This window comes from Drosophila suzukii, chromosome X (genome assembly GCF_043229965.1).
Source record: "Drosophila suzukii chromosome X, CBGP_Dsuzu_IsoJpt1.0, whole genome shotgun sequence".
Taxonomy (NCBI): domain Eukaryota; kingdom Metazoa; phylum Arthropoda; class Insecta; order Diptera; family Drosophilidae; genus Drosophila; species Drosophila suzukii.
In genome coordinates, this window is record NC_092084.1 from 9,791,916 (window position 1) to 10,074,828 (window position 282,913).

Below are 282,913 nucleotides of genomic sequence, written 5' to 3' on the forward strand. Positions count from 1 at the left end.
TTGCACAGTAGGCTCTTGGTATTGACGTCTATCTGATTTTAAACATAGTAGGCAATTGCTTTTAACTTCCTGCTGAATTTTGGGCCTCAGTTCATTCGTCTTCGCGCAGTCAAGTCGTCTAGTCGTTCTCTAAGAGCATTATAATACAAACTCAAATTTTTCCTAAAATTTCGCTATGATTCAGATAATAATCTTCTTGGCCGGGCCCGTCCTGACGGCTCTTGTCTATTTTTTAATCAATCTGACTTCGCCGCGAGTTCAACCGAATCACCGAGGTCCTGGTTCTGGAGCAGCAGTTCGAAAACGTGGTGGAAGCTGGCCTGGAGGAGAACCCCGACGACGAGGAGCTGGCGGCCATCGGGGGCAATCTGATTGCCAACTACCGGGTCGACGTGGTCGACCAGTTAAAAAAGGAGGCTGGAAAGTAATCCCGAGCAAAAGTAAGTTAGCTGTGAAGTTTCCATTGGCGATACCCATTAATCTGATCTGTCTGATAAATCTAGAAATAGCTGGAAAGTGAAGCTGGAGGCCCAGGACCCGATCCCTTAGGTAGCACCCGCCCATACAGCTCTTTGCATCGGATATTGTATATAAAATAAAATTAATAACTACAATTTATTTAATGGTTTTCCTAACAGTTTAATTGGTTGGCTGAGTAACGGGCATGTGATAAAAAAAAACGAGAAAATAATTTAAAATGGGTGAAAAGTATCAGGCAGTTGAAAGTGTTTAGGGGAATAAATTTGGGGAACCAGCACAATAACCACTTCAATCCCCCGACCCTCGACATATGGGGCTGGGGAGCTTTTAAAAAGTCATCAGGGGAGTTCGGGGTGCTATTGCCATGTCTGTGCGAGTGGATGATGAGCTCCAAGGCCTTGTGCAAATTAAACGCTTAACTAACCATTAAACAAAGTTTGGCTTGTAGCTCTGCGGTTGTTATTCTTCTGCCTCTTCGGCTTCAAGGGGGCTCTTTCGAGGGGGCTTAAGGATATTGCAATGGGCTGGTGTTTGCTGCTGGCTTTGCTTGTTATTTTTAATTAAGCAAATTTTCGGCACAAAACATAAGAAAACACCAAACAAACAGCAAAAAGAGCGCCAAAAGGGTACGCCTAAATGTATCTGTGTGCGTGTGTGTGTGAATCTGTGTCTGCGTCTGGGTAAAGTTCATGAGTGTGAGTGGAAGTATTTAAGTATAAATAGGGTAGGCTATTCCCATTAAGCCACAACAGATTGTTAATTGAAAATATTTAATGCCAACAAAAAAACAAAGGCCTTAATTCGGAGAAAAGAGCCCTAAAAAGCTAACGAAAATTAGACAGCTTTAACACAGATAGTTACACACACTTATGCACTTAGGATTGTGCAGAAAATAAGCAATTATCAAAAATCAAAAAGAATAAATATTAAATTATAATTAAATTATTAAATAAAATAAAAATTATCAAAAAATATTTGTAAAATAATTTGATTGTTTTTAACAATATACTTTTTAAAATACTATTATTATTTCAAAATTTATATCTGTTTTTAGTGTGCCAAAGATACATTTTCTTGTGAGCTAAAAGTGCCGAAAAGTAGGCAACGAAGATTAGCCAGCTGGCACAAGGATGCCCACACACATACATAGGCACAAGAAGAAATTGGCAAATACCATAAAATGAAAAGCAAACACCGAGAGAGCAACTCCAATGATTAAACGGTTTGTCAGTTGAGGCTTCTTTTCTTGCTCACCTCCACATATACCCCTCTCTTTCTAAAGGATCTCGCATGTGTGTGCCTGTGTGTGTGTGTGTGTGCAACTAGTTTGAGCAGCTTGTTTATCTAGTTGTACATTTATTTGGCTAACTGCCTTCAACCGCAAAATGTTTTTGTGCCATTTACTCTCGTTTTTTGCCCCCTTTTAAAACCCATCTTGGTTGCTGCCTATCTCGCTCGCACTCGGTCATGCTGTCTCGCTCTACGTAAAATTTTACGAGCCTCAATTGTAGCATATTTGAATTTTCACAGTTTTATGGCCTCTAACTTGGCCCAAAATAGCAATAAAAAAATAGCAGATAAACTAAGCAAATAAATACAAATTGCTTAAAATAAATTACTCGAACAAGGACATTTAGGGAATGGTTAACAAAATCAGAAAAATGGGTGAGGTGAAAAGTTGTTATTATTTATTTTTATTAAGCTGACTTGTTTTCTAAAAAACGTAGTGTTTATAAAAGGTGTTTACAAGAATGCATGAAAAAGAAGGCCTTCCGGAATGATTCTTTTTTAATATCTTATTGAAGGTGTCTATAAGTATGCATGAAAAAGAAAGCCTTGCGGAATGATTCTTTTTTTAAAATCTTAACGATTTGAATAGCATCCTTTTCATCTTGTTGTTACAGTATTTAATTCACATCTCCCTTTTACAGCTTTTTAAGCTACATAACATAACTTACTTTAATAAACCTGTCGATACATATCTTCGCCATTTAAATCGATATCTCCTTGCTGCCATCATTTAGCGTTTTATTCTTGGTACTTCATTTTCCCCTGTATCAACCGTTCTGCATTTAAAGATTGCAGCTACAAACTACTGAATCCGAAAATTGTTTTTTGTAACAACTTTTTGACTGTCGCTACTGGTGGCAGTTGCATGGAAAAAATTGCCATGATACTTTATAATGTTATTCCGTTGCTGCTGTTGCTGCCACCATTGTTGTTTTTGTTATGGCATTATCCGACTTTCGCTTTGTCATGAGTGCTTAATTTTTTTCTGTTTATTTTTCCAAGTTCATTTCATTTTTTTTTCGTTGCGCCCGATTCCGCGTCGCTTTTGTGTCACTGGGAATGTTTTGCATACTTGACCATTTTTTCGGGGCATACTAAAAAAAGTATTAAGCTTGGCAGGTTAATTTTGATATTTTTGATCACAATATATACTTTTTTTGTGGTATCTTTTAATGTGCACAATACAAATAGGTTACTTTATTTTGGAACAGAATCAACAGGAAGGGAATATGCAATTTTCGGAATTATTTTAAACTTAAAATAATTTGTATTTAAAGTCGGTGTTGAATAATTTAAGCTACAGACATATTTTCAAATATTTTTAGGATTATAATTTAAAGAAAAAAATTACAAACAACAAAAGGAACATTATATTTTGTTCAAGTCTTCTTTTGTTTAATATTTTTAGTTTAAAGAACAGGACAAGTCTATTTCAAAATGTTCAAAGATGTTTCTTTAGTATTAAAAATATATATATATTTATATAATATTTCCTTTACAGACTATTTTGATTAGGGCATTCGAAATTCGCCTTTGTTTCCTTGCTCTTTTCGTGTGTTTTATTTTTTTGTTTGCCTTCGCTTAATATTTTTTATCATATTCGAAGGGATGAAGAGGGTAGGGGGGGGGCGAGTCCTTGCACCTACATATCTGTAAATAAATGCATGCATTTCGCTGAGCGCCCCCAAAAGTATGTTATGCCTGTGCATTCCACATTTCCACAATTCAGACCCCAAAAAAAAAATAAAGCAAAACGCCACCGCCCATTCGATTTTTATATGCCATTTTCAATAAACAGACGCCGCTCTGCGAGCTTTTTATGCTCGGGGTTTTCCCTTCCTTTGTCGTCCTGCGGCAGGCGTTCAAAAACAATCAAATATGGAAATTTCTCGGACCCGAATCGGCATACAGTATCCAGTATCCAGTATCCAGAAACGAGGACTGGGCCACACATAATGCACATATGTGTCCACATCGATGTTGTCCCTGTCGCTGCCACATCCGTCTGCCATATCACCCCACAAACACCCCCCCCCCCTATATATATATAGATATAGCCCCCCTTTTCGAGGGGGGTCTAGAAAAAAAATGGGTTGGCTGGGTTGGCACACAGATAACTATTTTCGATTGCGCATTTCAGTGCGTTGAGGCGGAAATATTTCAATTGTGGAGCTGACTTGTAATTTTTCATGCACTCTAGTTGTGGCAGGCGGTCCAGATTGGGGTGGTAAAATCAGCTGTTACACTTTCATAATATTTCCCCCTCTTTATTTCTTCGTCCATTTCTATACCCTTGATGATGTCTGAATATTACGATAAAGGAAGCTGGCACACAAAGAAAGCCGGGCAGATTAGAATTCGAAGGGGGATATGCAAGAGACCATCTTAAACTTATTTAATAGGAACATGGAATCAAGTAGTATATGTAAAATTGATTAAGTTAATGGGAATCTTACAATATTAATAGTAAATAAGTATGCTTTAATGTTTTAAGCTAGAATCTGCAGTTGTTACACCAGTACAGTTAAAATCATGTCGCGTTTATGATATGGTCACATTAATCTTTGTAAACGACATATAGGTATTTAAAAAGTTTCACTAATTCCTTTATAATTTAAGTTCAATAAATTCTTTTTTATAAAATTATGCCAAATTTGATAAGTACTAGAAATCTAAAACATTTCAAGATACATTCCCTAACTCCCATTTATATTCCTTGTTTTTTTCTATTGCTTAAGTTCTTTGCTTTTATGTTCTTACTCACCTCACATTTAATTACAGTCCTAAAATAATTGTAAAAATAAATCAAAAATCCTCAATATATATTTAAATTCTTTTGGTTTCCAATTCATTTTGCCTTTTTGAACCAGAAAAACGTATTTTATTTCTTACTCACCTGACATTTATTAAAAAGTTCCAACTGAGCTTGTTAGTACCAAAGTGTTCTCAATTTCTTAACAACAAAAGCGATGGCTCAGTCAACAATATATTTACAGCATAGTTCAATACAATATAAGTAAGCGATTTAGAAAACCTATTATATGTATATATTACAATGTAAAGATACCAATATATACAATATACAAATTTAAAAATTCTTCAAAAGTTTCTGACTCAAATATATCGAAATTTTTTTGGAACTTCAGTGGAATATATTTTTAACGTTCGTAAAATCGCCCTTATCAAAAAGAATGTTTCTGTTCTATTACCAATTAAAATATTCCTAAATAATATTACAAAATTTCCTACTGATTCAAAACATTTTTATAGTATTTTCAAATTTTTGTCAAACCGCACTATTTTTATGACCTCCGCTGTACGTGTGTGGATGGAAATAGCAATGCAGTAAACCGCAAATGTTTGTTACTCCATTACGTTTGTGTGTGGCTTTCTGTGTGTGGATGGGTTAGATTTCGCTTTTCCACATTTTCCCCTCAGCAAATTTATTGCCGGCATTCCGAAAAAGATTTTCACTTGTATTTTAGCATTCGGCATCGGCATCGGCATCGATGGCCAACTCCCAGCCCGGGCGAACCAATTATCCCGGGGGGGAAAAGTGTAGTAGGGCCTTTGCCGGAGGAGCATCGAGCAAATTCAGGAGGTTGACATAGAAGTATCTCAACCGGCCAACCCCGGCACCTTCAATTATCGGCTTAGTTGGATCTGTAGTTGCAGCCCTTCGATTGCTGCAGCTGTTCGCATTGCATTCGCATTTGGGCCAGCGAACAGGAAACGGAAAACGGGAAACGGGAAACAGGAAGCTGGAAATGGGCAAGGACCTGGTTTCGGCTGGCATTCAATTAGGTATCGGTCAGCCCAATTCACTGGCAACTGGAGATTTGGCGATGGCCATTGGGATTGCAGATGTTCGGATAGAAGGCCGCCCATTGTCAACACTTCAATTATCGCAACAACAGGTAAAGGGCTATCTTTTTCTGACCTTTCTATGTGGTTCTTGACTACCCTCAAAGAAAGTTTGTCTAAATGGTTAAAAGAATTATCTATCTTACTTAAATTTGACTTTCTTTATTTGACAAGTCTAGAGGGGCTTATCCTTAATGATCTAAATAAAATATTTGTATTACCAGGTTTTTAAAATCAATAGTATCAATTAAAGTAGTTGGAAAAAAAAATTATTTAATTATGAATTTGAATTAGCTAGAGGTAACATTTAAAATTTAAATTCAAATTAAAATATATCCCTAACTCTCTGTAAAATAAATTTAATTAATATAGTGCTTAACTTTATGAGATACTTCTATGTGACTTCAGATAATACATCTGTCATTTTTAAACAGGAAATGCTGCAAAATAGATACTAAACTTAAATCTTTAACTAAGAGTACTAAAACCTTTGACTATCGCAGTTAGAAAGACCTGTTTCCTTTCCTGTTCTTGCATTGTTTCCCTTTTTTTACCCTTTTCATGAGAGCCACCGTCTATTCCCCGATATTCAGCGATACACCGCCAGTGCGAAATTAATATGCATTGGTGGGTTATTCATACGCCCCGTGGGACGGGCAAATAGCAAACTTCCCAATGGGCCTTTGTTTATTTGTGTGTGTATTTTGCGTGTATTTGATTTGATGCGTTTAGTACTTAGGACAACAATTACGTTTAGGTTAACTAGCATAAATCTATAATCATCACATTATGGCACAATGTATGTTATGTAATTTATATATATATATATATATAAAGAGAGATAGAGATATACATAGATATCGATTGATATAACAAATTAAATTTTCTGCAAATCACACGCTTGAATAGAATCACTTTTGATTTAAACGAGTCACTTGTGATTCCGCGTGATTTGCTGGCAAATTTGAAGCCTTCTTTTCTGCTGAGATTACGGGAGACTTACTCCTCTCTCATGGAGTTCAACCAGTATATATTTTCTATAAATATTCACGGTTATTCACGCTATCAGGCGATTTGTATTGCGATTACGACGACTTCCGGCACCCCCATAGTTACTGCCATAGTGATCACCATTTATTTGGGTCAGTGTAGTCGTCGTTTGGGGCACATAGAGACTGGTATTGTTCCTGGCATGTCGACGTTTATAGCGATATCCGGTGATTAGTTCGCGTACTGTCTTTCGATATTTATCGGACAGCACACAGTATAAGAAAAAATTAGAGGCCGCATGAAGAGAGGCCAGAAGATTGCAAACATTTCCCGCCACCACCTGAGTTCCAACCTGAATGTCCATATACTGATTGACCACCAAGTAAATCGCCCATGGCAGTTGACAAACAATGAACATGAGCACCACTGCAATTAAGGTGATCGTCACTCGGTTTTCCTGCGATACGCTGCCTTTTATTCCAGAACTTGATTTGCGCTATGGGTTAGAGATATAGATATTTATTTTGATTTATTAATAAAAACAAATATAAAAGTTTCTAAAAGTATGCAGTACAAAAAGAACGCTGTCTCTCAAGTAAACGATGTGTTTAAATTATATTGTTGCATACTTTTGGACACTTTTCAAAATGATTTTAAAACCTTTTTCAAACTCACTTTTGTGCGCCTTATGCTACTCGCATTGGTTAAATCTCCACGTAGATTTTTCGATCGATGCACCAGTAGAATGAGAAAAGTGTTAAAGGTGGCCAATAGAAGTAGAGGAAACACTACGAAAACCAGCAGTGTAAACATATTCCACAGATTGCTATATAGCTCATCCATGCCCAGTTCCGAAGGACCATGGTTATAAAAAGTAACCTTAAAAGAAAGCATATTAAATAGGTTAGGCTCTATAATAGATTATTTAAAATAGGTAAGTGTATTGTATTTAGACAGAAGAGTTTTTCATTAAACGTATTATAAAATAAAACTCGCAGATTGAATAAAATCCCACGCTCCCCAGTGAAAGAACCCTCTCAAAAATGCAAAGCACAGATATGACTTTAAGTTATAGTCGTATTTATCATAGTCTGGGTACTTTTATTCCCCCCATGTTTCCCAGTGGTTAACCTCTTTCTCATTCTCTCTCCAGGGAAATTTCTGGAATTCTCAGCACATTTCACTTACATTTTGACAGTATTCCGTTACATTAAATGCGAATGCATCCGTATTGTTGTTGCTGTTGTTTCCAGCGCTGCGTTTGCGACGCAACAATTGCAGTAAACTTTCGGTGACCCTTGACCCCGGCTCTTCTTCGTCCCCCTCCTGATCCTGCTCCTCGAGCGTTTTCCTCAGAGTTGGAAGCGTCACAAATCCAGATGACTGCCTGTGACGGCGATGTCGTGGAATGTTCTCTAAAACAAGGGGAAAAGTTCTCAATTTACAGAATATTTTTTTGAACTACACAATGAAAAATAAAGATGGTATGATAATTGATTTTAGGATTTTTAATGTTAATTTAAAAAAGATATTTGGGGATGCCACTGAAATCACTTTTAAATTTATTCTAGGTGCTTAAAAGTATGCAGTGAATATGGAATAGTTTTCTTTATTACCGAACTCAATGTGTTTTCTGATTTTAAAATATATTGTTGCATACTTTTACACACTATAATGGCATTTAAAGATGATAAGATGATAAATAAAGATGGTATGATAATTCATTTTAAGATTTTATATGTTAATTTTAAAAAGATGTTTGGGGATGCCACTAAAATCAATTTTCAATTTATTTAAGGTGCTTAAAAGTATGCAGTAAACATGGAATAGTTTTATTATTAACGAACTCATTGATTTTTCTGACTTTTGAATATATTGTTGCATACTTTTACACACCTAAAATGCTATTTGAAAGGGATTTAGACATTTTTCCATCAGAAGTTTTACTTTTGCAGCGTTCCTTTTAAAATAATATTCAAACCTTTCTTTCCGAATTGCGATTATATTTTTTTGTTTTTTTCTGAGTGCATAAAAGGTGACCCCGTCACTCACCTGGCTCTCCATCACCGCTGCCACTGCCCCAGTCGACGAGCAGATTTGAGCTGCCGGCGGTCGTCGACTCCGTGGTGAAGTCCTGCGATTGCCAAATAGTCGCCGGCGTGGAAAGCGGGGGCGTTACCAGTGGGGGCGTGGCCGCCACGGAGGGCGGGGGCGTGGGCGAGATGTTGGCCACCGTTTGGTTACACGGCTGGTAGGCGTCATCAATCAGCTTCGAACCGACCGTAATTGTGTGCTCGAATGCCGTCGAGAGCGTGGACAGCAAACAAAAGACAGCCACGGCTGGAGATGATAAAAATATGCAGGTTATTGATAAACAAACTGACAGTTGTGGAAGCTAACATCCCAAGCTAACAATCAAATTGCTTTTCAGAAAATTAATTTTTTGACCAGTTTTCGCTTCTTTCTTCCAACATGTTTTTTTGCGAAAGATGTGCAAAATATATTATTTCCAGGTTTGAAATCCAGTGATTGTGAATTAAATAACAAGCTCAACGAGGTGTGACATTCGTCATTCTGAACTTAAATTGCTTTATGGCAGCCAAAGCACTGCGATTTTAAGGCGAAAAATAAATATTCGAATTTTGATCAAAAATACCCCCTTTCGTTACAGTTTTTCAATTGTAGTTTAGTCAAATCAAGGAGTACAGCTAAAAGACCGACTGTTTTGAGCAGCTTGCTTCAATTCCTATCGATCCCTATCACTTTAAGGAAAATTTATTTTTTGACCCATTTTCGCATTTTTTGTAAGGGGGTAGCTCGGTTTTTTTTGGGATTCAGATTTTGGTCAAAAATACTCATTTTTTAGTGGTTTTTCAGCCGTAGTTTAGCCAAATCAAGGAGTACAGCTAAAAGACCAACTGTTTTGAGCAGCTTGCTTCAATTCCTATCGATCCCTATCACTTTAAGGAAAATTTATTTTTTGACCCATTTTCGCATTTTTTGTAAGGGGTTTTTTTGGGATTCAGATTTTGGTCAAAAATGCTAATTTTTTAGTGGTTTTTCAGCCGTAGTTTAGCCAAATCAAGGAGAACAGCTAAAAGACCGACTGTTTTGAGCAGCTTGCTTCAATTCCTATCGATCCCTATCACTTTAAATAAAATGTATTTTTTGACCCATTTTCGCATTTTTTGTAAGGGGGTAGCTCGGTTTTTTTTGGGATTCAGATTTTGGTCAAAAATACTCATTTTTTAGTGGTTTTTCAGCCGTAGTTTAGCCAAATCAAGGAGTACAGCTAAAAGACCGACTGTTTTGAGCAGCTTGCTTCAATTCCTATCGACCCCTATCACTTCAAGGAAAATTTATTTTTTGACCCATTTTCGCATTTTTTGTAAGGGGGTAGCTCGGTTTTTTTTTGGGATTCAGATTTTGGTCAAAAATACTCATTTTTTAATGGTTTTTCAGCCGTAGTTAAGCCAAATCAAGGAGTACAGCTAAAAGACCGACTGTTTTGAGCAGCTTGCTTCAATTCCTATCGATCCCTATCACTTTAAGGAAAATTTATTTTTTGACCCATTTTCGCATTTTTTGTAAGGGGGTAGCTCGGTTTTTTTTGGGATTCAGATTTTGGTCAAAAATACTCATTTTTTAGTGGTTTTTCAGCCGTAGTTTAGCCAAATCAAGGAGTACAGCTAAAAGACCGACTGTTTTCAGCAGCTTGCTTCAATTCCTATCGATCCCTATCACTTTAAGGAAAATTTATTTTTTGACCCATTTTCGCATTTTTTGTAAGGGGGTAGCTCGGTTTTTTTTGGGATTCAGTTTTTGGCCAAAAATACTCATTTTTTTGTGGTTTTTAAGCCGTAGTTTAGCCAAATCAAGGAGTACAGCTAAAAGATCTACTGTTTTGAGCAGCTTGCTTCAATTCCTATCGATCCCTATCACTTTAAGGAAAATTTATTTTTTGACCCATTTTTGCATTTTATGTAAGGGGGTAGCTCGGTTTTTTTTGGGATTCAGATTTTGGTCAAAAATACTCATTTTTTAGTGGTTTTTCAGCCGTAGTTAAGCCAAATCAAGGAGTACAGCTAAAAGACCGACTGTTTTGAGCAGCTTGCTTCAATTCCTATCGATCCCTATCACTTTAAGGAAAATTTATTTTTTGACCCATTTTCGCATTTTTTGTAAGGGGGTAGCTCGGTTTTTTTTGGGATTCAGTTTTTGGCCAAAAATACTCATTTTTTTGTGGTTTTTAAGCCGTAGTTTAGCCAAATCAAGGAGTACAGCTAAAAGATCTACTGTTTTGAGCAGCTTGCTTCAATTCCTATCGATCCCTATCACTTTAAGGAAAATTTATTTTTTGACCCATTTTTGCATTTTATGTAAGGGGGTAGCTCGGTTTTTTTTGGGATTCAGATTTTGGTCAAAAATACTCATTTTTTAGTGGTTTTTCAGCCGTAGTTAAGCCAAATCAAGGAGTACACCTAAAAGACCGACTGTTTTAAGCAGCTTGCTTCAATTCCTATCGATCCCTATCACTTTAAGGAAAATTTATTTTTTGACCCATTTTCGCATTTTTTGTAAGGGGGTAGTTCGGTTTTTTTTGGGATTCAGATTTTGGTCAAAAATACTCATTTTTAGTGGTTTTTCAGCCGTAGTTTGGCGAAATCAAGGTGTACAGCTAAAAGATCGACTGTTTTGAGCAGCTTGCTTCAATTCCTATCGATCCCTATCACTTTAAGAAAAATGTATTTTTTGACCAATTTTGTTATTTTTTTGCGAAAAATGCGAAAAGTTCATAATTTTCAAGTCCGAATGCCAATGGATTGGAAATTAAGCAACGAACTTAACAAGGTTATGACATTCCTCGATCTGACATTTAATTGCATTATGGCAGCCAAAACATTGCGTTTTTAGGGAGAAAAATGAAGTTTCAAATTTGGGACAAAAATTAGATTTTCCTTGCGGTTTTTCGATCGCAGTTTGGCCAAATCAAGGCGTACAACTAAAAGACCGACAGTTTTGAGTAGCTAACTTCATAAGCTAACCATCCCCATCACTTTCCGTAAAATTAATTTTTCGACCAATTTTCTCATTTTTTCGCATCATGTTTTTTTGCAGAAAATGGACGAAATTGAACATTTTCAGATTTGAGCGCCAATGGATAGGAAATTGAATTACAAGCTCACCGAGGTATGACATGCCACACTCTGACCTTTGATTGCATTATGGCAGCCAAAACACTGAGTTTTTAGGGAGAAAAATAAATATTCAAATTTTAGTAAAAAATACTCTATTTTCTTGCGATTTTTTAATCGTAGTTTAGCCAAATCAAGGCGTACAGCGAAAAGATCGACCGTTTTGAGCAGCTAAGATAATTAATTTTTTTAGACTTAATTTTAGAACTTAGTTCATTTTTAGACCAATTTTCAAATATTTTTTCCATCATGTTTTTTGTAAAAAAAAATCATTTAAATTTAGTATAATAGTTATTATTGCTTTAGATTAAAATTGTTGGATGTTAAATAGCTGAGTATTTTTATGGAAAATGTAAGGATCAGTTAAACTTTATTACCTTAAGCAGTGATAATCTTTCTGTCAAATGTCGAAATAAGGAGATGGCAAGTATTTTAGCCCTACTTTGACCTCCTGAACTCACCTGCTATCACCTTTTTGGCCAGCGACTCCGTGCAGAATGTTTGTCTCTTGAGCGGATAGCGTATCGCTATGAATCGCTCGATGGTGAAGCACACAGCTATGTAAATCGAGATGTAACCTGTCCGGAGAAACAGAGAAAGCAATTGTGAGTGGGTGTGGGGGTACAATATAGACACAATCAGTGGTGCACTTGAAGAAATTTAGTAGCCTGGGGAATACAATCTCAATTCTTATATGTGTTTGAAGTTTAAATGTCATAAATACAATTTAAAATCAATAAGAACAAAGCTTTCTTAAAATGATTTTTATTAGTGAAAGCCACACACTTTGAAGTAGAAGTATTTCCTAAGAGTAGGACTTTTTAAATAATACATTTTTTCCGTGTATCCTGGGGATTATAAACACCCGTAGCTCCTCTGTTAATCCCCCGAACCACCCATTTTTGACCCCACCTCAATTTATTCGCTGCCTGGGCTGTCAATTTATTCAAAACGCTGCGCACTCTAAACGATTGACGTCCGTGCCTCGCTGATGAGTCCCGTTTTGGGTTTAGGTTGGGTGGGAAATGGTCGGTGGAAGTGCGGGAAATTGTTGGAAAAAATATGTTGAGGGGGGGGGGCAGAGAGAATTGGTTATCGTATGGCAGTGAGCCTCAGCTGACCGCTGGCATTTCGCAGAAAGCGCTGCTAACTATACCTCGTAAATTGGCAGAGCTCAATGAAATTGATGCACAGCAGCAGCACCAGCCGCAGGTGCAATTCGAATTGATGGGCCCGTCCCGGGAATCCGGGTATATGGGGATCGTGGGGGGGCTAACCGGGGGTACTGGGGAATTTATGGAATCCACACCATTCCACTTAGTGCTCTCCCAACGTTGCATTCGGACATTTTCCCCCAGAAGAAATTGTTTTCGCAGCAAGAAATTTACGCTTTTCTTTTTTTAGGTTCGTTTTTAAATTAATAAACAATTCTTCTTGATTATACTCAATAGTAAAACATGCAGCAGTTAAATTATTAATACTTCTTTATTCACAAAGATGTTTAAAAATAATAATAAGTCGGCAGATATGTTGAATCACTTATAAAGGTGTCCAAAAGTATGCAGTGAAAAGTAGACGTTTGTTTTTCTGAGTATAATCAAAAAACTTACGGACTTTAAAAATATCATAGAAAGTTAAATCATTTATAAAGGTGTCTAAAAGTATGCAGTGAAAAGGAGAAGTTTGTTTTTCTAAGCATAATCAACGAACTTACGGTATTTAAATAAATCATAGCATACTTTTCAACACCTTTTTGGGTGATTTTAGAGGAACCTTCGATTTGTATGGTTTCTTGAGCCCCTCATCTTCTATTAATCAGGTAAATACTCACCAAAACTGTCGCACAGCCAGACGAAATAGCCATAGAGCTGCCAGTAAATTTTTAAATGGTATTTGGGATAATCGTAGTGCTGGAGCGAGAGGATCAATTGACAGGTCAGGTAGGCAATATCCGTGATGGCCAGGGCCGTTAGATAAATGTTCGTGGTGCACCTCATGCGCTTTCTGAAAAAAGAGGCGAGAAGAATCGGAAAGAATTGCAATTTGTGTTTATTCTGGTGGGTATTTCGTTTTCGCCGCATTTCGAAATCAGGCCAAACCATTTTGCTGGACAATGCAAAACGCTGCCAAGTGCAACACCAATTGAAATAGCAAATTGCCTGAAAGCAAAACGGGCTGAGGGGCATTGGGAAATTCCAGTGGGGTGGGTGGGGTTGAATTTCCCCAGGGCTTTTGGTTGGGGGAGGGGGTATGGGGGCGTTGGGCATTTTCCGAAATGCGCACAAATGTCGGCACAGTCATAAAGCCAAAAGATGAACAATAAAAACTAACTGTTAACATTTAGTTTTCTCTCTGGCATCGCCCGCAGCTCTGATAGTTAAATTTCCTTGTATTTTCACAAAATAAAATGAAGAAATGAAAACATTAAATTAAAAAGCCATTTATGGCAGTCAGGTTTCTGGGAATTGCAAAGAAGTTAGATTGAAAATGAATAAATCAATTTGGATAAATAAAGTTGTCTGTATATATACTTGTTTTACCTTATTTCAAGTTTAGTCCTAAATTTAAAAATCAGGAATAGCAGTAATTTTTGTTATTTAACCAATGTTTATATTTATTTTGTAACTAAGAATTTTAAAATAAAGTTTTAAATATCTTTTGAAGGTTTTCAAAGTTATAAAAGGTGAATTGTCAAGTAAAATACTATTTTTTGACCATTTCTAGACCTTGAAATGGGATGTTATTTGGTTCCACATTTTGTATTTTGCCCCAGTTTTCCTGGAAAATGCTCATTTGGTGTCATAGCAGACAGCTTGCCGTACAGAGCACTTGCAACTGTCGCATATTTTCCGGCAAACATAAAAAACACACTCACACACTTTGCTTATCTGTGTGCCAGCAGCAGCAACAACAACAACAACAACAACAAGATATGCATTTTTGCATTTGGCACATAAAATGGCTCTTATTGTTTCAGTTATTGTTATTGTTGTTGTTGCACTTGTCCCTACTGCAGTTTTTGTTGCTGGCGGTGTGGAAATGATTTTAAAGTGCAGCGGTGGCTACAATTAAATGTCGTGTTTAATGCGCTGCGTACCTGCTCGCTGCTTCATTCGTGTTCCACTTGTTTCACAGACATACACTCAGAGAAAGTTTTTATACTACACTATCTTATAAAATTATAGCTGAAAAAATAGTTTAAAAAGTTTACAACTACCCAGCAAAAGGAAATATTTTATTTTAGAGACCTTTTCCTCTTCTGTGATTTTTATTGTTTTAGTCCTTAATCTCCTCAAATAAGACTTTAAAATATAAATTTGATGTATTTTTTTTAAATCTAATTTAATTCCAATAGATATTTTTAAAATACTTGGTACTACATTTTATTAAGTTTTAAATGAAATATTTGTTTCTTTTTTTAATCAAGATTGTATAATAAGTCTTTAACTTAAACATGTTAAATAAGCCTTTAAAATACATATCAAATATTGTATTTTTCTATTATTACACATATTTTAATGTTGTGTTGCATATTTGAGGGCACCAAATAAATTGATTTCCAATTCTTGGGAATACTTTATAAACCGTACTGAATTTCAATTAGTCTATATTGTTTTTTTTTCTTTTTTAAAATATCTTTAAAATTCTATCGAACTAATATTTACCATAAAATGGAAAACTTTTCTGTCCCTGTTGAATGCATAAAATAACAGTGCCTAAAGGCCACGCCCACTCCATTGCCCAAAATCGGCTGGGCAATAATCCAGCAACAATAACAACCGAAATGTGAGGGGGGAAAGGGGGGTCAAGGGGACATGTGTGGGGGATACAAGTGCACTTACCGCGTCAAAACATAAATGCTCACTGAATTTCCCAATAGTCCAATAACAAAAACGCACGGCACCAAAATGCGTTGGACAACATGCCGCACTTCCGCCATATCCGCATCCGAAAACATTTCGCCAACAGTCGCGTTTCCCAGCGTCGCCGCCTCTGCCGCTGCCGCTGCCTCTGCCGCTGCCTCAGTCAGCGTCGCCGTCGACGTCGAGGACATTGTCATGACTGCTGCCTCTGCCTCTGCCTCTGCCACGCCTCCCCACCCGCTAACTCCTTCTTTTCACCGCCTATCCTGGCCACTTGAGTTTGGCCCGTATCGGTTGCGTTTTCCCGATTTTCCCAGTCTCCACTCGATTTCGATTCCAATTGCACTTTTGTCAGCAGCCAAAACACACACACAAACGCCCACTGCCACGCCCACTGGAAAAATATGGAAAAAAAAGAGATCGTGAGTTAGGATACTTATACTTATTAAAGAGCGTAGATATAATATGATTATATTAGAGTTTATATATTATATTGTATTAGAATTTATATATACCATCGAAATCTCCAAAAATTCAATGATACATGTAGGTGTCTAAAAGTATGCAGTGAAAAATAAACTTAAATATGGGAAAGGGATCGTGAGTTAGGATACTTATACCTCCTTTTTAAGGAGCATAGAAAAATATGATTATACTTGAGTTTATATATTATATTATACTAGATATTATATATACCATCGAAAATAGGTGTCTAAAAGTATGCAGTGAAAAATAAACTTTGCTTTTGGAATAAATCATAAGAAAGCCAGAGACCAACTTCATATTAGTCTCTTCGCTAGGGAGTTAGGATAAGAATCAAGACGTCTGGAAAAAGGTTCCTCGTGAGCAAGATACATGAAAAATTTTTGGGATATTCAGATCTCTTTCTATATCTCTAGTTCTCATAAACCAGGGGCTATTACAAACTGATCTAACGTTCTTTAGTTTGCGCTACTCTCACTTTATTGAGGACTGATTTAGACACTATAACGCTTATAACGCTTATTTCCAGATTGGATTTAGGATAAATTTAATACTTAACTGAACTTATTATATTTTGTTGCATACTTTTCAACAAATGGGGATTTTTGTGTCACTTTCGATTAAGAAATTCAAACTTATAGAGTAAAAAGGTATATTGTATTCGTTGGATAGTATATTAAAGATAGAATAGATAAATAGTATTCGACCATATAAAGTATATATATTCTTGATCAGGATCACTAGCTGCGTTGATCTAGTCATGTCCATAGTTGGTACTACGCATGCATATTCTATAGATTCTTGCGCAGCACAAGATTGTTCTTGTTTTAAGAATGTCAAAATCGTAAAGTTAAAAATTTTTAAAAATTAAGCAAACAATTCCAAACTTTCATAGACCAATTAGTAGTAGTAATACAAATGGTAGTTCACTTTTGTACCTCCAGGAATCGCAAATAAGTATTCCCAAAATGCACGATGGCAGTGAAGACAAATAAACAAGGCGAAAATCAACACTTTGCAGCAATATAATTTCGCACGCTAATCATTCGACATCCTTCCTCGGCTGCTGTTTCCTTTTTCATTCGACAACACCGAATGATTTATGGCCAACTCGGATTGGCATTGATATTGGCCAACAATCGGCAGAAACAGATAGGAGTTGGCCAGGAGAAAGGCAAAGAGAAAAGAAGAGGAGAAAGCAGGAGGTGGATATGGCCTGAAGCTCTATCTTGCAGCTGTTTGTTGCAGATTTTTGCAGCAAACCACTCGAATATTTGCCTCGAATTACATTTCGCACACACACACACACACACACCCAGCCCGCATAGAAAGTTCACTTATTTATTTGGTTTTCAATTTCGGGGCTTTTTCGCTTATTTCTTTTGTTTCAGTTTGAAACCCATTTCACCAATTTTCCCGATTTTCCCACGCTTTTTTGCCACCCACCCACATAGATACACACACACACACACACACACATACTGGGCAGACAAATTGCGCGTAAAATAAAACTGAAATTGCAATTGCAGCAGAGGGCAACTGCAAAAAACATAAGCAACAAAATAAAGCGAAATAGAAAATCGCAAATAGACAAAAGCAGAGCAAGGAATTGGAAAGCGTTTTAAAAACAATAAAAGTGGCAAATTCACAGTCAAGTCCCCGCCTCTCGAAATTCGCAAATATTGCACGTACGTGAGTGAAAAAACAAAAAAAACCCAGAATCGAAAACCGAAAAACGAAAAACGATATTCGTTGCATTAAGCGAACTTTGGAAATCCAAACAAAATGCTTTTATTTTCGCCGGCCACATCTGATGACATTTGAGAGTTTTAAAAGGTTAAAAAAAGAGTGGTAGGGTGTGAGATAATGTACCCATTAATGGGTTGTTAGAGAAAACCCCTTTGGTGTTATTAGACATTTAAACATGTTGTTCTCGATAATAAGGTTTTCAAAGGGTTTGGATTGTAATCCTTATAATAAACTAAATATTCATTGTGTTTGGAGACCTAATTTAAATGAACATAACATGGCTTTAGGATTATATTAAGTTGATCAACTTTTCGTATACCCTTTTCATAAGGCAATTATTGGAAAAATTATGTTAAGAATGAAACTGAACCAGATGTTCTAGATTTTCAGCTCTGAACCATTCACAAAAATAAAATAATTCAATTTTATAAAGAATTAAACAAAAATCATTGATGAATCAATGATGAAAATCATATAATCATTGATTAAATGAAATCATTGTATAAAAATCTTTAAAATGAGTAATAAGCCTCTTTTATATTTTCATTTTACACCCCCCAAATTATGTTAAGAAACAAACTTAATCAGATATTCTATAATTTTAGCTCTGAACCATTCACAAAAATAAAATAATTCAAATTTGTAGAGAACTAAACAAAAATCATTGATGAATCAATGATGAAAATCATATAATCATTGATTAAATGAATTCATTGTATAAAAATCTTTAAAATGATTATTAAACCTCTATTATATTTATATTTTACACCCCCGTTTTGGGCAGTGCAGTCCATCTGCGCTTTTAAATAAAACCCAGGCCACAGGACCTGTAAGGTCCTGCCTCAGTTATCAATGAATGAATATGGAAATGGCTGAATGAATGCGGGAATGAATGGGCATGAATGAATGAATAGATGACTAGCTGGCTGACTGAATAATTGAATGAATGCGTGAATGAACGGCGCCTGAGAGGAAAATGGCGGAATATGGCTAAAAGTCCGCGGAGTGGAACGGAATGAAATGGGATAAAACGGGCTCATATTTTTGTTGTTTTTCGTTCTGTATTTTTTTTTTTTGCATTTTACAATACGTCGCTTTTTCTTCGTCCTTAGGCTGTACTAAGTTGTTGTTGTTGTTGTTGTGGCAGCCGCAAGTAAACAAAGGGTTTTTGTTGCCGGTTTTTTGTTGTTTCTGCCAGCGGTTTCCATACACATCTCTTTTTTAAGCAACAGAATTATTTTTTTTGGGCTCCCGAAATTTAAGGGGTATTTATAAGGGGTTTTAGTATTTAAGTAAGGTATTTTAAATACCTTAAAATCGAATTTCCTTTTTTTACACAAGCTAAAAATATAAATTGGCAAACGATTTTGTCATATTTTTAAAAAATATTTTATAGGAACTCATTAAAATAGTTATTATGTATTACGTATACGTAATATTATTACGTATACGAACAGATCTTATAAACATATGTATACAAATGTAGTACCAATATTTAATAAATTAATTCTTTAAAATCTCCACACTTAAGAGGCTTACTTTATTATTAGTAATTATTATTTAATTAATAATCTAAAATCGCCACATTAAAGATTATTACATTTTCTTAGGGTAAATCCTTAGCCATATCCTTTTCGCCCCTGGACACCTCTTTGTATATGTGTCATTTAGGCAGACCCAACAAAAGATGCCTAAATTAGCACACACACACACCAAAACACACTGCTAACAACACACACACACACACACCTGCGCGGTTGACAGTTACGTGTGAAAAAAGCGAAGCGAATTCTTCAGATTTTCCTCTCTCTTCGGTTTTTGTTGCTGCCAGGCCGTGTTCCACTTTCTTTTTTTCGCCCCCCAGTTCGGCCAGATGCAACAGAAAATTCTTACATTCTTCCAGTCTTTTTTTTTTTTTTGCTCCCTTTGCATAATTAGTGAGTGGCTCAGTGGGTACAGCTACAGCAACAACAAAAATAATAATAATAATAGTAGCGACAAGAGAAGCTTGGGCAAGTCAAGTGGCTGTGTGCCATTTTCTCAGCACCTGCAAAAAATGTGCCTTGCTCCTAATTGGCAGCCAACTACAATGAAAAAAGGAGAAAATGGCTTTAAAGCCCAGGTCCAAGGAACCAGAGCAAAAAAATGCGGGGAAAGAAAGAAAAGCCTGCGGCCGCGTTTTCCCTGATTAGGATAAGTTGCATTTAAGCAACTTTTAAAATTAACTTTAAATTGAAAACCAGTCTGGAAGAAATAATGCAAAAAAAACCCAGGACTACACTAAAAAAATACGACAAGCTTTTCTCTATACAAGAAGTAAAGGTAATATATATGTTATATATAAATAAAGAATGATAATATATTATATTATAATATATATATTATATTATTATATTAAATATATATTATTTCTTAAATATTATTGACATTTATCATTAGTAATTAAAATTAATTTGTAGATCAATTTCCAAAGGCTGACAAGAATGCTCTATACATATTACATAGACCTTCTAGAAACCTTAAATTAAATCCTAGGCCTCAATTTTTCCCCCAGTGCAAGCCACATAAATCCACGAGGGCCAAGTCAACGCTTTTTGGGTTTTGTTTATCGTTGGCCGTCTTTCCAGCCCGGCAGCACTTCAGCTCCTTAACCCCAGTGCATTTTGTTTACCCAGAACCAGCAGCGGCAACAAGATAAAGTCAAATAGTTACAACAGCATCATGACAAGGCAGCCCCAGTCACTCACTTCGGAGTTGGAAAGAGTGGGAGAGAGTCAGACAGAAAGAGGGGGGTATAGTCAGACAGAAAGAGGTGGGTATAGTCAGACAGAAGCGGTCAGTCAGCCAGTCAGTCAGCCAGTCAGTCAGTCAGTCAGTCATTCCATCAGGTTACCCTAGGTCCGAGTTTTGGAGTCAGCAACCAAGGCATCCATTGCAGCCTTTGTGGCAAAACAAACAGGAGCGGAGTTGGCTGGGGCTGAGGGGGGGGGTTATATAAAGGGTAGAATCCGGAAGGGGGTCAGCAGTTCCGACAGCTTCTTCTTTTACTTCAAACTACAACAACGAGTGCGCTAAACTACACTACTACCGACTTTGTGGCATTGAGAACGTCGGCAAAAAAACCAAAGTTTGCCAAAGTTTAGACAGTTGCAAATTGCCATTACCCTGGAATGGAAAAGTACCAAAATTTAACCGGGATTTAAGGTGTTTGTTATTTTTTTACTTTCTTGAAAAGTTCAAGAACAAATTAAAATAATTATATAATTTTAAACTATTCGTTATGTTTTGTTTTTAACAGAAGGCCCTGTTTAACCTCTACTTTTATGTAAAGGCTAACCTGAAGTTAATTTTAAGTAACATTTACAAACCCATGCATTTTTTTTAAAATCAAGTTAAACGAAATGTGAAGTTGAACAAGTAGTTGATCAGGTTTTCTTCTAGTCCCCATACCCTTTGGAAAAGTGCAGGAAAAAATATGCAAGTACAGTTTCCCCCAGGTATTTTTGCATTTGATTTTCAAGTTCTGTCTCGTCGCAGTCGGACTTTTGTGGTGAGTGTGGAAATGGGGAAAAAATAGCTGCGGGACTGGAGAACTCGAGGAAAGAGAGGGATACAGATCGGGATACGGATGACTGTTGTCCGGGTTGAGGCCAAGGTGCAGCATTGCCGTGACAGCCCATCAACTTGCATTTCCCCCGATCTCACATCGTCGTCGCACCCCAGATTTCTTCAAACCATACACCCCCCCACCCCCCTGTCTACTCTTTTTTGATGATGCCTTGGCTTGGCAGACAAAATTGCATTTCGCTCAAGGTGTGACCAGGTCCGAGTGCAATGGCAAGTCCCCTGCCAAGCATTTATAAATCGTGTGACAAGCACGTACACGTAAAAAAATGAATCTCAGAACTGGTCTTAAATAAGTATCCTTTTTATATTTTATATTGCTATTATATTAAGGAGAATAAGTTAGATATTTACCCTTCTAAAAGAAGGAAAAGAAAAATATTTATTCATTTCATAGATACTTTTGAAAGAAAAAAAAGGTATGGTTTAGTAAAAGAATGAAATTGAATGTTCCACTTGTATTTTTAATAGAACTAATTTTTTTTCTTTTATTATTTATGTTTTTGAAAAATTATTTAACATATTCCTACACCTATGAATGTATGATTTCATAATATAATGTAATTCAATGTTCCAATTTTATTTTTTATAGAACTAATTTTTTTTTTTTTACTATTTATTAGGATATACATAAACCTACTCATAAAAATGTGTGAATTAATAATATAATGCAAAATTGTTTGTACAAATTTTTTTTTTTTTAACTAATTTTATTATTTGGTATACATTTTTTCTTGCTGTGTAGAGCCCTGGGGCAGGGGAACAGTGGGCGATGAGATTCTGCGGAAAGGACCAACGTCCATTGCCATAAAACTTAAACAAGTTATTTATGCACACGCGTTGCGTGCTTGAAGCTCGTTTTCAATTGCAGCTGGCAAATGTTTAAGACCGTCGCAAAAGGCGGGGATGAAAGCGGGCGGAAAAATAGAAGGGGGTGGGGCCAGAATGCAAGGTGCATGAAAAGTGGGAAAAGCGGGAAAAGCGGGAAAAGCGGGGCCTGCGTTGGGGCCTTAAGTTATCAACATGGAATGCAATTTTCCAAACTGTCTATTTTCTATGCAAATTCGCTTGCATTTCACAACGCGCTGCGCTTTGCGCTTTTGCTCTCTATCTTCCCCCAGCCACGCCCACATTTTTCCAGGGGGCGGGGGGCAGTGGGTGCAGACAGGACATATCAGCCATATCAGAAGGCTGAGAGCGAAGAAAGCAGTAGTAGTGGGCACAAAAAATAAAAAACCCGTCGCACAAACATGCAAATGTGTTGCATAGTTTAGGGCGCCCTCACACACGCACTCATACACACACACTCAAGCACATATCAAAAGCATCCTGGCCCTGCCTGTGTGTGTGTGTGTGTGTGTTTGTGTGGCATATTAACTTGATATATATTTAGCTGGCAAATATAATGCTTACGACAGATTTTTTTTATTGCCTGGCGAAAAGCACAGAAATATAATTGGAAAAATGTTCCTCTAAGAATTTATTTTCGGACATCTATTCAATCTGATATACTTGAATATCAAGTTTAAGGTGTAAAGAAAATAAACGTAAATAAAATGAACATTATGCAATTGAAAATGTAATAAATATATGTCTTTTCATAGCCCATATTTCTATAATTTAAAAATATATTATTTACTTGAAATAAAACCTAATTTTCCTTAACCTTTTGACTGTTTTGTCTATCTTAGAAGCTTTAAATTTTATCAGATATTTTTTTGACTATGGCAATCTGGGACTCTTCAAATTGGTGTAAATTCACGTTCGAAAATATCCCCTTAAACCCAAATTCAACTGGGGCTTTTGGGCCTGGCTAATCAGCCAGCTCGCTGGCATTTTCTGTTGTTGCATCATTGATGGATGCCAAAGGCACTTGCAGCCGCACCCTTAACCCCTTGTCGCCCCCTTTTGGGCTACGCTTACGGAGCTGCCACAAAATCAAGCCACATTGATGGAGAAAGCGCGTCAACGGCAATGAAAAACCAAATGAGCGCGCTTTGAGCGCCCCTCTCGATTAACACGTTGTGCCACATGGTAGCCACCGGGGGTGCGGTGGGGTGTTAAGGGTGGGAGGGGGTGTGGTTTCAACGGAGGACTCTGCGATTGATGGGGGTCAGCGAAAAGCGGCGCTGAATTGAACCAAAAGCAGGCTAACGGACGCGACGGAGGCGTGACTTTTCAGCTGCCCACGTGACTCACGACCTATGGCTAAACACTCGGAAAATCTCTAGGGAAAAGGAAAAAAACTAGATATAGATTTCAAGAGAACTAAGCCACAAACTTTTTGAGATATACCACTTCAAAATCGGGCTACAATTTTTAAAGTTATGGGAACTATAAGTACAGTTTGGGGTCACCATTTTGCAAATACTTAGCATTATTAATTAGTTTGAAATCAAATCATTTAAGAAATAAACCACAACGTTTTAGAGGTATAGCTCTAAAAAATGGGTATACAATTTTTCAAGCTATGAGAATTCAAATTCACCATTTTGCAAAAACTTGGCATCATTGAAAAATTTTAGAGTAAATCACTAAAGAAACAAACCACAAACTTGTAGAGGTACACCATTTTAAAATCGTTATAAAATTGTTCAAGTTATGAGAAAAACAAGTTAAAATCGGGGTCACCTTTTTGAATTAAAGAAGGAAAGGTACAGAGGTAAAAGGATATAATTAATCAAATTTAAAGCTCAACGTGTGCAGTTTGGGGTCACCAATACCAAGCTACTTCTGCTTGATTCAAAGCGATTTGCGCCACTGCTCAATTACAGCGAGATAGCGATTGAAGGTGTTTTAGCTGCCAACACGTTGGTTTCGCATTTCGCAGGGCGATGAAATTTAGGAGCGTGTGAAGCAGAAGTAGCTGCGAATCCCTTCTGACATTGACAAATAGTGTGCGAAGTACAATGCAGGCGCACACACACAGGAGCACGCACACTCACACACACACACACATGCACACACCCTCGCTAACTGACACACGCATGCCGTGGCAAAATGTGTTGCATACTTGCGGGCGCAAATTATTGCCAGCAGGCAGCTGCAGCTGCGACTCAGGACTCCTGCTCCTTCTGCTGATCCTGCTCCTGTTTCTGCTCCCTGCTCCCTGCTCCCTGCTCCCTGCTCCTCGCCAGTTTGCTAATTAACAAAGCACTTTACAGCTGTCCGGAGCGTTTGAGGCAAACGGGGCGCCAAAAGGGGGCGTACACTTGGAAAAACAAAATCAAAATCTTTAGCTTGCCCTATAAAAAAAGCTCACATCTGCATCTCTTTGCCAATATTCACCATACCATCTAAAAATATTTGAGCTTAAATTAATTGAGATTTCATATATACAAAACAAAAATAAACTGTTTTTAAAACTACTTCTTCTTTGCAAATATTCAATAAAAACCAAAGTACAATATTTTAAGCATTAATTTTTTTCATGATTACTTAATACTCTATAGTATTTTATCGCATCATATCATAGGTCTATAAGGTCTATTAAGATTAAAAACAACTTCAAAAAATATTTTTAGAGTAGGTTAACAAAAAATGTATAATTTTTATGGCTTTAAACATCGATAGAATTTTCAAGAAGCTTTGTTAAATTGGCTGATTATCCCTTAGATCTTTGGAAATTCTTAGATCCATTCAAACTATAATCTCCAGTATTTTCTCGCCGTGCAGTCATGCCTTACACCTTCCACCTGGCCCAAAAACAACAGCAGCAGACAGAGCCTTTAGGACCATCATCTCTGCGCGAGCTTATCCCGTTTCTTGGGCCCTACACCGCCCCTGTGCCGCCCCCTCGGCTGCATTAATTAAATTTTATAACGCCGCCACTGCAGCTGGTTGTGTGGAAACACGTGACGCAGCAGAACGCGTTGCATAATTTGATGGTGCCACCGGCGACGGCGACAACGTTTAGAATTTGTCGCAAGTGTTCCGCCGGTTTATAGAACAGTATCTATAAGTATATTTCCTGATATTACCATAGTCCATTTAACCGCTTTCACCAAAGGGAGTGGGGATAACTGAGATCTATCTGGGGTATATAATATCTTAAAAATTATAAAAACATTTGATCATACATCTTAAGAATAAGTACTTTGATTTTGGTATATACCTGATAATATGAGATACTTTAATATATAATTTTATTATTTATAATAATACCTAAATATTTTCTAACTCACAACATTACAAGTAATTCCCATTACATTTTAATTTATAGTTTAAGATATAAAGTCACCTGTTTCAAAAACATAAATCACTTTTATGAGTTCCTAAACACTGACATAAAAATACAACTTTTAATTGCCCACCAAAAAAACATTTAAATCCGTTCAAATAAATTCCGTATACCTTGCCTAAATACCTTTCTAAATACCTTTTAATAGTTAGCTAATTGCCACTTAAAATTTCAAATTGAGAAAAAAATAACAATGTATTTAATTGAATAAGTGGCAGCTTTAAACTTTAAACTCAACTACGAATATTTATGAAAAACACACAAAGCATTTGCTTATAACAAATTCCATACAGAAATATAATATGGTCAATACAAATTACAGCCATTTTAATGTAAAATAATTCGGGTAAAAATAACTGGCCTAAGGCAATTTAATTATGCGTAAATGTGCCTTTGTAACAATAAACAAATCGAAAATTAATTAAGCAAGTTCTCGGTAAATATGGCTATAAAAACTTGTGCTGTGAACAACACTTTAAATGTATACTTTTTTCTTTTTAAATAATAATTGAAATTACATATGAATATTTTTTTATACGGGTAGTTGTTAAACATTTTGCCATGTTTTTTGGTATCAATTTCCTTGATTTCCATTTCGTGAGTACCTTCTTCTTTTGTTTGTAATTACATTATTTAAAAACAAATTGTTCCTGGAAGTTGTGAAAATGCGGATTGCCAGTTGACTTAATCCCATTAGTTGCATTACCCGCAATTACTCATAATTATTCATGTTGACGAGTGGTTGACCAACCATTTATTTATTTATTTATTCACCATTATCTTTTATGCGCTGTCAATTAATTGGCCCAAGGACTTGAGGCGCTTTTGTCCACGCCGAAAAGAAATTAAGACCGGAATTGAAATGAAAATTTAACAATTTTGCAACTCTAATCTGGGCGGCAATAAAATGAAAATGCTGCAAGGAGCAAAACTTTGCCACGCGACGGAGGAAAATAAAAATGAAAATGAAAATAAAAAAATACAAATACATTTAAGTGGAAAAGCGTCACGAAAATGCGCAGACAGCAAAAGCGGAAAGTGTTTATACATATATATATAGTATATATATGGGTGCCTCCATTGTTGCTAACTGCGCTGCGTTTATTTAGAAAGTTATTTCTCCTGCTCAGCGAAGGCAGCAAAAAGTAACTAAAAATAAGCTCAGCCAAAATAAAAACATTGTTGCACATGCTCCACTCCGCACTCAAAAAAAAACGCAAAAAAATAAAACAAAATATGAAAAAATGAAAAAAAAAAAAGAACTAAAACAAGCTGGCAACAATGTTGTCTGTTTTTCAAGCTGAAAGCGGCGTGGAAAAGGGGCGGCTGAAAAGGGGGCGCGGCTGCTGTGGGGGATTCCCCGCCTCATTAGCTCGGGGGATTGCCATGGATATGCTAAAAGGTTTTTATTATTATTTTATTCACTTTTTCGGCTGCTTTTCTCCTGCTTTGTTTTCCCCGCTGATGATTATTAATGGATTTATTTTTGGGAAATTTTAAGTTTGTTCTCTTATCAGCACTTCGAGCCGGTGACCTTGCTTTACAAAACTTACAATGAATATTTAAATATGCAGGATACATTTTAATGAGCTTAAAAATAAGCTAAGCAAATACTTACAGAAAAATACCGAATATTATTTCTAAAAAATTTAAAAAAAAGTAGGTTTTCAAATGAAGTACAAGACAAATATTAAAATAATTAATTCAATAAATTTAAAACGGTTAGGTTTGCTTTTTTTCTTTAAACAATTTTTCTTTACTTTACCAAAAATTTTACTTAAACAAAATAATATGGTTAAGAAAAGCAAATAGGAATAGTATTTTTTCAGTATTTACAAATATATAAATACTGTAATAAATATACCAAAAAATATCAAAAAAGTTAAGATATTTTTTTTTCTATAAATAATTTTTCTGTATTCAAAAATAGTTTTCCAATTGTAACTTCCTATTTTTACTCAAAAAAATGAAACATACTTTTAAATAAAAACCAAGACACATAGTATTTTTCTGGTTCAAAAACAATTCAATATAAATATTTAAGCAAGAAGCCCAAAAGCCTTCAACATTGTTTTGCCTTCTGCTTCCTATTATTTTACAATTCCCCCGGTAGCAGAAATTCACCGAAATAACTTGGAATTGTAAATAGGATTCCATAGAATCGCATTGTCACCACACCTGACATTTTGCCATTCGGCTGTGCCTTTTGTTTAGTTTTTCATTATTTTCTTGGATTTTCCATGTGGTCAGCATTCACAGCATTCTGCGCTCTGTTTCCATAGTACTGAATGCTATTTATTATTATTATTTAGCCATCATTTGGCTGGCAGTCAATTGGGCATTTTGTTTATAAACAATAAGTGAACAGGGCGCCATGGAAAACAGCATTTTGTGATGTAGCTCATAAAAATGGTCAGCGAGACAGGAGAAAAACCAGCGAAAAACCCGAAAGAAATAATAAACACGAATGGCAAATATTTGTAAGCTTTCATCGGGGAAAAATTGGTGTTCGGGCCAAAAGGTGTTGATGGAAGCAAACAGAATTAAAAATTGTGTATTTTTAGTGCCAGTTAAACAGGGAAAGAAAAACTGGCTTGGTTTTATTTGATTTTCATTCTTATTTTTATTTTTATGTGACATAAACGTAAATTACGCATATGCAGTGGTGACAAATTTTATAAAAATAAATTAAAAATCAAAAGTAACGAACGAGTGCAATGTGAATTAATAAAATACTTCGTGCTCATTTTGTATCTCGTTTTGGTGTAATTTTTTCGCCGTTTTCACCCCTGTTTACTTTATTATGCGTAAGAGATTATAATGGCATTAATTACGTATACGCACAGGTGAACGCGGCACAAGGCACGATGGGCACTTAATTAGTGTGCGTGTGTCGGCCTGTTTGTTTATGTTTAAATGTCTGACGGCTTGGGCAAACATTTTCCTACACTCATTAGCTTATTCAATGTTTGTTTGCCATTTTTATGTACATTTTTTCCAGTCTGTTTGTGTTTTTCGGACGGAGATCGTTCGTTACTCTGTTGTTGGAAAAATATTTATGGAATACAGATGGTCAACTTGAAATTTATAAATAGTTTCTTTTAATTATAAACATATTTTCCAATTTTATTGATTGTTTTAAAAGCTTAAAGTAAAAGATACTTTTAGTAATAAAACAAAGATTTCATTTAATGACGAGAAAGGAAAATTGTTTTTTTTTAATTAACGCATTTTTTCAAAGTATCTTCTTTGTATAACAAGCTTGAAGTAAAAGATAAACACAATCTTTTTGCTAGTGAAAAGCTTGTTTATGTATTTTGTACTAGGTTTTAAACAAGGATTTTATGATGAAGAATTTTTTTAAATTTAATCCTAGAGAACATTTTTGAGCACATAAAAAAGATCAAAGAACTAGAAAATGCGTTATAAATTTCCTAAAAAACCTAATAAACATTCCAAAAAATCATATAAGTACCATTAAAACGAAAGAAACCAAGAGCATTACTGCTTCACATATATCAAAAGAATATTTTTGTGTGTCCCGCTTTGTAATTTTGTTTTGCGGCTATTCAAAACGATTCAAAACGATTGCAGAGTTTTGGAATTTTTGTCAGCATGACATTTGAATTTGCATAATTAATCAATTAATGCTGCGATTTTAGAGTCTGGCATTTGGCGAAAAGGGGGAAATTCGTGGGCGTCACGTGCATAAATTTGCGCTCGTTTCATTTTCATTTCTGAATACGTACACTTTTTAAGCCGCGCACGTGCTATGACCGATGTATGTATATTTTTTTGAATATATATATGGGTATCTATGGGATATATATGCCCACCGAAGTACCAAAATTGTGGGGGCAACGTGGCAGTTAACATTTAATTTGATATGCGCTTTGTTTGCCCAGCGACATGGACATGTCAATTATTTAATGCTTAACGTTTAGTGCCTTATTGCATTTCAATTTTCCATTTTGCCATTTGACTCAATGCATTTTTATCGCCGGCCATTCGATATTCAGCCAAATTACGTGAGCAGAATGGCAAAAAAAAGAACCACTTGTTATTAAATTGGCCCTATATTGGCTGATATTAGGCTACTAAAAGAGATGTGTTAGTAATTTTATTATAGGCAATATTATTAGATTTTATAAAAAAAAAACACTATTATTATTCCTATTTTAACTGTTCGAAAGCAGCATGATTTTTTCCATTTTATATTTAAAAAAAAAGTTTGAGTAAGGAGACCATAAATTATTTATATGGCTTCCCTGTATGTTTGCAATTAATTTTTAACGATTATTGGAAAGAAATCTCATCAAATTAATAGGCAATAAATTCGAAATTCAATTGAAAAATGAATTCAACAAAAATCCAATCAAGTGCAAATTTTATTTATTTATTTTGCAATTGAATGACGTATTTATTGACCATTATTTTGATGATTTTACTAGCCTTTTTTTGCACAAAGATATTTGTTTTTTCAAATCACAACTTGACTGTCAGGATTATAATAGATTTTGTTTAGGGTACCTGTAGATAATTCGCTTGGGCTTAGTCATTTTCCCAAGACTTTTCCGATTTCCCTTTTTTTTTTGCCGAGGGGTTAAGAGATATGGGCAAACGACATTGGGCTGTCAGGGGTTTTAGTACTTCCTCTCGTTTTTCGGCTGTTTATTTTGGTTGAGGGGTTCGTCATTAGATGGCTGCTGATTCAGTGTCCATTGCCTAATGGATATGGCTTTGCCCCACCAATCCACAAGCCCCACAAACCCCACATCCCCCTTATTTTTCGCAGCCATTTTCCACATTTTCACCAGCTTTCCTCGGCTTTCCTGTCATGTTTCACCTGCCAGCTGAATGCATTTGATTTGATATTTTCTGTCATCTGTGCGTCGTTTGCTGGTGCTCTTTATTTGGGTTTTTCACTCCACTGTTGTTCTTAGATTCATTAGTTGGCCTCTGGCTTTGCATATCTGTATCTGTATCTTTTCGTCACGTTCGCCTCTCGATTTTCGTGATTTGGTTTTCATTTCTTGGGCTTTTTGCCCCATTTTCTTTACGGTTTCTTGTTGATTTTTCTTGTCTATTTTTGGGCACGAGCACAACAAATTAAATAAATAATATTGTCATTCTGTGAAATGCATTTGCACGCTTTTACCATTTTGCCTCAGTTATTTCTACAATTTAATCCACTTTTTATGGCTTTATTCGCATGTGGCCCAAATGTTTTTCCTGTTTTATGTGGTTGACTAATTGTCAGGAATTCTGTTGTTTTCATATTAATTTTAAACGCACATTTTCGTCACCGAGAGCTCTTTTATTTGTTTGTTAATTATATATTTTAGGCAAACGGCATATGCCTTACTTTATTTCGAATCTATAAATATATTTTTTTATTAATTGAAGACCTTGTAATACTAAAATTGAAACATTTGTCCGATCAATTATGGCTAAGCTTGCAATTAAAAATCCATAAACTTTGGCGAATTTCACAAGATTTTCGCTTTGTATTTACAAGAGAATCGACCTCCAAACAAAAGGCAAACGGCATTAAAAATTATTGATTTGCGGCCGAAAACATTTCAGCATCCAGCGGTGTACGTTGGGCATTTTATATCACAATTTTGCCCCAAACCATTCCACTGACAATTTAATTTCAATTCGCTGGCCGCCTCATTTGATTTAAATTTGCACTTGGCCCGGGGAATGTAAATGCATTTCCACTTGAATTCAAAGATCTTATCTCCGTATGCTCGATACCAGCTGCATTCTTGGCCAAGAATTTCAATGGGTTAAGGGGGTGCGCAAATGGCGGGGCTCTCAAGGGGTTAAAAGCGGCATCGAAGCGAATTCAGTTGAAAAATATTCAAATTGCTTGGCATTTGGTGACGTGCGGCGATCGCGTCCAATAGAAACAAAAATAAATAAATATAAATGTTGCGCATAAAAAATCTATTTTAGCCCAAGGTCGCGTCATCACTTTATATTTTTTTTTTTTTGATCATCGCAGATAGGAAATCGTGCCGAAAATGATGGGCAAAAAATAAAAGAATTAAGGGGAAAAGCAGTAGAACATAAACATTGCGAAGATCTTCTAGTTTTGGGGAATTTAAGTGTACTTCAAACGATTTTTCAACAATTTTATATTTTTAAAAAATTCAGAAATAGGAAATATTTTAAAATTATGATCTGTAAATGGTTTTTTATGTTTCTAACAATGTTACTTATAATAATATTTTAAAGTAACATATTTAGGTATCCTAAATATTTAAGTTATTAAAGGTTACCTTTACGAAAAATATTATTTTTTCATTTAACATAATTTAATGTTAGTTATATTGATAATACTTTCAATTTAAATATTTCTTAAATGTATGAAAAATATAAAAATCCTTTTTTTAATATAAAAACATGTCAAATTAAATGGCTTTAATAACTTATTACATTTGTAGAAAACCACCTATAAAAAATGTAAAACAAAGCCTGATTATTCCACATTAGTGAACCGCATAAATCATCATAAATAGGGCTTCATCTGCACCTTGATCCACATTCCAAGATCAAACCCAACCAGTTTGTTCTTCCGATCCCACAGCCAAAACGCATGAATAGATCTTCTTTGAAGAAATACGAAAAAAATGAGGAAAAAACGGCGACCCCGCGTTGGATTGTTCAATTATTCAATTGGGGACTTCGAGACGGCGGCAAACAATTTTGATTATATTTATTAGATGCCGGATTAGCTGCGCTGGCTCTTGTGGCAATTGCGTTGAGTATACGCCGTGTATGCATACATTTTTTCATCACATGTGCTTCGCATTATTTTTTAGCTGGACAGACTGGAGGAATTGAAACGAAATTGAAAATGAAAATGAACAGTTCTTGTGATGTGATGTGATGTGATGGAATTTAAATTGAAATGGGTATGGGTATTTTGATCGGCTCTGTGGGCAGTGGAGTCTTCGCAATCTTCGCAATCTTCTCAATTCGGTTCAGTTCACCTTACCCACCCAATTCTTCTCGCCCGCCGACTATGCAAATTAATGTAGCGGAAATACTGAACAAATGCCACCCGACTTGGCCCTGGATCATGCTATATATATACATATATACCTGTAGATATACCAGAGAGTATCTTTGTATTCCTCCCAAATGTTCCTGAACGATCTCTCGAAATTTGCTCAAGTGTGTCACTTGAAGAGCGCACAAAACAATTCAATTGATTGGAGTGTATTTGATCAGCACTCGACTTCAGTCTCAAGAGATATTCAAATTAGTTGGCAAAAATAAATTTTAATAAATTAAGATCACGAAGAGATGAACTCAAAATGATGGTTCAATAAAATGTTCTAGACGAAAGAATGTTTCATAAAATTGTTGCACTGGTTTTATTGTTTCTAAAATTTTTTAAAATCCAAAAGCTTAAAAAAAACTAAAATGGTCATTTTCAAATAATTAGTTTTTATGTATTAAAAAATTTGTATTTCCTTTAAAATGTTTTTTAAAAAGGTGCATAAATTGTTTAAATATATTAATATAAATATATATTATTTTCTAGTTTAGTAGACTATCTTTAAATATTTTCTAATTTGGCTTTCCTAGCATGCAAAAATTCTAATATAAATTCAATTTGTACCTGGAATATAATCGAGTTGTGCTTTAATGTTCTGTTGATTTTTGCTTTTTCGCCGATTGTTTTCGCTGCTAATTATATTTTGGTCATGCCAGCAAATCCATCAATTACACATGCTTTTATGTTTTTGGTCATTGAGTATTAATAAATGTATTCAAACATTTTCATATACTTGTATGCGTTTTCATTTTAAAATTTTCCATATTTTCGCACTACACTTCCATCACAAGTGTCAACAATTGAAGCAAAATGAGACAAATAAGCAAAAAAAAAAGACGAATGGGAATATTTTTCACTATTTCTGTGCCGCTAACGAGAAAACGTGTATTTAAAAATAAAGAAAACAAATTAAAAATAAGCTAGAGAACAGCTCTCATACATTCTCGTGTGTTGAGTAGAAAACCAGCAGGAAACCAAACAAATAGCGTAAAAAACCAAAAGCACGCAGAAAAACTCAAACGAAAATTGTTTGACACTCGCCGTTGGGTTTTCTAGTTTTTCACAAAATACCGGGTGGAAATTATGGGACAACAAAAAAGAGGTGGCAATAAAACAGCATCATCATCATCATCACCAATTGGAATGCAAACTATTTGCATCTAAATAAAGGCTCAAAACCCATCAAATGTGCAGTCAACGGAATCAGCAGATATTATGATAAAAACCGAATTGATTATTATATTTGATTGTGTTATTTGAGTTGACGTTTATTCCAGTTGAATTCTATTTGGCTTTTTTTTTGTCACCATCAAATGATTTAAATGTGGCATTTTATTAAATTTTTACCACCCAATGTCATCTTTAATTGCACTTTTAATTTGACTTATTGATTGCATTGGGCACTTTAATTTATAAAGATTAGTCCTGTTCATTTGGTCAATTTCATATGCTGATTGTTATTTTTGTAGGCTCTTGTTTATATAGATAACCTAATGGTTGTATATTTTAAAGGTATACGACTTATAACAGGTACGTTTTAAATTGGATTTGCTAACAGAAGTATTTATTTCAATTATAATCACTTTATATGGTTTTTTTTAAGAACTCAGGGTTTTACATGGGTTTTTCTATATATAATATATCTAAATTTTTTATTTTTACCATATAATCACTTCACACTAAATAAAAATAATAAAAAAAAGTAATATATCTTATTAACAGCACACACACGAAATAGAAGAGAGGATCTGATCGGATCGGATGGAATCGGCGAAGATCAACGCCAGAGCATCGCGCGGAGACTGAATCCCCCGATCGGCTATATCGGATATAAGGCCGGACGTCGGGCAGGTGTGCGAGCGAGAGGGCGAGAGAGGGTCCCATGGCGAACAGCGCGTGGGTCTCATCGCATCTCGGAAAATAAAAAGAACTAGGAAAATATCTTCATCATTCCGCCGGCGACACGACCGCCATTTAAGCGAATGATAAATGAATGGTCAGTACTGATCTCCTCAGATCCGCTTAATTAACGGCTAAAAAACGAGGAATGGGAGATTTTTAAGAATTTCCACCTCTTACAGGTGGCCGTTGGCGAGCTTTTTTTGAATATCATACAATTACCAGAACTGGAATAGGTTTTTAACATTAGGAACTTAACATCTAAGGCATAAATTATTTACAAATGTAATACAACATTTAAAAAATATATTATAACCAACCTTTTTATAACTAAACCTTTTTGCATTAAAAGTATATCGTTTAAAAAAAATTGTAAGCGCCCAAAATTAATACTTAAATGCTAAATAAATGTACTATACAAAATGGGCAATTTAAACTTATAATAACAATTTAATGGTGCTTAAACTAAGCTAAAACAAGCCATTATTTATTGCGATTCATAACTATTTCCTTTAATTTGCACAAAAATATTTTAAAATCGTTTTTAAACTTTTTATAACGTACTTTTTGTGGTATAGAAATCAACTAAAGCCCTTTGCCAAACTTTCAACTTGGTGGAAAAATCCGATGGGACATTACTTTTTAGGTGGGGTTTTTGCGGGAGGAGCTTTAGTGGGTGCTGCCTTAGCAGGTGGTGCTTTAGCAGGCGGTGCTTTAGCGGGTGGTGCGTTGGCGGGTGGTTTAGCAGCAGCAGTGGGTGGTTTTGGGGCCCCAGCGGCCGGTGGCTTAGCCTTTTTATCGCCATCGCCTCCCTTAGAATCCTTGGCAGCCTTGGGGTCCTTAGGTTTCTGGCCAGCCTTGCCCTCCTTGGCCTCCTGGGCTGCCTTTCTCTCCTTGGCCTTGGCCAGATCAATCGCTGCACCCACTGGCACATCCTTGATCTCGCTGAGCGGCGTCTTGCGTGGCTTGCCAAAGCACACTTCCGACAGCCGGAAGTGCTCCAGATGGTAACCGGAAACGCCACGGATCTTACCATCCACATTCTTGGCATATATATCTGTGTTGAGCTCCTGCAGGTCCACCTCCTTGTCGCCGGCAGCCCTCTTGCACTCCTCATCCACACGTTTCTTGGTCTTGTCCTCGAGGATCTTCAGCTCCTCCTCATCGGCCAGGCACAAAGCGATCATTTGACTACGGAAACTGGTGATTGGATCGTACTTCTCCCTTGCCGTCTGGACCTCATCCCGCGAGCGATACGAGGTGCCCGGATCGGACATGGAATGTCCCACATAGCGATAGGTGCTCATCTCCAGGACTATGGGTCCCTCCTTCAGAGCATAGTCCACGGCAAACTGGGTGGCACTGCGAACGGCTAGCACCTGATTGCCGTCGACCCACAGTCCTGGGATGTACTGACCCCGCATATAGAACTCCGTCATGGCCGAGGCGCGTTTCTCATGGGTGCCCATGCCATAGTGATTGTTCTCACAGACGAAAATACACGGTAGACACCAAAGTTTGGCCATATTAAAGGACTCGAAGACCTGGCCCTGATTGGCGGCACCATCGCCATAGAGCACCACGCAGACGCCATTATCATTCTTATAGCTGTGGGCCAGGCCAATGCCCGCACCCACCGGCACCTGGGCACCCACTATGCCATTGCCGCCGTAGAAATTCTCGCCGTACATGTGCATAGAGCCACCTTTGCCCCGGCTGCACCCGGTTCGGAAGCCCAGCAATTCGGCCATGATCTCGTACAGGGAGACGCCCATTAAATAGGTCCAGGCATGACAGCGGTAGGCCGTGATCACCGAGTCGCATTGCCGCAATCGCTCCTTCATCCCAACGGCCACCGCCTCCTGGCCATTGTACAAGTGACAGAATCCACGGATCTGGCGCTGCTTGTAGTAGTTCCCAGCCACCGTCTCGAATCGCCGCAGCTCCAGCATCTTCGTGTACATCGACAGGGCGTCCTCCCTCGACAGCTCCACGTCCATCGTCGGTCCCGTCTCCAAGTCGTAGCACTTGAACGTCTGCAACGGGTATGGCATAGTCGTTATAATAGCCCATTTGCGTGTGTCTCGGTCAATAAAATATAAGGAATACAATGTAAGAAAATAAGAAGAAAACTTGGTTTTGATTTTAGGATGAAATTTTAGGAGTTGTACTTTGTTAAGTTCTCCTAACAGCCTCCTTCTCATGATACGTATTTGGTTTTTAACTATACTAGTCAATCTTATTTGTACCTACATATTTGTTTAGGTCTCTCGAGAGTAGAATTTTACTAAGCATATTTGCTAAAAATTACTGTTAAAGGAGGGTTTTATAAATATAGAAAATAATAGCCCCAGTTCTAGTTAGAATTTTTACTTTGGTGTCATTATATAACGTTTTTACATACAGATTTGAATAGATCTCTCGAGAGTAGAAATTTTATAAGTATATTTAGTAAAAAATTTACTGATTTAATGGGGGGTTTAAGAATATATAAAATAATAGTCCCAGCTATTATTATATAGTGTTTTTACATACAGATTTAAATGGATCACTCGAGAGTAGAAATATTATAAGTATATTTGGTAAAAAATTTACTGTTTTAAGGAGGGTTTTAAAAATATATAAAACAATATCCCTAGTTCTAACTTTTCTATTTACTTTGGTGTCATTTAATATAATGTTTTTTAAAATAAATTAATATAAATTTTTATTTGATGTACTTTTTAAAGAGCCAAAAGTAAATAGAAATATTTAAACATTAAGGAAATACATATAAATAACCAAATAACTAGTAACCAGGCCATTTTACCCAAATATTTTAAAATTAAAATTCCAATTTCAACAGTAAGAGTTACTTTTAGCTGTGTAAACTAAGAATTTACATGATCGCATTGGTTTATCTTTGAAATACTTCGAGAAACTCACATTCTCGAGGGTCAGGCAGCTACACTTGTGCCGGCCGATGATCCTGGGTACGAAGTCTCCACCAAGAAGGGAACGGGCTGCGCTGCATCTGACTATCACACGGACTCGGTTGGGCTTCATCATGGTCCTTCAATATGATTCCTGAGCACCTGGACTCCAAAGTGAACTTCTAGTCAGAAGCCGCGCACTTAAATTTTGGAATTTTTTGTAAAATAACTGGAACTAATGTGTGCTAAGCTAAATAAACAAACGACAATGAAAGCAATGAAAATCGACTTAAATGGCAAGTGTCACAAAACAGAAAGAGATGGAAACAAAGAGTTTCCTAAGAAACTCAAAGTTAATCTAAAATTAAGAAGAGTTCCTCAATTATCTGATTTGTGTTATTCAATACAATTACTTACAATACAAGAAAACTAAAATACTGCTACAGTTTAAAAGTTTTCAAACTAATACTATATAAAGTCCCAAGTTCTAAGAAGAAAACGTACATTTTTAAAATTGGTAGTTAGTATTTGCCATTATCTAAAATCTTCAAGATCTTAGGAGCACCTCGCTCGGCGTTTCAGCTACTTTTAGTTAGAAAATTACAACTACATTGGTTAAATTTTTCTAGGTATGTATATTTTCAACAATTTACACCTCGCTTTATCCATATTGAACACGTTCGCAATATAATATCCAATGCAGTTCCCCAGAGTAATGTGGTGCGCTACGATGTGATTGCAGTGCTCCGATTAGCTAAGCTTCTTGTGGTTCTCCTCGGGTCCGGTCTACGGGGTACTCATCATTCAACATTCGGCTTAAGAGCTAGAGATTTCGCTTGTGTCTAAGTGTCTGAGTTATGTCTTCGTGTCTGTCTGTGATTGGTTTGGTGTTGTCCTATTTTTCTTGTTGTTTTCTTTTCGATTTTGTGTCTTGTGAGTTCCCGAATCAGATTCGTTGGCCCGATTGACTTAGTGATTGACGCCCTTGCGCTCCTGAATGTGATCGATGTCGTAGGCGATGGTGCCGCGCAGCTTGGGTTCCAGGTTGTTGGAGTAGACGTCCGTCCAGAGGTGGCTCACGCCCAGCTCGGCATCGGATTTGGCGAAGGCGGTGGCCTCGTCGACCTCCTTGCGCACCTTCAGATCGATGGCCTATAAATATGGAATATAAATTAATGAATATTTCAACGCTTTTGGAACCGCTTTTCAACTCACCTTGACTTCATCGGTGGTGATCAGACCCAGCTCGATGCACAGCTCCTTGAAGGAGGTGATGGGATCGCGCTTCTGGCGCACTTCCTGGATTTCCTCGCGCGTGCGGTAAGATGTGCCCGGATCGGACATGGAGTGGCCGGAGTACCGGTAGGTGTTCGTCTCGAGAACCAGAGGTCCGTGGGTGTTCACGTAGTTGATGGCGAACTCGGTGGCACTGCGCACGGCCAGCACATCCATGCCGTCCACCCAGATGCCGGGCAGGGCGTCGCCGCGAGTGTAGTAGTCCGTGTTGCAGGACGCACGCTCGGAGCTGGTGCCCATTCCTATTGAGGATTACAAGTTAATATAGGTTAATATGGGTTTTTTTGATAACCCTTTCATATCCCACTCACCGTAGTTGTTGTTCTCGCAGACGAAGATCACGGGCAGCTTCCACAGGTAGGCCATGTTGTAGGCCTCGAACACCTGTCCCTGGTTGGCGGCACCATCGCCGTAGAGCGCCAGGCACATGCCACCGTTGCCCTTGTACTTGCAGGCCAGTCCAACGCCAGCGCCCAAGGGAACCTGGGCACCCACGATGCCATTGCCGCCGTAGAAGTTCGGGGCATACATGTGCATGGAGCCACCCTTGCCGCGGGCACAGCCGCCCTGGACACCCGTGAGCTCTGCCAGAACTCCGCTCGGTGGGACGCCCATCAGGTAGGTCCATCCATGGACACGGTACGCCGAAATGATGTTATCCACATCCCGCATGGCGGCCTTCATGCCCACAGCGCAGGCCTCTTGGCCGGAGTACAGATGGCAGAAGCCGCGGATGATCTTCTCCTTGTAGAGATTGCCGGCGGCCGTCTCCAGACGACGGATCGTCTGCATCTGTGTGTAGTACTTGAGGGCCTGGTCCTTGGTCAGTTTGACTTCCGTGGCGGGTCCTTCGTCCAGGCGGTGCAGCTTGAAGGGCTGCAAAGGGGGAGAGCATTAGTGTTTTTATTTCATTCTATATTTGGGGTGCGTTTATTTATATTATAATAATATTTTTAAGGGCTATCTTCAAACCAATTAAAATTGCTTATTATATTTGGAAGCTGGTAATACAATAATATCAGTATTTCCAAAAGTGTGTACTTCAATTAACAGCTGTCAGAAGGTTGATGAAAAGATAATGGAAATGTGTGATGATATGCATAGATAGGTAATGAAATGATAACAGTTCAGACCGATCTGTTCATTACCCAATTTTTATTCTATTATGATACAAAAAAAGTTTTGAAATTTACCTAATGTATGAAAAACAAACCATATATCATCATTAAAAAATTATACATTTTCAGTTTTCTACCCTAAAGAGAATGATTGGTACAACAAAATACTGGTATTTCGAAAAAAAAACTAACAAGATCATAAGTTTTATATCATATTTTTATAACCAATTGAACTTTCGAGAGGTTAAGGGTTTTCGAAAGTAAGTATGCCCCAATTACCAATACTTCGATTTCTGACCAATTTTGCCTAATCTTCACGAAATTTATATTCTATTATGAAATGAAAAGCCTTGAAATTAAGCTAATTTAGTAAAAATAAACCATACACCATCAATTAAAAATAAAAAATTTTAAGTATTCTTCTTCAAAGTACTTATATTTCGAAAAATAGTTTACAAGATCATAAGTTTTCCATCATGTCTTCATAGCCAGAATTGAAGTTTTCGAAAAGTCAGGGTTTTTCGGAAGTATGCCTCAATTACCCAGGCTTAGATTTCTTGCCAATCTAGCTTGATGGGATTTTATGGCGGCTAATTTATGGCGTGAGAATCGACGTAAACAGAGAGTCGGGCGAGAATCGGGGGATCGCTGATAAGGCTATATGTTTTATAGTGCGTGAACAGTCACGCGGCGGCCACGCAAAGAGCAGACGGCGATAAAGAGCGTGGGAGACGGAAAATTACAAATTACTTCGTGACCTTGTCGTTTCAAAATGAGCAGGTTGACCGGCAAAATCAGAAAAAAAACACGCTAATGCAACCCTGCATCTCCACACACACTTACGGATACGGATGAATCCCCCCTATTAACCGTTGCTATCTGCCAGAAAGCGCATTATGTAACCCAATTTTTTTTTCATCAGGGTTGCTATAATTCCTATAGTTCCCATAATTTAGCATGGTACATACCCGATTCACTTGAATGGTGGCCTCCGTGGCATAGTTATTGGTTTTCGAAACACCTGCCTGGGCTGCATTCTGGAATAAACCGAAAAACGACGATGAATATCTCCCATTTCCGATGATGATGTTGTTGTTCCGCCATCCGTTGTTGTTGTTGTTGTTGTTATGGCAACGCTTTTAGTGTTTTCATTTTCGAATGGGGTTTTGTGTTTTTTTTTTATTTATTTTCATTGATAACAATTAGAAATGTTAGTGGGGTGCAAAGCGGGCTGGGGGATTACGTACTTTCTGCAGTTGCTTAACAATAATGGGCAGTTCGCTAACGCGCGACAGAGTACGCAACATTTTCGCTGTGTTTATCTCGTTCGACTGACTGAAATCGGATGTGAATGGGGGCTTCTATATGCGGATTGTCCGGCTCTATATGATCGCACGCTATGTGTCGGCTGTCTCCGTCTCACCGCCGCGCGTCGTTGTAAGTTAAACAATCGCAGAAAAAAGGTAGCGAGATTAGTTTATCAACTACTATATTGCACAACTATTAGAGGTGGAGAAACATCGACGTCATCGATGTTTTCAAAGCATCGGTAACATCGATGTTTTCAAAAATACCTTCCGGGTCTTGGAAATATACTTTAAATACCAGATTTATTCACTCAAATATACTGACAAATACGGAATCTCAAATGGTGGGTGGGTGTCCTTGCTAATCTAGCCTAGACATACTCCCAACGTTTTGAGAGCGTATTTTAAATACCGAGAATATACCGTAACTTGACACCTCCCAACAGCTTATCGACATGTTATCGGTTTCGATAATAAAAAATCAACGAAAATAGCGGTAATTAAAATTTAAATATAACAAATTTGCTTATTATATTTTCAAACTTTAATGAAATAAAAATGTCGTTTGTAGCGAGTCAAATGATGTGGAATAATTTTCACATTTTTTACATCATGCATCATCATTTTTTTTTTTTGAGAAAAATTGTCAAAAAATAAAGTTTTTAGGTTTGAACGCCAATCGATTGGGATTTTTATTACGAGCTCAACGAGGTATGACATTCCTTATTCTGGCTCCATTTCGCAATTTGACGATGTTTTTTTCGGCAAAAATAGGTAATAACATTTTTTGGTCGAAAAATACGTTTATTTTAAGCCGTTTTTAAGTCGTAATTTAGTCAAATCGAGGCGCACAACAAAAAGACCGACAGTTTTGAGCAGCTTGCTAACGATCCCTATCACTTTTCGGGAAATTTATTTTTTGACCAATTTGCGGATTTTTTATAAGGGGTTGCATCATCTTTTTTTCGAAAAATTTAAAAAAAATTATGTTTTTTGATTTAAATGCCAATCGATTCGAAATTTAACAACGAGCTCAACTATGTATCACATTCCATATTCCGACCTCATTTCGCAATTTTCCGACCAATATACAGCTTTTTTTGCTCAAAAATAATATTATTTAATAAACCGTGACATTGTATTCATACGACCCTTTGGATTGGGCTTTGACCACTTGGATTGAACCACGCATCTTGGGCTTCGGACACGTCTGGTTGGTACTTGGCCCCTTGGAGTTACTCGTTCAGGGTCAATCTTTGGAACAACGAGTCTAGGGTTCGGGAACCCTCAGGTTGGTTATGGGCCATTTGGAACAACGAGTTTTGTTGTGTGGGAGCCGCGCCTTGGGAATGGGCCCCTTGGAACAACGGGACTTGCGCTTGGGGTACCGCCTCTTGGGTTTGGGCCACTTGGAACCACGAATCTAGGGTTCGGGGACCCTCGGGTTGATTATGGGCCCCCTGGAACCACGAGTGTTGGGTTTGCGGTACCGATTCTTGGGTTGGGGGTACCGCGGCTTGGGTTTGGACTCCTTGGAACCACGAGTGTTGCGTTTGGGGTACCACGGGTTGGCAAGGGGCCTCTTGGAACGATGAGTCTTCGGTTCGGGGTTGATTATGGGCCACATGGAATAACGAGTGTTGGGGAGCTGCGCCTTGAGTTTGGGCCCCTTGGAACCACGAGTGCTGCGTTTGGGGTACCGCGGGTTGGTTAAAAGCCCACTGGAGGGTCTTCGCATCTTCGGTTGGGGGAACCGCTTCCTGGGATTGGGCCCCCTGGAACCACGACTGTTGCGTTTGGGGTACCGCGGGTTGACAAGGGGCCTCTTGGAACGATGAGTCTTCGGTTCGGGGTTGATTATGGGCCACATGGAATAACGAGTGTTGGGGAGCTGCGCCTTGAGTTTGGGCCCCTTGGAACCACGAGTGCTGCGTTTGGGGTACCGCGGGTTGGTTAAAAGCCCACTGGAGGGTCTTCGCATCTTCGGTTGGGGGAACCGCTTCCTGGGATTGGGCCCCCTGGAACCACGACTGTTGCGTTTGGGGTACCGCGGGTTGACAAGGGGCCTCTTGGAACGATGAGTCTTCGGTTCGGGGTTGATTATGGGCCACATGGAATAACGAGTGTTGGGGAGCTGCGCCTTGAGTTTGGGCCCCTTGGAACCACGAGTGCTGCGTTTGGGGTACCGCGGGTTGGTTAAAAGCCCACTGGAGGGTCTTCGCATCTTCGGTTGGGGGAACCGCTTCCTGGGATTGGGCCCCCTGGAACCACGAGGCATTGGCCCACACGTCTTCGGCTTGCTGCGGTTCATATTTTCCCTTGTACTGTAAACACCTCTTCTTTGAAAGAGAGCTTGCCTTCAGATGGGCAATGCTTTGCTTGTATCTGGAGGCCCCCGGACTTGGTCTGGCGGTCATCTTTTGAAGCTTAGCACTCTTTACCACCTTCCTTGTGCGAGTAGCATGCCTATTTTCTGGAGAACCAGACTGGAGAACCAGACGTTATTATTATTATTATTATTATTATTATCTTACCAAGATTTCTTTTTCAAATGCCTCAAATAGGGCTATAAATTTTGATTTCTCATCCATAGTTTCCGAAGAGTTCATGGTAGCTATTAAAAAAAGTTGTTATAACAAGTAAATAAAAAATGTAGATGGAAAAACAAAGCTATTGTATTGTTGAAATTGTGTGGTAATGTTAAAATAAGTAATTTAATGAAGTTTTATCTAGTTTTTTATATAGAATTACTTGTGTGAAGTAGAAAACTGACTGGAAAAAAAGGCTTCAAAATTTTTGAAAACCGAAAATTTTATTTTTTACTCTAACGAAAGTATGTCTTTATAGTACGAAAGCCGATTAGAAACTGAAGGAATGTTGGCCTCAGCTCGACAAGCTGATATTTCGCTTTGAACGAAGGGTCAGTGTTATTATGATTGTTTTTTATATTGAACAAGTTGAGACACACTTTTTAGATGGAAGTAGTCGTATTTCTCACGATATTCCATGTTTTTAAAACTAAATACTTACTCATCCACATGTCAAACCAAGAACCGCCCAGAAAAAGGCCAAATTATACGCACCCCTAGTTTCAAAGAAGTACTTTTATTTCACATTGAAGATCTCATTTGGTTTTTGCTTGCTTTCTCTTTTCTTACTCGTATTGTTACTTGAAATTGCCTCCATAAATCCGCATTCGCGATCGCAGTTGCGTTGTATCGCCCTCAACTTCCATAATTTACTAATCTCTTACAAAAACTTAAGTAATGTTTGTTTTTTGCACAAAAAAACCTGTTAAATAGAAATAGACAAAGTAGAATTTAACGAAATAAGAGGTTTACGAACTAAGTTGTTAAACTAGTTTTTGTTGGTTTCTCGGTTGTTTTTGTTTTTTCTTTTGTATTTTTTAAGTTAGAAATGGCAGCTAAAAGATTTGAGTTTTAAAAGTTACTAACGGAAAATGAGAAAATGGACAATTGATTGATTGAAGAACTGAGGGAAAAAATGTTAATTTTCACTTTCTTTTCTCGTTTGCTCTTTTACCGTTATACATATTAATTTTTCGCGCGTTTTTCTGGTTTTCTGTTTTTCTGTTACATCAAAAATTGGTTTCTCACACAAATATTTTGCATTATGACAAAAAATTATGCTCTTTTATCCTTTGTTTTTTTTTTTCTTTTTATATGTATACATATATATATATATTTGTATATATAAACACTTATTAGAAGTCCTCGTGTGTGTTTCTTGTGTTTGCTTTCCCGTTAGAAATACGCCATTCCGATTTTTAAGAAAAAAAAATTCACTTTTTTCTCTTCTTGTTTTTGTGAGTGTATGTGTGTGTGTGTGCGTGGGAGGGGTGTGGGGGTGTGTGGGTGAGAGAGAGGAGGTCGTATCTTACCGTTAGCATAAAAAGTGGTCTACGAAAAACGTGCTGAGCAATAATCTAAAACGCAATAGCCAAAGAGAGAAAGAGGTGCTGTATGTGTGTGTGTGTGTGTGTGTGTCTGCGTGTGAAAAGTAACGGTAAATGTACGTACGTGTTGCTTGGAAGTGTGTGTGTGGTTTGTGTGTATGTGAGTGCTGCATATGTAAATGTCTTCTGTTGTTGTTGTTAGGAAATTACGTATTAAGCTTCATTTTTTTTGTTTTTAGTAGGTTTTACTTAAGTTCTTGCTTAATTTACACCAATGTTTACTTTATTTTGTATTTCTTGCATGAATATATATATTTATTTTTTTTGGTTTCCATGTTTCTTACTGTTCTCTCTCTTATTCCTTTGAATTTTATCCATTTAATCCTTACTGTTTTTCGATTTTTGTTTTGTTTTGCATAACATAAATCCGATTCGAAGAAAACACATAGCACACATTTATATAAACGACAAGATGATAATTATTCATATTTTCCTTGGTTTGTTCTTATTCTTGGAATTTTTTGGTTTCTTTGCGATTGCTTTCTTCGCTTTCCTCGCTTTTTTTGGCTTTTTTATTTGTTTTATTACTGCTTGCAGTTTCTACAAAAATTTTTGTTGCATACTTTGCTGCTGTGGATGGACAATACATATACACATACACACATAATATTCGATTTGCTTGTAATTTGTAATTTGTTGTGGTTGCAATTGTTGTATTTTGTTGTATTTTCTTGTTTCAAAGTGTTCCTGTTGGTTAGCAAAAATCCAGGAAAAAAGCAAAAAGTATTTGACAAAAAAATTGGGGGAAGAAAGAAGCAAATAGGCGAAAATAGAGGTCCTTTTTGGAGGGTGGGGTGTGAAAAATCCATGTCCAAACACACACCGATTTACTTTGCTCGTGAGCAATGAATAATACATTGCCTAAGTACACAGAGGGAAAAGAGCACCTCTAATTAATGTTTTCCATTATCAAAGATCTTAAATTATCTGGGAAGTAACGTCTCTGATCATCATATCTTAGCTATTTCAAATTGGTTCTATGTTAAAAATATAATTAATATTTTAAAATATATTTCGGGTTAATAAGAAATGCTCTCATAAAATAGATAAATCTTAATTTAAAAACAATAAACCATTTGAAATTTTAAAATATATTTATATATTTTAAACAACGGAACAGGGTGAAAAATACCATTTTTATGGGGAAGCATTCCAAGTTCAAGATATTTTTTTCTGTGTATCTATTAGGTGTGCAGAGTGTGTCTGTGTGGGTGTGTAGTATGGTGTGTATGCAAATTTCACATTATACTATTTTTTTTTCTTATATTTTCTGCTTGGTTTCCGTTTACACGTGTTGAGAGATTTCAATACACATAAATAATCCATCCGACAGAAAAATATGTGAGTTTTCCTTACAATTTTTTTAGTTTTGCATTATTTTTTTTTACTTTGCTCGTTCGGTTGTAGTGGTGGTTGTTGCCTGTGCTATGTTGTGTACGTGTGTGTGGGTGTGGTGGTTCTTGCCTCTGCTAAGCTCCAACGAATTTGCAATAAAATCATATAAAATAATACAAATAAATACAACACATGGTTCTGTTTTGGTTAATTTCTAGTTAACAATTGTTTAATTACGCATTTGCAGGTTCCATAAGTAAATTATAAGGCCAAACAAAGCGCCAGCACATCATACATTTGTAGCCAAAGGAAAAAAAATATAAGAAATTTCAACATAATTGTGTGTAAATCATGGGGCAGCGATTGTAATCCAAATCACAAATTGTTAATGCCAAATCATAATCTGTGTGTCCATTAACAAATCGAGGTTGGGGATGGGGAAATGATGAGTTCGAAACTAAACAGCGTTGGTTCTCATGCTTGTCTACAAGAGTGTTGTGTGGTATATGTCCCCCTTATTCGTCGAGTGTATATAATTGTGTGTGAACTAGTAGCGCTTCTTATTGAACATAGTTTTCGATCTTCTTGTTTCTTGCTTTCTGCGAGTTATCCAGCGTGGTGTAGAATGTAAGGAATACCACCAACAAACAGGTATTCCTTGCATTGGATAGACATGCCTTAAAATGGTGCGTGTGTATCGTTTTCATTTGAGGAAGAGAGTGATCTCGGGCATGGACCTAGGTTACATCATGATCATCATCATCGTTGGCTTTTGGGAGAAGAGGAGGAGGCGGCGGCGATTGTTGTTGCTGTTGCTCCTCCTGATCCTCCTCCAGTTCGGCGCGGCGACAACTGCTGCAGCTGGTGGCATCGCTGTCCTCGACAATGGTGCCATCATCATCATCATCGTCATCCTCGTCGTCGTCGCCTTCCTCCACCTCCTGGCCATTAGTCTCCCCATCCGACTCAGTTTCCTCTACATCCTGATCGTCAGATAGCTCCATATCCGAGTCTTCCGTGTGTTCGTGCTGCTGCTGTTGCTCCTCGGCTGGCTTGTCGGTCATCATTTCCGCATCCTTAAGATGTTCTTTCTGCTGCTGGTGTTGTTGTTGTAGTTGGTGCTGTGTTGGTTGTAGTTGTTGGTTATGTGGTTGTTGTTGCTGTTTCTGCTCTTGATCCTCGTCCCCTGATGCCCCGAAATGCGACTGCTGCTCCTGTTGTTGTTGGCGGCGCAGCTGCTGCATCTCCATCAGCCTCCTCACCACCACTTCATCCGACTCGACAATACTTTAACCGCTCTTAAACAATAAAATGGCCACCTGGCCCAAATAGAAGTAGATGAAGTGGCGCGTCTCGTGGGTGACATACGATCCAAAGTTGCGGCCCACAATGCAATGCCATGTGGGATTGTATTTTTTGTCGAACTCCTTCTTGATGTAGGCCGCAATGTCCTGAAAACGGAGAGAGAAAACGAAAGATTTAGTTAGTTTGCTGTTATATTTTAATTAACTTAAACAATCTACAACTTATGTTTGTGCCTTCTCAACTTTCCCATCTTATAATCTAATATTGATGGATTTTTTGGCACTCGCTTGTAATTCAATTTCGCAGAGTATTTTACACTTTTCCCCGCCGTGCAGCTGCCAATTGTCGAGCAAGTTAACGCCAAATTCCATAAAGCTGTCAGAAATGCAATGGCCAGAAGAGAACAGAACCGCCCCAGCCCCCAGAAGCAAGCCAAAACAGGCGAAAACAAATGCCTAAGTGGCTGCTAACTGTTTCGGAATTAGCGGCCAACGGCAAACTCAATAAAATGCCAAGCGAAAAACTCATTTTCCACCAGAACTTCCCCCATTTTCGGGGGTCTGTCACTGGGGCAACCCAAAATGTGACCTCAAAAAACAGGCAGCAGTGAAGAAAATTCAACGGGGGGCTGTTGGGGGTGAAAAGTTTCTGTGCTAATGAGTTAGTTATGATTTCAGTTGTTGTTGCTGCCATTCGCATTAAGCAATTTGGTTGAAATTAAAGGCCAGTTCTTGAGGCAAAGGCTAATTATGTGTGTTAAACGCCAGCACAAACCACACGGGGAATATGTGGCCAAAATGGGTATAAATTGGTGGCAAGAGAAGGAGAAAGTGTGCAAGAAAGGGTTTAAATAAACAGCGAAAAATAAAGGGGGGTGGGGAAAAAAGCAAATTCAAGTGCTAAAACGTTGCAAAATGGTGGTTTAAAATACTAGAAGCACTGCGCTGAAACCCATGCAGTTTAGTGTGGCAAATGTCAAAGGTCATTGTCAGTCGTTTTGGCGGCTAAATCCAGGGTTACGCAAACCCACACGCAGCAGCCAACCCGCAAAAATGTGTGTATAAAGATAAATGTAGGGAAACACAATGGAGGTCAGATAAATACAAAAGCTAAGCCTTCAAGGAATTTTAAAGCAGGGTTAGGATCTCAAAAAATTAGCTTAAAATAAGTTGGATGTTTATCTTAACAAGCTTAATATTTCAGATTTCAAAACATTTTTTTTATATATAGTAAAAATATAATAGTGAAAACCTAATGGAGGTCAGATAAATATATAACTCAACCTTCAAAGAAATTTAAAGCAATGTCTTAGGATCTCAGAGTATGAGCTCTGCATCCGAAATAGTTAAAATATCTATAAACTTACACGAACTAAATATTTTGTATCGAACTTCAGTTTTCAAAGTAATTATTTCACATATTTCCCTAGCATTTTTATTATCACACCCATAAAAAAAATCAAGAAAAATTGTACAAATTCTTTCACCACTATATTCTTGTCCAATTATCATGTTTTCCAACATCTGTGGCAAAAACGCAAAGAATGCAAAAAGCAGATGGGGAATGTTTAGCTTAATAAAAAGGGGGGCAAAAAAAACTATAAAAGGAATGGGGAAAAAATAAAATTGTTCTGTTCCGAAAGTAGAGGCAATCTGAAAGTTTTGCTTTTGCCATACTTTCGGGCGCCACACTTGGAGTTGATTTCATTTAGTCAGGGGTGGGGTCAAAAAACGGGGATCGGATTTTGGAGGGGGTTCAGAAGGTAGGGCCACCGTTATTGCAGGGGAACGCGTGCAAAGTCATAAACTTAACCCGGTAACCTCAAAACAAAAACTGAGAAAATAACGATGAAATAATAAAACAAACAGGACAAGCGAAGAAAAGCGAGACCCTCAAAGGAAAAACACATATAAAGCTGATTTAGTTGAGTGCCATTATCCAATTCCTTGTTTTAGCCATCCTTCAATCAAAGCTGTCGTCATCATTGTCGTATTATACAGTCGTACCTCATAAGGTTGAACGCTTATATTAGATTATTAACCAAACGATAAATAAAGACATTAGGAATATCACAACTTTTTGTAATATATTTATGGAAAAGAAAAGATAATTATTAAAATAATGATTTAGGAAAGATTTTCCCTTATAAATCACTGATATAAGGTTTTTAAACCAACAGAAATCGATATTTGGTATATATCGATATATATCGACAATATATTTTTGGAATTATAGATGCAATTTTTAAAATATTGATTTAGAAAAGCTTTTCTTAAGTTGAAAGAGATACCCAATTATAAATCACTGATAAAGAGATATTATAACAACGTGTAAAATAAAACTTAATTACATTTTCGATATTTCGATAGAAAAAGTTTTAAGGAACAAATTATTAAAATAATTATTTAGGAAAGTTTTTCTTATTTGAAAGAGTATTTCTATAGAAATATAGGGATATTATAAAAAGTGCAGATACTGCATTACAATTACAATTACAATTTTATGTCAATAAATTTTAAGCATAATTTTCATCAGTAGTTTGCTTTCTTGAGGTTCCACGGTAAAGGAATACCTTGAGCGATCATTGCTATTAAGTCATTCCAGCTGTTCTCTATTTTTCGTGGGCTTTTCTTTTGGGCCCTTCTTTTAAACATGTTTTGTTTCCATTTTCAAATTTTTTTCGCTTCCAGCCTATTGCGTGTAGATTTTCGTGTCGTGTCAGACGACAATATAAAGTTGATTGTTTTATATTCAATTTGGTTTGGGGTGAGGTGAGGCCTCTTTGCAAGCGCCCCCTAGCAATGCCATGGAATTTTGTTTTGGCAACGCCGAAAAAAACACAAAATGAACATTCTGACACACACATAAAAGTGGCAACAGGGGGTTAAAAGTGGGTGTGTGGGTGTTACCATCGAGTGGGTGGTTCTTGTGCCACTAAATATTGGTGGGATAGTATGTATATACAACATATGTAGCCCTAATGAAATCGACAATGCAATTTTGGTCATATAATTTGCGAGGCTTTTAGGGAAGGTAACTGACACATTTTGGCAGTAGCGAAGTAATAAACGAATTTCTTTGTTTTTGATAGACATAAAGGGGAATGAATTGTTTGTAGTTTTCAGTGCTGAGATGGAAAAGTAGTATCTTTGTGGGCGTTTATCTTAAAGATAATTATTTAAAAGCTATTTATATCTTGACAGCTCTTGTATCTCAGTATCTCCCCGTTCTCTTTGCACAATCTTAAATCTCATAGAACTTTTCTTGCCACTTTAAAGTGCGATAAAATCAAAGACTCGCAGCAAGTGCGTTCAAAGAAAAATAAATAATTCATGCATGCAAGGAACACCTCGATGATAGTCCCTCTGTCCATTTAGACCACACCTGGAAAATATCCTGAGGATTTTGAGCCCCAGCAAATATGCCTGGACACGTTTGAAGGAACGATAAAAGCGGAAAAGCCCCTCGCATTCGATGAATGTGTGTCAATAAAAATGAATGCATGTGCATGTGTTGGCTTTTTACACACTCACCCAATCTATTTACATACAAATACGAGTATTCTTCTCTGCTGCCCCTATATTGATTAAACATTTTTTTGCCACGCAAAAAATCACAAACAAAACCCATAAAAAATAATACTAAAAATGCACAAGCGCTTCACACAGCTATTGAATGGCAAAATATGTTTGTCTCATCGTTTTAATACTATTTTATATATCGTTTATTATTTGTCCAAAGGGGTTCTGCCTTTTGTGCGACACAAGAAAACAAACAAAACTGTCAAATGGATCGCGATATTAACTACTGCGTAAAAAGCGAGTGAAATGCAGTCCATAACGCCGAGGAAAATTAATTAAACTCGTTTCAAACACTTTATTAAGTTGTTTTAGTTGAGTGTCATTATTAAATTTCCCATTTTTCACCAACTTCCATCAAAGCTGTCATTTTCATCGCTCGTATTTCCATTACTTTAACTCTCCAAAGTCTCATTTTCAGTAAATCTAACTAAGTTATGCTGTAAGTTATAATAATATATTTTACTTTTAAACACAAACTTTTGTTTAAATTTTCTAAATTATTTGCATCTTTGTTTAGGCGTTAATAATAGTAAGTTTTAATTTAACTAGAAAATGAATTAATTATATAATTAAAGCTTCTGCTTTTTATTAAATCCCTTCTTTAGCTGTTCCATAAACTAATTGCATTTATTAAATTAAAAAATTTAAAGCCAAAAAATAATTGAATTGGAAATTTATATTCCGCTGCGTTGCTGCTGCTTTTCCCCTCTTTCATTTCATTTTATTTTATTTTTTCATTTTTGGCCCTCTTGTTGGCTTATTTAGGGCTTTGCCTTTAAATCGCGGCTCACACAGACACACACACACACACAGGGGGGGTACAAAAATACATAGAAATACTGGGGGCAACATAATGCCTATGGATACGATTTAAGCTGCTTGAAAGGTTGCGCGCCCCTAAAAATATATATACAACAAGGTACAACAAACCCACAACCAAGTGGGTCGAGCTTAACCCTTGGGTGCCCCAAGGGGGCGGTGGCCCACAGCCCACAGACCCCATACTCTTTTCAGTAGTATTAGTTGCGTATCTAATGGATACCAAAAATTGTTTTTTGCCCCCCTCTCTTTTCTGGCCTTTGTGTCGCTCTGATTGGAATTTTTGAGCTTATAATCAGCTAGGAAATACGATAAGTCTAATGAATTTACCAGGTCAATTATTGATTCGAAACTATTGGCAACACAAAAAACTTGCCATACCATTTAATGCAATTTCTATTGACCCGCGCACGCAGCATCTTCTAAAGGTTAAAGGTTGCTCTCTGCGTTATTTTTTCCCCTCGGAGTCTATTCTATTTTTATTTTTACATTTTTTCCATTAGAAATTTCTCAATTTTCATCTAAGCAATTAAATTTGTGTTTTTGCCTCGCAGCAAAAAGAGAAAAAACCAAAACACACAAAAATCCATATTTAATTACCTACAAAAAACACACATACACAGTGAGAAATAATGGCCAACTTATTATTATGCAATAAGCACAGGAAAAGGAAGAGTGAAAGAGAGAGAGCGAGAGGGAGACAGTGAAAGGAAGAGTAAAGACAAAAAGGCAATCAATCGTGTGGCATATATTTTATTTATAGCAACAAGAGGTAGGCTCGAAATGGGTGGTTCAGGTGTTTTTGCATTGGCTGAGGGCGTTATTATACACCCACTTCCCCCCTATATTAACCACCCCGATATTTTCCATACCCCTCTCACCACAGTGACAAACATTCAACAAATTGTGCGGCATACTTTTAGCTCCAGGTCCTGGCTCATACAGTTTAAAAAACATTTCATTTATAACTTAAAAACACAGCAAAAAAGCTTAAGAGATTGTGTGTTTTATTTGAACTGCAGAACTATTTGTATTTTTAATACTTCATGAGTTCGAAAGGAAACGGTAATCAACATTGTAATGACCTTTGCAAAAACCATTTAGTACATTTTAAAAGTTAAGTTTTCAGTAAAATATAGTTAAATACCATTAATTTAACATGTTTTTAAAAGTATCAATCTATTTAGCATTTGTATTATGATATTAGTCAGTTGAAAATATCTTAAAGCAAGTGTTTTTTGTGTAACTTCCTTGACATTCCCTAGTGTTTTCCAACCGATATCCACTGTGTACGCACATTTTCCTTTTACTGCTCAATTAGCAAAATCTCTCTCTGGGTTTTTCCACCTCCGTATACCCCATTTCCCCCTAGCGTTTTATCCACTTCCGCTGTGATTCCAAGTTTACTTTGCCTTGCTTTGCTTTCAAGGGCCCCGGCGCGTTCTTTTTCCCCTCATACCGTTTTTCATTTTCATTTTCCCTCTGTCTTAGAATCGCAGTCGCAGTCTCAGTCTCAGTATGTTGTCTTCTGCCATTGGCATTGACAAAGGCCCGCTAGTTGATGGCAATCCCCCGCAGCTTTCCTTTCCACCGGCTTGTTTTTCCTTCCTTCTCCGCCAGCCATATTTTTACTGACCTCAGTCAGGGTCCGCACTTTGACCAACGCTTACACAGAAAACAATTTCTAGAACACATACTCAAGAACTATACTGCTTTTAAGACCATATTTCCTAATATTTATTACCAAAATCACTATACATTTTCCAATAACGTTAGGAATACTTTTTTCTAGTGTTTTGATAATGAAAGAAACAAGTTTTGTAATATTTACATAATAAAGATTGATTATATTTGGCTTTATTAATTTGTAAGTACTCTACTTATAGTTATGTATTTATTTTCTAGGGGTCTACATATTACATTTCTAACTGAAACCCATCTTTTTCTCCTGTGTACGTACGTTAGTTGAGAGTGTGTACCCGGCTGTTTCCCTTCAATCGCATTCACAATGTCCCCCGTACATCTATTGATTATTCAATTTCTTCGACTTTGTTGACATTGCTGGCTGATTTTGTTTTTCTTCTAGTTCTTTTTTTCTCCTTCTTTGTTATTGTTATTGTTGTTCCTTGCATTCGCAGCCGACTAAATCAAGAGCTTATTTTAGTTGTTGTGTTTCGCCCCCAACATCGGACATTGTTAATGATGGTCAGTCCTCCGCCGATTTTCCACACCACCACCTTCTTCCTCACATCCTTCGGGAAAATCTCTTTAAGTCAGGGCTACTTTTGCCGTTGACATTGCAATAAGGTTCCTTACTTTGTCTACCTTTAAAACAGCGTTCCACTAAGTGGCCATAGGCATTAGCTCTGCTTAGCCTTTGCCGACACACGTACAGCATACAGCAAACCCGTGAATATTCCGTGCCGACCGCTGCTATAAAAATTAAGGATTTAATTCAATTTCCCCAAAATATAGCTATTGTTGGTATAGCTACCCATAATAATCAAATTGTAAACATGCTGTGATGGAAAAGTTGCTGGGGCCTTTGTCCATAAAATGCAGCCGAATGGTGATAAGGGCAAAGGTTAAGGAAGAGTGATAAAATTACAAAAATTCCCGGAAAATGCAGGCAAATATTGCACATTGTTTGTGAAAGGAGTTTTCCAGCCCGGGGGCCGATGGGCCAGCAAGCCCAAAGGGAAGGCTGTGACGCAGTTGTGTGGGCGTAGGATCCTGGAGGTTGTAGGGTGGAAATGGATGTGGAAATGGAAGTGGAAATGGCGGAATAACCCAAAGGCTGCACCGCAAAATTGTGAAATTGCCAAACGCAGTTCAAACCACAAGTTTACTGAGCGAACTAGGGAGTGTGGGTGGTTGTTATGGGTTTTATGTTTCTACTGGCCAGAGATGCAACAATGTTCATACAAACGCACGGGGGAAAACTCCTGGAAAAGCCAATGTTTGTGTGCCTGTACCAGTAATTCAAATTTAATTACAGATTTAGGCCAAAATAATAATAATACGGCTGCTGCTGCTGCCAGCCAGTCTCCCATTTCTACTAACCCTGTTTGCTAAATATTAAAATTATACCCTTAATTTTCAGTTGGCTTTGCCAGAGCATTCCGTATTTATCTAATTATTTCCAGAACGCAGAAGGAAGCCTCACATTTCATTTCAGCTTAAATAGAAAGTTTGTTGAATCAACTCGAAACCCTGCAAACTAGAATTGTTGATTTTCTGTTGATTAATTAATGGACCAACACAACACAGAGCAGTCGAATTAATTGGGTGTTTAAAAAATCATGTTACAGCCAATCTTCACAAACACTGGCAATCATTTCAGTTCGGTTGTCCCAATGCCACCCACTAAAAAAGCACCTGTTGTGCCTGCCCATTCTCTTTTTCTAACCCCTTTTTTGTTCATCCCCTAATCAGTGGGGTTTTATATGTGTTTATTTGTATACCTTGAATGTGGCACACATTTTTATGATTTGTTCAACAGTTATCATTCGAAGATTTTGAAGATTGTAATATTACTAATCTTATAAAGTATATATACTATAAACCAACTTGAAAACCGCAATAACATTCGATTAATTTCTTTAGATGTTCAAAATTGTATTAGGTTGATTATGGCGAAATTCGGTTTCTTAGGAATCTTGTAGGTTAACCAATTCTTTTTAATTTTGTTGAGATTTTTATTCTGTTCCTTTCAGATACACAAATGTATGTATACATATATAAATTATGTGGTCCCGTACTGACATATTTCGTATTCTTAAAAACCCCATCCCAACTCTTTGAGGATTTTTGAAGCTCACCTTCTCAATGTTGTACTTCTCGAGGGCCTGTGTCGCACAATCGACGGCATCCTGCTGCATCTCCTCGCTCATGTCGGCATTTTTAATCACGGCTTTGCGATCAGACATTTTGGCTGATGTTTTTTGCTCTGTGCTCCTGTGTTTACAACTTCACTCGAGTCCAATTGTTTGAAAAATGGCGCTTTTTTTCAGTTGCTTGACTTCTGTAACTGCAACGAGAGAGATGGGAGAAAGAGAGAGATGAGCAACGCCACTGAAGGGAGGCGAGCACATCGGGAAATATTATTAGCATTTCTTTTAATTAAAGAGCTGGTTTTAATCAAGTTAGTACCCACACACACAATACACACATGCACAGGCAAAAAATAGTAGTTTTTCAATCATTTTCTGGGTGAAATGCTTAAATAACTACAGTATTTTATAATCAAAGAAGTCTTGACAATATAATTTTAATCATCCTACCAAAATGTTATTTATTAGGATATATTTCAGAGTTTTGATATTTTAAAAAATGCTAGTTTCTTTATTTTTAAACCTAAATCATTAAAATGTTTCTGTAGTTCTTCTAGAAATTCAAGTTTTTCTGATTTTTATAACATCAAACTGAATCCTGTAAATATTTCACATAGTTGTAAGCTACTTATAGGCCAATAAACCCCTTTTTTCTTCCCGTGCACGATTTATTAACGCAGGCGCATTGCATACTTTTTCGGGACAGTTTGCACACACCAAAAGCCTGGCAATTTAATTATAGAAACACAAGCAATACAAGCGGCAATATTACAAATCAAATATCAGAGCCACAGTATGACATATTAACACGCACACAGACGCGCACGGAGAGCCATTCGCACACATACCAATGGCAATTAACAGGCAATATGCAGATGCACCATGCATTTAAATTGGGTAGAGCGAGCGAGATGGCAGCACAAGCAGCAAGCAGTGCAATGCAACATGGCCTTGAGCGGAAGTTCTCTCTCTCACACACACACATACGCAAAGGTGGCCATGACAGAGAGGCTGCTGTGCTGCTGCGAAAGAACAAGAAGAACAACAACAACAACTAATTCAAATTCAAGGCTCACACGCATGCACACATATGCAGAGAGATGCAACTGCAATTGCTGCTCTTTTTTCGTAGCATACTTTTGCGAGCCGTGGCATTGCTTATTAGTTTCGGAAAGCATAGGAAAAGCATAGGAAAAGCAAAGCAAACAGCACGAAATATCAGTGTAGAGCACACCAAGTGCGCTTGGTATTTTGCAATTGCAACCTCAAAATCAGCGAGTGGAAAATTCGGGTGGTAAAAGTGGGTGGCAAGGTGGCATCGCAAAGCAACCGCAACCAAATTTAGTATCATAGCGACCAGTCTCTTTGTACCGACACACTCGCACTATCCACTATCCACTATCCAATATCCGATAGCCCCCCTCATTTACTGACAACGCCAAAACACCAAAGTTAAAGCGACCAGCAAAGTCCGACGTGTGTAAGCTAATAACAACAAAATTCAGTCCTTTTGGTAAACAGGCTTGCAAGTACAGTCAGTACTTCCTATAATGGAAACAGCAGTAACTACAAACTATTAACTTTTAAAAATAACTTTTGAATTATCACAAAGCAAGAAGCTATTTAATACAATTGTTTTATATTTACTTTTTATAATCCTTTTCTTGTAAGTTTGCTTTTTTATAAATTTTTTGTCTGTTACTAATGAAAAGGTTTTATCCATTGATGAGATAATTTTCAGACAATTCTAACAAACAAAAGTAATGATAAATTACCATAAAAATCTGAATTGTTTTACAATTATTTTTTATATTCTAGCATATTTCTTAATTGTAACACACTTTTAACTTTTTATTTTCTATCATTATCATTATTCGATGGTGTACCACTACTGTTTATCTTGGCTTAAGCTGCATTCTAAGTGCAAATTAAGTGTCTTATCATTATCCAATCTAGTTCAATTGAAATTTTCCAACCGAATTTCGTAAGAAAAGATAAGTATAATTTTCCAAATCCTTATCACAATACAATTGTAGGATCTTCTACTACTTCTGAGACCCACTTACAGTTCAGATAACATAAACTTGGTAAGATAAGCTTAAACTTCCATAAACTAACTTACTTCATTCGATATACATTGAATGTAAGATATTTATTACCCTTGTGATAACTTGCAGTACTGACACGATTTCAGCGTATCCTTCCTTCAGGAACAGATGGACGAGATCAATTTCCGATTTGCTCGATTTGTTTGATTTTGTCAGTTTATTTTCAGACTTGAAACGATGTTTCCCCTTAAGCACTTTGTCGGCGACTGAAATTTGTTTCGATTTAGCAGGTTTGTTCGTGTTTTTGACGTTTGACAGTAAAGTGCAGGGCAGACAAATCATAACGGTAGTGGGCCCAGGAAGTGGGCGAGGGCGAGGGAGAGGGAGACAACGGAGAGTTGACAGGTGGCCAGAGGCAATGGAGTGAGAGGGACGGCATGTGTGTGTTTGTGCATGGATGCTACAGCCTGCTCCTGCTCCTCTCCTGCTTCTTCTTGCTCTTCTGATGAAGTCAATTAGAAAACTGCATTGACAGTTAAACAGAGCGAGAGAGACAGATGGGATAGGGCCAGGGCAAGGGGGAAGGGGGAGTGGGGGGAAACAGGAAGCGGAAGAGAGCGCAACTTGTATATTTATGAGCAAGAGAAGAAGCGCGAAACTGTGCTTGTTTTATTTTTTTTATTTTGTGCAGTGTTCCGCACACACACTCACACACACACATGCCCGACATGAAATGAAATTATAAATGACAGGCTGACAGCGAAGAGAAAGGAGAGGGAGAGAGAGAGAAAGGAGAGTGGACCGGGACCTGCACCTGCAAGTATGCAACGCTTTTTGCTGGCCATCCCATACACACACACACACACATGCACACACGGACATGGACATTCACATGCACGCAGGATAATTGAATTTCCCGTTTGCAATCGGAAACCCGCGAATTTTCTATGCAGGACTCTCCTCTAATTAGGGAAACCTGAAACTTTTGGCAGCTGATCAATCATTAGCTGGAAAGTTCGCGAAAAATGAAGCGGAAACGACCGAAACCGCTGACCAAAATTCTCGCCCATTACCTGCGTTTCCATGCATAATTAAAATGACGTCAACCCGAAAACTTGATTTCACCGTAGCACTAGCTCCAAAAATGGAAAAAAAAACACACGACATATGCCCTGTATATTCTCCCACATACTTTTGCACCATGGGAATTTTTCACATTATTAAAATTGCACAACGTTGCATTTTGCATTCAAGAACATTCACACGGCATTTTTTTGTTAGCTATTTTCTATGACTTACCTTTTGATATTTGCTGATTGCGCGCGATTTTTTTTCACTTGGAGTTCAACAGCTGTCACCGAAATAATTCTAGTTCTGCATAAATCTTGAACTTAAAAAAATATCAGTGACAGGAAAAAAAGAACCGAGTGCGTATGTGTGGGTTTCCTTCTTGTTTTCCTTCTTTTTTTTTGTTAGCAATTTTGCACGCAATACAAATTTAGCACGCCGCGGCTTTTTGCACTATTTTCTTCATCTTTTTTGAGAACGTGAAAAAAAAGAGAGCGATACAAAGTGATTCTTAAGCGTTTTAGAATTGTTGAAAAACCGGACAAACGGTACAAAAAAAATGCCCTTCTTGTACTTTTGCGTGGGTGTGTGGGTGTTTTTACCGCTAAGCGTAGTCGCCTGGGCTTTATACTGGAAACGGTGAATGGAAGCAGCTCGGCACTGGAACGACTGAGTGGTTTGCTTACTGGTTGGCTTGCTGGTGTGTGATAAACTAAGTAAACTCGGCGACGGCTTCGATTTCGGTTCCGATTTCGGTTTATCGGACGTCGGGCGACGGGCGCCGACATACGAGTCGTTCGGCGCCCTGATTGGCCGGCGACGGGCGGCGTCTGGCAGGCCACGTCTGGCGGGCGGCGTCTGGCATCAGAGATGGCCGTTATCGGTGTATCGGCAAGGGTTATGTTTTATCAATAGGTGTGCTAGACTATTAATCGGAATGCAGTAAGTTCATTACCGGAAGAATATTCTTAAGAACCACATTAAACGATTAAAAATTTAAGAATTCCCTCAAAATCCCCCACTCGATAGGCAATATTCTATATTCGATAGGCTACTATTCAAAGCTCAGCATCACTGGTGTCAGAGTTGCCAACCGATAAAAACAGCTGATCAGTGGCACGCTATCGATTTTTAATACTCGCCAAAAATAAATGGTAAGTTAAAAAAAATAAGTGTAACAACACTCTTGTACTGAATCAATCATTGCTAGAAATAGATTGTAGTCGAGAAATGGTCATGGATGATTCAAGAGGAATTGGGAAATGTTAGGATTTTCTACTTGGTAGAAAAAAAAAATGATTAAAAAAGAGCCATTTATTATTTTAATTTTCGTTTAATATGCAATAAGTAAAACACAATCCAACTACCCCTGATATGAAGTACTTTATTAACCCATTTAAATATATTCGATTAAATGGTTGTCATGCAGGTGTATAGTTTTAAAAAGATCGACAGAGTTGCTTGCGATAAGGGAAATAACTATTTAAAATGGTACTCATAGAAATATTAAAAATTGCTAGTAAATTTATTTACAATCTTGGCTAAACTATTATTAAAATGTTTAATCATGAAAATATGTTATAAACCTGTAGATCTGTAGATTACAATAAATGTAATTTATTTCAAAATTTGGAAACAATTTCCAAGACAAATACTTTTAAGTTAAAAACTTTTATTTTCTATATTTGTTGTATGTTTAGCTTGTTTTTAAAAATTTGTTGGTGCTTAAAGTATAAACCAAAAACATTGCGTTAAAAATGATTTTAATATTAAAAAATTTCAGTGTTGCTTGAAAACATACTACGCCGATACAAACTTTTAAATATTAATCGATGAGCCTGTCATCGATTGGCGTGCTTCCAGTATTTTCCAACAGCTATCGAGCGTGGTATTTTCGCCCTACTTTCAACGGTCACACGCTTTCTATTTGATTTTCGTCTTGTCTCGTTTTTTTTCCAACACAATTTTTGTTAAACAATTTACCGTGAATTTTGTTGTTGTGTGTGTGGTTGTGTACGTGCTAGCAACCAAAAAAGGGAAAAACGAAAAAACACAAAAGTGCTGCGAAAACGAGAGAAAAACAACGGCAGAAAATGCTGGCAAACAACAAATCATCAAGGTGAAACTGCGCGCCCTGGCATTGAGTCTTCTTCGTCGTCGTCGGGAAAAGGGCGCTTTCCACGCCAAATCGTGCAGGAACTTTAAAGCCCAAGATCCCCATTCTTTTGGGTGCTTAAAATAAAGGAAAATTCATCAGTTTTTGGCGGCCAATTTGCAAATACAAAATACTAAATACGCTAGATGGGTGCTGCACACACACGAGCACAGTGGCGAACGTAAATACACAACACAAACAGACGCAAGCAGCCTGAATAGTCGTCTCGCTCGCTCTGCCGGCGAACGCAAGGTCTGCCAGAGGGAGATAGAGCTCAATTGCTCTTTCCTCTTGTACTTTATATATTTTTTTATTGTTCTTTTTTGTTGTTTTGTACGTGTGTGTGAGTGCCAAATGTCATCGGAAATTACAACACTGCTGCGCGGCGACGACGTCTAGGAGGAGGAAGAGGAAGACGCAGAAGAAGACGGAGAAGAAGCACCACCAGCGCAACGGCAACATAAACAAAAACACGACGGGAATAGAAAGAGCAACAAATAAGCCACAAAGCCAAAAAGATGTTGCCCGCCAATAATAAAAGTAATACCCACACAACTACAACCACTACCAATACCAACAGATGCCTCATCAAGTCGGCCATTGAAAGAACGGTAGTTCGTTTAAAGGAAACGGCAACAGCTAGCGGTACTTTCCAGGATACGGACACCGATGCCGCCGATACCGATGGACCATGCCTGGAATACGATATTATTAACTTTTATGCGGATAATAGCAGTACGACAACAACGGCAACGGCCACCGTTAATCCGCGACAGCAGCAACAGCAACAGCAGTTGTCCTCTTCTCGCCACGGCTGCAGCAACAATAACAATAATAACAGTGAGTGCCATCCAGCACTGGATGCCAGCAGTAGTGTTGTTGTTGTTGTTGCACCGGCAGCGGGAAGAGAACAGGAACTGGAAGAGGCAGTGGAGGTGGAAGTGGTGGTGGCAGAAGAGAGTAGCAGCATTCCCGGCCTGGAAGATATAACAGAGGATATGGACATGGACATGGATGTGGATGTGGAAGTGCAAGGGGGACCGCCAGCCAAGCCTTTAAACCCAAAGAAACAATACCAGCCGAATCTATCAACAAATCGCTTTCGGGGCGGCGGTGGAGCGGCACAAAGTCGTTTACGCCGGTCAGCTGCCATCGTTCCAGCGCGATCACTTCCAGAGAGCAGTTCCAGCAGCAATTCGAATTCCAATGCCAGTTCCGGTGCTTCCAATGGTTCCAATTCCAACTCCAATCCCTCGCCCTGCTCCTCCCTGGGCGTCAATATGCGCGTAACGGGACAATGCAGCCAGGGCGGCAGGAAGTACATGGAAGACCAATTCTCGGTGGCCTACCAAGAATCACCCATCACCCACGAACTGGAATATGCATTTTTTGGCATATACGACGGACACGGCGGTCCCGAGGCGGCGCTCTTTGCCAAGGAACACCTAATGCTCGAGATTGTCAAGCAGAAGCAGTTCTGGTCGGATAAGGATGAGGATGTCCTGACGGCCATACGCGAGGGATACATTGCCACACATTTCGCCATGTGGCGGGAGCAAGGTGAGAACAAACAAAGGGGAATACAGGCTTAGTTTTTGTAGATTCCATATAAAACACACCTAAACAATAAGTCATAGTTGTATGATGATAATCGCTTGATAGATACATGATATTCTCAACGTATGGTTACTGTTTATACTTTTCCAAGAAATGTAACCTGTTCCCCATACGTAATTCGATATTTTCCCTGCTTTGTTATTAGTATATCTGCCTTTTCTCATGAAAATTGGGTTTCAAATTGTTGCCCACGCCAGGCGGCGACCGTTAGAGATGAGCGCCCGCTAAACTCACGATAAAGATTTAATAACTGCCAGTTGGTGATTTTCAAACCGGGTAATCCCCCGCTATCAGGGTTGCCATTTCGTCCCCCCGAAAGCAAGTGACCCCAAATCCCGAGCTGCTCCCCTGGGTCTCCCATCTCTAGGTAATTATGCAACCGTGTGTGTGGCGGTGACTCAACCATCGTTCAATTGCTCATCTCTATGCTCGGCCCACACCAAAAAAGATACAGATACACACACACACACACCGACACAGGCACAGTTATCGCGAGTGGAATATTCCACGGGCTTGCCATATGGCTGTACTCTCGCCAAGCATGGCAACCCCGCTGTGAGTTAGAGCAGCACCACTAGATGGTGGCGCGAATTCATGAAGGCGTTTCGAAATGCGAGAAAGAGGGAGACAGAGTGAGTGAGGAAAGGAGGGGGAGGAAAGAGAAAATAAATGTGTGCCCAATTCCTCTTTACAAAAACAAAATACACAGAAATCCAAGGGATGCCAGAAATGTAGATACGTGTGTGTATCTGTGTGTTTGTGCCTCTGGTGTGGGAAAATATCAATATTTGACGATGTTTTGGTATTCCAGATATCCACTTTACCGCCAAAATTCCAAGGGCCTTGAAAAGTAACTTTTTCGACCGTTTTCATGATGTAAAGTTGCTGTGGCTCCCCACCAGATTTAATATTTTAGCAAGAATTGTCATGACACAGATACTTTTCTTTCCATTTTGTAATTGCATCTAGGTAATTAGGGAAAACCCCAAAATAAACTAGATGCTGTATTGTTTTTGAAAAAAAACTTATGGGATTATATCGGATCTTTGAAATATTCGTTGAAAATAATATGAAATTTACATATACATATTTTTAAGTATCTTATAAGATTTAGACCTATTTCAAAATGTAGTAAACGTTTTTTGTTCTAGAATTTCACGAGATTGTACAATTTTTAGCAGAAGAGAAACCAAGTTTTATTGTTTATAAAGTACTTATTTTTATCCCAACGTATTTAAAAATAGTCAAGAAAAAAATATAATTAATCCATTATATATTATTATTATAAGTGTTATATTCGCGCGAACTTAAAATGTCAAGAAGAAATATATCGTGTTAGGTAAGACAAATTAGTCTACTTTGATATTTATTTCTCTTTATCTGGAAGCCTTATAATCTAAAAAACATCTGTGGATTATTGAAAATTTTCTAACCGAGTCGTATTTCTCTATTCCATTTCCGCAGAGAAATGGCCCCGCACCGCCAATGGTCACCTGAGCACCGCGGGCACCACCGCCACAGTGGCCTTTATGCGTCGCGAGAAGATCTACATCGGTCATGTGGGCGACTCCGGGATCGTTTTGGGTTACCAGAACAAGGGAGAACGAAACTGGCGGGCTCGACCGCTGACCACGGATCACAAACCTGAATCGCTGGCCGAGAAGGCACGAATCCAGCGAGCCGGTGGCAATGTGGCAATCAAATCGGGAGTTCCGCGTGTGGTGTGGAATCGACCCAGGGATCCAATGCATCGCGGTCCCATTCGTCGGAGAACTCTGGTGGATGATATACCCTTTCTGGCAGTTGCTCGTTCCTTGGGCGATCTCTGGAGCTACAATTCCCGTTTCAAGGAGTTTGTTGTGAGTCCCGATCCGGATGTCAAGGTGGTCAAAATCGATCCCAGTACCTTTAGGTGGGTATTTCTCCTTGAGATTTCCCGACTGAATCATTAATTATTTTATTAATCCCCCTGCAGATGCCTAATCTTCGGCACCGATGGCCTGTGGAATGTGGTGACCGCCCAGGAGGCAGTAGACAGTGTGCGCAAGGAGCATCTAATCGGCGAGATACTCAACGAACAGGACGTGATGAATCCCAGCAAGGCGCTGGTTGATCAAGCCCTCAAAACCTGGGCCGCCAAAAAGATGCGGGCGGACAATACGTCCGTTGTGACTGTGATACTAACACCAGCGGCCAATAGTGCACCCACAACCCCAGCGCGTTCCCCATCCGCGATGGCACGCGATACCGACCTAGAGGTGGAGCTCCTGCTGGAGGAGGACGATGAGGAGCTGCCGCCGCTGGATGCGGAGAACAATTACCCCGACTTTCTTATCGAGGAGGATGAGTATGTGCTGGAACAGCCGTACAGTGCCTTGGCCAAGCGGCATTTGCCTCCCGAAGCCTTTCGTGATTTCGATTACTTTGGCTTGGGCGAGGATGAGCCGGAAGAAGATGAGGAAACGGTGGAGGAGGAGCATTCAGAGGAGGAGGAGGTCAAATCCATCGGTATTCTGCAGCAGAGTCTGTTCAGCCCCAGGAAAACGTGGCGCAAGTCAGCCATTAACAACTCGTGGAATGGTGAAACTGAACCAGAACCCGATCCCGAACCAGATCGATTGGATAGCTCAGCATTGGACATATATTCACACACCAGCATAGACAAGTGCGCCATTTATGCCGATAGCATAGTCACACCAGCAATAAGTCCAGCGGAAAGGGCCGAAAATAGAGAGCTCAGTGAATTGGAGCAGCATTTGGAGAGTAGCTATAGTTTCGCCGAGTCGTATAATACCCTTTTGAACGAGCAGGAAGAACAGGAGGCGCGATCTCGCTCCGCAGCGGCTGCAGCAGCCGCAGAGGCCGAAGCGGCAGCACACCAAACCACTGTGCATTCCGCATCCGTTGTGGTGGACCGCAGCATGTTTGAGATTATCCAGGAACAGCAGCACTATCAGCAGCAGGAGGGCTATTCGTTGACCCAGCTGGAGACCAGGCGCGAGCGGGAGCGCCTAACCGAATCGTGGCCACAACAGCCGGCCGAGCTCATCGAACTGGACGCCCTGCTGCAGCAGGAGCGGGCCGAGGAGGAGCAGGTGGCGCTGGAACAGCAGCTACAGCGCGAGCGGCAAATGGAAGTGGAGGCCATCAGTAGTTCGGGTCAGCAGGAGTTTGTCTTCCCAGTAGCCGCCACCAATTGGAGTTCAACGATAGCCGAAGAAGACGAAGAAGACCTAGAGTCTAGGGTAATAGACATAGCGATGGAACAGGAGCAGGAGCTGGAGCAGGAACGTGAACAGGAGCTGCAGGACAACGAGGTGAGCTCTACGCTGCCTGCCACACCCATTCTGGTGGATCCCGAGCTGCTTGTGCTCAAAAAGGAACCGAAAAAGGTTCAGGAGAAGCTGTCCGAGGTGGAGAAACCTTTGCCCAAGCTGGAGAAAAAGCCGCCGAAGAAGCAGGAGGCCAAACAAGATCAAGGATTCGTTGCTGTGCTGGAAACGGTGGCCGAAATCCACAAAGAGGATGCCCATACTGTGCACTACATATTCGAACAGTTGCAAAAGCTGCAGGAATCCGAGATCTCACCAGTGGCCTCCGCTAATTCCTCGATAGCTGAAGCTCTGCCGGGTGAATCGGCGGGACTGGGTGGATCCATGACCGCCCCGCGTATCCGCCAAATGCGACGCTACCGCAACGTGCCCAACGAGAATCACCAGCACATGCAGACGCGTCGTCGCCAGATATTCAAGCACGGCAAGCCCAAGTCCTTCATTGCCTCCAGTGCAGCGGCCATTGTGGCCTATGGCGATAGCAGTGGACCAGTTGGTGGACCAGGCGCAGCCGGATCGCCGGGTAATTCGGCAGAGGCACGAGTGGGCGGTGGAGGATCGGCTAGTGGCGGCAGTAATCCAGCGGCGGCCGCAAACCGCCGGCGCAGCGTCAATGTGGTGGCTAGCTCGAGTGGCAATAGCGGTGGCAATGTGCCCAGCAGCTCCATGATGATGACCCGTCGCAGTCACAGCTTGACGGCCAGTGGTGGCGTGAGCAAAAGGCAGCTGCGCAGCAGCCTCTGCAGCTTGGGACTGGGCCTGGACATGACCAAGCGAACTCTGCGTACCAGAAATGTTCCCGTTTCGGCGGGCGGAGGAGGAGGTGCAGCCACACCCGTTGGCAACTCATCGCCGGCGAGTGGAGGCAATAGTCCGGGCGTATTCAACAGCCCCGCCAATCCGGTCAGCACGCCCAGGGGAAATGGTACACCTGGTGCGGGATCCCTGAGCGCCAGGCGACTGAAACGCAGCCATGATGATCGGGAGCAAAGGCGCAGCCTGCGGCGAAGCACCCTGAGTGCCAGTGCCGGCGGGAGTGGCCTGGTGGGCGGCGGATCCTCCGCGAATCCGAAGCCCAATCGCCTGCAGGCCTGCAATGGAGCCATATCCGCGCGTCCACCACCCTCACCGAAGAAACTCAATGCAGCTGTGCCCACGCTGGCGATTGGAACGCGGGCCTACACGGCAGCCTTGGCGGCGGCGGCGGATCACCTCAACAAGCGTTGGTCACTGAGGAGCAGCAGCGGCGGCAACTCCAACAACCTGATAACAGCCATTAGTTGCTATAGCGCCAGGAGCAGGGCGGCGGCAGCGGGAGCATCAGGATCCGGAGGATCGGCGGGAGCAGCAGGATCGCCGGGATCTGCGGGCGGAGCAGCACCAGGACCATCTTTGGCCGCACCCGCTGTGGCCACGCGAAGGCGCTAGGCGAAACTAACAAAAATGAAACCCAAAATCAAGCTGGGCGAGCAACTTGCAAGTACAAATCCCAAGCAACGGAAAACCTAAAATCCTAGTTCTACTTTATCCAAAATGCAAAATTGTGTAATTTAACAAATTTTTTTATGTGCACAACACACACACACACATGGGATATATCGTTTTGTTGTATATAGAAAACTATATAAATCACATAATATACATATAAATATATATATTTATACCTAAGCCTAAATAATAAAACAAATTCATAGTGTAGCTATAAATCGCAGTTAGTAAATAGTATATAGATATATATATATATATTTTTTGTATTGCCTCTGCAGTAAGCAGTTCTCCAAAACATCCGACAGTTTTCCTCAATATAAATGTCCTTTTTCTATTTTCAAATTGATTGTGAACTTAGGAACCATGGAAGAACAACACAACACATCGGAAAGTATTTATCTTGTCTCTTTTGGTTTACATTTTTTACGCTAAGTTGACTAAGCTAGTTCATAAGTTAAGTTTACAAGAGAGATGCTAATAACTTTAAACATTTACTTTCTTTTTTGTGCTTCGTTTTAAGACGTTTACTACTTGCGATTGCGTATTTATTTCATGTCATCGCGCTCTCGTGCATTAAGCATTATCCAATGAAATACATATGATATTTTTGCATAATTAATTCGAGTCTGCGATTTTGATTCGGTGGGGGTTTTGTGAAAATGATTAACATTTTGATTCTCTTTTTAAAGAAATATTGGAATTTAGAACATAGGGAATGCAGTTCAAACTCAAAAAGGTATCCCACTTCAAAATCGGAAGCAAATAGCTGAAGTTGTGAATTATAGAATTGCAGTTTTTGGGTTCCTCTTCTGAAAACCATTGGGAATAGGGAAAAATCGAACATGAAAATGGGTTAAAATTTCAACCCTCTTAGAAAAGAAATATTTAAATGTAGATTATTAGAGAATTTAAGCACAAATTCATAGAGGTATCCCACTTCAAGATCGGAGTCCAATAACTCGAGTTATGAAATCTTGAAGTGCAGTTTTGGGTCACCATTCTGAAACCCATTGGAAATACGAAAAAATCGAACATGAAAATGGGTTAAAATTACAACCCTCTTAGAAAAGAAATATTTAAATGTAGATTATTAGAGAATTTAAACACAAATTCATGGAGGTATCCCACTTCAAAATCGGAGTCCAATAACTCGAGTTATGAAATCTTGAAGTGCAGTTTTGGGTCACCACTCTGAAAACCATTGGAAATAGAGAAAAATCGAACATGAAAATGGGTTAAAATTACAACCCTCTTAGAAAAGAAATATTTAAATGTAGATTATTAGAGAATTTAAACACAAATTCATGGAGGTATCCCACTTCAAAATCGGAGTCCAATAACTCGAGTTATGAAATCTTGAAGTGCAGTTTTGGGTCACCACTCTGAAAACCATTGGAAATAGAGAAAAATCGAACATGAAAATGGGTTAAAATTTCAACCCTCTTAGAAAAGAAATATTTAAATGTAGATTATTAGAGAATTTAAGCACAAATTCATAGAGGTATCCCACTTCAAGATCGGAGTCCAATAACTCGAGTTATGAAATCTTGAAGTGCAGTTTTGGGTCACCATTCTGAAACCCATTGGAAATACGAAAAAATCGAACATGAAAATGGGTTAAAATTACAACCCTCTTAGAAAAGAAATATTTAAATGTAGATTATTATAGAATTTAAACACAAATTCATGGAGGTATCCCAAATTAAAATCGGAGTTCAATAACTTGAGTTATGAAATTTTGAAGTGCAGTTTTGGGTCACCATTCTGAAAACCATTGGATTTAGGGAAAAATTGAACATGAAAATGGGTTAAAATTTCAACCCTCTTAGAAAATAAATATTTAAATGCAGATTATTAGAGAATTTAAACACAAATTTATAGAGGTATCCCACTTCAAGATTGGAGTCCAATAACTCGAGTTATGAAATCTTGAAGTGCAGTTTTGGGTCACCATTCTGAAAACCATTGGAAATACGAAAAAATCGAACATGAAAATGGGTTAAAATTTTAACCCTCTTAGAAAAGAAATATTTAAATGTAGATTATTAGAGAATCTAAGCACAAATTCATAGAGGTATCCCACTTCAAAATCGGAGTTCAATAACTGGAGTTATAAAATCTTGAAGTGCACTTTTGGGTCACCATTCTGAAAACAACTGGAAATAGGGAAAAATCGAACATGAAAATGGGTTAAAATTTCAACCCTCTTAGAAAAAAAATATTTAAATGTAGATTATTAGAGACTTTAAACACAAAATCATAGAGGTATCCCACTTCAAGATCGGAGTCCAATAACTCGACTTATGAAATCTTGAAGTGCAGTTTTGGGTCACCATTCTGAAAATAATTCGAAATAGGGAAAAATCGAACATGAAAATGGGTTAAAATTTCAACCCTCTTAGAAAATAAATATTTAAATGTAGATTATTAGAGAATTTAAACACAAATTCATAGAGGTATCCCACTTTAAAATCGGAGTCCAATAACTCGAGTTATGGAATCTAGAAGGCCGGAGCATTTTAGATGTCCTTGTAGTTTGCAGCCAAATTAGTTTGTTTTTAAGTCGGTTACTTAAAATCCATTTAATTTTGTTCCCAATATGTTTGTCTTAAGAAATGTTTGGATGCAACGCTTTTTTAAGGGAAATTTTGAAATGCAACGTTTTTCATTTGCAGAGGAGCGGCTGCGGCGTCAACATGGGGGAAACATCGATAGTCGCCATTAAACATCGATCTATCGATGGTTACAGTGGCCTGTATGCCGGAAAAACGTAACTTGTTTTGTTGTAATATGCATTTCCAGCGAATACGAGATGGTTTTTCTTCCCATGAAATCGTTTTTACAGTATTTCGTCTTTGAACGTAAGCAAACGTAAGCAACCGTAAGTGTCAGTAAAAAAGAGAGGGAGAAGTTTTCTGGAATAGAGATGGAAAACATGTATGTTGGCCTGCCAAACATCGGTAGCCGATGCTTTGAAAACATCGATGACCTCTAAGATACCGATACTTTGAAAACATCGATGACATCGATGCTAACATCGACGTTTGTCCACCTTTAGTGGCTTGCTTGCGTGAAAAAACGTAACTTTTTTTGTTGTAATGTAGGAGCAGCAGCGGCAGTCGACTAACTGGGAATCGCGCAGCGCCGTCACTAAAACAAGAAAACCGCCCGTGTAAAAAGACATAAACTCCGAGCGACTTCGGAACGACAACAACCCCAAAAAATCTAGAGTTTTCCAGCGTCGGCAGCGGGGAAACAAACAAAACAGAAACCAAAAGAACAAAAAAAAAACGCGTATGCTTAGCGTCCTGCTGACCATAAATCGAAATTAACCGTCTTTAGCGCGTAAAACATTCAAAAAAGTAAGTGGGGAAAAGTGCTACAAATATTGGAAATTGTTTAGTGGAAAACTAAAAGTGCTGGCTAGTGTGTGTATTTTTGTGTGTCGGTGTGTTTTAACAGTTACGTCTGGCACAGTTAACCGTCATTTTCTCCCCTCTCCCTCTCTCAACTCTACTTTTTTCTTTCCATTTTCCATTGCTAGCTGTACATTGTGTGCGAGCGGGACAGAGCACATGGGAGAGTAATGCGATCTCACCCTCTCTCTCCCTCTCTCTGCACAATAGGAAAAGCAATAACAATAGAAAAAAAAAGTACACACATATGTGACTGCAAATTGCCAAGTTAAATATTTAAACGCAGTGTGCTGCTTTTGGCTTATTAGATGCGATGTCCTTGACATAATTGCAGTTTTTGTGCTTAGTTGTTGCGGCCATCGATTATTCCCATGAAGTTGCTCTCCCTCTTGCCTTCCCGTGAGAAGGGGGTTGTTGTTGTCTGTGGTCTCTTATCATTCCAGTGTTCGTTTATGATAAGGCATATGAAATATATGAACAAAATAAAAACGGCACTGCGGGGTGCAGGCCAAAATAACCACATCCCACGGATTTCTTATCGCCCACTGCGGTTTTCTTGTATTTATAGCCCCTGGAATTTCCTTGGCATTTTCTTCTCCCACAGAGCGCTCTTTATCTTTATCTCTCCTTCCAAGTTGACCTTCCACATCCAGCAGCAATAACAACGTGCACTAAAAATAGTACAAACACATGTACAGAACATAAACAGATTGTCTTAGATCGCAGACGGAGTGAAAGGGACAACAGCAGGCCAGGTTCATTGTCCTTGATCACCATGTGTGTGTGTGTGCTAGAGTGGGAGGGAGTTAGGGAGAGAGAGGGGTCGTGGAAAGTGGAAAGTGACTCTCCCCCGTCTGACGTGTCACCTTCCACCAAATGCACTGGGTGCGACAGAGAGGGGGCGAACAGGATCAGGAGCGCAGCCAAGGGGGTGGTAATACTAGCATTTTACAACCCCCGCAAAAAAAAACCACTTTGTAATTTCATAAATTTGATTTTGCTTAAAACGGTTTAACCAAAATGGAAGAAATGATTTATCAATTTATTTATATATCTCCTATCGCCCAAATCTTAAAAAGTATCAAGATTTATATAAACCCAATGGATCAAGATTTTCAAGATCTATATTAGGTATTTTAAAAATTAAATAATTATTAAAAATATAATTATTATTATTATTATATTAATATAAAAATATATTATTATTATATATATATATGTATATAATAATATGTATGGTACATTAATTTTATAAAAGGTATTGAAAACTTGCATATAAAAATGTATAAACTCAATGCCCTACACAAAATATTATAATTAATGGATGATATATCTTAGAAATAGGAACTGTAATATGACAGATCACACTATTGATACTACTCTTCTAGGTGTTTATTTGAAGAAAGGCTTCTTGTTGTTTACTGGGGGTTTCCCGTGTCGTAAACATATATATATCAACCTCCCCCAGAGGGCTTTACTGGTAAATCGTCTGAAATCCAATATTCCCCCCTTTTATTTACACTACCAGAACTTTCACACGCCTATCATCGATGTGACTAAATGGGCGTTCGTATATGAAGAAACCCTACCCCAAAGTTTACCCATATACCGCCCCATTTCGGGAATTATAAGGCGCCTTCTCCTTAACCTTATCGCAGTTGCCTCCATTTCTTGGTTATCAGCAGTAAGTCGCCGGCTTTAATTATGTTCCAGGGGCTTGAGTCACGGATTAATACACATATGTAGGTATATTTTGGGAAGTAAATGTTTACTTTGTATCGGTATTCGAAGTTATCAGCATTCGGAGTTTTTAGTACCTGCCGAGGGCGGTACCTGCGAGTCAATAGCTTTATCTCTATCTTCAGTCAACCCCTGACAGACGTCGAAAAAAGTATAGTTATAACCGAGTTTTATTTTGCAGTCGAATCAGTAACCTGTTGGTTGTTGTCAGTAGTCGGTCGTCACATTTAAGTTCTCAACATAACTCAGTATTATATATTTTCTAAAAAATTATTTAAAAAACAAAGTATTTACTACTAGCTATAATAGCAAAACGGAAAAAGTGGCGGAGTATTAGTTGCTTACCTCGATGCGGAAGTGTTTGGCCTGAGTGAGTTTTCTGTTTTCCTTACTCTGGTTACGCTGCTGTGCTTCTGGAGGTTCCTAAAAAATAGCAGAAAACACCTATCCCAAAGGAGGAATACTTGCAGCGCCGCCGCAAACAAGCAACACTTAACGCCCATAAATTAATTACTACCAAGCACGCCAGGGATATAGAAGCAGAAAGATATAAAGTCCATTGGAGAGGGGGTTTTGGAATCTCGAATAGATCGCTGGGGCGGATCTAATTAGCAGCCGAAAGGGCCGATCATATTTCTCCGTTTACAAAGGGTATTAATATATTGTGGCTACAAAATAAATAGTCTACTGTTGATATTTAAAATATTTACTTCTTTATAATAAGAATAGATAATAATATTTAAAGTATTATCAATCACTTTATAAGATTATAAAACATTAGGGAATCTATATAGATTTATATTTCATATATTAGCTTTAGATCTTTAAAAACTGTATAAATCTTAACTTCTTTGTTAGTTTTAGGGGTATTTAAGCTTCGATCCCCAAGTCAGTCTCTCTTTTTTTTTTTACATTTTTCCGTATGCAGAACGCAACCGAGGGAAGATACATCCAAAATACATGACAGCCAACTCGCTGTCTCTTCGTCGCCCCTATTTATTCTATTCTATTCTGTGATTGATACGCCCCCAACGAAATGGGTGCGAAAAAGACTCGAAAATAGAAAGGCAATTGCCGGGCTGATTAGCCAGGCCCAAAGCCCAAATTCAATCCCAGACGTTGATTAATGGCTTTAAAGCCAAAATGTCGTTGTAGTCAGCAAAAAAAAAAATACAAAAAAAATAAACACGAAAAGCACCACAAATAAATTACAATTTTATTCAAATTCGAAAAAAAAACATCGAAATACATAGAGAAACCATTCTAATTAATTATGTTTATCTGTTTTTCTCTCTTGCAGCACTCTTATATAATTTGTATATATATTTTCTACGACTCGTAAACCAGATTTTTGGAGTTTAAACTTGATTTAAAATTTTTGTTCTTTTTTTTTAAACCATTGGAGTGTTTTATTTCCAAGTTTTGTTTGGTTAAATTTGTGTTGAATTTTTGCAAATCAAAGGCGTTACAAAAAAGAAGAAACCACAGGCGAGGACACGTGGCTAGTTCCGACAGCCGATAAGATGTTTAGTCCCGAATATGAGAAGCGCATCCTGAAGCACTGCAGTCCCGTGGCCCGAAATCTGTTCGACAATCTCGAGTCGTCCACCACGCCCACATCACTCGATCGCTTCATACCCTGCAGGTGAGTTTTACAACACTTTTTAATTTATAGAATTTTTTTTATTTAATATTTAAAACAAGCATTTTGTGGGACTATATGGTCAAACTCTTTCTTTCACCCTGAAATATGAAAGATAACAATGAATACCGAATGAATTTCCCCAATTTACTTTTAAAAAAAATGTTTTTCTTCATTTCGAAAAAAAATTTCTTTAAATTATCGAAGTAATTTTTGTGTATTGTGAATTTTTGGGTTTAAAGTTCGTTTCGTAATTATTATTTAAACCTTTCCAAGCTTCACTACCAATGAGTTACAACTTCCATGGTTGGTTTGTTAATATTTTGTAATTTTAATTGAGTGCATTGAACTCTGCACAAGCCGTTATTTCTTTATGCTACGTCATCTTTTCCGCTTTCAAAGCGAAGGAACTGGCGAAAAAAGAATAACCAGCAGCGGATACAAACTACCCACCCAAGAATTTCCCGGCTGGCTGCCCCTTGTTAAGCTAACGGTGATTGGATGTCTGCCGACAAACAGAAAAAACAATCAACATAAAACAACAAACACGAACGACAAACATAGTCAGCCATAATTTACATATTATTGTAATAGGGGGAAAAAGTGTGGTTTTTAGTGGTGAAATATTCATTAAGTTGTTGATACAAGTAATTGAAAAATATTAATTGCTTTTGAAATGCTTTTTTTTATGCAACAATATTTTAAACAATTTTTTTAAAAGGAAAAAGTCTCTAAAAAAAATCGGTTTAAGAAGTAGTTTAAAAACATTACATCCAATAATTTTATATAAATCTCTTTGATTTCACCATTTTCCAAGCATTTATTTTCTTACTATACATCTTTAAGATACATTTTTTGCTAAGTAAAGTAATTTCTTAGATGTATATTATTTGTAATATTATTTTTTCCAACATTTTCCTGCACGTGGTATCCAGTTAACAATCCAAAAATTGGCATCGCTGTTGGCCAAAGAACTTGAATATTTTTCTCCTTCATTTGCTAATGAGTTCCGCGTAGAAAAAAAGACACGAAAAGAAAGAAAGATGGGAAGAAAGAGAGACATTACTAAAAGACAACAAGACTAACTAAAAACTTCATGGGAAAACAGGGAAATTTGAACTTTGTTGTGTGCGAACTTATTTCTTTGAAAACCCAAAGACGTGAGGGTTCACCAAAAACTTGGCCAGAAATAAAAGAGAAACATGTTCAAGACGGTTAATTTCTGCGTTGAAACTTAATTAGTTTCCGGTTAGAGGGTCTTTTTTCTTTTTTAAAACTCGATAGAGGTCTTACCCCCCTTTTGATTGAATTGTCATTCGTCGCGCCTGCATTTAATATATACAAATATTTTTCCTCGCTCAATTTGCGTCCCCCATCCGCTCATGAAATTTGATTTATTCGAGGTGGAAGTGAGCACTTCAAATGCGTTTGCCCAGATACGATCATCAAAAAAAAGGGGGGTCCTCAAAAAACATACACAAAAAATACAGCCAACGCTTATTGCATTCGTAAACAGTTTTTCACAGTGCAGTGCAATTCTCTCACACTTGGCCAAATTTCATGGCAAATAATTATTATTTTTAGCTGTTGTTTTTCGCAAATTTTGCACAATTCGACCGTCAATAATTTTTTTGCACGTTGCACACGTTTTTTATGTTTTTAATGGGTAGAAATAATAACAATTGGAGATGTGGGGTATGGGGTATGTGCCAGACGATATGGCTAAATTGAATTTGAACGCGTTTGCATAAATTTATTTAGTCTACGTTCTGCGAGTGCCCTCCCATGATTCCATTGTATATTTTTTATATAAATTATTTATGTAAGGCTAAGTATTTTTTGATGTTCTCATTTACTTTTTTCCCATTGTTGCAACGAAAGGAAGTTATGGTCAGGGTCGTGGAAAAAATAATATAAAAGGGGGGAAAATAAAACTAGAAATTTGAGAAAGTGATTTGCAGTTAAAGTAAGGTTTTAAGACAATTTTAAAATATTTTTAAGAAAGCGAAATTTAATTTACCAAGGAGAATATACACATTATATACTGAAATATAATCCCCCTTAGTGCAATCTTAGCTACGCCCTTTGTGCACCAAGCTTTCCCTGTTCTAGCGATAATTAATGGCATTTTCATTGCATTAACATTTTCGTGTTTTCCTATCTTTTCCCGCATTTTCCACCCATCGCAGAGCGAACAACAACTGGCAGACGAACTTCGCGTCGATCAACAAGTCCAATGACAACTCGCCGCAGACGAGCAAGAAGCAGCGGGACTGCGGGGAAACGGCACGCGATAGTCTGGCCTACTCCTGCCTCCTGAAGAACGAGCTCCTGGGCTCGGCGATCGACGACGTGAAGACCGCCGGCGAGGAGCGGAATGAGAATGCCTACACGCCGGCCGCGAAGCGGAGTCTCTTCAAGTACCAGTCACCCACCAAGCAGGTGAGTTTTCCATTTGCATTTCTTGTTGATTTTAAAATGGGGAGAGGAAAAACACATCATCGGGTTGATTTTTATACTCAGATTTAAGGTAATCGAGTATAAAATCCAAAATATCACTTGTTTTTATAAAAATATCGAAATTATCGAAATATTCATTATCGAAATCTATCGATTTTCGCTCAACTTTGATATTTTACAGCGTTTGTGCTGGGAGTGGCTTAAATTTCAAAATAAAAACAACAATATACTTTTATTTTAAAAGAGGAATATTAAAAACCATTAGAAAAAATCTGATAAAAATATCGAAAATATCGATTTGTACTAAATATCAAAATGATAAATGTCAAAAAATCGAATATCCAACATTACCAAGATCATTTTAAGCAGTGTAAAGACAAGTTCGTTTTCTAAGATCAATTTGATTTATCAACGATCTTTTGTGTATGTAAGAAACATGTCCCCCATAAAAACGCTGGGAATTCTCTAAGCTAAAAGGTCAGCGAATTTGACTTTTGATTGAGATTTCACAGGGGCATTGTGTGCTGCATTCTGCATTTAATTGAATTTGCAGTCGGTGTTAATTGAGGTTTTCTTTGACTCCCTTGAAATGAAAAAGAGAAGATCTCAAACGGAAAGTTGAATAAACCGCAAGAGGACAGGTCGTGGGAATATGAGATTTGTATGATTTCAGGCCATTAGTTATTATTATAGGTTTTTGACTGGCTTTTTACTATATTTGTGCCTTTTCTTTCGCTTCTAAAACCTCCAGTGATGAACTTGGCTTTGTGATTTTCCTCTAAAACGTTTTCCTTGCCGGGAAAAATCTTGACCGGCATTCCTGGCTCCCCTTTTCCTTCTATTCAACCATCTATTGATCGGTGGAAACCGGTTTTCTTTTTTTGTGAAAAGCCTAGAGGCCTAAGACGAATCGAGAGAAAAGTTGCTCGACCAAAACCAGAGGTTAACACACTCTTTCTATTTTTTTTTTGATTCCAATGCGCGCGTGATGATGGTGAACCAACGTGTTTGGGATCTCGCTCTGTCTATATAGTGTATATAGATCTCCTCCATTGCCTTGTAATTGTATATATAGCTGGTGGACTGATTGTTCAAGTGTTTGGACCAAAAATGAAATAGATAAATAGATAAAAAAAACAGAAATAGAAACATGAATACAATGAAATACAGATGTGAGAAAGGGGAAACTATTGCCACTTGTCATTAGATTCGTGGCTACGCCGGTGATCTCCCCCATCAACATTATCGCCATCCTCCATCATAATTATTATTATTGCAGACCTGACATATTTGCCTGCTTATCAGATTTATGTTGCCTCAATTGCCCGCTTGTTGGTTAAGAAAAAAGGTAAAAAATGTTTTTAAATAAATAAAGAGGTACGTGTGGGGCACGTCCGTTGACCGTCGCCGTTGTCTTTTGCCCTTCTCGATTTTGTTGAATATCTTTGCTTTGACTGATTTTTGACAGTTGACACGTTGCCGAAGCAGAAGCAGTAGAAAAATCATCAGCAGCCAAAAGCCAACAGCCAACAAAAATAACAAAAGCGAGTTCCCTCCGCTGGAAACAAATAAGTGAGCAACACACGCACTCACTTCAGATAATAAAAAACTAGTTTTGTATTTGAAAGCGAGGGGGTAAATACTCTATCAATTGTGTCTTTTAAATGAATTGGTGTTCTCGTTTATCTGGGATTGTATTGGATGGTATTTCCCTATTATTTTCCCTTTGATTTATATGGGATTTTCTTATGTCTTGGACTCATAGATCATTGTATAATATGTTTTTGTTGATATAGGATGTTTTTATAGGAAATGTGAGTTGTGATTAAAGATTTTTAAAAATTACTCCATTTATATACATATTTTTTATTTGGTTTTGTTTTGAATCGTATTTTTCTAAGAAGTATATATTTTCCCTTGATTTATTTGGGTTTTTCTTATCATTTGGAGTCCCAGATCATTGTATAATATGTTTTTTGTGGACTTAGTATTTTTTTTTATAAGAAATGTGAGTGATAATGGATTTTTTAAAAACATAAAAGTTGAAAAACTTCTTTCTACTTCAATTTTATATACATATATCATGATAAATAACTAAAATAATTTTAATAAAAAAAGTTTCTTATGCCTTCTTCAGTATTTCATATTATCTCCTGTAATGATAGGGTAAATATATTTAATGGAAAGAAAGAAACGAAACTTGAAGTGGTCCAAAGAGACCGGACCGCAGAATTCTCCATCTTCAACTACTACTTCAGTGGTCTAAAACGACACTTGAGTCAATAACTGAGATCTCTGTGTGCCCATTTGAGCCATAGTTTGGTAATTTCGGTGATGGAAAGAGGGAAGAAATCACTTAAAGCAGCTCTACTTTTCCCCCTTTTTTTTGTTGATTAATAGCGATCACAGCAAGTTGATTTGCTTTTGGCCAAATGGTTTTGCCAGCTGTCGAGAGCTGACTCGATTTTCTGTCGCCCTGCAATTACTCACCCACAAATCGCCGGCCATTCATCTATATCACGCCCACACAATTAACACGCCACTCCCCCTGTTTTTTATATAGCCCTTAGGTGTTTTTTTTTATTTTTTTCATATTTCATATGCCTCTGTGGTCACAACAAACAATATGTAATTCAATTATGTGCGGTCGCAAAGTTATTGTCATAAATAATGTGGTTGGTGGGGGAGCCCAACCTCCTAAATTTTTTGTACAGTAGTTTCTCGTTGTCCAGCAGTCGCCAAAATATATGGTCTCAACACTTTTTTAGACGTTTGCCATTGTTTTGATTGAAAAATTGGGGATTGGTTTTCGGTTTTGGGTCTATTGACGAGTTGAAATTTATAATGGAATTTCTAGTTCTCAATGAATGGGGATCATTGTTAGTCAGAATTCGTACGAAAAATGTGTAATACTCTTTGTTGATAAGATCATATAATATTAGTGATTACAAAGTCTTATAGGTTTATTTCAAAGAGATATGTATATGTTCTCCATAGGTCCTTTTTTTGTCCTTACATAAAAAATACCAAAAATAAATACTATTTTTTTAATTGGTATATTTTTAATGGCTTTTTTAGATATATGGGTATGGATTGCTCTTAATGTGTAATTCTCTTTGTTGATAAGATCATATAATATAAGTGATTACAAAGTCTTATAGGGCATGTAAGGGCAGGTATTTTAAATAAAATATGTATATATTGTTAACAAGTCCTTTTTTATTCCTTACATATAAAATACCAAAAATAAATTCTATTTTATTTAGTTAGTATATTTTTAATGGCTTTTAAAGGTATGGGTATGGATTGCTCTTAAACCATCTGCTTAAATTAAATTTCCTCTACTATCCAAGGCGTTGTGAATTTCGTGCCAGCTAAATATTTTGGAGTAATTATTATTTATATTGCTTTTTGTACTTTGCCAACAATCCAATCACGGCTGCCTCAAGTAACTATAATTTAACACCCCTTTGCCCGGCTATTTCGTGCACCTGCTGTTTGGTTTTCTGTTTTTTTCTGATATCTCTTACCCCTTGTCTGGCTGCCCATTTCGAATAGCCATTAAGGGGAATTATAGAAAACCGACTACTCACGGGCCCAAACCAACAGAATCTCATCTTTTATGGTTTGTTTTTGTTGTCTCCGTTGTTATTGCTATTATAATTATTAATTTATGCAGCAGACATTTGCATTAACATCGCATTAGCGATGACTATTTTCGTGGCGGCGTGATTAAGTTGGTCCGATCCGATCCGAGATCCCAGCGATCGGAGCGACAGGTTCAACATTACCATTAAACATGGGCTAACCACTTCTTTTTGGAATCACGCTTTTATTTACCTTTTCCTCTCCCTGCCTTTTTTATTTTATTTTTTTTCTGTTCTCGCTGCTGGTTGGTTGTTTATTTGTTTAATTTATAAGCCTGCCTCCAAGCGCCGCCCACAAAAAAAAAAGATATATATAAAAAATACCAGACTTAACAAATGCCGGCCGGCAGGTTTTTTATCTTCTTATTTTTTGTTAGCAGCTCGCATTTTTGTCTTTTGTTTGGTGTTTGCTGAGCGGAATGAATGAATGATGATTATTTTGCCGCACTGTGACATGATGTTTTGTACCAGACTGTACTGCAATTAACAGAAAGCTTCAAATTGAGTAAAACAACTATGGTAATGGTAGAGGGAATGTAAAAATAACTTAAATAGATAGTTGACATTCCAAGATTTTTATAAATACATTTAAAATACATTTTTAAAAATGAAAAAAAAAACCCATAGTCAAAAATATTATTAATAATACTTGTTAAAAAAAATAAAATACTTATTAAAAAATTCATAGTCAGAAATATTACTCAAAATAAAGAGGTTACAAATAGTTGATAAAAATAGGTAGGAGCCACAAGGTTAAAACCTAAAAAAAACACTTTGATTTTAATCGGGTACAAGTTGTCGGATTTCCTTTTGCCATTTGTCAGAGGGTTTTACTGCCCCCTTAATCCCCCTTTCCCCCTATTAATCCCCCCTCAAACTTTAAGCGTTTTAACAATTGAATTTCTAATAGGCTTACCACCTCGTATTTTTTCTGCGCTCTGCGTGGCATCGAAAAACATTTAAATTTAATGGCAGTTGCTTGTACGCTTTATAGAGTGGTTTGTGGAAAAGGGGGGAACCCAGGGGATTTTTAACTGCCTTCATAACATTCCCAGAAAATGGAAGCAAAGACCTCAAAACCATTAAATTGCTGGCTTCTTTTTGCGGTGATATATATATTTTTCAATTTTTTCCAAAGTGTAAAGTGACCATTAAGGGCTCACCACACGCACGCCTCTATGAAGAAAAAACGAAACGAAGAAAAAAACCCAAACCCCAAACCAAGTTCTGTAATTAAGTTCTGTATGTATCATCTCGTTTTCTTTCGGCCTGTTAATTGAATTAAATTTTAATTTGCTAAATGAATTAAGAGCCGCGGCATGACGTCAAGTGCTTTTTTTTGGGGTCAGGTCAAAGCACCTCAACCCTATCTATACCATATAAATACCCATATGTGATATATTCACTTACGTGTTCTGTTTGCCGGGATGTTTGCTTACTTTATCGGGAACGTAAACGAGAACCTGACCAAACCCATAATGACAAATGCGGTTCCAAAAAAAAGGAACTACTTGCAATAGCAGAAAGGCGATATGCGAAATGAGTCGAGCTTGAAATATTTAAAAAACATTACTCTTTTTATTGAAATTCAGAGTCCCATGAGTAGGGAGAAATAAAATGCGTCAACTATATTAGTCAGCTGGATAATGGAAGCTATGCATTATTATCAAAAGCGCACCATATCAACGAAAGAATTAAAACTTAAGCTTAATTCCCTTGAGTTTTTAATGCTTAAATTAAAAATGTAATCTAACTAAGCTTAAATTTTAGTTTATATACAAAAAAAGATTATAAAATATAAATTAAATGCAAAGACTCATTCTAAAGGGATCTTACTTAACTTGAATTTTAGTATATATGTTAATAAAAAAGATTATAAAAATGGGAGAGGCTAGAATTTATTTTCATAAATTAAAAACAAATGTCTTTCAACACGGAAACGAATGTGGAATAATTTCTAGTACCCTTCTGGATTTGCTCTACCCTTAATTGAATGCATTTCGAATGGAATACCAATGTATAATATTTCAGGGAAAGCTCTGCTTTTGACCCTTGAGCACAGCCCATCCATTTCATTTGCATTTTCATCTGCCCTGAACTCTCTTCTCTATTTTTTCCCACATTGCAATGGGCACGCACAATTCCGTTTAGTTTTGGACAGTTTGTATCTTTCTGCCCCGCGACTCACGCACTTCAAATGTAATTTTGTTGCGTAAGAGGTGGGCGTAGGGGGCGTGGCTGTTAGAGGTCCAATGACTATAACTACCGGCCCTTCACGCATACGCTTAACACACTTCTCTGCCCGCATTTTCTATGCAAACACAAGCCGGGCAAAAGCCAGAGCTCCCAGCGAAGCGGAATGCGTGCCAAATGCGATTTGTAAATGAATGCTACACAGAGAGAATTTTCTTGCAAACGAAATTGCTATAGCGAAATTCCAGGAATTTTACACATTTTATTCGATTTTTTTTGAATGCATGCAATGACGCCCAGTAAAACTACGTCCATGGGAGTAAAAAAAAGAACTACGAACCAAAATTATCAAAATGCTTAATATGTGCGTTATTTCATTCGGCGTTATTGCATAAACTAAATATTAGTTGGTTGTAACAAAAAATGTTCCTTTTATGTTAAAAAAACTTGTATTAAACCATAATTAGATTAGGGATAAAATTCTTAATAATAAAAGAAAATTATTAATAATTTTAAAATAAAAAAATTTAAACCGATGTTCAAAAATGTATGTTACATACTTATAACAGAATCAACACAACCCTAGAGTTTGCCAGCAAGGAACTCTAATTCTATAATAATGGTCACTAAAACCCTCTACAAATAATCTAAAAAATGTATTGGTATTGGAAAACATTTTATTATAATAAACTAGCCTATTTTTCTTATCAGCTTTTAATTTTTGTTAAATATTAAATGTATAAATATATCTGAATTCAGTATTTTTAAATGACAACTGCTCTTTAATTTCCTTTCATTTGCTTTAAAAGGGAGAACCTGGTGTATTTACCAATTGAAAAGGTGTTTATAAATATACATATATATTTTTTTCCGGTGTATTAAAGATGGTTAGGCGTTTGCTGGGGAGGAGTAGCATGTAACCAGGGGGCAGAGATTACGACGCGGTCGCAACTCTTAGCACGATGGCGTTAATTGCTGGACGCCAAGTACGCGGCTCGCAAACAAAACCAACTTCAATCTGTTTTTTCCCCACACTTGAGACACATTTGCTTTGGCAATTTCTTGCTCGGCTGCAGCAACTGGAACGCCTGCTGCTAATTGCTTGGATAACCAGGCAATCTAAACTTCTATTACCAAATTTACATATTTAAATATATACTTTTCTATACATTTTAGGACTACAATGGCGAGTGCCCGTACTCATTGTCTCCCGTCAGCGCCAAAAGCCAGAAGCTGTTGCGATCGCCGCGCAAGGCCACGCGCAAGATCTCGCGCATACCCTTCAAAGTGCTGGATGCGCCCGAGCTGCAGGATGACTTCTATCTGAACCTGGTCGACTGGTCGTCGCAGAATGTCCTGGCAGTGGGCCTGGGCAGCTGTGTGTATCTGTGGAGCGCTTGCACCAGTCAGGTGAGTTGGTCCTCTAGGGTCCATCAAGGAAGCCAAGACTAATGAGTATTTCCCCCTCCAATTCCAGGTAACCCGCCTGTGTGATCTCAGTCCGGATGCGAATACGGTGACCTCGGTGTCGTGGAACGAGCGTGGCAACACCGTCGCCGTGGGCACTCATCACGGCTATGTGACCGTCTGGGATGTGGCGGCCAATAAGCAGATCAACAAGCTCAATGGCCATTCGGCCCGCGTGGGCGCCCTGGCCTGGAACAGTGACATCCTGTCGAGTGGGTCGCGGGATCGTTGGATCATCCAGCGGGATACGAGGACGCCGCAGCTGCAGTCGGAGCGACGCTTGGCCGGCCATAGGCAGGAGGTCTGCGGCCTCAAATGGTCGCCGGACAATCAGTACTTGGCCAGCGGCGGCAATGACAATCGGCTATACGTGTGGAATCAGCATTCCGTGAATCCCGTGCAATCCTACACGGAGCATATGGCGGCGGTGAAGGCGATTGCCTGGTCGCCACATCACCACGGACTGCTGGCCAGCGGCGGAGGAACGGCGGATCGGTGCATTCGATTCTGGAACACGCTGACGGGCCAGCCCATGCAGTGCGTGGACACGGGCTCGCAGGTGTGCAATCTGGCCTGGTCCAAGCACTCCTCGGAGCTGGTCTCCACGCACGGCTATTCGCAGAACCAGATTCTGGTCTGGAAGTATCCGTCCCTGACGCAGGTGGCCAAGCTGACGGGTCACTCGTATCGGGTGCTCTACTTGGCCCTGAGTCCCGATGGCGAGGCCATTGTCACGGGCGCCGGCGATGAGACGCTGCGATTCTGGAACGTATTCAGCAAGGCACGCAGCCAAAAGGAGAACAAATCCGTGCTGAATCTGTTTGCCAACATCAGATAGGGACAATAATCCAAGGACCGAAGACTGAGCGAGGCGCCAAAGGCAACAAACAAACAAAACAAAAGTGAAACAACAAATGAAAACTAAAACCAACCAATCAGCAAACCAAGCAGAAACCAACTAATCAACAAGCCTATATGCTATATACATATATACAAACGATTCTTGTTCATCAGTCGTTAGTAAATTTTAGTTACCACAGCAGCAATAGTTTAAAGAAATCTAAGTTAAGTCCTTTGTATAGAACGGTTATTAGCAACATTTATGTAGGAAAACACATGCAATTTATGAAGAAACAGAAGGAAAATCAATTAATGGCTGAAACAAGAACTGAAAAAAACAACTGAAACTAAGTCTATATAGGCCCATATACAAATATTATATATGGAAATTGTAAGTAATTGGATAAAACCAACAGCACCACACTCACATATACTATATATTTATAATCTACATTTTTTTGTTGCTTTTCTTACGTGTCTTTTTTTTTTAGTACCTACACCTAAGAGAATTGGATACATATATATATTTTTTTGCTAGCTTATAAGAAACTAACCTTATTTCAAGCCAACATTTATATCCAGCTCATTTCACTCACCGCCCAGACTCATAAAAGAACACACTATGTATATTAAATAAATTTATACAATTTCAAAATGTGCCCCAAAAAAGTATGCTAGTTTTTCTTTTGGCCTAGTGGAGTTTGAAACCGCGAAACGGGTACGCGGCTTTGGGGCTTAGTGGAGGCGCAATCCAAACGGGTGGAGCCCGCGAAATCCGCAAAGTAGGGAGCTTTTGTCTGCCACCTGTCTGCTGGGAGCTTTTCTTACTTTTTAAAAAATCTTTTTGCACTTTTTCATCTTCGATTTCGTGGGCGGGGTCAGGGGCGTAGCCAAAAGCATATAAATATAAGGGGTGTAGCAAAATCTCAATTTAGATCTCCAAAAGTGTGCAACAATATATTCTTAGTTCGAAAGTACAACGATTTAAATTTATTAAGACGACTCTAATTTATTCACTGCCTACTTTTAGACACCTAAAAAGGGATTTCAAAAACCTGGTGACTTGTATATTTGAAAGCAATTCTGATTTTTTACAGAAAAAATACCTTTCATTTTTATGAAATAATTTTTTTTTCTAAAAACAAACTTCTACAATAATAAATTCCATGATTTCTTATTAAGAAAAAAATTTATTAGCTCTTAAAAAAATCTTTTTCGAACTCCTTTAACAATCGAAATGCTGAAATAATATTTCATGTTGTATTTTTCATGGCTAAAATGATCTTAAATATTTTAAATGGTTTTTTTATAGTCACAAGAAACGGCTTTTTCCCTTGAAATGGTCAAAATATAAAAATAAATTTCCAAGCATTTAAAAGAGATGTTTTACTGACTTAAGTGTCTTTTTTTGTATGGCCAAAACCCCCTTGGCCACGCCTCTGGTCGGCCTGCAGCTTCCGCTGGCGACGACGACGCCGATTTTGTTGTAGTTGTAACTCGGTTTCTGTTTCTTGGCCTGGCTCTCTGCTTTTTCAATTTGTTGGTGTTTTTGTTCATGATTTTTTCTTGTCTTTTTTGGTTTTTGGCCAAGTCCAAGTTTAACAGCGCTCGACGCGCCAGAATCAAGTTCAGTTGCGCCGCAAACGCGTCGCGGAAATGTTTCGCTGCTGCTGCTGCAAACCGTCCCAAAGAAATCGAAATCTAAATTGAAATTGAAATTTAAAACCCATTAAACGAACGCGCCGCCGTCCCACAAAAATCCCGCATCCTTGTCAATAAAAAAAAAAAAACCGATACAGCGAAACGGGAATCTAACCCGTTAAATACTTTTCACTTTTTTCCCAACCGTTCTCAGGTAAAAATTGAGCGTGCGTTTTTTTTTTAATGTTTTTAATGTGAAGTGCGTACAGCTGTCCTTGCCGTTTTGTTGTGGTTTTTCCTCCTGCTGCCTTTTGAAGGTCACTCACGCACGAAGGACGCGCCCAGGGGGTGGTGGCCGAAATGGGGGGCGGAATGGCCGAGTGGGCCAAATGTCAAAAGGTGAAGGCAGCCGCCAGGCGGCCTTGGGATTAAAGCGCAGCTTTCCCTGCCAACTGACAAGTGAAAGTGAGAGGAATCGAAAAATTAAGAACAGAATAAGTTCATTTTAAAGGAACCGGTGATCCAAGTTCTTGAAAATTCAAGCACGTTATTCCTTAAAATTAAGGATATGTGGTGATTAATCAGCATGGATTTTTATTAGGTATCTACGTTAAAAAAATATAAAATGGCGCCTCTAGCATTACAACTTCTACCTTAAAATATGTGATTCCTTTAAAAACCAAACAAACCTTTGAAAACTAAGCAACAATATAAAGTAACACAATCCTTTAAACCAAGGCTTACTTATTTAGATTCTAAATTCTCAAGACAAAATTAAGATGAAGGAAAAACTTTTAACTATTCAATTTTCAAAAAAGGTCTAATTTCTAAAAAAAAAAGAAATATAGAAGAATTTTTTTTAAGTTGAGTTAACTCATTAAAGAAAATTGTGAATTTATTATGCACACTTCACAGAAGAGTGTAAATTTGTAGAGTCCATAAGAATTTAGAAACCATGTATTATTAAAAAAGTTACATTGAGTTATCCAATGGAACACTTAGATGTGGCATTTAAGCCAACCCTTGAAAGTGTTGATGAAAACCACCTTTTGAAAACCCCACCCAGTGTCCCCAAAAAAGACGGCTCTTCAACAGAACCTCTTGGCATTTGGCCAGCATTTGCATGTCAAACACTTCTCATCTCGAGTCGACTGATTTGTGGACACATCTAACTGGCAACTTGGTTAAATATTTGAGTGGTTGATAAGCAAGATCAACCCATCAGTTTTTGGCACATCCAATCCACGATGGCATTACCTCGACAAGCCGAGAAATTTACTTAGCGATTAGCACACGTGGATGTATGTACATATTATCGGGAAGGTCAATGGTTTCTAATTTTTCATGTTTCGGTACAATATTCTCGACCGTTTTCGCCAATTGCGAAAGTCAACACAATATGTTCTTGACTAACTTCCGATCGGTTTTACCGAGCCTAAATATCTTGAAAACTGTGAGAGTCGCTTCCTCTATTTCGGGCAATTAACGCCTTCGACTTTGCTTTCGGTTTCGCCTTTTAGTTTCGGTTTTAGTCTGAATCTGCTGAGTTTCCAATGGTCTATGGTGTACTATGACCATCTTTTGTCTTCCGACCTTGAGCGGGGGAGGGGGGCGTTCAATGACCGCCACTGTCCAGTTAGCTCTATGCATATTTATCCGCCTTCCGATCGAGATTCAAACCAAAGACAATGACCAGCCTCTGTTTGGCTTTTGATTGGCCCTAATTCGATCGTCTCCAGATGTCACCACTTTATGATAACTTTCCAAAATACGATGCTTCTGAAAAATAAGATATCGCCCCTAATTTGATCTTCTCTTTATGACTTTAGGAGGTGTTAAATATGATTATATGCCATATTATAATATGGGTAATATTAAAAAGTGTTAATAATATAACACAACTTTACGATACCAATTTTATATGAGGTTTTTAATAAATCAATAAAAGATCGTAACAATCCCATTGTTATATCATGGGTTTTAAATTGTCTTGGGATGCTAATAGATTATTTCGACCATTTAAATTATTATAATACTACAACTAGAATAAGCTCGAGAGGTAATCATAAAGATAACTATGGAAAAATGATAACACTTTTTTTTTAAGTATATGGTAACTTATGGGAATGACGGTGAAATAGGACCCCCACATACCAATTAAATCTGAAAAATGACAGCTGTTCAGGCCAAGACCCTTATCGATTGCCGTATAGAATAGTGGGCTTAATGTGTGTATTCTGTACTTAAACTTGACCCCATTTTGGCCAGAGGACAAGGACGGCGATTCCTTTATGAACGGGGCACGTCGGAAGGTAAAGGTCTGCTCTGCGGCAATTACGGCGATTATCAGCCAAAAGATACACGGCTGTGACAGTCCGGCAATTACCACGTTTCGGCTGGAGAACTGGGGGCCCCACAATACCCCGCGCTGAGGGGGGATTACAACTTGTTATTGTGGCTTTTAAGAACCAGCGTTTTCATCTGCAGCGTGACATTCAAAATGCAAACGAACACCTCACAGCAAAACCAGTTTCAGATGCGTCCAAGTGAAGGGCTTCACCACAAAAAAAAAGAAAAAGAAAAAGAAAAAATATTAAATAAAAAACAACGGCTATCCAAAAACAGGAGATCGTTGATTGATGATCTGATCTGTGGATCCAAGACACGCCTGTTGACGCTTAAGATTTTAGTATATTTACCAGACACATCAGAGTTCAGGCTTTGACCAAGGTACAGAAACATTCCCCGGGGTTTAATGGCCCCCAAGCACTACAGTGAAACCTCCAACACTCGGGTCACACAATTTGCCAAATAAAACTCCAGTTATATAGCCTTTGAATTACATGCACTTATGTCGTAAAAAAGGGTTTTTATACGTTTGGGATCATAAAAGGCGATTCGGGCACTATGTTTTGGTCTGCACGTTTTAGTATACCCCCAGTAATTACCTTAAATTTAAGTTTTCGAATTAGTTTTTCGGATGTTGATTGAATTTTTTCAAGGTACTTTCTTATAAACTAGTCGGAATAAAAAAGTTCTAGATCAAAAATATACCAAAAAATAATAATTCTTGAGATTGTATGGGTTTTTAATTTCCTGACCGCACTTATGGGTAGTTTTAGCTTCGAAGTGATAGAAGTTTGACTGTAATCTTTGACGATTTGATCCAATGCTGATCTCTTTCTGCTGAGTGACAGCTAAAAGCCGTAGTTATAGTGTCGGGAGGCGAACACAAAAGATCTATAAACGGTTTAAGTATCTGTTTATTTTTTCTGAATTTACCTGCGAGTTGGGTCATTGTACTTGAGGTCTATAAACACACCGATGGAATTGGAAGTACGCGAACTCGATTCGCTTTTGATTTTAAATTTTTTGTTTTCGTTTTCTTTTGCACTGGCTCGATGGAAAGATCGAAAGACTGGCTTATAATGCCATGAAATTAAAAAGCAAAAGCATTGACATTGAAAATTATGCGAACAACAGAGGGTCCAATATAACCAATATTTCAGACAGGAAAAAGAAGAAGATGCCTTAGTATTATGTGTTTACACAGAGTTACTTGCGTTCACCGATAGAATGGAATGGTGCGGTAATTGATTACCAATTGTTGTCACTTGTCGGTGCGAATTATTAATGCGAATTGCGATTGATGGAGTCCGTAAATAGCCATAAATGATAAATGCCATCGAAAAACAATTGATCTGCGGGCGAAACAATTCGCGAGTGGAGTGACAGCCAAGTTCAACCGATGACAAGGGGGCAAGGCTCCGCCTCTGACTTTTTCCATGGGCGTGGTCTGATTATTCGCAGGGGGTATAATGTCTCAATAACATGTCAGGCTTAATGGTATAAGATGTATCTTTGTCTCTTGGACACATGTTTCTACCGAGTATCGATTTATTGCCATTCAAACATCTCAAGATTAACCTTTTTAATCTCAAACAATCATATTTCATTGTTTCTAATTCGAAGAATATCAAGATTATAAACAGATTATAAACAGCATTGTTGCATAATTTGAAAATTAATAAAAAATTAAAATATATTATTTACATATTCTTTATATTCTTAATAGTATTTTATATAAAAAATCATTTAGAAGGTTTAAGAATCGCCTTTTTTAAGCTATAAAAGGCTTGTTAATTAGCTTAAGTCTCTTAGTTAGCAGGTTTATGATAATGAATTTAATGAACTTTAAAGAACTAAGTTTATTTTTTAAATTAGCCCATGTTTTGGTTTTTGATTAAGTGGTTTTTAATAGACTTTCTCATAGGTTTTCTACGTTGGTGACATACACATAATATCAGAAAAGAGATTTTTAATAAAATCTGTATTTTTTATTAAGGTAACAGTAACTAATTGGAATATAAAAATTTCTTATAGTATTTAAGGAGTTATGGCGTACAAATTCTTTGAAACTACGCCCATGGTCCAAAGTTCTCACGCTACCCCCCTCCTCGTTTCTCTTTGCTCCTCCCTTCTTACCAGCTGCACTGCGAGTGACAGGGATGCAAGCTGTCTCCCCTCTCCCTCTTCCTCCCACGCACAGTGGAAACAATTGAACAATTGGGCAAACAACATAAATAATACTTATAGTAAGCGGTCGCAAGGTGTCATCATTAATTATTCTCCCGCTTTACAAGCCGAGTGGAACGTGATGGGTAAAATTGTTCCTTGGCCTGGCATTAAAAAATGTAACCAAATAATAACGTTAAGTAAACGCCAAGCAAACAGAAGAGCGAAGAATCAAGTTGGCGTCATAAATTGTCTTTTTTTATCTTTTGTCTGAATTTTTTTCTATTTTAACTAATTAACAGAGTCGGCCGGCCGGCCGGTGACCTTCACCTTTTGCGAGTTGGCCAAAAGCAAAGGTGGAAGGCAAAGAAGAGAAGCCAAAGAATTGGTAACAAGCTGACGCCTCCACCTTCAACTGACCCACTAAGAAAAATAAAGCGGCGCCGCTCTTCCTGACTGTTTATACGATTTTTTTTACCATTCAAAAACTTTTTTGTTTTATTTTGTTCGAAGAGAGGGTCTTGGGGTAGGTCACTATCGCGGGGTCTCCAACTCCCCAACTTAATACCGTTCGTTCGTAAGCCATTGCCTTTTATTTTGCAAATTGTTTTGCCCGTCTTTTTTTGTATCTTTGCCCACGATCATTTGTTTTGCGCTGCCTTTTGTTTTGATCGTTGGGTTTACAGTGGTACAAATGGGGGAAAAAGAAAGGAAGTTAACAGTTCCGAAACCAATTGGTTGGATCCTAACTATCAGAATTATAGTTGGCTTTTAGGTACTTTAAACTGGTACTACAAATATTTGTGGAACATCTTTAAATTCATTTTTTCAAGTATTTTACGTTTCCAATATCTTAGAATTTTTGAGATCTAAAAAAACTAAATAGAACTGACATAAAGAGAGTAACCTCCACATTATATATTTCACATAACCTAATGTTCAACAGTAGTTTACTGTATCTGTAGCCCAACAAGACGTCATAAATATGGTAATTTGATCATATTAAACCAGTGATTATCATAACAAAATGTCTAGCTATATTATTCATACATGCAGATAATATTGATATAGTTTTGGAATGATAACTGCCTAATGCTTTATATGCTCCTCAATGTGACAATATTGGCAAGACAATATATGGAATGACGGTTATGAACACCACTGTGCACAGTTATGGATATTTGATTCTGTTTGTGGCCAGAGGTCATCTACGCGGTCCATAGAAATGCAAAAACCGAGTTGCGGGCGATCGGATCGGCACTCAGCTGTTAATGATGGCCCACATATCATACCACACATACCCTCATGCCATATCGCCTCATTATCGCGCCGTCAGTTCGCCCAAGCAGATCTCGCACCGGATCGGCCCCGCCCCTTCCTTCTACGAAAGCCAAGTGATAAATGTGTATCTGAAATCCGAAACGAATCTTCTTGTCTATTCCGATCCCAGTTGGCGCCATGAGGGAACCGCTGCCCGTGGCGGTGGTAATGGTGGTGCTGCTCCTTTGGCTCGGTGCGGCGGTGCCACCCACTTCTGGATCGGCGGTCCTCATCTCCGACATGACCATGAGCGTTATGGTGGAGCTATCCTCCCGTCATCCCTTCTGCAAGATGCACACAGATCGGTGAGTCTTTCGATAAAATCAAAGATGTTACACAAAAATGTTACTTATAGATAGTATTATAAGTGAAATAACATTTCCTTACATAACTGAGATCATCTTAAAAAAGTTTTGAGTATTAGAGAGCTGTTGAGAAAGAATGGATCTCATTTTAGAATGAAAAAATAATAATAATATTTGGAACCAACACTGAAGAACTTTTTACAAGGTTCTTAAAATTCTTTACCATCCAAAAAAGGTTAGGTTATTACTTGATTATTTGTGTTTGGTTAAAAGTTGTTGAATCAGAGATGATATGAAGTGGAAAACAAAATATTATCACAATGTTATGAAATATTTTTGTAGCTGAAAGAACTAATAGCACTTTCCTATATCTCCCCCACCAGCGGCGATATCCAGCGGATGTTGCTGCAGTCGGATCCGCGTCGCATCCGCCAGGTACCGCGGGAATCGGTGATGGAGCTGGAGGAGGTGTGTCGCCGGCAGGGATCCTACGGCCATGAGTTCCGCGGCGGCCTTGGCTTCATCTATCCCGGCACCAAGTGGTGTGGTCCAGGCACAGCGGCCACCAATTACGATGATCTGGGCGCCCATTCTCGCGAGGATCGCTGCTGTCGGGAGCATGACATGTGCCCGGATGTCCTCAATGTGGGCGAGTGCAGGCGGGGATTGTGCAATCGCGGCACCTTCACGAGGAGCCACTGCGATTGCGATGCCCGATTCCGGCGATGTTTGCAGGCGGCGAATACGGAGACGGCCAACACGCTGGGCGCCATCTTCTACAATGTGGTGCAGGTGACGTGCTTCCAGGAGCGGAGTCCCTGCTCGGCGCACCAGAGGTTCGAGGACTTCTACTACCGCACCGATCACTGTCCGGCGGAATTCCGGCAGGCGGATCTCTACGTGCCGCCGCACGGGGACAATCTGATAGCCAAGATCCTGGCCCATCCGCAGGGTCGGGCCCTGGCCGCTCCAGCCTCAGCCTGGTCGAGTCCCGCCAAGACGACGGCCCGCCGTTGGGGCGTTAAGTTGGCCAGCGTCGGTCTGGCTGCGGTCAACATACTGCGGGAGGTGGTGCAGCGACCCCGACTCCTTTGGGACAGCCTGCAGGCCCCAGTGAACAGGGAGCTCCCACCTTCCAGATACCAGGATCGGGGCTATCACTACGAGCGGCCCGGGCCTTCGTCCTACGGATATGGTGGTCACTACAGTGGTCGCGGCTACGGGGGCTTCGATTCCCCTTGGAGCTAGTGGCAAGAGTTACGAATGCCCCCCTGAAGACTGTTCCCCGCGTGGGTGGGTCGATTCCGGTGGTGTCCAAAAGTACTTAACGGTCGGAGAGTAGGCCAAAGAAAATTTTAAGTTATATGGTTCTAGGAACTAGAGGTTAAAGTAGAAACAAAAATTTAAATTCTGGGTTGCCTTGCTTATCAAGTTTCTAGGGTTTATAGGGTTGTTCAGTTTAAAACGAATCAATGGTTTTTAACTCAGGGTTACATTGCTTTACATGAAGTTTATAGGGTTTTATTTAGAGTTTAAAATGAAATATGGGCTTATAGCAAGTTTAAAAAATAAAAAAGGTTTATTTAAAGTTAAAATCAAAATGGGGTTTTATATAGTGTTTTAAAAATCAGATAATTTTTCATAAGAACATCTTTACCAAAGAACTAAATTACATATCTCCCCTTTTTACCAGATGCTCTTAGGAAAAAAACGTGATTTCCAAGCTAATGACGCAAAAGTTTTCGTTTTATCCCGCTTTATATTCTGTTAAAGTTTCTTGATTAAAGGTGTTTATTATTCTGGAAAAGTTTCATTATCATGGTCTTACCATCTTCGTGTGAAACGAGAATACTTGTATTGTTCTCATACAATACGCATTTAAATTAAATGCTATAAATGATTCCCTTTGTGAGTAATTGAGTGATATAGGTTTGTAAGAGGACCACAATTTATATTAAACCAGGGGTTAAAAGTAATAGCATATCAGGATTTTTTTTACTATAACTTATAAGATTGGAAATATGTAAGGTGAACATTATAATTGTAAAATTTAATTCAGGAAATATAACCCATACCATTTCGAATATTTCTAGGATACTCTCCACCCGGTAAATAATTTTATAGACCATAAAACCGACTCACCCCACTGTTCCCGTTTAGTATTAGTAGTCATAAGTTGCAGTTTCGGCTCCATTAGGGAGCCCTAGTCCTAGCCACTTAGCTGCATGTGTGATTGCCATTAATGTTCTGCATGTCCCGTGTTCACTAGTTCACCAGCTCACCCATAGCTATGCTGTACAATAAACGATTCACAAGAAACATTCGTTCCCTTTCCGGTTGTTCGATTCGATCAGAGCCGGATATAATCAAACGGAACAGGAGGCCATCTGCGCCCAGTGGCAGTACCAGCCATCGGAGAAGTACGTGCCCAGCCAGCCGAGGACCTCCTCTTAGGGAGAGACGTTGACGACCTGGACCAGCTCATGGACTCATGGAAACGGTTACAAATCTACAAGGCACTAGCTTATCCCATAGCTATAGCCATAGTTATTCTCGATTGCAATTCTTAAACCTGAACGAAAGCCGGAGATCAATTACAGCCGCACGAAACTAGATGGGGAAAATATAAATATATATTTTCATATATTGAACGCATACAAAACAGATGATCTATATATATATACACACGAAACGTACATATAAATAAATATATTTACCAAGATCAGAGCAATGGATGGTTTTTTCTTGCGCCCAAAAGTATTAAATTGTGGCTGATTCCAGTGGTTTGGGTTTGCATTGCATAGTTTTTGGGATCGGTGTCAGAGAGAAGATAGCCCAAACATCTTCAATGCTTTCTTTTCTATATTTCAATAGTTAAACACAACCCCCACCCATTGAATCTCTCAATTATAATTGTACTTTGATGTCCTTCTTGATCCTTACCATGGTAAAGATCAACCCTATTCGACTTTATTTGTTTTATCTCTTTTCTTTCTTGTTGTTAACTTGTATCGTCGTTTGCAAATGATAAAAAAAGTATCTTTAATACAAAGTATTTCTGTGTATGGGGATGGGGATAAGTCAGTTACTAGACCAAAATCATATTCTTAGAGCAAACTGACCTGAATAGTTCGTCTTATCAAGGCGAACTTTACAAACTCAAATTCTTCACATATATATTTTAAAAGGGTTACAAAAAAACTCAACTCAAAGGCGTTTGGAAAAACGATTGGGTGGGGAAATGGGGCTTAGGTGGTCAGCTTTTCCAGCTGCTCCTCCTTTAGGCACGCAGGGCCACAAACTGTTGGAACACCTCCAATATGTGTGTGTCCAGGTCGGATGTGAAAAGCAGCGTTTCCAGTGTGCTGCTGTACTTCTGAACTTGTTCATGATGCTGCAAGAGAAATTACAGGGGTTACTAAAGGGTCAAACAATTCAAAGAAAGGATTTATTACCATGAGGAAGACCTGTTGCAGTCGCCCAATGGTCCAGCGGTACCAATCCGTATCAGGATCACGGCCGTCCGTATCGGAGCGCAGAAGATGCTCGGAGAGAATCATGATGAATCGCTGGAAGACGATGAGGAACAGACGCTTCTGGTTCACATTCGCCGCCTCCAATTTCTCCTCCATGCGCTCGACCACCTGAATAAGATAAAAAAATTCCATAAGGATAGTAAAACATGGTATGGATATATTGGTTTAATAGCTAACTCTGATCTCACCTCCTCGGAGGGTTTGTCAGCATGTGTGATAGGCTTCTTCCTCTTGTGTGAAGCATCATCCTCTGAATCGCTGGATGAAGAGTCCGCCTTCGCAAGCTTGTCCTTGGCCTCGCTCAATTCGGAATCTAGGTAAGGAACAATTCAGCCATTAAATCAAATATCCTGGCAATCAGACACTTCAATACTCACTCAGCTTGATCACATGCTTGTTCATCTTCTTGATCGTCAGGTGGAGAATCTCCCAGAGATACATCTTGGTGAACTCGCCGGTCATTTCCTTAGAGAAGATCCACGTGGCCACCGCCGAACAGTCGACGATCTGCAGCTTGAGCAGCTTGTCGATCAAAACAACCATCATCTGCTGGTGCGAGGACCACAGCTCGTAGATGTTGTGCAGGATGCAGATCTGTGCCTCCTCCGTTTCGGCCAGGGCGCGGAACACCGAATGGAACTTAGAAATGGCCGCGAAGCTGTGCGAGAACGACTTCGAGCCCAAATTCAGCAGCGTCTGGACGAATACATCGATTTTCAGGGCATTAAAGCTGCCATCGGACATCTCCTCGCCGCTGTAGCCGCTGCTCGGGATGTCCTTCAGGATGTTGACCACCTCCTCGGGCGTGCATTTCTGCCGGATGGCCACCACCAGTTGATGGGCCACCGTGGTACCCGGCAGACTTGCTGTGTTCGGGGAAGAAAAGCGGAGAGATTCAGTGAGGAAATGATTCAGATAATTTGTTTACATGGTGGTGCCTTTGGTTTTTGGCGGGGTATATTGGTTTCAAGATCAGGTGAGATGGTATTGCTGTCTCATTCTTATTCAGTTATAAGAAAAGTTCAGTATTTTGAAGGGAATCAAGGTTTTTAGTTGCGTATTTAAGAACATTGATTGGAATCTTTTACTTTTTATAAGAAACTACATATTTAATCCATTACATGTACTTATATTTAAGTTTGAAAACGACATAGATTTCTTTCTTTTTTTTATTTAGTTATAGTAATTATAGGTCTTTCCCCTTGGTATATAACTATAACTAGTATTTCCCTTAGTAGCTGATTTTACTAGGGACCTGTTCGATATATTTCCTGTCTTAATGGAGCACCTGCTCGTCGAAAGACATCCTCCCAAGTGCGTTTGCCGTTGTCTCTAGTTAGGTGACACTTTCGTTGCAATTCGCATTTCATTGCTTGGTTATGTGGTTCGTGGCGTGGAACCAAGCGGCACCACTCCACATCCACATCGAAATCCAAGTAGACAACACCACCGACCAAAGCCACCCGAGAGGTGAGCTCTGCGTGGTGCGTTACTAATGACTACTGTGCTCCAGCCCAGGCAAACCACCTCACCTGCCCCCGAATTTCCCCGTCGCTCCCCCGATTACCTGCAGTTTATTGGCACTTACGTCAATTATGTCAAAGTGGAGATCGGTTCGGCAGGGTTTTCTTTTGGGGGGAGGGAGCTAAGCTAATTATGCGGCCATTTGGCAAGCCAATGTATTGGCAAATACGCAATTCATTTGCCCATTCCATTAATAGGTGGGAATCAGGCTAACATACCTTAAATTCGGGGTGAATTTACTAATTAGAATACTGGCTAACGAGCTGGTCTACAAGAAATTTACCCATCTTTTTGTATCATATCATTTTGAAAACATTATCCTTACTAACTATTGAAATAAAGAAATTTCGGAGTGAGTTTCGGAGTCCAAAATTCCTTTTAGTTTGGAAATCCTATAAAATATGTCTTTAATTTGGGGTAAGCTTATTAGAATATAAGCTACCCATCTGTTTAACAAAATATTATACCACCATTTTCTATCATATCACTCTTAAAACTTTACTTCACTAACTCTTAAAACAAATACAATTCGGAGTCCCAAATTCTTGATGATTCTTTTTAAGCATTCTTCAAAACCTTCCAGCTTTAACCTTTAGTGCAAAAACCCTAAGAGTTCCAACGATCTCTAGACAATGTCAATGGTTTGGGAGTTTGCATGTGTCAAGATCATGCGATGGTTTTTGTTTAGCAGCCAGTCAAAAAATTCGCACATATTCGGGGCTCACAATAATAACAGCATATATGTGCGGTACATTCCCCCCAAAAACACCCCGACTATCCATACCATCGCCTCCAAATAGCTTTACTTAAAAGCCAGAATTAAAGATCTTTTCACGGGAATCTGATTTTCAGATCAAATTGAGCGTATCCAAAGGGGGGATGTACATTATACTTTCGTTCATCCAAGTGCTCCAGTGTAGTTCAATGTTGACGGGCGGGTTTATCTTATCGACCAGGTCATCTCGAGTTCGGAACAGGAAAGACAGAGAACCCTAGCAAGGTGAAATCGCCATACGGAACCGCCAGAAGAGAACGTCGAAAGCGAGGGATTTCAATGAGGAGGGGCATCGTCGAAAGGGAAACTCCAGCCAAGCGAACCACAACTCATATCTCAATGGAAATCTAAGACAAAGTTTTGGGCTTAAATGGAGGCTATAGCCAAAATGAAATCAAACTCAAGAAGCACAGAAAGATCTATTGTATCATATGTGGCATAAGTAATACCCTCATATGGTTTAGGGTTCTTTTAGTTAGGCTATTATAAATATCATGGTGGGCAGACCAAATTGTATCTTAACAAGAGATTACTGTTTTCGGTATTACAGAGTTTTTAAGAACTTTAAAAAATTACTATCGTGTATTTTTAGATTTTTTAGGTTGAGTACTTGTTTAATGGCTTTTAGCATGGGTCTTTGAGAGGTATTGTGAGCATTTGAAAAATGACCAACTTCCCAGTGGTTTTTAAAGACCGCCATTGTTTGGGAGGGTATCCAGCCGTGCTCCACATCTACACACTCGTTGGATTTCATTGGGTTAGATGGGTGTTTTCATGGGTGGTGGGGGTGCTGGGGGTCCGCCCTCCAACCGAGAGTGTTGCATAAATGCCTCCGATTCCGACGACTCCAGCTGCGACTCCAACTTCTCGGGGCGCCATGGACTCCATAAGCACATACTACATATATGCAAAAAGCCCAAAAGCCAAAGAAGCAAACGAAAAACACACACATGTCGGCTGCAGATTGCGCAAAAAGCCTCCGCCGCCGGCGACGCATCGCTTGGCTGCCCCAACGAAAGCAGCTTACAGTTCGAGTGGATGGATGGAGTCGGCTGATGGCCACAGAAGCTACCGAAGCTACAGAAGCCGCAGCTCCAGACGTCATCGTGGATTATTAGCGAGCGCAACTGGCGGACGCGTTTCAGTCGCTTTTTCAAGCGCGCGCAGCTCAAACGCATCTCAGAAAATCGCTGCCGCATTCGTTAACTTATTTTTTGTGTGACTTCTGTTTTTGTTGTGTGTTGATATTTATTTTTTGATGTGCTATTAGCCCAGACAATGAGGAATCTTTGCTGGCTACTTGCTCTTCCCATGGCAATCGTAAGTTGAGGGAAGGCATTGAGAAGTGACTGAGAATCAGGATTATTTCAGTTGATTAATAATCATAATACAAATTATGGTTCATCAAAAAAAAGTGTTAGTCTGTGTGATTTTAAAATTTGCACAAGTAATCTTGTTCTTGTAAATTAAAGTCTTAGGACTTAAGCATAATAAAACCTAAATACTTTTCGGATAAACTTTCAAAAGGTCCTGACTTCAAATAATTTTATATTTTCTATTTTTTTGAATTTTTGTATTTTGGGATCCTGATTACGAACTAATCGGGTTTCCATGGATCCTAAACAATTAAGTAGGGGCTTTTCAAATGAACAGCTATGCTTTCTTTTAAAAGATCACTTTCATTTTCTAAAATAACGTATGAACTCAAATTTTGAAGTTAGACATTATTGTCTATATATAAAACGGATAATAAAATCAAATTTTAAGAATACACTCTCTAAAAACGAAAAGTCAACAAGACTTTAAAAATAAAAGTGGCTTTAAATATAATACTTTACTTTAAGGAAAAGTATAATATATACTCAAAGCTCAAAGCTTTTGTAAAAGAATTGTTGAAACAAAATTATATTCTTTTTCTTTGTGTTTTTGACAAATCTCCATCGTTTTTAGCTGCCCCTGGGCTGCGCCATTGTGGGTTCTGGACGGGATCTCCTACTGACGCCCAAGCCAGGACATCAGCTGACGGGCAAGCGGATCTTCTACGAGGAGCCGACCGAGGAGAGGGCCCAGAACCAGAGGCGGAGTCCCTTGGAGCGTCCCTGGGAGCGAACCCTGAAGCATGTGACGTACGTGACCCTTTTCACGGACTCGGCGGTGGGCGCTGCAGGTGGAAATCTCAGGTAAGATGGCCTGTTTGGCCACGCACATCCTCCTGCCCGCCTATGGTTAAACCCAAGCTGATGCTCGGGCAGTCAGCTGCATGAGTATCACGACTTCCTGCAGACTCCCTATGTGCCGGCGGATGCCCATGGTGGTGCTGCATTCGGAGGAGGAGCGCCATCCTCGCGCTTCGGTGATATCATGACCCTGGCCAAGGGCTATCTGGAGCAGCTGCCGGGACCGGGCAATGCATCCTATCGCTTCCTGGAGGGCGGCACTTGCTTCCAGCTCAAGTGTCCCACCTCAAATCCTAACCAGCGGCGGGCCTTGTGGCAGGTGCAGCGCATCCGGCATCGGGATGGGGACAAGGGTCGTCACTACCACTACGAGATGAAGTTCAGTGTGACGCCGCTGGACAACAAGGCCTGGCAGCCGCACCACCAGATGAGCTACATCCAGAAGGAGTCCGACTATCCCGGCAGTTTCGGGCGATTGACCCACGATCAGGGCTTCGCCCAGAGGCGCCAGGATAGGGAGAGGTATGCAGCAGCAGCAGCAGCAGGAGCGGGAGCAGGTGCTAATGCCGAGCAATCACAGGCCACCTTTGTCCATGGTATCTTTCAGCCAGCTCCGCCGCCCAAGCTCAACATTGGTGAGTATTTAAAGGGAGCCGTGCCTCAGGGTGGTCCCAAATTAGAGCTTTTCCCGGGACTCTTTAATCTGGGACTGCGTCCCAATTACGTGGCCCCAACGACGTTCCGTCCCAACTATCCGGCTGCCTTGAAATTCGGCACTCATCCGGAATTGGAAAGATTTCCCAGCCACCATGGTGATTTGGGTAGTGCCGGTCCTTTGGGTCCTGGAGAAGTGGCTTCCACTCCTGGTGCCGTGACCCATCATTTCCATCACCATTTTTATGTGACGCCTGGTGGCGGCGATGCCCGATTGCATCCCGAGTTGGGCTATCGCTTGTCCAGCTCCTCTCCTCCTGAACAGACCACGCCAGCTAGCAATCCAGCCTCCCATTTATATCCCCATCATCAGACAGTGCAGTTTCCCAACTCCAATTCGGGTTCATCGGAATCTCTGGAGGAGCAGGAGCAGGATCTGCTGCTGCGTACCCCTCAGATTTACGGACAGGCTTCCAAGTACCAAACAGCCAAGCTACCACCCTTGCTTATCTATGCGGGCGGCAGTCCTGGGGATGAGGACAAGTCCTTTGTGCAAAGCGAACCGCTGGAGGAGACCGTCTATCGCTATTCCGAGCCGGATCCACTGTATGTGCACCAGAATCCAATCGATGTGCTGCAGGATAAGCAACCCCAGGAAGAAAAAATCGAGAGGGGCCAGGATGGAGGGCAGGAAAGCTATCAGGAGCGAAACAGGGATCAAAAGCAAGGGGAGCAGCGGCCAGTGAGCAGTTTGGAGCAACCAGATGTGGTCACCACTGCAGCACCCACTACCCCAGAGACCCCATCGTCCACCACCACTGAGACATCAACCACAACTGAGAGAACTACACACGTAATCCCCACAACAAGTGCGAGTAGCTTCGTATCCACCACCACGCACTTCAGTCCACTGCGCTCCATAAGTAGGTATCGGACTACACCCAAAATAACAGCTGGTCGATCCACCACTACGACCACTTCCACCAGCACGGAACCGCCGCTGAGCAAGTGGGCCAAGCGGCGCAAGGAGCAGGACAGCAAGGCCAAGAGCAGTCTTCGCCACGAGGCCTTCGTCAGCACCACATCGACCAGCACTAGCACCAGCACCACAACCACTACTCAAACTCCGCCTCCAACTACCACTGCAGCTACTCCTGCTCCACCACCACCGGCTCCACCCAGGGAAGTGGTGGAGGTGCTCACCCAGAAATCGGTCAGCCGATCTGTGAGCATCAAGGTGGGCGAAAACGGCGAGGAGATACCCATCATTGTGGACGACGAGGAGAACGAGGTGAAGCCAGTACCAAATAAATAAGACAACCTACTCTAAGCCTAGTCGTAAGCAGACTTTACCCCGAAATAAATGCAAGTAATCCGTATGGGAAGGGGCCAGACTCACCTGCCTCCTCGTTGGCGTACTTGTAATTGGGCACAGGCGTCATGGGGATCAGCTTGGCGTACGTCGTGGGCATCATCTCGGTGATGCGCTGGTGATACGAAAGGCTGTGGGAATAATATATACATAAGTAACTCGAAGCGTTTATAGAATGCCACAGCCTACCGCAGGCACTTCTGCAGCACCTCCTGGATGAACTTGGGCCGCGGGTGCTCGCCGTCGAGCAGCAGGCAGCTGTCCCACTCGTCCCAGGACCACGTGAACTTAAAGTTGCTCAGATGGTAGGAGAACCAATTGACGAACCGGTCGAAGCAGGACGTGTTCATCGAGTCGATCCGCATGAACAGAATCTCGGTGGCCTGGGCCAGGACCTGGGGCAGCGTGGCCGGCTGCAGTTTGCACAGTTCGATCAAAATGGAGCCGTAGCATATGTCCAGGTAGCGTGGTGTGGGCATGTGAAAGAGCTCGGCGAAGATCACCTCGACAATGCAGTACTCCAGCGGAATCTTATGCTTGAACGGGAAGCTGAGCAGCTGGGCGGCGCAGTCCTTGCGCTCGTGATGGTATGTCTCAATAATATGATGCAGATGCTCCTCAATCAGGAAGCGCTCTATCGAATGGGCACCCGGCAGATTGGGCCCATCGGGGCAGTCGGTGTAGTCGAACATGCGGTACACCACCCAGGGCATGGGGTACTCAAAGTTATCATGATGCGGCGGCGGCACAATCGCCGGCAGATTGTGCTGCAGTGCCTCGCAAAGTATAGAATCGAAGACCAAGTAGGGTCGTGGTATATGCTTCTCCGCCCAGTTGTCCTGCCGCAACTTGCGTATCTGGGCCCACAGGCAGTCCAAGTACTCCTCCTGCGGATGTGGCGCATCCGAGGACCACACCCGCAGCGCATTGTGATGCTTCTTCGAGCGTTTGTTCAGATAGACCTCGATCCGCAGCAATAGCGACTCCAGGGCAGACTCCTTCTTCTCGTACAGGTCACGTCCCACCCAGGGCAATGTGGACAGCACAGCAAAGACGAACCAATCGCGCCGCACCTGGGGCACTGTGTCCTCGTTGGACACATCAATCATGGTGTCCAGCAGCTGGAGCAGACTGGTGGCCGAGATGACGTGGCAGTTGACCAGATCGGCCAGGAAGCGCAGCGAATAGCGGGCGGCATCCCAGCGGCACATCTTGAGGGATTCCTTGAAGGTCTTCACCATGTGATCCACGAACTCTCCGCCAAACTTGTAGTTCTTGGCATTGAGCAGGCCCACCAGCGTGGTGTAAACGGTGCACTTTTCGGGCATTCGCACGGCACAATCGGACAGGATGCGCAGGATCTTGAGGCGAAAGGTGCCCAGATCGGCCTCCAGAACGGAAACGAGCCCCTCCAGATTGGACTCCACGGAGGAGGTGCTCCGCTCGCCCACCCGCAGGATCAGCGACTCCAAACGATCCTCGATCTCCTGGTTCTCCGACACACGTCTACGCTTGTTGCGCCGGTGATCTGCAAAGGACTCCCGTTTAGAAAACGCCACTACTTCGCTGTCCACGGCGACTCCCACTTACCATAGCCCTCATCCTCCGTATCATGGGCCCGTCTGCGACTCATCTTGCCGTGAATTCGTTTTCGTTGCGAACTTCTTGAATTACCGTGGAGCGTTCCTTGGCCACCGGCACACAAAAACACGCTGATGGGGACACCTTTTGAGCTGGACTTCTCGGCGATCCTGGACGGGACTCGGTTGTCTGGCAATCCTTGCCGGCAGGTATAGTTCTCCGCTGCGAGTGCCAATTACCGTGCCAACTTTCGAAACGCTTTTGCGACAATTTTCACCAAAAAAACGCGATGCTTCTTTTTTTGCCAGCGATTTGCGGGTGTATCGATAACAGGGCTGAGCGGCGGCTGCCTATCGCGGACAGGGGCGGAGGGGGTTATAACTATTAGTTTATTACAGTGTATACACAGAATGTGTGTGTCTATAATGTATGTTATTTATACCTTTTGCTTGAACATGACTAAAATATAATTTCATGGATAAAATCTAGGGACTTTTATTACCTCCCAATAAAGTATTTCATTTCAAATAAACATTTCTTGTATTTGGCTATATCTCCCATAGGAGAGGTGTTTTTAATTCAAAAAATATTCTTCATTTTGGGTATTACCTAAACTGTTGAATTGCCAAATCGTTCAAAGTGAAACTGAACATATTAGCAATAGCCTAACAGTTGTTGAATTGCTGAACTGGATAACCGAAATTCAAAGATTTAACAGGAAAAGACTTTAAGGAATTAAATCCGAACCCCTTCCGGCGCCGTCACTGACAACACTATCGATAGTAATTGTAGCGCGAACGAGCGTGTCACGGGGAGGGCTCTGTGTTGCACACGTATATCGATAGGTGTACTCTGGTACAATTCAAAGTTATCGCAGTGCATCTAGACGAAGATGGGCTTTTTATCTCTTTTGCCACTGTGCCTTGGCCTCCTGGCGATCCTGCCCCGACCCCTCGAGTCCCTGGAGCCCCTGACAATGGGCGCCATTGGTTTTGGGGCCCTGGGACTGGGGACCTATTTCAAGGAGCACACCTACTGCCGGTTTACCGAGTGCTGCGATGACCGTAGCATTCCGGCAGATACAGGTTGTAAGTACATGTTACAAATCTATGTGTGCATTTCCATAATGGGTGTATTCCCCGAAAGTATTGAGCGAAAAGCTGCACCGTAGGCTTATTGGCCAGCACATCGTGACCCAGCATATTCTGCCAGCAATCATGGCTCACGTTAAAAAGCATAGCAACTCCCGGAAACCGCTGGTCATGAGCTTCCACGGGCAGCCCGGAACAGGCAAGAACTTTGTGGCCGATCTGATTGCCGACGCCTTGTATTTGGAGGGCTCCAAGTCGAGCTATGTGGCCAAGTATCTGGGACAGGCGGATTTCCCTCAAGCGGAACGAGTCGGCGAGTACAAGATGCGGATTAATCGAGAGGTGCGACAACATTTGCGCAACTGCCCGCGATCCTTGTTCATATTTGACGAGGTGGACAAGATGCCACCCGGTGTCTTCGATACACTCGCCTCGCTGGTGGACTACAATGCCTTTGCCGATGGCACGGATAATACCAAGGCCATTTTTATCTTCCTCTCGAATACGGCGGGCAGTCATATAGCCGATCATCTCGGTAATCTGATGAAGGGTGGAAAACTGCGCGAAGATACGCGCCTAAGTGACTTCGAACCGCTGCTGAGGAAAGCCGCCTACAACATGGATGGCGGGCTGAAGAAGACCACCATGATCGAGGCCCATGTCATCGATCATTACATTCCATTTTTGCCCATGGAAAAGGTGCATGTGGTCAAATGCCTGGAGGTGGAGTTTGGTAGGTGGGACAGACGTCCCAATCACAAGATCATCGATGAAATCATGGCCTCCTCCATCAGCTACGATCGCACGCACGGCCTGTTCGCCATTTCGGGCTGCAAGACGCTGGAGAAGAAGGTGGCAATGTCCATTAACTAGGGCACCAGTCCGAACAGTCCGCCACTGTGATGCCTTTTACACATATGTTGTTTTTGTATTTTTTTCAAAGTATTTTAAGGAATAAAGTGAATAGGGCATTTAACTACCAGGGATTCAGCCACTTGAGGCGGGCATCTTTGCGCAGCAGATCGGTATCAAGTCGCTTGGGCTGCTCATCGTAATCCTGGCGAGCTTCCAGGCGGCTTTCGATGGGTCCCAGATCCTTGGTGACCAGACACTCGCCGTTCTCCTTGAGTATCGTGTGCCGGACATCCTGGGCAGTGGGTTCGCCATAGGGAAATGTCACCGGGGTGACCTTGACCAGGTGCTTGATCTTCCACAGGCGGGCGTTGTTCTCGGGGATGTTCTTGACCACCGTGAAGTCGCTCTGCTTGCCATCAAGTCCCAGATCTTTGAGGATTCGTTTCTCCCAATAGGGATTGCCCTTCACCGGCTTGATGCGCTGCACCCGGAAAAGTTTCGCCGGCTCCACGGGGGGATCCTGGTGATCTGGAGTCCTGAAATAGGTCAAGGTATGGATAATCCACATATATGTGATGATTTTGGCAGCAGACACTCACCTGGGATAGTAGGTGATTCCCTCGAATTTCTGGCCATCTTTGTAGAGGAACTTCTTGTTGTGCTTCCCATAGCTGCGCACCGACCATGTGCTGCTCCTCAGTGGGGTCAGCAGCCTACCCAGGTTCATCCTAATTGAATATTTTAGCTATTTACCGGAAAAATGCAAAAGGAAAACAGCCTCGCTGTTGTTATGAAATACAATGCCTATCGATGGGCATCACTGGACTGTGCTGTTAAGCGCATCTATCGTATTTTACAGCATGTAAATGCTAACCGTTTACTGTTAACCGCAAGAAACGTAACCGATTGCTGTTTAAATTCAAGGGCGGGAAAAGTAAATGCGGATAGTTAAAGTAAAAGATTTAATTTAAAGGATATATATTTTTCAAATATTATTTTTTTCTATTTTATATGCAACATAACTAGCTGCATTTATGGTTTTATTAATAAAGTTCGATTTTACAATTAATTAGAGCAAACAGCATCCAGGGGATGATTTCTTTTGGTGAAAAAAGAGGCGGTCTCTTAGAGAACTGAACGCCATTTTGTCAACTACAATTGGCGCTTCTCAGCGAGGGTGGATTATTTGGCATTGGTGGATTTTCCACAGAATAGGGATGTTTGGATTTTTGCTATAAAGGAAGCTGCAGCTTCCTGACCGGAAGTCAGTTCGATACGCGAATCCTTCGGGCGAACAGCCAAACGTAGTGAAAAACACGGATATCTTCAAGTCAACTTCAGGATCTAGGAATCCTCTGCACCTGTGACTGCTGTAAGTTAAAGTTTTAAAGTGTTCTTCTAAACCGAATATTCTGAGCCATTTTTTAAAGTGCCTTTAATGACCTCAAAAACTTCAAACGGCTAAAAAACATATACAAATTACTCTGAAACTCCAGGATTGCAATTGAAATGCTACTTTTTCTTTGGTGAACCAAAATAAGGCAAGAGAAAATCTTCCATAAACTGCTAAACAAATGGTAAACCAAAAAGCTTAAAGAAGTTGTATAAGCAATTAAAAACCAATTTTTTCAATATAATTTTCATTTAAAACTTACTTATCGCTTTTTTTCTGGTTTACAAAAATTGTGAAAAATGAACAGATTTTTATGTTAAAAAATGAAATACACATTTTTTTCTAAATTAGAATGTAATCTTAAAATTAAAATCAAATAGTATAAATTGTATTTTATTTAACTTGTAATTTCAAATATTACGATTTGAAATAAATAGTGCATACAGAAAGTATAAAAGTGGCATAGAGCATGAGAACCTATATTTTATTTGTGCTCCTTTTGGCATAAGTTCTATAGTTTTTGAACCTCTGGGGACTTTAGTGACACCCTTGCAAGTTCTTCAAACTGGATCGGATATCCATCGATTCGGGGACACCAACTGCTCCCTTTTTCCGAAAACAAAACCCAAGAGAGCAATGGTCACGTCTTTGACTTGATGCAACTTGTGCGACTTTTCAGAAAAACCTATTAAATCCATACACTTACAGATATAAAATCATACGTAAACCGCAAAGAAACAAAAGGGTTTCCAAGTAGAGGGGTTACGAATCTTGAGGTTTGTCAACTCCCGCGGGCAAATAAACGTGCCGATTGTTCAGCTATTTGTGTAGGTGTGAAAATATGTTGCGAATAAACAATAAACACAATAAGTACAATAAAAATAAATGGAAATAATAGCAAACGCAAACAGAATCTGCCGAAAGGGGTGTGTCCTTCGAGGAGGACGACGCACTCGCACACCCTTCATCACAAATGTCCACAAATGAACCATAAATAATGCAAGTGGCGAACTATTTGATTTGAGGGCTTGCAGCTTTAAGGGTTCAGCACCATTGATCTTTGTTCAATACTTCCAATTAATTCGATTTTATTTCTTAGAGCTTTGTGAGCAGCAACTGTTTATAAGATAGATTAAACTAAAATCTTAACTTTGCCTAACAAAACAATCTGCATATTTTCAGAAAGTTAAGACACCAATTTTTAGAGATATGACTCTTTAAAATTGGCAAATCGGGGTCACCTTTTTGAAAACCTAGCATAAAAATAAAAATGTTATAGTACGTGATTAGAGATTGGAACCACAAACTCTTAGAGGCATGCAGCTTTAAAATCGGAATTCCTTTATTTAAAGTATGGCCTTTGGATTGTGCAGTTTTGGGTCACCATTTAGCAAATCCGGGGATACTTGGATTTGCCATTTCTTAAATTAATTCTGTACATCTAACCATGGGTTTTGTATTTATTTTTCAGCTTTCAGGAGCAGGCAGAGCAGACCCAGTACCAAAACAACCGCAATTCCCAAGTAGGAGATCAAAAACAAAAGCCCAAAGATGGTCTATGATATGACCCACATGGCGGCGGGTCCACCGCAAAGCATTTCGCTGAGTCGCTACTACCTGCCCGATGAGGATGAGATGGTGGGGCCTAATAACCCGCATCTGGTCAACGAGGACTATGCGGCCAGTACGACCTTGGATATCGACAAGCGTTTCCAGGCGCGAATGGCCTGCGAAACGGCGGCCCAACCGGCACCGCCACCGCCGCCCACGCCGGCACCACGTCGCCGGACCACGCCCATTGCCCACCTGGATCCCTCGGAACTGGTGGGTCTGTCCCGGGAGGAGCGACGTCGCAGGCGGAGGGCCACCCTGAAGTATAGGACGGCCCATGCGACGAGGGAGAGGATCCGCGTGGAGGCCTTCAATGTATCCTTCGCCGAGCTGCGCAAGCTGCTGCCCACCTTGCCGCCGGACAAGAAGCTCTCCAAGATCGAGATCCTCAAGCTGGCCATCTGCTACATTGCCTATCTGAATCACGTGCTGGAGACCCCCTGAGACAGCGCCGGCGCCTCCAGCTTCGCCACCAGCTGCCTCTTCAACGAGGCCAACTTTTTCGCCCCCCCGTAGGAGGTGGGGGGGCGATGCACCCGGGATCAGGGGGCGTGGCCGGCAAGGTCAGCAGAAAAGGCTACGGGTATCCTATATCAGATGAACGCATAACCTGGAAACCCCACACCTTACGCCCACTAATCAGAGTGTAATATTATTTATTATGAACACCAAGTTTCAAGGCTTTGCTAAGCAATGATTACATAAATTGTTTTAACCAGAGGTTAGTAAACTGATTGTCCCATATCAGATGAACGCATAACCTGGAAACCCCACACCTTACGCCCACTAATCAGAGTGTAATATTATTTACTGTGAACACCAAGTTTCAAGGCTACGCTAAGCAATGGTTACAAAAATTGTTTTAGCCAGAGGTTAGTAAACTGAATGTCAGGAAAGGAGTCAATGGTCTGCCTTAATCAACCGACGCATTTTCAATCGCGCTGCTTATTAAAGGGTTGACCTATACCTAATCCTAAAACAATTTAAACAAAACTTCAAACTGACCAGCTAACCTACACTTATATTATTTAACCACTGGATGGTAAACAGACTAGTCAAAGTCCCTGTTGAAAAAGAAACTGGACACTGGAATGTCCAATAAAACTTTTTGTTTTGTTTTGTATCTACATTTTTTGTATAGAAATGCAAGTCCCTATTTCATGCTAGCTTATGATAACAACATTTAACCAAAGGTTAAAAAGCTTATTCTAATAACACTTAAAAATGTCCACATCAGTATTAGACAATTGAATAAAGTTTCTTAATTTTCCTGTTAGGAAAATAAGGAACATGGTAATATCATAAGATAATTCTGTACATTTGTTTAGCTCTTTATTTTCGAAACCCGATTAAATTAAGTTAAGATGTAAACTTACATTTTCCAATGTTAATATAGTTTGGAATATAAGAAAAATTAACCAAAACCATTTATTGTAATATATATGCTTATATAAAAATATATGATATACATGTAACCGAATAACCTTAAACCAGAGATTTACTAACATTTAGGGTTAATCAATATTCATTTTTTTTGTCTAGCTTTAAGACGTGATATTTGTTTATAAACTAACTAAACTGTGTGTGTTAGCCAGTCAAACAATAAATATACATATGGTAAAAGGAATAAATAGCTTGTTCATGGGTTATTTGATGCATTTTCATGCTTTTGCTCAACCTCTCGACTTAAAACTCCCCCTGGCTTTTGGACCTCAGCTGCTGGGGCTGAGTTTTCCATTTGTTTGGACGTTTTGCTGGGAAAAGCCAGATGCTAACCGACTCCCCCTGCCCCACAACCTGCGTATCCCCACAAAAACGGGCGTGTCCTTCGTGAAAAGCACCGCCCCTTCTGCAAAAAACAGAGTGGCCTGTGGCTCAGTTTTCAGACTCAATGTGTATTTAAATACAAAAACATATATTTTTATTTCGAAATTCGGGAAAAGAAATTAAAAATTCTAAAATGGCCCTTCATTTTAGCGCCCAGCAGGTGAGCTAAATATCAAAACACCCTGTATTTTTGCTTATTGGGAGGCTGTATTCTATATCTATAAATAACGGCCTAATTTGGTTGGTACGGGTAACGGTATACATATGTACCTATCTGCATATATATGTATAAATCCATGGATGTAATCATTTTCGCAACGATAATAACAATAACAACAACAACGTGGCAATGGCAACCAATTTGATGCCTTGCCATCCCTTTCTATCCCCATAAAACGAAGCTTGCATTCCGACAGTCTGCAGTTTGTCCCTGTATGGGTGCTATTCTCATGGGTGTGGGTGTACAGGCGTCTATAAACAAAAACAACGCACAGGCGACAAAAGTGTTTTTTTAAATAAAAGAGGATGTATAATCTAAGTGTAATATAAATATTTTTTCTTTTCATTAGTAGTTTATTTTTCAAAAATTTAGGTTAGTTCCTTTTTTTATTAGCCACAAATTGTACCTAATTAGAAGTACCTAATGTTATTGTTAATAAAAGATAAGCAAGAAAGACATAAGTTTTGATAATTATCAATGAAAAGTGTTTGAAAAATGTTTTTTTTTCTAATAACTAGTAATTATTTTTGTTAAGAATATTTTTTAAAAACATTGTTTTCGTTAGTAATTTATTTTCGAAAAATAATGTATTCAAATTATTTTCGAATTTCTTTTTTTTTTCTATCTGAACTCGTTTTTGATTTTCTTTCTTTTATAATAAAAGGATAGTTTCTTTTTTTGATTAGCCACAAGTTGTACCTAATGTTCTGGTTAATAAAAGATAAGGAAGAAAAATATAAATGTTTGAAAAAGGGTTTTTTCTAGTAAAAACGAGTGATTTTTTTTGTTAAGGATATTTTTTAAAAACATGTCACCTGTGTTGGGACTTTTGTTTTTGAGTGACGTACGCATCCCGTAACCGTTACCGTTACCGCTACCGTTCCCGTTTCGGCCCGCTCCGCTTTTGTTTTTTCGCCCCCCTTTTGCACATTTGCAAATAGCGACAGTTAAAGTTTATTTACTTGGTAACGGTAACTTTGGACCAGGCCTTTTGCCTTTTTGGCCCCCTTCGATTGCGATTGCCACGCAACTCGATTTCGGAGTCCCGAGTTATTTCCCATATACACACACAATCGCAACGGAATCGGTTAACTGAAGAGGTGAAGGAATTTCGAAAACCAAAATAATATACCAATTGCCATACGAAATTGGAATTGAAATACCTTGGATGGCTTAATTTAATGGTTTTCCAATTGGCCAAGAAGACAGCTGTTTGGGAAATTGATTAGAGGAGTAGTGGGAGGAACCACAGGATACGAGGGATTGGACCAAAGGACATTCGGCGGCAGAGCGTGAAATTAGCTTAAGTGTTTGTCGCCGCGACCAGGACAAAAGGAAAAAAAAAAAGAGGAGAAGGAGCAGAAGGACTTTTACCACCCGTAAGTCCTTGGCTACAAGTGCAGCAGGAGATGCGATACAAAAGTACCTCATAGAACAGGCTAACCCATACCATACCATACCATCCCATCCATATCCAGGCTTGCACGTGTTTTTCAACTAGCTTTTTGACTGTCTAATCCTGCGGATGCGAGTGCAAGGACACCATGTGATAAATTGCACCCCAGAGGGTTGCCATAAAAATCATCGCTTCGCCTGAGAGGGGTGACCTCTGCCCACTGGGGGTGCGAACTATCCTATCTATTCTATACCCAATCCATGGCCATCCTATAGCAATCTTAATCACAATCCCATCCATCTGGGCCAAGTGTTGTAATCGGGTGTCCGTTAAACGCCAGCTCTTTTGTTGCTAATTGAGTTTAAAATCAATTTGTATTTTTCACGCTGGAATTTGTTCGAGCGCTCGAGAGGAAGTGGAAGTGGATGTGGAAGTGGTTGTGGAAGTGGAAGCGGAAGTATTGTGTAATTGCCGTGCAAATTTAATTACAGTGGCAACATCTCGATTGTGGAGAATGTGGGTGACCAGCAGGCACGCGCTGCGAACGTGTGCCTCCGTTGTCACTCCCCCAAATCACCCATTGTGGCACCCATTGGAACACCCATCGGAACACCCACTGCACCACCCACACCACCCATCGATCAAGGCCTCAATCAAGTGCTGACAACCCAGCTTCCCGGTATCGAGTTACCAACAACCAGCGGTTGCCCATTTGCATTCCTTAATTGAAATCCGTCCGCGTGGGAAGACATCTCTCAGCTTCAAAGGTCCTTGAAGTTGCTCTCCCCTAGATCTATATAACCTATAAACTTTATTTACCACTCAATTTGGTAAACTCTTGATTAAAAAAGTTTTGAATTCTTTCTTGGCAGCATCGTTTTCTAAAAGATAAATATAGTTCCCTTTATACAAACAAGTTTTAGAGGTACTTTAGATAAACTTTACTTTATCACTAAATTCAAATCCTTTCTGGTTAAAAAGGGTCTTAAACTCTGTCCTGACAGCTTTTTTCTTAATTAAAAATAAAGTTCCCTTTATATAGAAAATTTTAGCGAGTTTAATTTTGTAATATGAGAGAGATCATAATCCTAACTATCCACATCCTAAGTGTATTTACTTTTTTTAAAAAGTCATTGCAAATTTTTAAATACCTTAAAATTAAAAGTTCTTATCTTAATATTATTATTATTTGTTAGACAATGAGTTTTCCATGATATGATTTTTTAAACTAACAAAGCTATATCTATTTAAGTAAATAAACAATCATAAAAAATTGAAACTTTTTTTTTAAATATGTTACAATTTTGTAATTTTATTTTAATGATGATAAATAATTTTCATGAATTGCAGACATATTGCCATGCTTGGTCGTTCCATATTTCTCGTATACCTATACCTGCTATTAGGTAATCCCCCTGATAAATGACCCGGGCTTAAAGATCAGAGCCTCGTTTTTTAACGCTCCTGGCCTTAACTTTCGAAAGGCAAACACAAACAAGGCATTAAGTGGCATTAGACGGATGCCTTTCTACACATGTTCCGGCGTAGAGATTACGCCGTGTAATTGGCCCCACCTCCCGCCTTCTTTTTTTGTTCCGGGGTTGGTTCCGGTTTTCGCCCTCGGGGTGGGCTTTTTTATCAATTGGTTTGTTTGCCCGTGGACCATAAATAAGGGAATTACTTGAGGGGAGTGGAGAGAAGGGGACGTTTTCCTAACAGGTGTCTATCGACTCCTGGCTAATCCCCCTTAACCCAGGCTCCCCTTCATCCATATCCCTTCTATACTTTTGTATCGACCTCTGTTTATTGCAGTTTGAGGGCCGATTTGAGTCGAAGCGGCTCAACAACTGGGAGTACCCGCGATTCTCACCACCCCGCCCACGAGGACTCAAGAAAAACGCCAAGGTCGTGGCCGCCAAAAACGGACACCTGCTGCCCGGAGTGAAAAAGTAAGCAATTTGTATTCCCCACACAAAAAAACATACCTATATATATAAAGAAAAGATATAAAATCAATTTTTTAAGGCCCAGAATTTAAGATTACAAAAGTTAAGGTTAAGTTCGGGTCAATTTCTCAAAGTGCAATTAAAAAGAATGAAAATTCTGTATGCAATTTTAAATAACTATTAGCAATTGCATTTCAGATATTTCTAAAATTAAATATTTCCCCAGAATCTGGTTTCCACTAAACTCTTTTGTGGTTTTTCATTTGGTAGCTTTCTGAAACAATCTTGTTTTTAACCGTAAGACTAAAGACTAATATTCTTAGGTACTGAACCTATTACTTTTTATTTAATAATCCCCAAAACTAATCCCCAGGGAGGGCAACTCCTTTGGCCAATATCGTGGGACCTACGAACTGCCCCATCGGATATCGCGTAGCTTTTGTGCCCACTACGATGCCTGTTTGAGTGGGCGTTACAAGTTCATTGGATTTCCCCGCGACCTTTGCAGTTGCCAGCGGGAAAACCGAAGGGCACTGGCCTGTGACCAGCGGACGACCTTGGGCCAGGAGGGCGATCCCCACTGGATGCGCCAGAAGTGCCAGACCAAGTGCGAGGGCCTCCAGCAGATCAAGGATCTGCACGAGCGGAGCCAGCGCTGCAAGCGCGCCAAGTGCCAAGTGGTGGTGAGTGGGGATCGGGATAGGGATCGAAATCGGAATCGGGGTCACCATGTAACCCATAAAGCATATATATAAATTCACTAAGTACACACAGGAAAAGTACCCTTTTAAGACTATACGAATCATGGATCATTATATACATATGTATCACTTAACTTATTACTTATAAATTGGAGTAGTCTAACTTTTTTGTGGGTAGACTAAATTTCCCAAGTCACGTTCACAATATCACCTTAAAAACTCACAAACATCTAACTAAATATTGAACCTCAGGTTAACCTTCATTACTTTAAACAACGCTTAAAACACTGTTTAAGCATTAACCGGAGGTTACAAAAGTATTTTTAAAAAGAAGCACAAATATTTAACACGCATTCATTATTTTATTTATGTCTAAGCACTAACCGTAGGTTAACACACATTTTCTTCTTTATCTGAGTATTTCACCATCACTTTCACTTTATTATGCACCTGCTCATATTAATAGAGTGAAAAGACCGTAAAGATGCCCCCGAAGGTGTCCAAGGTGGCCTGTGTGGCCATCGAAAAGAGGCGTCGTAGACGCACAATTACCGCCTTTGCCAAAGGTCGACCTGCAATGCATGCCAATGAATCCACGGCTTCCTATGAGGGACGCCACAAGCCGGCTCCAGTTCCGGATAAAACGCCTTCAACCACTGCTCCGGCCAAACCGAAGGATAAGCCAAAGGATAAGGGGAAAGACAAGGGAAAGGAAAAAGATAAAGCCAAGGATAAGGGCAAGGAGAAAGAGAAGGAGCGCAAGGGATCGAAGGGCCATTAGTACCACTTTGGAGTCTTATATTTTGGAAAATCGAAATCAATTAAAATTATATTATTTTATTTACCTAATATAATCTCAGGTTAATACTTTTATTTCATACATAACTTTATATAAGTCCTTCTATTATTTTAGGGTTAACCGGAGGTTACAACAATATTTCAAAGTAAAACCTAAATATAAATATTTAATAAGATTTTTCTTCACCTTTTGAATAACCGAATTCACTAACCATAGGTTAACCAGTTTGTATAATCCTAATTTAAGCACTAGTAGGTACTATATATAATATATTTCGAGCACATTTTCGTCATCTATTATTAATATTAAAACCAATTTCACTAACCTCAGGTTAGCTCATTTGTATGATACATTGCTGATGTAAAATTTGCCCACTAGTAGGTAACATATATATAATATTTCTATCATTCTATCATTTCATCATTGAAATACCATTATATTTGATAATACTCACTAACCTCGGGTTAACTCATTTGTACTATACACAACTCATACCATCATTCTCATCTTCATCTCATCCCACCTGCATTCCCATCTCCGTTCGTTCCGCTAATGTAACAAGTGAACCTGAAAGCCACCCACTCCATCCAAAATCCAACCATGTCGCAAACAGCCCTCCCGGAACTGAGCTACACGCCTGGGGACTTGACGGAGCCGCAGTTCCGGTTACCCTCGCACCAGCAGCTCCTCGACCAGAAGCGGGATAGCTTCGATAATCTGCCCCTGAGTCGCCTCAACTTGGACACGAGGGATACACAGCCCATCAAGTATCGGGAGCAACTGGGTTCGGCGGCGGGTCGTCAGTTTCCCGCCTTGGCAGCGGCCCAGAATCGCTACTCGGATCACTTGGAGCGCGGTAGTGAGCTCAGCTTTGCCGTTTTGGAGCCGGGCAAGGATCTCATCTCACTGCCAACGGTGGGTGTGCGAAACTTTGACACCGATCCGGATTTGATCAAGAAAATGCCGTTGCACTCGATCACGGAGAAGCCGAACGAGCGGTGTCCATCGCCGGTGGTTCCGGCCTATGCCAACTTTGAGCTGGCCAAGCGAATGCACCAGGACAACCTGGATCACCAGCCGCTGCCCGATTGTGTGGCGGATTTGGCCTTCCGGCGGGCACAGATCTCCGGCGGACATGCCGGTCTCGCCCTGGACATCGATCCCATTGCCACGGGCGTGGGTGTGAAGACCCACAATGCGGGACCAACGCACTGCACCAAGATGAAGGTGTTCCGTCCGAAGACCGGCGGTGGCATTGTGCCCCGAGCCCTGGGCATCGGGGATCCCTTCCGGGGAGTTGGCTCGGCACCGTCTAAGAAAATGGGTCCCATGGATCTGGCCATTTGCTGGGACTTCAAGCCGGCCAATCCCGCAGATGAGCCACGTCTGGCCAGGCATATAGATGGCTCCAATGACTCGGCTGGACCGGCGGTCTTTACCTGCGTGAAAACGCCACGCGAGGAGCAATCCTCCTCTGACCTGGGCAGATCCGCCGGGGTCTTCACCAGCACCCTGGGTGAAGCGGATTTCTTTGACAAGGACATCCTGCGGAAGAGGACGGATTTCGGCGGAGCCCGCTTGGATCGCGAGGGTCCGTGTGCCTGCGATTACTCGCCGCCGTCAAGGCAAAGAGCACGCAGTGTCTCCCGGGATTCCAGTGCCTCGCATTGCAGGCGAGGATCGGGCATCGGGGGACCGAATGGCGGAGTGAGCTTTGGCAACCTGGCGGAGTTACCCGGTCGCGGAATGCCCGATCGACTGGCCAAGCAGTATCAATCGTCGCCCCTGCTGGGCGATAAGGATTATCAGGCTCTAAGGGAGAAGTACTTGGGTCCGTCCTCTGCACAGGATTGCCAGCCGATGAACTGCAGGCCAACGGGAGAGCCACCTTGCAAGCGGGATGTCCTGCTGCGACGTCCTGCCCGCCGTCTTTGCCACAAGGTGGCCCCAGCTCCGCGCTGCTGTCCACCTGCATTTGGTGGCCATGGACACGGTCATTGCCTGACCAGCAAGACGGCCTTTCGAGCCGGACTCCCAAAGCACAATGCTTCCGGGGATTTCGTGGGCATAGAGCCCGGCTGTGGAGGAGGCGGAGGTGGAAGGGTACTGGTCGTGCCACGCCCCCGGCAGCCCTACTCCAAAAAGAACTACGACATCGAGACCCTGGTGCCGCCCTTCCAGAGCCAGGCTGGCGGAGCCGGACAGGGCGGCTATCCGGAGCACTGGCGACTGGCCAGTGTCTACCAGCACGCCTATAAGCCGATCGACCAGCGAAGGCGACCCCTCCTACAAACAGTCTACAAGTAGAGCCATGAACAAACTAAGTCTGTCCTCTGAGACTCATCTAGATTTTCCCATTTCAATTGTCCGTATAAAGAGTTGTCCGCTCAAGAGAATATCAACCAAAATAAAGGGATTCCCTTAAAGCTACTGGCTATCAAGTGTCTGTTCAAATATAATAATTTAAAAAATATTTAAGGTAACAGTAGGGAATGAAATAAAATAAAACTAACCAAGATTTTTGTAAGAAAATAAAAAAAAAATCTCTACATCACAACAACATTTTCGGAGTCAAAAAGAGGAGTTTAAATTACTCTCAATTAAAGTTACAACTTGTTTTAACGTAAGAATTGTTACCTACTGAAATTCATAGATTTAAGTTCTTAAAAAAATTCACTTATACCACAATTTTTCATTATTGTGGAAAAATACATGACGAAAATTGATGCGACTATAGCTGTACACAAAAATTAGTTGTATTACTACCCACAGAACCATCGGTCCAAAAATAGGCTAAGGTATTGCCCATAAGATAATCTTTCCCCGATTTCGGTCTACCGAAATACATTATTCTAATTTCCCCTTTTTATTTTGTTATTTTCTCTTCAAATAAGTAGAAAATCACTTCGCATACAAGTTCATGTAAAAACAAATGTTATATATTAACAAGATGTAGAAAACATACATATATGAATAAACGTTCAAACATCAAGCAAAAATTAGCAAAAAAATTTAGTTTTTTAACTGCTACAATAAAAGTAATTGTCAGATCGAAGAATGCCATATCTCGTTGAACTCGTTGCTTAATTTCCAATCCATTGGCATTAAAACCTGAAAAATTTTAATTTTTGACATTTTTTGCAAAAAAACACGATGCACCCCCTGTAAAAAAATTCGAAAATGGGTCAAAAAATAAATTTTCCTTAAAATTATTGGGATCGTTAGCATTTCAAGCAAGCTGCTCAAAACAGTCGGTCTTTTAGCTGTACGACTTCATTTGGCTAAGTTACGATCGAAAAACTGGATAAAAAAATCGAATTTTTGGCTAAAATGTGAATCTCATATTTTTGACCAAATCTGAATCCCATTTTTTCGCCCTAAAAATGTAGTTTTTTGGCTGCTACATCAAAAGTAATGGTCAGATCGAAGAATGCCATACCTCATTGAACTCGTTGCTTAATTTCCAATCCATTGGCATTAAAACCTGGAAAATTTTAATTTTTGACATTTTTTTCAAAAAATCACGATGCACCCCCTGTAAAAAATGCGAAAATGGGCCAAAAAATAAATTTTCCTTAAAATGATTGGGATCGTTAGCATAGCAAGCAAGCTGATCAAAACAGGCGGTTTTTTAGCTGTACGCCTTGATTTGGCTAAACTACGATTAAGAGTCCGCTAGGAAGATTATTTTTGACCAAACTTCGAGGGGCTTTCCTAATTTCGGTATACCAAAATTATTTTGTTTCCCGTTTTTTGTTATTATTCCCTTCATATAAATAGAAAATCATTTTGAGTACATTCAGTTAAGGTAAAAAACAAATGTAATATATTAAAAGTTGTAGGCAAACATACATATAAGAATAAACGTGCAAACATCAAGTACTTAAAACTCTAAACATTGTGTGAATAAATTTGCAGCAAGTTTTTAAGGGAGTTCCCCTGAATACAAAAAAAAGTATTTATTAAAACTATTTTATAGCTCATCATCTTTAAAAAATACTAGATGAATTGGTTTTTCAGATAAAAATAGAAAACCTTTCGGCTTGCTGGTTTTGTGTGACAATCTTTGGGTGCATTTAAGAAACTTAACTAGGTGCTGAAAAATCGATTTTAAAGAAGTTAAAACCTTGATGAAGTGGGTCGATTTTGAATGGGAACAGAAATAAAAAGAGGTCAGTAAAATAAGGATATCTAAATATCAACTTTTAACAAATTGAAATTTCAATAATGCCAAATTGAGCTTTATAACAATGGGAAAAAATGATACAGGAATTTAAGAACTCTAGATATTTCTATAATGACTTCTTGATAGTTTTTAAGTCCCCCCCAAACCGACCCACTCCGATCCTGGTGGCCACCTCACTTGGCGGTGGCGTAGGCATCGTGGCTCTTGTGGAACACATGGCGCAGCACGTCCCGCGTGGACCGCCGGATGCTGTTCCTCAGGGTGTGCTTCTTCTCGTTGGTCAGCTGCTCGATGGTCATGTACTCGGTTTGGGCCACATTCGAGCGCAGCTTCATCGTCCGCTCGCTGGTGTCAATGATGGAAATGTCGGCCAGCACGGGTTCCATCTGGTTGTCCACCTCGGCTACCTTCTGGGGCCTCCGCCGCAGGCTGTGCCGAATGCTATGGAGTATGTTGTTGTGATGATGATGGCTTGGAGCATCTGCATCCTTATCCTCCAATTTCTCGGGAAACGTATGCGTGGGATGCATGAGTCTGCGTATGGACTTCCGTATCATGCCCTTCATGCCGCCACTGGGTTTCACCTCGGCCGACTTCGAGGATTTGCTGGATCCGATGGAGTGGAGTGACTCCTTGCTGGCCGCCTTGGTGGGCAGAGCAGCAGGTCTGTAGGCCCGAACGAAACGTGTGGGTGCCTTGAAGTCCAGGTCATCGGGTTCGTCCTCGGATTCGTCCGAGGCATAGGCCACATCTTCGGCTGGGGCTTCCTGCTGTTCCTCGAGGTTCCTTTGCTCTTGCAGCTGCTTCTCCAGTAGTTCCTCCTCCAGTTTCTCCTTCTCCAGCAGCTTGACCCTCTCCTGGAGCTTCTCCTTCAGCTGTTCGTGCAGTTTCTCCTGCAGCTTCTCTCGCTCCAAGTGCTTCTCCCTCTCCAGGAGTTTCTCCTGCTCCAATTGCTTCTCCCTGGCCAAATGTCTTTCCTTTTCCAGCTGCATCTCCTGCTCCAGAATCCTCTCCTGCTCGCGTAGCTTCTCTGCCTCCAAGTCCTTCTTCTCCTCCTCCACCTCGGGTGTCTCACTAATCTCGGTGAGAGTGCGTCTACGTGTGCAAACCAGACGTCTCTCCACTTGACTGTCTCCTTGGGCCACCTCCTGCATCACTAGCTCTTGGGAATCCGTCTCCATGACCAAGGAGACCTTGGTGTTCTTGGGTAACTCCACTTCCAAGCTATTTCTGGGCACCTCCCTGTCCACCTGGACACCATTCTTCCGCAATTTCGCCTCGTTGATGCTGTTCTCCAGCTCCAGTTGATAGCGATCCAGCTCCTTGCCAATATCCATGGAGGATTCCTCGCTGATGGCGCCCAGCGATCTCTTGGGCGCCGGGACAGGCGAGAACACCAGCTTCTCGGCCAGCAATTTGCTGGGAGTCAGCTGGGCCAGCGACATGCCATGGAAATCGATGCGACAGCCCAGGGTCGGGGTGAAGGGCAGCCCGATCTTCAAGTTGGTGGGCAGCGGCTCCTCCGTATCCCTCTCGGCCAGAGCGGGATTCGCCACACCCGAGGGGTTGCAGGCCGCCTCGGAGGCCTCACTTGGCCTATGGATCTCGAAGGGATTCAGCGAGGCTGGGGCATCGCTGCCGCGCAAATTCAGGCCAGGATTGACGAAGCCCTTGGCGGGCGTGGCTGCCGAGCGGACGACCTGAAAAAATTAAGGGAAGCTTAGTTCATTTCGAAGATAGGATTGTATATTACATAAAATGTATCTAAGTGAAGTTAAAGATACTCAATTTTTTTAAAGAAAAATATACAATTGTTATAAACTAAAAGAAAACCCTTTTTTATTATAATGCAAATATTAAATTTATATTGTCCTTCTGTTTAGTTAAGATGCTTTTTATAATTCTAATGTAAGATATACATTTTCAAATTTTATTTATTAATATTCTACTTTAATATTGAATAGAAGTGTAAACTTTAAAATAAGCATATAATTAGTAATTTAATAAGAGCTATAAATATCAAATTTATTATGTCATTAAAATAAACAGAATTTAACAATATGTACATGTACTACACTTAAAAATGTTATTAAATAATTATAAATAGTAAAATAAATAGTAGCCAAAACAAATTAAATTTTTAAAGGGAAACAAACTTCAAATTATAAAAAATATTTCATAAAATACATAAATTAAGTAACAAAATATTTGAATGATGTATAAATATAATATCAAATAAGATGAGTACATACTGTACCCAAAACCAGGTGAAAAGTACACCCATGTACATATGTAGTTCTCAACTGGGAAACTCACCTCATAGGGATTGAACTGCTTCTCGGGCAGTTCCAAATTCAGGCCAGGATTCTCGAAGCAGGCCAGTTGCTCGCGTTTCTTCTTCTTGGGCGGCTGTCGCAGGACCTCGAACGGATTGGTGGGCAGCTGCTCCTGGGCAAGATCGGCTATCGACTTGACCTCCAAGCCGGGAAAGGGATTCGGATGGGGATTGCTATTCTCCTTGGCCAAACGACGGCGACCAATCATCAGTTTCTTCGGAGTGGAACTAAAGGCCGCGTTGGTGAAGCAGGATTCCGTCGCAGACGCGACAGCTGCATCCTGTGCGTGGATGTGCGACACCTGGGCGTCCTTTCCCAGGGGTTGTTGTTGTGGATTCGGGGGCGGGGCAGCATTACCACTCAGCGTCTCCCTTTTGCGCTTGCGCGGCGTCTCCGTAAAAGCCAAGGCAGCTATGCTCTTCGTTTCCAACATCCTCTCAAGTCTCTCTCTGTATCTTATTAGTTTATTTTTTTATCTTTTAACTGGAGTAAAATCGTTTCAACAAGCAGCGAGCAGCAATTATAAACAACCAAATACGACACAAAATGCCATTTTGAAAATCCTTCAGGCAGCTGGAACCGATTGCGCCGTTAGCCAACACTGGGCGCGAACCGGTTCAGCCAGGAATGCCACGACATGTTATCGATTGTAACTGCTAAGGTGAACAGATGTTAAATCCAGCTATGTTAAATTTAAAAACTCCAAAAATGAACAATTTTAATACGTTTTGGTTGTTCAACTTTATTTATCTTAATTTTAATTACAAGATTTTTAAGAAAATGATTTAAAAGTAATTTTTTTACAAATATTATTCATATAAATAATAATACTTCCCAAAAATTATATTAGAAATATTAGCAAAACATGATGTACTTAAAAACATTTTGTTTTTCCTTAAGTAAATTAAATACAATAAAATATGTAGATATATTTTCCCATTGCACGACCGTTGAAAATTCAACCGCCAAACTATCGCATTTCGATGTTGATTAACGATAGCCTCGCACAAATTGCATCTGTCGATAACGATTCATGGCATCATTTTCGATATTATATTTTTAAAACAAGACACTAAAATCCCTTTTTAATTTTAGAGGATTTCTACAGAACAGTCCGCTTTTAAATTAAAGCAGAAATGTGGATTATTTAGCGGCAAGTCAGTTTATTCAGTGCTCTTGGTGGGCAAGCCAATTTGCCACTCAAAAAGTAAACAATTCCAATACACAAAACGCAGCTTGCTGCGTAGAAAACTGCCACTAAACAAACAAATAAACTGGATACGCACTGAGAACCAAGAGTGGGCTACTCCAGCACAGACGAGATGTCCAATTCCCGGCATCGCAAACCGGCAAAATCCTCCCGCGTGCCGCCGCAGGCCAGGGAATACATCACGGAATTGGCCGAGGATCGGGAATTGGAGCGATTCATGGCCTTCTCCTCGACGGCGAGCAGTGGAGCCAGTGGCAGCACCCACAGTTGTGCTCTGGGAACCGTCCTGCCGCCAGGAATCCCCTCCACCGCTAGTGGCTGCGCCAGAGAACACGGATCTCAACCCCAATCCAGTCACAGGCGTCGCACGAAGAGCAAGGGGTGTCCACCAGCCAGTGGAGAAGCAGAGGAGCACCTACTGGAGCTGCCACCTACACCACCAACCAGCAAACCCAGTCTCCCTCAGCTGAGTCCACAGAAAACCCAAGGAACCCAAGCGAAATCCGATGAATACACCATAATACCTATTGTAATGTCCAGAAGTCCAAGTTTACGCCCAGCGGCGGCCACTCAAACCATGTCCCTATCCGTGGAGGATCTAAGGACACCCACCAAGCAGCCCAAGGAGATGCAAACCAAGAAAACCCAGACGCCAGAGTCGGCTTTAAAGTCCCACAAGCGCCTGGAATGGGATCCCGCGGCCGATGTGGGCTACTACAAGAGGGCGGTGTCCACCAGCAACATCAGCACCCTGGAGCGTTCTGTTCTGGAGGAGTGCGGCTGGCGTCAGCCGATACAGCGATCTGAGACTGATTTGGACAGGTTACACCATCGGGAGGCAGAGGAGCCGTCGCCCATGCCGGATAAACCGGCGCCACCACTGGCCTCCAGTACTTTCGTCAACCGCAGCGAACGCGGGAAGCCCTCGAGCTCCAGAATGGGGTCTCTGGGAAGTTCCATAAGCTCTAGAAAGGAGGACTCGCAGGAGATTTCCCACAGCAGATCAAGGAAGGAGGACTCTGGCTCTCGGCCAAAGGATTCGCACAGCAGTTCAGCGAAGGAGTCTACCCATGGCAGTTCCTTAAAAGAAGGTACCCAAGGCAGTTCAACGAAAGAGGATGCCCACAAAAGTTCTAGGAAGGAAAAAACTCAGAACAGCTCCAAAAAAGAAGATACCTTAAACAGCTCCAAACGAGAGGCTTTCCAAAGTGGCTCCAAAAAGGATGACTCCCTCGGCAGCTCCAGGAAAGAGGAACTAAGGCTCAGCTCACGAGTACAAGATCCACAGGTCAGTTCCCGCCGAGCATCGCAGTGTAGCTCGCAAAAGGAGTCACTGGGCAGTTACAGAAGGGACGACTCCCGGCTCAACTCGCAGAACAGCTCCAGAATGGGATCGCAAACTAGCTCAAGAATGCTGAATTCGCGTTCCAGTTCTAGGCGGGAATCTCAGGCCACCTCGCTATACGGCAGTTCGGCGGCCAGTAGCTTCGATTACCACATATATGTGGAGCAAGAGTTGAAGATTGCCAAGCAGGAGCAAAAGAAAACCGAGCAGAAGGAAAATGAACCAAAAGAGCAGCCGGAAAAGTCTCTGCGACCAAGGGAGCAAAAAAAGAAGGAACAACAGACGAACCATCATCACGAGAAGGAAAAAAAGATAGTTCAGCATCTCGCCAAAGAGCAAAGGAAAGCTGAACAGCGGGAAAAGGAGCGCGAACAGGAGCGTCAGTACACGGCGGCCCAATTCGAGAAGATCTTGAGCAGTCGACGGCACGATAACAAGGAGAACCAGCAGCCACAGGTCCCAGCTGCCAACGTATCCACCGCCGCAGCCGCCTCCACATCCTCCTCTTCAATAGGAATTGCATCAGGATCGGGTCACCGAGGGGAACTGGATCTGGGAATCGATTTGCTGTGCTCGCTGGTAAAAACTCGCAGTCTCAGCCAGGGACAGAAAAAGAAACTCGTTAGGGATATAGCCAGGCGTATTTCTTGCCTGGATTTGGCCGAGTCCGGCAGCAGTTTGCGTTCCCTGAGAAGCAATCAGTCGAGCAACACAAAGGAGCAGCTTAAAGGTGGGTAAATCGTTTAACCAACAGTAATCCCCACTAACTCTTGACTTTTTACAGAGCCAATTCCCTTGCAGCGGCATGATATGGCTACCAATACGTCGCAAGCTGGTTCGGTGAGATCTCTTAAAGGAGAGCCTCCAGCTCTGCCAGTTCCCGCTCCTCGAAAGCGTGGAACTGCCGGCACACCTTCACCACTGCCCACAAGTTTCTCAAACAGTGGCTCAACCAGCGCCTCACACGAGGTGATTACCCAAAAGACCAATGTACCCACTCGCGATGCAGCCTCCACGGATGCTGATGCAGAGGCCGAGCCCTCGGATTTGCAGGAGTGGCTGAATCCCATGACCCAAAGCGAAATAGAGTATGAGCAGCGTTTAAAGGGAGGCGGAGATTCGGAGCGGAGGAACCAGCTTAACTGGATCCACACGGAGATTCGACGCCTGCAGGCGTTGCAGAAACTTTTGGGCGATACCAAAACCATTTTGCCAAGCAGTTCTATGCAAATCGAAACGGGCAAGGGATCCGATTGCTCCAATGGAAAATTAGCTGTGCCTTCGGTGCAAATGCCAGGCCTAGAGAGATGTAGCAGTGGCCAGGAGGAGCCATATATCGTGGCAAAGTTGCCAGAAGGAATGCCAGCTGAAGCATTTGTAGAGGTGGAAAATCCAGAAACACCAACCACTCCCCAGCCTCCAGTAAGAATGGAATCGGTGGGTGTGGCACCCAAGGAGCTGCCTTCGACTCCTTCGTCCGTAGCCACACCGCCGCCGCCACCACCACCGCCTCATCTTAACCAGCCAAAGCCACAACATCGCAAGAAGATGGCCACACCGGTACTCCAATCGAATAGCTCCACCAGCGGCGGTGGCCGCAGCGAAAGCGTTTGCTCCTTTGTCCAGCAAAGGCAGCGACAGTTCCGCGAGCACTATCAAAACCAGCAGCAACAGTTGCTCTTGTTGCAGCAACAACAACTTTACCAGCAGCAGCGGCAACTCTACCAGCAACAACAGCAACAGCAGCAACAACTCTTCAAACAGAAGCAGTCGCATCATGGTCACCAGGAAACATATGCTCATCAGCAGCATTGCCCGGTAAGGAAATCACAGGACAATATCCTTCTACCACTTGCTCATGCCATCTCTTTCTTTTTCACAGCAATACCAGAGGCCTGAGCAGGGAACACACCAACAACACGAGGAACAAGAGCAATACCTGCAGATGCAGTACGCCCAGGCGGCGGGCAGTACCTATGCCACGCCACATTTGAGTGGTAGCGCTGGCTATAGCTGTGCGGATAACGAGGGAGCCATATACTATCAGGTGGTGAACTCTCAGGCAGCATCCAGCTATGTGCAAGCAGCCATGGTGGTCACAAGAACGACACCAAACGAGGGAGCTGCAGCAAGAGGAGCAGGAGCAGCAGCAGGATCGGGAGTTGGCAGATCCACCACAACCACCACAAGTTCGTCGGCCTCGATGATGTGCATCAGTTCGGATATGTCCATACCCATGGGCATGGTCAATACTTGTGAGACCACCACAACGACCACCACCCATCAGTACGACGATGTGGCCTGCCAGCGGGTCAGAAGAATGGCCAAGGAGGCAAGGCGAAATCCAGAGAGTATGCAGCGACAGACGCTGCAAGTTCGCCCCAGTGCCATTGCCTATGTCATCCAGTTCACCTCGTCGGGGGACAGTGAGGTGCTGCCCGAGACGCGATCCCTGCAGGATCAACTACAGCTGGCCCGTCCCGAATTCTGTGCCAAGTCCAAGCAACGCAAGGCCATACTCAATCAAATGCAGATGATTCGGAACGTTAGACGGCGGGAGATGGACGATCTCTTGGGCGAGAATACTAGCTTGGAGACGTTGGATAGGCGACTGCTGCAGCTGCCACCACCGGCCACTTGTATGTTATGATAAGAAGAAAACCCCTTACAAGAAGATTAACCAAATCATCTCTTCCACAGCTCGTTTGAGGATTTTTACCACCAGGGAAATGAAGGCCATGACCACCAAACGTTGTAAAAGTTTGCCGGAAGTGCTGGCCGCCCAAAATCGCCAACTGGAAGAACGAAGGCGTCGCTGTAATCGTCTGATGCGGGATGTCTTCAATAAGGTAAGGCACTCCCCTTACTTTATATCTATATGTTATCTTATAAATAATAATAATTCAAAATCCCATCAGCGCCTTCAAAGTCGCGTGGCCAACGGACAGCTCTCGCTAAATCACAGCAGGACAATCATCTAGCGAAGATCGAAATATGAATGCCATGGAACAGGAGAAATGACACCCCAGTACACAGCCCACCAGTTTAATTTTTATTTTGCCATTGCCAGGCTTTTTATTTGTTTAACTCTTAAACTAATTGTTAAACCGCGAAATGAGGTTTGGTTAGGTTTATAGGAAATGTTAAAAATTAGTATAGGATAGTTAACCACATACAAACATAAACTTATACGTTTATAACGTAAAATCAGCATTTATCTAAATTTATAATGTTTTTAAATTAAATAAATTTATCAACAGGGTTTTTGTTTCGTACAATTCAAATTGATATTGCAGTGTTGCCATAAGTAAATATTTTATAGTGTGAAATTGCGCTTTTTTAATAAATGGTAACACTGTTTACCGCCAAATTTAAAGTAAGTCGTTATCTGTAAAGATAATATTATTTGGATACAACACATGTAAGGATCTAGAATTTTTACTCTGATTCTTAGAGTTAGGATATCTAAGGAATTTCATGAGATGACAATACAAAAAGGATTTTTCCCCATGCTCAAATACTATATCCTTTTTTTAACCCAAGTCTAGTTTTTTTTAAAGCCTTAACCTATCCCCATAAAATAAAACCATATTTTATTGTTTGTTCTTTCATCGTTATTTTATTTGAATTCAATTTGTAATCCATTCTCGTTGCGTGTGTCTTTCTGAGTTTACAATTAAGTACACTTTTACAGTTTTAAGTACATTTATAATCGCTAAGTACATAGTTTAATTTGTTCAGTAGTTTGTTGCTGCTGCATCCACATTGAATATAACCGATACATATTATATAATATAGTGGGGTGTGCTTTTTATAAATATCTATATATATATATATAGGCATGCATTGGGTAAATTTAATTTCGTTTATTTTCGTTTAGCTTAAACAACGCTACAAACGCGAAATGCTTTGGTTATTGCTGTAAGAAGTCCACTAATTTAATTATATAAGAATCATGCTTTTCGTATATTTAAATAGCTATATTATATAATGTATTTCATAAATGTATGTGTGTGTGTGTTTGTTTGTTTTATAGGCTACAGCAATGAATGAGTTTCGTAAGTAGGATCCTAAAAAAAATGTATCTAAGCCTAGTCTTACGAGTACCTGACTATACTTAGTTGCAAGCAGCACACTTTCGTCTGCGTTCGTCCTTATATAACTAGGTTTAAGCCACGCTGCGGTTCTCAAGGCCTCTTTCAATGTACATTACATAATATTATATTACTTTAGGTGTGTATTTTTGTCTTTTGTGTCAAGTCTTTTTTTTGTCATGCTAAATGTTCGTTGTTTTTCGGTTTTTTTGTTTCATTTTTTTTGTCATTGCAGCTACTTAAAGGTAATTGTAAAATATATATCATTAATTATAAAGCTAGGAAAAAAAATTGTTAAAAAAAATAGTGTTTGTCTCCAAAGATTTTGATTAGCTTGTGTGTTTGGTTGGTTGGACCGCTTAACATAGGGGTTGGCAAAAAAAAGAGGTCTCCAAAAAAAAATGATATTAGTTTAAATGGTCTATAAAACAGGGTTCTTCAGCTAAGACTCCTTATATTTTCCTCGAGCCTGTGGCTCTTTTGTTTGAAAAAATATAATATAGCTGTTCTGGACTTCCCTATTTTCTTTTCAAGTTTTTACTTCTAAAATGATTTTATAGACTACCATTAATGAAAACTATTTAAGCTTTGGTATACGTAAGGCGGTGTAAAACTGCTGCTACTCCAGAATCAGAATTTATGGCTGTGGGTTTGATCCCAGTTGCTCCCTTTCCCCCTTCCGGATTACTTGTTGTCCACGCCTAGGAGCTTGGCCGCCTCGTCGGCGGAGGAGAGCAGCTTGTTGAGGATGCCCTGGTCGCTGATCCCCAGCAGGTTGCCAATCAGATCCGATCCGGCGACGGCTGCCGCCGAGGGCGTGGCCTCGCCCATGTTCTCCTTGTGCTCGCCCAGCCGACTGGCCCGCCATTCGCTCGCCTTGTCCAGGAGCTCATGCAGCTTCGGAAGCTTCAGGCCCAGCTTGGAGCTTCCAATGTTGTTGTTGTTGTTGTGGCAGCTATTGTTGTTGTTGGCGCTGGTAGGCTGGCCGGGATTGGGCAGAGGCAGTTGCTGAGGCAGTGGAGCCGGTGTGCTGGGCGGACTGGCCACCTGCTCATCATCGGAGCAATCGGAGCCCGGGGTGTCCCCATTGTGGGCCCGACCACTGTGCTTCTTCATGTGCCGCAGCATGCTGTGCTTCAGGGTGAACTTCCTCAGGCAGATGTCGCACTGGAAGGGCCTCTCGCCCGAGTGGGTGCGCATGTGGCGACGCAGATCCTCGGTGGACCAGAAGCGACGCACGCAGAAGGCACAGATCACCTTGCGGTTGCTGTAGTCCGGATACTTGCCACGACCCCCGCCATTGGCGGCCTCATCGTCCGAATGCACGGCCGACTGCTGGGACATCGGCTGGTGGGGATTGGGCCCCTCCAGGGACTCGTTCTCGATGGCACCCTTGGCCAGCAGCAGGGCGAACTCATGGGCATGGGCCTGCTTGATGTGCTCCAGGCACTGCAGACGCTCGCCAAAGGAGCCCTCGCACAGGTGGCACTTGTAGGGCAGATCTCCGCCAGCGAGGGCATCTCCCAGTGGGCCATTCGGTGCTCCACCATTGCCATTGCCCAGCGAAGATGCAGCTGCAGCGGCGGCGGCGGCGGCAGCGGCATTGGCAGCGGCATTCATTTGGGCAGCCAGCTTTTGGATGAGCTGCTGGCGTTCCCGCTCCTTCTCCAGCTCCCGCTCCTTTTCCCGCTCCAGCTCACGCTCTCGCTCCAACTCCCGCTCCCGCTCCAGCTCACGCTCCTTTTCGCGCTCCGCCTCCTGCCGCCGGCGCTGCTCCTCCAGCTCGATCTCCTCCACGGACTTGGGCACCGGAATCGGTTCGCTCACATCCTCGGTGGGCACATACACCGACATGGCCGACTCCACGTTGCCGTGCTTGCGCAGCAGATGGCGGTCGCAATTGCTCTTGGTGGTGAACAACAGGGGGCAGTGGGAGCACTTGAAGGGCTTCTGGCCGGTGTGGGTGAGGATGTGCCTGCGCAGCGAGCTGCTCCAGGGGAACATCCGCTGGCAGTAAGGACAGGAGACGCGATTGGGTGCCAAGCTGTAGGCGGACTTCTTCTTGGGCTCGCTGCCGGAACTGCTGCTGGTCACATCCTCGGTGCCGCTGTTGTTGCTCTCGCTGGCGCTCCCGGAGGCCACCAGGCCCTCCTCGTCGCTCTGCTCCATGTGATTGGCCACATCGCTGGGCCGGAAATAGCTGTTGAAGCTCATGTTCTGGCTGGTGGCGTTGTCCACCAACTTGGCCACCGGCACCAGGTCCTGCGACTCGTCCTTGAACGGCGAACTGGCCACCTCTTTCAGGGACTTACCCACGGATTCGGCCTGTGCAATCATGGTCTTCAGGCTGCTGGGATTGCTGGTGGCGGCTGGTTCCTGCATGGTGGTAATCACCTTGGTGTCAACTGGCGGGGCATTCTCCTGGGGCGGCGGACTGGTTGGCTTGCCCGCCTTTATGGCCTGCTCCAGGATGGTCTCGGCCATCTTCTGGGCCGCCTCATTGGTGGGTGCCACCAGGGACAGCTGCTCCAGCGGCTTGGGCAGCTCCGGCTCCTCTTGCTCCTCCTCCTCCTTCTCGGCTGGCTGCTCATCCGGGATCAGCTCGGGCTCCTCCTCCGGCTCGTCCATCTCCTCCTCGTCCTCGTCCTCCTCAAAGTCATCCACCTCCTCCGGCTCCACCTCATCATGCTCGTTGTCATCCTCATCGATGATCAGCTTGGGCTCATCGTCGTCCATGGTGATGGCCTGGCCATTGCCCTGGCCGGAGCCATTGTGCAGGGGACTGGGCGTAGCCAGTGGGTAGCCGAAGTGCAGGAGGGGATTGCCGGCCACACTGCTGGAACCATGGGCCAAAGCTTGCTGCAGCAGATCGGTGTTCTTGTGGGCCTTCAGTTGCTGGGCGAGAATGGCGTACTTGACCTGCTCCGAGATGGGAGCATGTCCGTGGGAGCCATGACCATGGCCATGATGGTGATTGGTGCCGGCGGAGGCAACGGATCCTGGACCCATGGCAGCTGCAGCGGCGGCGGCAGCGGCAGCAGCGGCTGCGGCACTGGAGGCTCCTCTGCCCCTCATCACATGGTGACCGCTCCTCTGGCGCTGGGCATAGAATTGCGGGTGCTGCTGCTTCACATGGCGCTCCATGTTCGAGCGCAGGGTGAATCTTGCCGAGCAGTGTTCGCAGGCAAAGGGACGCTCGGTGCGATAGCGACGCTGCTTCTGCTTGGGCATCAGGACTCCATTCTTGATGACCATCTTGACGGGTCCACCAGGTGGCACTGGAACGCCCACGCCCACTCCTACGGGCATGGGATTCATGCGATTGGGTGGACTCACCAGCGGTGGCTTCTCGGGATTGGCCTGAGGCGGCGGTGGTGCCATGAAGGGAAAGAAGGGGAATCCCGGCGTCTGGGACTGGAACTGGAACATGCGGAACAGTTGCTGCATGTACTGGGAGGCTGCATCTCCGCCAGCGCCGAAGAGCTGCTGTTGGGCCAGGAGCAGTTGCTGCTGCTCCAGGGCGGCGGCCAGGTCGGCAGGGGCTCCCACTCCCGGAGCCACAACTCCAGGGGCGGGCGTGGGCGGAGTGGGTGTGAGCGACGGTGTGAGGGCTGCTGCTCCACCAGTTGGCTTCTTGCTGAGATCCAACACATCCATGCTGAAGTCCAGGGCAGCTCCAATCTTCTCCTGGAGCTGCTGCTGCTGCTGTGGAGCCGGAGCAGCTGGCTTGGTTGGCTTCTTGTCCACCAACTGGTCGAGACTCTTCACTTGGATCTTCAGCGGCGGCTGGGCTACCGGAGCCAGGTGACTCTCGCCCAGGAGCATGTGCTTCAGCTGGGAACTGCTGCTCTCGCCACTGATGATGACCGGTGGCGGCGGTGGCGTGGGACTGATGGAACGGAAACTGAGATCGGCCAGATCCTCGCCCAGACGCGACTTGCTGTCCTCGCAGCCGGCATCCTCCGCCGGATGGTAGACAATGGCCCGCTTCACCTCGTCCCGACTGGTCTTCCCGTGCCGGTTCCTCAGGTGGCGCTCACAGTTGGCCTTGGTGGTGAAGGCATAGTTGCAGACGGCACACTCATAGGGACGATCTCCGTTGTGGGTGCGCATGTGACGCACCAGGGCGGCTTTGTCGCAGACGGCATAGGGACACATGTTGCAACGGAAGGGTCCGGCCGGACCCACTGCACCCAGATGCACCCGGTTGTGACCCTTGAGGGCGCGCAGATTGGGAAAGACGGCGCTGCACAGCTTGCAGGGGAACTCACCGCGTAACTTCATCCGGCGGAACTCCGAGGTGAACGCATCCTGGGCCTCCTCCTCCTGATCCCTGCCATCCAGACTGTACTGACTGGAACTGGGCGTGTTCACCGACTGCTCGAAGTTGCGCAGGAAACTGGAACTGGAGCTGGTCATGTTCAGGATGCTCTGTATATCCGCCAGATCCTTGCTGTCCGCCGGTTCGTGTTTGATGGGCGACGGGGGATGGGAGATGGCACCACCAGCTCCGGCTGTCTTTTGCTTCAGATACAGCTGGTGGAAGAAGTCCTCGCTCTGGCTGGGCACTCCCACCTTCCGCTCCAGCTCCTCATCCTCCTCGTTCTCCTGATCCTCCTCATGGTGTAAGGGTGAACTGCTGGCTCCGAGGAGCGGCGGCAGTCCCGAGGATCCCCGACAGCAGTGGGCCTGCAGCTGGCGATGGCTGGCGAAGATTACCTCGCAATCGCGACACTTGGCCGGTATGTCCGAGTGCCTGGCATCCAGGTGGGCACACAGGGCGGGCAGGGTCTCGAAGTCGGAGGCTCCGCAGGCGGGACAACTCAGGAGCAGCGATGGCGAGGCGGATGGCGAGGGAGAGGGCGAGGGCGAGCGAGAGGCCACTCCGGAGGCACTGGCTCCGGCCAGAAGGGTGGCCACATCGGGCGTGCTGGTCAGCATGGCCACATCCGCATCATCGCCCTCCTCCTCATCCTCCTCGATCTCCTCCTGGTGCCCGCTGTCTATGATGTTGTTGTTGATGGTCGTCTTCAGGCGGCGCTGCTTGCCCTCCAACTGATCCTGATCCTCCGCCTGATCCACATCCAGATCCTTCAGGTTGTTGTTAGCCTTGTGCGAGTTGTTGTTGTTGTTCAGGGAGCTGCTGCTGCGACTGTGCGAGTGACTATGACCACTGGACACGTCCGTGGAGCAGCTGGCATCGCTCTCGTAGCTCTCGGCACGTCCAGCGGACAAGGCGGTGGCCACCAGTTGCTGGGCGGGATTCTGCTGCTGCTGCGTCGGCTGATGTTGCTGCTGTCGTCGCTGGTGTTGCTGCTGCTGCTGCGACTGTTGCTGCTGCGACTGCTGCTGTTGCGACTGCGACTGCGACTGCGCAACTTGGTGCTGCTTGTGGGTTCGCATGTGGCGGTGCATGTTGCCGTTGGTGGTGAAGGTCAGGTGGCAGTAGCGGCAGTTGAAGGGCCGCTCGCCCGTGTGAACCAGCACGTGTCTGTCCAGGGATGAGGCCGAGGATAGCACCTGTTTTTTGTTTTTTTTTTGGGGGGGGGGGGGGAGAGTGGAAGGGTGGGAGAAAAAGAGAGAACAGGTGAGTGAGCAATCAGGCGATCGGGGGTTAATGGCCTAGCTATTAAAAACCCTAAGGCAGCTGTCTATTCATCCACTGAAGTGGGGAAATTTCTAATATATTACCTAAACAAAAACCTCATTGAATATAAAAAAACAATTACCTATATATCATTAAATAAACATAATATATGTAATGATTTCTAGAACAAATTCTTGTCTTGTATGATAAACTGATCATTTATGAAAATAAAAGTACCAATTTGTTATATTTAGTTAGTCTTTATAAAGCTTATAATAATTTTACCAAAAATAAAAATACCCTATCATATATAAAATATTAACTTGTATATATGTATTGGATTTAAATATCCCAATCCCTTTTTAAATATTTATTTAAATGGTTCTATAAAAATATATATGTGTATTTAAATGGGTCTTTTAAGATTAGTTAATAAATAATATATAATAAATAATAAATAAATAATAAACAAATGTATTTTATTTATTTAGAAAAAAAATCGTAGTTAAATTTGAAAGAACTTATTTCGTATGCGTAAATGTCCTATTAAAAGAAAGATGTAAGTACCCCATTTTTTTTAGATAAAGGCCAAAAAACTCTTTGCATATACATATGTGTCTAATATATTAATATGTGTCTTGTATTACCAATACAATTAATTTTATTTAGTAACTGTGAAAATAATTCAAGTTTAAGTGGCACTTTAATATGGTATGGCGTTTCTTTTATAAACAAACTCCTAAATAAGTTTATGTTAATACTCTGTAACACATATATTAATACCCTATTTTGACTATCCCTTTTGAAATATTAATTGAAATGCTATCATAAAATTCCACAATTTGATTTCTGACATATGTCAATAACCAACCCTAATCCATCACAAAAACCCAGAGTGGGCAAGCTGACTGATCACAATGACTCACCTTGGAGCAAATGCGGCAGGTGAAGTTCTCCGTGTCGCCGTTGGCGTAGTTGTGGCACCGGATGTGGTTGGTGAACTCGTGCGGCGTGGCCGAGACCACCTCGCAGATGGGGCACAGGTACTTCATGTGCTCGTCCCCGGCTCCGATGCCCGACTCGCCGCTGGAGAGGCTGGGGCCCTGGGGCGAGGAGCCGCCGGATCCGCCGCTGCTGCTGCTACTACTGCTGCTGGAGGCAGTTGCTCCGGCCACTCCACCACCAGCCACCGAGGCTGGAGCCACTGCACCACCGCTGCTGGTGGTGGTTGTGGTGTTGGTGGCACTGCCACTGCTATTGCCCAGATAGCCACTGTGGACCGTGCTGCTGGCATCCACGAATCCCGATTCCGAGAGACTGGCCGCCGAGCGATTGAGCCGGAACTTTTTGCGCAGGGAGCTGGCATCGCCACTGCTATAGTCCACCACAATGGAGGCCTGGGTGCTGCGGCGCTGCTTGTGCCGACCCAGATTCCGGGCTCCCGTGGTCGGGTGCTCCCCGTCCTCGTGCTCATCCTCCTCCTCGTCCTCGTCGCTCAACACCTCCTGCTGATGGAGGTGATTCATCTGCTGTTGCAGTTGGCGAAGTTTGCGCTTGCGCGATGTGACAGTCGTGAGCTCGTGGGGCGTGGATGTGGTCTGCGCGGAGCCGCCATTTCCGGCCAGCTTCTTGGGCGTGCGACCCAAGTCCAGGTGCTCCAGGGAGGACTCCGAGGTGGTGGAGTCCCGTCGCTGGCGCTCCATATCCGCCTCACCTGTGCTGTTGTGCTGCTGCTGCTGCTGTTGCTGTGCGGCGAGCATTTTTCCAAAGTTCGTTGAAAAAGCTGGTGAAAAGAATTAGCAAAAAGAAAGAAGAAAGGACTTTTAGTGATGGTACGTCAAAGACCTATCGCTGTTACCTCTGTCTATCAATGGGCTGTCAAAAAATGCATTCAGAAACACTTTTACTAGTGTTTGTAAAAACACATCTTAACAAAGGTAAGACTTAACCATAAAACATCTGTATAAAACCTATGTATAATTTTCAGCCAGTGTGTACCTATCCAGGCAACTTTGCAAACAAAAGCTTACGATTTAGTAGAAAGCTGAAGATTTCAACCGTAAACAAGTCCTATAGTTTACTGTGACAAGAGCTCCTTGTATCCAAATATCTAAATATAGAGTTCAACTCATAACAGGCGCCTGCATTCCCCCAGTCTCCGATTGCCGGGTAATTCTACACTAAATCTTCAGTACCATAAACAGCTGATCGAACTGGAAAATAAACAAAGCTATACAAAAAACAGAAACGAGAAGGCACTTTGAAGTCGTGTTCGTGAGAAAAGCCAATAAGAAGAACTCGCGACTGTTGCAAGTGCATCCACAGAAAAGGCGCAAGGAATTAAATTCAATACGCATCTGGCACTGCCGCTCGCTTATCAAATTTCCAGTGTGTACACACGTATGTGAGTGAAAAATGTGGGCACGCTCATTAACATTTACCGTTATCAAGGCTATGACTATTAGCAGTGTTCCAATTGTTGTTGTTGTTTTTGAGGGGGTCGGTGGTGGATTATTTCGGAAATCCTAACTTCCCACCAAAATAAAAAAACCTCAGAGGCTGATCAAAAATTTCTACCGATAACGAGCCCACTGTTCGTATATATATATATAAATATTTTTTGGATGTGTGTTAGTTGTTTGTTGTCCATTGGCTTTCGGTTTGGCCTTTCATTTTGGTTGGCTGATTTCAATTTCGTCGTCGTGAGTCATGGAAAGCCATTGAGATAAAGACTCCCTCCCAATAATATGTATTTTTGGGGCGGGGAATCGTAAGGCGATTTTTGAACAGAATTCACACCTTTATGACCCTGGGAATTATCAATGAACACGAGCTGGCCAGCGAAAAACAAATTTCTAATCGCCATCTAACGAAATCAAGCCAAGTGAAGTGAACCGTTTGACATGTTGGTCCCGTCCCGGTGATATTAAACAGATCATCAATCTGCATTAAGCCCTATAAACGGGGTCTCATCATCCCTATTGCCCGAATATTCTGGTTCTTCGCCCTCTCGGACTGCGTGTCAAAGTTCAAGGGTTTTAGCATTGGTCATGGGTAATTTTTTGACCCAGCTAATTGCAGGCAGAACTTGACCCAAATAAAATGGCAGGGGTTTGGCAAAGGGGAAGAACTTTGAATTGAAATGTATGCATATAATAACACACAAAATTGAATAAGTTTAAATTGTGTATTCTATTTTATAACAAAAATAGCTATTTTTTTATGAAAGAAATAAAGAAGTATTCTGTAGGTACTACATACATATATCTTTAATATTTAAAAATCATTTCATAAACTGATTTCGTTCTTTGATTTATATGTTTCTACTGACAGTCATATTTAAACTTCTAAAAAAACGCATTTTAAAAAACTCCCTTCAATTGATTTACCTAATAAATCTTTTAAAAATTAGGATGCTTTCAAGAAACTTTTATAACTGGATATATGTTTCTACTACATTCTAATTTTTTAACATATTATGCCAGTGATTTATTCTGATAAATATTCCATGAAAATATAATAGTTTATAAGTTCTGTTTTTGGATATCTCAAAAAGATTTATTTCAAAGTGGTCCCCAAGATCTATTCCAAATGTATCCTTTTTATAATCCATGTTTGTTTCGATTGACTGGGACTTCCAAAGCAACAACAACAACTCACACACATGTAGCACAAAAACAAAAAAAGGTCGAGTGAAATGTTTCCATCCAAAATAAACACATTAAAAAAATTACCTTAGTGGTTATTTAGTTGTGAAATTTTGTTCAACAGTTGCGACGGCATTCCAACTCCGGATTTCGCACTGTTTTGGGATTTGTTTCCTTTTTAATGACAATTTTTGGTATCTTTTTGGTGTTGTGTGGGTTTTTTTTAATATATATGTTTTTAATTTTTCTCAGATAATTGAATTCTGATAGCACTTTTTTTGTGTTTTGGGTTCACTTTATTTTTCACACTTCTTTGGCTTTTAAGCTTAGGTATTCCAAAAAATTCCCAATGGTTTGTGGTTTGAAAACTTAAAAAAAATGTTTTTTTTTAGTAGGATTAGAATTGAGAAATTCTGTTTGTGTTTTTTTTTGCAAGTTAATTATATGATTTGTCTGCTTTTTAGTTGGTTGTCTTTTTTTGAAGCGCCGCGCACGAGTTTTGTGTTGTTTTTGAGCGCAGCCGCAGCGCAACCGATTCGGCAGATGAAAATCGACTGGTAGATGTATCTACGAGTTGTATTTATAAAAGCGCACGTCGCGCTGCCGCTGCGCTGCCGGCGTCTCTGCCCGCGAGAGCGAACGCAGTTATCTGCAGAGGGCAGCGGCGAGAGAGCGAAAGAGCGCGTCTCGGCGCCTTCGTCTGTGTGTGTGTGTTAGATAAAGCTGGCGACTGCGCTGCCTTCGAGCGGAGGCAGCGCAGCTTGGATTTTTGCTTCTTTGTTGGATTTTTCTTTCTCTCCTTCTCCTTCTTCGTTTCTTTCTTTTTTTTGGGCGCAAATAGGATTACACTTTGAGTGCGTGTGAGTGTGTGTGTGTGTGTGGAAGAGCGAGAGGGCACATAGTATCCCCCTCTCTTTATTCATCTTCCTGGAGAGGAGCGAAGAAGAAGAAAGGAGCAAAGAGGAGGAGGCGTTGACGCAGCAAAAGACTTCTTCTTCTTCTTCATCTACTTCTTCTGGCTTTTGGAAGAACAGTGGACACTTTTGACGACTGGAAATGGGGGATAACCCCACAACTACAAATCAGGTTTAAAGGCCTAGAAAAAATTATACAGTTGCAGCTTTTCTTAGAAATACATGTTTAACAAAATGTTAAAAAAAATTAAGAATTTATTTATTTCCTAAAAAAAATGTATTTTATAAATATATTTGTTTACAACCTTGATGGGACAACATTCTTAACCACATCCATTGATAAATTTGTGAAGGCTTCCATTTTTGAAATTAAATCTAAGTATATAAACATTAACCTCAGATGAAAACCGCTAGCACCAAAAGCTTGATAATAAATTACTTTTTAACCGCATTGAAGATAAAAACTTGAAAAACATAGAAATTTTACGAAGTGTAAGAACTTATAATTCTAAAACCATTTCTTTTGGTATACTTACTTTAAATTTTAGATTTAATTTCAGTCACCTAGAGTTAGAAATACATAGATCGCCAATAAATTACTGGATTTTAATTTCCTGCATCGAGTGCCCACTGTATATAGCACCCACATATGCATACATATGTATCTGGATGCATTTTAGATTTTTGGGTAAATCCCGTTGCCATTGGCCACGCTTGCCATGTTTGTTGCCCTCTCTGTCGCACATCATCTAGCGATGAGCACGTCCAGATCCATCTACACACACACACACATGCATATAAGCACATCTATATCTGTGTACATCCACATCCGTATCCATTAACCCCCGTGCGGACACTTCCTGGGCAGTTCCTCAACCTTAACCTCTAACTTAGCCCAGAACGGAAGTCGGAGACGATCGGGTCTCTTTTTGGTCCCTTTTCACCTCTTCACCTTTTCAGGGTGCGTCATCGACAATCAAGCCGAATTAAAATTAACATTAATGCACTGGAAAAAATGCCCTAGTAGCTCCTAATTCTGTGATACTACAATTTTATTTCGATAAAAATAAACAAGTTACTACAAGAACATAAAAAATTCCTTATGAAATAACTAAATGAATGTGAAAAGAATCTTCATACACCATAAAATCATATATTTTTATACACATTTTTTTTTTTTTTTTAAAACTTTGTGTATAATCAATTTAAAAAAAAATCCAATAGCCTAACTGGGAAGAATTTTCACATCGCTTCAAAATATTAAAGTAAATTAGATGATAGTAAACATTATTTGGAAGCAGAATTTTTTTTTTTAATTTTTGAATAATGCATTTCCGATTTTTCTCAGTGCATTCAATGAAAAGGCAACACCGTCGTCGTTACAGTTGACCGCCTTATACGACTTACAAAAAAGGAAGACCGGAGGTCAACTTAAAAGAGTGTCAGCTGCCGAAAGAATTTAAATTTGGTGACCAACAACCCTTCCTCAGCATCTCTTCCGAAAATCGATGCGTTTGACTATCCACTCGAAAAAAATTAATACAATAAATTAATACAAAACAATTGTAACAACAGTGCAAATGTAAAAATAAAATAAATGAACACAATGATACAATGCAAGCAGAAGAAAAAAAAAACAAAAGCGGCGAAATTGTGCAAAAAATGCAGCAAGAGTTCAATACACTCGCCCACCCACCCACACTAGTGCACTCACACAGACACAAACACGCGCCCCTACGCACACACACACACACACACACAGAGCGACACGTGCAACGCGCTGTTTGTACACAATTTAATAATATTTACGTTTTATTTATAATGAACTTGAAAAATTCGCACAGTGGTACGGGGATTATGAAAATATGTATGGAAAATATTTATTTAGGACTTTTTAAAAGCAAGTTTAAAATGTTTTGATAGAAAAATAAGTTTTAAATGTACTTAATAAGCTAAATATTTAATTTAAAAAATCATATATTAAAAGTTATAGGTATCTGAAAGATATCCAATTTTTAATTTTCTGTTAATAAATGTGAAATTTTTTAAAAGTTTCCTATTTGTAAGTTAAAAATTATTTATTTTTACGTTGCCTTTTAAATTTTATTTATATCGATATCCCATTGAAAATATTGCAGAATGTCCCACAGTCATTTTGTGCTTTGAGCGGGTTGCGCATGCGCGTGGGTGGCACAATAAACACAATAAACACAATACCAACAATAACATTAATGGCTGAAACAGCAACACAATAACAACAACAATACAATGTAATGGTAATGGCAATGCGTGTTAAATACACATTAAAAGCCAGCCAGATATTGCATTTTTGCCATATGCAAACAGCTGAGAAACCAAAGTGTTTCAGTTTCAGTTTCGTTTTCGGTTTCTGTATCAATTTCCCTTTTTTTTTCAATGGAAGCGGAAAGTGTTGGCGGTACTAAGTAATAACGGTGAAGTGCAGTCGACGCAGAAAAATATGAAGAAGAAGAAGAGGCGGCGGCAGCATTAACATTTAATTGCGAGCATTTAGTTAGCATTTAATTTAGCATAAAACAAATGGCAAACAATGCCAGCAACTAAAAGTCCCACGCTCTGCTCTTCAGCACTGAAAAACGCCCTCCCACTCTTGGCCCATATAAAATTCCCCCACTTTATCACTTCGTTGTGGGGGTTTTCTACACTGGAAAAAATTAGAACATTAAATATTAATTATTTTTATATAATTGCAAAAGAATTTCATGGCCTTAAATATTTTTAAATAATGGTATTCACATGGGTTTCGGAGAATGTATTAAGGTATACATATCTCTTTTAAGAAATATGTCGTTGTGGGGGTTTTCTACACAGAGAAAAATTAGAATATTAAATAAAAATTAATTTTAAATAATTACAAAAGTATTTAATGGTCTTCAATATTTTTAAATAATTTTATTCCTTTATTAATTACATGGGTTTTGGAGACAGTTTTGAAATATACATATCTCTTTTATAAAATATATTTAAAAATATTTAATACATCCTTTTATAATAATAATAATAAGTCTTACAAAAGCAGCTTCTTGTGAAAATATGCACACAGTCTATGTTATTTATTCAAAAATCATATTAATAACTTTCAATTTTTTGAGTGTATGTATGGTCTCTGTCGCAGCAATGCCTGAAATTCACTTTCGTTTTTTGTTTATTATTTTGTTAAAGCAAAGCTAGACCCATAATTGTTTTAATTCGCACTCGTTTGCCTGTTAGCCGTTGTTTGGGTTTTGTTAATGTGTTTAATGGGTGTTATTGTTATTGCTGTTGTCACCAGTGACATGTCAAGGTGACTGGGCACCCACCGCCACCCACTGCCACCCACGAAAACACTCACCCAGCTGATAAACATTATTGAAAAGGCGCGCGCCGCATTTTTCTATTTTTCCATTTTTTATTTTTACCTCTTTTTATTGTTTTTTCTCTGCCTTTCTGCCCAAACCTTGCACACCCGCCCCTCACGAAAACAACGCCAAAAGAACAATAACTATGACCGGCCAAACGGCTTGTTTAATAATAACAATAAAGGCAGAAAAACAACAGAAAATCGTACAGAACAAAGGGCCTTCAGTTGGGTGAAATGGTTAATACCCTGGAATTAAAAATTGCAGTTAAAAATATTATTTATTAAAAGATATTTGCCCATATTTTAATATTATTTAACTTAAATTTTAGTACATGATTGATTAAAATAGTTACAGCTTTGTGTTTGTGTACATTTTTTATTCAATAAGGGCAGGATTCGAACTCTGGTATTTTGGCAACCTCTATAAGAAAATTTCCAGGAGACTTATATTTTCAAAGAACTTTTTTTTACTTTCTATAGAACTTTAATGTACTAAGTTTATACTAGGTACTTTTAATTAGACAATAAATGCCAGGGCTTACAAAGAAATCAACTATATATATTAGAATAATAAATAAAATATTTTAAACCCAATAAGCCCGTGATGATATACCCCTAATGAAATAGGGTACTCGCGACTTGTGGCCAAACAAATGCCGTTAGCTGGTAGAATGCGTCAGTTCGCAGTTTGCTTTTCGGTGAAATTCCCCGACAACTTGTGTTTGGGGTTACGGGGGTCTGACTGTGTTTATTGCCACAGAAAAGAAAAAATATATATAATTTCACACAAATATATATGACACAACAAGTGGGCAATACTGGTCGGGCCCCCACTTTTTCCACCCAAAAGGGTATTGCAAATGGATTGGATTAGAGGGAAGTGCCAAAGGCAGATTGCAGTTCAATTGCGTTTGGGGGAATCCTTTTAAATCCGATACGGTTCGAAATCGAAATTCTCTTTAAAATGTGGAACCACAGGTAAACATAACTCCTTCGGTTTTCCAATAAAATATATAACCTGTTTAACTGATTTTTCACTTGAAATTCAACAAACGTTCATCAATACTTCATTGATAAAATTCTATAATCGTTATTTAAATAATTTCATCAAAAAAGTTAGTGAAAAATCATTTCGACGTATTCCAAATATCATGCTGATATGCCAGTGATAAGAAGTGTTTACGTAGAAAAAGAAGTGATGACTGAAGGTGATTTTGCCTTCATCATTTGGTATAAATCTAGAACGCGTATAACATCGTATTTAGTGTTTGTAAACCTCTTGATTTTTTAGGGATGTTCCATAAATTAATTTTTATCAAAATAATAAGTTCTTTAAATTCTTATCCCAAAGTTTCATATCATTATTTCCGTTGACTCGGTTAGTATTGCACTTATTGCACAACCATTCATGGTTCTACGACGAATAGACCTCAGACATTGTCTGCACAGGAGCTAAGCTCGTTAGAAACCAATTGACTTTGCCGGATCAACGACACTCTAAAAGAGATCCGGTCTGCAAAACAGAGTCTGGCCATAATTTTTGGTCATTGTGCACCCAAAGATATAGATGTACTGGGTTCCAGATAGTTTTCGGCTGACAACTGTCGCCGATTAGCGCACGCGCCGCGTTTCTTCAAGCAGGTAGATATTATGGTATATGGTATTATATTATATGGTAGGTTTGTTGCCCCAGAGACCGGGTTTTATGATACTGCGGCGACGGGAATTATGACGGCGGCAATCGATAGATGGATGGATGGCCGAATGGATGGTTTTCGCTTGATGCAACACCGCGGCCATATCACTTAATCAAGCAGTACGGGAATTGATTGCCCCGTGATGAATAACGAATGCCCCCTTTTGGACATGAGCGTCTTGCGGGGTCTTGAGATAAGGTTCATTACTTGGCCAACGGGCATTTGTCCTATCTGGGTTTATTTTCGGGGGGGGTTTTTCCAGAATGAAAGACCTCGTGCCGTTACTCTGTGCTAATTTCGTCGGTCACCGGCGGGCGCCAAAAGCATCGATCGATCCATCGATCCATCCGTCTAATCACACGGCTCTCTAAATTTACACCTCTTCATTTTGGATGGCCATTCTACCGATTGTGCATCATCATGGTCAGTGGCTTTCGGGGTCTTTCCTTGGGTACTGCTTCCTATCTGCACAGCGAAAAACTAGGGGGGAGTTTAAAGGGCTCAAAAAATCTATATATTGATATTGATATCTTGATATATATATAAAGATATTGATATTTTTATGTTAAACTAATTTTTCTAGCCAAAAAGTTTCAATACACAAAATATTATTATTAAAAATTGAATTTCTTTAAGTGTGGCTATGAATCAGATTTGTCCAGTGGGTACAAGCCACCAGCCACAACCACTAAAACGCTGAAACACTGAACCACTGCAGCACCACATCATCGTCATCAGACGCTTTCATTGAGTATCGAACCCACCCCTCAAAGCACCTCCCAAACATCCAACCACCCCAGAGAGGCACCTCCATAAACGATAAGCAGCTGGAGCGTTGATATACTATGTATACAATATATAGATCGTGTTCAGGGCGCTGAGGGGGTGGCAGATAGGAGCCGTGGAGTACTTCGCTCGAAATCGTTGTCGAACACACTCACTACCAAGTTCTGCTAACTCGATTGTGGTTTCACATTATCTGGGATCTGCGGAATTTTGTGAAAAGTATCGGTGCCGCATGCGGGTGTGCCGGGTATTACGGGCGTTACGGGGGTGTCCAAAAAAGTAAAACAAAAAAAACGCTTTGTAAGATCTATCAGCACTTAGTCAGCGGACAAGCAAAGGTGTGCGGTTCAGATAAGTGGGGGAGTTTCGTGAGACTCCCCAAAGGGTGATAAATGGGATCATCAGAAACACCCTGGTAAGTTTCAAGGTATCCCTAGATTATACACTTTTTTGGATGGTGATTCATCTTTGTTTACGGATCGGAAAAACTTTCCTAACGTTTTTTGATGATCGTGCTTTTAAGGTTGTAATATCATACGGGTGTCCTATGGCTTTGTAAAAATATGTTGTGATGATCACAGCCATTTTAACGGACTGAATTTTATGTAAAAAATAGGACAACAATGTGGCATTTTTACTAGTACTGCACATTTTGTTATAATTACGTTGTAAACAAAGTATGGATCAACAGAAATGGGATTTTCGGATCGCTTTGTTTCAGGGTCATTAGGATAGCAAATAACAGTTTTAAAAGAATAACATTAGGTATCTAGTATTACAACTAGTAATCTTAAAGTTTGGATAAAATAATTCCATTTGTTATCTAATGGACTATATGAGTCACAATTCCCGAAATCGTCTCGTTTTCTGTTACGGTTTCCGCTTTTTAAAGAAACAGGCCCATCCTATAAGCACTTTCGTCGCGACTTTGGCCTTGACTCCGGTGATCGTGTGGACTGCTCCGGATTCCGGATTGTTTGGCCAGCGTTTTGTGCTTTGATGTTTAGTTTTTTATTTTTTTGGTGATGTTTTGATGTGTTTCCCACAGTTTCACGGTTTTCACAGAGAGCGAAACACAAGCCTTATCAGGCAATAAAACTCTGCGAGCGAGCGGCGTCGATTGCAAGATTTATATTTATCACAACGACAACAGAAACTGAAACAGAGACGATCTCGTGGATCGTCATCGGAGTCTGTTCTCGGTCTCAAATCACCAGTCCTTACACTGAACATAAAACTTATGAGTTTTTGGATTCAGAAAAGTATGCAGGGTGAGTTAAATTTGTAAACTCAAAATACATTTTCCAATTGGTATCATATAATACTAATTTTCAAATAAAATAAAAAACTACCCCTTTCCTTGAAATATCCTTCTATGTGAAGATTAGGTTTTAAAAAAATGTATCATTTTCATTCTTTGTATATCCTTAAAGTGACTAAGCAAATCAACTTTACCTTTGGGTAATTTTCATAAAAATTCCAAATACTTGGTATAACATTTTTCTGATTGTACCCGGTATCGTCTTCTCGTATTCGTACTCCTCTGCCAAAATACATTGCTCATTAGGTTTTGGGTTATTGTCACCAGACATTGGCATTGCGATGAGGTTGGAGACATCGTCTTGGCTGGGTGCTGATGTTGATATTTACTCAAGTGTAATTGCGAATTGTAAATGCGACAACACAGATGCTCTCGTAATTGGGATTGCGAATGGGATGGATGATGGGTATGGTGTGGCTAATATGATGATGGTATATAATGATGATTATAATAATGATGAGGATCAGCCTCAGTTGCCTGTGTTTTGTTTTCACTGTGAGCTTTGGTCCAAAGAAGGTATGGTATTGACAGACTGACTGGAGCGACTGACAATATCTGTATTTGTATCTGTATCTGTGGCGCTGCCTTGCGCTATTTGTATCTTTTATCTGTGAAAATAAACGTTCAAAGTTTTGTAGTTTTGTTGTTTTCCATTTTCGACTTTATTGTTTGAACGTTGATTGTCAACTGATCGGTATGTATCTGTATCTATATCTATATCTGTATCTGTATCTGGCCGACTGACTGGAGTTTTCGATTTCAGCCGCATTGAGATACACTTAAGCAAATAATCGCGTTTTTTCCTCACATGTGTCGGCCCGGCCGAGTATATATCTGCATCTGTATCTCTATCTCACGGATACTGTGTGTTTTCTTTGGACGCATTGGATTTCCAGTTTGGCTTTTGTTTCCTATTATCGATTATTGCATCTCGATGCCGTCTCGTCTCGCCTCGTCTCGTCACTTTTTTCTATTTTCCAGTTTTGTTTTCCCAGCGACAACACAGACATCTCTTCATCGCACCATCACCATCATTATTATCATTATTATCATTATTGTAACCGATGATCGTCATCGATGTCGACCCAACCTGACTGAACTGAACCGAACTGAGCCGAGTTGACTGATAAGAATGTTTGCTAATAAGCTGGGTAAACATCATATTTCCCCATTCCATCCCATCCCATGCCGCCCACACCCACGTTTCCCCCACCCTATTCGAATGATTCTACCCATGTTTGTTGACTTTCTCATCTCTGTAGATTTTTTGAGCCACAACATCCAATTTCACTGGCACATCTGGCCGGCACTTTACAATTCAATTTCTTTGAAAATAAGCATTTTGTATATCAGAATAGATTGAACCCGTGATAAAAAAAGAAAGGGAAAGTTAACATCCCTCTGAAAAGAGTTAAAAATGTTTTAGTTAGATGTTTATAACAAGATCTTAAAAAACTATTGAAGATTTCATGGAGATTTAAGACGAAAATACAAAGTTCGGAACTTTTGGCAATAAGATAGTATAAAGATATAATAGTTTCCTTAAAGATCCATTCTAGATCTAATGTTTATGACACCATCTTAACCACACTATCTTCTCTCTTCTTTTTTGGATCATAAACCCTATGCGTAAATCCCCTTTTGTGCAGTGTGATATCTGAGCCAGTTATTTCGGCCCCATCACCACCCACTGAAGACTACAAAGGCGCCGCCTGTCCCGCTGATAACGCGGATGTAGATGCGGATGTGGATGCGTAGGTGGTGCAAAAGGTGTGTTTTCGGTTGAGGGGACGGTGGAGACGGTGGTTCGGTGTTTCGAGTAAGCAAGGTATTTGCACACCTCACACTCCCTTATCGTTGGGCTTATTTTCACAACTTCGTGTGGGTGTTGGCCACAGATGATTTGTGCTCCCCCGTAATCATCCTCATTAGCTCACAACTCATTAGCAGTTGGGGAGATAAAGCTACGCTGACAGTCCCACTTCACAGAAAGAAATATAATTTATTAAGGTAGAATACCATTCTTAACTTTTATGTTTTGTTTTAAAATCCTTTAAAGGTTATGGAAAATTGGATTAGTATCATCCAATAAATGCTTCTGGCCTTATAGAATATATTTATTCTTGATCATATAGACATACATACAGACCTTAAACTTTTCAAATCGTTGTATTTTATTTATCTGAATATCATGTTCAAAAATCCTAGTAATCGAATAAACTTGACTTTGTTTAATATTTATTCTTTACTATTTGTACCCAACCTAAAAAGTATTATATGGCTTTCTGATGACCATGATTTTATATAATTTTTTATTTCCTATGCCACTCCAATCTTTTTCTCTCTCGTGTTTTTCCGGCTTTCAGGTTTTTATCTTCAAAATGATATATAGATGTGTGTGTATATTTTTTTAGCACTTGCTGCCTGATTCCGATTGAGAAACGCCAAATGGAAGTAATCACCAGAAATTCTATATCAATCATCTGACCCAATGAACGGCTTGGGTTTTTAGATAGAGTCGCGCCGAAGGTGCCACAGATTTCGTCAACGCAGAGTGTCCAACAAAAAGGCCCCAAAATAGAACAAGCAACTCTACAATCGCTCGTACATAGTTATATCTCCCTGCGCCGCCAGAGAGCTGGTTGTTTTTTGGGGCCTGTGGGCGGCTGCTTGATAAGCCACGTCCATCGCAGGTGCTTTAATTGAATTTTTGTTCTGGGTATTAATGAGAAAAATCATTTGAAATTCCATGGCGATAAGAGAGCAGCCAAAAAATAATACCCCAAAATGGCCGCTTATCGGTTTCCTTCTCACCGAACTTTGAGATGTCCGAGGCTGACGTTCGGAGGCGGAAAAGTGCAAAGATCAATCAATGGGTTCTCTTCGAGAATTAAGTTTCGGTGGGGAAACCTTGGGGGAAGCACTCAGTTCGAAGAACTCACCCCTATCGAGGTGTCACTAACATCTCAGGAGATTTAACACACAATTGTTTTGATGGGTAAGCAAAAAACATAATATCACTGTGGTGTCTAGTTTATACTGTGTTACAATCAAACAAAAACCCCTCTCAAGTTCTGATATCAAATATTGTGGCGAAATATGATGATGTGTTTATTTTTTCAATTCAACATTCAACATTCAATAGATTTTAGGCTAAGATTCTAAAGAAAAGTAAAAGCTGAACAAATATAGGCGTACAAAAGATGAGTGCCTTTCTTTCATTCCTCACAACATCCACAAAAATAGTGATATTATTCGATCATTGTCGGTTTACCAAATCAATTGTTGGTTTTCATTTCAATGACATCAGGTTGTGAGCAATTTCGGTGCGCAAATAAATATAACCCTATTTCTTTTAGAGGAAGCACGTTACGCAGTTGGCAACCCGCTTCGGAACCCCGTCGACAGACCCACTTCCAATGCAGATATTATCTAATGCCCCGACAAATCCCCCAAAAAGCTTTTCGAGGGCGGGGGACATATGACAACCAGCACATCATCATTCAAAACAAACTATCTTATCAGTGGGCGAGAGAGGAGTGGAATTGGAAAATCGTCATCGATTTCTTCGGATCAGAATCGAAGGTCTGTGGGAAGAATCGTGTCGCCGGGCGCGTAGTCTTCAGTCCTCCCAACTTCGGATCGACAGACAAGGGGGGACTAAGGCGTTCGGAAAGCAGTAGTATCTATATCTATCTGTAGAGCCCACTCTATCTCTGTTCGTTTTCAAGGGGAAGCGTTTCGGGGTCTCTCGCTGTTTGCCAATAACTTTGAGGGTTTGTAACTTGCACCGATAACTTGTAATGCCATTTGCTCCATATATTTTTTTATTTTCTACTCTATTTCCTCGACTCTCTCCCGTTGCTGTTGTCTAGCCATAAAGCCAAACGAGCTGTCGGCTTTCGGGCTTAGAAGTCTCAAAGTTTTCTGTTTGCGATGACAACGATGCCAAGTCATGAATGTAAACCGATCGAGGGTTATATGTTATGGAGAAATACTAAAATACTGGGGGAAAATTTCGGATGACGCGCCGAGTGCCTTCATTTCAGGTATCGACAGAAGGTCGTCGGTGGATCCCGCCCGAAACGTCTATATAGTTATCATCGAAAATCCAGATAAACGACAGTTAGGGGGATAGTCAAGAGCCACTTGGAACTCCCTTTTCGGCTTTCTATGGAAAATATTGAGTAATACTATGATCTGAGGTCATGAGCAGACAAATGGTATATCATGTTATAGGGTGCCATATCATAGTCCTTAAATCTTAAAAAATACATATGAATGTGGTGTAAGCTGAAGATTAAACCAATTTTGTAATACTATAAAAATCTATTTCCTATATTTGACTTAGTTAATGCATCTCTACATTCTTAGTTAAGTTCTGCGTTTAGTAAAGTACCTTTTCAAGAAGTATCTCTAAGTATCCTCTATTCCTGAAGTATTTGTGGGCAGAAAAACATCAACAATCAGGACAGAATCTGTGGAGTGCATAGTCAATATTTGAAGTGGAATGCAAGTTGTGTATCCGGGAAAGAGTATCTGAGATGGGGATTCGGACCGAAAACTAAGGGGGTTTCCAATGGGGAATAGGTAGCGTTGAGATACTTTCTCCCTGACGGTGGATGATAGGCTTCTCTCTTCTTTATCTCACCCGACTTCATTCAAATACGCCTCTCTATACATATGTACTTTGTGCATATGTTTGTATATATACATATATGTTGCCTCCCAACCAAATCCCAGGTTCGTAATGTGCGCGCCCCCATTTATCAAACGTTGAAAATCTGGCGTCGCCTTCGATAAGGGTAAATAAGAAAATGGCCAAACGATGTGGGTCGCCCTAGCTCATATACCTATGTATACGTATCCATACATATTCCGTATCTGTATCTGTAATGGGGCGTACTTTTGGGTGTATCTGTGCGTCTGGCCCCGATGAACAAACGCTGTCATTGAGGAACCTTCGTCGTTTCTGGGTTCTTGCTGCCTGGGTTCTCTGGAAGCTCAAGTGGCTCATTATAATTGAGGGATTCGTGGGCTCGGGGAGGTGTTTGCCCAAAGCTGTTTAGGCGCCATGAATAATGCCGCCCAATCGCCCAGCAACCGACACACCCACCCCCTTAAAAAGATCCCAAACTCGTGGGACACTCGAAAATTTACAAAGAAAAGCCCAACAAAAAAAAACGCCAGAAGGAGAAGTTATATCAACGTAGCTTTTTTTTATCATTTTGCCCCTCGGTTTATGGCCGTCTCATGTGATAAATATATGGCAAAAGCGTTCGAAGTTCACCCAATGCGAAGTGACTAACCCAAAGTTAGAGGGGGAAACCAGAACGGAACGATAAACTCATCGTGCCTGGCCCTAAATCACTAAACTGCCGAGATCTTTGCACCTCATAGTGATTTTTATCAATATACGACTTTTTCTATATTTAATCGGCAGCAAATTGGATACTAATTTGCCAAAATAACCTGCAAAACGAGTCATAAAACCTAAAGAAATTTACTTAGATTAAGATTAGAAGGTTCCTCATTCATGTTTTGTAATCTTTTAATTTTAAATCCTATTCTCATGGGAAATGACAAACAACAGCAGTCATTATAGTTATTCGACTACAAACTTGTGAAATGACCAACCATTTTTATAGGTCAGACATTGATTACCCTTTCCTTGGATTGATAAACATTGAGTGCCATAAATGTTTTAGATACCCAGACGATTTAGGCTGAAGTATCGAAATTTGCTTATCAACTTTCGTGGCCAGGTTTTTAAGAACCCTTGAGAAAGCTCCCCAGCAACCTCACCTAACTTAATCTGTGTGGCAATGATTTCATTCTGTGTATATCAAAGCGCGCATATATATGCACCTATCTACAAACCCAATCGACTTTTGCACAGAATCAGCGAATTTCGCCACAGTCAAATACAGAAAAAAGCGCTCACTCAAGTGGAAGTCAAAACCCAACCGAACCCAACCATCCAAAATATCAGCCCCTTTTTCGGGTTCGGCGGTAATACGAGAAGCCCACCAAAAAACCCATCATCGAAGTCCGCATAGAATTCGAGTACCAAAAAAGTGCATTGCCAAGATAAAAATCAGGCCACTGCGATTTAAATAAAATATGAAATACAGAAGAGTATAAAAAAACATATCGAAATCATATAATCGTGGCTGGGGAGATGTTGGTCTTCTTCGTATTCGTCTCTGTCTTTGTTGGATGAGACATCAGAATCATTGAATTGCAAAGTGCACATAGTGAAATCAGAGATCGGACGGGTATACATCTATATATATGTGTACCTGTGAAGGGGGATTGATCAATAGGGCGACAGGTGGGTCAGACGTGGATGCATGATTAATGACAGCAAGATACCAGATACTATATGCCATATACCATATACCAAAGAGCACTTGCCAGACACGTGCTTTCGTAACTCCAGAAATCCAGAATGGTCGATTCTCCCGGCGATGATTTGTTTACCTTGTGTTGAGTCTAAACGCAGGTCAATGGCTTTCGAAGTGCATCGCTGCACTGAGAATAATGGGTCTTAAAAAGCAGGGGAGGAAATATCTTTTAAAAAATTATTTATGACCATAACTAATCAAATCGTAGTATTTCTTAAGATTCCTCAATAAAAACAAACAGTTATCTATGATCTTTTTAGACCTTAGGGACTCATAATATATTATTTTTGATATCAATTTTTATTTGTTTTCTGTTCTCAGACATTCAGATCCCTAAAAGCTGCTGAGACGGTAATCCCATGTACATTTACCTCAACATATCATAACTGCGTCTTGGCTTACCGCTTCGCGTTTGGATTTCGCTGATGCCTCGCATTTCTTATATAGATCAATGATCGCCATGCATCCACGTAATTAAATTAACTGACTGTCTTGATTTCTGCCCACTCATGGATAATGAAAAGTGTAGAAGCGCAATAAATTCCTGGAATCGTCTCGGTTTCAAGAACTTTCCGATTTGTTAAACTTCGTTTCCAGTTCCCATGGAACTTGGACATGGCAGATAGATGACCGCAAATTTTCAATCTTATCGGTGCGATTTGGGGCCTCCGAGTTACCCCGACCAAGGTATGTGTATATTATTATTATCATGCTCGTAATTATAATGCAGATTGCCGGCTCGTTAGCATGTCCCATGCAAAATGGTCAACCGCAAGGGAATCTGTTTGAAAAAGCCACTCGAGTGACACTCTTTGCGGATGATTTGGGGGTTAGGGTTATCTTTTGTGGTTTTTCAAGAATTACTTGTTTACATTTTTCTAGATTTTTTTGTAAACACATAGTAGTTTTGATAGAAGAAGGTCAACATTGTAAAATCCCTATCGTATCGATATAATAAGAAAAGTTTGGTATAAATATCAATATTTATCTTAGACTAACCTCTTACATGGTAATCATATTTTCCATAACTATATTATTAAATACTTTGTTTTAAATACTAATCTTCTGTCAATCCATGTTTATTTAAACGAAAGTCTTGTGTATCCAAAATGACTTTCCATTTGCACCCGTTTTTCTTATCGCAAGTACTACTGTGGCATCCACTTACTGTTTCTTGATGTGACTTCGTTTTTTTTTCGGGCCGCATATTTACTTTTATCAAGTCGGTGACCAGATGGAGCAACCGCAAATTTGTGGGTACTTCTCCGGCCTGATTACACAGCTTCTGGGAATGAAAAAATAAACAAATTTTAACCTGAACAATCCGGCATCTGTTCCTTATCCCACTGACCGCAGCTGAAAGACGGAACTGGGCTGTATCTCGAATGTTATTAGAGGTAAACGGAAGAGGGGAGCCAAAGGCAGAGCCCCACAAGTGGCAGATAGTTCGATTGATTTGCAATGTTTACATAAACGCACAAGGTTCTTCCTTATGGGGCCCATAATCTGGCGCCTCTTCACGAAGAAACCCAAATCTATACACAAATATTTTACAACTATCGTCGCAACGTCGGCAACGAAATGCAATTAACTGGAAATTGCAGCCAGCGCTATCGGCGCCTCGGAATGAAAATAATAATGGAATGGGCATTGGGAATGGGAATGGGAATGGGACTGAGAATATGGCATCGACTTCGACTGGCGACGCCAATCAGTCGGATGAGCTTAGTAGCCGCGTGTCTCGCAGAGTGCACCACCTCATCACTCGTAGGCTATAACTCAAGGTCCCTATGACACCATAAAAAAAAGATTATTACCGAAATCATGCAGAAAAGTAGTTCAGTTATTAAAATATTTTAATATATACTCAATATATTTGCCATAAATATATCTGACCCTATCAGAACTTGAGCACTTTATTATTTTTAAGGAAATCCTATTTATTTATCATCTCAAACTGGAAACCCCCTGTTATTATATAGCCCCTATCTCTCCCTAGCTCTTCTCAAGTTTCAAGTGGTAGCATCAAGTTCTCCACTTGGTACCGAGTCTTACAGTCGGAAAGTCTGTAAGTAATACGAACTCGACTCTATTCGATAATCGAAATCGGGTGGGAATCGTGTTTTCCTACGGTGCCTGGCCCATAAAATAAAAAAAAGAACTGAAAAAACTACACCTCACCTGAGCTCACTTTAGCTTCTGCGTCTTTGACTCTGCTCTAGATATGGTAAAGAATTCTGAGGGCTATATAGATAGATCAATTGCCGACTGCTGACTGCCTGTTTCTGGTTCAGTCACGGGGACTTGCTTAACAGATGTGGCTGCTTATCGTCGAGCTGATACGACTTTTCTATAAGCTCACACAGAAACTCACAAACATTCACCAGTGTGCTTACACATTTCCCAATGCGATCGAATGGAGGATCGTTCGAATCTCACCGTGACTCACCATGGACGTCGATCTAGTGCCAAAGCATCGTATAAACCAGATAGATATTTGATTAAGTGTATTACTCATGCAGTTTAGGGTTCTAATTACAGGTGATTCGGGCAGACTTTTTTAAAAAGTTCCTTTATCTTTAACAGTATTCCTAGTATTCAATTTTCTCAGTACCGATTTCAAGGGATATTGCAATTCTTAAAGAGGCTTTCTGCTTTTCTCGAAACTTCGATGTTTGCAGAAATAGCTCAAGGCTGAAATTTTGTATATCTTGATTACAAACGGGAATACCTCTAAATATGCTATACTATACTATAACTTCGTTAGATGTGTACCGATTTCAAAGTGGTATACCTCAAATAGTTAATTGTTTAACTACCTATTTTAATTAATAGCTTAAAAAATTATAAAATTTATGATTCTTTCATCTCGAAAGTGTGCCCCGTTGGGTCTGCTGGCTATATGGGTACATATATAGCCTTGTATATATACATTCTTTGTCCATCCATATTGATTTTCTCTGCTGCTGTCCTTCTTGTTGTTTTGGTTGTTGTTGCCACATAATGCTGCAAAGTGCTTGGCATTGATGGGTGGGCCAAATCTCCCCCCTCCGATTTTCCAAGAGGATATACATACATCCATCCACAAGCACACACAAACCAAAAGGAGAGCAAGCGAGAGGGGAATAGTGAGCAAAAGAGAGGGAGCTACCGAGAATGGCGCAGTGAAGTATTTATCAGAGCAACATCAGAAATTCAGAGGAACTTTTGCCATGAGGCAGCTCGCACGACGACATGGCCACATACCACATCTATATCGTAAATATATGTATATATGTGGGTAGTATATAAATGCGGATTCTATGTACCACCGAAGAATCGGCCAAGGCAACACACAACAACAACAGGCCAAGTGAAGCGCGAGGAACAACGAATGCGACGCGAAGACCGACGACGTCATCATCCCCGAATGGGTGGCAGAAACCAGGTGGGTGGTGGGTGGTGGGCGGTTGAGGGGTGGTTGCACAGGTGGGCAGAGGTCACACAGAGGGTAGTGGCTGAGCTGCTGCGTGTGGGCGGTTGGATGGCTCCTCTCTTTCTACACAGAAAGAATAACACGGCGTTCTATTTCTTAAGAATACTTGATATTTTCATCATGGATCAATATACAATTTCAAATTCAATTTTTTAGTTGTACCATTTAAGCAAATTATAAAAAAAAATCATATCTTCTTTCTTCTATCTTTAATAGAACAAATATATTTTTAAGCAAACACAACATATGTTTCTACAATTTTTTAAAATACCAATAAATTTAAAAGTATTTTTTAAGACAATCAACATGGATATTGTAATATTTTATTGAATTTTTAGCCTATTAGTGTCAAGTTAATATTTTTTTTAAATATCTCAAATTGAATTTTCCGTGTAGTGTAGCCCTCTACTTTTATTTTTTCTTCTACTGGGAGGGGGTGGGCTTTCGCCGAGGGGGTGGCTTTCTGCGGAAGGTCGCCACAGCCACATGAAAATGAAAAAAAGAAACAACATCAGCACAACTGAAATAGAAACAAAAATTCTTTTCCATAGATTTTTTCTTAGAACCGAGGGAAAATCCAATTAGAAATGCCCCCAGAGGGAAATAATTCACCTGTCAGGGTGCCACACACACACACACAAGCACACACACATGTATAAAAAGAGGGATGAAAAAAGGGGGAGGGGTCGGTGGTTGGGTGGTGGTGTTTGAAAAAGTGGGGGGGTGGCTGCGTTGTTGTTGTGATGTGGATGTGGATGTGGATGGAACCTGAAACTGACGAGCTGACAAGGCTGACTAACTGAAGGCCCCGCTGCGTGCCAGGTGGAGGAAATAAAAGGGGGTGGGGGAGGGCTTTTCACAGGGGGTGGTACAGGGGGTGGTGCACAGGTGAGTCGCAGCGAGGGTGGCAGGTAAAATTAATGACAGACTGCAGATTGTCGGAGGGTGAAACGCAGGCAGACGTCGCATTTCGGTTTTTTTTTCGTTTTTTTTTTTAGTTTGGCTCAACTTTCTTGGATGTGGATGGTCCTCCTGCTGCTCCTCCCTCTCCTGCTCACTCTTCCTGTACATCCCCCTCTATATACACACATTCAAAGATTTGGATGTGTGGGTAAAACGGAAATGAACCAACAGAAAACACAAGCAAAGCCATGAATCTGAAATTCTTTTGGCTCTCTGCATTCCCTATAAGTGAGAGTAGTTTGATTATCGATAAAGGTTATGTGATATAGGACTTCGGGATAAGTTAAGGGTCTTACAATAAATAATTGGATATAAAAGATAAGAAATATATTACATTAAAAATCATAAGTTTTATCATGTGAAATATTAATAAAAGGAGAATATTATAAGTATTTTATTTGGTATACCCAGTATGAATCCATATTTTTACTTCATATTAGCATAACTAAAATGTGAATCTATATTCTTACTTCAGTTTATTATAACCAAATTCTAATAACCCGATTTATTGCAAAGTTTTTAAGGATCCCAGGGTATTGTATACTTCTACCCCCCATATCATACCAACTCTCCATACTCTGCTTTTGTTTTCTGTTCAGTTTCAGTTCGGTTTGGTTTGGTTTGGTTCCGTTTGCCTCGAGTGACATGCGGCTGACGTGGGCCTTTTGTCCTGCTGCTCGCCTCGGATGCCCAACGGCCCTGGGTTCTTGGCTCTCGGTTCTACGTTCTTGGCCTGGCTTTTGGCTTTGGGGGTTGTCCTCCCCTCCTGCCCTTCGGCGACCCCTTCACCCCTGGCCTACCCCCTCCGAAATGGTTGCTCTTTTCCCGACACTGTCCAGAGGTTTCTCGTTTTCTGAGTCGGCAGTTCTTTCGACCGCTTAGTCATCGTCTCTGGCTGAGATTAAATATAGATTGCAAAAAAAAACGAAAAGTTAATACATTTCAGATTAGCTTGCTGGCAGTGCTCACGTATTTCTAAAGATATTGGGGTTTGCTTGAAGATCTACTGTTTTTAAATACATTTTACTTAATAGATTTCTTAAAAATATTTAAGAATAAATTTTCTTAACTAGAAATTCTCTTGGAATTTCTTAAAAATAAATCCAATTTCTAAAAAATAGAACCTATTTTTTAAGCCACCTTATATAACATGATAATATACGGAATTTACTAGAAAATATCGAGAAAATGGCGAAATCTGCTAAGCTTTTGATTAGCCTACGCATTTTCCACCCTCTATCGCCATTTTCCGAACTGAGATATGCCAGATGAGCATTAAGCTCAAACAACCCCAAAGCAAATATAGGTATATAATGAAAATATATAAGTAAAGCAGAGGCAATCAGCAAATCACAGCAATCCAACCAAAAATCTGATGATTTTGCGAGGGATGCAGGGTGGTTGTGGGTGGTGGTGGGTTAGATGGTGGGTGGTTTGGTGGTCCTGGGGTGCTTTTAGCAACCCCTATGGCCTACGTCCTCTGCCGTTGTCCTCGTTGTCGTTCTGTCGTATCTGCAAAATACATTTCCAGCTGAAACGGAAAAATCTATTAAATCAACGTTGCTGCGGCAACCAATTGCGGGCAAACGAAACCACCGAAAACACACTTACAAATGGGGTGGTGATGGGTGGTTGGGCGGTTGGGAGGTTGGGTGGCAGAGTGGTTGAGTGTGCCACCCCCGTGCGCCTCGCATTGGTGTATCTAAGTAGCGCACAGATACAATTTACAGCTCGCATTTCGTATGCAAAAAGCAGCCAACAAAAAGCTACTTTTTTGCCTGCGCCGCACGCCAACCGCAGGGTCGGGGGTCATCCTGGCTGGAATGGGCGTAATGGGTGGATAACCACCACCCCCTGCCGCCCATCCGGGTGAGAGGGACAATCGTCAGATACATTTCCCTCGAATTTATCGCTGCTGTAACTTTCAGCCACCGCTGCTGCTGCCTTTATCCTCTTTTTTGTTTTTCCTTTCCCTCTCCCCCCCCCCCCTGGTTTTCTTTTTTCACTGTGTTTTCCGCCATCGTCGAGTGGAAACTTTGGAAAACAGGAAATTGTCGCATAGAGACACCCCACATACGTTGCTAACCCCCCCGGCCACGATGGATTTTCCTCCACCCCATTGATGTGTCCAATGGCTTTGGGCCAACTCCGGGCTGCGGACCCCGTCTTGAGGTCTTGTCAAGATGGCAACCGTAGATGGCTAGAGGCAAGGACTCGGGCTTAGGGCCCCTGCCCCAAAAAGCTAACTTTCAGAACAAACTGAAATAGTTTCCTTTCAGCAGTCTTGATTTCCATAAATTTTGAGTTAAGGAAAATACAAGTTTATAGAGAAAATTGTGTGCGATGATTTATCTATATTTCCTAGTTGGGCGCAGTATTTCTGGTAACAAAATATCTCCTAAAATAAATAAATCAATATGAAAAGGAATTTGGTATCATATGTTGTTATAAAATATTGTTAGCATTAGCAATATTCTTTTGAAGCATGTCTTTACTTATTAAAAAATTTTCTAAATATTTTTTAAAAATATCCATATATCTCTAATCTCATATCTGATTTAATAGACTGCATCCTCTTTGGCCAACTTGCTAATTTGCATTTTCAGCACAGAAAATATTCTTGGGTCACGTAATAAATTTCCCAGTGACGCTTGCATTTTTGGGTCATGTTGTTTAGCCATCGGAAAGCACCAGGCATATTGCACCACCCATTTGCAGGGGTTCCAGGGTTGTCACCCCGCTCGAATGCCAGTCCAAGGATGTAAATCAAGTCAAGCTTTTGCGGATTGGCTCCACAGTTTTTCTCCATTTCTAGAGCAGGGTGGAGGAGGTGGGTCTAAATGAGGGGTTACATTACTCATCCGCTGGCAATGACAGTGACAATACAACCCCATCGGTGTTTTATTCGCCTTCCCTTTTTTTATTATATCCCCCGCACACTCGATAGGGCTCTCCAAGGATTTGCCTAATGAGCATGCCATGTCCAGGCAGCGGCTACCTGTCCATGTCCCCGCTATATGTCCATGTTATATGTATTCCCACCCACTCTGGGACATTTCCACCCACCTGCGATGGTAATTACCCACTGATGATGGCGACTCGTCACTGGCTTCGTCATTAGTTGGCATTGCCTGGACATGAAACCCGATGCAGACATCAAAAAGCTGGCCTCGGTTGAAGAGCAGTTGGGGGTTTTTGGGGTAGCCCGAGTACTGGGATCTATAGGTTCTGCCCTGCAGGTACATATAGCTCCATCTCGCGTGAGAACTGACAACTTCACTAGTACCCCTTGAAGAAAAGTTATAGGGAGTCCCTTGATTTCATAGTGTACTTCTTCACTTGATCTTGAATTGAACTTAGATTTGTATATGACATATACTTACTTAAACGAATATGGAACAGCTAAAAACAGAAATCATTAAAAAGTAAATATAATTACGTCAAAATGTCATATAATAGCCATTGGATAGTTAGATAAGAACAAAATGATAAAGTGCTTACATTGATGTGTACTTTCGATTAGCAATACGTTTAACAATCAATTAAGAGTTGTATTATTTGTTATGATACGAACTAAAATACTATAACCTATAATATAGTAAAGAATCTTGAAAGAAAAATTGAGAAGTTTGAATAAGTTATAAGGGAAATGAAGTTTTGCTATAGGGTAATACCGTTTCGGGTGAAAATTTTGCAAGAAAAAACCAGTTAATGGAGTGTGGATATGAAGGTAAGGGAAAGAGGAAAGAGGAGGAGCATCAGGGGAGCTTAACTATTCGCACAACAGCGAGAACATTTTTTCGGGGATTATTCATGGTCGCTGGTTCCGACTTCCCCAAAGACGTTTCCTTGTTCGCCGAAGGTGTGTCATTGACACTGGACTGCTGCACTCCCTTTCAGATACACTGGGAAACATTTATTAAACATTCTTATGACAAATTAGCAAAAATAAATATCTACTGGGAATTACCTGGTAAGGTAAATCATTGAAGCAACTTAAACTCCAGTCATTCCTTTTAAGTTAAAGACCCTAGTTTCCAACAGAAAATAAAGATCTCTTAAATTTTAGGTAAATATATTGTTATAATACTTTAACAAGAAGTATTAACACTAAACTGTTTTTAAATTCCAAAACATTCTAGGACTGTTTTCCTCAGTGTAGGATCATGGGTGTGTCCTTGCTGGTGGTGAGCGGATGAAGCGGGACAGCATCTGCCGGCAGTTTCCAGTTCCCAGTGGCCAGCTAGTAGTTACCACTACCTTTTGCCACCTACCACCAGGAACATTCGCTTTTTTGGCTATTGATTTTCTCTTTTTTTCTGGATGTTTTAGCCACGAGGCACGCGATCTGCTGGAGGTACGAACGTATGTACACACGCATGTGACGTCGTCTTGGTTGTCTGCCCACTCGATTGTGACGAAGCACCCCCTTTATCAGGGGGTATAAAACATATGAGGATGTTGGAAATGCCCAGCTTATAATGTCAGATCTCTGCGTTTCCATTCTGAAAAAAGAAATGGTTTAATAGGTTCGATTTAAAATGGCATTTCCAAAGATCAATATTTTAAATATGACGTACGTGACAATATGACGTACATGGAATAGGTAATTAGAAGATTTTAACATGAGGTGCTAATATAAAATAAGAAAATAATAATATCAGAACTAAGAACATCCATGAGTAAATAACTAAGTTACATTTCTCCATTATTAGGTAGACCAAATAAAGAGTCCCTTTTCATGAGCCACATCCATTTGTTATTCCACACGCCGCCCTGGTTCAATGCTCCCATCGATTCCACGATTCCATTCCACCAATCCCAAGTCGACAAATCAAAGACAACAAGATGAAGTCGGGGAACCAAAAACCCAAGAGGCAAAATCAATGCTAAGCTGGGCAGCCATCAAAGCTAACCACAGTGCGATCTCGACTCGAAGATACAGATACATGAAGAGAAATGGAAGAAAAAAAACTGAAAAGAGACCCAGAGAAACGAAAAATCATTCGCTTGGGATGGGGAATCCGGAGGGGGAAGACCACCTCGCTGACAGAGATTAATGAAGCACTTATGGGTGAACGCGGCACACACAGCATAGGGTATACAGATATACCAAACTATACCATCCAACACTATACATGGGGAGCCCGAAGGCAGACGAACTCGTATCTGCCAGATACTTTGTGCTGCATGTATCTGTATGTGTGTTCGTGAATGTGTTTCTGTATCTGTATCTGTATCTGTATCTGTGTCCCAACGGTGGCTGTGCGCAGATCACGACAATGGTGTTGATCTCGACGAGCTGCTTGTTTATTTGCTGCCGCCGAGATTTCAACGCCTACATCTATAGATACTCGTGTGGCCATATCAAGTCAGGGTGCTATTTATAGACCCCACTCTCCTGCGGTCTCCCTCTCTCTCTGCATCACCATCTTTATCTGGGGCCGCCGAGAAAATGGTGTTATATATATACAAATCTCTGATGCCAGACCAATAATTTGGTATTGGTATGATACGATTAAATTTTTGATGTATTATGTATTGAGCATCTTAACTGGTTTATATGGGATATAAAATAGCCTGTTTTATTTATGTATCAATAATATAACAATAGTATTGCTTTATTTTTGACTTTAACTTATTATATTTTGGGAGAAAGTTCGAAATTTTTGTATGGTACGGATTTTTGTATTAAAGAAAATATATAAATAACAGTATTTGGCAGCCTAACATTTTTAAAAAGCCAAGTTGTCTATAATTCATGCATATTTTTCGGTATATAATACCATTCTGTAAAACATCCTTATTATAAAAATACAAATTTAAATTAAATATCGCTGTGTATCTGGACTTGCAGAGTTTTCGGATGGAGATACAAAAATATCCGCCAAGGCAGAGAAAATCAATTTTGCAGAAGCCACTGGCGGCAGCACACACTTAAAGCCACTTGGCATTTTTCACACGCCACTCGGACGGCAAACTTGCAACCAAACCACCGCCCTCCGCCCCCCTCGACTGCTTTGAGCCCCCCTTTCTCGCCCACGCCCCTGTCTTGGTCCAGTCAACGATGCATGGGCCCAAAGTTTTATGGTCATCTCCCCAAATGAAGGTGGAGGGCAGATAAAAAAAAACCGGGCGCATTAGCATTTTGGTATCCGCATCTGTATCCGTGACCATAGCCTTGTATCTGTATCTGTATCTATAACTGCCATATATTGTATACCGTATACATGTGTGTACGTCTCTGGGTTTGTTAAAATTTTCTGCGAAATTGCTGGCTGTCTGCTTCGCTTCCTACGATTTTTGAGCCACTTCTCCTCCTTCGCGCCCCCCTTTTTCACACTCATCTCATGGTTTCGGCCATGGCCAGAACATGGGATCATCGCAAGGTTGGGTTCTGGCTAAATCTGCTTGGGTAGAGCAGTTTCCGTGGATCACAAGCGGGTGTTTTGTTTTCGCCGAGAAGATTTATGGCGAATCGAGGCAGTCAAATATGTACAGCAAAGTGATCAGAAAAGAAGTTAACTTGGGAAAATGTAGGGTCTTTATGTAAAGAAAGATAAAGAATGCCGTCTTTAAAAGTTTATAATGGTTTCATATTGAATACATTTATATTTAACCACTATAATGTATTATTAAATAGTAAATTTAAAGTTTCTATATCTATGATCGATAGCTTGCATATAGAAATTAGATACGGAGTACAGATTCCATTTGGCGTACTTAGTATTCTAAGGTATTATACATAAAATATAAACCAGATCGAAAGTACAGCTTCCATTTGGAATACTTAAGACACGAAGAAAACTTCAACTTAATCATGCATTTTGTAAAGGGTTCCTAGTTCTGAGTCACCATACAAAGTCAAGATACTTAACTCCCCTTTTATAAGATCTTCTGCGCACTCGCTGCCCGTCCGATCATTAATGGTGCATTCAAAATGCACCAGCCACAGATACAGATACACAGATACAATACAGATGGGTATCTGAATCTTCATCTCTGTATGGTCTATATATGCATGGTTGTATTTTGTGTTTTCTCGCTGCCATTTAAATTCGAGCCACAACGGAAGCGAAGCGGGTGGAGCAACCCGACTCAACTCAGCTCAACTCAACTCCAGTCGTCTGTCTTTCAGTCCGTCCCGAAGTCCGAAGAAATGGCTGCAAGATGATGATCATAATGCTGATGTTGCTGCTGCTGTTGATCATCCTCATGATGGTGACGGCGCAGATGTAGACGCACTGAAAGCGAACGTTACGCTTGGTTAAAGATCATTACCGGCAACACAGCACAGCAACACACAAACGACGACAACCTGAAGGGGCCGACGACGTCAGCAGTCGCAGGGAGGGGGGATCGAGGCCCAGCGCTGGAGAGCCCAGAAAGTGCCCAGACCAAGACCAAGACCCAGACCCAGACCCCCGAGACAGACCCAACCCACAGCCGAACCCATAACCCATACCCATCCCCATCACAAACCCGAAACCCACAGCCAGACGACAATGGTGGCTTTGATCTTGAAGGGACTGCGATTGCGACTGCGACTGCATCCCCAAGGCAAAGTTCATACACAGAAAACTCATTTCTTATAGATATAAAAAAAAGCAAAGATACTAGCTCAAGTCAATACTATAGTAAGAATATTTGGTAAACAATTTAAAGTTGTAGCTATACTTGGTTGGGCCGTATTCTTGTACTCCTATATTATAAACGATACTTTTATAGATCTAGATGTATATAAATCTATATTATATAAAACTCATTATTGATTATCATGTTGGGACATATAACATTTAATATTTTTAAAATCATGACTATCATGATGATGAAAATAAATAGAATGCCTCTTGAGTTATCTGCCAAGCCCTAGTTATATTTTTAATACAATATCAGCTTTCCCCAATACCACAGTTCCTAAGAACTTTAGGCGAAGCTAATGATGATGCTTGTATTGAAAAGAAGTTCCATTGGCCATGTCAAAATATGCTTTTCACAGATCGGAACCAACTCAACGGCTGAACGATTTTTTGACCGGGCCAAGACCGCTCGACGGGCGATTCCAAGCGATTCCAAACGATGCCAGGCGGGGCAGTCAGGCAGATCAGAGCGCACGCCAGCTCCAGATACGGATTCAGTCGCTATATTGTTTTTCTCGGTCGAGAGTTGAGATCCAAGAACAGAAAGCCAAGAGCCAAGAGCTAAGAGCCCCCATGAGCAGCGGGCTCATCCCCAGACAGCCGCTTTTGACGTGCCCAGATGACGGATGTTGTGCGGCCGCGTTCTTCTCTGGCAGTCATTATCTTCTGACTCTGACTCCGACCATAGGTCCAAAACTCCGACTTCTGACTCTGTTTCGTTTTCGTTTCGGCTTTGCTGCTCTCTTGGCAACCGTTTGCTCTGTTTTTAGCTTTTACATCAATGATCACTGAACCGTTTACGTTTTTGAACTGTTTCAAGGTCTGCAGTCTGCCATTGTCTTTGGTTCTGTTCTGGTTTCGCCCTCACCACACTCCCTCCCCCACGTCATCCCCCTTGCCATGCTCTATATCTACGTATCAACATATATCCGAACAGATCTTCGAGTGCAGTTTCGATCTGCAGCGGTTAGGACCTGTAATGATTACCCTCGGCTGGGCGACGCTGGTCACCCTAAAATCTGTGAACTGACCGTTGCACGAGAGCCCCTCTACGCGCTTCTCATAAATCTTAGCTGCACAGAGGAAAAGTATTACCGGTTTGCTTTCAACTCAAATACCTTAAAATTGTCGCTAAGATCTTTGATGACATTCCGTAATCCTACATTTGATTCAGTTTTTTGCATATAAACATAAAATATGGAATCAATTTTTTGTTTTGTTTTTTCTTCTCTGTGTGGATGAGATGGCCTAAACTTTCTTTTCCGAGTCTTTGCGAAAGTTGCGGGTCGTGCTAAACGTTCAACGCTTTGGACCCGGCCACGCCCCCTCCGCCCACCAATCGGTTATGGGCTCTGATTGACGTTGATTGACATTGATTGTGGGTGGCGGTCTAACCGATGAATGGGCATGGTCTAAATTGCCGCTCAACTGCAACTGAAATTGAGCATTTAACAAGAAATACATGAAAATATTGGAATTGCATCCCCCGAAGAGCGGGTCACGAGCTAAGACCAAGGCAGCTGTCTTCTGTTGGCCAAATGCACCCATTCTTCTCTAGCCAAGAATTGTGGACAGGTGTGCTAGCTGAAGACTGAGAAGACGAAGACTCACCCCCTTGAAGGCGACTCTTCTCGACTCTTCCGCACGTCCAATTTCACATGGCATGCGATCACGAAATTAATGAGCAGCAACGTAATTACTTCTTGATGGAAATTAGGCAGCCAGCGAAGGAAAATGAAAACGAAAACACGATCGAAGGAAAAGTCGGCGATAAAAGGGAGACACACGGGCAATGACAAAAGCAAAAAGAACCTGGAAAATGGCAAAGCGGCAAGAATTGAAAGTGAGCTTCTAAGCAGTGACATAAAACAGCAAAGGTTGCAAGGAAACCCTGGGGAATAAGAGGATCTAGTAGAATTCACAAAAAGGACACAGGATTCTATGCACCCTGTGCGAAATGCAAAAATGGATCAAAAAATAAATTTTCCTAAAAATGATTGGAATCGTTAGCACAGCTAGCAAGCTGTTCAAAACAGTCGGTCTTTTAGCTGTAGCCTTCATTTGGCTAGACTACGATCGAAAAACTGGAAAGAAAAATCGTATTTTTGACTAAAATGTGAATTTTGTATTTTTGACCAAAATCAGAAACCCATTTTTTCGCCATAAAAATTCAGTTTTTTGGCTGCTGTAACAAAAATATTCGTCAGATCGATGAATGCCATACCTCGTTGAACTCGTTGTTTAATTTCCAATCCATTGGCATTCAAACCTGGAAAATTTTAATTTTTGACATTTTTTCAAAAAATCACGATGCACCCCCTGCAAAAAATGCGAAAATGGGTCAAAAAATAAATTTTCCTAAAAATGATTGGAATCGTTAGCACAGCTAGCAAGCTGTTCAAAACAGTCGGTCTTTTAGCTGTACGCCTTCATTTGGCTAAACTACGATCGAAAAACTGGAAAGAAAAATCGTATTTTTGACTAAAATGTGAATTTTGTATTTTTGACCAAAATCAGAAACCCATTTTTCGCCATAAAAATTCCGTTTTTTGGCTGCTGTAACAAAAATATTCGTCAGATCGATGAATGCCATACCTCGTTGAACTCGTAGTTTAATTTCCAATCCATTGGCATTCAAAACTGGAAAATTTTAATTTTTGACATTTTTTTCAAAAAATCACGATGCACCTGCAAAAAATGCGAAAATGGGTCAAAAAATAAATTTTCCTAAAAATGATTGGAATCCTTAGCACAGCTAGCAAGCTGTTCAAAACAGTCGGTCTTTTAGCTGTACGCCTTCATTTGGCTAAACTACGATCGAAAAACTGGAAAGAAAAATCGTATTTTTGACTAAATTGTGAATATCGTATTTTTGACCAAAATCAGAAACCCATTTTTTCACCTTAAAAAATGTAGTTTTTTGGCTGCTGTAACAAAAATATTCGTCAGATCGATGAATGCCATACCTCGTTGAACTCGTTGTTTAATTTCCAATCCATTGGCATTCAAACCTGGAAAATTTTAATTTTTGACATTTTTTTCAAAAAATCACGATGCACCCCCTGCAAAAAATGCGAAAATGGGTCAAAAAATAAATTTTCCGAAAAATGATTGGAATCCTTAGCACAGCTAGCAAGCTGTTCAAAACAGTCGGTCTTGTAGCTGTACGCCTTCATTTGGCTAAACTACCATCGAAAAACTGGAAAGAAAAATCGTATTTTTGACTAAAATGTGAATTTCGTGTTTTTGATAAAAATCAGAAACCCATTTTTTCGCCATAAAAATTCAGTTTTTTGGCTGCTGTAACAAAAATATTCGTCAGATCGATGAATGCCATACCTCGTTGAACTCGTTGTTTAATTTCCAATCCATTGGCATTCAAACCTGGAAAATTTTAATTTTTGACATTTTTTTCAAAAAATCACGATGCACCCCCTGCAAAAAATGCGAAAATGGGTCAAAAAATAAATTTTCCTAAAAATGATTGGAATCCTTAGCACAGCTAGCAAGCTGTTCAAAACAGTCGGTCTTTTAGCTGTACGCCTTCATTTGGCTAAACTACGATCGAAAAACTGGAAAGAAAAATCGTATTTTTGACTAAAATGTGAATATCGTGTTTTTGATAAAAATCTGAAGCCCATTTTTTCGCCATAAAAATTCAGTTTTTTGGCTGCTGTAACAAAAATATTCGTCAGATCGAAGAATGTCATACCTCGTTGAACTCGTAGTTTAATTTCCAATCCATTGGCATTCAAAACTGGAAAATTTTAATTTTTGACATTTTTTTCAAAAAATCACGATGCACCCCCTGCAAAAAATGCGAAAATGGGTCAAAAAATAAATTTTCCTAAAAATGATTGGAATCCTTAGCACAGCTAGCAAGCTGTTCAAAACAGTCGGTCTTTTAGCTGTACGCCTTCATTTGGCTAAACTACGATCGAAAAACTGGAAAGAAAAATCGTATTTTTGACTAAATTGTGAATATCGTATTTTTGACCAAAATCAGAAACCCATTTTTTCACCTTAAAAAATGTAGTTTTTTGGCTGCTGTAACAAAAATATTCGTCAGATCGATGAATGCCATACCTCGTTGAACTCGTTGTTTAATTTCCAATCCATTGGCATTCAAACCTGGAAAATTTTAATTTTTGACATTTTTTTCAAAAAATCACGATGCACCCCCTGCAAAAAATGCGAAAATGGGTCAAAAAATAAATTTTCCTAAAAATGATTGGAATCCTTAGCACAGCTAGCAAGCTGTTCAAAACAGTCGGTCTTGTAGCTGTACGCCTTCATTTGGCTAAACTACCATCGAAAAACTGGAAAGAAAAATCGTATTTTTGACTAAAATGTGAATTTCGTGTTTTTGATAAAAATCAGAAACCCATTTTTTCGCCATAAAAATTCAGTTTTTTGGCTGCTGTAACAAAAATATTCGTCAGATCGATGAATGCCATACCTCGTTGAACTCGTTGTTTAATTTCCAATCCATTGGCATTCAAACCTGGAAAATTTTAATTTTTGACATTTTTTTCAAAAAATCACGATGCACCCCCTGCAAAAAATGCGAAAATGGGTCAAAAAATAAATTTTCCTAAAAATGATTGGAATCCTTAGCACAGCTAGCAAGCTGTTCAAAACAGTCGGTCTTTTAGCTGTACGCCTTCATTTGGCTAAACTACGATTGAAAAACTGGAAAGAAAAATCGTATTTTTGACTAAAATGTGAATTTCGTGTTTTTGATAAAAATCAGAAACCCATTTTTTCGCCATAAAAATTCAGTTTTTTGGCTGCTGTAACAAAAATATTCGTCAGATCGATGAATGCCATACCTCGTTGAACTCGTAGTTTAATTTCCAATCCATTGGCATTCAAAACTGGAAAATTTTAATTTTTGACATTTTTTTCAAAAATCCCCCTGCAAAAAATGCAAAAATGGGTCAAAAAATAAATTTTCCTAAAAATGATTGGAATCCTTAGCACAGCTAGCAAGCTGTTCAAAACAGTCGGTCTTTTAGCTGTACGCCTTCATTTGGCTAAACTACGATCGAAAAACTGGAAAGAAAAATCGTATTTTTGACTAAAATGTGAATATCGTGTTTTTGATAAAAATCTGAAGCCCATTTTTTCGCCATAAAAATTCAGTTTTTTGGCTGCTGTAACAAAAATATTCGTCAGATCGAAGAATGTCATACCTCGTTGAACTCGTAGTTTAATTTCCAATCCATTGGCATTCAAAACTGGAAAATTTTAATTTTTGACATTTTTTTCAAAAAATCACGATGCACCCCCTGCAAAAAATGCGAAAATGGGTCAAAAAATAAATTTTCCTAAAAATGATTGGAATCCTTAGCACAGCTAGCAAGCTGTTCAAAACAGTCGGTCATTTAGCTGTACGCCTTCATTTGGCTAAACTACGATCGAAAAACTGGAAAGAAAAATCGTATTTTTGACTAAATTGTGAATATCGTATTTTTGACCAAAATCAGAAACCCATTTTTTCACCGTAAAAATTCAGTTTTTTGGCTGCTGTAACAAAAATATTCGTCAGATTGAAGAATGCCATACCTCGTTGAGCTTTTAGTTTAATTCCATTGGCATTAAAAACTGAAAACGTTCAATTTTTGATATATTTTTGCAAAAAACATTATAGCCCCCGCGGTTTCTGGTTCCCAAGTTCCTGCCGATTTGCCATTACTTTCTCGCTATCTTTCTGGCTCTTTTGTTTCCCCCATGTTGCGCTGAGCTGAGTCAGAATTCAGAAGTCGGGGAGACATTATTTCGCCATTATGCAAGCCAAAAGATTCCCAATGAACAAATGAATTGTCATAAAGAAAATTCTTGCTCTTATGTGAGCAAAAAAAAAGAATAAATAAATAAAAAACAGGGAGAACCTGGGAACTTGAAGACGAAACTCAGGGGAGCTTGGGAACGTTTCGTTTCGTTCGCTATTATGCGAGCAAATTTGAAAAACGAAAAGAAATCCAGCCGGGCACACGTAGACGTTGATAGAGTGAAACTGAACTGCAGAAATTGGGTAATTATTACTGAATGGGTCAAAGCCAGACAGAAGTGGGGATGGGGGGATGGTACTGGGACTGGGGATTACTTTTATTGGGGCGTTCTAATTACGAGTGGCGCCATGAGGCTGCAAGCGTAACCAGAAACCGAAGAAGGTGTCAAGCCGTGAAATATTTTGCACATGCCGTGCGATACAGATACATGTGTACACATGCATTACATACAGTACCAGTGCCGGATGGAACAGAAACAGATATAGGTACAGCCAGAGATACAGATACAGATACAATATAATGGCCTGATTGCATTGAGTGAGTTTACAATTCGATCGCTTATCGGCAACGCGTGCAATACTCAGGGATTACCTTTGTCTCTCTGTAGAACACCCCCCTTCTCAAGCCCCCTTTTTTCTTTTTGTACATATATATATATACTCTATAAGCATACTTGTATTCAATAAACGATAATGAAGACATGCAGCATGCCATTGGGGGAGAAGGGGCTGATATATAAAAAAATGGGGTTTCGTCATCGGGCAAACTGAATTTGAACACGTCTTCCTGTACCCTGAACCGAACCACTTACATAAAGGCGAACCATTCGAATGGGACGTGTCCGAGTCCGGATTTGGTACCTCCGGCGTTGCTGTGGGTGCAATCATCTAGGAAATCGCTCGAATTCCGCCCAACAAGATAGCCACTGGCCTTGACTGGCCAAAATCTCAATAGAGAGCTGGCCAAGATTAGGACTACTTATGCTAATACGCCAACAGACTGATAGTGGCTATCAGCTATCAGCCAAGAACCCATTGATTAGCTACAGTGGCCACTGCGATGCAACTGACTATTATATGGGTATGGTATCTATAAGCTTAAAAAGACTACCTTAAAAGTTTTTAAGGGAAAATATTATCACACTTTCGAAATCGATGTTAAAATATGACAAGATCTTTCTGGGAAACAATTATATTCCAGTTAGATATAATAATCTGAGGATCATTTGGCTGATATATCACTGTATCACGCCTGTGGCCGCTGTCCCCATACTATTTTGAGTCTGTTTTCCTGAGAATCTGTGGGTATACAAGTAGTATACCCAGAACTAAGCTTTCGAAATTCGATAAACAAACTATTTTTGTGCGATCATCAATAACGGGAATACAGGTGACACCTTATGAGAAATGGCACAGGAAACCCCCTCCCCCAGATATATTACTTTCCGTTCCAGCTTCGCTAATAATCTTTATAGAGAAGGAGGAATTGGGGTAAGGAAGTGGGCTTTGGGGCGGAAGGTGGGAAAATCCGGCCACAAATACGATTAGATAGGCGGTCAGTTCAATCTTGTAGCCGCGATAAGAAAATTGGGGGAGAGTGGGGAGTGGGAGTGGCAGGGACATTCTTCAGAAGTTAGACGAAAATATCTGGCATTATTTATGACCATTATTGGGTCATATTTGGTCTAGCCAAAAATAGAACAGAATGAACTATGCTCGTAAAGTTTAGGGTCCATTTAAAGAAATGATGTGAGAAATATAAAAGTTATGGCAATGATTCCGTATAAAAATGAAAACAAATAAATAACAAATGTATCTTATAGATACATTTCTATAGATATAGTAAAGATATTTCTAGTGGTATCAAACTTTTTTCAAAAACATAAAACCTTGCAGAAATATGGAAGCTAAGAAAATGTTTCTGTGAAAACTTAAAATTATTATATAATAAATGTATCTTATAGATACATTTCTATAATTACAGTAAAGTTATTTCTAGTAATATCAAACTTTTTTCCAAAAACAAAAAACATTGCAGCATTACTCTACGACATTATTTTCATTACTTTTTTCGTCAGATTTGCAACCCAATTCCGATTTCCAGTTACTACCAAAAGTAGTCGCTTTCCCTTAACAGCTTTATTATGGCCAGAACCAAAACAGCAAAGCCACAAAGCCAAAAGCACAACACAAAAAACAATGAAAAGAAAATGTCACTGACAGTTAATTAAAAAACAATTTAAACAAATTAGAGTTGAAGATAGAGCCAGATGGAGACAAAAACAACAACAACACGGCAACTGCGAAAAAGCGATGGAAATAAAAACGTAAAACGCATTAACAGTAAGCAACAGAAAGCCGAGGAAAGAGGAAGAAGAGGGCCAAGAAGAGGTGTGCAAGATGGAAAAAGGGGGTGGGCCGGAGGGAGAGGGGGCAAAGGGGCGGAGTAAGCGGCAAGACACAACAACAACAAACGACAAAATGTAAAAACCCGTAAAGCTGGCGACGAAAATTTAACAAATTTTCCAACAACCAGCGACAAGAAAAGTGGTCGAAAGGGAAGTTCAGAAGAAGTGCACTGCAAAAAAAATTATTTGTATTTATTACCGAAAATATAATGTTAAATATAAATTCTTTAAATAAATTATTTTACATGAACACACTACCTAAAATATTTATGATGAAAATATCATTAAAAATATTTGTAAATACTTTTAAAAAATAAACTATTCTTTCATTTATTTGAATATGTTTTATAAAACCATTCCTGATATGGTAGAAAAGAGGAGGAGAAGCAGAACAGACTCAAAAATGAATCTGTATGCATATTCTTTATTCAATAAAATCATAACAATTTCATAGATAAATTTCTCAATAAATTAGATGTTCCCTTGTAATGCCTGCAATTTTTTCGCCAAGTGCATCCCTAGAAGGAGGGGAAAGAAGAAGAGTCGCCACCCGCCGCCCGACGCTCATTACAATTCAATTGAAGTAGCGACTGCGACGCCGGCAGCGACGTCAACGACTTGGCGGCCGAAGAAGAAAAACCAAACAGCAGCAGCAACAAAAACTCAGGTGTAATTGTAATGAGAGAGCGCAGCAGCACGGCAGACACACACACACACACGCACGCACAGAGTCTATCTGCCTCACACAGATACTCCATGACCGGCGTGCGCTCACATAGATACACAGCGAGAGAGCGCTGCCGACGTCGACGGCGACGGCCGCAGCAGCAGCCACATCTTTGCTGATAAATTGCCGCCTGGCAATTGGGCGCAGTCGACGCCGGCAGCGACGTCGGCAGAGGCTTAAGCTTCGTTTTTCGTTCGTGTGTGCGCTTTGCTCTCCGACGCTCCTTCTCTCTCTCTCGCGCTCTCACGCTGCTGCTGCGTGCTTTCGTTTTCACAGGTTTTTGTTGCTATTATTTGATGGGGTGGGCAGGAGGTGGGGTGGTGTGGGGGTGGTGCCTCCTTCGTTGAGATTTGTTTATGTGTGTTGGTGTGTGTGTGAGCCAACCACAGCAGCCTGCTCTCATTTCGGATGCTTGCTATCTCTGTCTGTGTCTCTGCCTATGTGCATGTATGTACATATGTGTGTGTGTATCTGCTGCTGCGCAGGACAGTCGATTTGCATGTGTGTGTGAGTGTGTGCACATATATGTACATCTTATGTACTTGCGTTCTTCTGATTCGTTTGCTCTCCTCTTTTGCTCTCCTTTTCGGTCGCCTTTTCTCCTCTTTGCGCATTGATTTTTCTCTGCAAGATACACAGCATAATGCTTCTCAAGGTACAGTGAAGCTTCGGTGAGGGGAACCGTGGGGAAACTCAAGGATCTTTGTGGGGGAATTCTTCAGAAGAAACGTAAGATATCAAGTGTACACTGAAGCTTCTGCACACAGAATCCCAAGAGTAGAAAAAGATTATTAAAGGATGATCAGAGGATATTTTAAAAAATATTAAGCCGGGAAAACTCAAGGATCTTCATTCTGTTGGTATAATTTTTAAAGCTTTTTAAAGGATAATTATAAGATATTACAATTAAACATTGTAAAGCTTTTGGGAAAGACAAGGATAATATTAAGTCATTCAAAATTATCCCTAATATCTAAGGATAATATTTGCAGATGTTCTATTTTAAAAATAAATCAATAGTCCGGTGACCTGAAAATAATAGTAAAGCTGTTATTATGGGACATCTAAAATTACACGCAAATTTGCAAAGTGCCTATTAAAGACCATTAGAAAATCTTGTTAAATATTAACACCCATTTTGCAATTGCGGTAAAGCTTATATTTATGGTTCAAGGGGTTAGAGGAAGTTAAGGCTTAAGATTCAGTAAGAAACATAACAATTTATAAGGTATAGTATTTCAAGTCTCAATAACATTTTTAATAACATATGGTTTTTAAGTGTTTTTCGCAATGTACAATATTGTGTACCAAAGTGTTTGACCAAATTTATTAATAACATTTTTTTTTTGTACTTTAGGTCCATTAAGAGTCTCTGCCACCGTTTCTACTGTTTCCATCTGGATAAAATGCACTAAATATACTATATATGGGCGTCTATATAAATATATATTCGTATTTGTATGTGTGTACACGTGTTTACGGCAATACCTGAACCTGTGCTCTCTTTTTTCTCTGGCCATCAACGCACGCGCCCGCATTTAGTCAACGAACCACAAAAAAGCCATTCGCAGCCACAGCTGCAGATACAGATACAGAACAGAAAAAGCGGTAAAAAAAAAACAGAAAAAAACTGGGAGAACCAACCAGATACAGATACAGACATTTTATTGATTTGTCTGCCGTGGAGGCCTCCACTTTGCATCCAATTCCGAGGTCTCCTCTTCAGTTCATGATTACATAAGGTGATGAAATCATGCGGGTTCCCCGGTTTTCCAGCCAATGGGAACAGGGTCGCAACATCCGCAACACCCGCACTTATCTCAATGCCCATCCCAGATACGATAACCATAAGCATAGATCCCATAGAACGCAGAACGTAGAGCCCATATCCCGGATCGGGCTAAAACGCCATCCCACAAGCAACCCCTATAACTGTTTTGGTTTGTTATGTACAAATTCTCATGGCTTTTTATTTTGGTAACCAGGCAACTGTCGTGTATCTGTATCCGTTAAAGTATCTGGTATCTGTATCTGTGTGGGGCTAACACCCACCCATCCACCCATCCACCCATTCAGCCATCCAGCGATGTTGGCTCTTCTTCAGGTTAGTCAGGTTGCGTTTCTCCACCGCGGATGGGGTGGCTGAGCGGTGGTTAGGCAATCAATACCCTGACAATAGATACAGTCTTCCCAACCGAGCCATCACCCCCAACCAACCATTCCCATTCCCGTTCCCATTCCCGTTCCCATTCCCAATCCCATTTCCACTGCCATTTTAGCCTTATAAATTATGCGTGAGACTTTTATTGATTCGCCCCGGCAGCAGAACATCTACGTGGATTACTATAGATTGACTGCCTTTCGGTTAGGGATTGGAATTGGGGGTTTTTGGGGGCATAGAGTACAGTCCGAGATGGTGGCTATTCCGATTTGAGGCTAATGGACAAAAGTTAACTTGCTTCAGGCTAAGTGGAAACAATTTCCTTAAAAAATTAATGTCTTCGAGTAAGTTCTATATAAAATAGAGAACTGTTTTGTTTATAAATGTAGACTTAAGATGGTACAGAAAAAAAAACCCAAGAAACAATATGTTTAGTAATATGTATTTCATATTCTTTCCACAGAATGTGTCATTATTAGCTGTATTTTCCTGGTAACTTTTAACTACATAGCACCTCATAAACTGTATGAACGTCATAACTGATTTTTGACAGATCACCTTCGTAAGGGGTGCTATTTCGGCATATCTTCTTTCCAAATCTTGTGGCCATTGTATCTGGCAAAGTCCCCACTCACAAGGCACTGACGTCAGAGTTAGGATCACTTGGTCTCCACCGGACACCATCATCATCATCATCAGCTGGCGGCGTGCGAAGTTGCGAATAGGTGTTTTGCGGAGAGATATGCCCTCGGTTATTGGGAATCGGAATAGCAAGAATTGGAAATCGGAATCGGACTCGGTCGCCAAGAGTGATGGGTGGTGAGTCACCTGGCTGGAATCAGCTGAGTCAGTCGGAGGAGAAGGCGCCGAATTGGGTGCGTGATAGCGATCACACAAGGCGACATCTATCGGAATCGGAATGGGAATGAAAATGCGAATGGGAATCGATCGGAGGTCGGAGACCAACCATATCACGCGCCTTCGTTTGGCGCGGGGGCTTAAAAATCGCTTCCAGCGTCTTTGAAACTTTGAAACGAAAGCCCAGAGACAACAGCGAGAGGCTCCACAGATATATCTAGGTGATAATTTTGGAAATACTTTGAGACTCTGCCCCCGGTACTAAATGGTATTGCAGCTGAAAATACAAAAAAAAATCGGAGAAGGAATGACAAACCCCCGGACGTATCAGTGGGTCGGTCGGTTATCTTTGGGGCTATAGATCGATAGGTTTATGAGTCGCACTGCACTATCAGTATATTGGAGGTCTCTTACAACACACAAGCATACGCACACATCCAGCTGCCCCCAGAGATAATCGCCAGGTATACGAGGGCTCCATAAAAGGTGCAATCGTTGGTACCCGTACCAGTACCAGATCGTTTGTCCAGCGTCCGACCAGACGACCATATAGGTGGATTTTTAATCGGGCACGTGACATGGTTTTCCAACCAAACCATAAAGATAAAAACGCAACTCAAGACGCATTCAAGTGCAATCAATACAACATTCGATTCTAACCAACTTGATTTCGTCTTTTGCAAATCGATAAGTTTTATATACTTTTTAAGGTTTGCAAGATCTCTCCAACAGAAAATTTTGATGATAATATAAATAGGTAGGATATATCCAAGAAAAAAGCCCCCAACTCTTATTTTAAGAGGAGTGTAGAATCATGTTTATGGAACTCAAGTACGAAGAACCTCCATTTCGATTTCTTATCGCCAAAGAGAACCGGAATGCGTTGCCTAATGATGATGGATCGTGAATTTGAGATGATCGATGATTTGCCAGTCGATAAGAAGGGGGCCCACGGAAATGCCTAACCACCGAACCTTTTGGGGGGCTCATGAGGAGGCGGTATATTATTTTGGTGGTGGTGCTTTTCTATTTACCTGGAACAGCACCACTTTTATGATACCGAGACTCTGCGCTTCTCATGTGTGGTTTTCTTTGAGAGTCTTGCTATCCGTTATCTCTTTTCCAGATAATGATATATAAATATATATATATATTTGGATCGGAAGAGGGGAGGTTGCTTATATATAAAAACATGTCCCATTTCGACTTTGGCCCATTGCTAATGTTTGATTTTGATTTGCTATTGCATTAGCTGAAGACATGACATCGTATTCGATTTAATAGATGGTTGGCAAGAGAGCTTATAAGATACACACAGTTGTTTAAGACTTTGCAGGGAGCTTAAGAATTGCGAGTACCGAAGTGTGAAATGCGAAGAAAGCAAGAGTGAATTCTTCCCGCTCCACTGATCCACACTTTACCCCTTCTTCTTGCTCACTTATGCCTAAAATCAACCCGTAATTTTATGCTTCCTTCGTATTCCTCGTATCCTTTGACTTTCAGCTGCTCATTTACATTAGCTGCTAACCCCCTCACTCCACAAAGTTTGCTCAGTCGCGCCCCATTTTTTTTTTATTCTGGTCCTAACGGTTGCCTGGATTCAAACAGGAGTTCCGAACCACCCTGCCATCCAGATTGCAATCCGGCCGAGATACTTGGGCCCAACCCAATAGGCTGATAGCTATGGCAACTATCTTTGCCTGCACTGGGGAAAACAAGGCACTTGTCATCCATTTATAGGGTTTATCACCTGGAGATCTTGTGATTTCAAAGGTTTTAATATGATTTTTGGTATAATACTTAAGACCTTTACATATTGCAGAAAAATAACCTATATAATCCTAAATACTAGTTAAGATTCGCTTCAATTTTAAAGTTCTCATTAATATTTCAGAATTTTTAGAAATAGGGAACAGAAAAAAAAATCAATCTTATTCTATGTGCCTTATTTCTTTCGGTGCACCTCCCCCGCTCACAATTAAGTTTTCCGCCCACCCCCGCAGCGCAAACAAGCGGAGCGTGCGCGGAAAATGCATCTGCACTCCCGGAGCATTTCGATTTCGATTTGGATTTCGCTTTTTTATCAGCAGCCAAAGCCAATGAAAATATTGACTCAACTCGACCGCCGCACAACCCTAAAAACTGAAACACACGTCGCAGGAACTCGGGATCACATGGGATGGTATGGGATAGTTGGGTATCGGAAGTTGGTTTCATATCGTATCGTATTGGGAGATGTGGAAGTGGTTAACAGATATTTCTCAGATACGGGGAACGTTGTCTCCGATGACGGCTGCATATTCAAATGTAACCGTAAACGCTGTATCTGTATCTGTATCTCGTATTTGAACTGATTAATTTGTTGACACAGCCACGACGCAACTCCAATACTTGGATGGCTGATGGAAATGATGATTATGGTGATGACAGCAGATAGCAGACGGACCCGAAGAGCAGACACACCTTGTTGCAAATGCTTTTTTCTTATTCCTGTATTTTTTTCGAGTCTTTTGAGTTTTTTATGCGGTCTGGTAATCGATATTTGACTGTAGCGCTCCTCTGTTTGCCTGGCCAGATGGATCGATGGATGGGATGTTGGTTTTTTGGGATGGGGAAAAGTCTCTACAGAATCCTTAGGGATAAGGTGGCTCTTTTTTTGGGTGGTCTGGAGAGACTCAAGTGCCAATGATCTCTAAGCTGAAATTTAAAAGAAAAGGTTAGGATATGCCAAGAAAAATCTTAATATATGATTATTTTAATGGATAATTATATTTTATTTGATTTTGTAAATACATTTGTATAGCTTTTTTCATATATCTAAGCTTGTTATCATAAAAGTTCTTCTTGGTCTTCTACAATACAAAAAAACCTTCTCGTTTAATATAATATGTTTTGAAGTATATCATACATTTTGTTATGCAGAATTATGTATTAAAGTTTATCAACCTATTGCTATATAATTTCGACATAAGTTTTGAGTAATAATTTCACATTATTTCAAAAAATGATAACTTATCTGATGTTCTTGGTCCCGAAGGAGTTACTGCATAAGCCCCATATTTGGAAAAAACATAGCATTAAATTGGCATGGCAGGGAAATTACCGTTTTTCCACAACCGTATATGGTGTTTATGTGTTTTTAGCTCTAATTCTCCGTCGAGGGAAGTTGATGAACCTGCTGCTGCTTGGCAGCTGAACCCCAAGAGTCCAAAGGGATGATACAATAGTTCAATAAACTGGCCATGTCGAGCGTTGATCCTGGATCCTGGCCTATTCCGATCGCTGGCCGAACTGGTCAGGTGTCCTGTGTCCAGAGCGCTGAGTCCTGTGTCCTGTGTCGGGTGTCCTGACAGCAGTTGAATGAACGTGGCCGGCACTCAGCTTCCTTTTGCCCTGACCTGTGCCTCAGAACCTGTCTTCATCCCCTTAACCCTGGCCCTTAACCCCCTGCTTCTGTTTCTTTTTTTCTGTTCTTGGCCGTGTTGCGGTGTTTGGTTCGCTTAAACGGCCGAGACACACGCTTTGCATCCTGACAGTTGGGCCAGAACAGCAGGAGAAGTGCCATGCACTCAAAAAAATATGTAGTTTGTCTAAGAAATAGAAAAAAAAATTAAAAATATATATTATCTGATAGATTTCTGAAGATTTTAAACTAAAAACTGCTTAAAAAAAATTTGCTCATGAGTAATTCTTAATTTACATTTCATTTGGCTACGAAAAACACAAGGAATATTTTTTTAAACAAGATCAAATACTACTCTTGTTTTGTTTTAATATTATACTTTGAAGAAACTGTTGTTTTATATAAACCAAAAAAGAATTTGATTTCAGGAAAATACATATTTTCTTATTAAAAAAATTCTTTGTTACTAAAACGTAATTATTTTTGGTCTACAAATTATTTATGGTATTTTATTAAAACCCCTTTCAATAGCACATAAAATTCCTAGTTGATAAAAATAATTAGAAATAATTTTTTTCAGTGCTCGACAGCAGCAACCCCTGCAGTTGCACAAAGGTGCATCCTTGCATCATCCTTGGCCACTTTCTGGTGGTGGTGGTGGTGCTGCTGGTGGTGTCGGTGGTGCACCTGTCACTGTGGTGGCCCTTCGCGCTCTCGCAGGCTGGTCGAAAAGGAGGAGAGAGATCCCGAGTCGCCGGATCATTGACTGGGATCGGGTTACCCTACCCTGCCACACAGTTCACAGAATCGCCAGGACTCCAAGTTTCTGGGTTCCTAAACTGCCGAGTCGTCAGCCTGGCTGCTCTGGCTAAAGGGGTTTAATCAACTGGAAGGCGGCAGTTAAACTTTCGCCGCCGAACGATCCTTTTTTTTTCGTCGCCCGCCTTGCAAATCGATCACATTTCAGGTACGTAATCCGAGAATCGGAAGTCCGACTGGAAACGAGGCGATGTAATGCACCAGTGGACATGGTCCTGCTCGCTCTGCCCAGTCTGTTTCCTCTGTTTCCAACTGGCCAGGAAGCTTTACAACCACCATATCACATGTCACTTGACTTTGGGATATGGCAAAAGGATGCAAAGTTTATTGCCCGATGATAGGTTTTTCTTATACTGCATATATATTTCCTATAATAAAAAGTAGGTATTCTAAAGAAATATATATCTCAAATCCCCATAGATAATATACTACCTTTTCATAACTATCTCCGAATTCCATATTTCTCCTAACCTCTTCTTTTTGGGTCAGAATCGTGGCTCGAAACTTTCACGGTCCACGTTTGGCCAGCTCAGTTCGTTGACCATCTCTGCGATATATTTATAATGTATCTATGGCTGCTTAATTTCACCGATACACCATGCGGCACTCGCTTAATGAATTTTGATTATTAAACAAATCTCAAACGAGCCACGCACCGCATGTACACATCATTTTTTAATAATGCATAGTTTGTCCATAAATTTCTTTTATTCTCTCGTACTCTATACGCAAATTGAGAGACAAATTTTTTTGGGGCTTACGAGTACCGAAACCATTGATGAAAGCAAAGCAAATACAGTTATTCAATTTGATTTTGTGGTTTATTGGATGGATATCTTTAGAGGAATTTTTATGACTTGAAGTTTTTAACAAAGAATTTTATTTGGTTTGGTTAGGATCGACCTTTTTTGGGGGTCTCCATAATAAAGATTTTATTAAGTTATTAACAATATTATATAGTATTATTGATGCCTTACAATCTATTACATATTATATAACGTAAAACTAGTTTACTATAGTCAACCCTATAGGGTTTATATGATTCCTGAGTTCCCCAACCAGTTTTCCCGAATCCAAAGAGCATTTCGCATTCGTTTCGCCCGGAGAAAGCTTTCCATTCTGGTTTTCTCAAATCCCCTCGGAGACAGAGTGCGAACGAGACGTCCAGAGAGGGGGAGCCTACGGCTCTGGGCACGATTTCCAAATACATTAACATTGCGATGGGTGCACGATGGGGCATCGGGCTCTTGAGCTCCGACCATTGGCCATTGGACACGCCATCCAAGTGCGATGTCCAAGGTGTCCGATGTCCGATGTCCGATGGCTGATGGCTATAGTGGCTATATGGCCATATAGCAGCCATGGCTGCTGCCTCCTCTTCTTCGACTTTCAGACTTCAAATGCCGCGCCAAATACGAAATCACATCCAAACACAAAACCAGAAACGATGAGTGCCCATATGGGATGGGGATCGAAGTCGGCTATACCCTGGTTTTAAAATAAATATTTATAAGAAACAGAAATAACCCATCTTATCTACCTTATGATTTAAGCAAAGATGAGTGTTATTTTAAAGGTAAGTAATCACTTTTGACAAAATAACTTAATAATGAAACTAATCCCTTAGATAATTTTGGGTATTAGTCACCATTACATTGAAATAAAATGTATTGTTCACCACTCTTAGGAATGATTCATAGGGCAACACTTTCAAGCAATAACTCATCCATTGCTTTACCTATTTTAGTTTCTTGCAAACTCATATTGATTAGGCATTCTTTTCTATATATTGGATATTTTGGTTTTGTGTTGTATTGCCAGATAACTAAATTATAAAAAAAGGAAATAAAATCTGTACTAAAATCCAGACAGTTTTTCGATACTTAAATATATTTCATAGGTTCAATCTAGGTACATATATATAAAATTAGGTAGGTTAGGTATATATAAAATTCCCTCAAGTGCTTAAAATATTTTTCAGTAAAGGGTACTTAGACTACAGCCCAACAACAATTACAATTCGAATCTTACGGCTCAATAAAAGAAAATGTACGACGGCGATGATGGCGACGATTGGCGGTTGGCGCGTTTATGGGCCCCAACATGGTAACTTGGTTGGTATCTTGGTAACTTGGTAACTGGTAGCTGGTAACTGGTAACTGGTGATTCTTCATTAAAGATTCATGGAGTGTTTTCCTTTTGTCTTCGTCGATGGCCAACTGCATCGAATCGACAGTGGCTGCTGCTGCTGCTGCGCCAATCTTCAATGGAAGCCAAAGTTTTAACCGAAGCTAAAGCCAAAGCCAATACAACGCCAAATGGGCAGGCGACTTTCTTTTTGACCAGCCACCAAAATCGGGGAAGGGAATGGGGATTGTCGACTGGGGATTGTGGATTGGGTGTTGCGGATGGGGGTACGTACCTTATAGGCCCTTCTATGGATCGCCCCTCGATGGCTGTTCAATGGCTTTGGATGTTGGCCGTGTCTCCTCTGTTTTCTGTCTTCTGCTTCTGTGTCTTCTGCCCAGGCACTCAGAAAAATTTTGTTTTGGAATTATTTTCAATTATGTTTAATATACTTAAAAGGTACTCCTGATCCTAAGGACTAAGGTCGGTTATGAAAAGGATCAAGGATTCTTACCACAATTTTTTTTTCCATTTACGATGACTATCCATAACAAAACTTTTTTTGAAATATGTATCCTAATTTTAAATGTCTTTATAAAGGTCATATACCATTTTTTTAGAGATTAACGGAATGGATTTGGTTTAAAAAGTCCTGGGAATCTATAGCTTTTCTAAATAACACATATATTTATAAAATGTTGAGCTCTGAAATCTTTTTTGTCTAGGTTACCATGACTTTTTAAAAAATCATACAAGTAAGTTAGTCGAATGATAAGTAAGTTTAATGATGGTACAAACTTTATAAAGATACTAAATAAAGATATAATCTCTTAATAAGCAACATTGGGTTCTTGAATCAATGAATATTTTTGTTCTACTATATCTCATCTTAAAGCTCACATATTTCTTTCTCTGTATGCTGCTGACTTGGGCCTCGACTTCGGGCCGTTGTAGGCCGTTGGCCTAAAATAATGGCGGCAAGAAAATTTCTATATTAAAATGCTTTGCCATGCCTCGGCATTGTCAGTTTGCTGGCTTGATTTCTTCTTGAAATCCCAAACCAATCCGATCCAAACCGATCTTCGTGCCCGTCCAGAAAGAGACGGGGCGAGAGATCTCCTCGATCTTCTCCGGCGCGTTTTAATTGCCCATTGAATACCTAATTTTTGGTCTGCCTTGGCATTTCTTTGCCTCGCAGAATAGACAGAAGGCTATATAGATCGCCTTTTAAGGGTCCAGTCGTGTATTTCGTGTATGTTTTTTTTTCTTCAGATACGAAAGACGAACAAAAAAATTACAATTATCAGAAATGGTTGGGCGGCGGACAAAACGGAAATGGTCAACCGAAATCAATGTGGAAGTGAAAATTGAAATGAAACTGCTGCAATTCGATTGCCTAATGAGTGTGACCCCTCAGGTAGTTGTTTTCCCTGTGTTGTGACATTTATTTGCTCCTAATTCCTGCGGTTATCTCCGCCAGAAGGTCACAGAATGCATGGATAGTCCAATTATGCATGGATATTGCCCGGGAAGAGTCATCATCCGATGTCCCATTTCCGATATCTCCCCTGTTTTTGTGGCTGATGTTTCCATTAGGAGCGGAAGTACCTTGCCGATTTCGCTTTAAGAAGGGGGAGAATGCTTTTAACCAGCAGACAATCTGCATATTGAATCCCTGTATCAACATGGTATATGGGCCCTATTATTTCCAATGGAAAAAAGCTTAGCAACCCATTTACAAAGTTCAGATTGCTTAAACTTCCTCAAGAATATTCGAGACAAGTCGAGCTCATTAATCTATTGAAAGATTGCCGGCTGGGAAATTTATACGTGGACTTAGTTCAATGGATTCAGCGGGTGTTTAACAATTTAAATGGTTCGCCGTTGTTGAGGTTCATTCTGCTCGGGTTCCTCCACGTGCTGAAAACCGAATCCGAACGAATCTCAACCCCAAGAGCAGGCTGGCTCTCTCATCAATATTCAACGCATTACAATTGCAATAAGTTCCAGGCAACTTAGTTGATCCCATCGCGCGATCCAATCGGATCCGATTCGATCCGAACCGATATAGTATAGTATACGATACGATACCATATACCATTCGGTGCGAGTGCGATCAAATCAGCGACATCAGTTGCGGATTTTTATGCTGATTTTGACCCACTTGACTCCGGCTGAGTGTGTAGTCCATGAATTGCGATCGGTCGTCAAGCTCGAGCCGTTGTTTACTTAGTCGATCGTCTGGGGTGGGGGATAAACAGCTATATGTGTACATAATCTATATACCGGGTGGGGTATCACCCAAGCCCCCTCTTCAGGTCGGAATGGTTGGAATTGCCTGCTATTTGCGCAAGATGCTTAAAGCTTCCTAACTATTTGTGTAGTATTATTTTTTTAGAAACAGTGTTTGATTATTGGGATCTTCGGCACAAAAAGGTGTCAATTTATATCATTTCTAGTTTAATAATTGAACTTTTTGTTTATTATAACTCCATAAGGCCTATGTCTGCAAGATTATACTTCGCAGAAACACATTTCTGGGGAGCATGCTATTTTTCTTGGTTACGAAAAGGGATCTGATTCTTATACTTTATAGATATTACAAAATGTTATTTCGACATGATACAATCTAGGCCCCTAAAAATTGGTTCACCTATGTTCACCTTATTGATGGATAGTTACCAGATAAGGCCAGATCCGTTTATCACTTATGGGGCTGTAGGAAGTGGTGACACGCCATCGCCTTGGCATGCGACAAGTTCCGGCCTCCCTGGGGCCCCTTGGTTCCCCTTTCTGGGATCGTGATCGTAAAGATCATCCGTGTGATGTATGTGGAGCATCGGGCAGAGATAAAAACATCAAAACGCCGACAAAGACAAACAGCGGGACAAGATACAGATACCGAGTAAAACGGCGTTAAAGCTCCGCACAAGATGTTTAATATTTGCTCACGATAACAGTCTCCGCTTATTACACTTAACTCCAAAGAGCAGCCGACACCTTTGTTTTTGTTTCCCTGTTTTTCTTTGGCCACCCGGCTGCTGACCTTACCCCTTGCCCCTCTGTGGATTTTATGACCGAGATGATCAAGAGACAAATCCGCGCATCATTAAAAGTTATGACCTACCCCAGTGAAGGGGTCAAGTCCGAGGAACTTGCTTCGGGCCCTGAGATTCTTGAATCCGGTGGTCCCTTTTCGATTGAGTTGGCCCCTTTTAATGTCAAGAACTGGTACCATTTATATCATTTTTTGAACATTATATGAAGAGTTTCCTTTAGTTTTTATCTATAAAGAATATATTTTTTACCTCCTTTATGGAAAGTTTAAAATATATAATGTCAAGTGTACCAATTGAAAATTATCTGAACACACACAAGTAATGAGGTAGCGTTTTTCGGTCTTATAAGCAAAGTAATTGTCCAATAGCAACATTATTTTTATTGTGCACTCTCGTTTTTAGCCCTAAATCCCAAGCTCGATCTTCTCGAGCAAATGGGGAATCGGAGCAATTGGTATGCAAAGTGCGCGGACTGGATTAATTTTCTTGTCGGACGGTAAGGCCGTTTCGTTTAATTGCTGCGCCACATTATGTGACAAGAAGCGGAGCGTAAAGCCCCCAAATCCGATTCCCCGTTCAAAGCCCACCAACTTTGTTGATAAACAAAAGAGCAGACCAAAAAAAAAAAAAAAGCGGAAAAAAAGATAGAAAAAACACGAAAACAAATATGTCATGTAATAAAACCGCAGCCGCAAAACGTTTCTCTGATAAAATAATTGAAAACAAATTTAATCTAGCCATTTCCCACGATGTGCAGCTGCTCCTTCTCGCAATTGGCACAGAGATTATTAAGTTAATTAAATGCAAATTAGCTGGAAACCCGATTCGAGGGAGTTCATTTGGTGTAAGTGCGTCTGCTGGGCTCTTGGCGCTCAACTCAATTAGCATTCGACGCATAGGTAAAAACTTTGGATGGTACCCCTCCTCGGTGCCCAGTTATCAGTGGGCGGTTGTGCTCCAATTGCCCAAAAGATACATATCATCATCGCTCCCATTGGCCGTGTGCATTTGGTATTTGGTATGCGCACTTGCTTGAATTTTAACTAGGATAGACCAAAAGGTCTTTTCGCTAAGGCTTTCAGCACTTGAAGATCATCTAAGGTGAAATGATTGGAGAATATCTTCTCTCTTAATGATAAGAATAAGGATACCGTATCTTAAACATTATGAATGTTAGATAATTGTATCTTTTTGACAATAGTTTATAATAAGTCATATGATAATATTCCAAGTTATTCCCGGGAACTAATCATAAAATGTGGTAATATGAAACCCTATCAGCAGACCCCTTCTTGCACATTTATTAAGTTTCTCCTGAAGACATTCCAACAATTTTTAGTGTAAACCATCCAAATAAATTCCGAATAATCGATCAACTCTTCAATATTTGATATTGCAGCTGTCTGACCTACAAAAACGCAATTCTCGCAGAGTTTCCTCAGAATCCTTCGATCGCACAATGATCCCACACTTCAAGGCGATACAAAAAAAATCGGGAGAGAAACCCTACGGACGCTGATTCTCATGTCAAGAGGTTAATGTGTAAGAACAAAAGAAAAGGACTGAGACAGAGAGAAAGACTAAATCTCACTGCTTATCAGGTGAGATCAGGTGACAAAAATTAACCACACAATGCCCAAGAACAGGGGCGAAATCAATAAGGAGGGGGGGGAGAAGATGACGGAAACAATTAGGCACCTGACTTCCTCAGGATGCCAAATAAACGGGATGCAGACTGTAACCGATCACGTTCCCATTCAGGTGGATGTGGGATATACCATATAGGATGGGATATAGCTGCCTGGGGGACTTGGGATGGATGGATGATCATCGTATCATCGAAGAGGAGCGATGTGTGGATTTGTGGATGCGACGGACGATCATGCATACACAATGTGCGTATCATATTTCTTTTGGGCCAACCACTTTGGACTCGGAGTTTTCGGACTTTAGGCCCTCTCCAGCAACGCACCTGATGAGAAAACACAATGAGATGGCCAATCACTTGACCTCTTTCAGGATGTTGTTGTTGCTGGAGGTTCAAGTGCGTCTCCAGTGACAACAAAATGTTGGCTGCTGCCAGCGGATTATGTCACCAGCGCACAAATGTGAATGCATACACTCGGAAAAAAACTATGTACACGCTAGTCATTTAGGACGGTAATTAATAGGGGGGTACGAGTTTAAGAACAAATTACCATCGAAGACGTGGGACTTAATTTTTAAGTTCATCATCCCTTTTTCTTGTCAGTTTATAATAATTATATTCTTTAAATATATTTAAGTTTTCTGTCTTTTTTCTTTTAGGTATATTTAAAGAAGCTTGGTAAAGTTAGGAGGAGGTTTTATAAGTGGCTTATAAATGTATGTTGATAATATTACATTATTTAGGTATATTTAAGAATGATCCTTATTATAGAGGGATTTAAAAGAACTTTTTATTAAGTAACTAATAAGAACATATTTAAGTAAATTAAGGACTGAGAATATCGTTTATTATCTTATATTATAATAGGGATTTTTCCAAGTGCAGGGTTCGACTCCGGGTCTCGCTGTCGGAGTTGGCCAAGTCCGAGCGGAGAGTGTGCGAGGGCCATTGATGATGATCCGGCTGGCATATAAATAAGCCCAGCTAAAAAACAGACACAGCCCAGCAGAAGTGACATCCCGACCACCCCTCCCCTTCGAGGCATCCTCACGTTTTGCCCATAAAATACGTTTTCGACCGAAATTTGTTTTGGTAGCCGTGTGGTAGTTGCCTTTTAAACGATTCCCACGGAGGAGGAACGACGCGCTACTGCGTGGGCGGATACTCAGGCTCAGATACTCAGATACAGATGCGAGATACTGGATAAACCGCAGCACATCATCATCTGACTGGCTGTCCCGTCGTCTTGCTCACTTACTTACATCATGATCATCGGATTCGGATTCGGATTCGGATGCCCAGATCATCCGTAGCCCCTTTCGATTAGTATGCAACGCACAGCGCGGCATCGGACATTAAATGTGCGAGAGACACGACGACCTCAAAAATGGCAAACTGACGGAGTGACGGAAAGCTGGAGCTGCAGATGGATGGAGCATACATTCCAGCCACATCCCAAGCCCCATCCAAATCCAAATCCATTGCCATGGAGCACAGCAACATCAGCATGAACGACCACATCGCATCCCCATCAAGTACCAATTTAATGGCAGCTATTCTTCTGCTGGAACTCACCTCCCACACAGGAAAAAATTCGGGATCTAATGATATTTTATTCGTTTTGAAATCATTCAGGGGGTTCTCTAGGAATCTTCAGATCTATTTAAGTGAATAGTAACATGTAAGGCGGAATGCCTTTGTATATTTAAATATTTTCTATTTGTTATAAAAATATATTATTATAATAAGCAACATTTTTAAAGAATGGAAGATCTACTTTTTTCTGTGTGAAGTATTAGTATTCCAGCAACGGATCCATCGACAAGAGTCCAACTCCAGCGAAGGAAATGCCTCAATTCCCATTTCCAGTCTCTGTGTCTCCGGATGAATGATGCTCCTCGGAGAGTCAACTGAACTCGGGTTTTATGTCTGACACGTTCTTGTGGCTACCTCTCGGTTTAATGGACTCCCCAGTTAACCCTCCAGTTAACGATCCAAGTTGCTTGTCGTAAAGCCCATGATCGTAATCGAAGTCGCAGGATAATAAACCCTAGGAATGCATCGCAGTCCATTGATGACTGCAGGTTCATAAAATGTATCCTAAAGAATCTCTTTTGTCGTTATAAGATTTCATAGTCTTTAGCTGTAAATGATATCTTTATTTGTGTGGAGGATGATCTATGAATTGATCAAGTTTAGCTTGAAAATATTAAAAGACTTTGGAATCTATCTAGAATATCTTGGATTCTTATCAGGATTATATTAAACAATTATAGTTCTTTATATAATTATGCTGCCTATGGTACTTAAATTTATCTTGTAACCCTTAGATATAGGTATATTCCTAAATAGTTTAATGAAAACCCTATATTTTATAAAACTTCTTTACTAACTCACACCTGGAAAAAAGAACAGACTACTCTCAAGTATGGATCACTCTTTGGTGATACTTGAAACGATGATCAGCAGTGCGATCACGTGTGTTGAGGATCTGGTGATGTCTATGGAAATCAAACTCCAAATCCTTATAGCCCACGATCAGAAAATCAAGCGATCAGGCGGGGGATCGGTCAATCGTTCGATCTGCGTATTGAGCGGAGCAACAGTTAGGTTCAAGAAACCCCGGGAATCAAGAAAACTGGGATCTCTTTGGGCAGCCGGCCAGATCGGCAAAGTACTTAAAATTCTGGGAGCAGATCGATGCAGCCCGGAGGCCCAACTATTTGGGCCCATGGGCTCATAAAAGCCATCGGATTGTATTGTATTGGATTGGTCCGATGTGCGATGTACGATGTACGATGTGCGATGTCCGATGCCGCCGCCAAAGTGCGGAGAAATTATCAAAGTGAATGAAAAGGAGGTGGGGTTCGGGGTTTGGGGCCTCTGGGAGGTGGTCAGGTACGAGTCTCAAGTCTCAAGTATGTTGTCTGGACTTTGAAAATGGAAAAGAGAAAGACACTTTGGCCACATAACGCAAAAGCAAACGCAAACGCAAGCGCAGACAGGGACAGGAAATGCTCTCTGTCATGATCATTTTCCATAATTAAACGGACGCAGCACAAGACATTGGCCACTTGTGGGTTAAATGGGTTTGTTGGCCCCGCAGAAGCACACATATGGATATATCTAGATATGTACAATAGCTGGATATGTAGATACTTGGTAATTGGTAATTGATTTGTCTTTTGACGCTTTAGCAATGACTCCGTTTTACTTTTGCACTCTAATAACTGCAACATTGATTTCAGCACCTTGATGGGTCTTCCATTTGGTTATATTCGCTATGAAGATGGGTGTATCCTAAGATCTTATGGGTTTTTTAACTTACCAGGATGCCATATCAAAATTATTTTGGTTTTTTGTATTACTATCTTTTAAAACTCAAGAGATTTTCTTTTATTATAATATTATTATGATATCTTGCTTTGTTTAATAAAAACACTTGAAGTGTATTGCCCAATCGACTTGTTTGTTGGAGCCACAATAATTGGCTAATTGAATTATTTGCACAAGTTAAGAACGAATAATAATTAGCCGGGAGGATGTGGGTCCGCTCAGCACGACATTAGCAGCCTTGACTGGGTGTTGGTGCGATGGGTGTTGACTCGATTGGTTGGTTGGCTAGTTGGTTGGTTGACTGGTTGGTTTGTTGGCCAAACACCAAGGTGCCGTCGATGATGTGGCCAAGATGGCAGCAGAAGCAGTAGCAGAAGCAGAAGAAGCAGCAGCTGGTGGGCGGATGTGGACTTGGATTGTAAATATTTCGAATGGCCACCGGTAAATTGCGTTCAAGGCGCTACGTGGCGAAGAATCCGTTGACCTTGCCACACGGTACTCGATACTTGATACTTGATACTCGATACCAAATACTGAATAGTCGGCTAATTAGGCAGAAGCCTCCGATGGAACGTTCCACGAGGAAGGTCTGGGCTAGAAGTGAGACTCAATTGGAGGTTGCTGGCGCTACTTGAGTGGTGACCCCGACACGAGCCTTCACCGAAAATATCCAGGGACTATGTTAGTATCGAGATCTACTATAAAAACATATATCATCAAGGATATGGGATGAAGAGTTTTTACCTATTTGCTTAGTATTTTGGAAGAGTTTGTAGTGTGGTGACCCCGATCTCTTTTTCATATAATATGTATTACAATTCAGTTCATATCAAACATACCACATTTATTTTCCGTACAACAAGGTATGCTGTTGTTTTTGAACCCCCCATTGAACTCCATTGTGACCCATTTTCTCCCTATCGACACGCTGTGAATCTCGAACCGAATCCCGATTCTGGGCCCTGGGCTACGGATTGTGGGTGCTCGATAAGCAGGGTAAATATTGAATCAACTGAACCGCAATGAGCCCAAACAAAACCCAAAAACCGAAACCAATGAGGCAACAAATCAAAACACTCTCCGATTCGGATTCTCGTGTGTATTTTCCCTGGACCCTCTGGATAATATACATATATATTTAGCTTACGAGATATACCCGTTTGTGTTTGCCCCGATGTGTTGGACACCTGCCTGTTGGGCCCGATAACTCCATCGAATATTCGACTGGGCGACGGATGGGATGGATGGTAAGTGATGCGGACATCTCAGGTATGCCAGTGTCTATATCTTTGTTTGATTTCGCTCTGATCGTGTGAAGGTTTTGACTTATTTTTATGGGTGTTATCTTATCGCTTATGATTTACGATAGAGCAGGCTTGAAGGCTTGAGAATGAACGAAAGTGTTGCAAGATTTTCAAACTATGGCACAGAGAGAAAATAAATAACAGTTTTCAAAAGTCTATAAATATGTATCAAAGTAGTTGAAATTTTAGATAATATTTTTTCTATGTGTAATATTAATCTTTAACCCCCTTCCCAAAGACCTCCGTCCTCTATCTATCTCTCTCTACTCTTGACATCTCTCTCTTTCTCTCCTCGCTGCTTTTGCTCTCGCGCCAAACACGAACGCATTTCATCCGGACGGATGTGAGCATTACTTTTTATGGATATTTATGTGGGGGACGTGACCGTCGAAAAAACCCAACGATACTCATACCTTTCGGGAAATCCATCACACAGATACACACACCCATGGCACACACTCGCAGAAAAGAGGAGAACTCTTTGGGGAGTTGGGTTGTTAGTGTTGTTTCACCAATTCTCCAATCGATAAAGATGGGGTTACGGACACCGATGGACTGTTAATGTGTGAAGCAGGAAATCGACGGACGACACACATTGCCAATCGTTTATCGATCTTCAGCGAGCGAAAGAGACGGGGCGAGTGATCATCACGATGATGATGGTAGATTACGGTTAATTCCGGCGCGTGACCAATTCTTCGCTTCTCTTACCTTTTCAAGTTACGAGCTCAGCATAAAAATCACAAAAAACAATCGCAATGCTACCCTAAATCTTTAAATTGATATGGTCGAATTATCGATAGATTGGTTTGTATGTATCAATAAATTAAGAGACATTTATAAAATGTTACAAAATGGTATAGCAGGCTTAAAAAAAAGAACAGTGACTGGCACATAGCTCATATTTACACTCACCTACAAATGTATTTATATTTATAAGAGTTATCTGCAGTTTATTTGTTTAGTAAGCAATGCTTTGTGGAGAACAATTATACAAACCTTTTCTGGAAACAATTAATAGCGTATAAGCTGAGTGGGCAATTTTATTTGAGCTGGGGTGCAGCCTCCTTACGTAAGAGCTGGTTTCGGATAACACGACCGTCTGGAGCCAGTCTGCGTTCATATGAGCGAAACCCGAGTTCCTGTTCCTCCGCGGACAATCCATCCATCCATCCATTTGGCCATCCATTTAGCCATCCATCCGTATCCGTGCGAGCTGCCCGGGTGTTGGTGTTGGTGTTGGCTAAACGTGATGCACTGCGCGTGCGCAAAGTGGCCCCCCGGGAGTCTCTCTTTCCTTCCAGAAATGATAGCGATGATAAGGCGATCGAAAGTGATACTAGACATGCGATAGCGGATCACGGACATGGTAAGCGAATACCTTTGGGAACCGACCATCACGAAAGGCGCCGCGCGAGAAGAGCTTCTACACTCTTCTTTTTTTGCCCACGAACTTGAGACTCAAGTGTGCAGCTTTTGGCCTTGTCAACTGATCTCCGAGCGATTACCATATTTAAATGTGACTAATGGAGGGCTCTTGGGAATTTTGGAAGGCGAAAAAAGTACCAAACGTGAGATGAGTTACTTTAAGACACCTAAACATTAAATATTCTTATACATACTGACTGTATGTAACAAATGGTATATTTTAACTATTTAATAACTTAAAGTTTCAAATTTCATTACATTAGTTCCAAAGATATCTAAGGTTAAATTTGTTTCCATTAGAACCATCAAGAAAAAGTTCAAATATAAACCATGCTTAGTAAAGCTACGTAAGACTAGGGAAAGTAAAGATATATCTGGTAAAAACCCATCTGGAAATCGCAGCTTTATCGACTGTGTTTATGGGTACTTGCAAAGCAAAAGTATTTGCTGGGTGTTCCGAACGAAACCCGGCAGTGATTTGATCGCATTTCCAGGCAATTGATATGCGGCCACTTCCTACCGAACGGAGTTTGGATGTTTGGATGCCTTTGAGGCCTTTTAAAAGGCCCCAAGATATACAAAAAAATACAAAAAAAAAACGCTGCTGTTAATTACAACAGCAACAAGATGCCGCATTGCATTAGCAGAAATCAAACATGCAACGCAGCCAAGAGTCAGCCGACCAAACAGATGGATGGATGGATGGATGGAGGAGCTACTACCACCAAATAGTTGCAACATTTTCAATTATGAAATGCTTCTGTTTCAGCTGTGCAGGTTGTGCAGGCCCGATCCGATTATATAAAGCGAGGCGAGTGTAAATCATAAAAGCGGCGAATGTATCTTGCAGATACCAAAAATTGCATCGCAGCGCAGCGCGTGCCGTCAGTTAAAAAACAAAAAACAAAAAAAAACAGAGAGAGAAACAACAAAAAAAGGTTAGCTCATCGAAGGTGGCAAAGTGGGCGGGGGCAGGGGGCGGTGGTGCAGGTGGTGCAGTGGGTGGTGGTGGGCTCTTCTGTTGTTTTTGTTAATTACACGGCAACAGCAGCCGGTTGCTGGTTGCGCATGCGCCACAAATTTGTTGCATTTACGCGAGATATTTATTATGATTTCGCCTAGGTTTCTTTTTTTCTTCTTCGGTTTTTCTGTTTGTTTTATGAATGCGGCAAATGGAAAATGGAAATTGAAGAGGAAAATTGCATGATGCACCACTGGATGCGGTTGTTGCTGATGGATTTGTTAAGTCAAACTTTTGGTTCTAATTGCAAAAGCTATTCGGAGCTTTGAATCAAAGTAAATATGTTTAAAATGGAATTGTTTTAAAATTAATCAATACATATTAAAGTTTATTTTTTACTTTTTAAAAATGCCTGGCAAACACAAACATTCTTTATACAGGGGTATCTCAAAAATCCCCTCTAAGCTAATGGAATTTCTTTAAGTCATTTTATATAACTAAAAGTCGAGAGTTTTGCTTGGCACCTGCGATAAAAAGTTTTTTAACAACATTTACGAGTCATATTATCTCAAATCTTAAAATCAAGTAGGCTGTGATGTTAAGACTTCAAGTCAATCATTTCGTAGACCCCATTTCTCGCAGTCATTCTCAACAGCACCTTTGCTGCGTAAAGTATAAATCGACTTTTTTAGTAAATATTTTAAAAAAAGATCTGAGATGTCCCAACAAAACTCGAAGAAGATCAACAACGACGAGCAGTGCGTGCGTTGTGCGCACTGCATGAAGGTGGTTCGGTGTTCCCGATACGACACCGGTGGTCTGGTCCGCCACATCGAGATGGAACACCCGGAGTTGTTCGCGGATGCCAGTGGCAATATCAGGAACATCCATAGAATGCTGTCTTCGGGACGTGGATCCAGCGGAAGCGGCGGGAGTATGTCGCAGATCAGCAAGATTTTGAATCCTTCGGATTCCCACACTGCTGATGGATTGGAGTACGGTAAGTTGACATCTTCTTTCATTTAAATGCAAAGAAAACCATCTGTTTTATAGAATAGAATATGATATTAAAGGTATGATAAATCATAAATTATTTAGATCCAACATTTATGCATAAATATACATATCAGAATGCTCATTTAACATAAATCATTTAGATTCATACATTTTTTTATAAACTGCTTAATAACTCCATAAAGAATATAAAATATTTTCTCTATTTTCTATTTCACCTTGTTATAACAAATTAAAAAGCCACCAATAATATATTCATATTTAATGTCATAATATATAATACATTTATTTCTCCAAAAACCCCTTTATTGAATAGCTAAAGTCAAGAAGAGGATCTCTGGAGACCCCACGACTAGAAAATCCCCGACTCCAACGATCAATTTAGCCGCCAAAAAGGCTCAGCCAGGTCCATGTTCCCAGGCCCATGCATCTAGAAAACCAACGGATAATAACCCATTTGGAACACCCAAGGATCTGTCGAAAAACAAGAACAATTCATATCCGAAGACCAAGGATCATTCAGGTCCAGCAACCAAGACTCTGCCATATCCAAAACCCTGGAATGCCCCATGTCCCTGTGCCGAGGAGATGAAGGTCCTCCGTCAGATGTACTTCAAGGACTCCGTGAACAAGTGGTGTGCCTACGAGGGAAGTCTCTTCTGCCCGGCCTGTTGTTACAAGAGACGTCCGGTGGTCAAGAGTGCCTCCGATCTGAATTCCGGATGCTGCTCCTGGCTAAAGTGCCTATTTCCATGCCTATCCCCCCCCGATGAGCGGGAGTATGTCTTCTGCGCCCAATGCAAGACCTTTCTGGGCATCTACACTCGCCGAACTAATAGCCTAAAACCGAACCAGGAATATGCGTAGAATCTTGTGCCACAGAATTTTTGTGCTTTCCGTTTTATTCTTTCCAAATTTTTCGTTTACAAAAACCATTTTCGTGCTTCATCCCACTACAAATTAATTGGAAAAAGTAACTCTTGGTTATGATTGTCACACTATTTGATTGCTCTCTAACTGCAAGTCACAAACTCAGTTACGTGTTTAAAAATATATGTTTGCAAATTAAAAAAGCAAATGTATACCATAAAAAAAGGCTTAACTTACCATCGTAGCTATAATAATCATATATACCATGATATGATATGATATGATATGATAAACTTCAAAATTTGTTAATGGATTTAAGGCAATGTTATTTAAGTACACTTTAGTAACGATTATATTATTCATAAAGTTTTAAAAGGGTTAAGCGCGTAGATTATTCCATTTACTTCTCGAAAACCCTACTAAAAATCCCCCAAAGAATCTTGTAGATTCCCATAAACATAAAATTTAGTCAAATCGATAACTTATAAAGGTTTTCAAGGGTTACCGAACTGCGAAGCATGTGAATTATTCAAGTTTCTTCTGGAGCACCCAGCAAAGGAGTCCCTAAAAAGTATCTTGTAGATTCCCAAGCAAATAAACATGACATGAAGAGCAGATCTCGAACTTGCCGTTGTGACAGATATGAGCAATTAAGTGTGTGGTGTTTGTCGCCTTTTTGTTGGTACACCTGGTCTGGGCCACCTTGGTCAAAAATGAGAAATAATATAAAGTGAAATAAGCGGGGAAAGATGGCCAACACGGAGGGCTAACGGAAACTGCTGACCACTTAGCCAGTTCGGTCAGCTTTCATCTAAGTCGCAGCACCATATCTTTTATGGCAATAAAAACATATTACGAGTTGTTAGCTGCTGGTGTTTCTTAGTCTGATTTTTTCAGTTAGTCAGTTTTTTTCGGTTTTTGTTTCGTTTTTGGGCGCAGTTAAAACGACACTCGTCTGCGGGGTCAAAAGGTGCTGAGAACGAGCCGCCAAATGATGCTGAAATTGTGGAAAACCGAAACTTGTTTCACCTGAAATACTGAAATGCCACTGCTGCTGGTGTGTTGAAACACATATATTTTGAACTCTTGGTTCCAGATCATAAGTACTTTCCCAGAGAAATCTTTTGAGAGGGCCTCTGTACAAGACATTTGACTAATTGGTCAGGCAGCTGATTGCAGATTGTCTATATCTCTTCAGAGGACAATCGATGGAAGCAGGGATTTAGGGTTAGGGATTTTAACACGCAGACGAGTGGCCAGGGAAAGATCAGCATTATCATCATAATCATCATCATCCCGTTTTGGGATGCTGCTCTACTTGCGCCCCGGGAATCTGGATCTGATCTGTCACCTTTGGCCCAAATGACGAATAAAAAAAAAGAAAGGGAAAAGGGGTGGCGAACCCATAAATCAACAACGGTTGATGAGCAAAAACCCGTTTGGCGACTTAACCCTTTTCCTTCTTATTCTTGGACAACATCCTGTTTCGTTGCGCTAGATAAGTTTACCCTTTCCCCTTTTGATCCGCTGACCAATGTCCAATGGCACACGAAAATCTTGAACTTTCCAGCCCAAAAACTAATTGAATTTTCTGCCACCAATGTGTGATCTCTTTAAACCCAAAAGGGTCCATGTCAATTTCATTAAAAATGTCCGAGAATGTTCTTTGAACTTTCAACTCTCGGACTCTTGGACTCGCGTGATCTTGGGATGCTAAGGGTTGGGCTGTTTTCATCAGGGGTTGTGGGGGTTAGACCGAAGTCAAGGGCCATTTTTGGGTTGGAAAATGTCAGTTTTTGCACTCCATTATGGAAGCTGTACAGGGGTCGTCTTTGGCTCTAAGCCAATCATAGCAATTTGGTATTTAAATGAAATATAAGCAGTTTTAAGATTATATTTCTGGGTAATTGTTCAAAGAATTTGTGTGTATTCGTCACTTTTCGGATGCTTAAATAATAATTATAATAATGTAAGCATTACCATATCTTAAATAATGATTTTAAATTACTCTTCTTGTTTTTTCTGTATTCCCCAAACTTCAAACTGACCGTTGGTCATCCTCCACTGAAGTCCTGCTAATCCTTGACCGAAAGTTGCCCTGCTTTAATTTGGCCTGCCATTCAAAGGACACGTCCTGGACTTTCAACTAAAAAAATAAGTAAAAAAGAAAACAAAGGCGGCGAAAACCGTTACGCCTTGGCACAATGCCCAAGGGTCCTGCCAGCCTGTCCTTCTTCTTCACTTTTCCTATCCCGATCTCGTTCCTCAGTCACTGACCTCATTTCGATCGGGTTCGGGTTCGGGTTCGGGTCCGGTGGGTCTCAGGACATCCCGAGCTCAGCTGGACTTGCAACTGCGAAACCGAAACTGAAACTGAAACAACTTGCAATTAAGGATACTAAATGCCCGAGAATATTGAGGGGCCAGGACATCTGAAAAACAGGCAACGGATCAAAAGATAGCGAAAATGGAGCGTGTTTAAATGGGGGTATCTCAGAAAAGGAGAGGAAAGGGGAAATTATGGATTGTTTATTGCCATGGATATAAAGATACTTATGACAGAGGTTCAAAGATCCTTAAATTTGCAAGCCAGCAATTCTATTATACATTATATTATATTATATATAAATATTTAAGAAAATTAGTCTTATGTTACCCAAAACTTAACTTAAAGAGCCCATAAAACTATCTATCGGATCTTAAGTTTATAATCACATGACTGTAAAAGTTTGTAAAGACTGTAAAGTTTGTAAGTTGTCCATGGGTTGCAAAAAGGTGACCAAAAAACACCTCTGAAGTCCAATACTTCGTAAAATACCTCTTAAATGTTATCTTTCTTTTAGTAAATTCTTTAATCTTTGAAATAAATACCTTTAGTTTCAGATCCACGTATTTCTATACCCATTTCTCTGGCCTGGGAAATCTCGCAGTGTGATAACCCCATTCCTTAGCTAATCCCATCAATAAGATATTTCGCCTGCCCTCTGGAAGACCAGAGATAAATCGCCGCGAGATCAAACTCTCATTAACCCAGAAAGGATGCGGCAGGACCTTGGCCGCGGATCCATAAATTATCATTTTAACGGCCAAGGAGCAAGGGTCGAAAAGGAAGAAGTAAAAAAAAACAGTGACTGCGTCATAAAACAAATTCCTAATCAAGGGATTCCGGATCAAATTGTAATACGCATGTTGACCGCTCCGAAAACGGGATGACCAGGACTGGTCAGCTAAGTGAAATATGAGTTCAGAGGGGCTAGAAAATGGGAAATAAGAAGTGGGATGGGGAAGGACGATCGGCTGGTCAAGCGTGTAATGCATAAGGATGTGAGAATATCTGGAATATCTTGGCGGTGGCAATTTCACAGAGGTCCGGCCCAAATCAAGATCATTGACCAAGAAGGACCAACCCAACTAATATTCAAATGAGGTCGCCCGAGGGCCCGTAAATTAAGGCGACTGCTGATGATGACTGCTGACCAACTGCAATTCCGGCGAGGGGAAGGGTTAGGCTATAAGGTCAGGATCAGGGGAGGGGTGAGAGATCTCCAGGGGAAACGGGGTGAGTAACGAGCGCGAACTCATTACAATGGGAGCACAACGAAAACTGGAATTTGGATTCTTTGGGAGGGATGCAAAAGAAAAGTGCAGTTCGGCAGTGTGTCCTATCCCACCTTAAGACGACCTCCGAAATAAGACCAAAGACCAAAGACCAGCAACCCCTGTATGGTCTCGAAACTGGACAATGGTCAGTAGAGACCAGAGTCCAGAGACCAGTACTTAATGTCCCAAGCTCATTTGCATTTTTCTCGCGATCTTGCGCGTTGCGCCTTCGTCCATTTATGTATTTGTACATTTCCGTATGTACTTCCATTTACTTAGCTTGGGAACTTTCCACCTCGACCGCTGGTCACTCCTGGCCCCTTTGTTCCACCTATATGTATATATATCTATATAGATGTGGTCCATTGTCCGGAGGGCCGTCGTCTATTGTTTTCCTATGTCATGTCCGACAAGAACTGCGACTAGAAGAGGAACTTAGGACTCGGGAATCGAGAATCGGGGATCAGAAGGGGCCAACAAAGCTATTTTCGGGGGCAAACTCGTTTGTGTGCGCCGGGGTTCAAGTGAGATACACATATAACACATAAGGAATAACACACATATTTCGCGGCAATCATTCGGTACCTAACAGCTGTGATCCCTAATGCCCGATCCCAGATCAAGTCACTAATTATATGCCCCGATTTGGGAGCAACTTTTGGGCGGGAACCAAAATGACAGAGATGTTCCAAAGCTTTTTATAGCTTGTATGTCATTGGAATTACATTTAACAACGAATGTTTAGTTCCAATAAAATCTTAATCTTTATAAATTCGTGTGATTTTCGTCATCATTAAATTGTATAATATATGTTTTAAAACCTAACGAAATTGTCATATAATTTTTTGCCTTGGTGAACTTGTGTTTTTCCAAACAATTTTTATATATTTTAGAGCACTCTTAAGTAAAAAGGTCTTAGTCACAAGCCAATCTATATTTGTTAGGTATTTTTTGGTTTCGTAAACATCATTATTGGACTTGATAAATCAGCGCACATTCATCATGGCTGATGGCATATTGATGTGACCTTTTGAGCCGCATGAGGTGACCTGTGGAGTGAAGTTCAGCCAGTTAATTACTTAATTTCATGCAGTTTATGCCCCGAAAGCCAAGCCCAGGCCAACATCCACCCCCGGGATAGAGAGGAAAACCCAAACCCAAGCCCAAAAACCCGAGACCAAAAATACAAAAATATGAAGAGTCAACAGCTCATCATGGGGATGTGGAAATGGAAATGTGTGTTTCATTCGGTGGGTTGATGCGGCGCTTAATCGTGACTTTTAACGCACATCCATCCAGAGGATGGGCAGCAAGGTGAGGTTAAAGGTTATAGGGTGTGGTCCTCGACCAAAGACCAAATAAACATCCCCCACCCACGCCCAGCGGGAAAGCAGATGCTTTTTTGGGGTCGTAATCCCAGAGGTTCTGGCATTTTTAGATGGCAGACGTCGAATAATTGCATTTGGCACGCTCACTCAACGCTGCGTTTTCAATTTGGATTCTCTTCTAGACCAGACATCTGACATTTGGCCAGAGGACCAAAGGATAAATGCATTAAGTCCTGCAGCAAATTTAAACAACTTGAAAATTAAACAAAAAACTCCTTATAACCATGCATTTTTCAATTTTAAATTTTTTGGTTTGAACGCCTCTGGATTGGAAATTAAACAACGTGGTCAACGGTGTATGACATTTTTCAATATGACTTTCATTTGCAATATTCCAGCCAAAAGGAATTTATTTTAGGGCCTAAAAGTGGGCACTCGATTTTAGTCAAAAATACTCATATTTTTTACGGTTTTTCGATCGTAGTTTAGCCAAATGAAGGCGTACAGCTAAAAGACCGACTGTTTTGAACAGCTTGCTAGCTGTGCTAACGATTCCAATCATTTTTAGGAAAATGTATTTTTTGACCCATTTTCGCAATTTTTGCAGGGGTTGCATCGTGATTTTTTGAAAAAAATGTCAAAAATTAAAATTTTCCAGGTTTGAATGCCAATGGATTGGCAGTTCAATGAGGTATGGCATTCATCGATCTGACGAATATTTTTGTTACAGCAGCCAAAAAACTGAATTTTTATGTCGAAAAATGGGTTTCAGACTTTGGTCAAAAACACAAAATTCACATTTTAGTCAAAAATACGATTTTTCTATCCAGTTTTTCGATCGTAGTTTAGCCAAATGAAGGCGTACAGCTTAAAGACCGACTGTTTTGAACAGCTTGCTAGCTGTGCTAACGATTCCAATCATTTTTAGGAAAATGTATTTTTTGACCCATTTTCGCATTTTTTGCAGGGGGTGCATCGTGATTTTTTGAAAAAAATGTCAAAAATTAAAATTTTTCAGGTTTGAATGCCAATGGATTGGAAATTAAGCAACGAGTTCAACGAGGTATGGCATTCTTCGATCTGACAATTACTTTTGTTACAACAGCCAAGAAACTGAATTTTTAGGGCGAAAAATGGGTTTCAGATTTTGGTCAAAAACACAAAATTCATATTTTAGTCAAAAATACGATTTTTCCATCCAGTTTTTCGATCGTAGTTTAGCCAAATGAAGGCGTACAGCTTAAAGACCGACTGTTTTGAACAGCTTGCTAGCTGTGCTAACGATTCCAATCATTTTTAGGAAAATTTATTTTTTGACCCATTTTCGCATTTTTTACAGGGGGTGCATCGTAATTTTTGAAAAAAATGTCAAAAATTAAAATTTTCCAGGTTTGAATGCCAATGGATTGGAAATTAAGCAACGAGTTCAACGAGGTATGGCATTCTTCGATCTGACAATTACTTTTGTTACAGCAGCCAAAAAACAGAATTTTTATGGCGAAAAAATGGGTTTCAGATTTTGGTCAAAAACACAAAATTCATATTTTAGTCAAAAATACGATTTTTCTTTCCAGTTTTTCGATCGTAGTTTAGCCAAATGAAGGAGTACAGCTAAAAGACCGACTGTTTTGAACAGCTTGTTAGCTGTGCTAACGATTCCAATCATTTGTAGGAAAATTTATTTTTTGACCCATTTTCGCATTTTTTGCAGGGGTTGCATCGTAATTTTTGAAAAAAATGTCAAAAATTAAAATTTTCCAGGTTTGAATGCCAATGGATTGGAAATTAAGCAACGAGTTCAACGAGGTATGGCATTCTTCTATCTGACAATAACTTTTGTTATAGCAGCTACATATTTAGGGCGAAAAAATGGGATTCCGATTTTGGTCAAAATTACGAGATTCACATTTTAGCCAAAAATACGATTTTTCCATCCAGTTTTTCGACCGACTGTTTTGTCATTTTAAGGGAAATTTATTTTTGAGTAAATTTTCTATTTTTTACGTCCTTGATCATAGTTTTGACTCTACAAAAAATATAAAAAAACTGAAAAGTTGAGCGGAAAGTAAGTTGCATTGAACTTGTACCACATATCCGTATTTCCTTCCGCCCAGGAAACACTTTTCCAGCTTTTCATGCTTTAGTTTCGTTTTCCTTTTGTTTCTTTACGCTAGACAGACTTTCGGCCAGCTCCATAAATATAATATATATATATCCCATACAAAGTATTTATATATATATATGTTGTTTTATAAACCAGACACGAAGAGTCTGCCAATTTGAACACCTAGATCTCTGTTCAACTTGAAGTAAGTAGCAGGTTTATGCACTTTTTTCTTTTCGATTGGGGACTACTTAAATTGTTTAAGATTGCGGTGCAAAAAAAAGAAATGTATTTTATAGCTTACTTGTGTGTTTGAATCATTTACGTTAAAAAAACGAGATAAAAATTAAAATCCTAGAAAAAAAAGCAACGAAATCAAAAACGATGCAATTATCACGTGCAAGCAATGAAACTGGTACAAAGCAAAAGACCGACAAATAAAAAAGAGATTTAGTGAGTTACATCTGTTTTATAGGCCCTCATATCTTTTGTATTCCTTAAGTTTGAATAATTATTAACTCCCATATAAGTTACTTTTTTGGTAACATTTTTATTACATTTTAATTAGGATGCTTTAAATAAACCATATAATAAAACCCACAACCCTACTCGGTTAGGGTTACAAATTAAATGTAACAAGCAGAACAAAACAAAGATCCGTGAAGTTCGAAATGCTTCTTTGAACATCTCCTTGGACAAAAAGTAACACTAATTTTAGGTGATAATCCACCCACATTTGCATGTGGATTGAGACGACGATATTTACGCTCCAGATAAGCAGGCATTTCCCGGCATTTTCCCACGCTCAGCTGAACGCTTATCACCGAAGCTTTTCATGGGACCCGCATGGGTCTCCAAAAAAATACGAAACTAAAACAAACCCCACAGATCCCAAGCAGTTCCCAAATGGGAGCCGGTGGCTCTGCTTCTCCCTCTGATAAGAACGTCTATATCTTTTGCCATATGGGCTGGACTTGGTTGGGATTGCTTTCCCGCCATTTGCTCAGCGGACCGAAGACAGCCGCCCAAGACCAAGACAGTTGTGCGCCCCAGGTGGAAATGGAATTGGAAGTGGGAATGGGAATGGAAATGGTAATGGAAGGAGGTCCCTCGATAAGGCGTGGATATTTAGGAAAGGCAGGAACGGGGAATTGTCGTGTGTCGATTGTCGTTCGTCTTGTAACGGCTACAGCACTGGAAGAAAATAGAGGTACTTGGGGAAAAAAATGTTGATATAATATGATAGTTTATCGAATAAGTGTATAGCATTCATTCATTAGAAATCACTGAATATTGTTCGATACAAATATCTAAAAATCAATAATAAAATATGTTAATATACTAGTTATAAAAGTCATATAACAGAACAAGAAAAGAAAAACGACTATCATAATATCCATTACTGATGATGATCAATTTAAAAATGTTTTCCAAATATACCAAAAGATGGCGCTTTTGCAACTTTATTTATTTTAATTTCCAACATTGTACCAAAATTGGTAAGAAAATTGTACTTGAAATTTTTTTTCCCTGTCTTGAGTGTATGTCACGCCGAGGATCTTGGACCTCGGACCTCTGGCGTAACTCTTCCAGCTGACGTTATACTTAGTTATACGGTGGCACGGGCGAGATTATGAGGACGAATGCCAAATCAACTGGGGCGCTCGAGCGTTGCCCACAAACCTGTGAAAAGGGCGAAGAAAATGGTGAAAAAGGAACACAATACAGACAGAAAAGCAGAAGGACGAGGAGGAAGCCAAGGAAATTACGGAACCCTGACCAAAAAATCGACCAGCTGCCATAACACATCATTCCGCCTTCGTCACCATCTTGATAGTGCAACGTCAACTTAAGAACTTGACCGTATTACACGGGGTCTACGAGTAAGTCGCATCCGAGGGGCAGTTGTGGAACTTCTTTCTTTAATTCGAGGCTTCCTAAGCTGATTAAGCCAGGACGAGAAGCCATGTCCTTGTTTTCGCGGCACCGAAAACCATCAATTTGAATGGCGGCAATAACTCCAGGAGTTCGATTTGGGTCTTAGAACCATCCATATAGTTTATTTCTCAAGTGTTTCCATTGAGTCTATAGATTTTATAGGATTATATGAAAAATGAGTTTTGGAAATAGTGTTAAGATTGCTAAAAACAGTTTTCCTGAAAGATTATAAGGTTCTTTAAGCTGCCCCATTTTAATGGAATACATTAAAATATCTATAAGGAAATTTCTTATAAGATATATTTCTTTAATAAACTTTAATAGCCATACAAAGATGCTTTAAAGTTAAGATAGTATGGGCGTACCATTTGGAAATGTACAATCCCGAGTGAAGAAAACCTTATCAAGAACTTCTGTGGGCAGCAGCTGGACCCTCTGTGCCAAGACTTGGCCACCATCTGTATATATATATATATATATGGCCGAAAAGGGGGAATGGGAATGGGTTCAGGTTTAGGAGGTAAAAAATGTCATGTGGGTTCGCCCTTCGAATGAGCAGGGGCACGTGCCCTCTCAAGCGCGAAATGCAACTGCAACTGCAACGTCGAGATGCCCCCGACTTTGGACTTGATCTTCTCGGGCGCCCTTCCCTTTTTACCTTCTTTTTTTCTTTATTTATATATTGCGCTGCTCATCTGGAGTATCTGGGTATCTGCAGTATCGGAGTATCTTCCCGTATCTAGCTATCTCCATCTCTTTGTGTGCACTTCCGGCGCTGCGGTTGAGTGTGCTCTACCTTTGCTGATGGTATAGGGCTCTCCCTGTTCCATCATCGACATCATCATGAGATCACCACCATCATCATCATCATCATCGTCTTTTCTTTAATTGCTTTTGTACTGTCCTGGCCCTTGGCATTCCCGCAGGTTTTTCCTTATTTTCTTCAGGGCCCCCTTCTTGATATTACAATGGTAGTTGGTATAGGGTATAGGGTATACCAAATACGCAGGGTTGACTTCTGGCTGCTTTTATTTTTTTATTCGCTCTTCTTCTCTTGTCTTTTCCTATTAAAACGTCCCCGGCATTGCAGTTAAATTAGATTAAGCAGTCATGCACATGTCTTCCTCTTTCCCTCTTCCCGAACCCTATACGATACAATATATGCCTTACCTTTAATTTTCCTGCCCTCTGGAGCGTCAGTTGTGGATTCTAGGATGGGGGTCCGGGGACATCAGGATCTGAATTGACTTACAAGGTTTTTGGAGGGACAGTGACATCGGTTTTCTTTATTGGATGGATGGGGAAAAGGATTCTTGATAAGGCAGGGGGCTTGGAGAATCCTTAGTTGGGGTTTCTAAAAGAACATTTGGTGTTCCAATAAGGGGTTTTTAATAGATACATTTTTCTGAGTTATAGTAAATGTATTTATTTAGTAATGACTTCTGTGTATATTATTTTGATATATCTGCTGTCCGTATTTTAATAACAGGCTTACTCTTAATACTTTTTTAATAAAGAGTTTGCATTGAGGTCAACTGAAACCTGCAAGATGCAGTTTATATGGTGAGTCATACCTTCAAATTAAGGACCCCTTGAGATCCTCGCAGATCCCTTGAGCTGTGTAATACATATTCCCCTGCTCAAGCCAAAAAAAGATGCTGCTGCAGTTGCAACTGCCTCGGCAACTGGCAACCTTGGCAACTGCCGCGATATCCTGATGCTGCAACTCTGAGCGGTGAACAGGTAGCGATCGTTGAACCTGTTTCTCTGAAAACGAGACCCCAACCCCTGGGCTTAATGGGCCGGGACAGGAGAGGACCGCCGAACAGGTGCATCCAGGAGTCGAGTGGAGGATCCTCACACGCGCTGCATCCCTGCCACACATGATCGCAACTCGTAAATAAACGAAAAGCGAGGGGCACGTGCCGCTCAATGTGCAAGGATCGGGGATCGAGGATCGGGATCTCCCCCTTTGGCAATTCTATCTGCAACTGCAGCACATCATCGGCAGCGTCATTGTCCTCCTGCAGGATCTCTTCCCGTTCCCATTTCGGTTTTTGTTCCCCGTTTGCAACGATGATGATGATGATGATGCGGTGGTACCTGTTCTTGGTAGGCCATCCACTCCTTTGTCCTCTTCCCAATGCAAGCTGCATTTCTGCGGTTTCTTGGCTCGTGCCTGCCCTCGAAAAGAGTCCAACTTTGGCTCCAATTTGGGCCAACACCGGGGGAAAAGGAACCTTCAACCAAAAAAAAAAACAAATGAGTTTTTACACTCAGCAATAGTCTTGTTTTTAATATATACATCAATTTTATGGTGATACTTATTAAATAAAATATTACATCAGGTATATGGTTAAATAATAAGTAAAGTTGTTGAGAGTAAGTCTATGACTTCAATATATATTTTAATAGGTATATTAAAGTAAAATATATATTTAATTTTTAATTAAATAACAAAATGTAATATAGGTACGTGTGATTATTGTTCTTTAATATTAATCATTATTACTTTTTAACATTTTCTAAATCTTTCAATCTTAATTTTTTTTTGTGCACGGACAGCTGAGATCGGGCTTTATAATTAACTTGGCTATCGGCTTGGCCACAGCCGCAGCATCCCTATACCAATCCCGAAAAAAGGCAGCTGAAAAGGACTGCCTGTCTGGATGCACTTCATCATCGCCTCGTGCCAATGGCCCAATTAGGCGACCAATTATGACTAAATAGGCGCACCTTTCTCCTCCAACCCTCGTGGGTCGAGTGTTTTATGGCGGTCTCCAGCACGCCCACAATCGGACAAATCATTGCGTAACTAGGTCTCGAGAACCCCGATTCGGGAAAAAAGGATCAGCCAAAACATCTGTCCCGACAATCTGTTGTTGACCCGCCGCGTCTCACACCTTTTCAGCAGTTTGGGTCCAAAAAGAGTGGCAAGAAAGAAGTGCATTGGAAAAAATGGGATTAAACTCTATGAGATATATTTATTTTTTAGGTGTTTTAATGTTTATATCATTGTTAAAAAGACTTATCTGATCAAATCCATTACTACTTTTTAATAAATCAACCAATTTGGATATTTATCTGGATCATATAGTATTTTATATTTTTAAAAAATCACTCTCCTTAAAAATATTCCCTTTTCTCTGTGCCGTATTTTTTTTGACGAGTTGAAAAGGGGAGTGGAAAGTAAAAAAGATATAAACTAGAAAGGACTGACCATAAATTTGTCCATAAATCAGTGGAGCCAACACACATCTGCTGCTCTTGATTGAGGAATTGAGGAATGCAATCCCACTCAATTTTATGTAATCGAAAAAAGAAACAGAAATACCACAAACAATAATAATGTTGCAAATGTCGCACGATATCAATAACACAAACCCTCAAAATCAAAAAAAATATAACCTCCCCATTCAAAGGAAAAAAAACAGTCGTGAGAAAAGCAAAGCAAATCGGTAATATATCAAAATAAAAAACAAATGAAAATTAAGAAGTTAGTATAGCAAAATGGACCATGAAACATGGTTTAACTAAAAATTAAGAGCTTTGTTCTTAACTTAATAAATTCTTTAAAAATTACACAGTTCCATTCCACATTCAACTAAATTTTGTTGGTAAATTTCTCATTGTATTAAGTTAGCTTGTACTAAAAACTATCCCTTTCCCCAGAGATCTGCATTTACGCACATTATATGTGCCTATAGCTTTGCATGTCTGCCTATATTGTATAAGCAAGAGATTAGAGAGCCATTTTATTCTGATGTTCTCCTCTTTTTCGTTTTTTACGACCATCGTTTGGAGTTGTATCCCCAGATCCCCAAACTGCCGCACGATGACTTGCTAAAAGCGAACATGGTTGATTCTGCTTCTTCCTTGGAGGTGGTGACACTCGAGTCCACATCCCGGCCACACCCACTTTTCCACTATCCTGCTGCCACGTCAGAACCACCCTCTATTCCCCCTGATTTTCCTTTGGTCCTGTGTGCACACGCTTTTTATTTGTCCAGCAAACAAAAACGCAAAAGGAACAACACAGAAAGTTTCCAACTTTCCCATTTTCCCAGTGGGCGGAAGCCAAACCATCGCGGGTAATCTTCTGTGCGAGTATGGGTCTTGTATCTTGTGGATACACGAATATATATATACGTTTTTTGTACATGTGTCTGTGTATATATGTACGAACACAGCTGCCTGGCTGCTGCTGCTGGACACGGAATTATCGATCCAAAATATCGCCGTGAGTCACAGTAAGTCCATTGGGACACTGAAAGAAAATACCATCCAGAAGCTAGATTTTTTACCTAATATTAATCAAAGAAATACAAAGAAAAGGAAATTTAAATTTCAAGGAATAAGTTGTTTTTCCTAAAACTCACGACTCTTTATTTAGCAACCAAAAATATCCCAATCAATATTTTATTTTTATAGGCCCTGGCAAAATAAACAAATAAATACATAAGCAATTCTTTTTAAGCACAAAAATATTTTAAAAGAACTTTTGTTTTTTTCAGTGCTTTACATGGAACAGTGTGGGTCATAGGTGGCGCGATTTGAATTCCGCTAACAGAGCGCCATCTAGTGGCGGAAGACATAAAACAGGCCCTGGTCCGCAACCCTTTTCTCCGGACTTCCCCAGAACTGTTTGGCCTGTGCAGTGAGGCATATATCCGGAGTTCTCCTCTCGGGGGTGATTTCAACTTTGTCCAGGAAAAAGCGGCCAACGGAGGAGGCTTTTACACTGAAAGAAACCGTTGTAACTTGGGTTATAATATTAAGAACTTGGATAAAGAAACGAAATTGATAAACTACCAACCATTGGTTATAGTTTGTCTAAGACAAAAGCCAACTTCTTAAATGATATGATACTAATACATGATCTCTAAGATCTTATATGGCAACTACTTAACATATTGCTTTCATATGGATTTTTTAAGTTTGTTGGGCTTTTAAAAGTTTTCCTTGCATTATTTCCCCACTTTCTCCGAGTGTAGCATACCATATTCAGGGGGCGACAGATTCAGGTTACACACCTGTTCTTTTCTCTTCTGACCTGTCCTGCAAAACCATCCACCTGCCACCCCCTTTGGCCAGAAATCAATAAAACCAAATGCAACGCCTCCCGAATAAGTTGTCCACACACCAGAGGCGGGTCTCTCTCAAAATAAAACTTTCATCGTGTTCGATCAAAAAAAATAGATGTGTTGATGATTGGCATTACAATAAATAAATAAATATGCAAAAAAAAATTAGGACTTATAGAGAATATTGTTCATCTAGGAGACGAATCGCAGATTGGTGCGCTTACGTCCACCGAATTCGCCGAAGTTGCGACGCACGGCCTGAAGAACAGCCTGCTGGGCCACGGGATCAACTTGGGATTCTTCGGAAGAGGCGACAGAAGCCTCCGGTACGGGATTCACCGATTTCGCTGACGACTCCGTTTCCGATTGGCGGCCCAGGATGTTCCAGAAAGGACGTGCCGTGGTGGTGGTCGGTGGATCCTTGTTGATGTAGATGCAATTGATGATGGGCTCATCGCCGTAGAATTGCCGATTGTTGTTCTGCAATCGCCGGCGTTTCTGTTGTTGCTGGCGGCGACGTTTCTGTTGTTGCTGCTGGCGGCGACGCTTCTGCTGCTGTTGCGTCTTGCGGCGACGTTGCTGCTGCAACTGCTGCTGCGGACGACGGCGACGATAGCCTCCAATGGAGGAACTGCTGCCGGAAGAACCGGAAGAAGAGCCGATGTTGCTGCTGGGTCGGCGACGTCTGTTGCTGTTGCTGCTGGAGATGTTGCTGCTGCTAGACTGCTTCTTCTTCTTCTTAGTTTTACGCTGACTGAGACTGCTGCTGCTGCTGTTGCTGCTAGGTTGCTTCTTCTTCTTCTTTTTCTTCTGATCTGTAGAATTGCTGGCCGAAGAATTGCTGCCGCTAGTGTTTGTAGACGAAGACGAAGAGGCAGCAACTGCTGAAGTCGATTCCATAGCCACTGGCTTCTTGATCACATCAACAGGGGTAAGTTCATCCATCTCCTGATTATCCGGACTCTCTTCAGGCTTCTTCTTCTTTTGATCCTTATCCTGCTTCTTCTTCTGGCCTTTATCCTGCTGTGGCTTTTTCTGCTTCCTCTTGGCAGGCTGCTCTTCTCCTTGAGCCTCCTGCTTGCGCTTGTTCTTCTGGTTTTGATTCTTCTGGTTTTGATTCTTCTGGTTCTTAATCTTTTGGTTCTTGTTCTTGTTCTTCTGATTGGGTCGCTTGTTGACGACAGGACGAATATCGCTATCATCCTCGCCAGTGACCCAGCTGGCCACCGTTGAGATGGGCTGGTCCTCGGATATGATCTCCTCTTCGTAGGCGCCAAGACCATGGAAGCCAGGCTGATCCCTGTAGAAGCCACCGCCGCCGTAGTAGAAGTCATCGTAGTCCTCCTCATCGTAATCATCCTCATCGTAGTCATCCTCATGCTGATCCACCACCTCCCAGGGCTGCACGAAGGGATAGAAGCCCACCGACGAGTGGTGATGGTCCACATCCGACTGAACGGGCTTCAGCTCGAAGACGGCATGGGTATCGGGATTGACCTTGGGTGGCTGATGCGACTGGACCACCACAATGCCGGCATCCTCGCCCACATTGGCATGACTGGCCGCATTGGCGACCACACTGACGCCTTGGTTGAGATGGGCAGCACTGGTCTGGCTTTGCAGGGGCAAGGCCAAGGCGGCGGGCACATAGTTCGACTGGGACTTAGAAGACTGCTCTTCCACCTCATCATCCTCCTGATCATCATCATCATCGTTCTCCTCCGCATCGTGGTCATCTTGTTGGTGGACAGGGGACTCCAGGTGGACACCCGTCAGGGCCACAAAGCGCCTGTTGCTATTCTCCACCTCCTGCAGAACGGCTCCTCCTTCGCGATGCTCCTTGGCGGGCAGACCCTCCACCGTCAGGGGCTGGGAACTAACCGACACCGATCCTGGGGCCACTGATCCCGACTGAATGCCACGACCCGATCGCTTCCTCCTGGTCACCACGCACTGCGACTGGCTGCCATCGCCCCGCAGCTGACGACCCTGGATGTAGAATCGCTTCAGCTCGTACTCGTCCCCGTTCTCGTCCACCTCGATCATGGACTCACCGGTGGCCCCGGTGGCCAGCAGGCACATCCAAAGAGCCAGCAAGGCCCACACACAGCAGCGGTTCCTCATCTTGTCTATAACTGAGCTAGCCGACGATCGGCAACCGGCTTATATTAGCTCGCAATACCTCGCAGATCGCAGACCTATTGACCCATCAGTTAATTGCCAAAAACGCGGCAGCAGATACAGATTCAGCTGACCAGCGGTCGATATGGTCAGATCAGCCAGTTACGGTTTCCTACTAACCCGAGGGCCCTGAATTATTCATCAGCTCAGCATCACTTCGCAGATCGGCTAGCTTCTTTTTTTGGGGCTTTCTTCCGAGAACCCGTTTTATGTGTCTTTTGGCTTTTGACTTTCTGTTGGGGTCAATGGATCGACCGATCATTAATAACCCCACATCGATGCGGATGAAAGTTTCTGCCAAAAGGGCCCTTTGTGGGTCATCTAGGTTGGGATTGATTTGCACGCAGAGAAAATTCAAATTAAATTGAGTTAAATTTGATATTTACACTGAAGAATGTTAAATAGATACTGAAAAATGCAAATTTTTGGTTTTCTAATCTATATACGAAAACGTTCTTAAACCTTAAAGAGAACGGAGATAAGAAAGTTATCTTAATCGCTAAAAATTCTTAAAAATATTAAAAACTAAAAAGGCCACCAATTTTTTCTCAGTGCATTAATCCCAACCCTTCATTTGGGAGTGGAAAGTTGAACATTCCGCACCAATTTTGCTGTTTTTAAAAATAGATCTAGCATTTCTATTGACTAAATTTAAAACCGAGTCACTCCTTTTCACACTTAGGCCATCTGCTTAAAGATGTAATTCCACCCAAGAGATGATTTATCCGGCAGTGGGCCAAAAGAACAAAGAACGAACAAAGGGAGTTGGAAGATTGGCATTGGCCTTTCTACATATTCCGCTACAAAAGGTTAACTTCCACGTGGTGCGAAAGTTCACTGATGGAGATGCACAGCTGGAAACCTAGTTCTAAAAAGTTAATACCCTACATTCTTATAAAAACGTTGAAAAAAATGTATACCTATATTAAATGTTTTAAAGAAATTGAAGCACTTCCAATTTAAAAGCTTTAGTATAATTTAAAAGTTTAAAAAATTCTCAATAATTGTAGATACTTCTTGAAAACATCACGAGCCAAAAAATAAATGACGTTATTTATTTTCTTTTCTTAAAAATCAAACAACATAATATAATACACCCCATTTATAAAGAGTATAGAAAGCGAAATTGACCTTTGATGGAAAGTCTGGCCAAAAAACAACCGAATAAAGGGCGATAGAAAAAGCTGATTTCTTAGCGGGATTAAAGTTTCTACGTTGCTGAGTCAAAAACGATATTAATTTATTGAATTTGGTGGTATGAAAGGCCCGCAAAAAGAGACATTTAGCGAAAATGGCCAACAAAAGCCAATAAACATTCCAAATCATAGTTTGACCCGCGATTCTTTTTTTCTGGTTTTTTCTATTTTCTTATTTTAGCCAAGTCTGACTAACTTAAGTCAGTTGGACTAAGCCAAAAGCAAGAAGACACAACAACCATCGCGTTCTCAACGGGGACATCGTTTCTGAGCTGCGGCCATTTATTGTCCACTCTGTGTGAATGCTAATGAAGCATCGTAAATTTCCAGGGCCCCGAGAAGAGGAGCCCCAGGCCAAATAGTTGGGTGTGATCCAGGTCCGCCGAAGAATCCAAGATGGGCTGAGGGATTTTTGGACTGACCAATAGATCGCAGCTAAAATGCCCTCTCCAAAAACGATAGATCACAAAATATAGAGGCTTAAGAATTTACTTTTCAATGATCGGGTTAATAACAAATATTTTTATTTCATTTAAAAAAGTTGTCAAATTTTATTTTATCCATCAACCCTTCTATAAATCAAATCTGTTTAAAATAGAATTACCTATATAAATATTTGCCATTCTGTTATTAATAAATTTAAAAATTCAAAAAAATATTTAATATAAAATAATTATAATATTATATGTGCTTAATATACTTTTACAATAGCTTTTTTTTAAATAGAGCATAAAATAATGCCCGTCCAGAAATCAATTGCCAGAATAAAGAGATGTGTTTAACTGCGGAGATAAATAAGTGTTGCTCTTGTGCATAATAATGGCGATATAATAATACAGTAAGTCTGCAGCAGCTTTTATTCGTATGTCACGCACGTTACCGAAGCAGCAACATTAGCAGCAGCAGCAGCAACATCAGCAGCAGCAGCAACATCCACATCAACGAGCAACACCAGCAGCAGCAACAGTAGCAGTGACAAGTAACAACACACCTTGTTCTTGTTCTTGTTCTTGTTCTCGTTCTGATATCAAGTGCTGATTACACACCCAGACCAATGGAAAATAAGCCCAGCGAAACCAAACCAAATGAAATGGAAAGAAACGACATCCAAATCGGCAGAAGAGGCCGAAGTCGAGTTCACCAAACGATATTAGGTGGGAATTTGTTTCGATTGTGCTCACTTTACTTTTTATCACAATCAGCCTCACCAGCCCGCAATCTGTCATCGACCCATTTAAGGCGAGACATCACAGTGCCTGCTCTACTATATATATCTCCGATCTTATCGGAGCAAAGTAAAGTGCAGCCCAGCCGGGAGAATTGTCCATTGTCCATTGTCCAAATGCCACACGAATCGTGATTGTCCATACAGTGGCTGCCAAAAGTTGGGCAACATAAAAAAGATATAGAAAAAGATAAAAGTGCTAGGTATGAATAGCTTCTAATCATTTTTGAAAAATATATTTATTGACCTATGATTATCCCATGATAATATTTAAAAGGTCCTATTTTCTATTATTGTAATATTTTAAATTTCTCTTTTTATGTTGAAAAGTATCTTTATTTAAATAACAATTTTTCTATTAAATTCTTATGACAAAGTTAGGATCATACTTCCCATCGCCAGTGCTCAAACATCCCCACACCCACAGGCTGGCCCACCTGCACTACACACAAACCCATGCGTACACCCATATCTCTAATAAACCCACCGATCTTATAAAATCGTATAAAAAATTGACGCACGCAGCAAGAAAGTGCGTATACGCAATTAGAATTCCATTAACTAATTTCTTCTCATTTGCATGGCGCACTTTCTAAGTGCATAAGTGCCGAAAAGCAACAGCATCTCGCCGGTGTAATTGTAATAAATAAAGAACTTTCATTTGCATTTATTCGAAATAAAAAGGGTCCAAATAAAAGGGGGAAAATGAAGAGCGGGCGAGGAAGAGCAGCATTTACCATGAATTTTTGAATTTTTGTTTGCCGCTTTCGTGGCGAGCACACACAGAATTCATAATTAATTCGTGCATTAAATTTTCGAGTATATTATATTTTTGGTTTTTTTCTCCTGTTTTTGCCGCACAAATCAATAAGTTATATGTGAGAGTTTCTGTTAATGAGATGCATGATATCGAGGAATGTGCGCTGACACAAATATGCAAATGTTCGATTTTCGGCTTACAGGCCTCATCGATTTCTGGTTATTATTGCCGCTTTATTTGTTGCAACCGGCAGCGCCCAGTGGAAAGTGAAGAAAACTGGTTTTCCCACAAATCACAGCAGCAGACCAATCCCAGTGCATCTTATATTTGTGTACCCATATATATGTGCATTTCTGTATCTCGAGATTCTCGGCAGTTGCAGTTGCAGCGGCTCGACAAAATGGCGGGGCCGAAAAAAGAGAAATATACATAAACACCATCATTCAGTAAAAGTAAAATTGATTTTTCCTCCTTTTGGAGGTGACCCAATAAAAAGAAGCGGCCAATTTTAACACCAGTTCACACTTTGCCATCGCCTAATTGGTAATTCAAAGCACGTGTGCCTTATTTATTTTAATTTTAGGCTTTTTGCTTTTTTTTACAAGACCTGAAGAGCACACGCCCCGAATGGACCCAAAATAAAGTTTAGATTTTTATGGATCACGACATAAGTTGTCAAGTTATCAAAATTTTCAATACTATGCATTTAAGATTTCTAAACAGGAACTAATAAAATAAAATGTACAAAACCTTTTAAGGGTAAACCCAAAATTTGTTAAAAGAGAAATAGTCTGCTTATACTTAATGATAAAAACATTAAAAAAAAAATGATCAAATATTAATTTGTTTGTTTTTTATAAAATAATTTATTCGTAATTATTGCAAGAAGTGTACATTGCAACAACATTACATTAACAACAATTCAAAAAATATATGTAAACTAAAGAGCTAAAGTGTTAATTTTTTATTATTTTTTAATCACAGCTGTTTTTATTTTTAGTTATTCGTACTTTATTTTGAACAATTTATAAGTGTTAAACAAATAAATGAATCGTAGTGGTTTTTCTGATGCTTACAAAATATAGAGCGATCACTTTGATAAATACATTCAGTAGGCCTGACCCAAAACCGGAAAAACATACATATATAAAAAATAATAATAAAAATACATTTCCGGGCTTAAACCATTAACATTTTAAATTTCCCGCTTTGAGTTGAACGGTTATGGAAACGGTTAGCCATTGTTAACTTGAACGCTAGAGGGCGCCAAAAATTATCGTGAGCATCCCTGCCAACTCACCCACGCAGACTTTGCAACACTGCCCGCCCACCCGCAACGCCGGCCCTGTACAACACTACACATTAAGTGCAAATTTTTTTTTTTATAGGCCAACGTGATTAAATTTAGCGTATTTCCGCGGGATACAACGACTTTTGCAGTCGTTAAATTGGGACAGAGCACAGCCGGCAGCAGTCGGTCCAGAGATCAACCAGGAGGAGATCCACACTCAGGCAGGCAAGCCCAAAGATCAGCCCGGAGATCATCATGCCACGAGGAAAGTTCGTCAACCACAAGGGTCGCAGTCGCCATTTCACATCGCCCGAGGAACTGCAGCAGGAATCGGAGACGGACAGCGACCAGACCAGCGGCTCTGGCTCAGAGAGCGAGGACAAAGGAGGCGCGGGCGGCGGAGCAAGTTCCTCCACCAAAACCAAGGCGCCCGCACCACGTAAAGTCCCCCAGAATCGCAATCAAAAGGCGCGATCGACGGCGGGCGCTGGGGCCAGTTCATCGGAATCGGAGTCTGGCGAGGATTCCGACGATGACTCCGAGGGCGAGGCGCGCGACGCCAAGAAGGGTGTGGCCTCGCTGATCGAAATCGAGAATCCCAACCGGGTGACCAAGAAGGCCACACAAAAGCTATCGGCCATCAAGCTGGACGATGGTCCATCCGAGGCCAAGGGGGCAGGTGCCCATCCCAAGCCGGAGCTGTCCCGAAGGGAGCGCGAACAGATCGAGAAGCAGAAGGCGCGCCAACGATACGAGAAACTCCATGCCGCTGGCAAAACCACCGAGGCTAAAGCCGATTTGGCCAGGTTGGCCCTGATCCGGCAGCAACGCGAGGAGGCGGCCGCCAAGCGGGAGGCGGAGAAGAAGGCAGCCGACGTGGGCACCAAGAAGCCAGGTGCCAAGTAGAGAATCCATCCTTAAAACCTTCCCCCTGGATAACAAAACCCATAGAGCTCTCAGTCCCGCAAAAAACCCTTCAAGAAAACAGGGCTATTTGGCAATTAGTTAAGCATAAATTAACGTAAATCACGGACATCAAATCCACGTACTTTCAAAATTATTCAAGTTTTCTAAGCCTGTCTTTTGTAACTGCAAACTATACAAAAATAAACCAACTTATTGTAAAATACAAAGAGTGTGTCCACGGGGTGATGACCCACAATCTGGTCGGAGATAATCCAGGCGCAATCGGAAATGGTATATATGCAACAATCTTTTCTGTTTTCAATTGCCTTTTCAATCAGGGGAAATAAGATCTGCAGATTACTGAAATGCTTTCCCTGCACAAGCTGTTTAAAAATGCAACTAAATAGATTTGGATGTAACTAGCTACTTCATTTAAATCTACTTTTGACGAAAACAATGGATTATACAAATGTCTACCACTTTTAAACCTTAGTAATATTAACTAATAAAGCACGTATATTGTATGGTTCAGTTACTAATTCCATTTTCATCCAATTTGATTGAACTCAAATGAATGATTCTATTTTTTGGTGGGGCTATATCATTTCAATCCTTATTTTGACTTTGTAATGCAATTAAATCAATTCCTTTGTAGGATTATAAGAAATACGCTATTTAGCAAGTTTATTTTAAAGACAAAAAATGGTTGCAGTCCTTGGAATTCCACCAAATTTAATGGAAACGCATTTAAAGAATAGATGTAGACTAACTACTAGCTATGACTAACCTAAAAAACAATAATCGGAGGGCCTAGACCACGCCCCACACCTCCTCGAAGGCGGAGCAGAGTTTGGAGCACGCGATGGCCGCCGAAAGTGGGTAGTTGCTGATGGAGAACAGCTCCTCCGTGTAGTCCGTCTTCAGGACGCCGTGTGCGAAGGCTCCGATGACAATGACCACGGGCTCGTCGTAGCTGGCACTGCCCTCCTCGCCATGCGGCACCAGATCCCGGCAATTGGCCACCAGTTTGCCAGAGAAGCTCATGGCGTACTTTTTGCACCCAACCGGCACATGATCCGTGATGGGATTCTTGATCACGCTCATCAATCGGCGGGAGGAGTCATTGGCACGAATTTGGAACTTGTGCAGCAGTTGGACCATCAATCCCGCAAAGCGTTTGAAGGTCCTGGGGATTCGGGTTTGTGGATTGATTTCAATCAGGACATTGTGCTCTGTGCGTACAAAGACCTGGAGGAGACCAGCCCGGTTCAGGGGAGAATCGAAGAGCATTAGCAGGCACTGGTGGGTGATGTCCGGACGACATGATCCGGGATCCCTTTGGTTTTTGCGCATAATACCCGCATGATCGTCGCAGTTCAGCAGCTCGAAGGTGTTGTGTACCTTTGGGGATTACATACACATTAGGATTTTCTCTTTTTATATTAGTTCTAGGACCCACCTTCACTGTCTCCAGCTGGGCGCCCTCCAAAACGATGATCAGCCGCTTCTCGTTGGCATTCAAGTGGAGCACCTTAAACTGCTTCTTGTCCAGATCAAATTCCGGATCGTCCGCCTTGCGGCCCACAAACTTCCGCTTCCTGTTGATCATCTTTCCCTGGCCACCCATTTTGTCTAGGATATGTCAAGAGATACAAATTGGTTCCAAATATATCTCCAGAAAATCCGCACGTTTTTTCGAAATGCACAGGTTCAGTATGACCTTAAAGCGGGCTCTCCCGAATACCTTGCTCAAAGTATACGAAAATACCAAATTAAATTTTAATACTGCAGTGTAACCTCAGCCTTTGCATGCAATGTAATGATTTCCCGCTCTGGTCTCACACCGGCGAGTTTGTTTTTTTTTTTTGAAACAAACAGAATATTTTGGATTTGGATTGCCGCATCCAGAATCCACGTCCTCGTCCTGATCCTCCGCTCCTCCAAGATGCGCCCGTGCCCGCTGGCATTGGCCGTGCTCCTCGGCGTCTTCCACCTGCTGCTGGCCTGCAACCACTGGGTACTGCGCGAGGAGCAGATCGTGCCCAAACTGGATTCACCGTTCCACATGCGGGAGCCCAAGAATCTGGCGGCCTTTCTCGAGCAGATTAGGTACAGTGAATACGTGGAGCGGTCCTACTTGGACCTGCTGCGCAAGCGGGAACAGATTGTGGAGCACCTGCGATTCTCGATGCGTTTTGGGGAGGATCTGGCGGAGCAGGCCAAGTGCGCCATGGACTACTACATGCTGGAGAAGCGCATGTCATACCTGAAGATCACGCCGGAGCAGCTGAAGAGGATTAATCTGCCGGATCAACGGCAGTTGCACATCCAAAAGAGTGCATCCGCCATGGGAATGGAGCCGGTTTGCAGTGACTACCATCGATTGAGCGTGGGACCGGCCACTTACGACCATCTGGAGAGCTTTCAGCCCGAGGTGCTGGCCGCTGCCTTTCTGGAGCGCGAACATGACACCAATGTGGGCATGGCCACGGTGGAGTTGACCCGACGATTTGCCGTGGACGGACTGCAGCACCATCCGTCCTCCTGGAAGTTCCACACCCTGAGCTCCTACTACTGGCGGATGCGCGGCAACGCCAGGGAAGCCTTGCCCTGCGCTAGGCTGGCTGCTTTGCTGGCTCCGCCGATATTCAAGGACATACCGCTTCTGAGTCTGGGCACCATACTCTTCCGAATGGGCAGACTAGCCGATGCCGACTTGATACTTAGCGCTGCCGTGGAGCATGCTCCACATGTGGCCGAAAACCATGTGGTTCTGGCCTCGGCGCTGGCCATGAAGCACGATTTCAACCGATCGCTGCAGCACTTCGATGAGGCAGAGCGACTGGATCCCAGCACTTTGCCGCGCACTCAACAGGTTCGAAACTTCATCAGTTGCCTGGAGAATCTCACCAAGAAAACCTCCAAGATGTACAGCTATGTGAAGTACATGAAGAACGAGGTGAAGGAGTTTAAGAAGCTGAAGCATCACATCTCGCAGAACCACGAGCGATTGATCCAGCAGCAGTTGCCCTTGGGAGCGAGACGCTTGCTCGGCCTGGATGCCAAGACCAACAACGATGACCTCCATCGAAGGGGTCAATACTGTAGCACGAGGACACCGAATGGTTCCGATGAGCCCGTGCTCTTCTGCGACTTCTATTCGGACATGCAGATGCGACTGGAGAGCAAGGACGTGGACATCGATGTGCTGGAGCGGGACCTCAAGGCCAACACGGATGCGGTCATCCGGCAGGTGTCCACCGAGATCCGAAAACAGTTCAATCTGGAGCAGCTAAAGGCGGCCAAGGCCCAAATGCCCGCCAAGGCCACCAAGGCTACATAGTAATAGTACAATGGTCACCATTCCCCCCACAAAACAACCAAACACTTCGGGTCACAAACTAGCTTTTACTTTTAATCTGTTCATATAGTATTTAGGTCTGTGTGCGAGTGTCGTGTGTATATATTAACCGAGATACTGGAAGAGTCTTCAGGAATAGTCTAATCGTACTAGGCATATAAGCAGGGACGTTCGAGCGGAGGTTTTCATCGTACAAGTGGCCCTGCACGAATCCACAGTGAGAAACCTTTCAACCAGGTAAAATAGGTAGTCAAATGTGTAGTGTTTAATTTGAAAAGTGAATTTTCCCAGCCATTGTTGGGTTTCTAGTTTTACATAGAAGGATTTTGATATAAGAAACTCTTAACACATTCTATAAGTTTTTAAAATATGTATTGTCACTTTCTGTGGCTGATCACAATTACATTTCTTAGATTTTAAACATATTTGTTAATATTTTTGATCATGCTTTAAGGAAACACACTTTTTAAAGGAAAGAATCACCCTTTTCCGGCCAGCCATTGCAATTAAGTTAAATTAGGCACGTCAATTAAGATATCGTTAACAATTTGACACATTCGATAAGAATTAAGTTAAAAAGTCTTCAGAAAAGTGCCGAGCTCCTTGGACTTGGATTGCAATCAACCAAGCCAAGGATTCTATGTGCCCATTGAATTATTTCTAGGTTCAAATAGGATAGATATAGCAATTATTTTACTGTGTTCGTATTCGTCCAGAACCTCCCTCGAATGTCCCAAAAAGAATATAGTATGGCGACTAGGCCAACGCGTATTTATATTTAACACTAGTTTTACACCCTGTTCTGTTTCTTAATCTTAAAGAAATCTACAAAATAACTACAGCCATGAGCTAATCGAAGAACACTGTGTTCCTGAGTCGAGTTTCTTTGGTGGATCACCATTGGATCGGTTGGGTTTTCAGGGCCTCCAGGAGATGGGACAAACTGGCAAAGGAGTGCTGGTTGCCACCGTCATTCACCAGCAATCCGCTCCAGCCGCAGTTCCGAGCACCTTCGTAGTCAAAGTCCAGCTTGTTGCCGATGTGCAGGGCTTGATCCGCTGGGATTTGCAATCTTTTCAGGGGGATTTCAAAGATGCCCGGATCGGGCTTCATGACACCGGCCTCGTAGGAAGTCAGGATGAAATCGAACTTGCTGGCAAAGCCCATGGCGTCCAGGACTTTTGGCAGCGAAGGGTCAAAGTTGGAGATGACGCCCACACATTTGCCGGCATTGCGGACGGACTGCACCAGTTCCTGGGCGCCATCGACATGATGCCAGCCGGCGCTAGTGCGAAAGATGTCTATTAGCCGATGGCCAATCCTCTCCAGCTTCTCGGGCGACAGTCCCTGGTCCACACAGCCAAAGGTGCGGGTCACCAGCTGGAGCCACCACTGCTGCCAGTCCAATCCCGGCGAGAAGCGACCAAAGTTGGGATGCTCGCTGCTCATCGCCTTGAACTGCTGGCGAAAGCATTGCTCCAGCCGTCGGCGATCCACCCCGGTAACCCCGAACTCCTCCGCCGTTCGATGGTACTGCCGGAGGGGATCCTCCAGGCGGAGCAGCGTGTCCGTCACGTCGAAGGTCACCAGGCGAAAGCGTTTCAAATTCGCAACCAATTGGGAAGTCAACGACATTTTGGCCGCCGCCAGTGTGGCGTATACGTAATACTAGCTATTACGTATACGTATTTGGTATATTTGAGGTTTGACCAAAATTCAAACTCCCTTTATTGGTTTTGGAGTTTGACATAGAATTTAAAAATTCTAATTAAGTTTTAAAGTATTTGCTGACCTTTTTATGGTTGAAATTAATACAAAATTAAAGGGTTGTTGAACAGTTCACTTTTTTCGTAACATATATGGATCTTTTGGGGTGGAATAAGTTAGTAAACACTTACACAACTGTAGCAATAGTTTTAATAACATTTTTATGTTTAAAATGTAAGTGTATGGACTCTGCATTGATTCCCAAACTTTAAACTAGAGTTTAAAATAGATTAATTTTAAATTTTGTCGGGAAAAATACTAAATCTAGTATTCTAGCGCTCCGCTACACCTGCTGTGTGTATTTGTTGGTATATATTCGCTGCCCGCTGACGGGCACACTAAACTAAACGAAAATAATTTGTTAAAAAAAATCAACAAATTGTATTGTTAAATGGCCGTGCGAACACGAACACGCCAAGATCCGCCGCAGCGCTCGATTCCAAAGCAGATCCTCGTGGCAGTCGGGAGTTAATAACACCGCAGATCGTCCAGATCGAGGGATATACACCATCCATATCCGAAATACCATCCTACGAGAGATCGGAGCACATAGAGGAGGAGATCCCGGGAAGATCCAGGGTTACGTGATTCCGGGTGCTAAGGATTCTGGCTGGGATTGCAACTGGCATTGTCCCATTGCTATTGTCGGAGCGGATCAACATCGATGCCACGATGAATGTGCGAAAGCGGCCACGTCTGGAAATGGAACTCGGTTCCACCACCACATCCACCTCCGTAGCCAGCAACAATCCCAATCCTTCTCCTGGCAACAGCCTCATGACCAACATCATCAGCAGCCATCACACGGCCGATTTATCGGAGGCCCTGCTCAGCAGTTCCTTTGCCAACGGCCATCAGAGCCTAATCCTCACCAGCGCCACGGGAAATGCCCTCATGAGCAGCCAGGGTGCCCAGATATTCCTCACCATTTGCGGGGACGAGAACTCGGATGACTCGCAGGAGTACTATGCCATAAAACAGGAGCCCGGCTCCGATCTGGATGTCCATTCGCTGCTGCCCACCAATTTGCAGCTGCCCACCGGCTGTGAGATTTATCTGGTCAAGGACACGGCCAGTTTGGTTGGTGAGCCACCGACCAAGGCGGCCATCAAATTGGAGCTGGATACGCTGAGCGAGAAGCCGAGCCGTCCGCCAGTTGCACCCTCCTTGAAACCCCTGGTAGTAACAACCCAATCTGTGAATCCTGCTGTTGCTCCTTCAGGAAACACCACCGCCACCAGTGTCCTCTATGGCTCCCACGCCCAGGCCCGTTCCCAGCCGGAAACGGCTGGCCAAACGCCCACCAGCAAACTGGAGGCCTACAAGAAACGCGATGATAAACGACGTGCCACGCACAACGAAGTGGAACGCCGCCGCCGGGACAAGATCAACAGCTGGATCTTCAAGCTCAAGGAGATGCTGCCCAGCCTGAGCCCCAGTTCCAGTTTCAGCGAGGCCAGCACGAGTCCCAGTACCAGTGGCAGCACGAGTACCAGCACCAGCACGGCCAGCAGCAGCAATCCCAAGGGGAATCCCAGCAGTTCCAGCGGACGCACGCCGCCCAACGACTCCAAGTCGCAGATTCTGATCAAGGCGTGCGAGTACATCAAGACCATGCAGGGAGAAATTGACACGTAAGTGGGGTCTTCGTCCCAGGGGGAAACCATAATGGGGGATTTTCTAAAATCTTGGGGTTTATAGTATAGGCCATAGTTTTTGTACATCTCGGCTTTCTATTTAAGCTTTAAACTCAAGATACTCAAGAAATGCATCGTTTTTATAAAATTCACTCTTTTGAGTTAATTCTTAAAATGCATTTATCAATGATCCTAATTTTTTATCCTTTAATCAAAAATAGGACCCCTAAGAAAGTCAAAAATTACCTAGTTATTTAGATATTATTCAGTAGTTATATGTTGATCTTTTTTTATTGAATTTTAAAGAAGTTAAAGTTCCTGTAGATCTTAAATCTTAAAAGTGGGTTCTTTGGGTTCTTTTATATTTTAAAAAGTAATTTAAGTCTTTAAAAAGGTTGGCCTTGGGGCTTTTAGAGGTATTCAGTCTTTCATGAAAGGCGACTAAAAAGTTTGTTTACATAATGTTTAAGAAAGAACTGGGGAGTAGAGTTACGAAAAGGCCCGACACTCGATCTGTCTCGAATTTTCAGTAGGTATGCGTACTTAAAGTGCTGATAAAGGGGTATTATCATCGTAAAAAGACCCTAAAGCGGTTATTTCTCGCCTTATCTCATGCAAAATGAGCTGGATTCTCAAGTTTCCTTATGATTCAAGAAGGGAGCATGGGGTTTCCATAATCTCCGGTTGCGGTTTCCCCCTAAAACAAACAAGCTGTACTTCCAATAACCACCGAATATAAACAAACTTCTCCATTTTCTACACCCACAAAAGGCTGCGTGACTGTCTGCGGGAGGCGGATGGCCTGAGGGCGAGCAACCAGGCGCTGCGCGAGGAACTGGACCGCCTGAAGAGGCAGCAGCAGCTCCAGGAGCGCTTCCACACGGCCGGTGGCAGGTCGACCTTCAACGTGACCCTCAATTCGCTGAACAGCTCGGTGACCAGCGATCTCTTCGAGGGAATCGATACGACGCCCAACCTGTCCGCCGTCTCATCGCTGGGATTCAGCAAGCGTGGCCTGCTCATCAGCGATTACGATGAGTAAGGAGGCAGAAACAAAAACAGAATAGAAACGAAAATATGGGTGGACCGATATGGTTACGGGTTACGGGAAAAAAACAAAAAAACGGAGGCGGATGGACAAGCGCTGGCGCCTCCATAAAAATATACGCCCATCCACCAAAGAATGACGTGCATCGTACACGCAACGCAACACACGCAGTACAATAAACGGACATGACGAGTGATTTCTTGTTATCGCCGCTCTGTTATATGTTATATAAGAAAAGCTGAGAAGCATATTACATACATGTATGTATATGCAGTCGAACTTGGGTGACTCAAGCCAAGTTGTTGGCCTAACCGCTCTGAAAAAAGCTGTTCTCAATTGAGTTTAATTAACAAGCTACACCACAACAGCTGCTTTTGTATGCTATATATTTGGTATTGGTATTACTCCTGCCTGCTCCCTCCCTCCACACTGACGAGCCCCGAAAAATCATGAAAGTGACGACCTAACGAATTTGTAAATGGGAATATAATTTGAACTCTTCCCATATCTCCTTCACTTTCGGATTTTTCACATTTACTTTTAGGTTCTGGGATATTAGATCACAAAAAATATTGTCGATAAGAAGCTTTAAAGCATTTTATGTTTTTCTATGTATTTTTTTCTTTATTACAACAAATAAATGTATGTTTGTTTCGATTTGCACAGCGAATCTATACCTAAGCCATGTTCTAAACTACTTTGTTGTGTTCATTTAAGGAAGCATTTTGGTTATGACTTTCACTTTCAGCAGGGATTCGATTTAAAATAATATATTTTTCTCAACCTGTCAAGTAAATAAAACCTAAATAAGCAAAATATCATAAACAAATTGAATGGAATTCCCAGCTGAAAGTGAGTGTGAGAACTGAAATAATAAACATATTCAGTTAGCTTACGATTTGTTATACGAGAACGTAGTCTTAAGTCTGGAGCTTGAGTAACAGAAGTTCGATTGTAAAGTTGTCAGGTCTTTTTTTTATGGAATGCACTCAGATCCTCATGCAGTTTGCCATCATAATATACCTATATATTAACTAGAAATACAAAGCTAAACCTAAAAGCGTTAACGATACCTACCTATTGCATATATACCTTGAACTAAATCATATATGGAGCATGTTTGTGCTTGACTTTTCGATTTTATTGTACTGTTTCTCGCACTAATTACCTACAAAATAATGTAACGAAATTAAATTATATCTAGTTATACCGAATATATATTATATATATATAGACAAGTGTACATACGTAGTGCAATCGATAAAACAGTGGGGTGTGCACCGTTACAGATAAACGCTATTGTTGATAAAGAATAATATTATATTTGAGCATAAACTTGTTGTGAATGTTATATCACTGTTTTCGATATACGACGCTGTTTCAGAAGTATACAGAACAAAGTGTTTTAAATACGACATAATTTTTAATACTTAACGGAAATGCCAAAAACCAAACACAACACACACCAAGATTTGGGATTGTGAGAGGGTGCGGGGAATTGCATTGTTTGATCTGACCCATGCCGAAAATTGGGATCTTGTGTTACTTGTTGCTATCTATATACGGTACATTACAATAATATCACATTTCTGTCATTTGACAGCTAATAATTCTATTCAATTTCAATAAACGAACTCAGTAATGGTTAACACACAATCAATTTCTTATTCAATGGCACTGTTAGAATGCGGGCATCGAATCATCCCGAGAATATGGTGGTTTATTTTCACAGCTGTCATTGGGCGGGTATAACAAAGTACCATTGATTCACAATACAGCTTGAAAAAATAAAGACCACAACCACATTCTTATCAAGCCGAAAAACATTGCTTGTATCATACAAATTTTTCATCATCTTTTAATTTTATGATTTTATTCCTTTTCCTCTTAATAAAAACATCCACCTCTTTTTAAGATATTTATTAGTAATGGTGCAATGCACATATATAAAATTTTTAAAAAGGCTACTATTTCGTTGCATAGTTTTCATATATCGTTTAACAAATAGTATATTTTTTAAAAACACCAAGTCCCTGAGATTTTTTAGATGAGTTGTATTTAATACCTCACCCTTTTGTATAAAGTTAATAATTCTATATAAAAATGTCCACATTTTATGAGGCTTATGGAGTATTTGGATTATATGAGTAACAATTTTTAAAGGATAGTTAGACAATCACTTTCCTGGCGTAGTCCCCCACATGAAGCAGTCCATGTTCCACGGATGCGATGTGCAGATTGGCTCCACTCATGTAATCCCTGTTTATATGGGTATTTTGCAGCTCTGTAATCAAAGTGGAACAGGCTGCTGCCGGATCTCCAGTGCCGATCAGCGTTTTCTATAGAAAAATCAGCATTAATGTCATATAAGAAGGTATCATATCATATTTATACCGCCCAAAACTCATTGCCAGGCAGGGCGTTTCCATCCCAGGCATATGTCACCACGGGCAGCATGTTCTCCTCCAGTTTGTCGGCGGGATTTCGTTTCGAATTCCGGATGAGAATGCCGCCTCGCGGATGGTTCTCCACGGGAAACAAGGCTCCGTCGTACAGGCCGCCAAATCCACGGATATGAAACCAGGAAAAGTGCACCACACCGATGTGGCTGAGTCGTGCTCCAAGTGCTTGCAATCGTTCTTCGAAGGATTGGAAGAAGGTGCTATCCTGGCGACGAGCGGCCTTCCAGACGCCCAATCCGATGCCCACCACATGGATGTAGGCGGGCTTGCCCATCTTGAGTGCTCTATCCTGGGCCTCCAGAAGCAGGGTATCGAAACTGATGGCATATCGCTTGCGCATCACCTGGTGGTCGAAAACACCCTCGGGAACCTCCTCGAAACGATCCTCATTCTGGGGTATGTCCTCAAAAATAAAGTCCTCGGGCTCCTCGTAGAACTCCCGCCAGATTCTACGCAAATCTGAGGCTGGGGTGTCGGTTATATTCGAGGTCTTCGACAGTCCATAGCCCCTGTTCTGGGTATTCTGAGTCTGGGTGATCATAATATCCTGGTACTCCATCACATCGGGTCGCTCGAACCGGGCACCAATTAGTCCAATGATCACGCCCTCCCGTTCGATGGTACTCTTGTCCTGGGTCACCTCACCGGCATTCGACCTGCGTCCATTGTTGATGAACTCCGAGTGGGTGGACGCGTAGAGCAGGGCGGCCAGCTTGATCTCGTCGTAGCTGAGCACCGAGTTCAGTGTCAGGGGATACTTCTCCGCCGCTGTGCCCACCTTCTCGAAGCCCTCGTGTCCTGTTTGGCCATCCACGGTTTTATAGAAGTCGCCACTGCCGTAGAACCACACACATCGCTTTGCCAGAAGACGCTGCACGAAGTCCACCACAGTCATGTCCTTGTAGAGGTTCTTTTCCTGCTTGCTTCCTGTAGAATTGGATTCGGTTAGTTACTGATTGAGGTTAGGATAAAAGGTGACCCAAAACTCTAATAATGAGCCTTTAAATTGTTATAGTATTTTGGACATACCCAATTTAATAAATTTGTTAGAAACTCCTTTGTATATTTAAAAATGCTATCTTTGTAATATTTAACAATTCGGTAAAGGATTTGGACTTTTAGATTTTGTTGAATTTAGGAAATATAATGGTGTACCCACCGAACTTGAGCTTGTGCTCCAGGAAACTGATGTAGAGCAGCAGAGTCCTCTCATGAATAACCGGATAAGCGGAAGCGATTTGCTCCCGGATTTTCTCACTGCGATCCGCCGGTTGGGCCTTCACCCGGCAGGTATCGATGCCAAACTAAAATCGGAGGACTACCAGGATTAGCAAAGATTTTTTAGAGCCACCAATGAGTATACCTCGGCTGGAAACTTTTCCGACATCGCTTTAAAGTGTTTGAGGTCCACCGAAACATTGGGTTTTTCCAAAAGGCGACATTGTTGCAGCATTCGCCGTCCAAAATCTCCTTCGGGGAGCTGTGCTTTGGGACCAGGCCAAAGAGCGCCGGCACACATACTACCCATTATAGCACTCACTGAAAGCAGTCGAATAGCTGAACTCCTCAGTAGAACTCCCCGGTCTCCAAAATTCGGCATTGATAAGAAAATATGTATAATCAAACGTTGGGTCAGTGCTGCAAAACGAGCTTCTGCACAATATAATATTTTATTTCCACTGGTTCATAGGATGTTTATCTTTTCAAGCATTGCAATTTTAAATAGAACCGGTTTCTTCTCTCTTATTTTACACTACATTGTGACTGTGTATATATATTAGTTTTTACACCAGTGGATACAGCTCCGTCTTTTTAAAGAACTTTTGGATATTCTTTCAACTAGCCCACACCCTTGATATTGTTCCTGATTTCAAAAAAAGCTTGGTTTTCTTGGAAAACAAAAAATGTTAACGAAGATTATAATTAACTGTCATTCGAGAAAACTTTTTGTAAACTACTTGTATTAGAGATTTCGTGGTCTCTTTCTTAAAGCTCTAGTTTTTCATATCTAAGATCCAACAAACGATATTAGCCCAACAATTTCCTGAAATAAACTTCCATTGTTATCCCAAAAATTACAGAAACTCGGATAAAATTTGTTTTTTTACGTGGCCACGGTTCATGTTAATTTACATTTATTATAAAACATAAATGGTTTTTGTATAATCAATTGAAACATACACAAAGTGGCATTTCCCCCATTGAATGTGTGTCTGAAAATATTTTCTGTCTTGTTTTCATTTAAAAATTCGTCTTAATTTTTGGTCTTTGGAAAACAAATATTAATTTTTCTTAATAATTTATTTTATAGATGCAATTTTTATATCTTTGTAAAAGTTCTCGAAACGAAAACAAGACAATTAAAAATATTTCCATCCACTAGTTACTTTTTACAAGGTATTTTATTTAAATTACAAAAGGATGTTAATCGTTTAAATTAAATCTGAGACTGCAACACATTGCGCACACATTTCCCCCAGCTGAGTGTGCCGCTCTTCATCCTGGTTTCCTGGTCGGGATTACACGACGCGCTTGACCTCGAAGAAGCGCTTAAGATAGTAGACCTGACCCACAGTCATGAGGACCAGCACCAGGGCCTCAAAGGTGGACCACAGCACCACCCGCGAGTTGGTGTTCTCGTTCACCGAGCGATGGATCTTGTCGCGCACCTGAAAAAGTGGATAGATTGGGGATTAGCAAAGAATGGTAAGCCGTAGATATAATATGATCATAGACCTAGTCATGAAGGAATGGAATCCCATGTTTGGGGAGGGGTTGGTTAAATGATAGGTAAAACGTCATATCTCCTCGATATATAATTATTATTGTTAATCCAGAAACTAGTGGTGTCACTTCCCTGGACAATCTACATGAATGAACTCTTTTCTAGATAAGCAAAGATGAATTTGTGGATATCAGGGAATGCAACTTGACAAATTCACCCCATTATCTAGAGAAAGACAAGAATGGCTCAACTATTTCTCAGCTTCTTAACGAGAGGCTACACAGATTGTAAGCATTATAGTGTGAAACTGGAATAAGAGCTTGGTAAGACTCTACTTAATCCTGTATGCCAGTTTATGTGGCACCAGGCGAGTAACATGGTCAGGGGAAACGATAAAACAATGGTTCATTTTGCTCGTAAAAGGGGTCAGAAATCCCATCTTGGCTATGTGGCAAATGCTGATTCCCCTGCTTTTCGCACTCACATGCATGTACTCCTGCTCGTGCTTGACGCTGGTCAGCGTGCCGGAGAGCTCCCGGATCATGTCCTCCAGCTTGGTGTGGCCCACCTCCTCCTCGCCGGGAGCGCCTGGGGCGCGCTGTGGGGCCTCGCCCACGTCGATGGAGAACATGACCAGCTTGGGCGTCATACTGCTGCGCTCGTTGTTGAAGCACACGGTGTAGGTACCCTTGGCGGGGGCCACGAAAGTGTACTTGCCGGAGGACTCCTTCTCGCTTTCGTGCATGACATGGTTCTCGGGGCCGCTGATCTTGATGTCCACGTCCAGGAAGCCGCCGTCAATCACCTCAAAGGTGACGCCTGCAAAGGTGTCATCGTTTTATCAGTGAAATAGCCCGCACAAGACCACATATCCATATCTCCACATACCGAACTTGGTGCCGCCTTCGACGTTCTCGAAGAAGCACTCCTCGTTGTGGGCGTCCACGCTGACGATGAAGGCGTGGCTGGTGCAGCACAGGATCAGCAGGCTACCCACAAGGAGCAGCACCTTGACGAGCGTCCCTTCCATCGTTATTCTGGGTACTTTTGGCTGTTTTTAATCACTTCTAAACGCGCAGCAGCCACGTAGTTGTCGAGTTGTAGCGAACGAGTGTTGCCAGATTGCCGCGCTGTGAAATGCCGACCTGAATCACACAGCAAGTTGGTACGGCGTTGCCAATAGTTTCAGCAATAGTTGTAACCTTTCTTTCAAAAATGGAAAATTCACTACAATCCCTGTTTTTTTGGAAATAATTTCAATTTCAAAGGAGATTAACTCAATAGTTATTTTTTTGACAATGACAATACAACCCAAATTTTCGGTAACCATATCTTTTTGGGGATAATAACATTCCATAATTCATCGAAGTATTATTAAAAAAGTGCATAAAAATGTTTATATAGAAAATTAATTACTTAATTATTGTTCGTAACTTACCTAGAGTTATAAATATTCCAATTGGATTTAATATTTATTCTGATACTTTGGTATTTTATGAGAGACGGTATATTTTGGTATGTTTATCCATCGATAGTTGCTCAACACTGGAAAAGAAGCTAAAATAAAATGCAAAAATTGGCCGAATTTTCGCCATAAATAATAGTTTTCCCTTGAGAATTCGCAAGCTGCGTGGCAGGACGACCAGCTGACCAGGCCGATCCTCTCGGGGATTCGAAGTAACACACATAGGGGAGGCCACCAGACCGAAGGTTTCACGGCGGAGGCTTTTGCCAAGCGGAAAAAACTGCCAACTCCCACACAAAAAAAAAAAAGGAAGGAAAAGAAAGAAAGGAAAGGAAAAGGTCAAGTGGTCATCCGAATCCAGGGTAGTCCTCGCCAGAATGCAGCAGAACACGGCCAGCAATCCGTTCGCCATGTCCACGTATGTGGAGCGACCCCAGATGGGACTGGACGTGGAATTTGGAGCAGATCCTGCCAGCGGAGCAGCTTTCTTCCAGTCCGATGGACGCAAGCACGATGACTTGAAGCAGATGCTGGACAGCAACAAGGATGGCCTCAAGCTGGAGGCCATGAAGAGGATCATCGGGATGATCGCGCGCGGACGGGATGCCAGTGACTTGTTCCCGGCCGTCGTCAAGAATGTCGTGTCCAAGAACATCGAGGTCAAGAAGCTGGTCTATGTCTATCTGGTGAGATATGCCGAGGAGCAGCAGGACCTGGCCCTGCTCTCCATTTCCACGTTTCAGCGAGCCCTCAAGGACCCCAATCAACTGATCCGCGCCTCGGCACTGCGGGTGCTGTCCTCCATAAGGGTCAGCATGATCGTGCCCATCGTAATGCTGGCCATCCGGGATAGTGCCGCCGACTTGAGCCCGTATGTGCGGAAGACAGCGGCCCACGCCATTCCCAAGCTGTATTCCCTGGACGCGGACCAGAAGGACGAACTGGTCATGGTCATAGAGAAGCTGCTGTCGGATCGGACCACGCTAGTGGTGGGATCAGCAGTGATGGCCTTTGATGAGGTCGGTCTGCAGCTAAAATAAACCCCTAACCCTCTGTATACTAAGAATCTATAATCGTAGGTCTGCCCAGAACGCGTGGATTTGATCCACAAGAACTATCGCAAGCTGTGCAATCTTCTCGTCGACGTGGATGAATGGGGTCAGGTCATCATCATCAACATGCTGACCCGCTACGCACGCACTCAGTTCGTGGATCCCAATGCCGATGACGAGGACCTGATCAACGATGGTCTGGGCGAGACGCCTGTTAACGAACGCTTCTACGACGAATCCTCGCACTCCTCTTCGCACAGCGATGACGGCAGCAGCGATGAGGAGAAGAACAAGTCGCGTACCAACAATAACAACAACAATGGCGGTGGAAATGGTAGCAGGACACCCAGTTCTCCAAGCAACAGCTACCACATCGATGTGGATCATCGCTTGCTGTTGAGGCAAACGAAACCACTACTCCAATCGCGAAATGCCTCGGTGGTGATGGCGGTGGCGCAGCTTTATCACCATGTGGCACCCAAGAATGAAGTGCAACTGATTGCCAAGGCGCTCATACGACTGCTGCGATCGCATAAGGAGGTCCAGAGTGTAGTCCTCAATTGCATAGCCTCCATGTCCACCAAGCGAAAGGCCATTTTTGAGCCGCATCTCAAGTCGTTCTTCGTGCGCACCAGCGATCCCACGCACTTGAAGCTCCTTAAGCTGGATATTCTCACCAATTTGGCTTCGGCGGGCAGCATTTCGCTCATCCTTCGCGAGTTCCAGACCTACATCTCCAGCAGCGATAGGTCATTTGTGGCTGCCACTATTCAGGCCATTGGACGATGTGCATCCAGCATTAAGGAGGTTACCGAGACCTGCTTGAGTGGCCTGGTGCATCTGCTGTCCAATCATGATGGTGGGTTCAGCTATTTTACAAAGAAGAACCTCTAACTAAACCATATTCTATTCCTTTCAGAGCATGTGGTGGCTGAGAGCGTGGTGGTGATTAAGCGTCTCCTCCAAACGAAAGCCGCCGAACACTTTGAGATCATCACCCAGATGGCCAAGCTCATTGACTACATAAATGTGCCAGCAGCTAGGGCGGCCATCATTTGGCTTATAGGCGAATACAACGAGAAGGTGCCGCTGATTGCCCCGGATGTGCTGCGCAAGATGGCCAAGTCGTTTGTGGACGAGCAGGATGTGGTTAAGCTGCAGGTCTTGAATCTGGGCGTTAAGCTCTATCTGACCAATCCGGAACAGACGTCGTTGCTGTGTCAGTATGTTTTCACGCTGGCCCGCTACGATCCGAACTACGATGTCCGTGATCGCGCCCGTTTCCTGCGACAGATCATATTCCCGGCCAGCGGAACTAGTTCGGTGCTCAGCCAGCATGCCCGCCAAGTGTTCCTGGCCAGCAAACCGGCTCCGGTACCGGAGAGCAAGTACCGGGATGGCAACAACTTCCAACTGGGATCGTTGTCTCACTATCTGAACATGCCTGCGGCTGGATACAAGGATTTGCCTGCCTTTCCGGTTATTCCGCCGGATTCGTCGGTGCGCAATATAGCCGGTTTCATGCAGGACAAGCTGCCCGGCGAGGACTCGCCTTCGGGGCGCTCCAAGGCAACTTCCAGTGCGGCCGGAGGCAAGGAAAAGAGTGCGGGTGGCGAGAAGGGCTTCCTCTCCGAATCGGAGGACAAGTCTTCGGCGTACTCGGAATCAGGAAGCAGCAGTGGCAGTGGCACCAGCGACAGCGAATCGGATAGCGATGGCAGCGGGACCAGCGATGAGGAAGAGGAGCAGAAGAAACAGCAGCAGCAGCCCGCAAAGGTTTCCGCGAAAAAGGAGCAGCTCATCGATGCTGGTGGCATTGAGGTGGCGGAGGCATCTCCTGCTAAAGCAACTACGAACAATAATAACAATGCAGCTGGTTCCTCTGGAACCTCGGACAGCGAGGAGTCATCGGCCTACAGTGGCAGCAGTAGTGAAGATAGCGATTCCGGTAGCGATAATGAAGTGGAGATGAAGGAGACGGAAACAAAGCAAGAGAAGGTGAAAGAGAAGCAGGAGAAAAAGACAGAGCAGCCGGCATCCAAAAGCAATCTGGACCTGCTGCTCGATCTGGATGACATTCCGCCCATTGGTCCTGTGATGACGCCCTCGCTGGGAGGATTCCTTACGCCTGGTAATTAAATGCCACTCTATAAGATGCACCTACTCTAATGATTTCTTCGCAGGCACACCATTGATGGCTGGGCAGGCGGCACCACTGCAGCCGCAGCATGCCCGCAATCGGGTGGAGCTGGTGGGTCCCTCGCACATCGAGTTCAAGCACAAGGAGCTTCTCAACAAGGTCAGTGGGCATGGGTTGCAGTTGGCCTACCGCTTCACCCGCTCGCCGCATCTCTACTCCTCAAGCATGTGCTCCATTGAGCTGCAGTTCCAGAATCGTGGCGAAAAAGAGATTACGGCCATTCATTTGGGCCAAACAACCCTGCCGGCGGGCATGCAGTTGAACGAGTTTGCGCCGGTGACCATTCTCCAGCCGCAGCAAACAGCCAGTGGAGTGCTGGGCGTGGATTTCAATGATTCCACGCACGCTGTGGATCTGGAGCTGATCTCCAGTGCGGGCAGCTCACGGCTGCAATTGAAGCCGCCGGTGGGCGAGCTGGTGAGATCCGTCCAGATTGGCGAGAGCTGTCATCGCGAGGAGCGGGCAAAGTTGCGTGGCATGAATGAGCACCAGTGCGAGCTGCGTGGCCTGCGGCGCGATCTAATCGATGTTGCCGCTCTGCGCCAAAAGGTTTTCGAGTGCATCAATGTGGCCCATACGCACAGCTCTTCCAGTGGCCAGCTGCACTGCTTCGCCGGGCAAACCTTGAGCTCCAAGAGTCTCGTGCTCCTCACCCTTCACTGGCAAACGGAGGAGGCCCTCACGCTGCTGGTGAACTGCGAGAAGATGGTCATCGGTTCCATGGTGCTCAACGAACTGCGCAATGCCCTGCAGCTCAGCTTCGCCATGTGAGCGATGAGCACGAAAAGGAGCGAGACAGCAGCGAACAAAGGCGAGGAGGGAAATCCCCCGGGAGCAGGGCTACTCAACTGAGAACAAAGCAAAGCCGCCTCACTACGTAAACCTAAGCATTCGTATTTAGCTATATACTGTAAAGGGCGGGGCGAACGTATTCTCTGAAGACATAGTCTTGATATCCACAGCCACTTCCGCAATATTTGTTAGAAATTCAATTTAATGTGCAATGTAACGATCGAAACACTTAGTTTGAAAGTGCAATTAGGACCTATACCCCATATTGTCAATTTAATTTCATAGATAAATGCTTTTTAAGAATTTGCGAAATGAAATACCAAACTATTTTATTAAATTATTCTCATGAAATTGTTAAAAACTTGCAAAGTGATTTAATCCACTATTTAAATGCTACAAATCTATATTTATTGTTATTCACTTTCGCAAATTCCTATTCAAATAATTATTGCCACATATTTTTTGCATCCAAGAGTCGCCATTTCTTTTTTTAAATGGTCGAACTCAACTAGAGATTAGTTTAGTTTCCCAAATTAACTTCAAAATTCATTGAGGACTACTTTGCGCCCCGCCCTATTATACATGAATCATGATTCTATCGCTTTTAATATTCCTATATACAAACTGCAACCACAAATTCCAGATAAAACAAGTCGTATAATTGATGGAACTCGAATTGTTGCCAATCCAAATCCAATCCTCCAATCCATCCTATTTAGCTAGACGTGTGTGTAATGTGTGCATGAGTAATCGAATCGTATTTGTAAAGTGTTTGATGTTGTAAATCTGTTGCCTTCGTGCTCTATGCGGCCTTCTTCAAATCGTAGCAAAGACAAACGAATATCGAATCTATATATTATATATTATATTCATACAATATACAGCGCAAACTCTGGCAAAGTAAAGAAAAAAAGAAAGAACGTAATAATAATAAAATACCAAAATGTTAATCTGCGTGCGAAAAAAATAAGCTGAATCTCCGCATTGAAAAGCTGAAATAAAAGCTTACAATTTTAAATTGAGACCGCCTTACCTGATGTGGATAGTTTCCTTAAAGTAAAGAGGCTTTTCCGTATAGTTTTCAATTATTTTTATGTTTATTCACGCTTGTTCTTGTTACTTTCTCCACTCACCAAACAGAATTTAAGAAGTCAGCAATAGCAAGGTAAAATGCAACTTTTTCGAAACTAATCGAATTTTTAAAAACTCAACTTGTAAAATTTCAAATTTTGCAATAATCTATACATGTTTCAATTTCGATTATTCATTGGATCAAATTTGAGGTTAGGATTTCGAGTTTTTTCGAAAATGTGAAATTTTTCAAGTTCTTGTTTCACCGAATTGGAGTGGATTCGAAAATGATGCACATATTTTCCTGCCGTTGTTGTTCAAATGTTGGGGACTTGAAATCAAATCTGGGTACTCATGGAAGGGGACATACTGGGTTATAGAACATACATAACACATTCCTCAAATCCTACGCTGCTTTCTCCAAATCCATCTGTATTCTAGGTGTCGGTGTTGGTGTAGTTGTTAGTTGTAGTTGTTTTTCGTGTTCTAATTTGGGTTCTGCACAATTAAAAAGCTCAATTTCATGCTTATAATATAAACGAGTTAGTTAGATCGCTAGGTTAGTAATGTTTAGTTTAGTTTTGGATTCGCTGCTGCACTTAAAGATCTCAAGTAGTAGTTTTAGTAGTTGTAGTTTTCGGTTAGGCTAGGCTTTAAGATCAACGGCTTGAAGGTTCCGAGTGATAAGTGAAGAAATGTGGGTGGGTGAGAGCGGCGACGATGAGTAATAAGAGTTTAGGGTGTGCTATATAATGAGTAGGCGTTTTATCGGGGGATAGATATAGCATGTATAATATGTGGTAATGCGATTTCGGGTAATATGGCTTTGGGTATATGCATGTACGTAATAATGGGGAGTGAATAGTTTCTGACAGGCATATAGTGGAGCGTTTGTATATATAGTGTCCTGGGGTAGTATCGTTCTCTCCTCCGTTTTGCTATCCTGTATACTCGTTATATAATATGCCACGGCCTTTGTTCACTTAACTTCATATAAAACTAGTTTTTTTTTTAATGTATATGCAAGATGTATATATCGATTTATGCAGTATGTGTGTATGTCTAAGGATGATTTTCAATCACTTATTGTTACGTACGGTGTTTGGTATAACATGCTTCGCTTGGACTAGCTCGATGGCCTCTTTCTCCACCACTTCCGTTTTGTCTACCTTCAGATCGATCAGATCCAGATCCATTAGATCCCTCCTTCCTACTCTTTTATTTCAATAACATATAAAGCATTGGGTTTTTTCTGTTTTCTCTGGTTTTTTGTTCATTTTTTTTTTGTTTTTGGGTGTTTTGAACGAGCAACGAAATAGTTATCGCTTATCGCACAAACGATTCGCCCGACTATGCCTCCGATAACCGAGAACCGATTAGCATCGATAGCTGCGAAGCGAAGCATTGAGAGGGCCTAAAACGGACGGATTGCTACCGTTAGTCAACGGCTAACCGTTCGATGCCTGTTTTTAGTGCATTAAGTCGTTACTTTTTGTTTTCATCACGCTCTCTTTTTCAATTTTTCATTTTTCTTTTTGGTTTTTATCGGTTTGTTATCGTTTTTAGTTATCGTTATCGTTATGCATAAGTATTAGCCTGAGGTGCTCCGAATCGAGATCAGTTGTGAGGTCTAGAGCAATTAACTATTAAGGGTGTTGTATCCTAGTTATCCGTTAGAAATCTGGGCCTCCACAGTTACCTCCTTTTCACCGATCTTTCACTCTCTCTTGTGATTTCCGTGTACTCTTGTTGGGGTGTCTTATTTTTTTGTTTCTTTCTTTTTAGTTTTTTTTTTTGATTACGCCATTATTATGCAGTTATATATGCAATATATATAGAGGGAGCAGTACACCTGAACAGGAATACCTGTACATACAGCTATTCCTGTGCGAGTGTGTGTGCCTTTTCGCTTGTTGCGTGTGTGTTGTGTGTGTGTGAGACGTGACTATGGCCATATATATAGAATAGATATAGTCCGATAGCACCGGGTGTTTATCGACTTTGCTTAGTGGGTTAAACTGCAGCTCCGTCTAAGGCCGCGTGCTTAGAGCTTCTTGTACCAATACAGATAGTGCTCCCCATCCTCGACCATTAGCTCGTCCACACCTGCAAGAGTTCCCATCATAAGTTATAATCTGCTTGGGGATTGGATTTCTTCAGTCGAACTTCTCTCTCTATAATTACTCAACCATTTAAAAACGAATTATTTTTAACTAGGCGTTTTGAAACCTTTAATTTTGGTGCTTAAAAGTATGCAATGAATTTTTAAACAGAAGCATACTTTTAGACTCCTTCACTGGTAACTTAAATATTATTTTCTTGTTCTTGAAAAAGTTGTTTCTTTAACATTGGATTTGAGTGAGAGAAGTTCCACTATAATCGTAAACTAAAACGAAATACTTACCAACAGGCGCAATAAGCTGATTCCCGGGCGTATTATTGGGATCGGGCAGCTCTGGCAATCGATAAAGCAGCCAGTAGTGATACCTGATCAATAGGTTACATAAATACCATTAATATTTGCAGATATAATACCAAATCTGGTTAAAACTCACCCTCGGGGCTCCTCCTTCTTGCCATACAGAGTGTGCACATAGTGACCATTTGGCCATTCCCGCGCCTCGAAAATAAATCTGAAGGAGAATAGATGGAAGTGTAAGTGATAGAGACCTTTAAAGAAGTATTTCCGAGGTATAGAACCACTTACCTGGGATCCATTTCGGCCGCCTGGGTCATGGCCTTGAAGAAGCTGGTGTTCTTGGGCGAGATGAGGGACAGGGAGAAGGCCTCGGTCACATTGGATCCCACCCAGAGTGTGTACGTGTAGGAGATGTTCTTGGCATCCGACTCCTCGGCGGAGGAACTCAGCCCGAAAGGCACCGCCAACTTGGGCTCACCGTTCTCTGTACAAAAAAAAAATATTGTCCAAGTGGTGGTAATAGTGTATATCTTATCCCCCAGCCTAGTTATAGAGATTGGTAACCCCGATCTCTGGTTATTTTAAGGTTAAGGTTCCAGACTCACCCGTGGGATCGCTGCTCTCGCGTATCACATGGTCGCACTGCAGCGCGCGCACCGCACCCAATCCCTTCCAGCCCAGGGCCAGGATGATGTCCGCCGTGAGGCCCACTCCGATGTCGGGTTCCTGGCCATCCTGCAGCGGCTCCTCGCTCCACCCGCCGTCCGCCCGCTGGCGACTGAGGATGTAGCGCGAGGCGGCCGTGCGATTCCAGTGGCCAGCGGGATCGTACTCCAGATCCTGCAGAGCCTGCATGGCCAGCGCCGTGCTCCTCAGCGATCCAAAGCTGCCGCGCTGATCCTGCAGAGAGGCCAATCCCCGGGCAGGTCGTCGCACAAAGTGCTGCAAATGGCGATGGCGATGGTCGGTGACGATGCACCGCAGGGCCAGGATCACCATGGCAATGGCGTCCACACTCTGATCCGTCACCCCGCTGGCGATGTCCAGGAGCCTCCGGATCTGGCGCTTCCTTACATGGGCCGCCGAACTGCAGGCCGATAGGGTGGTGAGGGCGAATTCGATGTCCTGGGCCGGCTCATGATGCTGCAGTGTGGCCACCAGATCGTGGCCATGAAAGTGCTTAGGATCCTTGCACAGAGAGCCCAGGGCGAGCACATATCTGGCCAGCTTATCCAGATCTAGGGGCTTGGGCAGAGTGTGATGGCGATCCAGCATGGCTAGTATCTCGATCTCCATTTCCTTGACGGACAGCGTGTCCTCCAACTCCTGGATGACCTGAACGTGGCCATCCACACTGTCGTTGGGATCCCGCCCGCCCGACAGCTCCTTGGCCAGGATGACCACATGGGTGTCGTTGCCCCAGCCGTAGTCGGAGGCCCGCTTCTCCTTCAGCCAGTCCAGGGCTCGCAGGATCGCCTCCTGCTCCCCCTTGGTGGGCGGGGCCTGGCCAATTGTCTGGTGCTCGGGGGGCGTGCTGCTGCCATTCAGGGCTGTGGGCGTGGCTAGGACCAAAGCCTCCTGCTGATCCCCACCAGAATTGGCCGCTGTCGTTGTGCTCAAAGTGGCAACTGAGCTGGAGTTGCTGTTGGAGTTGCTAGTGTTGCTGCTGTTCATGTTGCTGTTGCTGCTGCTGCCGCTGCCATTTGTGTTGCTGCTGGGCAAGCTGATGTTGCTGCTGTGACTGCTGATGTTGCTGTTGGCATTGCCAGTTTGCTCATCGCTGGCTTCGTTGTTTGAGTTGAGGTTGCCGCTGCTGCTGGCCGTTTGATTCTCCAGTTCGGTGGAAATGGGCGCCGCCAACGAAGAGGTGGTGCTGAAGCTCACGGAGATCGGCGAGGAGGAAGGTATCGTCGCCAGTGTCGCGTTCTCCGCCAGGGAGACCACCGTTGCCGAGCCACTTGCGAAGAAGAACAGGACAAGGAGCAGCAGCCACGGCGGCGACGACAGGGACAACATCCTGGAGAGAATTCTGAAAGAGCATGCAGGATGTGGGGTGAGAATGAGCTTTATCCAAAGAGGTGGGTAAAAGTATATGTATTTTACAGCTTAAACAAAAAATATTTAATATAATAGGTAAAAACTTAAACAGCCGTGGGACTTGAACTCGTCAAATTGAATATAAGTACATGTGTTGTGGGCCATTTTGATTAGGCTAAGACGTGATAAATTTAATTTGACTAAAATGTAAAAAGATATGTATTATTTATTTTTTTTTATAAATATAAATGTTAAGCACTAGTTAATTTATTACAAAATATGATATTAAATTGTAGAATATAGTGAGATATTTAAATTGATTTGCATTAAAATCGCATTTTTTTTTTTGATTTTGGCTTAAAGAAATGATTAAATAGAAGCAATGGAGTAAAAAGAATTATTATTATATTCTGAGTTATAATCGCCACTCATCCAATAAACATCCATAATGCGCCAAATAAGCTCACTATCAAGACTCCAAAAGGGATTTCCCATTCAATCCCCACACCAAAACCAATAATTGATATTATCGAAATAATCGATGAAGCGTGTCCAAGTTATCGCTTTGGCAAATGCAATAATAGTTTGGCTGTCTGAATAGATGTGGTTAGTGGGGGGCAGAGGGGGCGTTGGAGCGTGGGGAGGGGGGCGAAGGATGAGCACAAAGCGGAGACGGAGACACAGGACTCGAGGCGTTGCCTTGAACTGAATTTCGCAGCCAAGCACGTCATGCGACTTATCGATAATTGGCAAGCTGGCGATCGATATCGCCTTGTCGTCCTTTGAAAAACCAAAAAAAAAACGAAAAAGAAAAGCACACAACACTTAGTCATCAAATCAAATAAGTGCAACAGCAACAACTTGGCTTTTTTTTAGACAAAGGTCCTTCGTGTCCTGCGTGTGCGCTTGTATTTGTGTGTTCTAGTGTGTGTGGGGGATGGAAAGTGGGTGGTGGGCGATGGTGGGTGGATAAGTGGGCGCTCGAAAAGGGGGCGTGGGGTGCGGCAGCTGCGGCCGTTCAATTGCCTTTGACAATAAAGAGTTCATTGCGACAACAACACACAACACACTCCAAAAAAGCTTACATAATAATACAATAACAACAAAGGACGAGCCGCCAAGGATAAAGGGCAAATCGAGTCCCGGGATCAAGCTATATACAAGCTTTATATATATGTTTTTCGATGTATATATATTTCAATTTCTATGTAATCCGTAATCCGATTTTGCCACACTTGTAAGTCCTGGGTTTTCTTTTTTCTTAATCCTTTCCCCCGATTTTCCTATTTGGTTTAAAGGACTTCGGTTTTTTCGATGTTTAATTTCGCAATTTTGCCACTTTTGCAGGTGGGGCGCGGGGCGGTGGATTTTCACGATTTTCGCGTTTTCGCCTACGTTAACTGCGATTTTTTGATTTTCAATGTTTTCTCAGACCGTTCGTTACTGGGCTGCCAGCCTTCCTTGTCCTTAAACATACTAAAAAAGGACACAAGTTTTCAAATATGAAAATACCGAAAACATACGGAGGGAAACTTATCGGTTTTTGAAATAGGAATAAGAAATCGATAGATGATAAGTACCGCTTTGCTGCCCTGGGTTGCTATCTAAGCTTAAGATGGTTTGCGACTTAGCTAGAGAAAAGGTTATGCTGAGTTCCGCCAGATGGCGCTGTTTGCGGTTTTGTGGGAAAGACAGGGTCGTTATTTTCGGATTGATTTGAATTGGCGCTCTAAAAATTATTTGCTTTCGCAGATGTACATTTAAAACAGATACAAATCGTATAAGAAAAATCGTATTTTTGACTAAAATGCGAATCTCGAATTTTTGACCAAAATCTGAATCCCATTTTTTCGCCATAAAATTTCAGTTTTTTGGCTGCTATAACAAAAATAATCGTCAGATCGAAGAGTGTCATATCTCGTTGAACTCGTTGTTTAATTTCCATTGGCATTAAAACCTGGAAAATTTTAATTTTTGACATTTTTCGCAAAAAAACACGATGCACCCCCTAGAAAAAATGCGAAAATGGGTCAAAAAATAAATTTTCCTAAAAATGATTGGGATCGTTAGCTTGGCTAGTAAGCTGTTCAAAACAGTCGGTCTTTTAGCTGTACGCCTTCATTTGGCTGAACTACGATTGAAAAACTGGACAGAAAAATCGTATTTTTGACTAAAATGCGAATCTCGAATTTTTGACCAAAATCTGAATCCCATTTTTTCGCCATAAAATTTCAGTTTTTTGGCTGCTATAACAAAAATAATCGTCAGATCGAAGAGTGTCATATCTCGTTGAACTCGTTGTTTAATTTCCAATCCATTGGCATTAAAACCTGGAAAATTTTAATTTTTGACATTTTTCGCAAAACAACAAAAAATGCAAAAATGGGTCAAAAAAAAAATTTTCCTAAAAATGATTGGGATTGTTAGCTTGGCTAGAGAGCTGTTCAAAACATTCGGTCTTTTAGCTGTACGCCTTCATTTGGCTGAACTACGATTGAAAAACTGGACAGAAAAATCGTATTTTTGACTAAAATGCGAGTCTCGAATTTTTGACCAAAATCTGAATCCCATTTTTTCGCCATAAAATTTCAGTTTTTTGGCTGCTATAACAAAAATAATCGTCAGATCGAAGAATGTCATATCTCGTTGAACTCGTTGTTTAATTTCCAATCCATTGGCATTAAAACCTGAAAAATTTTAATTTTTGACATTTTTCGCAAAAAAACACGATGCACCCCCTACAAAAAATGCAAAAATGGGTCAAAAAATAAATTTTCCTAAAAATGATTGGGATTGTTAGCTTGGCTAGAGAGCTGTTCAAAACAGTCGGTCTTTTAGCTGTACGCCTTCATTTGGCTGAACTACGATTGAAAAACTGGACAGAAAAATCGTATTTTTGACTAAAATGCGAGTCTCGAATTTTTGACCAAAATCTGAATCCCATTTTTTCGCCATAAAATTTCAGTTTTTTGGCTGCTATAACAAAAATAATCGTCAGATCGAAGAATGTCATATCTCGTTGAACTCGTTGTTTAATTTCCAATCCATTGGCATTAAAACCTGGAAAATTTTAATTTTTGACATTTTTCGCAAAAAAACACGATGCACCCCCTACAAAAAATGCGAAAATGGGTCAAAAAATAAATTTTCCTAAAAATGATTGGGATTGTTAGCTTGGCTAGAGAGCTGTTCAAAACAGTCGGTCTTTTAGCTGTACGCCTTCATTTGGCTGAACTACGATTGAAAAACTGGACAGAAAAATCGTATTTTTGACTAAAATGCGAGTCTCGAATTTTTGACCAAAATCTGAATCCCATTTTTTCGCCATAAAATTTCAGTTTTTTGGCTGCTATAACAAAAATAATCGTCAGATCGAAGAATGTCATATCTCGTTGAACTCGTTGTTTAATTTCCAATCCATTGGCATTAAAACCTGGAAAATTTTAATTTTTGACATTTTTCGCAAAAAAACACGATGCACATGCAAATGCGAATCTCGAATTTTTGACCAAAAATATTTACTAAAATATTTATTAAACATTTACTGTGCTGAGGCTAAATTTAAATTGTTCGTTGCAACTATTTCAGAGCTCATAGTTCTTAAATTAGGGGCAACTTAATGACCTTTTTTTTCCTTTTTGAGACGAGTGATTTGGCAATTTTGGGATGAAAGTGACACTCTGTCCGCCGCGCAGTCCATCAGTCCATCAGTCAGTCAGTCGAATGGACTAGCTGGATGTGTAATTCGATATAGTTTTGTGCCGGCCGCAAAAGCCGACAATCAAAATGCCGACGACCGCCAACAGTCGACGCCAAATGGTCGCCGCTGCCCCGCATCCTGATTCCTGATTCCTCATCCGATTCGGCCTCAGATTCAGATTCAGACTCAGATGCGGATTCGGATTCTGATTCAAATTCAGCTTTCGACGAGATGATGATTGCCTATCGTTTTCGCCCGAGCAATTAAAAGAACAAGCATCCGTATCGGTTACCTCGTTTGAGCGGAATGAAATCTATATGGGGAATCCGCTCCAGAGCGATTCGAACAAAGGAAGGAAGTCCTGCGAGTCCTGTGAGTCCTGTGAGTCCTGCGATTCGCGTCCCTCGTCCCATTGTGCAGTTATGACAGGCGTCCCCCTTCGCCATTCGGCTTTTTGAGCCCACAGATCCTGCCGAATCGCACACACACACCACGCCCAAGGGGAAATGTTCGAAGTTTGAAGTGAGCTAATTGTGCGGAGCTCCGGACGAGTCACTTGCCAAGGAGCCGGGGGATATGACAGCTTAGCCACAGGAAATACTCAAAATTGAGGGGGCTTTCGAAAACAAGAACAGGGAAATAAGGTGTTTCTTTAATACTTGGCAGGGTATGAGCTAGTTTTTTAAATAACTAATATACTATAACATAACATGAGAGTTAATAAACTCATAACTTTAACTTTAAAAATAAAAATAAAAGATCTTTTAATCTAATTAAAAAATGTTTAATATTTACACCTATTGAACATATTTAAAAAAGTGTTGTAATCATATTTTGAATGTATCTCAAGAACTTTAGCAAAAGACATTTTTCGGAATTAAATTCTATAACATTGTTATGATTAAAATAATATATGGCGGTTTTTCGGAACAAGTTTTAAACCATTTATACTCGTATTAATGTTTGAACCAATTTTTTCAACTCTGGCAATAAACAAAATCTGTTCTAAGATATAATAATAATATTTATCAGTATTTTTATTAATTATCGTTTTTGGAAAATATATAGTTCTACTAATAATTCTCTTTAGGTGTGTGCCATAGTACCGGCATTGTATTGTCGGCCACTTCAAAGCGTCGGGCCCTGAGCTTTTGTGAAAATCCTCGGACGGTCCTCGAACCTTCTTTCCCATCCCAAAAAAAATAATATTCGACAATTTCAGCGGGATCCTTTCGGTCGGCGACTTTTTGAATGAGCGACAGCTGGCGCAACACCTTGATTTGGTACCACCGCATTCTAAGGATCCCCATTAGCCCACGCACAATTTGACAGATCAGAGATCCCCGGGATTTGAATGTAATCCTTAAATGCTGGGGATGGGAGGACAACAACTCTTTCGTATCTGGGCATCTGCAAGTCGATCTATCTAAGTGCGGTGATCGCAGCTACTTAGCTTCTCGGCTTAGGCTCCTAGATCTCTACTTAGTAAATGAGGAGGATCCTTTATTTCTACTTTCCCGTAAACCAGGACAATTGTCTGTTTCCGCCGACTCAAAAAGAGGATGCACCTTCGAATGTTTTATCAAAGTCTTGAGATCTCGAGCATCGAGAAATGAAATAAAGAGATATTCGTGGTGAGGGTGATCCGGTATCCCTGCGCAATATTTGGCAACCCAATTACTTTGTTTGCCCTGCCGACAAACAGTGTTTATTCAAGGCCCGAGTTGAGAATTCCCTGGATGAACAATAGAGCCATACAGCCTTGAGCTATTATCCCAACGGATCGCTAACGAAATTCACGTTTTGCGCAATCGAAACAATTGTTTTCCAGGGGCGAGCGAGATTGCAGTTGGAAATGCTCAATTCAAACAGACAGGCAGATGAGCGCCGATAAAAAATACATATATCTATGTATATACAGAAGATGGGTAACCGAAACAAAAATAAAGGAAAACAAAAATCCTCCGAGTGCACCGAACTGCGTCCGGATTGCGTTCAATTCGCCCGATTCGCTTGATTTGAATGGATTGCACCCTGCGCGGCCTTTTGTGTTTTGTCCTATTTTTATATCGTATTTTGTATTCCATGTGCCGCGAACATATCAGCAATTTGGGTTAATTCCCGCTCGAGGGAGTGGGGGGGTTAAAAAAGAAAGCCGTGTCAAAAGTGAAGGTAGCTCGGGAAATTTTCAACATACATAGCATATATGAGGGGTGCTATTTTCGGTTGCATCCTTAATAATTAGCTTCTTTTTTCATGATTTCATTAGCATAATTCGAATGTTACATTGCAAGAACACTTTTTATTCTTTGAAATTTCTAACAGATACCAAAGAGCTTAATAATCAACTTTATCATACCTCACTACATACATATTTTCTACCAACAAAATATATTATATTTTAAAATATGTATCATTTGTACTTTCTGTCTTTGAATTATTTACAAAGTTATTATATACAAATATTATAGGCTTACTTAGGATCCGTTTTAATTCAGGAATAAAGCAGTCTTTTTATAAGTAAAACATAATTCTACTACATATTAGTTATAGTCATATGATAGAAACTTTTAAAGTGATTAAACCATATTTTTATATAATATATATAATATTATCCTTACTATTATACTTACCATTTTAAATAATGTCTCCTTTAGGGATTCCGTTCAAACCCCCAGACATTACTTACACCAAAGAAATCATCGTGGAAATCCATCTAATTAAGATGGAACATCCTTTTATTCGACTGACCGAGGAATTGTGGCATGTACCTTCAATTGTTCGCACTCCAAGTGAATTTCCCCAGAGATTCTGAGGGCTGTTATCCCCCGGGAAATTCGCGTCACCAAGGTGAACTTTTCCCAATCCCGGGGACCCTTCTACCCCCTCCTCTTCCCTTTCACCTGACTGGCTAGGACGTGTATGGAAAATCTCATTAAACGAAATCCGATGACCCACCAATATAGACCGCCGCATCAACTTTATTTACGTGCCGTGTGCAGTTCAAAGGCAAAACCCCCCGAAAAAGAGAAGAAAACCCAAGCCGTTTCCTTTGCTCTTATATCTTGGGTTTTTCATTTTTTCCGGACCGTCCGATTTTCCACCGTTATTTTTTGGAGGGGTTGTGCAGCAGGTTTTCCGGGCAGCAGGAAATGGGAAATGGGGAAAGTCAGGAGGCCTTTTGGGTTGTCATAGCAACGCAGCTAACGCGTCACTTTACGTGTCGAATTCGGGTGTTGGCAGCCATATTTGCTCTTATAGCGCTTTACTTTGCCTCGCTTTTTGCGAAACGGTACGGAACCCTCCCTTGTACATACACCCTTACTTGTATGTGTATAGATATATAGATATATAGCAACCCTCTGCACACATAGGGCTGCAAACGCTGTATATATGCGCCCCGTGTCTGGGGTGGCTAAGGACCACCCCTTCCCGGTCCGCCTCCCATTCCGAATTCAGATCCCTTTTGCCGTTCCGCCGCTCCTGCAAAATCCACGCCCCTGCTTCAGTGGGCCCGGTTTTTGGCCACGAATTCGAGACACTGCAAACGCAAGAAGAACATTTTCAAGAAGTTTTAGGTCTTGAAAAGATTTTAAGAATCGTTTAAATCTGACATTTTTCTATTTTCGGGGTATTTCCATCTTTAAGTTGTTGTAAAAATGTTTTTTTATTTTAAAGTATTTATTATATTTTTTTTTGGACATTAAATTTATCAAGTTGCAAGATTTTTAAAACCCTCATCAATCTTAAGAACTCCTATATATTCAAATCTTATTACTAGAAATATATAACACTAAAATTTCAAATCGGTTTATGTATTTCATTAACTTTCTGTCTCAATTTCAAATTTTTAAATTATAAATCTAAATGTTAGGATAGGTACATTTCACACGTAGAAATGGAGTCCTAAGCTTCTAAGATATTCAAAGTTTTTACGATAGATATACTAAATTTATAGATTAAACTTAAGCTTAAAGTTGTACAAAAAATACCAAACAACTTTTTAAAAACATCACACTAAAGAACATTTTTATATATATTATATATTATATATATTTTATTATATATTTTATTATATCTTTTATTTTATTATATCTTAAATATTATTAAATAAAGAAATATTAAAAATATATTTATTCTTAGTTTTATTTTTTCAAATGGGTAAGCTAAATATATTTAGGAATTTTCCTTCAGTGCACTTTGCCTCCTACGGGTAAGTCGCTCTTTTTTCGTTGTCCTGTCATCTGATGTCCTTCCACATCGCCCTGCTCCTTCTGCTCCCCCTGCTTTTCCTCCTCCTCCTCCGCTGGGATCCTTCAGGTGTTGTTGTGCTCACCTGTCTGCTCCCCTAGTGAAATATATTTTTTCTGGGCTTTTTTTGGGGGGGCCTTTGTACATAGGTTGGCCCTTATGTACTTCGGCTGTAGGTTGCGATGGCGGGGGTGGCAATGGATTCCCGGCTGGCTGGGTGTCCTTGCTGTCCAGCATGTCCTCTCAGATGGCAGTTGTCCTGTCCCGGCGACAGGCAGTAAATCGCCCACCCACAACCCCCACATATTTTGCTTTCTATCTATTTTTGTTTGCCCTTACCTTTGCCTGCTCCATTTTCTGTTTGCTCGCTGGCTTTTTGTTTTTTGTTCGCTGTTTCGGTTCGAGATAGCATTTTTTTAATAAACCGAACTTGGGACCATTTCCGAAGCGGAAAAATCGGTTCTAAAATAGCCTGCAACTGGGGGACATCTTAAAGTATATTTGAGTTTTAGGAACTAGTGTTTAAAGGTGCGCTTTGTTTCCCAAAATTCTGGGTAACGTTGCTTATAAAATATAGAAATATTATTAGACAAATTTAAGCTAATTAATATAATGATTTCATAGAAAAAGATATGTTATTGTAGCTTTAACGGAAAATATATTGGATATATTTAGGAAAAGATTTTGTGAAAATGATAGCTCGAAGTTTCAGTTTAGTGGTTTATTTTCATGTTTTAATTATGGGCAATAAGCCAATTATTAAGGAAAAGTAAAGCTTGTGAAGAACAAAAGTTGAATATTAATTTAGAAATTATAAAAATAATTTAATCATCTTAAATTGGCAAAAAAACAACGTTTTTCCCCCAAATCTGAGTTGAATTTTTGGCATTTCCTTCTACGTTCTCCAATTGTCTTTTGTTGTGGCACCCAAATTGTAATTTCTCAGTGATTCTCAACCATTTCCCAAACCCTTTTCCCTTTGGCCATTAAACAGTTTCCGCTAAGGACGCCATCAAGCGCCAATTTCCACAGCTTGTCAACCGCAAGGCCAAATGTGGCCAGAACCACCCACCACAAGGCTAATCAGCATTGCATTTGACTTTTCCGCTTGGTTGATATGGTTTTAATAAAGTGCAAAATGTCATTCGGGTCTGGGTAAAAAACGCAAAGTAAAAAGAATGTCGAGTTGATAAGGTGCAGCGAGTAGAAATCTTTTGTTTTGGCTGCCACTCGAGGAAATGAGACCGCCGAGGTCGAGGATTGCCAAGGGGAAAGCCCCCCCTTTGCGAGGGGATCAGTAGAGGCCACAAACACCCATTCCATCTTACATCATCCCATAGCCACCTATCTCAGTCCAAACCATCCCATTTCCTCCGTCCAACAAACATCAATGGCACTCACACATTTCTAGTGACTGAACCGCACTCTCAGTCTCTCTACATCGTCCTTTTTTTTCGAATACCTTTGAGAAAACATTCTGGAATGAACTATGCATCCTTTTTTACCCCACTAAAATATAGAGTAAGAAAAAGCATAGATTGAAAATATTCTCACATTGTATTAAACTACCTTTAAAAAGAGTTAAAAGATAAATATGTTTATAAATATTTTTGTAGTACTTTTATGATTTATATAGAAATGCGTTTAAAAAAATGGCATTTAATGTCATGGTGAATGTATGAAAATATTCTTTGAAACTATAAATACATAAGGTTACTTAAAGTTGACTTGACTTATAACAAAGCAAATATATGTTGATAAATCGAATTATGTAGTAAGCAAAATAAAAAACTTTTTATAATTTCTTGTTGGGTATTAGAACTGCCTTTTCCGGCCCAAACTACACTACATTTCTTGTCTCTATTTCAGCATTCCCCTTCTTTTTTGTGCGCAGGCAACCGCAATTCGTCATATTGGCACATGTCCTTTGAAAGGATAACCCCCGGCACCACGCCCCCAAACCGCCCACGCCGCCCACTTTGGCATCCTCTTGTTGCTGTAATTATGTGGCTTGACTGCAAAGTGCGGCAAGAAGAAGCTGAAGCCGTAGAGTCACCAGCAAGAGCCGAAGACTATGTGCAAAAAAAAAAGAATTAAAAAACGGAGAAGAGCCACGCCCCCTGGACCATCGCCCACCGCCCCCCATTCACACACGTACATCAACTTGACAGTTATTAAGCTAACGACGTTGAAAGGCTTTTTGTCACAGAGCATCCACATGGATGAGGATGTCACCAGCATGATGGAACTAGGCATTGGGATGGTACATTTGGTACATTCCAAAAAAATGGACAACATCTATAAAAAGTTTTAGGAGAGATAAAATAAAAATACAAATAAATCCTTTCTTTAAGCCAAGAAGAATCGTTAAAATATATCATACCATACTTTTAAAAATCTCTAATAATTCAAAAAGAAATAAATATGATATGATATGATTCTACAACAGTCGAGCTATCATAACTCAAACCTCACACTTCAAAAAATTAATATAATTGTGTCTTTTTTAATGTTTTTAAGGGTTCAAATAAAAAAAATTAGCTTATCAACCATTTAACAATCTTCATCATTCAACTAAGTAACTCCGATTGTAAAAACTTAAAAACAGTGAACATAAAATAATAATAAAATAAATTAATATTGTGTTCTTATTAGATATAATCATTCCCCCATATTGCTAATAATTAGGTTCGACCACGCCCCTCCTTAAAGAAAATACCGCCCTTGTGGAAACCCAGAAATTACAAAATATACACACATACATAACCGACATCCGCACTCGAGTCGTGCAAATCCAAACGGAAATATGCGCAAATTAAGCCGTTTGTTATTTACGGAAATTATAAAACGCGTCAAGTGCGCCAAAGCCAAAGCCAAGCCAAGTCAGCCCCACCTGAATCAGGTGCTCATACCACTAAATTGTGCCGTAAGACCCCTTAACCCCCCATTCACCCCATGCCCCCCTGTATTTCGACTCATTACAAATCTGAGGCAGCAACCCTTGGAAGCCGGCTAAAAAGGCAAATGGCGGATCCAACAACAACTACAGCAACTGATGATGACGACAACAAATAAATAAAACAGCCAACAACCCACGCCCCCTTTTTTCCGCCCCCTAAAAATGGCAACTGGTGGCCCAGTCAATGCAAGAAAATGTCATGAATGCGATTTGTTGACAGAGGTAAAAAGGGGTGGGGGGTCTAAGTGGGGTATAAAAGGGGGTAAATTATGGCTTATAAGGGGTGAAAGGGGGGTTGGGGCTGCAAGGGCCCACTTGAATGCATGTGAATGACTGCCTGGTTCGAAAACGAGGCCTTTGGAGAGTGACTCCTGGCTAAGATGGCTGCCGAAAGGGGTTGCCATGGGCGGGGGGGGCCAGAAAGCGGGGCCCAAAGGGGGGCGGGGCATGGGCACTCAGCGCTCGTCACTACGCCACTCGTACTTGAGCGGCAATGCAGCGCCATGCAATTTTTACAAGCTTCAATACCTAGACGAGGCCATCACAACATCACATCATCCCAGAAACCCAGCAAGCCAACAACCCAACAACCCAACATCACATCCAAACATCCCCCACAATCCCATCAAAGTCAAGCACAGTGTCCAGGATATGATCTATGACTTATAATATATAATATATGATATATAAGGTTTACAGCTTGATAATAAAGGATTAACATCTTTTAAAATTCGGTAGTAAAATCAGTCTGCCACATACATTTGAATTTGTTTTTTCACTTTCATGTTATTGTTTTCTCTTGCTTACAATTCCCTATCTCTCATTTTGGAGAAAATATATTACATATTAATGAAATACATTTATAAATCTTAAAAATATCATATATTTTATCAATATTATTTTACCATTTTGTACTTTTTAATCTTTTCTGATTTTTATTTTAAAATATAGCAAGATAAAACATATTTAAGATTATAATGAAACCTTGAGAAGTGCTATATAAATTCTGGAAAAACCTGTATAAAAATTAAACGCTGTGTTAGGAATCTAAATATGATATTTCAAATATTTCTAAGCTGCTTTTAAATTTTGTTAAGCTATTTGAATATATTGCAATCAGTAAATATTACTACTAAAATCTTAGTTGTTTTACAATTTCAGACCACTGTGCTTGCTTCCGATGGGCTGGGGCCCGAAGACCCCCTATCCTGGCTGTCAAGCCCCCTTTCATGGACCCCCTTGATGAACCCCCCTGGCAGAACCCTTCGCAGTCCATTCTTGACTTGTGTTTGACTTGCATTTAGCGCAGACGACGAGGAGCAGAGTGCCTCCTTGCCATGATTCCCATTCCCATTCCCGTTTCGATTCCGGAGCCAACAGCCTGGCATTTCATCATATTTGCAGATTGGCTGGGTGATACTCCCCCTTCTGCTCCGGCACCCACTCCTGCTCCTTTTCCTCCTGGAGGTCCTGTATCTTTGGCAGTGCATGCAAATGCCATGTTGATTTGATTTTGCCAATAAAGTAAGCTGTCACAGTCAGCACTTTTGCAGGCTCGATGCCGATGCCGATGCCCAAGCCAACTGGCATTGGCTTTTGTTGTCCTGCATCCAGACCAGGATCAAGACCAGGTCTCATGGTCCGGGACTTGGCTCATTGTTGACTTTAGGCTCGTCCTCCGCCGGCTTCCGATTTCCACCGACTTTCCCCCGACTTTCCCCGGCTTAGCCCAACTGCGGCTGATTATGGCGCAATTTTCTAAGTGCTGCGGCGCAAAAATCTCCAACTGGCAAAGGATGGGTGCTCCAAGGATTGGATAAGTGGGCGGCACGGAGTCGGGATAAGGACATCCTGCTCAATAGCCAAACAGCAACATTCTGTGGACAGGCACTGGGAAAAAATACTAAGGCAAAAGGAAGTTTTCAAAAATTCTTTGGAAAATAAATACTACGGGGACTAACCCATGTCTAGGTTTCAGAAAGTCATATTATTTTAGATTGTATCTATAACTTATGTCAATTACTCAATCTTTTTCCAATATTTCATTTAGAAATGAGAGTTAATACACTTTATCACAGTTAAAACTTTTCAATTTAAATAAAACCCTTCAGAAATAGTATTTTTCCCCAGTGTACGCCTGCTTTAGCTGATGTTCCTGCTGTTTGAACGTCACTAATTGGGCGCTGGCTAAAGTTGCAAATAGTTTGTCCCAGTCTCGATGGCTAGTCCTTGTTGCAGCAACAGCCACGCCCCCTTGGCAGTACCACCGCCCCCTTTTGGATCCACCTACCACAAACTGGACAATGGGCAGCTCATTAGGCGCAAACTGGAGACATTCGAGACGTTCTTCAAACAAGCCCAGAGATTCGGATGGATTTATCCAATGGATGAAGAAGCCGACGGGGATGAGGAAGTCCTGCGATGAAGGGAAACAAAATGTAATCCAAGTAAGTACCAATTAAATGGTAGATATCGATGCAATCCAGCAATATTTGATATCCATTTCCATAATGTGCCTCATTAACAGCCGAATAATATAATATATTCACAATGCATTTTCTTGTGCTTAATCAATTTGGACAGCCTTAATGATGTGTGTAAAATTTCGAAATGCCTGCTTAACCTAAGAATTTCACTAATTGAACAACGGTTTGCAATGGGCAATGGGCTCGAATATCACAAATGGTAATTACAGAAATTAATGTTCCCTCTTTATTGTATTTCAGTTAAATGCGGTTTAAAGGAAAAGCTGGTTTCGGCCTTTTGTTTATAAATATAATAAGCAATTGTTCAAGTCGTACGTTCTTTTCTTTATTTTAAAAAATCTCTAGGTATATAAAAAGCTATCCTTATAACTTTAAGATTCAACGTAGAACCCAAGCTGCTAATTGGAAAATTCCTTTTAGCTTTCTGAGATTTTTCCAACTAACCAGTTGCAATGCAATTGAGTTCTCAGCGTTCTCAGCCAGCTTTAAGCAAAACTCCCACTCAAATTAACAGATGCACAGAGGCGTGGTGATTATGACATGTATAAATAAAGCCTAGCCCCCATTTTGCGCCCACTTTTCACCCAAACTGCCAAGGACATCGCATCCTGTTAGAAAGCCAAAGCCAGGCGGAGTTGGCAGCGAGTTCAGCCAGGAAGTGGCATCAAATATTGATGGCGCCTCTTTTAAAATTTGTCTTAAGCACCGGAAATACAAATGCTCCGCCGTAGTGCCGCCCACCGTGGGTCCGGTTCCTGTCCGGCGGAATAAGCATTCAATATGCATGAGTCGAGAGTACGGACTGTACAGGTACAGTCACCACTCGACCTGCTAGTCCACCCTCTTTCTCTCTTCTCGAAAATTACCCAACTGTCACTTGCATGTTTCTCCGTTTAACTTCAGTTCCGCCATCAGCCATCCGGAATCCCAAATCCAAAATATATATAATACCCATTCCGCAAAATCTCACTAAATCCCACTTTCAAGCACAAAGTATATCCCAATTTTCGAGCCCAAATCAGCGCTTTGTGTGAATGTAAATGAAACGTCTCATTTCCGTTATGGCCAACCCACCCATTGAAGCACCCGAACCCCCCAAACCACCCAAAACCACCCAACCACTCAGCCCACGTCCTTGGAACCACCCTCTTTTTGCTGTTGTGCAAACAACCACCGCCAACAACACCAGCGGGAAAAAGGAAAACAAACAAAGTCCATCAAGTTTTCCGACTTTGCGATACCCGGTACTTGACTCTCATTTTTATAGCCAAAAGTTGCAGTGCCAAAAAGGTTTATTTCAAGTGGCAATAGGGGACTTATAAAGTGGGTTTATAGATTGGGAGAGGTATTGCGCTATAAAATTGCAAGCCAAGGATTCAAAGCAACCCCTTTGGGTTTTAAATAAATATACAAAAAATATGCTAATTGGCTAGAATGTAATATCTAATATGATATATGCTTTAGAAAGGCATATTTTATATTTATTAATCATAACTAGGGATTTTGTTAACATATCCAACCTTCTAGTACTTAATTTTGAAATAAATTGGAAGGTACAACTTAAAAAGTTACTTATTTGAAGATTTGTTAAGATGTATTATTTAATATAATATAAGAAAAAAAATATTTATAGGTAGGAATATACCATAATAAAAAGGATACTTTAAATTTGTCATTCGTAGCTTAGGATTTGATTGATATTTCTAACCTGCTAGTACTCGTATAAATAATTTAAAAATATTACAAGTTACAACTTTCTTAGTTACCTATTTATTTTAGTTTAAAATGTATGGACATAAAAATATTTAGAAACTACCATATTACATTTTGGTATTTAAATACGTTTGGTATTTTCGGTAAAACGTAAACTGTTCGTTTAGAAACTCTACTTACTTATTTTTATAACAAATTGACAGTATTTAGTTTTTACCAATCCCTAGAATACATCACTAGAAAATTGTAAGATATGAATAGGATTTATATACCCTTGTTTTTAGATATTCAGGGGTGCCAAAGGCAGTTCTTCTCCCTGTCCGCATCCGCATCCGCATCCTCAACCGAATCCGTGTCCGTGTTTGCCTCCGTGTCAACCATTCGTCAGGCGCTTTGGAGTCCTTCAGTGGTTGTTGTACCAACATCTTATTGTTCACATGCCATACATAGTATGGTATAGTATAGTATCTGCAAGTATACATACGTTTCTATATATGTTGGTACGTGTGTACCTACCAAACGCATTCGGTTGCGGAGTTGTTCTTCATCATCATTATCATTCTCATCATCAGAATCGGAATCAGCATCATCACCGCCTCCGGATGTGAGTTATTAAATTGAAGAATTTGCACCCCGCATTCCCATTGTGCCCAATGAGGGTGTCTCTGGCCCCCGGAATCCCCATCCCCCCCCCGACTCTGGACCACTTTGTGTGGGCTGAGTGGTGCTTGCGTCAATCTGCGTGAATTTTTGCTCTCTAATTAGAACGCCTCTCCAACAAATATACACATAAATACGCTAGGAGACACACACTTTGCTACAGAGGCATGCACATATATATATTTGTTGGTACATATATATATATAGGCTTATGTAGAGTGGGTTCGGGGTGAGTGTCATGGCAATATGGTGGCAAGAGGGTTCGCCAGTTGTCCGTGGAAATGGTAATCAACTTGGCTCTTTTTCAGGGCAGCAAGTTCTCAGGATTGCAGGACCATTTCGCTGGAAACTAATTGGTATGAGATGATATGGCATTTAACTGGCGCTTTGACTAGCGGCCCACGGAAGTAAGGGCTTATTTCATTTTATTCTGGGAAATCTAAGGGGCTTTAGATCGAAGAGAACGTTTATAACGTGGGCAAATTTCAGTCAATTCAAGCCCACCAATGCTATATTTAACTAAGCATCTAACCTTGATTTGAAATGTACGCTCAAAATATTTAGAAGCTGTTTTCTCTAGGTTTCCATGCATTTTTAAAATATTTTTGGTCAGTTAGTCAAAAATCCAGAAGGTATCATAAGACCTTTTTTAAGGTTTTTAAAAACTCTCTTTTAAATATTTGAGGCAATCGATTTTTGAATACCGAACAATCCCAAGTGCAAAAATAATAATGAGTCTGATTTGATCTTAATATTCTAATATTTGGGATTGTGAAAACAATCAAATTACTCTTAGTTATTGGATGGTAAACGCGAATGGGTCATTATGACCATATCGTATCGCTTGACTTTCACATTTTTTGCCTCATTTGGCTACCATTTTGCCCGGCTTTGTTTTTTTTCCAGTTGGGGCTCTACTCAGTTTCAAAATGGCGGCATTACAACAAAACAATCTTTTCAGCAAACACCAAACAAAGGGAACCCAATCTCCACCGTCCCCTCATTTCGTCACTCTCTTCTTTTTTTTACCATCCATGGGGCTTTGACAAACGCCCCAAAAAGGAAAAGAAAAATATTAAAAAAAGGAAAATAAAGCTGGGGGGAAAAACGCTTTGCTGGTGATTTTTTGTAACTCCCATTTCTCTGATTCTTTTATCTTGGGCCTAGAGAAAGAGAGGGAAAGACAGAGGAAAGAGACGGGTAGAGGGAGCAACTAGCAGTTAATTAAAATCGCTCGTTTGGAGCAGCCAAAGAAGAAGAAATGGCGAAATATCCTTGAGAAATGACAATAACCTTTTTGCAGCTCCTTCTTTTTTTGTTGTTTTTGTATCCATATGTTTTTGATGGTTGCAAATTGGGGGCGTTGGGGTTGCAAAATACGGAGGCGGGTCGGCAGACGTGCTCAAGATGAAAATGCGTTTGTTGCCGCCTTTCCTAGGCTGAAAATTAAAATCCCGGATTAGCTCTCCTTTGATACCTTTTCAAGTACTTCAAGACATCTTATCTTTTCTTCAAAAATAAAATTTTAGAAATATAAAAAAAATACTTTCTTAAGATCTGTTATTACTTTCCTAGCGGTATAATTTCTTACTCATTGAGAATAATATTTAGTTCCAATTTTAATTTACCAATTTGCATTTTTTTCTACATTCTTCTATGCTTAATTTTTGAAACGTAGAAAAAGTAGGTATAAAATGGTCGTAAGTGCTTGATATTACATTTTACGTCTTAGGCATGAGTAAAAACTCAAAATATAAACAATTTTTTCAAATAGAGTAAATGACGGCAAGTAAATTCATTAACAAGTTATAGAAAAAAGTAACTCCTCAAGAATTCGGGGTCCACCGAAGGTCTCTTAGCCCGTAACACAAAGAATCCCATACGAACAAATTTAATTTTTCGATTCGTATGCTCTTTTAATATTGGTAATTATATACTTTTCTTTATAATATTTTCAGACAAAGTTCAAGTTAACATTAATTTTGAAGTCACCTCTTGCAGGGCTCTTGCAATTCATTTTAAAATTCAATGTTTACTCGGTAAATAAATGGTTGTGTTGATATACCTCCGTAGTATATTACTTAAAATTCTTCATTTATGAAGCGGCTTTTAGCTGGCGAGTAGTTTTCAGCCACTCGGCCACTCACTTACTACAAGCCGCCCTAAAGGACACACAGAGCCATATTATCCACTTTCTTCACACCTCTGCGGATGCCCTCGAATGGCATTGCAGACCGTAATCAATCGCAGAGCTCCATCTCGAATCCAGGACCATCCAGATCCTAATCCGCTCTTCAGGCCCTCAACATGCGCTCCTCTGAAAAGTCGGCTCATTAGGACCAAAAACAATGCCAAAAGCAGCCAGTGCACACACACACACGAAATATGGGGAAAATGGTGGGGAAAACGGTTGGGAAATGCGAAAAATCGGGGCGAATCGTGTGAATGGCCATTGAGTGAGTCGGGACTAATTAACAGCATAAATTATGCTCAAGTGCATTACGGCAACACCCGGCAAACGGCACCGGTCCACCGGATCCGTCCGGCACACATTCTCCGCCGGATGCAGTTTGCCGGAAAGTCGGAATCGGAGTCGGAATCGGAGTATGGGGCATACAAATCGACACTTGAATGCGAACAAAGGGCCCGAACAAAGGCAGAACGTTCATCGGGAGGCCCGAGTGGCTGTGCACTTGGCGAAAAGTGCACCCTTCATGGCCTCAAATTGAAAGAAAACCACCTTGGATAACCTCGGGTTAAGCTACTCATCATGGCAATTGTTAAAAGTTAATGGTTAAGTTAAGGTTAACATTTATATTTTCTGTAATCAATCCTTATAATTACTTTGCTCAACAATTTATGGCACTTAAAGGGAAAAAAATATAAGGAAGGAAATCAAGTTACGGTTAACGCTAACGTTGAGGTTAACTAAGAACTATTTGAATCATTTTAATCAGTGATGGAAAGCTTGGAAACTAAATATGTTTTCAATTTGTTATATTATTTACCATATACTGTTTACTGCTTTGCTAATTTTAATCAGCTGGATATTAATACAACTTAACCGTTACTTTAACTAACGGCTTAATGTGACAATGAACTAGGATTAAGTATTTTCAGTGGCTTTTACTGAAAAGTTACATATCTTTTAGGGCATAAGTCTTGTTCGATCACTCTAATCAAACAATTAGAAATGTACTATTTCAGACCCTCCATTTTTTCTTTATTTGTTAAGAACCTCTTTTTTTAACAGTGCACATGCGGGTGGTGGGCGTGTGGATGCTTGTGGGGCATATTCATTTCATTAAAAGTCAAAACGTCCGCAGGGGGGGTTTTGAATGGTTGCATATGTGTGTGGTGCGGGTGGCTACACGTGTCGCGCTTTCATCTCGACTCGACTCAACTCATCTCATCTCATTTCGTTTTCATTTTCGTTTCGGCTTTCGTTTTCCCGCCTTTTTTTATTTTTTTTTTGGTTGCTGTTTAGGCGCCTGCCAGGGTTGCCACAGCACCGCCCTTCGAAATGATTGGCATAATGGCGGCCGCCCTGGCACTTCACTTCACTTGGCTTCCCCAGCTGTTGGTTTTTGTGAGCAGGGAAATACAGCATACAGAATATAGTATACCCGCAGTACAGTATGATTCCGATTCCACCCCGAAAGCGTTGAAAGTCGAAAGCCGAAAGCTTCCCCGGGCAATCTGTATGATATGGTGTGGCAAGGGTATGGCATGGGATGGTACGGCATGGCTATGGTACCATCTGAATCAGCAACCCTATGTAACATGGTGGTACGGCCGTGGTGACGATGGTGGTGCAGATTCGGACGCGGCGACACAGCGAACGTGTTATTTACCAAACACTCGACAGCGGCACGGCACATAACACATAGTCCTTCGGCTCGAGGACTCAGGAGGGGGTTACGGGAGGCAACCCTGGAAATGGGACTGGGGGAGCACCCAGCATGTATCTTCAGAACACACACACCCTCGAGACAAACTGGGGGATAGACAGACGGCGGAAAGGACAAGAAAAAGTCGTCCTGCTCCTGCCATCGGGGTTCCCCATTTCCAAGGCACGGTGGAAAATTCCACTTGGAGTTGCGAATTCTTTAGATTCAGCTTTAACAACTGAGATATATATATACATTGACTTAATACAAATTAAAGTCATCTATTAGTTTTTTTCCTATCAAGCCATTTTCTATATCTCTGTGATCCTATTATTTTCATTATATTCTATTTTTATTTCATATTTATTGAATCCACTGTATCTCTGGTCGGCTTTTGGTGTGATTAGCCGACGGCTTTAAGAGACCAATAACAGTACATAAAGTAAAAACTATAAGAGACTCGAAAGATATGGTTGATATAAATAGACTTTACATTTAAATTAAAAAATTCCATAATCTAAATTTGTGATCCTGGTTAAATAGTTTTAAAAAAATGTGAAATATTTGTATGTCATTATAAAATGTCTTAAGATAGTATTTTAAGACATGAATAACAGATTGCAGGGACGGTTAGCAGAAATATTTTATAAATTCCAACATATAACTTTATTGATCTTGACTTAAATAACATTTGAAAGTTAAATATTTTTGGTAAATGGTTGGATTAACAAATAATATATGATTTAACATGTAAGATGATATTTTTTTAGGAATTGGTAATTTTGTATGACGTTCTTCGCCTAAATAGAGAACACCTTATAGAATACCATGGTAGAATATCATATATGATATATACATATATTTGTTCACATATGTACGTGTTGTTTTTACAACAAGAACAATAACAATTGCCTAAGGAAGAGAAATGAAATGCGAATAAAAGACAAGAAAGGTAAATCCGAAAAGATAATGGGTACGGGATTGGGAGCATCGGCACACAGTAAAGTATGGCCAGTTGTTCTTGTTTTTCCTTTCTTTCCTTTGGGGAGCCCTATCTTGTTGTTGTTTTTGTCGAGGGAAAGAGATGGGGGACAGACGGTCGGAAAGAGATGGCAGATAGGAGCGATGATGGGCAGCCAGAGGAAAGCACACAAAAACACATGGGTGTACTTTCATTTCGCTTTTTATTTGCCCACCCCCAGTGCCACCCACTTCCATTGAATAGGGGGGGCCCTACAAAAGTGGGCGGGGGCGGAGAGGCGGTGGGCGGCAGGCGGTAGGCGTGGCAGGGGCAAGAATTTGGCGAGTGCGCGTCAACTGTGTCGCTAACACCAGAGGAGCAGAAAACCTGCACACAGGACACAACACTGGCCGAAAAATAGTGTTGGGAAGTTTCAAGTATTCTCCGAAATATAAAAAAATAAAATTAAAAATATTTCATTTTGAAATCAAACAATATTGTAAAACGTTATGAATCGTTTTATTTCTTAAGATCCCTTAAGAATGTTTTTATTCATAGATCGATACCTATTTTATAATGGTATTTAGGGGATACTATGATTTTTTCTAATTTCTAGAAAATAATTTAAAGCTAAATTTGACTTTTGGTTCTGGTACTAGTATTAATACATTAAAATAAAGTTTTGTATTACTTAGTACATTTCATTTTCAGTGTGTTTCAGGATCTGGTCCTTCGTCCTTTATCCTTTGCTCGTGCCAGTGTCTGGAATGCATGCACAAAGGATTTGTCATGAAACGTCGCCTCACCATGACAATCCATCCAGCAGTAGCGCCCAGCATCCAGCATCCAGCATCCAGCATCCAGCATCCTGCATCCAGGTCCTGCTGTTGATACTGCTCCATCATCAGTCCCCTGACCATCTGGATGTCCTTGTTCGGCTGCTCTTGAAAAACATAACACAACACAACGCGACGGCATGAGATGATATGAGTTGAGAGGAACTGAAAGAGGAGAGAGGAACTGGGAGTCTGGGTCGGGAGCATCCTTTTGTGTAAATAGATTACAAACGACAAAACATTTTACGAGACTCCACTCCTGCTCCTCCTCAGGTTTCGGCTTCGAAATCGGCTCCGCATCCTGCTGCTTTCATCACAACACAGATAGCTACAAAGGGGGGGACAGAATGGGGGGACTTGGGCTCCGAATCGGAGGTTAAAGTCGAGGAGGAAACAACCGAGGATGGCCAGCAATGTGGTCATCGATTCGATCTTACTTCAAAGGAACATTCAGCTCAGGACCATCTTGGTCTGTTTATCGGAAAAGTGAGTCGCTCATAGTGACCTTTGAAGCCGTAACTATTATCACACCAAAATTATACCTCTTTCAAAATCACTTTATTATAATATTTACAATTCATTTTACTGTAAAATCTAATATGAACATTAATATTGTATTAAAATATCTATCGGAAAACATTTATATATTTATTATTTTATTTTAATAATAGAATGGATTAGATATCTTTATATAGATAAGTTTATATGTGGTCATGTTCACAGTACATAGTACAGTGACTTCGATTATGTTTATTTTAAGGTAAGCAAGGTAAGTTAAGTTTTATAATATGCTATATAAGTTTGTTTCCTTTGGGATCCCAACTACATGCAGAATTGCAACAGATATAGACCCCTATCTATTTATATTTCATTTCTTAATTTTCGTTAAGACTTATGATAGAGAATATGATATCATGTTATGATGCTAGAAAATCATATTCAGCAGTAGAGCATGATATTATGTTATGCCAATCAAGGTATTTAAAATGGTACCTTAAAATCCGTGACATAGCTGATCGAAGCATTTGTGCTGCGAGGGTTCCAACACCCTTTCTTTATTTCCCTTAAACCTTTTGCCCAATATTCCATCTCGAGGGCGACAAGCTTTTGCCGGGATCTGAAGAGTGTTTACTTCCTTGAGGCCTATCGAGGACTTCCGCTGACGGTTGTTGTGTCGAGTGTCTCGATTTCGCCATATCCCATCCCCATCCCCATCCCGCGTCCTGAATCCGTATCCCAAATCTCGAATCTGGAATCCCGAGTCCAGGGTGCTGGGTGCTGGCAGGGTTGTCCCAGGATGCTGGCTTCCTTTCGGGGTGGCTGGCTCACTTATCCCCGGCTTAGCCGTATAGCCATATAGCGTCGCCACACCCTTCCAAACAGCCGACCTTATATCGATTTCAAGGACCGTCGACGGCGACGTCATCATTATCCTCGAATGTTTTCATTATTTTTCCACTTGGCTCAACTCCTTGTCTGTTCGAATGTTGGTTGGGTGGTGCCGAGTGGTTCGGAGTGGTTCGAAGTGTGTTTGGTTAGCTTTCCATGGTGGTGGCCATTTTGATCTGGCTCCCGGGAATTGTCGCAAGTTGTGTTTGATTTGATGAAATGCCCCATAATCCGCACATATCCATGGCACATAAGCAGCATAAGCAGGGCAATTTGCACCCCCTTTGAGGACATGTGCCAGCATTTGATTAAAAGCGCTGCGAAATTAATTTCAGCATCTTTTGGGCTCATGCTAATGCGGATATGGGTGCGGATGTGCGATTTAAGCAACGCGGATGTTCGGGGCGTTCGAAATTTTGTCGCCGGCACTCGAGAATCCCCGAGTCCAAAGCACTTGAGCGCTAAATGGCGGCCTTTGTGCTCGAGGAGGGTTTGGTTTTTTGTTCGGTTCTGCTTTTGAGGGAGATGATGGCTGATGATGATGGGGTGTATTAATTAGGGCGACAGTTGAGTCACCCTACTACCGCCACCCTCTATCCGCCATCCGCCTCCCTTTTCGAACAGATGTCGGCCATTTTGGCATTTGTTGGGCTTCACACAGCGAAATTGGAATCCCGTCTCGAAATCGTGCGGCATGAGGAGAATTTCATTTGCCAGAGTGGCATTTATTGCCTTTCATTCCGCAAAAAGAACTCCGAGCCGTACTTAATTAAAAAATACTACAAAACGAGTAAAAAAAAAATGGGAGAGATGAAGAAGGGACAAAAACGAATCGAGGGCGACACTTTGAAGCCGGGAACCTCGCATTTGGAACTCGAAACTCGGAACCCCGAATCAGAGGCAAAACCAAAACCAAAACCAAAACCCAAGCCAGAACCCTTGGGTTCCCCACTTTGGACCTCATCGAACCACTTCGGGCACTTGTGCAATTTTGTGTATTTTAATTAATGACCAACCACAGGAGTGGGTGGTTCCGGTGGTTGGGTGGTTGGGTGGCCCACTGGCTCACCGGCTCTCTTGACTCGGCGGCTAACCGATTTTGGAGTGACCCGACCCATTCAGGATTATTGTCGCACATCCAGTTCAGGAACCTCAGGAATACATTGAAAAAAATGTTCATAAACTTTGTTTATATTTACCTTTAATAAGATACGCTTTTTGGTACTTTAGGTGGTTTCATTATCAGGTTATTTATCTCCACTTTATTTTTAAAACAACACATTTGAGAATAGTAGTAGCTCATGACTTGTACTTCATTGTATTAATTTTTCCTTTATTGCTTTGATTAGTTTTTAATGGGATTTCAAATATATATATTCCAAAACTAACAAATGTAAATACTTAATCCCTTTTGGGGAACATAAAAAAGGCGTTAGGAATAAGATTTTGAAAATAGTATTTTTGAAAACAACTAAAGTAGGTTTCATTTCATTTAGAGTTGTCTTTTTAAATGTTAAAATTCACCGGAAGAAAGGAGAAGGGATAATTGTTGTATCTAATGATAAAAATATTTAAGATATGTGGGAGAAAGATTATACATTATTGTGTTGTTTAAAAACCGTACCTTTCCAGTATTTTTTAGTATGTTTGACATAATTTCAATGCAATTATTTGATTTTAGTGACTTTTTAAAATGAAGATAATAATTTTTCTCTCCGTGTGAAAACCTCGAATGGCAGTTCTCATTAGATGGCTGGGGCGGTGCTCATAATTCGAAATCGAGTGGCTCTCGAGGCTGAGCCACCACTACATTTATTTACAACATGGCAATGGCAGCAGGCACTTGTCGCAGCTGCACCACCCACTTTCACGGAGCCACCCACTTCTGCTGCACCACCCTTCGCTTCGGGCTTCATTTATGCCAATTTTTCAAACTAATTGGTGCTGTTGACATCTTTCTTTTTTGTGCAGAACTTTCCACTCTCCACTCGGGCTTTTCATTCGCCCGGTGGATTGGCGGTTGGTTCTTTTCCAGTGGCTGGGTGGTGGGGTGGTGCAGGGTTAGTGGGTGGTGCTGTCCCCACTAAAAGCACTCAGCAATGAAATTAGTGCACATTGCTGCACTTCGGCAGCCATTTCATCTCAACTTTTTTCCCCATTCGTTCAGCATTTGGGGACAGCAGTTGGCGATGGTGGTGCTGGAAATTCAGGTGGCTCTTCGGTGGGGGTGGTGCACCAGGTGCACTGAGTACACAAATTTATTCAAGTGATTGCCAGCCGCTTTAATCGCCATTTGGACACAGGGCCAAGTGGCTAAATTAGCCCAGTATTTAGCGAAGTTATGAAAACTGCAGGATAGAGTCACCTTTCTTTTTTTATCTATATATATTTAAGTGGTGCAACTCTAGATGGTTTATTAATAAATCAAATTAAATGAAATACTATCATCACCTAGTTTTAAAATCTTCAACTTCTCCTAAACTTTTACCAACTGATAGCCCTTGCAAAATGATTTTTAATTTTCCAATCGGATTGCTGAATATATTCATCGCTCGTTCGAAATCGAAAATAGAAATGTGGGTAACCGGAGAGGAAAATGGTATTTTTTGGGGGCAAAAAAAAGCAGTACACCGCCAATCTGCGGGTGGCTGAAATTCTGGACAATGCCCATATGTAAACAATATTCCAAATTTGAACACCAACAATGCACGAGTGTGTGTTGTGTGTTTGAAAGTTGAAGGTGCAAAGGTTGCACGGTCCGTTGCGCAATCAATTTTTGATGGGCGTGCGAAATTTATGGTGAAAAATATTTGACTATGCACAATGAACTCGAAACCGAATCCGAACCCATGCCCCCGCCAGGATCGCCCATTTCCGCAATTTCCACGAGTGTTGAAGGAATCGCCGGTTGAAAAGTGAAGGGGCTAAATGGTAAACTGGACGAAGGGATTGAAAAACCAGTGGGGATTGGTAATAAAGGATAAAGGAGGTGGGGGCATGTAGACAAAGCTCAATTGGGCCTAGCGACCAATGCGGCTAGCCAGCCTCCTATGGACCTATTCCAACTCCAATTCCCCTTCAAAACACGAGAAAAAAATATTGGAAATCATAAAATGTACTATAGATAACTTTGAAAAATGATTTCAAAATATATTTAGGTTAATTAAGGTGACAGATTTAAGTTGAACATTGAGATTTATTAAAACTAAACTATATAATTTGAAACATTATTGTTCTCTTTTCTCTCAGTGTATGGCTACACAAAATATTGCTATGTATACACACATGTATCCATGAATTTGTTATGTTTTTGTTTAATTTTTATGTTTGTTGCGTATTTATGACGCTGGGGGGCGCTGCTGTGCGGTGCAACTTTTCTCGGCCAGAACTGGCATCCTGTAACCTTGGGGATTTCCATTTCTAGGGTCCTTTTAAAGGCTTACACTAGATATCAGAAGCTAAAAAATGGAAATTTACAGAATATAATAAAAGACATTACTAAGGCATATATTTTACATAAACATACATTTTACACATATAATATTTTATACATAGTTCTAAATATATATGATATGATTTACATTTGGATCCAATACCAAAATATTTTTGAAATATTATCACTTTCCCTGAAATATTAAAAATAAATAAATACCCTTAGTAACTTTACCAGAGTACGATTAGAATTCATCAGCTTTTTTAAAAGTTATTCTGTGTGGATTTTTCAAAATGTTGCACTTGTTGTGGGCGCTCTATGGAGCGTTCAAAGCGCTTCCAGGCAATTTGCCGATGAACAATCAGCGCGAAATACAACATAAAATATTTAGGTGGCCGTACCCCTCCGTCGAGCCACTCTACGCCCCTGGTCTGACCCCCCCAGCCCCTTCTATTGGTCAACCCTTGGTCAGCGAGGCGCTGGTGTTGCTGCCGCTTCGTTACCTCGTGCGGCGCGTTTGATTTGATTTATTTTGAATTTGCATATTTGGATGGGCCACACCCCCGTCCCCCCTTAACTCATCGGAGCCACGCCCCTTTCGCCCCCATTGCCTTTTGCATTTTTAAACATGTTGCATACTTTCGAACGCCTCTGCATACGTGAGTGAACGAGATTTGAATTTTGAATTCGATTTTTGATTAGCTTTATGCTCGACTGCGTCGGGAATGCAGATATTTTAGCCACCGCTCCAACTTCTCTTTTTTCCCACTTTATTCATAATGGAAACGCAATCACAATACCTGCTTAAATTCCATGGCCATCGAACAATAGATTTAATAGTTTAAATTAAGACTGGGCACTTTAATGTTATCTGATTATAACTTATGATGATAGCTCATTTCAAGCAGAATTTTATTAACCCGAATAAGGAATGTCAGACCTCGTTGAGCTCGTGGCTTGATTTCCAATCCATTGGCATTCAAATCTGGAAATTTTTAACTTTTGACATATTTTGCACAAAATCACGATGCACCCCCTGTAAAATATGCAAAAATGGGTCAAAAAATAAATTTCCCTTTAAAAGATTGATCGTTAGCATGGCTAGCAAGCTATTCAAAACAGTCGGTCTTTTAGCTGTACGCCTTCATTTGGCTGAACTACGATCGAAAAACTGGAAAGAAAAATCGTATTTTTGACTAAAATGTGAATCTCGTGTTTTTGACCAAAATGTGAAACAAAATTTTTCCCCATAAAAATTCAGTTTTTTTGCTGCTGTAACAAAAATATTCGTCAGATCAATGAATGCTATACCTCGTTGGACTCGTTGCTTATTTTCCAATCCATTGGCATTCAAACCTGGAAAATTTTAATTTTTGACATTTTTTTCAAAAAATCACGATGCGAAAATGGGTCAAAAAATAAATTTTCCTTAAAATGATTGCATTTGTTAGCATGGCTAGCAAGCTTTTTAAAACAGTCGGTCTTTTAGCTGTACGCCTTAATTTGGCTAAACTACGATCGAAAAACTGGACAGAAAAATCGCATTTTTGACTAAAATGTGAATTTCGTTATTTTGACCAAAATCGAAGTTCCATTTTTTCGCCCTAAAAATGTAGTTTTTTGGCTGCTATAACAAAAGTAATCGTCAGATCGAAGAAAGTCATACCTCGATGAACTCGTTGCTTAATTTCCAATCCTTTGGCATTAAAACCTGGAAAATTTTAATTTTTCACATTTTTCGCAAAAAAACACGATGCACCCCCTACAAAAAATGCGAAAATGGGCCAAAAAATAAATTTTCCTAAAAATGATTAGGATCGTTAGCTTGGCTAGAGAGCTGTTCAAAACAGTCGGTCTTTTAGCTGTACGCCTTCATTTAGCTGAACTACGATTTAAAAACTGGACAGAAAAATCGTATTTTTGACTAAAATGCGAATCTCGAATTTTTGACCAAAATCTGAATCCCATTTTTTCGCCATAAAATTTCAGTTTTTTGGCTGCTATAACAAAAAAAATCGTCAGATCGAAGAGTGTCATATCTCGTTGAATTCGTTGTTTAATTTCCAATATATTGGCATTAAAACCTGAAAAATTTTAATTTTTGACATTTTTCGCAAAAAAACACGATGCACCCCCTACAAAAAATGCGAAAATGGGTCAAAAAATAAATTTTCCTAAAAATGATTGGGATTGTTAGCTTGGCTAGAGAGCTGTTCAAAACAGTCGGTCTTTTAGCTGTACGCCTTCATTTGGCTGAACTACGATTGAAAAACTGGACAGAAAAATCGTATTTTTGACTAAAATGCGAATCTCGAATTTTTGACCAAAATCTGAATCCCATTTTTTCGCCATAAAATTGCAGTTTTTTGGCTGCTATAACAAAAATAATCGTCAGATCGAAGAATGTCATATCTCGTTGAACTCGTTGTTTAATTTCCAATCCATTGGCATTAAAACCTGGAAAATTTTAATTTTTGACATTTTTCGCAAAAAAACACGATGCACCCCCTACAAAAAATGCGAAAATGGGTCAAAAAATAAATTTTCCTAAAAATGATTGGGATTGTTAGCTTGGCTAGAGAGCTGTTCAAAACAGTCGGTCTTTTAGCTGTACGCCTTCATTTGGCTGAACTACGATTAAAAAACTGGACAGAAAAATCGTATTTTTGACTAAAATGCGAATCTCGAATTTTTGACCAAAATCTGAATCCCATTTTTTCGCCATAAAATTTCAGTTTTTTGGCTGCTATAACAAAAATAATCGTCAGATCGAAGAATGTCATATCTCGTTTAACTCGTTGTTTAATTTCCAATCCATTGGTACTAAAACCTGGAAAATTTTAATTTTTGACATTTTTCGCAAAAAAACACGATGCACCCCCAACAAAAAAAGGGGAAATGGGTCAAAAAATAAATTTTCCTAAAAATGATTGGGATTGTTAGCTTGACTAGAGAGCTGTTCAAAACAGTCGGTCTTTTAGCTGTACGCCTTCATTTGGCTGAACTACGATTAAAAAACTGGACAGAAAAATCGTATTTTTGACTAAAATGCGAATCTCGAATTTTTGACCAAAATCTGAATCCCATTTTTTCGCCATAAAATTTCAGTTTTTTGGCTGCTATAACAAAAATAATCGTCAGATCGAAGAATGTCATATCTCGTTGAACTCGTTGTTTAATTTCCAATCCATTGGCATTAAAACCTGGAAAATTTTAATTTTTGACATTTTTCGCAAAAAAACACGATGCACCCCCTACAAAAAATGCGAAAATGGGTCAAAAAATAAATTTTCCTAAAAATGATTGGGATTGTTAGCTTGGCTAGAGAGCTGTTCAAAACAGTCGGTCTTTTAGCTGTACGCCTTCATTTGGCTGAACTACGATTAAAAAACTGGACAGAAAAATCGTATTTTTGACTAAAATGCGAATCTCGAATTTTTGACCAAAATCGAAGTTCCATTTTTTCGCCCTAAAAATGTAGTTTTTTGGCTGCTATAACAAAAATAATCGTCAGATCGAAGAATGTCATATCTCGTTGAACTCGTTGTTTAATTTCCAATCCATTGGCATTAAAACCTGGAAAATTTTAATTTTTGACATTTTTCGCAAAAAAACACGATGCACCCCCTACAAAAAATGCGAAAATGGGTCAAAAAATAAATTTTCCTAAAAATGATTGGGATTGTTAGCTTGGCTAGAGAGCTGTTCAAAACAGTCGGTCTTTTAGCTGTACGCCTTCATTTGGCTGAACTACGATTAAAAAACTGGACAGAAAAATCGTATTTTTGACTAAAATGCGAATCTCGAATTTTTGACCAAAATCTGAATCCCATTTTTTCGCCATAAAATTTCAGTTTTTTGGCTGCTATAACAAAAATAATCGTCAGATCGAAGAATGTCATATCTCGTTGAACTCGTTGTTTAATTTCCAATCCATTGGCATTAAAACCTGGAAAATTTTAATTTTTGACATTTTTCGCAAAAAAACACGATGCACCCCCTACAAAAAATGCGAAAATGGGTCAAAAAATAAATTTTCCTAAAAATGATTGGGATTGTTAGCTTGGCTAGAGAGCTGTTCAAAACAGTCGGTCTTTTAGCTGTACGCCTTCATTTGGCTGAACTACGATTAAAAAACTGGACAGAAAAATCGTATTTTTGACTAAAATGCGAATCTCGAATTTTTGACCAAAATCTGAATCCCATTTTTTCGCCCTAAAAATGTAGTTTTTTGGCTGCTATAACAAAAATAATCGTCAGATCGAAGAATGTCATATCTCGTTTAACTCGTTGTTTAATTTCCAATCCATTGGCACTAAAACCTGGAAAATTTTAATTTTTGACATTTTTCGCAAAAAAACACGATGCACCCCCTACAAAAAATGCGAAAATGGGTCAAAAAATAAATTTTCCTAAAAATGATTGGGATTGTTAGCTTGGCTAGAGAGCTGTTCAAAACAGTCGGTCTTTTAGCTGTACGCCTTCATTTGGCTAAACTATGACTTAAAAACTGGACTGCAAAATTCGTATCTTTGACTAAAATGTCAACTTTTGGGCTCCCATAATAAAAAAAACCTCAAAAAAAGAAATGTCACATATCGTTGAGCTTTTGGTATATTTTCCAATTCATCGGCATTCAAACCTGAACATTTTAAATTTTTTTCAAGATCAATATAGAATATATAAAACAAAACTATTTTTCTGACACAATTTGAAATAGGTTTAACATTTTCCATTTGAAGTTGTTAACTTCTCTATCTTGAATTGCATTTGTCTCTACTTTGAGTTCAAAGAAATTGAGATGAAAATAAAGCAAACTGTGAAACAGTTTTACTTTCAATGTCACAAAATGCCATTCCTCTTTTCCCCATTGAAAATCTGTAATTGCTCGTTTTTGGATCGAAGGCTTTACGAAATTTATCACTTCAAACTATTAAAAGGGATTTTGCTGGGGGATGTGTCAGCAGAGTAAACTCAATTTGCGACAGTTTAACTAAAACTTCCTAAATGCGAAACTGAAACTAAAGCCCCCGGACCATAAAATAAAACAACTTATAAAATATTTTCATTCCGCATGGTGATTTCTCTGGGGCCTCGCAAAATGGGGGTTTGGACTTTTGGCCAGCAGCTGGCCATGCAAATTGCATGCGGCCCCGGATTTGGTTATTAGAATTGCATTGGATTGGATTTGAAATTGAAATATTTAACACATTTTCCGGGGCACCAGATGGGGCAAAAACATGCGAGAGAAATTGGCCCAATTCCCCGATTTTCCCCAGGGTGTTTATCCATTTCCATACCGCCCGGGAGATTGCAACACGGTTTTTTTTTTGCTTTTGCTTTTGTTTTGATTTTTTTTTTATTTTGCTTGGCGATCCTCTACCTGATGATTAGAAAAATGATGATTTGGATAGGGCGGATGATAATGATTACAGTTGAGTGGGTTGGCGAATTGCGCAATCAGGCGCAAACAACAAAAACAGAAACGATTCGAAACCAAACTAAACGAAATAAAATAAAAGTAAGCGAGCTGAAATGCAATGAAATGAAAGGAGAGCAAAGGAAGCCAAATCAGGACAGCAGCAGCCCTTAGATCATATCGATGCCAATCCCTCGGGGCAGGATAAACGGACGGGACGCAGGATGAGCCCAAGACAACAGCAGCTATTGGTGCACGGCGGAAAAAAGTAGAGTAATATCTGTGGATACTCAAAAAGATATGATCTCCAAGCAATAAAGTACAACTAGGACTTACAACGCCGAAGCTATAAGCCAGTACTAAAAATAAAAAATCAAGTAAGTTTGTTTTTCTTTCCTTTATCAATTTAATAATAATTTCTATTTGTTTAGATCCTAAAGAAAACCAAGAAAAATAATCTATTTATAATTTCATATAATATAATAAGTCTTTTAATTCCAGGTCTCTCATTTTCTGTTACAATGCGAAAGTCATCGAACTAAGATATCTTAACTTATTATTTAAAAAGCTTACCCTTTTTTAACACAGTTTGATAAATTTATAGGTATATTTAATTGGTTATAAAATACAAAAGAAAATATCTACCTGACGACTTGGCGATAACTTGTAGTTCTATATTCTAAATATTATATTATGATAATAAATTGTTTGTGGGTATGTGTTTATATGGTACACATGTTAGATCCCATAGTTCCTGTTCAATTTAGTATCTTTTTATATATATTTTTTCCTCTGTACAACTAGAACAGAAGCACTGATAAAAGTATTTCAATTAGTAATGGCAAATGGTCGCATATAAGTACCTATCTCCCCTGAAATTGTGCTGTTCGTCATGTTGTTGTTGCCGGGGCAAATCAATATACATAAATGATGGCATCTTAAATAATTTGCAAGTTGCCGGCTGCCGCAGATACAGTACAACAACAACAACAACAACAGGAACCCATATAAGCCATATACATATGTATATAGTATATATCTATATATATTTGTGTGTATGTAAGTGGGTGATGCTGTATAAGATAGAAGTTGAATGTGTCTCTCGCTTGAATGCCTTATTTTCACCCTCGGGGCGACAACGCCAACGCCAAAGCCAGGATAATAACAACAACAGCACTGCCAGGATGGGCTGCTCGAAAAAACAACAACAACAACAACAATAAAATCAACAGCAAAATTAACAACAACAAGCGAGGCACAACAATGGCGTCTGAGGATGACGACGGTTGACACGAAAGACCGCCTCGCCCAAGCTCAAATTGGAAATAACCAAAGAGTCCTCGAGAAAAGACGGGGAGTCCCCCACGAAAAACACTAGAGAAAAAATTCTGGGCAGGCAGGATGGACCCTGTTTCTAAAGAAATTCAAAGGAACTTGGTAGATAAATGTATTTTTATATGACTATCATCATAGGTGATCTTAAATATATAATGTTTTGACCATAGAACCATATTCTTAGTTCAAACAAAGTATTTTCCGTTTTTAAGTATATTTTGTTCTCAAAAAATAAATATTTTATGAATTCCTTTTCATATTTTATAAACTAAGAAAGATAAGAGAAATATTTTTTGGAATCTTGTATCTCACTATTGATCTTCCTATAATTGCATAATAAAACCGTATACCAATTTCCAGATTAGGCCGCACATGTTTATATTTCCAGTATCAAGACAAGCGATCAGAGGCACCCTAAAGTCCTTAAAACCAGCTTGGCAAACGCCAACACCCAACGCAATCAGTATCTTTCGCATCATCATCATCTGATAAACTTTTTTTTGGGCTGTGTGTGTGGGCTTGTGAAAGGAAGGACCCTCCTTTTGCTTTTGGCTAGGACACGCGCTGCCATTTTATTAAAAAAAGAAAGGGAAAGAAGGGAAAAAACGCCATGTAAAACGACGGCGAGAGCAAATTCACCATTTTGTCACACACTCAGGACATCACACACACACACTAACACAGATACAGGGAGAAAGGCAGACTTCTAAAAACATCCTAACAAGAACAACATAAATAGTAGTAAAAACAAGGACTCGCAAGGACCCCCACCTACATTTTTTGCCAGCAGAAATCCTCCCCTTTTGGTGGTGACAAATCTGAAAGGACGACGTCGGCAGAGGGAAACTCACCACGGCAGCAACGCCGGCAGAAAAAACCACCCTTAGTCCTTTTTACACTCACTCTCTCTTGCTCTCTCGCTCTCTCTTGCTCTCCGGCTGTGTGGCTCTCTTTTGGGCACTCTCTTCGATCTGCATTGGTGTGCGTTCGAGTGTGTCTTCGTTGTCCTTTGAGAAGCACTTGGCCAATGGTGACACATGACCACCAGGAGCAACTAACACTCTAACCACCGTTATGCCACCCTCACACCCTCACACCCCTATTATTATCCCAACACACAGAAAAAGCTAGCAAAAAACACCCACATGTGCGTTTTTTAGTTTCATAGGTTTTTCACAAGGATTCTGTTTTATTTTTTGACGGCGCTATTTTCCAACTATCTGAAAATGGGGCAACAAGTGGTTGGTTGGGGGATCGTTTTGCACTTACACTAGTGGCTCCATTATGAGGCAGCCACTGCTAATTTTATTAAAATATTTGCAATTACATTGACTCACAAGTTTGTTCAGCATTTAATTAAATAGTCAGCAATGTAGAATTCGCTTTAGTCAAATTACCTTGTGGAAAGATAAAAAGGTAAGTACGCGGCGAACAGGTATTTAATTAAATAGTTGTGCATTAGAAAATAACAGCAAAGTTAGAAAACTACTTTCCAGGTCTTACAATATAATAAAAAATGCACCATTAACAGATTAAAAACTTTTACTATGTTCAGCTCAAGATACATTTGAGTTTATGTTTGAGTACATATGTAAATACAAAGGTACTTCATATTTAAATAAACACTTTTAAAATAAATAATAATACCAAAAATATAATATATAATAACATACTTAATGTCTGTTATACATATAAATATATACTAAATTGTTTTTAATTTAAAAAAATTATAACTATATTAAAATAAATATATCTAAAATGTAAAAGTTTGTAAAACGATTTCCATATACCTCTAACATATTTTAATGAAGTAGCGATCTTTAAAAGCGGATCATATCTTAACTTTCCTTACCAAAATTCGCTTGCAAGAACGAATAACAACCCTGTCTTAGTTCGCAGTGCAAAGAATCCACCCTTAATGTAAAGTCGCCGAAGACGGAGCCGGTTTTCTTGTTTTCTTGCTGTTTTGCCACCACAGCGAAAGAAACCCAAGCGAGGTGTCGTCACCACCCCACAGATGGCGCCCTTCAGCTACCGACGTTAACTGACAGGCGGCGACAGTGTGCACGACCAGGGAGGTTTATGAAAAACCTTTGCTGTTATAAGGCTATTTTGTTTTTTATTTTTATTTTGTATCAACTTACTTGGGTTTTAGATTTGTAAATTGATTAATATTAAAGGATAACTATATTTAGAAAGGCTTTGGGAATAAGAAATGTTTTTGGTGATTGAAAAATTCTTGAGAACTGGTATATTTTAAGTATTCCATTAATAAATACATCTTTCAATTTAAATTTATATTGATTAAAATGGATATGAACCATCCTCTTAAGTAATTTATTGGAAATGGAGTCATTTTATAAAAAGTAATATATTTTGGGCTGTAGAAATGTATTTCATTGCTAGAGACTGCCCACTGGAGCCGTAAAAACGGTTAAAATACTTAACCAGCTTTGACATGAGCGGTAAAAAAGTGAGGAAAAATATCCAGGAGTCGAGGAGGTGCTTCCAGCAGCGCATAAATTTCCGCCCCATCACCATATGCGAGTGGGTGGGTTGGTTTGGAGAACAGCAAACAGCTGGCGGTCATATTTTCCAGTCAACAAGGCAGCAACACACATAACCAGGCCGTCGGATCTCCACTGCATCCAACCCCAGATTTCCTTCCCATTTTCCTCTTGGTTTTTTTCGGGCAGCTGCTGTTGGCTTTTAAGCAGAAACTCACACATACGTATATGTTACAAGGGCGTGGGAGGGGGGGGTTCCCAAATCCCGGCACGGGCTCTTTATTAGAGTGACCCCAAAATGGAGCTCCCAAGTCGGTGGTCCCTGAAATTCCCGTCATTCCCGTTGTAACGAGGCTCTTCACATGAAGACAAACTCCCGAAAACCCCCTCTTAAGGTTGTTTGCCCTTGGTAGTAAGCCAGACACTGAATTTTTGGCCGCCTATTGCATTCCACTCGGCCCGGGGAAACTCTTCACGGTATGTCAAGTATTAATTTTGCAGTTCTTTTTTATCACAGTTGGGATACAATTTGATCGAAAATAATGCCCTAGCCTCGGGTTATATCAGGGCAATAATTGAAATGTAAAAACAAGGAAGAACGCTATAGTCGAGTACCTCGACTATCAGATACCCGTTACTCAGCTAAATGGAGATATGCAAGCAGCAAAGCGAGATTAAAATGCGCCACCTACCGGCGGTAGACAGATTTAAGCGTTATGGGCGTTAGAGTGGGCGTGGCAAATTTATTTTTGGATAAATCGATAGGTATTGACGACACCAATACATTTCAGTTAACATTTTTTATGTAGCATGCAAATTGTGGGCGTCACAGGTTTTCGCGGTTTGTGGGCGTTTAAGTGGGCGTGGCAAACTTTTTTTTAGGTCAATCGATAGGTATTGATGAGAACAATACATTTCAGTTAAAATTTTTTATCTAGCATCAAAACTGTTGGAGTTACATTTTTGGGCGGTTTGTGGGCGTTAGAGTGGGCGTGGCAGTCTACTGAAACAAACTTGCGCTGCGTAGGAAGCTCAGGAATCTGTACGCCAAATCTCAATAGCCTAGCTCTCATAGTTTCCGAGATCTCAGCGTTCATCCGGACAGACAGACGGACAGACGGACAGACGGACAGACGGACATGGCTAGATCGACTCGGCTAGTGATCCTGATCAAGAATATATATACTTTATGGGGTCGGAAACGCTTCCTTCTGCCTGTTACATACTTTCCGACGAATCTAGTATACCCTTTTACTCTACGAGTAACGGGTATAATAAAGGGATACTCTGTTATATAAGAGTCCTTAAGATAAAATACAATTCCAAAATATTTAGATTCGAATTAATAATAATAAAATGATGTGCTTAAATGCTATTTTAATATTTACTAACATTTGAAAAATATAAAGTTATAATTATAAAATAATTATTTTATTAAAGTAAAGCTTAAGAAGCTTAAATTACTTCTTTACTTTTTCATTTATTTATAATACTGTTACTAAAAAAAATACTACTGAAAAAAGATGCGATAACACAGATTTTGGTTAAGTTAACGCTGGCTTATCCATTGCCAATTTTCCGTCTGGCCATTTTCATCGTGACCATTTTCGCACACGTATTTTCCGGCCTGCTCTTTGGGGCCGAACCAAAATGGCCGACTCTACTGCCCATTCATTTTCATCCAGCTCCATTCCCATTCTCATTTTCATTTCCATTTCACTACCCATCCTGGACACACTCAATTTTCACAGGCGAGTGTGAGTGTGTGTCCAGTCCATAGCCAAAAGTTATGGATTCAACTTTTGGCCAATTTAATTTTCTCGCCTGAAACGGCTACAGAGCAACGTCAGCAGCAGCAGCAGCAGCAGCCATCCCACTTGACCACTGGTACACCACCCAGTGAAATAATCACCCGAACCCGAACCCCCAGAAAGCTAACCAAAAAAGCCCCCAAATCACCCGACCACCCACTCACATGTGCGTAGTGCGTGTGCATTGTGAGGACGTGGTCGACTGTGCTGTTGGCCATGGCTGATGAGGCCGATGATGCCCGTGATGCTGGCCGAGACCGCCCGAAAACCCCACTCAACTACCACCCAAACCAACTAGCCCGAACTGAACTCAACCGGACGACAGACCGAAGAAGCCTACACGAGGAGAAATTATGTGGTCTTTTGGGAAAGACTTAAAAATAAAGATCGAAAAATGATATTGATTGATCACACAATGTTCCATAGGTTATGATTTATGATAAATAAAGTATCTATTGCTTATAACTTTTAGGAACAGTTTACATCATCCATAAAAGATAAATGTATAGTTACAATTACTTATGGTAGACCCTACTAGGATATAACATAATATACCATGTGTATATTTATACCATATATACCATTTTTCATAACAGAACTATAGATATGAAAACTTATCAAAAATATACGATACCTACACCATCTTTTATTTATAGATACAATTCTTAAAAATTTAACAACAATAGTTAAGTATTATTTTTGGGATCGATATTTTATGTTGATTATTTGAATATCTTTCCAAAAATGAAAAACCATTTTACCTACTACATCATATGTCTTATTCTTTTTGAAAGATATGGAAACATATAGAAAGCATACGATACCGATACGATCTTTCATTAAAGTGAACAGTTCTGATAGACTTAACATCAATTATTACTCTTTTTAAACGAAATATTAATTCCTGGGTACGTTATATGAATGCCAATATTCTATGAACTTCAAAGGGTGGTTGGGACTCATACATTTTACCTATCTTACTATATATCCTGTCATTAATTTCTCTCTGTGTACTTAACTGAACCGAGAGCCGTGCTGAGGCCCGCATTTACAGATGATTTAGCTCATGTTTAAGGCCAGGACTCTTTGCTCTCGACCCGAGGCGGTGTGTGTGTGTGTGTTCCAATGTGTGTGTGTGTGTGTGTGTGTGTGGACACATTGTGCCCCATTAGTTTCTGCCACAACAACAAGAACAACAACAACAGAAGCAGCAGCAGCAGGAGCCAAAGGAGCCAAAAGGAGCAGCCAAATTTGCATCGAATCTCCTTTCTGTGTACCGAATTTTGGGGGGAATTTTGCTGCTCTACGGATGTCCCAGGTCCAGAAGTTGTTGTTGCCGTTGCTGTTGTAATAAGCAATGTTTTATGCACGCACTCTCCACAGAATGGATGGATGGATGATATTCCACCCCCGAAAAAGGTTCCTTGGGCACGAGTGAGTGACCAGTTTTCCAGTCCATTTAATTTCCGTAGCCAGCCCGCAGTTTTTCCTTTTACGTCCTGCCAGGCTGCAATTTGTCCGGCTTTTTGATGATGGCTTAATAAAATTAGCTAATGCCTCCTCCACATGCGGGGGTGTTTTTCTCTCAATAAACGAAACATCGAGTGCAATTGGCACTCGAGAATTTTCCCTTCGGAGGCCAGGAAAATTGTGTAAATCGATTGCAGCTATCCAAAACTATTTATGCATTTCAATTCCATTTATTACCAAAAAAATAAAAAATATAAGGAACTCAGGTGCACTGTCAGTTTGCCCCCCATAAAATGCGTAAAAGATGACCTTAATTGGTTTTCTTGTATTGGTAGAAATTAAACCAATAATGGTTGGCAAAAATATGAGGAGAATCAACAAATGGCAATGGTTTTAAATGTGCTAAAGTTTATGTCTTTCGAAAAACAACTCGAGAGGAAGAACCTATTGAATATTCCAAAATTTCTTAAAAACCATACTCATTATTATGATTAGTATTTAATATGTAGCCTCTTTATATACAGAATCAATCGACTGATTGACGCCTTGTTTACATAATACTACAGAGTGGATCCCCTGTTTTTCATCCACATCCACATTTTGCAAGCCCACATTTTCCCTGCCAGTTTTCAAAATTTTCTTGGCCCCCAGGAATGTCGTCTTGGTTCGTCCCTTTCGTCCTGCGGGTTTGCGGAGTGGGCAAAGTTGCGCTGAAAAAAAGGCAACCAAGTACAGCTACTTTCAAGTTGAACTTTCACCCACACATACACATAAACTGAAACACACACACGTGTTTAACCAAGCGAGCCTTGAGTGTGTGAGTTGAAGTGGAGCAACTTCATCTGACGCTCCTGCAACTTGGGGCTAACTTTTCAGGGGTTACGATGAGGATGCGAGGGGCAGGGACACAGGGACACGCTTTGAAAGAATGCCGACAAGACTGTCCCAACCAGTGGC

General features: G+C 40.7%; 30 protein-coding genes across 39 annotated transcripts; 15 read left to right on the forward strand and 15 right to left on the reverse strand.

Moving 5' to 3' along the window:
• Positions 1–6,258: 6,258 nt before the first annotated feature.
• Positions 6,259–34,776, reverse strand: Proc-R (Proctolin receptor). Of its 3 annotated transcripts, none has more exons than XM_070997845.1 (9): positions 34,580–34,776; positions 33,415–33,623; positions 15,662–16,076; positions 13,651–13,823; positions 12,281–12,397; positions 8,677–8,964; positions 7,813–8,039; positions 7,300–7,503; positions 6,259–7,120 (listed from the first exon to the last, which is right to left on the reverse strand). In XM_070997845.1, the coding sequence occupies exons 3-9, from the start codon at positions 15,877–15,879 to the stop codon at positions 6,692–6,694; spliced, it is 1,656 nt and encodes a 551-aa protein (XP_070853946.1). In that variant the 5' UTR covers positions 15,880–16,076; positions 33,415–33,623; positions 34,580–34,776; the 3' UTR covers positions 6,259–6,691. The 3 variants fall into 3 exon arrangements, with proteins under 3 accessions (XP_070853946.1, XP_070853944.1, XP_070853945.1); XM_070997843.1 differs by having other exon boundaries at positions 34,513–34,776; XM_070997844.1 differs by having other exon boundaries at positions 33,415–33,628; positions 34,513–34,776.
• A 398-nt stretch (positions 34,777–35,174) lies between these two features.
• Positions 35,175–38,122, reverse strand: LOC108016651 (probable pyruvate dehydrogenase E1 component subunit alpha, mitochondrial). Its single transcript, XM_017083359.4, has 2 exons — positions 37,675–38,122; positions 35,175–36,785 (listed from the first exon to the last, which is right to left on the reverse strand). The coding sequence occupies exons 1-2, from the start codon at positions 37,795–37,797 to the stop codon at positions 35,385–35,387; spliced, it is 1,524 nt and encodes a 507-aa protein (XP_016938848.2). The 5' UTR covers positions 37,798–38,122; the 3' UTR covers positions 35,175–35,384.
• Positions 38,123–38,276: 154 nt separating this feature from the next.
• On the reverse strand, positions 38,277–41,608 carry Pdha (Pyruvate dehydrogenase E1 alpha subunit). Of its 2 annotated transcripts, none has more exons than XM_017083928.4 (5): positions 41,323–41,608; positions 41,044–41,112; positions 39,269–39,833; positions 38,877–39,199; positions 38,277–38,813 (listed from the first exon to the last, which is right to left on the reverse strand). In XM_017083928.4, exons 1-5 carry the CDS (start codon positions 41,380–41,382, stop codon positions 38,631–38,633), a joined length of 1,200 nt encoding a protein of 399 aa, XP_016939417.2. In that variant the 5' UTR covers positions 41,383–41,608; the 3' UTR covers positions 38,277–38,630. The 2 variants fall into 2 exon arrangements, with proteins under 2 accessions (XP_016939417.2, XP_036676430.2); XM_036820535.3 differs by having other exon boundaries at positions 41,044–41,211; positions 41,323–41,585.
• An 897-nt stretch (positions 41,609–42,505) lies between these two features.
• Positions 42,506–44,276, reverse strand: LOC139352166 (putative uncharacterized protein DDB_G0271606). 2 transcript variants are annotated; one of them, XM_036820241.3, is made up of 3 exons: positions 44,156–44,172; positions 43,917–43,996; positions 42,506–43,868 (listed from the first exon to the last, which is right to left on the reverse strand). In XM_036820241.3, the coding sequence occupies exons 2-3, from the start codon at positions 43,989–43,991 to the stop codon at positions 42,618–42,620; spliced, it is 1,326 nt and encodes a 441-aa protein (XP_036676136.2). In that variant the 5' UTR covers positions 43,992–43,996; positions 44,156–44,172; the 3' UTR covers positions 42,506–42,617. The 2 variants fall into 2 exon arrangements, with proteins under 2 accessions (XP_036676136.2, XP_036676135.2); XM_036820240.3 differs by having other exon boundaries at positions 42,507–43,868; positions 44,134–44,276.
• A 758-nt stretch (positions 44,277–45,034) lies between these two features.
• On the reverse strand, positions 45,035–59,940 carry ctp (cut up). The gene is given in 3 exon segments (XM_036820246.3): positions 45,035–48,144; positions 56,220–56,428; positions 59,922–59,940. Coding segments are annotated over 2 exon segments (822 nt in total). The 5' UTR covers positions 56,328–56,428; positions 59,922–59,940; the 3' UTR covers positions 45,035–47,430.
• Positions 59,941–61,237: 1,297 nt separating this feature from the next.
• Pp2C1 (protein phosphatase 2C) lies at positions 61,238–68,558 on the forward strand. The gene is made up of 3 exons (XM_017083793.4): positions 61,238–63,062; positions 64,584–65,031; positions 65,095–68,558. Exons 1-3 carry the CDS (start codon positions 62,021–62,023, stop codon positions 67,877–67,879), a joined length of 4,275 nt encoding a protein of 1,424 aa, XP_016939282.2. The 5' UTR covers positions 61,238–62,020; the 3' UTR covers positions 67,880–68,558.
• Positions 68,559–71,008: 2,450 nt separating this feature from the next.
• fzr (fizzy and cell division cycle 20 related) lies at positions 71,009–85,431 on the forward strand. Its single transcript, XM_017083285.4, has 5 exons — positions 71,009–71,301; positions 74,396–74,740; positions 76,927–77,179; positions 84,214–84,447; positions 84,515–85,431. Exons 2-5 carry the CDS (start codon positions 74,619–74,621, stop codon positions 85,340–85,342), a joined length of 1,437 nt encoding a protein of 478 aa, XP_016938774.1. The 5' UTR covers positions 71,009–71,301; positions 74,396–74,618; the 3' UTR covers positions 85,343–85,431.
• Positions 85,432–86,952: 1,521 nt separating this feature from the next.
• LOC108016997 (acidic phospholipase A2 PA4) lies at positions 86,953–95,852 on the forward strand. Of its 2 annotated transcripts, XM_017083943.4 has the most exons (4): positions 86,972–87,199; positions 92,951–93,125; positions 93,509–93,961; positions 95,480–95,852. In XM_017083943.4, exons 2-4 carry the CDS (start codon positions 92,959–92,961, stop codon positions 95,577–95,579), a joined length of 720 nt encoding a protein of 239 aa, XP_016939432.2. In that variant the 5' UTR covers positions 86,972–87,199; positions 92,951–92,958; the 3' UTR covers positions 95,580–95,852. The 2 variants fall into 2 exon arrangements, with proteins under 2 accessions (XP_036676158.2, XP_016939432.2); XM_036820263.3 differs by lacking the exon at positions 95,480–95,852 and having other exon boundaries at positions 86,953–87,199; positions 93,509–94,721.
• Positions 95,853–96,038: 186 nt separating this feature from the next.
• Positions 96,039–105,080, reverse strand: Cbp80 (Nuclear cap-binding protein subunit 1). Its single transcript, XM_017083846.4, has 7 exons — positions 104,754–105,080; positions 103,353–104,691; positions 103,191–103,294; positions 97,039–97,527; positions 96,850–96,974; positions 96,581–96,769; positions 96,039–96,519 (listed from the first exon to the last, which is right to left on the reverse strand). The coding sequence occupies exons 1-7, from the start codon at positions 104,794–104,796 to the stop codon at positions 96,406–96,408; spliced, it is 2,403 nt and encodes an 800-aa protein (XP_016939335.1). The 5' UTR covers positions 104,797–105,080; the 3' UTR covers positions 96,039–96,405.
• On the forward strand, positions 97,957–103,175 carry LOC108016518 (uncharacterized). Its single transcript, XM_036820262.3, has 3 exons — positions 97,957–100,280; positions 100,911–101,140; positions 101,213–103,175. The coding sequence occupies exons 1-3, from the start codon at positions 100,239–100,241 to the stop codon at positions 103,104–103,106; spliced, it is 2,166 nt and encodes a 721-aa protein (XP_036676157.2). The 5' UTR covers positions 97,957–100,238; the 3' UTR covers positions 103,107–103,175.
• Positions 105,081–105,592: 512 nt separating the features above from the next.
• Torsin (torsin family member) lies at positions 105,593–106,811 on the forward strand. Its single transcript, XM_017083303.4, has 2 exons — positions 105,593–105,832; positions 105,891–106,811. The coding sequence occupies exons 1-2, from the start codon at positions 105,637–105,639 to the stop codon at positions 106,706–106,708; spliced, it is 1,014 nt and encodes a 337-aa protein (XP_016938792.1). The 5' UTR covers positions 105,593–105,636; the 3' UTR covers positions 106,709–106,811.
• mRpL30 (mitochondrial ribosomal protein L30) lies at positions 106,739–107,517 on the reverse strand. Its single transcript, XM_017083304.4, has 2 exons — positions 107,290–107,517; positions 106,739–107,226 (listed from the first exon to the last, which is right to left on the reverse strand). The coding sequence occupies exons 1-2, from the start codon at positions 107,415–107,417 to the stop codon at positions 106,812–106,814; spliced, it is 543 nt and encodes a 180-aa protein (XP_016938793.1). The 5' UTR covers positions 107,418–107,517; the 3' UTR covers positions 106,739–106,811.
• A 430-nt stretch (positions 107,518–107,947) lies between these two features.
• Positions 107,948–111,281, forward strand: HLH4C (Helix loop helix protein 4C). Its single transcript, XM_036820682.3, has 2 exons — positions 107,948–108,062; positions 109,555–111,281. The coding sequence occupies exon 2, from the start codon at positions 109,635–109,637 to the stop codon at positions 110,136–110,138; it is 504 nt and encodes a 167-aa protein (XP_036676577.1). The 5' UTR covers positions 107,948–108,062; positions 109,555–109,634; the 3' UTR covers positions 110,139–111,281.
• Positions 111,282–111,541: 260 nt separating this feature from the next.
• Positions 111,542–116,634, forward strand: LOC108016704 (protein Flattop homolog). Its single transcript, XM_017083431.3, has 4 exons — positions 111,542–111,681; positions 114,950–115,086; positions 115,457–115,766; positions 116,251–116,634. Exons 1-4 carry the CDS (start codon positions 111,655–111,657, stop codon positions 116,563–116,565), a joined length of 789 nt encoding a protein of 262 aa, XP_016938920.2. The 5' UTR covers positions 111,542–111,654; the 3' UTR covers positions 116,566–116,634.
• Positions 116,635–117,026: 392 nt separating this feature from the next.
• On the forward strand, positions 117,027–119,237 carry LOC108016743 (uncharacterized). The gene has a single exon (XM_017083484.4). The coding sequence runs from the start codon at positions 117,184–117,186 to the stop codon at positions 118,888–118,890; it is 1,707 nt and encodes a 568-aa protein (XP_016938973.2). The 5' UTR covers positions 117,027–117,183; the 3' UTR covers positions 118,891–119,237.
• A 1,149-nt stretch (positions 119,238–120,386) lies between these two features.
• On the reverse strand, positions 120,387–123,692 carry pon (partner of numb). Its single transcript, XM_017083403.4, has 2 exons — positions 123,086–123,692; positions 120,387–122,469 (listed from the first exon to the last, which is right to left on the reverse strand). Exons 1-2 carry the CDS (start codon positions 123,536–123,538, stop codon positions 120,943–120,945), a joined length of 1,980 nt encoding a protein of 659 aa, XP_016938892.2. The 5' UTR covers positions 123,539–123,692; the 3' UTR covers positions 120,387–120,942.
• Positions 123,693–124,178: 486 nt separating this feature from the next.
• On the forward strand, positions 124,179–129,040 carry Alms1a (Alstrom syndrome 1a). Its single transcript, XM_017083960.4, has 5 exons — positions 124,179–126,390; positions 126,445–127,478; positions 127,543–128,299; positions 128,361–128,509; positions 128,579–129,040. The coding sequence occupies exons 1-5, from the start codon at positions 124,428–124,430 to the stop codon at positions 128,639–128,641; spliced, it is 3,966 nt and encodes a 1,321-aa protein (XP_016939449.2). The 5' UTR covers positions 124,179–124,427; the 3' UTR covers positions 128,642–129,040.
• Positions 129,041–129,251: 211 nt separating this feature from the next.
• Positions 129,252–139,545, reverse strand: peb (zinc finger protein pebbled). The gene is made up of 3 exons (XM_017083852.4): positions 139,076–139,545; positions 136,268–137,124; positions 129,252–135,274 (listed from the first exon to the last, which is right to left on the reverse strand). Exons 2-3 carry the CDS (start codon positions 137,099–137,101, stop codon positions 130,439–130,441), a joined length of 5,670 nt encoding a protein of 1,889 aa, XP_016939341.2. The 5' UTR covers positions 137,102–137,124; positions 139,076–139,545; the 3' UTR covers positions 129,252–130,438.
• A 4,429-nt stretch (positions 139,546–143,974) lies between these two features.
• Positions 143,975–189,074, forward strand: LOC118878334 (uncharacterized). 5 transcript variants are annotated; one of them, XM_070997530.1, is made up of 4 exons: positions 143,975–144,259; positions 153,814–154,179; positions 181,502–182,120; positions 188,326–189,074. In XM_070997530.1, exons 2-3 carry the CDS (start codon positions 154,119–154,121, stop codon positions 181,801–181,803), a joined length of 363 nt encoding a protein of 120 aa, XP_070853631.1. In that variant the 5' UTR covers positions 143,975–144,259; positions 153,814–154,118; the 3' UTR covers positions 181,804–182,120; positions 188,326–189,074. The 5 variants fall into 5 exon arrangements, 4 of the variants coding, with proteins under 4 accessions (XP_070853631.1, XP_070853632.1, XP_070853630.1 ...); XM_070997529.1 differs by lacking the exon at positions 143,975–144,259 and adding an exon at positions 145,798–146,179; XM_070997531.1 differs by lacking the exons at positions 143,975–144,259; positions 153,814–154,179 and adding an exon at positions 145,783–146,179.
• A 7,146-nt stretch (positions 189,075–196,220) lies between these two features.
• Positions 196,221–197,719, forward strand: LOC108016694 (uncharacterized). The gene is made up of 2 exons (XM_017083418.4): positions 196,221–196,603; positions 196,934–197,719. The coding sequence occupies exons 1-2, from the start codon at positions 196,321–196,323 to the stop codon at positions 197,482–197,484; spliced, it is 834 nt and encodes a 277-aa protein (XP_016938907.4). The 5' UTR covers positions 196,221–196,320; the 3' UTR covers positions 197,485–197,719.
• A 13,982-nt stretch (positions 197,720–211,701) lies between these two features.
• LOC108016741 (DNA ligase 1) lies at positions 211,702–213,638 on the reverse strand. Its single transcript, XM_017083483.4, has one exon. It carries the CDS (start codon positions 213,621–213,623, stop codon positions 211,734–211,736), a length of 1,890 nt encoding a protein of 629 aa, XP_016938972.3. The 5' UTR covers positions 213,624–213,638; the 3' UTR covers positions 211,702–211,733.
• A 4,606-nt stretch (positions 213,639–218,244) lies between these two features.
• On the forward strand, positions 218,245–219,327 carry LOC108016631 (28 kDa heat- and acid-stable phosphoprotein). The gene has a single exon (XM_017083327.4). The coding sequence runs from the start codon at positions 218,450–218,452 to the stop codon at positions 219,098–219,100; it is 651 nt and encodes a 216-aa protein (XP_016938816.1). The 5' UTR covers positions 218,245–218,449; the 3' UTR covers positions 219,101–219,327.
• A 479-nt stretch (positions 219,328–219,806) lies between these two features.
• LOC108016676 (ribosomal RNA small subunit methyltransferase NEP1) lies at positions 219,807–220,828 on the reverse strand. The gene is made up of 2 exons (XM_017083394.4): positions 220,560–220,828; positions 219,807–220,501 (listed from the first exon to the last, which is right to left on the reverse strand). Exons 1-2 carry the CDS (start codon positions 220,725–220,727, stop codon positions 219,911–219,913), a joined length of 759 nt encoding a protein of 252 aa, XP_016938883.1. The 5' UTR covers positions 220,728–220,828; the 3' UTR covers positions 219,807–219,910.
• A 98-nt stretch (positions 220,829–220,926) lies between these two features.
• On the forward strand, positions 220,927–223,324 carry LOC108016989 (tetratricopeptide repeat protein 17). Its single transcript, XM_017083937.4, has one exon. It carries the CDS (start codon positions 221,046–221,048, stop codon positions 222,441–222,443), a length of 1,398 nt encoding a protein of 465 aa, XP_016939426.1. The 5' UTR covers positions 220,927–221,045; the 3' UTR covers positions 222,444–223,324.
• On the reverse strand, positions 223,205–224,123 carry LOC108016990 (rhythmically expressed gene 2 protein). The gene has a single exon (XM_017083938.4). The coding sequence runs from the start codon at positions 224,094–224,096 to the stop codon at positions 223,356–223,358; it is 741 nt and encodes a 246-aa protein (XP_016939427.2). The 5' UTR covers positions 224,097–224,123; the 3' UTR covers positions 223,205–223,355.
• A 432-nt stretch (positions 224,124–224,555) lies between these two features.
• Positions 224,556–228,569, forward strand: Usf (upstream transcription factor usf). The gene is made up of 2 exons (XM_017083912.4): positions 224,556–225,862; positions 226,637–228,569. The coding sequence occupies exons 1-2, from the start codon at positions 224,901–224,903 to the stop codon at positions 226,905–226,907; spliced, it is 1,233 nt and encodes a 410-aa protein (XP_016939401.1). The 5' UTR covers positions 224,556–224,900; the 3' UTR covers positions 226,908–228,569.
• Positions 228,570–228,818: 249 nt separating this feature from the next.
• LOC108016655 (uncharacterized) lies at positions 228,819–230,990 on the reverse strand. Its single transcript, XM_017083363.4, has 4 exons — positions 230,739–230,990; positions 230,535–230,679; positions 229,308–230,302; positions 228,819–229,252 (listed from the first exon to the last, which is right to left on the reverse strand). Exons 1-4 carry the CDS (start codon positions 230,973–230,975, stop codon positions 229,082–229,084), a joined length of 1,548 nt encoding a protein of 515 aa, XP_016938852.2. The 5' UTR covers positions 230,976–230,990; the 3' UTR covers positions 228,819–229,081.
• A 480-nt stretch (positions 230,991–231,470) lies between these two features.
• On the reverse strand, positions 231,471–233,233 carry CHOp24 (transmembrane p24 trafficking protein CHOp24). Its single transcript, XM_017083334.4, has 3 exons — positions 232,989–233,233; positions 232,585–232,919; positions 231,471–232,044 (listed from the first exon to the last, which is right to left on the reverse strand). Exons 1-3 carry the CDS (start codon positions 233,128–233,130, stop codon positions 231,895–231,897), a joined length of 627 nt encoding a protein of 208 aa, XP_016938823.1. The 5' UTR covers positions 233,131–233,233; the 3' UTR covers positions 231,471–231,894.
• Positions 233,234–233,635: 402 nt separating this feature from the next.
• rb (adaptor related protein complex 3 subunit ruby) lies at positions 233,636–238,559 on the forward strand. The gene is made up of 4 exons (XM_017083825.4): positions 233,636–234,584; positions 234,645–235,476; positions 235,537–236,748; positions 236,801–238,559. The coding sequence occupies exons 1-4, from the start codon at positions 233,943–233,945 to the stop codon at positions 237,586–237,588; spliced, it is 3,474 nt and encodes a 1,157-aa protein (XP_016939314.2). The 5' UTR covers positions 233,636–233,942; the 3' UTR covers positions 237,589–238,559.
• Positions 238,560–238,684: 125 nt separating this feature from the next.
• On the reverse strand, positions 238,685–244,584 carry LOC108016964 (uncharacterized protein CG3556). The gene is made up of 6 exons (XM_017083901.4): positions 244,222–244,584; positions 241,705–243,128; positions 241,388–241,583; positions 241,236–241,313; positions 241,085–241,167; positions 238,685–240,786 (listed from the first exon to the last, which is right to left on the reverse strand). The coding sequence occupies exons 2-6, from the start codon at positions 243,113–243,115 to the stop codon at positions 240,725–240,727; spliced, it is 1,830 nt and encodes a 609-aa protein (XP_016939390.2). The 5' UTR covers positions 243,116–243,128; positions 244,222–244,584; the 3' UTR covers positions 238,685–240,724.
• Positions 244,585–282,913: the final 38,329 nt, after the last annotated feature.

Excerpts from the sequence above, each read along its gene's own strand:
- fzr (XM_017083285.4), top strand. The coding sequence starts at position 74,619 with ATGTTTAGTCCCGAATATGAGAAGCGCATCCTGAAGCACTGCAGTCCC. Across the intron at positions 74,741-76,926 it reads GATCGCTTCATACCCTGCAG|AGCGAACAACAACTGGCAGA; the intron begins GTGAGTTTTACA and ends CACCCATCGCAG. Across the intron at positions 84,448-84,514 it reads GGAGCGCTTGCACCAGTCAG|GTAACCCGCCTGTGTGATCT; the intron begins GTGAGTTGGTCC and ends CTCCAATTCCAG.
- CHOp24 (XM_017083334.4), bottom strand. The coding sequence starts at position 233,130 with ATGGAAGGGACGCTCGTCAAGGTGCTGCTCCTTGTGGGTAGCCTGCTG. Across the intron at positions 232,920-232,988 it reads CGAAGGCGGCACCAAGTTCG|GCGTCACCTTTGAGGTGATT; the intron begins GTATGTGGAGAT and ends ACACCTTTGCAG. Across the intron at positions 232,045-232,584 it reads ACGAGCAGGAGTACATGCAT|GTGCGCGACAAGATCCATCG; the intron begins GTGAGTGCGAAA and ends CCACTTTTTCAG.
- LOC108016989 (XM_017083937.4), top strand. The coding sequence starts at position 221,046 with ATGCGCCCGTGCCCGCTGGCATTGGCCGTGCTCCTCGGCGTCTTCCAC.
- LOC108016997 (XM_036820263.3), top strand. The coding sequence starts at position 92,959 with ATGAGGGAACCGCTGCCCGTGGCGGTGGTAATGGTGGTGCTGCTCCTT. Across the intron at positions 93,126-93,508 it reads TGCAAGATGCACACAGATCG|CGGCGATATCCAGCGGATGT; the intron begins GTGAGTCTTTCG and ends CTCCCCCACCAG.
- LOC108016694 (XM_017083418.4), top strand. The coding sequence starts at position 196,321 with ATGTCCCAACAAAACTCGAAGAAGATCAACAACGACGAGCAGTGCGTG. Across the intron at positions 196,604-196,933 it reads TGCTGATGGATTGGAGTACG|CTAAAGTCAAGAAGAGGATC; the intron begins GTAAGTTGACAT and ends TTTATTGAATAG.
- LOC118878334 (XM_070997530.1), top strand. The coding sequence starts at position 154,119 with ATGACCGCAAATTTTCAATCTTATCGGTGCGATTTGGGGCCTCCGAGT. Across the intron at positions 154,180-181,501 it reads TCCGAGTTACCCCGACCAAG|TGCTCGACAGCAGCAACCCC; the intron begins GTATGTGTATAT and ends AATTTTTTTCAG.
- LOC108016964 (XM_017083901.4), bottom strand. The coding sequence starts at position 243,115 with ATGTTGTCCCTGTCGTCGCCGCCGTGGCTGCTGCTCCTTGTCCTGTTC. Across the intron at positions 241,168-241,235 it reads AAGAAGGAGGAGCCCCGAGG|GTATCACTACTGGCTGCTTT; the intron begins GTGAGTTTTAAC and ends CCTATTGATCAG. Across the intron at positions 240,787-241,084 it reads TCAGCTTATTGCGCCTGTTG|GTGTGGACGAGCTAATGGTC; the intron begins GTAAGTATTTCG and ends GAACTCTTGCAG.
- LOC108016655 (XM_017083363.4), bottom strand. The coding sequence starts at position 230,975 with ATGCCGAATTTTGGAGACCGGGGAGTTCTACTGAGGAGTTCAGCTATT. Across the intron at positions 230,303-230,534 it reads GGAGCACAAGCTCAAGTTCG|GAAGCAAGCAGGAAAAGAAC; the intron begins GTGGGTACACCA and ends CCAATTCTACAG. Across the intron at positions 229,253-229,307 it reads CTGGCAATGAGTTTTGGGCG|AAAACGCTGATCGGCACTGG; the intron begins GTATAAATATGA and ends ATTTTTCTATAG.
- LOC108016676 (XM_017083394.4), bottom strand. The coding sequence starts at position 220,727 with ATGGGTGGCCAGGGAAAGATGATCAACAGGAAGCGGAAGTTTGTGGGC. Across the intron at positions 220,502-220,559 it reads CCCAGCTGGAGACAGTGAAG|GTACACAACACCTTCGAGCT; the intron begins GTGGGTCCTAGA and ends TAATCCCCAAAG.
- Cbp80 (XM_017083846.4), bottom strand. The coding sequence starts at position 104,796 with ATGAGTCGCAGACGGGCCCATGATACGGAGGATGAGGGCTATG. Across the intron at positions 103,295-103,352 it reads GTGCTGCAGAAGTGCCTGCG|CCTTTCGTATCACCAGCGCA; the intron begins GTAGGCTGTGGC and ends TTATTCCCACAG. Across the intron at positions 96,770-96,849 it reads CTGACAAACCCTCCGAGGAG|GTGGTCGAGCGCATGGAGGA; the intron begins GTGAGATCAGAG and ends TATCTTATTCAG.
- LOC108016741 (XM_017083483.4), bottom strand. The coding sequence starts at position 213,623 with ATGTGCCTGCTGGCCACCGGGGCCACCGGTGAGTCCATGATCGAGGTG.
- Pdha (XM_036820535.3), bottom strand. The coding sequence starts at position 41,382 with ATGTTGCGTACTCTGTCGCGCGTTAGCGAACTGCCCATTATTGTTAAG. Across the intron at positions 41,212-41,322 it reads TTGTTAAGCAACTGCAGAAA|CGTTGCCATAACAACAACAA; the intron begins GTACGTAATCCC and ends AAACACTAAAAG. Across the intron at positions 39,200-39,268 it reads CTGCGAGAACAACAACTACG|GAATGGGCACCAGCTCCGAG; the intron begins GTGAGTGGGATA and ends AATCCTCAATAG.
- LOC108016743 (XM_017083484.4), top strand. The coding sequence starts at position 117,184 with ATGTCGCAAACAGCCCTCCCGGAACTGAGCTACACGCCTGGGGACTTG.
- LOC108016651 (XM_017083359.4), bottom strand. The coding sequence starts at position 37,797 with ATGATGAAGCCCAACCGAGTCCGTGTGATAGTCAGATGCAGCGCAGCC. Across the intron at positions 36,786-37,674 it reads GCTGCCTGACCCTCGAGAAT|ACGTTCAAGTGCTACGACTT; the intron begins GTGAGTTTCTCG and ends TACCCGTTGCAG.
- LOC108016990 (XM_017083938.4), bottom strand. The coding sequence starts at position 224,096 with ATGTCGTTGACTTCCCAATTGGTTGCGAATTTGAAACGCTTTCGCCTG.
- LOC108016518 (XM_036820262.3), top strand. The coding sequence starts at position 100,239 with ATGAGGAATCTTTGCTGGCTACTTGCTCTTCCCATGGCAATC. Across the intron at positions 100,281-100,910 it reads TTGCTCTTCCCATGGCAATC|CTGCCCCTGGGCTGCGCCAT; the intron begins GTAAGTTGAGGG and ends CATCGTTTTTAG. Across the intron at positions 101,141-101,212 it reads GCTGCAGGTGGAAATCTCAG|TCAGCTGCATGAGTATCACG; the intron begins GTAAGATGGCCT and ends ATGCTCGGGCAG.
- LOC139352166 (XM_036820241.3), bottom strand. The coding sequence starts at position 43,991 with ATGAACTCTTCGGAAACTATGGATGAGAAATCAAAATTTATAGCCCTA. Across the intron at positions 43,869-43,916 it reads CATTTGAAAAAGAAATCTTG|TCTGGTTCTCCAGAAAATAG; the intron begins GTAAGATAATAA and ends CTGGTTCTCCAG.
- mRpL30 (XM_017083304.4), bottom strand. The coding sequence starts at position 107,417 with ATGAACCTGGGTAGGCTGCTGACCCCACTGAGGAGCAGCACATGGTCG. Across the intron at positions 107,227-107,289 it reads GGAATCACCTACTATCCCAG|GACTCCAGATCACCAGGATC; the intron begins GTGAGTGTCTGC and ends GACCTATTTCAG.
- LOC108016631 (XM_017083327.4), top strand. The coding sequence starts at position 218,450 with ATGCCACGAGGAAAGTTCGTCAACCACAAGGGTCGCAGTCGCCATTTC.
- Usf (XM_017083912.4), top strand. The coding sequence starts at position 224,901 with ATGAATGTGCGAAAGCGGCCACGTCTGGAAATGGAACTCGGTTCCACC. Across the intron at positions 225,863-226,636 it reads ATGCAGGGAGAAATTGACAC|GCTGCGTGACTGTCTGCGGG; the intron begins GTAAGTGGGGTC and ends CACCCACAAAAG.
- HLH4C (XM_036820682.3), top strand. The coding sequence starts at position 109,635 with ATGGTCTATGATATGACCCACATGGCGGCGGGTCCACCGCAAAGCATT.
- Torsin (XM_017083303.4), top strand. The coding sequence starts at position 105,637 with ATGGGCTTTTTATCTCTTTTGCCACTGTGCCTTGGCCTCCTGGCGATC. Across the intron at positions 105,833-105,890 it reads CATTCCGGCAGATACAGGTT|TATTGAGCGAAAAGCTGCAC; the intron begins GTAAGTACATGT and ends ATTCCCCGAAAG.
- Alms1a (XM_017083960.4), top strand. The coding sequence starts at position 124,428 with ATGTCCAATTCCCGGCATCGCAAACCGGCAAAATCCTCCCGCGTGCCG. Across the intron at positions 126,391-126,444 it reads CACAAAGGAGCAGCTTAAAG|AGCCAATTCCCTTGCAGCGG; the intron begins GTGGGTAAATCG and ends GACTTTTTACAG. Across the intron at positions 128,510-128,578 it reads TGCGGGATGTCTTCAATAAG|CGCCTTCAAAGTCGCGTGGC; the intron begins GTAAGGCACTCC and ends AAATCCCATCAG.
- Pp2C1 (XM_017083793.4), top strand. The coding sequence starts at position 62,021 with ATGTTGCCCGCCAATAATAAAAGTAATACCCACACAACTACAACCACT. Across the intron at positions 63,063-64,583 it reads CGCCATGTGGCGGGAGCAAG|AGAAATGGCCCCGCACCGCC; the intron begins GTGAGAACAAAC and ends CCATTTCCGCAG. Across the intron at positions 65,032-65,094 it reads ATCGATCCCAGTACCTTTAG|ATGCCTAATCTTCGGCACCG; the intron begins GTGGGTATTTCT and ends ATCCCCCTGCAG.
- LOC108016704 (XM_017083431.3), top strand. The coding sequence starts at position 111,655 with ATGGCCCTTCATTTTAGCGCCCAGCAG. Across the intron at positions 115,087-115,456 it reads CTGCTGCCCGGAGTGAAAAA|GGAGGGCAACTCCTTTGGCC; the intron begins GTAAGCAATTTG and ends ACTAATCCCCAG. Across the intron at positions 115,767-116,250 it reads GCGCCAAGTGCCAAGTGGTG|AGTGAAAAGACCGTAAAGAT; the intron begins GTGAGTGGGGAT and ends TCATATTAATAG.
- pon (XM_017083403.4), bottom strand. The coding sequence starts at position 123,538 with ATGTTGGAAACGAAGAGCATAGCTGCCTTGGCTTTTACGGAGACGCCG. Across the intron at positions 122,470-123,085 it reads AGCAGTTCAATCCCTATGAG|GTCGTCCGCTCGGCAGCCAC; the intron begins GTGAGTTTCCCA and ends TAATTTTTTCAG.
- rb (XM_017083825.4), top strand. The coding sequence starts at position 233,943 with ATGCAGCAGAACACGGCCAGCAATCCGTTCGCCATGTCCACGTATGTG. Across the intron at positions 235,477-235,536 it reads TCTGCTGTCCAATCATGATG|AGCATGTGGTGGCTGAGAGC; the intron begins GTGGGTTCAGCT and ends TATTCCTTTCAG. Across the intron at positions 236,749-236,800 it reads GGGAGGATTCCTTACGCCTG|GCACACCATTGATGGCTGGG; the intron begins GTAATTAAATGC and ends ATTTCTTCGCAG.
- Proc-R (XM_070997845.1), bottom strand. The coding sequence starts at position 15,879 with ATGACAATGTCCTCGACGTCGACGGCGACGCTGACTGAGGCAGCGGCA. Across the intron at positions 12,398-13,650 it reads CTGGCTGTGCGACAGTTTTG|GTTACATCTCGATTTACATA; the intron begins GTGAGTATTTAC and ends TTCTCCGGACAG. Across the intron at positions 7,504-7,812 it reads TAACGGAATACTGTCAAAAT|GTTACTTTTTATAACCATGG; the intron begins GTAAGTGAAATG and ends CTTTCTTTTAAG.
- peb (XM_017083852.4), bottom strand. The coding sequence starts at position 137,101 with ATGCTCGCCGCACAGCAACAGCAGCAGCAGCAGCACAACAGCACAGGT. Across the intron at positions 135,275-136,267 it reads CCTGCCGCATTTGCTCCAAG|GTGCTATCCTCGGCCTCATC; the intron begins GTGAGTCATTGT and ends AACAAAAAACAG.